The 288358-nt window shown below is 39.7% G+C and overlaps 1 protein-coding gene across 1 annotated transcript; it reads left to right on the top strand.

Annotated features, from left to right (window-relative positions):
- The first annotated feature begins 57904 nt into the window (after positions 1-57904).
- LOC149223786 (uncharacterized) lies at positions 57905-229180 on the top strand. The gene is made up of 3 exons (XM_089385919.1): positions 57905-60521; positions 137292-137382; positions 228608-229180. Exons 1-3 carry the CDS (start codon positions 58074-58076, stop codon positions 228859-228861), a joined length of 2793 nt encoding a protein of 930 aa, XP_089242045.1. The 5' UTR covers positions 57905-58073; the 3' UTR covers positions 228862-229180.
- The last annotated feature ends 59178 nt before the right edge of the window (positions 229181-288358 follow it).

A 288358-nucleotide genomic window follows, 5' to 3' on the forward strand; every position in this document is an offset into this window, starting at 1 on the left:
TGTCAAAAATACAATCGCCAGATCCAAGGAGGTTGAGCAAAGCACTAAAACCGAGAAAAAGGCCCTATCCACTCCAAATTTTGGCCAAAGCCTCTTTGACTGAGCATGGTACTTGATTGGGGACTCCCAGCCCAAATTTCAAGAAATTTGGAGAAAATTTTGTCAATTGTGAATTTTTTGTGCCACACACAGGTTTTTGCTCTGAACGCGTAGCGCGCCGCGCGCTACCCTGAAGATGGGCAAGTCCATTTCTCAAAAACTCAGCATTTTTGGATTTTTCATGACAAATTACACTTTCTCAGCAATGGCTAAGACATTTCATCAGGTTTTGAGCCCTCAGAAGGTCAAAAAAACATGCAAAAAATGACCTTCTGCCACTTTTTGGACACACAGGAAGCAGTCTTGGAATATTGCAATTTTGGAGGGGCAAATGGCCACAAAATTGAAAAATTCCACTTGGGTTGGAAATTATACATCCAGAACTTTCCAACAAGCCCACCTGAGCTCAATTTGGATGCCGGGAAGTGCCCCAAAAGTGGGCTGAAAGGTGCGCTACGCGTTCAGAATTGGGGCGCTACGCATCAGGATATTTTCCAAATTTTTCATCTTCAGCTCAGGAATTCGCCCAGCTTTGAACAGTTTTGACTTGTGATGGGATTTTTCACCCTCTTTGATGTAATTAATGTATTTTCATGTTGACATGACACTTATTTACCTATTCTAGAAGATTCATTCATGAAATAGCAAACATTTAATGAATGAATTGGTTTCCTAGCTTATAGAGGCAAGTTGTTTTGACTGCCTAGATTGTAGTGCTTTGTTTAGAATTGGTTGAAAAAGCTCCTAGGATGATGAGCTCGACCCCTAGAGGCAAGGAAAGGTGTTAGCTTGCCTATATTATGTATTTTCTTAGTCATTTTCATGGTTGGACTCTTGAGGGATAAGCTTCTATTGTATTATACTTTGTATCTCTGCAATTTTGGCAAAGGAAAGACCAGGGTTTTGCAGCACTATTTGGGATTCATGTGGTTATTTGTGTTGATGGTGTGCTTCTCTCATGTACTTGTAAGATTTGTTATGTGTATCAATTTCCTATTTCTCTTTTCTTCACATTAAGTAAATGAAGTGTTAAGGTAGAATTCATAATTTATATGCTCTGCCTTTAAGTTTGCTTAATATCTATGTTTTCCTCTGTCTAAAAAGAACTCTCGATGGTTTCTTGCTCTCTTTAGCTCCTCACCGGTCATTCCTATCCATTCACTTAAATCAAAGGCATCAAGACAATCTCCTACCTTGCCCCAAAAAGACCTCTGCAAAAGTTGTGTCTCGTCCCCGCACCCAAAATTGCTCTTCCCCTGTTTTCCACCAAAACCTTAAAAATTTAAAATCAAACCTTCTCTATCAGTTTACTAGCCTAAAATCAGTGTTCTTTATTGGTCATCTCCGCCCTTTGAAGACCTTTTTCCGAGATAGACCCGGAGAGAGCCCTCTCCTGCCCCGTAGGGCTAGCTACGAGGCTAAGTGGTTTGATGTTGCCTTGGATTTTGTCTTTTTCAGCCTAAAGCCAAATTCAAGTGCTAACAAAATGGCGACCATACTGGGGAGAACAAACTTGTTTGTGGGTTGATGTGTTTGTTTTATAAGCTACAGATGGAGCCTGAAGTTATGCCAGGTAGCCTTCGAAACGCTTTTGCTTTGCATAAGCGGAAGTAGATAAACGTTGCTTCAGTCCATCTCCGTGAGCTTGTGAATACAACACTTCATTTGTATTTTACCCCAGTACATGTATCAAGTTCAGATCTGATTGTTGATAGTGGACAACGATCAGACACTGACAAGGCTGAAATCATTCACCTGGAGACTCTTTTCACTGAAGAATCCAGCCACCTGTGCTTCATGGTGACTTCACTGCAGAGAGATCAGTAGCTTTGAGCATTTCAAGATGGATCGGATTGCAAGAAGATACGCTCCCCTGAGCCGAGATCACATCCCTGGTTTTCCAAATAAAATTCCGAAGGTAGATTGGTCAAGGAATTTGCCTACATTTAATGATGATGGTAAGAAGGATGCTGCTTTACATCTAGTTAGATTTCATATGCATATTCGCAAGTTGAAGGTGGATTTTCCTGAAGATTACTTGATGAAGATATTCCTGGCCACTCTGGAAGGTGCAACTCAATCCTGGTATGAAAATTTGCCGCAGGCCTGTATTTACTGTTTAAAGGATTTTCATGCCTTGTTTATTGAAAGATATCAAGCATCTTATCCATCATTAAATTTAGTTCATGACTGTTGCAAACATGCTTCAACTTTTATTGAAAGCCTCGAGAAATATTATGAAGATGATAATTTTATGGACGTTGAGATTATGGAGGCTCTGTATGAGAATCCATTTCAGCAGCATAAAGAAAACTTAGAGAATTCCCATCAAGATGATCAGGACATTTTGCAGCAGAATCAAGATCAGCAGGTTGAAGATAATATGGCTGAAAATGATGAAAGGGAGAATGTCATTTCAGATCTGCCCACAGAAGACAGCAGCATGCAAGTAAGTCCAGTGTTGATTGTAGATTGTGATAATGTGCAGTCAGCTACTCCAGGTTCTGTTGAAATCATTTGGAATGCAGAAGACACAGTGATTCATACTGTTAGTCCATCATTAGAACACGGCCTTCATGAAGAAGCAATCCAGTCAGTTCATGAACAGCAAGGTGAGATCTTTGTGCAAGTAAGTGATGAATCTCCTTTCAATAACTCAGTAATAAATGATAGTCTGAGTGCCCTGTCATATGGAGATAATTATTGTTTAAGCAGAAGAAAACAAAAGGCATTGTCTCCTTTGTCTGAAGAGGAGATAGATCAGCTCTTGAAAGGTCTTGTTACAGCCCAAGCTATAGCAGATTTGCAATGCACACATAGTCAGGAAAGTGTTGGGAAAACTTCTTCCTCTGTTGAGAAAGATGACTGTCTTGTAGATCAGCAAATAGATAATGTTTTCCTTCACAAAGATGATAATCCGGTTGTCATATCATTTGAAGATGACCTACCATATTGTCAAACTACAGAAGATCAGAGCATACAGGATTACCTTTCATATTCTTCATATGTTTCATGTGCTGAAATGTTTTTCCAAGAAGAGATCTGCTCATCCATTTGTTCGGAGTTTTTTGAAGCTTATGAGCATACTTTTACTGAAGCACATGATGAAGGCGGATCAGAATTTGAAACAAAGGACACCTTGTTCTTTCAGCAGGAGGTGGCAGTGACAAATCTTCATGTTTTTCACGATCCTCTAACAAGTTTGTTGCAGCCAGCAGTGAAAATGTTTATTACAGTGTTTTGTTGCAGCCATGGTCAACTATGTTTTTGGATGCCCAGTGATAGGTTTGTACTGTTGACCAGAAGTTCTGATAGGAAGAATCAGTCAAGAAGCCATCTTCTTGATTGGTTGCATTGGCATTTTGATATAGTTTGATGGTATATTGTCTTGTAAGAAACACAGGTGGTTGTCATCATGATTTCAAATCTTGATGGACTGCTGCCCTTCAATAAGCTTTGTAAGTTCTTGTTTTCGTTAAGTCAATCATGAGTCATTTATGAGTCAGTTTTCAATTATGTTGGTTTCATAATTGTGTCAGCTTGAGTCAGGTTTCAGTCAATAAATGATTCAAAGTCTTGTGTCATTGGCCGAAATAATGGACTCCATAGCCCAATGGACGAAGGCGCTGGTCTGCTCTCCCAAAGATCTGCGGTTCTTGGCACCTCCAAGGAGCTACCATCCCCATTGGAGCCAATGTTAGTGTCAGTCTTTCCAGCCTTCCTCCAGTGATCAAACGTGCTCTTACAAAGTTATTTTGAAGTGTCAAGGTCAAATTTTGTCATTTCAAAGAGTTTTCAAGCAAAATTTGGTCATTAGGCATTAGGTCTAGGGTTTGCTTTCACTCCTTTCAAAATTGCCCAAATTTCAGTCTATTTCACTATTCAGCTGAGTCTATCATCATTCATAGGGTTTTCATCATCATGTCAAGTTCCATTAGGTCATTCTACACCTTGTTCATGCTTCAGTTGCACCTAAGTAAGGTCATTTTCCTCTCCTAGGGTTTTGAAGGCAATTTCTCTTGGACGGTCAAATCATCGGCAAAACTTGTATCCAGATGTTCATACACCTTCCCCTGTCCTTCATGTACCTTATCAAATGCTTCCCATCACTGAGATCCGCCAAAATCCTCATTTTCGCACAAACCCTAGTTTCTAGCTACAATCTGGCAATTTTCTAGGTTGGGCCTGTGTTTTGCCCTTTTGGACCCTTTCCCCTCACTCGATATCCAAGATTCCACTTTCCCCTGCTTCCTAACATCCCTCCCTACTTCCAAAAATTTCCCCAAGAATTTAGAAGCCTCTTATCCCCTTCATTTCGCTTCATTTCGACAAAATTCCTTGTTTCACACATCGGGATAAGTTTCACTCAAAAGATGTTTCAGAGCAATCAAAGATGAATTTTGGAAAATTGAGAGAGGTTTTTGTCCAAAACATGCCAAAGAAGAAAAACCTCCTTCACTTTTTACACAGGTGTCATGGTTTTAGAGAAATGTCAAAAATACAATCGCCAGATCCAAGGAGGTTGAGCAAAGCACTAAAACCGAGAAAAAGGCCCGATCCACTCCAAATTTTGGTCAAAGCCTCTTTGACTAAGCATGGTACTTGATTGGGGACTCCCAGCCCAAATTTCAAGAAATTTGGAGAAAATTTTGCCAATTGTGAATTTTTTGTGCCACACACAGGTTTTTGCTCTGAACGCGTAGGGCGCCGCTCGCTACCCTGAAGATGGGAAAGTCCATTTCTCAAAAACTCAGCATTTTTGGATTTTTCATGAAAAATTACACTTTCTCAGCAATGGCCAAGACATTTCATCAGGTTTTGAGCCCTCAGAAGGTCAAAAAAAACATGCAAAAAATGACCTTTTGCCACTTTTTGGACACATAGGAAGCAGTCTTGGGAGATTGCAATTTTTGAGGGAAAAATGGCCACCAAATTGAAAAATTCCACTTGGGTGGGAAAGTAGACATCCAGACCTTTCCAACAAGCCCACCTGAGCTCAATTTGGATGCCGGGAAGTGCCCCAAAAGTGGGCTAAAAGGCGCGCTACGCATTCAGAATTGGGGCGCTACGCATCAGGATATTTTCCAAATTTTTCATCTTCAGCTCAGGAATTCGCCCAGCTTTGAACAGTTTTGACTTGTGATGGGATTTTTCACCCTCTTTGATGTAATTAATGTATTTTCATGTTGACATGACACTTATTTACCTATTCTAGAAGATTCATTCATGAAATAGCAAACATTTAATGAATGAATTGGTTTCCTAGCTTATAGAGGCAAGTTGTTTTGACTGCCTAGATTGTAGTGCTTTGTTTAGAATTGGTTGAAAAAGCTCCTAGGATGATGAGCTCGACCCCTAGAGGCAAGGAAAGGTGTTAGCTTGCCTATATTATGTATTTTCTTAGTCATTTTCATGGTTGGACTCTTGAGGGATAAGCTTCTATTGTATTATACTTTGTATCTCTGCAATTTTGGCAAAGGAAAGACCAGGGTTTTGCAGCACTATTTGGGATTCCTGTGGTTATTTGTGTTGATGGTGTGCTTCTCTCATGTACTTGTAAGATTTGTTATGTGTATCAATTTCCTATTTCTCTTTTCTGCACATTAAGTAAATGAAGTGTTAAGGTAGAATTCATAATTTATATGCTCTGCCTTTAAGTTTGCTTAATATCTATGTTTTCCTCTGTCTAAAGAGAAATCTCGATGGTTTCTTGCTCTCTTTAGCTCCTCACCGGTCATTCCTATCCATTCACTTAAATCAAAGGCATCAAGACAATCTCCTACCTTGCCCCAAAAAGACCTCTGCAAAAGCTTTGTCTCGTCCCCGCACCCAAAATTGCTCTTCCCCTGTTTTCCACCAAAACCCTAAAAATTTAAAATCAAACCTTCTCTATCAATTTAATAGCCTAAAATCAGTGTTCTTTATTGGTCATCTCCGCCCTTTGAAGACCTTTTGCCGAGATAGACCCGGAGAGAGCCCTCTCCTGCCCTGTAGGGCTAGCTACGAGGCTAAGTGGTTTGATGTTGCCTTGGATTTTGTCTTTTTCAGCCTGAAGCCAAATTCAAGCGCTAACACCTATAACCAACATTTAACCAGAATAAATCCATCAAAAACTAGTCATAAAATCAACACAATAACCCATACAAGTGCTCATTGATCTCAATAATAAATAACACATAATAATATATGCATAAATCCAACCAAGTCAGGGACTTCCACATACCACCCAATGATAGGTTAGGTTGAACCAAATCTCTCTTTCAACCAATCACCCCTATGCCATATTCCAAACATGAATGTAGGATCATTGGGTTAAACCAAAATAAAACCAACCAGGGCTTCTAGATTCCAAACCACCTCAACCCCCAACCATAGTGATTTGACCTAAATCAATGTATAAATCACTAACACCAAACAAACTTGGATGCCTCCGACTTTTTTCACCATACCCAGAGGAATTTTCCTGTCTCCACCCATCCGTCAAGAGTTCCAAGAGAAATCCCATCTCCACCCTCGACCCTTGAGAATTTTCCTGAGACCACCTCACTAGGATCCAAATTCTACTGGCCATCTAAAGCTTAATCACAACAAGGTACCCACTACACCATGGTTATCTAGGAAATGGCAAGGCAAGGTTGAACCCATTGCCAATCTAGGCAAATCCCATGCTAATGACAACAAAGCAACCAAATAACTAAATGCATGTACCATGCACTCAAATCTTTGCAATGAAATCACACATGCAACTTGTTACCTGCAATGTTATCTGGTTGTAACTGCTTTTCCAACCTTCTCTTTCATTTCCCATGAATTCCTTCGCTTTCTTGCTTCTATCCAAGTGCTTTCTCTCTCCAAATCCAAGTGAGAATGCCTCATTGTCTAAGTGAAGGCTAGAATGCTCCAAGAGTGCTCTACGTGTGTAACAGTGTAAGAGTGACTAAGAGTAACCAAGAGAGGCATAGAATGTTCTCTCACTCCTTTTGTTTCCTTTTCCTTTCTTATTCCTTAAATTTCCTTCATTTTCCCGTGCATGCATATTTGTGTCTCGTCATCTCCCTTTTCTCCTATTTTCCTTTATTTATCATATTAAATTTCCATTTATTGCCTTTTTCCCTTGCCAATTTCCATATCCAATAATAAACCACAAGCAATGCCCACTATAATGTTTTCCCCTCCATTCAGCTTGGAATACGTGTCCCATGACATCAGTTTAATTTATTTACATGGAAAATCAACCCGAGTTTGTTACATTCATGAAGGTTTTTAGTTGTTGTGCTTAAGTTTATGAAGTGCGTCAACGCACAAATATCTATGGAGCATCAATGTGTTACATAATTAGGTGCATCAAATATCATTATAAGGGTTATCAACCATCATTTTTTAAGTTCTTTAACTCATTGTTATAGATCTTCATAACTTGATTCTAACACTTCAGATCTCATTGCATATCCTTTCCCTAGTCAAATCATCCAAGGCATCTTGCTCAAAAGTGGATAATCTCTTTCTTGGATTGTTCATTCTTCACTTTAAGTCTAAAATCCTATGTTATTTTATCATTAAAACATATTTGAAAGTTATAAACAATCTTAGAATTTCCCTCGTGCTAGTATATAATTGGTTGGAACTGAAATCACACATTGCACTATTAATTTATGCAATCTAATTTCACTATCCATGCCCTAAAGTAGCTTAAAATGGTTTATGTTCAATTAAGCCTCTCTAAAATTTCATTTATTGAGTGATAATCATTCAGTTTCAAATCTAAAGTTGTTTACATTGTCTATCTTTCACATCAGTTTTGGCACACACATCCACTAGGTCCTAACCCTCTTACTTAAGTGGATAATCATTTGTTTATGCTATTATTGCTAACTTGTTATCTTTGAAGCATTTAATCGCTTATTGGAATCTTTGTGCTTTATAATGTTATATATCTTTTGAAGTAAATCATATGCTTGCATGGTAATAATTCACTGAAGAGCTTTATATTTGATAGGTAGGAATACCCCTTAGCTTCTAGTAGCTTTCCTAAAGTGAAGGGGACATTGTACTAAAGTGGCAGTGGTTTAATTCCCATATCATTGCCCCAAATTAGCACATATGGTTGGAATTTCCACTAGGGTGCTAGTTCAAGTAGTATCAACTTGCACTTGGCTCCACCTATTTTTTAAAGCACAAGCATATCATAGGAGGGAGTTGAACCCTAGTGGGGGGAATAAAAATACCTCGCTTTCATCGACTTGAAAAGCCACCATCAACAACGCTAGGTGTAGCTTTTCTTTGAGAAGTCCAATCTTAAAAGCATTTCCAATCAATTTTCCTTTGTAATCATGAAGGTCCATTGTATTTGGACAAACCATGTTATTAATCCCCCCTACTTAAGCACACATTCTCATAATGAAGCACCACAATACCATCATCCATTTCTAGTTTGAGCTTGCACTCTTCTTGCCTTGGAATAATACATCATTCATGTTTGGATATTTTTTGCTAATGTTAGTTGGTTGGAACCATTCATGTTTTCCATGATTAGTGATCTCCCTGGTCTCCACTTTTTTCCTAAATGTCCTCTATAAAATATCATTAAGCTATTGATAAACCATATTCAATGTTCATCTAATTAGTTTGTGTAGCTCAGATAGGTGTTCTAGTCTCAGGAGGTGTTAACGAGGCTAGGAACACAAGTGGATTAATAATCTCCAAGCCCAATTTATTTTATAAAGGAAAATGTCATAATTAGATTTATTAACTAGTTTTACTTATTGTCTTAAGTCCAACTTAGAGAAATTAGTTAATTAATCAATATTATTTGAGACAAGTCAATTTCTCACTAGTGACTTCTAGAAAAGTGACTTGATGGGGTCAAGATGATCTTAGTCATTGATTATGATTAGATCGTGGCCATTGATTCATTAATGCGAGATTATAAGACAAAATTGATGGGAATCTTAGAGATACACATACAATTTGAGTGAACAAGTGAGGAGCAGTGACAGCGTGGGAGACGCCAACAGCAGGGTTTCAACAAGAGAAATTGAGGAGAGGTTCAATGGAGGATATTATTCATAGTGATTATAGTTTTCTGAGAGAAAAAAGGAGGTTGAATTATTCTGCAAAAGGGAGGTCAAATTTACCAGGGAGAGTTGCCAATTTACGAGTGTGATTTGCGAGTGATTCACTGGAGGTAGTGCGAATAGGCTGAGAGAATTATTGGAGTCAAATAAACTTGTAGGATTGATTTCTTGGAGGCAGAGTGCATTGCCAAAAAAATTAGTGCGCATTGCCAGTGGGTAGTGCGAGTTGCTCAATAGAGGTCGATTTTATTTAGATTTGGTCAACTATAGTGAAGAGGAAAATTGTCGAAGCTTTGTCAGTGAAAGGAAATAAATTTATGTAAATTCTCAATTTGTTGAAGAATTAATAATATAAACTCTCATATGTAGAATTGGCTTTCCCCACATTAGGGTTTTTCCAAGGACAACTTGTCCAAAAATAATGGTGTCCATTTCATGTGTGATGTTTTCTCAGTTGCTATATAGTTTATTATTTGGTGCAATTTTCAGTTGTGTTTTTATTCAGTGTTTGCATTAAATAATTTACGAGGACAAATAATCTAAAAGATAGGTGAATAATTACCAGATTAATTGAAATAGAATTTTCACATGGTATCAGAGCATATCTGAGGGTAGAAGAAGCTTAGCACATGGTATAGGAAGAGAAAACCAAGGGTTTATTAAATCCATATCGATTTCATTAGATTTATTTGGGGTTTGCACATATTATTTTCCGAGAGTTTTAGATATGGCTTCAGCTGGATTGAGATACCAAGATAGATTGGATGGTGCACCTCATGGATCTTTTTCCTAATCTTAGGGAATATTCCTTAAGAAGTTGATTCTCAAAGAGAGGTCATGAAATACCCAGATGAGCAAAGGAAAAGACATTGTTAGCTACCTCACCAGGCTCAAACTTGTCAAGGATGAGTTAGTAGTTTTCAAAGAGAACATAGAAGATCACGAGCTCGTGAAAACTACCTTGAATGGGTTGTCAAATTAGTGTGATGTATTTGTTCAAGTTGCTTAATGGACGAGATACCCTACTGAGCTGGGATCATTTGTGGGGTGATTTCATTTAGGAGGAGCTTAGGCTGAGTCTTTCCAGTGGTAGTAGTAGTAAGACCCAAAATAGTGAGGGATAATAGGAAAACATGGCTCTAGAAAGAAAAGGAAAAGTAAAAAAGGGTTCTAACAAAGGACCTAACCCCAAAGGAGAGACGAAGAAGAAGGACCTTTCAAAGGTTAAGTGCTACGATTGTCACGAGTTTGGCCACTATGTTAGCAATTTCCCCTAGAGGAAGAAAGGTGATGATAAGGCCAAGAAGCAGAAGGTGGATTCAACAAATGCAAATGAGATTTCTAGTCAGATGGAACAAGATTTTACACTCATAGCTTGCTTGACTAGCTCAACCTCACAGGGTGTTTGGTACATAGATAGTGGGGCGTCATTACATATGGCAAGAGTTAGGGAGTACTTCTCTAGTTATAAGGAGGAGGAAATCTATTCAAATGGGGAACAAGTCCAAGTGCATTCTAGTTGGGAGGGGGATTGTTCTATTTCAGAGGGAGCTTAGCAAGCTGATTCCCATCCATGATGTGTTGCATGTGCCAGATATGGAGATGAAAATTATTTCCATTTCTATCCTATAGGATAAGGGGTACAATTTACTCTATAGAGGACAATAGGTTTTGATAAAAAGTAAGGAGTGGAATTTACCCTTATTTATTGGAGTTAGGAGCAACAAACTTTCCAGGTTGTAGATTGATACTCCAAAGGCACTGGTGAGCAACAACAATCCTATTGATCAGGGAGAGTTATGGCATAAGAGGATGGGCCATATTCATCACGAAGCACTTAGATTGCTTCAGAAGATTGTGACAAGTGTTCCAGAAGTGAGCATAGAGCATGATGATGTATGCAAGGGATGTGTACTAGGGAAGTTTCCTAAGGAAAATTTTCCAAGGAGTGAAAACAGATCCGAAGGTGTTCTTGAATTAGTTCATTATGATATATGTGGTACAATGTCTACACGGCCTCTTAGAGGGTATGAGTAATTCATAACCTTTATTCATGATTACTCCAGGAAGACTTGGATATACTTCTTGAAGACCAAGGATGAGGTTTTCAGTTGCTTCCAAGAGTTCAAAGCTCTTGTGAAGAATTCGACAAGTAGGAGGTGAAGTTTCTTCAGTCAGACAATGGAGGCAAGTACATAGGGAAATTTTTCCAAGATTTTTGCACCAGGGAGGGGATAAATATAGAGTTGATGTTTCCTTAAAACCTACAGTATAATGGGGTTGTTGAGAGGACGAATTGTTCAATATCTGATGTGGTGAGGGCCATGTTGTATGACCAAGATATGCCACGACACTTATGGGTATAGGTATGCAGTACTAGAATATATATTCAGAACATGGTCCCACATAAAGCATTGGGAAATATGACACCAAAGGAAGCATTCATTGGGAAGAAGCCAAATTTCAACCACTTTAGGATATTTAGCAGCATATTGTCACATTCTAGGTGAGACATGTTCCATGTTGGATTAGACTACAGAGAAGGGGAAATTTGTTGGGTACAGTGAAAATTCTAAGGCATATCAGATATTCATTCCATTGGTCAGGAGGATTATTGTTAGGAGAGATGTTTGATTGATGGGGGAAAAGGCATATCGTAGGTCTAGAGATTTGTCAGTAGCAGCTGATGAGAGTGAGCAGTCAGGAAAATCTTCAAGGATAGAACAACAGGTTCAGGGATAAGATAGTACGAGTAGGGTTACTAGTATAAGCATAAGCTCAGGTGCAGGTGTTCCTGAGAGTTCACAGAGCATGGAGTAGTAGATGAAACAGATTCGATAAATGCATCAGGATGATGTAGAAGTATAAATTCCACCATCTATAGTTGGCAGGAGGAACTATGAGGTTCAACAGAAACTCATGGATGCTCAGGAGTTTATGGGGACTCCTAAAACAGGCAGGAGAGAGTAGAGATAACTAGACAGGGACACTAGCTACATGGAATTAGTTAGTCAAATCATGGATTTTGAGCCTTCAAGTTATCAAAAGGTTGCACAACAACAAGTGTGGTAGTATGTTATGGTTTATGAGTATAACTCGATCATGTAGAACAATGGGAGGTGGTGCCTAAACTGACGGACAAGGTGGTGGTTGGATCATGTTGGATCTATAAGATCAAACATGGTGCAGATGGTAGCATCAAGAGATGCAAGGCAAGGTTTGTGGCCAAAGGGTTCTCTTAGAAGGAGGGGAAATATTATGAGGATACATTCGCTCCTGTGGCCAAGTATACTTATATTAGGGCCATGATCTCACTAGTAGCACAAATGGGATGGAAAATCCATCAGATGTATGTCAAGACGACATTCCTTAATGACAAGTTGGAAGAGGAGGTATACATTGAACAACCAGAGGGCTTTGTGGCACACAACAGTGAGACCCACGTTTTCATACTAAAGAGTGCTTTATATGAGCTCAAACAAGCTCCCAGGGAATGGTATGAGCGCATTGACAAATACTTGCATGGTATGGGCTTTGTGAATAGTGAGGCAAATATGAACCTCTACTACTTGATGGTTGGGGGTGAAGTACTCATTCTTTTCCTATATGTGGATGAATTGTTCTTGACAGGTTCAATGGGGCTCATAGAGGAGTACAAGAGGGGCTAGCAACATAATTCGAGATGAAAGAATTAGGGCTTATGCACTACTTTCTAGGTATGAGGTGTGGTAGATAGAGGGGGAGATTTTTCTTGGGCAAGGTAAATATTGCATCGAGATTCTGAGGAGGTTTGGGATGGAAGATTGCAGAGCTATGTTTACACGCATGATAACCAATTGGAGGAAGGTAGATACATCTAAGGAGAAGGATGTATACCCCACATTATATAGTTAGTTGATTGGCTCTCTTATGTATTTAGTCAACATCGGTCCAAATATATCCTTTACAGTAAACTCTCTAAGTTAGTTCATGGTTGAATCGAAGAGGGTGCACTAGGTAGCAACAAAGCATGGATGCGTTATTTGCAAAGTACAATTGAGTATGGGATAGGTTATACTCAAGGTGATGGCATCGAGTTGATGGCCTATATTGATGTAAACTGGTTAGGTAATATAATGGATAGGAAAATCACTTCAAGGTGTTGCTTTAGCATGGGATCAAGAGTTGTTTCATGGTACAACAAGAAGCATAAGTCTGTGGCACTGAGCTTTGCAGAAGTAGAATACATAGCAGCTAGCATGGCAACATGCAACACCATTTGGCTTCAGAAGCCATTAATAACATTGTTTGGTCAAAGGATAGAGACAAAAGTGATATAGTATGATAATCATAGTTGCATCAGGTTATTTGAGAATCTATTGCTTCATGATAGGTCTATGTACGTAAACATAAGGTATCATTTCATCAGAGATTGTGTACAATGCAAGACAATTCAACTACAATATATAAGTGTATATCATTAGGTAGTAGACATTTTGACGAAGGCTTTAAGGAAGGCGAGATTCATCTTCTTCATAGACAAGATGGGTATTATGCAAAACACCTTCCTTTCTAGGAGGGAGTGTTAGTTTGTGTAGCTCAAACATGTGTTCTATTCTTAGGAGGTCTCAATGAGGCTAGGAACACAAGTGGATTAATTATCTCCAAGCATAGTTTATTTTATAAAGGGAAATGCCTTTAATTAAATTCATTAACAAGTTTTAATTATTTTCCTAAGTATAACTTAGGGAAATGGGCTAATTAATCTATAGTAACTGTGACAAGTTAATTGGGTTACCCCAAGAATATTTGGGATGGCAAGGAGGAGCACGATGAACCCTAGCTCTGCCGCATCCATGCCCTCGGCCGCCGTCAGGTCTTTGCGTATTCCTGCAGCGGATGGGTTCGAGAGTTTCAGGCGAGGGATAAGGAGCTTTCTCCCCTATGCAGGTTCGCAAAAGGGCCACAACATGAACGTCGGCGCCGCAGAAACGAAGGCGTATGCAGATCTCTTTGCCGCGAAATCTAGGGTAGCAGAGCCTCGACCCCCTGCTTCCACAACGAGCTTCTATGGCCCTCTTCAGAATGACGACGCAGCGGCCAAGGATGACCATGCAGAACCCTTAAGCTATCTGAAACGCAGTCTCGGTTTCAGATCGGAATCAGATCTGCCAGATCTAATAATACAGAAAGCAGAAGATCCCGTGCTGTGGCCAGATCCAGAGCTTCGCAGGGGGTCAAAGCCCTTATCTGAATCCTTTCAGATCCAGATAACGCAGCCTGCAGGCAGGACCATCATGCATTGGGTTCGCCCTTCAAACCTGGTGCAGGACCTCATTCTAAATTTAGAGAGCAAAATAGGGATCCCTTCTAGCCTTCTGCGGCTTATCTTTCAAGGTATACAACTTGAAAACCCTCTACCCCTCTCTGCTTACAGCATATCCAGGAACAGCTCGATGGTGGCTACCCTTCGTTTGAGAGGAGGTGCTGCGGGACAATCTTCTTCCACTAAGCATTTCTCATACAAGGACGCAGTCCACTCTGAGATCCCCAAACCCCCGGAAGCCCTTAAATCTAAGGCCTTCTTGGTTGAAAAAGCTAAAGAAGTTCCCTCTGTTGAACTCATGCATGAAGAGCTGGCTTCCCAGCATCAAGATTTTGCAGAAAGAGCCATCATTTGCAGATTTAATGGTCTGTGGCCTCGATCTCAGGATCTCTATGCATGGATCCATGCAAACTGGACACATCATTGTAAGATCTTTTTTTGCTCGAAGGGTTATTTCATTGTTCTCTTTGATAACATTAAGCACTATGAAAAGGCTTTAGAAGAGGGTCCTTGGTTCATGGGAACTGCAGGGCTTTTTTTGACTCCCTGGTTCCCAGATTTTGATCCAGCCACGGCGGTCATTACCAAGACACCGGTATGGATTCGGCTTCCAAACTTACCTGCTCATCTATGGAATACTCGTGTCTTCAGAGCTATCGGAGACACATTGGGCAGCTTCATCCATGGAGATTTGTGGCGGCAATCCAAAGGTCTCTACTCATTTGCTAGAGTGTGTGTGGAGTTAGACCTTAGCAAAGGTATTCCAGAACAAATCAATCTCAAGATAAATGACTTTGTCTGGACCTAGACGCTGGATTACGAGAACACTGCATTTCGGTGTAGACATTGCCAACAATCTGGGCATTTGCAGAATACTTGTCCATCTCGCCCGGCAAAAAAGAACAAGGCCAACGAATCCAAGCCCAAGTCCAAACGATGGGCTCCATGCTCTCCCCCTCCAGTTGGGGATTCTGCTTCCTCCAGTTCTGAAGATGAAGATAGCGATGAAGAATTGTTTCAGGCCCCTCACTTTGTGGCCCCTTCCACCGATGGCCGGGAACCTTCTCCTGATACAGCTATTGCTTAGAAATGTGTCCATTTGTCCTCTTCCTCGGACTCAGAAAAGGAGAGCCCCCCCGTGGAGGACCCCAATCTGCAAGTTGTAATCGCCCATCCACCCCAAAGTGGCTGGGTTGAAGTTAAAAAAAGGAAAGGGAAAAAGCTTCGTGTTGAAACCCCTACTCTTTTAGGATAGCACTCATTGCTTCTCATGCTTTAGTGTCTAGTTGTAGCTCCCTGCTTGCCTCACTCTTTTCCCGGAACCGAGGTTGATAGTCCTATCATTTCCGGTTGTCGGTTTCCTGCTTCTCTGGAATGTATCCTCTTGTACAATATTTTACTGCTTAATAGAATTAGTCTTAACGAAAAAAAAAAAAAAAAAAAAAAAAAAAAAAAAAAAAAAAAAAAAAAAAAAACTGTGACAAGTCGATTCTCTCTAGTGACTTCTAGAAAAGTGACTTGATGCAGTCATGATGATCTTAGCCATTGATTGTGATTAGATCATGGTCGTTGATTCATTAATGAGAGATTATAAGAGGAAATCAATGGGAATCTTGGAGATACACATACAATTTGAGGGAACAAAGGATCTATAGTGATAGTGTGGGAGACACTAGCAACAAGGTTTTAGTAGGAGAATTTGAGGAGAGATTTTCCAAAGAAAATTCTTAACATCGATTCCAGTTTCCTAAGAGACAGAAGGAGGTTAAATTATTCTACAAAAGGGAGTCTAAATTTATCAGTGCAAGTTTCTAGTTTACTAGTGTGATTTGTCGAAGCATCAATTTGTGTTGCAAGTTGCTAGAATGATTTACTGGAGGCAGTGTGATAACGTTGAGCGAATTGTTGGAGGTAATGTGAAAAGTTTGAGTGAATTGTTGGAGGTAGTGTGAAAAGGTTGAGCGAATTGCTAGAGGTAGATAAACTTGCAGGATTGATTTCTCGGATCTAAAATGAATTGCCTGAATAGCTAGTGTGCATTTCCATTGGGCAGTGCAAGTTCGTAGAGGCAACGCGAGTTGCTCAGTAGAGGCCACATTATTTGCAAAGGCTCGATTTGGTCAAATATAGTGAAGAGGAAAATTTCTAGAGCTTTGCCAGTGAAAGGAAAGCATTTTATGTATCTTCTCAATATGTTGAAGAATTAATAATGTAAACCCTCATCTACAAAATAGGTTTTCCCCACATTAGGTTTTTTTCCAGGGACAAATTGTCCAAAAATATTGGTGTCCATTTCATGTGTGTTATTTTCTCAGTTCTCGTGGTTTTTTATTTTTTGAATTTTGGAATTGTGTTTTTATTCAATATGCAGTAAATAATTTACTGGGAAAAATAATCTAAAGATAGGTATTCTGGCTGCGCGCGGGAGGAGCTAGGGTTCGAGACGGCTCTGGTTCTGCTGCTACGCCTGTGGCAGCTGGGCCTGGCCCAGGTGGGGCTTCCGTCGCCCTTTGCTGGGTGACTCTCCTTTGCTGGGGTTGCTGCGTCGGAGGGAAATCGTTTCCGGCTGCTGGAGGTGCGGACGATTCTCAGCCTTTAACACACAGGCTGCTCTCTACCCACTGCGCGGATTTGTTTTTTATCCGCTGACCCCGGTTTGGTGAGCAGGCCTGCTTTTATTATAAGCAGTGTTCCGGTTACGTGCCTGTTATTTGGGAGGAGGCGGAGTTTTTTTTCTACATTTCTGGGCTTCGGCAGATTTCGGCTCATTCCGGACTCTCGTTTTGAAGGACCTTCCTAGTCAGTGCTGAACCTTGGTGCGGAGGGGGCTTGCTTGGCCTAGGGGGGGCGAGGTGGCTGGCCCAGCCGCCTCTGCCCCCGGAACAGGAACACCTCTGCTCTAGTTGGGCCCTGTTGGACTCCCCTGCTGAGCTGTGGGTTCCTTTTTTGGTTATTTGATGGCCTACTTGGACAGTTATTGGAAGCGTTGAGGGATCTGTGGTGTGGAGTTTGTCTCTGCACCGGTTCGTGCCGTTTCTTCTTGACTGTTTCAGATTGGTTTTTTGCTAATGGCTACTCTAGACATGGGCGGTATCTTCCTCTGGCTTCTACACAGCAGGAGAGTTGAGGGGGTGGGGGGTGTGGCTATCTTGGCTGCCCCTTCCCATTTCGTGCCTCTCCTTTTGCCCTGGCGGTCATCCGAACTTTCTGCACATTCTCCAGATGCCATTGGTTTTTTTTTTTTTTTCTGCTTATTTTCTGTTTATTTCTGCTTGTGATGGGTTGAGGTAACCTCCTGTTGAGGTTTACCATCCATTCACCTTGCTGCCCTGGTTGGGGGTTTTTGAACTTCCGTTTATATACTGTTCTCTTTAGCTTGTTTAGAGTAGGGGTTTACTCCTGTTGGAGTTTACATACTCTGTTTCTGGATGCCCTGTCTGAGGGCTTTATCTGCATACTTCCCCGAAGTATTGGTTATTGTAAGTGGCTTTTTTGCCACATTTCTGCATATGCCTATGGCATCTACAACATGTAATCTCTATTTTACCTTTTAATAGAAATTACGCACTCCATTTTCCTCGGAAAAAAAATCTAAAGATAGGTGAATAATTACCAAATTAACTACAATAGATTTTTCACACATCTTCCATTTATTAATCTAATGGAAGTGAGGTGGATTCTTAATGGAATTTGCATATTTAGTGTAGGAGGACTAGTACGGTGTGTCCATATCACATCCAACAATATAAAACATATCACTATTTTCCCTTACATTAATGACATAATTTCTACATAATTTCATTTCAACACAATAATGTTCAATTGGACCTAAATAATTATCACCATAAAAACACTATGTAAGAACTAGTGAAAGATTTGTATGGCAATATATTGTTGCATATATTCAGGCAACACCATAGACAAGGAATTACGAAAATTTTTGGATCCTTTATATGCCATTTTTTCTATGTCACATTGGAACCTTGCTTTCATTGTAAAGTTTCCTTTGAATAACATTGTGTGGGCATGGTGGTTGATATTCCACCCTCTAAGTTTGTAACCATATCACGTCTAGTTGGATAGTCATGTTCTTATTAGTCTCAATTTTCTCATGTTGAATAAGATGAATGAAGTCATAAAGTAATGATGTTGGCATGAAGTGGATGTCTTAGTGCCATATTTCTTAAAATCTCCCATGAAGATATTTTACCTGACTAGTGAAGGCATTGACAACCACATTCCCTAGTCTTAAAACACAAATGTCACATTCTAGATGAACATATCATCCCTTAATATTCCTCATATCCTTACACTTCATGGATTCCCCTTTGAAAGGATGTCCAAATTTAATTCAATGAAAGGGTGTGCTAAAGGTACCCACACTATGGTTGGTGAGTTATTTTTTAAAGGCATGCCTAGTATTTTAGAAACAATATTGACATTCAACCCTCATAATGATAGCCTTGGCTGATCATCTTGCATGCGTAGTAAATCTTTTAGTTTTCCATATTTTGAAAATAATGGTTTCTTTCCTATTATTGATTATTTTTTCATGTACAAATGTGAGAAGATTCATTATGCCAATGAAGATCCTTTTGAAATGAGAGGACAAATTTCTTTTTGAACATAAATCGATGAGAGCTACGATATCTCATACATATGGAAATATCATCATTGCACCCCCTTAAACCCAATCCCAAATAACATGCATGGATGAATGGTGAATGAAGAGATGGTCAATTTAAATCATAACATGTGGAACATTATGAGGGACCCATGGATCCTCATTTCCAAATGTTGTTAGAGTGAGATGAAGAGATTTTTGGATAGTTGTTGAGGTTCCAAACCTTAAACCAAATTTGGTATGAGGTTACCAAGTTAAGGCTTCTATACTAATTGGGTAGATATTTGAATGATAATGAAATGTCCAATGCATTTTCCCCACATTGAAGCTTGTCATTTTTGAACCTACAAAAAAAAAAGTTGTCTATTATAACACTTACCAAAGTTTCCATCTAATTTCCTTTGGCAACCCAACTAGCTAGGCTTCTAGTTGCTTCCATTTACAAAAATACTATGACCTCATAAAGATGTTGATGATGATTACATTGCTCTTAGAATTGATGTAGCTTAGTCTTTGCTAATCCTTGATCATATTTTGCTCCCTCAAGGATTGATACAACTACCTCAAATTTTAAATATTGGTTATAGATGTGTTTAATTGATCCATATCTAGTTTTCTTGATTTTCTAATAAGTGCATGAAACAAACAAAAATATTGGGTTGAAATTGAGGAACGATAAACATATAATAATAATATGTGTGATAAAAATAATAAATTATGGGACATTATTCATACCAATATTTTTGGGATACATATTTCCATATTTTAGTCATGTACAAAATACATCAAATTTCTAGAATTTTAAATAATACTATTATCCATCATCATAAAACAAATAGCATATAAAATTATTAATGGGAGATAATAATTTGAGGTCCTTGATGTACTTCTTCATGGTCCTTTGATCTATTTTTATACAATCATTATTTACTTTTATCATCCATTATTTTCTTTCTCTAACTAAAAAAGAGTGAAAATATGATGTAGTTTCATCATCTTCATCATCTAAAGATGGGGCTTATATGGTTGCAAACTTTTAGATTTCAAAGAATCACAATTCATATTCATTAAAAAATAATGAAAATTACATTCTTTAGGTGCATACAACACCTTACTTAAATATGCTTGAATTTTTTTATAAATGTCCAACTATATTTAATCATTATATACAATTTAATCGATCATGTGGCAATGACCTCAATTTGTCATTTAAATAATGTATTTCTAAATATTCAAATAAGAACTATTCATTATCGAACTCAAATTTCTTAGTTTCATGTCATCTCTTCATTCCTCCTATTGGAACTTCATTTGCAACTATCTCTTGAGATGAGTGATTCCCCATGTTCATTACTTCTTCATGATCCTCTAATGTCCTTTTTATATTGTTATTATTTAGTTTCATTCCTTCATTATTATCTTTCTCTATCTCAAGAGAGTGGAAATATGATGTACTCCCATCATCTTCATCATTTGAAAGAGGGGGTTCATAAGGTTGCCAACTTTTAGATTTAAAAGAACCACAATTTATATTCATAAAAAGGAATGAAAATCATATTATTTAGGTGCATGCAATGTTAAAGAAAGTGCAACTAGGTTTGATATTCATAAATATAAGTTTGAATTCTGTATTTATTCAAGAAAAGAGAAATTATTTTTTATGATATTTGTCAATGAGTTTCTTGCTCATTGAATTAGGTCAAGCACATGTTTAAGTGCTTCTAGGAAATCACGAGACAATGTATTTATGTAAGACCCTTTGAGGGTATGTTACACTATGTATAAAATAGTATAAATCTCAAAGGAATTCCTCCAAGACAAGTACAAGTCCTCTCCATGCAGCAATGTCCTTTGTAAGAAGCAAAACAAAGAAATAGTCAAGTCAGCCTAAGGACTTCTAGTCGGCATAAAGGGAGGGACAATCCTCTATATATAAAGGTTGTCCACTCCACTATAACGCACTAACTTACCTCTAAAATTAGCGAAGAGATAATCCGAGAAAAAGGAAGGTGAAGGAAGTCTAAAGGGTCTCCAAAAGTGTAGCAAATGAAGGAGGAAACTCAATGAAGGTAGGTGACTGTTTCTAGGGCTAGAAACAGTCACACGTGCGAAGAGAAGGAGGAAAGATTGCAGATATAACAACAGTGACATTTCAGTGCAATATTCGTTGTGTTTGGGCTAGATATTAGGCCTACAAGGTCTCCCAAGACAAGTGAATAAGTCTCTCTCTCTAGCTAAGGTGAAAGGACCCTAATTCAATAAGGGTACCCTCCACACATGGGAAAAATAGGGCAACAGAACAACAATACAGTCATACACCCATATCTCAAGAAGGATCTCTTTTGGTCAAAGAAGAAGTCTACTTGAGAAAAGGATAGAAGAAGGCTCACTAAGGAAGGTCTATCTCTAGACTAGAAACAAAGAGGGAGGACGAAGTGTTGGGGAGAAAAGTGCCAGAAGGAGGAAGTTTATGTGTCAAGGAACCAAGTGCAGAAAAGAGGAAGGACTTGACTTGTGCTTGGAGGACATCCTAGTCAAGGTTGTAGGGTTTGGAATTGATCAATAAAGAATCTTCAATAGGAGAAAACTTACCAAAGGGTTTTCCTCTCAAGAGGAGAGGTTTTGGCCCTGGAAGAAAGCCAACATTTGTTTTCTTGTATTTATGTTTTTGGTAGCATTTTGATGAAACACACACACTAGTAATAAGAAGAATATCAAGCTAAGATAATTATAAAATTTCCTCACAAATTATTATCAAGTCAAGAAGAATCACATTATACCTTATTGCCCTAGATTCTTCAACATGGTATCAGAGGTAAGCTGGCACATCAAGGAAAGGGCGTCTCAAGAACACTCATCAAGGAAGGACATCTACAAGGTTGAATCATCAAGCCTAGAAGTCTCAATCACTTCAAGGACAAGAAGGTCTACAATCCATCATTCATCAAGGAATTATACAAAGAAAGAAGAAGATCCTTACATAAAGGCACCTACAAAGAAGAGCAGATTGAAGCAGGACCTACATCAAGCTACAAGTCATCAAGAAAGTACACTTGGAGAAGACAACTTGAAGAACATCAAGATCCTAGGAAGGAAATCCATCAAGTCTTCAAGGAGGAAACAAATCCATTACATCTCAAAATCTATCAAGTAAGTATATGTCCCCTTCTGAATATAAATCAATGTCTTTTTGCAAGGAAAGAAAAAAATTGATAGGTACCAATAACTTTCTTGCATCGAAGAAGAGGACTTATTTACTTCTCAAGGAGAATGAACTCCTAGAACATGCCAAATGGAATATCACTATCCCTGCTAAGGAATAAACTCAAGCCTTAGCTAAGTACAATAAGGATGAGACAAGAGCTCAAAGGATTCTAATAGAATCAATAAAAGACTCTGTCATTCCTTATGTCTCCAAATTTGGAACATCAAAAGAAATTTATGATAAGCTAGTAGAGCTATTCTCGATATCCACAACCGGAGAAGTAATATCTCTAAGGAGTGAATTGTACAAGATGAAGATAACACAGGAAGGAATAGCTCCCTACTTCATGAAAAATCTCTGAAATGAGAGATCAACTTCAAGAGCTTGGGGAATTCATGTCTGACAGAGAGATGACAACAGTAGTACTCAATGCTCTACCTTAGGATTGGGGCAACTTCACATCAAGAATATATGCCAAGAAGGAAGCAACCACACTCAGTGATTGTGGTATCTATGCAGGACAGAGGGAACCAGAATTAAAGCAAAGATTTGGGATCAAAGGAGCAAGCATTTTCTACCATGGCCAAGAGAAAGGGAAAATTTGAAAAATTTGGTCCACGAAGAACAAACAACAAAGACATGTCCAAAATAAAATGTTTTGGATGCCAAGAATATGGTGTTATGCTCTTAACCTGCAAAATAATACCCAGATACAGAATGTGCGAAGAAGAGATACCCAGAACACAGAATATGCGAAGAAAAGATACCCAGAACACATAATAGCAATGATTTTATTATTCAAAGAGCAATGTTCACATGCCTCTTCGAGGGGGCAACCTCCAATAGAGCAGAGCTCGATTACAAAATAAGACACGATGCTCCTCGCAGGGAGTCTCTATCCTTTATATATGACTCATACATGCAATACCACGGGCCAATACCGTGGGTTTTATTAATACCATCTATCTAATACTACGACCCATTTGCAACTAACTGTGGTCCCGTCATTAATTTCGGGTTAACCACTTACAAATATTAATATGGGCTTTATTGACTCTTGACTATGACGTGATCCCATGACATAAATAAGGGGGTTAGGGTGGGACCCTAACATGCCCTCCCCCTTAAGACTAGCCTTGTCCTCAAGGCTGAAGCTGCGGAAACTGCTGAAGAATAGTGGCTGGTTCCCAAGTTGCATCTTCCGGAGAGGTGTCTTTCCATTTGACGAGGACTTCCTTAATCATGCGGCCGCGCAGGTGCTTGTCTCGTGCGTCTAGAACCTGTTCGGGTTGAAGCCAGATTGACCCTTCTTCGTCCAATTCAAGTAGACTGGTTTGAACTCGGCAATTGTTCCCAATCACTTTCTTGAGGCACGATACATGGAAAACTGGATGGATTTTTTCCGTAGGTGGCAAAGCCAACTTGTAAGCCACTTCTCCAATGTGCTGAAGTACTTGGTATGGTCCGTAGAATTTTGGAGAGAGCTTTTGACAACCCTTGTCTTTGAGTGATGTTTGCTTATATGGTTGCAACCTCAAAAAGACCTGATCCCCTTCTTGAAATTGGCGCTCTGAGCGATGTTGGTCGGCCTGTTGCTTCATGCGGTTCTGAGCTTGATGAAGATTCTCGCGAAGATGGGCAAGCATGGTTGCGCGGTGTTGTAGGAGTTGATCCACTGCTTGTACTTTGGAGCACCCCTTGAGATAAGAAGTAGGGGAAGGCAGAAGTTGACCATAGACTGCTTCATAGGGAGTCATTTTGGTGGTGGCATGATAGTTGGTGTTATACCACCATTCAGCCAGAGGTAACCACTGTGCCCAAAGGTGTTGCTTTTCTGAAGTGAAACACCTAAGGTAAGTTTCTAGACATTTGTTGACGGCTTCGGTTTGACCATCTGTTTGCGGATGATATGAAGTACTGAGTTTGAGTTGAGTGCCTTGTATTCTGAAGAGTTCCTGCCAAAAATTGCTGGTGAAGATCGGGTCGCGGTCGGACACTATAGAAGTGGGCATGCCATGTAATTTGAAGATCTGATCCATGAAGGATTGAGCAACCAAAGTTGGTGTAAATGGGTGGGGTAGGGCACAGAAATGAGCATACTTCGACAGTCGGTCCACAACCACCATGATGACTGACTTGTTCCCTGACTTTGGAAGACCTGTTATGAAATCCATAGAAACCTTCGTCCAAATTGATGCCGGAATGGGCAATGGTTGTAATGTGCCTGGTGTGTTGACAGTTTCCCCTTTGTGGCGTTGACAGACATCACATTCTGCTGCGAAAGTAAGGATGTCCTTTTTCATGCCTGTCCAAAAGAATGATCTTATGGTGCGAGCATACGTCTTCTGAAAGCCCGAATGTCCTGCAATGGGAGATGAGTGCAATTCTGCCAAAATGCGACTTTTGAGGGTGGATGTTGGTGATATTACGACTATGTCCTTGTAGCGAAGAATATCATTCTGCCACGAGTAGCCCTTGCTGGAATTAGGATCTACCTGCAATTGAGAAATGAGTTGGGAGAGCCCTGGGTGTGAAAACCATTCCCTGCGAGCCTCTTCAATCCAGTCTGGAATGGGAAGGGAAATTGCGAGCAAAGTACTTTCCTCCTCAAATTGGCGTGATAATGCATCTGCTACACTGTTGTCTTTCCCTTTCTTGTAAATGATCTCATAATCATATCCCAGCATTTTGGCTAACCATTTATTTTGTTGTGGGGAGGATAGGCGTTGCTCCAAAAAATATTTAAGACAGTGATGATCTGTGCGGATTTGGAAACGTCACCCCAATAAGTAAGGTCGCCAGGTCTCGACTGCATGTAAGATGGCCATCATTTCCTTCTCGTAGGTAGATTGGCCCAGATTCCTCCCACTGAGTTGTTGGCTTGTGAAGGCCAATGGTCGCCCTTCCTGCATTAAGACCACCCCAATACTTGTACCCGAAGCATGACATTCAATGACAAAGGATTTGGTGAAGTCAGGTAGTGCTAAGACTGGAGTGGAACACATGGCATTTTTTAGGGCGGTAAATGCCTGTTGTGCTTCCTCGTTCCAGAAGAAGGAATTTTTCTTTAGGAGTTGAGTGAGGGGCTTCGCTATGCGGCCATAGTTGCGGACAAATTTACGACAATAGCCTGTGAGACCCAAAAATCCTCTCAAGCTCTTCAAGGTCTTAGGTTGAGGCCATTCTTGCATTGCCTGGATCTTTTTGGGGTCCACCTTGACACCTTCACGCCCCACAATGTGGCTCAAATACTCAACTTCTTCCATGCCAAACGAACACTTAGACATCTTGACAAATAATTTATGCTTGCGGAGCAGTTGCAAGAGTAGATCTACATGCTGAAGATGTGCCGCCCAAGTGCCACTATAGATGAGAATGTCATCGAAGAAGACAAGGACAAATTTTCTGAGATATGGTTTGAGGATGTGATTCATAAGACTCTGAAAAGTAGAAGGGGCATTACAGAGACCAAATGGCATGACCAGGAACTCATAATGGCCTTCATGAGTTCTGAAAGCCGTCTTGGGAATGTCGACTTCCTTCATGCGAATTTGGTGGTAGCCGGAGCGAAGATCCAACTTAGTGAAGAATTGAGCCCCATTGAGTTCGTCCAACAAATCGTCAACCACCGGGATGGGAAATTTATCTTTGACTGTCAACTTGTTGAGGGCCCTGAAGTCGGGACACATCTGCCACTCCCCATCTTTCTTGAGGACCATGACCACTGGGGATGAATAAGGACTAATGTTGGGATGAATGACACCTACTTCCAACAATTCCTTGATGATTTTTTCTATTTCATTCTTTTGGGTGAATGCATATCTGTATGGCCGCACATTTGGGGGTTGGGCCCCTGGAACCAAGGTGATGCTATGATCATGTTCCCCTCGCGAGGGTGGAAGCTCATGAGGCTTGTCAAAGACCGTCCGATGGTTATTTAAAATCTGCTGCATCTCAGGATGAATTGGCAGAGACATGGTTTCGACGACCTGGATGGCATTAAATTGAGCTACCACTCCATGATGGCCCTTTTTTAACAATTTTTCCATCCTATGCGAGCTGATGATAGAGGGGGCTCCCGCCTGGAGTCCACGGAGGGTATGTGTGGAGTTGTTCTGCTTAAAACTCATATATAACTCCTGGAAATCCATTGTGATTGGCCCAAGAGTGCGGAGCCATTCAGCGCCTAGGACAATGTCGCAACCCCCATGTGTATGGCAAACATGTGGGTTTTCAACTGATAATCCCCCATTTGAAGTTTGACATTTTCACAGCGGCCTTCACATTTCATTGTGCCCCCATCTGCAATTTGGACTTGGAAGTTAGAAACTGTCCGTACAAAACAATGCGCTGCTTCGGCGATTTTTTGATGGATGAAATTATGGGTACTTCCACTATCAATCAAGACTACTACTGGGCGATGTTTAAGAAAACCCCTGATTTTGAGAGTTTGAGGGGAAGAAATTCCTGCCAACGCATTTAGCGAAATCACTGGTTCGTCAGATACAATCTCCTTTTGGTTGTCTTCTTCGATCGCCTCTGGTTCCTCAAGTGGTGGATCTTCCTCGGTGGAGCTGTAGTCAGTGGCATCTATTTGAAAAACTTGGGCTCCTTGCATTTATGACCCGGGGAATATTTTTCATCACAGTAGTAACATAGTCCTTGCTTCCTTCTTTCGGCCATTTCCGCAGGTGACACCTTGTGGGGAACGACCTTTAGCGGGGAAATTGGGGCGGCTGTATTGGGCTGCTATTGCACGTTCCACCTTACGAGCTACCTGGCAAGCCTCCGTCCACGTGGGAGGGTGGTGGAGTAGAACTTGAGCTTTGATGGCTTCTTTAAGACCGTTGATAAAACATTCTGTGTAGAACTCATCTGTGAGACCCTTAGTGCGGAAGGCTAAGGCTTCAAAAACGGTAATATATTCATCCACTGTACCCGTCTGTCGGAGCTTAGTGAGACGCCCCAAAAAAGAGTCTTCCTGTTCAAAGCGATCTCGAAGAGCTTTGGTAAATTGGGCCCAATTCTGAAAAGGTCCATTGCAACGTTGATGCCATTCCCCCCATTGCCATCGTTCATTGTCCAAATACATGGTTCCCACCATAAGCTTAGTCCCCTCATCTAGGATACGATTCAATTTGAAATACTACTCCATTTGTGCTAGCCATGCGGACGTGTGAGAACCGTCAAATTTATGCATATCCAACTTGGGAGGTCGCTGACTGGGTGGTGGATGGGTGCGCCAGACATGAGGAGAATGGCTAGACTCACCCTCATGGTATTCATGGCCATTAGACTCCTCCACTTGGGTTGGCTCCTTGCCCTTCTCGAGTACTTTCTCTACCTGGATACTTAGTCTGCCAATCAGACGGTTGAGGTTGTGCAGATCTTCTTCAATTTTGTCTAGCCTTTCATTGGCCATCGCTTGAGCTCTAGTTTCTACCATACACCAACTTGATGAACAATTGGGACCGCCAAAAAAAAAAAAATTCTAATAAATTGAATGGTACCACCTTGCTCAGCTCGTCGTCCTGATGCTGATGGGCTAGATCACCAATAAGCGCCTCAGAAGATCTCAGACTTTTTTTTTTTTTTTTTTTGGGGATTTTTTTTTTTTTGGGATTTTTTTTTTTTTTGGGAAAACTCCTAACGGAGTTTTACTCCTTCTTGATTAATACTGCAGTCGCCAAATCCTCAAAATGTCAATGCTGCCAAACGTCCTGCGAAAAGTATACCCCGGTACAGGAACCCTTCACAACAACTCTGATCTGGTGGATCTGAGAGATCTGAATGGTGGAACAACTGCTGCTGCGGATCTGATGTCTGCTGCTGCAGCACGTCTTTGCACACGCGGATCTGATGTGTGATCCCCGATAGAAAAAGGAACTATGGTCTAGAGGAGTGTCAGGTGCTACAGATCGCAATATACATAAGGGTCTGACAGTAGTACTTGGCCCAATGTTTCAGGGCTCTAACTAAGGAGGATCAACCGTACCCTTAGCCTTACAACCCGACTACCCTATCGTACGGGCGAGTAATCTCTCCGAGTGCTGTTCTCGGTGTACTGTAGCCACAAGACGGCTGAAGGTTTATCTATGGCGAGGTTTCAAGGGAGCCTAGGGGGCTTCCTATATACCCAGAGGGTACGTGGAAGACAGTCCTTGCGCGGTTTTGTCTAATGCGCTACTACTCGAAGGGGTACCCACAGGGGTTACAAGGGAGTCCAACAGACGTGACCACCTCTTGTATTTCCTGCGTGCATGCCTCCCCAAATCTGCAGGTTTATGCGCTTAACGACAAATCCCGTGGTTTAAAGACGCCGGAACACGTCTCTAGCCAAAAAAAAAAAATTGCTAAAAATTGGAGATCCCACCGAGCCCTGGAAAGTGCTCTGATACCACTTGTTATGCTCTTAACCTGCAAAATAATACCCAGATACAGAGTATGCGAAGAAGAGATACCCAGAACACAGAATATGCGAAGAAAAGATACCCAGAACACAGAATAGCAATGATTTTATTATTCAAAGAGCAATGTTCACATGCCTCTTCGAGGGGGCAACCTCCAATAGAGCAGAGCTCAATTACAAAATAAGACACGATGCTCCTCGCAGGGAGTCTCTATCCTTTATATATGACTCATACATGCAATACCACGGGCCAATATCGTGGGTTTTATTAATACCATCTATCTAATACTACGGCCCATTTGCAACTAACTGTGGTCCCGTCATTAATTGCGGGTTAACCACTTACAAATATTAATATGGGCTTTATTGACTCTTGACTATGACGTGATCCCATGACATAAATAAGGGGGTTAGGGTGGGACCCTAACATATGGACACTACAAAAGGAATTGCCCTAAGCTTAAGAAGGACAACAACAACAAAATAAAGAAGGAAGAAGCTCACATGACTCAAGAGATGAAAGAAGAAGAAAAGAAGCAAAAGAAGGAAGATCCTCCAGATATCTATTATGACTAGGTCAAACTCTTTACCTCAAGTCTTATTTCAAAGTTTTGAGTAGGATAGGAGCATGTAGGAATAAAATAAAATTGCATGGCTAGAAACATCTTCTAGAATCTAGAAGTAGGAAGTACATAGAGTTCTAGATACTCATGAAGATGTAGAATTTATAATGAGAATAAAAATGCATGGGTATAAATATCTTATAGAATATAGGAGCATGGTAGATATAGCTCAAGATATTCATATAGAAGGAGCATACCTAGTATAGGACCTCATCCACGATGAAAGAAAATTGATCATGATCAAGAATCTTAGAAGACCTCCATCATCAAAAGAAAAGGAACATTTGCAAGGCAAGGGTCTTTAAGATCCTATGATGGAATCTTCAAAAGAAGGTTCATAAACCAAAGCAGATGTCTCATTGGGAATCTCATTCATGGGATTCAAGAAAAGGATGATATGCAGGCAAGCTAAGATGAAGCAAGAAGGGCCACACCAAGAAGCTAAGATGATCAAAGGAGAATCAAGATGAGGTATGTATGCATTAAAGTTTAGTCATGTTATCATTTGTATATTATTGAGTCATGGGAATAGTTATATAACATGATCAAGTATGAAATAATCTCTTTCACTGTGGACATGCTCGAAGGCATGTACTACGATGCAATGAAGGTCAACAAAAGAATATGCTCACATAAGGAGTATGAGGTTGCTGACTAGGAAGCAAGAAGAAATGTTGACTAGTCTAGGAAACAAGCAAGGAAGAAATACTCTCACAATAAGGATAATATGGTTGAGCTATCTATCTAAGAAGAAGAAAATGAAGAAATATATCAAGCATGTGAAGAACACCATGATCACTGAGAATCACTATCTTACAAGATACTTTGAAGATATCTCCCGAAAGAAGGCAGGACAACTCTAACAAAGAAAGTAAGGACCCTTGACACCTATAAAGACCTTGGAGATACGAAATATGTAGATAACTTATTCTACTCTACAAATATGTCGTGATGAAGAAGCCATCCAACAAAAGAATAATCGATGTTGAAGCAATATCAAGATGAATTCATAATGGGCTACTAGGTCGAATCATGTAAAAAAGAAAGTACAACGAAGCATCCATGAGAAAAGTATTTCGAAGCATGGACAAATGACAAAGGAGTAGCTAGATAACAAGAAAACTTGATGTATGGCAAGAAAAACACTTTCCACGAAGGAAGCAAAGACATGACAAACCAGAAAGGAAAGTGATCGATGGATGGTGCCCTACCTAGAAGAAGTTCAAATAAAGACTTCATGACATCAAAGAAAGGAAGGAGATCAAACAACTAAAGGACCCACGAAGAAGAAGTTGTTGATGAATGAAAGAGTCCCTAGTTAAGAGGGAGCTCTGACAGGTCCTTGATCAAGAGGGAGTTTTGGATCACCCCTGATTACAAAGGAGTGACAATTGTGTTTTTCCATCTCATGGGTTATGCACTAGACCAGGACTAACAACCGTAAGTCTAGATGAAGGCCATGAATGGAAATGTAGACACAAGATAGACACAACATTCTTGTCTTCATTTGGGAAGAAAGAATGGGAGTATTGGGTGATCATTTGGCATCCGATACTCTTTGAGGATGTGTAGGGCATCCAAGACAAGAGTTGGCAAGAGGATCAATATTCTTTGAGGGCTAGGAACCCAAGATAAGAATAGTCCTAGAAGGTCATACTCAATGAACACCCGGGTGGGTATGTACCTTAAGATACAATGATGAAGGTGTCTTTAAATCATTGGTCTCACTAGCATTGTAGGTCATGATGTCATGAAGAGATGGAGCTATTAGTCAAGGCCTTGCACTATGACAATGATGATTGATATGATGCTATAACAGATGGATTGAAAATTTGGTTTCTCTTATGTGAATTGTTCAAAGATTGAAACATAGCCAAACACCTTTTAATGTTGTATGAATACCACCCTAGTTAAGAGGGAGTGTTGAAGAAAGTGTAACTAGGTTCAATCTTCATAAATATAAGTTTGAATTTTGTATTTATTCAAGAGAAGAGAAAGTATTTTTATGATATTTGTGAATGAGTTTCATGCTCAATGAATTAGGTCAAGCACATGTTTAAGTGCTTCTAGGAAGTCAAGAGTCAATGTATTTACGTAAGACCCTTTGAGGGCATGTTACATTATGTATAAAATAGTATAAAGGTCAAAGGAATACCTCCATGACAAGTACAAGTCCTCTCCATGCAACAACGTCCTCCTTAAGAAGCAAAACAAAGAAAATAACGAAGAATTAGTCAAGTCAGCCTAAGGACTTCTAGTCGGCCTTCTACTCAGCCTAAAGGGAGGAACATTCCTCTATATATAGAGGTTGTCCACTCCACTACAACACACTAACTTACCTCTGAAATCAACGAAGAGATAAGCTAAGAAAAAGGAAGGTGAAGCAAGTCTAAAGGGTCTCCAAAAGTGCAGCAAAGGAAGGAGGAAACTCAGTGAAGGTAGGTGATTGTTTCTCGGGCTAGATACAGACACACGTGCAAAGAGAAGGAGGATAGATTGTGGATATAACAACAGTAACATTTCAGTGCAAGATTAATTGGAATTTGTGATAGATATTAGGCCTATAAGGCCTCCCAAGACAAGCGAAGAAGTCTCTCTCTCTCTAGCGAAGGTGAAAGCACCCTATTTCACTAAGGGCACCCTCCACACGTGGGAAAACTAGGGCAGTCGAACACCAGTATAGTATGTTAGCACTTGAAATTTCACCTCAGGCTGAGAAAGGTAAACCTCAAGGCAACATCAAACCATTTAGCCTCGTAGCTAGCCCTACGGGGCAGGAGAAGGCTCTCTCCGGTCTATCTCGTAAAATCTTCAATGGATGAGATGACTAATAAGGTAACACTGATATTAGGCTAGTAAACTGATCAAAGAGTTTGATTTGGGGTTTTTTGGGTTTTTGGTGGCAAATTGAGGAGAGGGCAATTTTGGGTGCGGGGATTGGACACAGTTTCTGCAGGGGGTTCCTTGGGGCGAGGTAGGAGACAACGTTGATGCGTTTAACTGAGGTGAATGGTCAGGAATGAAAGATGAAGAGCTAAAGAGAGAAAACAATAACTTTGAATTCCCTTTAGACAGAAGAAAACATTGAAATTAAACAAACTTAAAAGCAGAGCATGGCAAGCATGAATTCTTACTTTAACACTTCATTTGTTTAATGTGCAGAAGTAAAAGAAAGGAAATGAATCACATAAAAAGCTTACAATTACATTGAGAAACACACCATCAACACATGAGTCCACAAGAATCCCAAAGAGGACTGCAAAACCCTGGTCTTCCTTAGCCAAAAATTGCAGAGATACAGTGAATAATACAATGATAGCTTCTCCCTCAAGAGTCCAACCTTCCAACCCCTGAAAATGATTAAGAAAATACATAATATAGGCAAGCCAACCTCTTCCCTTGCCTCTAGGGGTCGAGCTCATCCTTCTAGGAGCTGTTTCAACTAATTCTAAACTGAGCACTAAAATCTAGGCAGTCAAAACAACTTGCCTCTATAAGCTAGGAAACCAATTCATTCATTTAATTTTCACCTATTTCATGAATGAATCTTCTAGAAGAGGTACATAAGAGTAAAAGTGTCATAAAAGTACATTAATTACATCAAACAGCATAATAATCCATCCCAAAAAGTCAAACAGGGTCAAACTGCGTTTTTCTGAGCTGTACAGTGAAATTTGGAAAAGTTTGCCTGACGGGTCGCGCGCCTTTGGGACCACATTTGGGGCACTTCCTGGTGTCCAAATTGAACAAGAGTAGGCTTGTTGGAAATGTCTATGAGTCTACTTTCCAACCCAACTGGAATTTTTGAATTTGGTGGTCATTTTCCCCTCCAAAATTGCAATCTCCCAAGACTGCTTTCTGTAACTCAAAAATGTGGCAGAAAGTCAATTTTTGCTTGTTTTTTGACTTTCTGGAGGCCCAAAACTTCATAAAATCTCAACTCCATTGATGAGCATGTGTAACTTTGCATAAAAAATCTGGAAATGCTGAGTTTTTGCAAAATGAGTTGCCAAAATGAAGGGTCGCGCGGGGGGTGAGACCCGTTAATGGAGAAAACCTGTAAATTGCATAAAAAATTCACAAATGACAAAATTTTCTCCAAATTTCTTGAAATTTGGGCTGGGAGTCCCCAATCAAGTACCATGCTCAGTCAAAGAGGCTTTGGCCAAAATTTGGAGTGGATCGGGCGTTTTCCTTCGTTTTTGTGCTTTGGCCAACTGTCCTTGGAGCACCTTCGTTCTCGCCGGTATTTTTGACATTTCTTTAAAACCATGACACCTGTGCAAAAAGTGAAGGAGTTTTTTCTTCCTTGGCATGTTGTGGACAAAAACCTCTCTCAGTTTTCCAAAATTCATCTTTTATTGCTCTAGAACATCATTTGAGTGCGACTTGTCCCGATGTGTGAAACAAGGAATTTTGTCGAAATGGAGCGAAATGAAGGGAATAGGGGGGTTCTAAATTCTTGGGGAAATTTTTGGAAGTAGGGAGGGATGTTAGGAAGCAGGGGAAAGTGGAATCTCAGAGATTGAGTGAGGGGAAGGGGTCCAAAAGGGAAAAACACAGGCCCAACCTAGAAAATTGTCAGGTTGTAGCTAGAAACTAGGGTTTGTGCAAAAATGAGGAATTTGGCAGATCTAAGGGATGTGAAGTGTTTGATAAGGTACTTTAAGGATAGGCGAAGGTGTATGAAAATCAGGAAACAAGTTTTGCCGGTGATTTGACCATCCAAGAGAAATTGCCTTCAAAACCCTAGGAGAGGGAAATGACCTTGCCTAGGCACAACTGAAGCATGAATAAGGTGTAACATGACCCAATGGAACCTAATATGATGATAGCAACCCTCTGAATGATGATAGGCTCAACTGAATGATGACATGGACTGACATTTGGACAACTTTGAAAAGTGTGAAAGCAAACCCTAGACCTAATGCCTAGTGACCAAATTTTGCTTGAAGACTCACTGAAATGACAAAATTTGACCTTGACACTTCAAAATCACTTTGTAAGAGCATATTTGATCACTGGAGGAAGGCTAGAAAGACTGACACTAACATTGGATCCAATGGGGATGGTAGCTCCTTGGAGGTGCCAAGAACCGCAGACCTCTAGGAGAGCAGACCAATGCTTTCAACCATTGGGCGATGGAGTCATTATTTCGGCAAACGACACAAGACTTTGACTCATTTATTGAATGATAACTTGACTGAAAACTGACTGAAACTTAACTAAAGCTTGACTCAAACCGACTCGATGGCAAACTGAAATAACTTGAAAAACTCACTCAACAGACCAAACACAAATGACTCATGACTGACTTAACTAAAACAAGAACTTACAAAGCTTATTGAAGGGCAGCAGTGCATCAAGATTTGAAATCATGATGACAACCACCTGTGTTTCTTACAAAACAATATACCATCAAACTATTTCAAAATGCCAATGCAACCAATCAAGAAGATGGCTTCTTGACTGATTCTTCCTATCAGAACTTCTGGTCAACAGTACAGACCTATCACTGGGCATCCAAAAACATAGTTGACCATATTCTCCTTCATCACTGAATACTGCAATAATCACCTTCACTATTGACTGCAACAAATTTTCCATTAGATCCTAGAAAACATGAAGACTTGACATTGCCACCTCCTGCTGAAAGAACAAGGTATCCTTTGTTTCAAATTCTCTGCCTTCATCATGTGCTTCAGTAAAAGTATGCTCATGGGCTTCAAAAAACTTCGAACAAATGGATGAGCAGATCTCTTCTTGGAAAAACATTTCAGCACATGAAACATATGAAGAATCTGAAAGGTAATCCTGTATGTTTTGATCTTCTGTGGTGTGAATGTGTTGTAGGTCATTTGTATATGACATGAGGGCCAGGTTATCATGTTCCTTATTACATTCATCAATCATAAGAGAAGAAACTTCATATGGTCCTTGAAGCACAAGATGATCATTTATATCGTCTACCACAAATTCATGCAGAAAAACTTTTTCACTTGCTTGAGCAAAGATCTCACCTTGCTGTTCATGAGATGACTGAATGACCTCCTCATGAAGATCTAGTTCCGGTGAGGTGGGAGCACTTAGATTTGTAACTTCGTTTTCTTCATGCCAGCTGATCTCAATAGTCGAGTTCTTCTTTATAGGATTCAACACAAGGTATTCTTGGTCACCATGATCTGAATTTTGATCTGAAATAGCTGAGTTGACTGCATTACGTTCTAAAATTGAATCTTGGCTACCCTGCACGCTGTCTTCTTCTGTGGGCAGATCTGAAACAAGCTCTTCTCTTTCATCAATTACAGCCATATGACCATCTTCAACCTGTTGATCTTGATTCTGCTGCAAAATATCCTGATCATTTTGATGGGTATCCACTAGGTTCTCATCATGTTGCTGAAATGGATTCTCATACAAAGCCTCCATGATCTCAACATCCATAAAATTATCATCTTCATAATATTTCTCAAGGCTTTCAATAAAACCATAAGCATGCTTGCAACAGTCATGAACTAAATTTAATGATGGATAAGAGTCCTTATATTGTTCAATGGACATAGTATGAAAATCCTTTAAACAGTAAATACAAGCAGGCGGCAAACTTTCATACCATGATTGGGCTTTACCTTCCAGAGTGGCCAGGAATATCTTCATCAAGCAATCTTCAGGAAAATCCACCTTCAACTTGCGAATATGCATATGAAATCTAACTAGATGTAAAGCAGCATCCTTCTTACCATCATCATTAAATATAGGCAAATTCCTTGACCAATCTACCTTCGGAATTTTATTTGGAAAACCGGGGATGTGATCTCGACTCAAGGGAGCATATCTTCTTGCAATCCGATCCATCTTGAAAATCTCAAAGCTACTGATCTCTCTGCGGTGAAGTCACCATGAAGCACTGATCGCTGGATTCTTCAGTGAAAGGAGTCGCCAGTGAATGATTTCAGCCTTGTCAGTGTCTGATCGTTGTTCACCATCAACAATCAGATCTAAACTTTATACATGTACTGGGGTAAAATGCAAATGAAGTGCTGTATTCACAAGCTCACGGAGATTGACTGAAGCAGCGTTTATCTACTTCCGCTTATGCAAAGCAAAAGCGTTTCGAAGGCTACCTGGCATAACTTCAGGCTCCGTCTAAGACTTATGAAACAACACGTCAATGAGCAAACGATTAATTTGTTCCCCCCAGTATGGTCGCCAATATGTTAGCGCTTGAAATTTCACCTCAGGCTGAGAAAGGTAAACCTCAAGGCAACATCAAACCATTTAGCCTCGTAGCTAGCCCTACGGGGCAGGAGAAGGCTCTCTCCGGTCTATCTCGTAAAATCTTCAATGGATGAGATGACCAATAAGGTAACACTGATATTAGGCTAGTAAACTCATCAAAGAGTTTGATTTGGGGTTTTTTGGGTTTTTGGTGGCAAATTGAGGAGAGGGCAATTTTGGGTGCGGGGATTGGACACAGTTTCTGCAGGGGGTTCCTTGGGGCGAGGTAGGAGACAGCGTTGATGCCTTTAACTGAGGTGAATGGTCAGGAATGAAAGATGAAGAGCTAAAGAGAGCAAAAAATAACTTTGAATTCCCTTTAGACAGAAGAAAACATTGAAATTAAACAAACGTAAAAGCAGAGCATGGCAAGCATGAATTCTTACTTTAACACTTCATTTGTTTAATGTGCAGAAGTAAAAGAAAGGAAATGAATCACATAACAAGCTTACAAGTACATTGAGAAACACACCATCAACACATGAGTCCACAAGAATCCCAAAGAGGATTGCAAAACCCTGGTCTTCCTTAGCCAAAAATTGCAGAGATACAGTGAATAATACAATGATAGCTTCTCCCTCAAGAGTCCAACCTTCCAACCCCTGAAAATGATTAAGAAAATACATAATATAGGCAAGCCAACCTCTTCCCTTGCCTCTAGGGGTCGAGCTCATCCTTCTAGGAGCTGTTTCAACTAATTCTAAACTGAGCACTAAAATTTAGGCAGTCAAAACAACTTGCCTCTATAAGCCAGGAAACCAATTCATTCATTTAATTTTCACCTATTTCATGAATGAATCTTCTAGAAGAGGTACATAAGAGTAAAAGTGTCATAAAAGTAAATTAATTACATCAAACAACATAATAATCCATCCCAAAAAGTCAAACAAGGTCAAACTGCGTTTTTCTGAGCTGTACAGTGAAATTTGGAAAAGTTTGCCTGACGGGTCGCGCGCCTCTGCCTGACGGGTCACGCGCCTTTGGGACCACATTTGGGGCACTTACCGGTGTCCAAATTGAGCAAGAGTAGGCTTGTTGGAAAGGTATATGAGTCTACTTTCCAACCCAGCTGGAATTTTTGAATTTGGTGGTCATTTGCCCCTCCAAAATTGAAATCTCCCAAGACTGCTTTCTGCAACTCAAAAATGTGGCAGAAAGTCAATTTTTGCTTGTTTTTTGACTTTCTGGAGGCCCAAAACTTCATAAAATCTCAAGTCCATTGATGAGCATGTGTAACTTTGCATAAAAAATCTGGAAATTCTGAGTTTTTGCAAAATGAGTTGCCAAAATGAAGGGTCGCGCGGGGGGTGAGACCCGTTAATGGAGAAAACCTGTAAATTGCATAAAAAATTCACAAATGACAAAATTTTCTCCAAATTTCTTGAAATTTGGGCTGGGAGTCCCCAATCAAGTACCATGCTCAGTCAAAGAGGCTTTGGCCAAAATTTGGAGTGGATCGGGCGTTTTCCTTCGTTTTTGTGCTTTGGCCAACCGTCCTTGGAGCACCTTCGTTCTCGCCGGTATTTTTGACATTTATTTAAAACCATGACACCTGTGAAAAAAGTGAAGGAGGTTTTTCTTCCTTGGCATGTTTTGGACAAAAACCTCTCTCGTTTTTCCAAAATTCATCTTTTATTGCTCTGGAACATCATTTGAGTGCGACTTGTCCCGATGTGTGAAACAAGGAATTTTGTCGAAATGGAGCGAAATGAAGGGAATAGGGGGCTTCTAAATTCTTGGGGAAATTTTTGGAAGTAGGGAGGGATGTTAGGAAGCAGGGGAAAGTGGAATCTCAGAGATTGAGTGAGGGGAAGGGGTCCAAAAGGGCAAAACACAGGCCCAACCTAGAAAATTGCCAGGTTGTAGCTAGAAACTAGGGTTTGTGCAAAAATGAGGAATTTGGCAGATCTAAGGGATGGGAAGTGTTTGATAAGGCACTTTAAGGATAGGGGAAGGTGTATGAACATCAGGAAACAAGTTTTGCCGGTGATTTGACCATCCAAGAGAAATTGCCTTCAAAACCCTAGGAGAGGGAAATGACCTTGCCTAGGCACAACTGAAGCATGAATAAGGTGTAACATGACCCAATGGAACCTAATATGATGATAGCAACCCTCTGAATGATGATAGGCTCAGCTGAATGATGACATGGACTGACATTTGGACAACTTTGAAAAGTGTGAAATCAAACCCTAGACCTAATGCCTAGTGACCAAATTTTGCTTGAAGACTCACTGAAATGACAAAATTTGACCTTGACACTTCAAAATCACTTTGTAAGAGCATATTTGATCACTGGAGGAAGGCTAGAAAGACTGACACTAACATAGTCATACACCCATATCTCAAGAAAGATCTTGTTTGGTCAAAGAATAAGTCTACATGAGAAAAGGATAGAAGAAGGCTCACTCAAGGAAGGTCTATCTTTAGACTAGAAACAAAGAGGGAGGACAAGGTGCTGGGGAGAAAAGTGTCGGAAAGAGGAAGTCTATGTGTCAGGGAACCAAGTGCAGCAAAGAGGAAGGACTTGACTTGTGCTTGGAGGGCATCCTAGTCAAGGGTCTAGGGTTTGGCATTTATCAAGAAAGAAGCTTCAATAAGAGAAAACTTACCGAAGGGTTTTCCTCTCAAGAGAAGAGAGGTTTTGGCCCTGGCAAAGATCCAACATTTGTGTTCTTGTATTTATGTTTTTGGTAGCAGTTTGATGAAACACACACACACTAATAATAAGAAGAAGATCAAGCTAAGATAATTGTAAAAGTGCCTCACAAATTGTTACCAAGTCAAGAATAATCACACTATACCTTATTGCCCTAGATTCTTCAACATATAACACCTTACATAAATATACTCAAAAATAATTTATAAATATCCAACTAGAATTAATCAATAGAAAAATTTAAGTCATCATGTGGCAATGACTTCAATTTGACCTTTTTTTCCTTTCTTCTTTTTGACCTCTATTCCGTTCATCCATTGGAGATCACATAACAATCACTTAAATGAAAAAACCATGTATTTATAATTTGTCAAACAAGGATTATTCCTCACTAGACTCAATTTTTTTTGGTTCATGTCATCTCTTCATTTCTCCTATTAGAACTTCATTTAAATATCTCTTGATAGGAGCAATTCCCCACCTCCCTTACCTCTTAATGTTCCCCTAATCTCTTTTTTGTGTGGTCATTGTTGACTTGTCTTTTTTGTATCATCATTATTTAATTTTGTTCTTTCATTATTATCTTTCTCTACCTCAAAAGAGTGAAAATATGATGTACTCTTATCTTCTTCATTCAAAAGAGGGAGCTCATATGATTGCCAACTTTAAAATTTGAAATAATGTTTGTTATTCCTCTTTGAATCACTTCTTGGTTGAGGATAGGACTCACATAGATAACCTATTTAATGACAAAATTGACACGTAAATGTTGTATTTCATGTCCAAGTTTTGAATACATTTATATTTTCCATGATTTTACAATATTTTATCTAAAATACCTCTACTAAGATCAATCTCCACGCGTGAAAAGACCTTACCAAGTTTCTTGAGATCATACCTTAAAAAAAATACCCAATGCATTTCTAATATATTAAGAAACCAAACAATGCTAAAAAGGAAAATCCATATTTGGGAGCCATACCCATACTAGCATTTTGGATATCACTATAGTGGAGGGATCAAAGTTCAGAAACCATGGGGTAACAAAGCGCCCCACTCTACCCAAAAAATAAGGTCCCTTCTCAAAAATTTTAAGTAATCATCAGGATGTAAAACTCAACTAAAAAATTGCATTTAGAACATAGAATTGGTCTAGTGGGAATAAATCCACCAAAGCATTTTTTTTTAGTTTTCAAAACAAATTAAGCTAATAGATTACTACATTGGGTTTAAGGGTTGAAAAGAATTCATTTACAATGTATGATTAACATCAAAAGCTATTATATTGTCCAATTTCTTAATAATATATGGACTTAGCATGACATGAGGTTGATCCATTATAGGAGATGCCTTAGATCGAGCTACATCCTTATAAGAAACTAACTTGGATGAAGAAGGAAACCTAGATACCACTACTCCTCCATGGAAATGCAAAGCTAAAATAAGAATGGAATATTTTCATAAATTGTAATCAAATAGTTGAGAAGAATCCTCCAATGAATTACTTGTATAGAATAGGCATTGATTATCCAAGGAACCACACTTTGAAATGTATTTTATGCTTTATCAATGTGATCGAATCAAATATTTTTTTGATGAAGTAATGGTCTTCCCCTCAACAAACCTTACCAAAATTATATAAACCTTCCCATAGTAAGTGCCCAAATCAAAGAATGTGATCTAGTGCTTAGAACTCCTACATCTACTTAAATCTCTCTTGCATTTCCCAACAATTTGATATTTTACCTTGGGTTTATTATGACCCCCCTCAAATCTACCTTAAAATATGATCAAATCTACTCAAATCTACTTCTTTTTTTATATCCCAGAGGAACCCAATAGCCCGCTTGATACATAACTACTAGTAAACCTCTAGGGGTCTACAACTTGTCCTCCTCTTCGTAAACCACATCACAACCAATGGGATTTGAACCTTGGATCTCTCAATTTTCATAGATTTCACATTAGTTCAATCACCAATTGAGTCAACAACCCCCCCCCCTCCCCGAGAATACTCATATATACTTTGAAATGCTTATATCTATTCAAATAGATTTGTATCTACTTAGATCATTTAGATTGTTTAAAGGGAGAGCAAGGAATATATCCTACCAAATTTTAACCTCCATATACTTTGTTTAGTGGCGTCTGATATATTCATATCAGTAATGTGAACCACTATGATGGTGGGGCTATTTCTCATATCAAAAGACACACGATCTAAGATTGTGACATTTAGGATTTGATTACTATCTCATTTCACTTTGGGTTTAGACTCCACTAAACTATAAAATCACTAGGCATTTCTTTCACATGTGTCATAATTATTGGAGAGCTTCATTTTCCTAACACATCCACTAACAAAGGGTCCATTCCAACTAAGGTTATGCACATTTTTTTTTTTTCATTTTGTAAAATGGCTACTCATAATCCACTGAAGTTTAGTTAATAAGCACACATTATTGTTCTAGGAAATCCTATACAAAGGACCTACTCAAAAGTAAAGGTTTGTATCAAATGATAATTGAACTAGATGTTATGTTATAGTTAAATCATAATAATAAAGTAAGAAGCCATCCATGTTGAACCTTGAATATCTGGAATTACATATTTAGTCTCTTAACACACCCTAGGAAGTGCCATTATTGGAGTTTGAACAATTGTTTGGGAAAACAAATTTGATTCATGCTCATTAGTTGAAAAAGCAACTCCTTGCTCTTGATTTGACAAAATTTCCCAAATTTGAAGACCACATATTGATTAAATTTAAGCTTCGAAGGATCTAAATATGGAATCACCAAGCCAAATGATTAGAAAATCATGGCTAATCTTTCTAAGCTCAAAACTCCTTTTGATATTCTTTTCTTTCCATTTTATTCCACTAGAGATGCCTTATTTTGAGCTTTTTTATTAATGGTTAACAGGTGAGCAAGACAAATTCTATTTTTTGACCATTGAGCCCATACCTTCTTTATATTCTCCTCAACACTCTCACATCATCATTCTATAACTTCTCTTGTCCCTAAAGATGGGCAAAGTGTCTGCTTGAAACATCGAATGTTTCAACTTTCTTACACAGTTCAACTCCAGAAGGACATTTGCAATATGAATAGTTGTGAAAATCTACATTCAAAAAGTTCTCCCTTGTTCATATATGGTGGAGGTTTCAAGTGCAAGCAAGCAACCAAAGGTGTTCATAAAGGTTTTTAGTTGTTGTGCTTAAATTGAATGAAGTGCATTAGTGCACTCGTATCTATAGGGCATCAATGTGTTAAATAATTAGGTGAACCAAAGATCATTATAAAGGTTATTCACCATCAATTTTCAAGTTCTTGCTTTATTCATTGTTATAGATCATTAAAACTTGATTCTAACACTTATTGGACTATTATCTCATTGTATATTGTTTCCCTAGTCAAATCGTCTAAGACGTCTTGCTCACAAGTGGATTATCTCTCTATTGGATGGTTCACTCTTCACTTTAAATATGAATTTTTTTGTTATTTTATCACTAAAACATATTTGAAAGTGTTTGACAACCTTAGAATTTCCCTTGTGCTACATATAATTGGTTGGTACTCAAAGCACACATTGCACTATTAACTTATGCAATCTAATTTCAATCTCCATGCCCTAAAGTAGCTTAAAATGGTTTATGTTCAACTAAGCCTCTCTGAAATTTCATTTGTTGAGTGATAATCATTGAATTGCAAATCTAAAGTTGTTTACATTGTCTATTCTTCACATCAAATTTCACACACACATCCACTAGCTCCTAACTCTCGTACTTAAGTGGATAATCGATTGTTATGTGTTAAGATTAGGTATGTTCTATGCTAGAGCAATTTATTTAAATTTTCACAGTTAGCAATCACATCAGCATTACGATAAACTGCAGATAGAACATAAATATAAAACACAGAAGACAAGCCAAGACAAGAGGACACATGATGTGGCGCAAGCCAGGGACAAACCCCACAGTGTGTGGGGAAACCCTTTGATCAAATCTTCTTTTATCTTCAAAGTTCAGCAGAGAAAGAGAGAGAGAGAGAGATAGTACAATTACGACTGAAGTCAACACTTTGACTTGTCTAGATTTAAGCATAGATCATTTCGTATAATGACGAGATCAATTGAAGACATTCTGCTTCAACTGATTCTCAAGGTGACTCCTTCACCTATCATTGTGTTGCATTTGATCCTCTAGCTGCACCATGCTGCACTAATCATCATCATACTGCCCATGATCATGATCTCATGTTGCCCTTTATGTCCATGATCTCATACATCATCAAGTTGCCCATGCTTCATGCATCATGTCGCCCATATATCATGCTGCCCATGATCTACATCATGCTTCATTATGTTACTCATGCTAATGATCTCATCTCTGCTCTGATGAGTGATTACACACCATGATTGTTCCTAGAGGCTGAGATGATCTTTGAACCTTGAGATCATAACTGCATCTTACTGTACTGTAAGATTATGATCCTTGTCTCTTACCTTCTTCAGAGGTGATCACTACAGCATATAGAAACATCATCTAATACTTCAGGTTGCTGTATGTCAATGAGATCTTCTTTATCCAACTAAAATTGAGATCATTGTTCAACGTTTATGGCTGTTGTGATCTTAGCCCATCAAGACTAGATGTGCCCAGATCACATACATCCAACTTTTTTGCTTTCTTCATACTAAGAATATCACCTTCAGATATTATATATGCTGAGACTTATTGTGGTGACATCATACAGGGTTTCATTTGTTGCTTCATGTATCGAGATTGTGACTGCACTTAAAACAACCAGGTGCAGTCAAACCTTATTGCGGCTTGCCCTAACATGGGAAGATCTTTAGAGGTATTGTCCCTTCTTGTTAGCAGATCTTTGCACCCATATTCTCATGAAATTTTAGAGATGAAACCCGAGTTCTGTTCCTCTCTTTGTAGCCCATACATGAGTCCAAAATATGCGAAGTTCTGTGTCTCCTTTTGACAACAAGAACAGGTCTCCTCGTTGTGTTATGAAGTCTGCGTTGTAGGAGTTTCCATTGACCAGCGTATATGTCTCCTTGTTCTGTGTATATGTCTCCTCATGTTGACTGCGTATTGTCTCCTTATGTTGCGTATATGTCTCCTTGTTCTGTGTATATGTCTCCTCATGCTGACTGCGTATTGTCTCCTTATGCTGCGTATATGTCTCCTTGTTCTGTGTATATGTCTCCTCATGTTGACTGCGTATTGTCTCCTTATGCTACGTATATGTCTCCTCATGCTGACAGCGTTGAGACTTCTTTCATTGGTTGCGGTTATGTGACTCCATGATCTGTGTGATAGGTCTTCATGACTGCGTGGATATAGTCACCATCTGCTGTGTGGATAGATGTCCCTTCTTGTTAGCGTATTAGAGTCTCAACAGCTGCATCAAATATGTATATATATCATTTACAGCGTATCTATACTTCTCATATGCGTTGCGGCTTCATGAACTGTGTATACTATAATGTGCGTAGATATCGTTTTCATTACAGCATATGAATAACGTGGAGTTACCATACTATGCGTAGATAGGAACTGCGTGGATGTCTTCAGTGTCTGCGGGATTATGACTACGTCTCCCTCTAGCTACTCTTGAGTGTGTTTAGAACATCTGCATCTAGGGCATCCAACGTATTCTCTTTTGTGTCTTCTCCTTCTCCAAAAACCCAAGACGTGGAGAGGAGGAGTTCACATGGAGAATGTGTTGTACTAATGACTCCAAATCCTCATCTATTTATACCACAATGAGGATGATGAATAGACACGTCGGTTGGGCTTCTAGAGCCTACGTAAGAGCTGGTCGGCTTGATAATAATTACATAAACAAAATAAATTCATATCTCCATAAATACTTATCGGAATCGGATGATCTTTGGATCAATCCTACACCTCTCGATGAGAGGGATCCAATAAAAATATCAACTACCATAAATAAGCCGACCCACATGGAGTTTGGCCCTAGTTTCCAATTTAATATTATGTTTTTATTGCTAACTTGTTATTTTTGAACATTTAATCACTTATTGAAATCTTTATGCTTTATATTGTTATAGATTCTTTAAAGTAAATCATATGTTTGCATGTTGATAATTCACCAAAGAGGTTTATTTTGGTAGATAGGGATACCCCCTGGCTACTAGGAGTTGTCTTAAAGTGAAGGGATATATGTACTAAAGTGACAGTGTCTTGATTCCCATATTGTTGCCCCAAGTTAGCAGCTATCATTAGACTTTCCACTAGGTTGCTAGTTCATGTAGTAACAACTTGCACTTGGCTCCACCTAGTTTTCCAAGCACAAGCATATCATAGGAGAGAGTTGAACCTTGGTGGGGGAAATAGCAATACCTCACTTTCATCGACTTGAAAAGACACCATCAAAAACAATAGGTTTACATAGGTGTAAGTTTTCTTTGAGAAGTCCAATCCTAAGAGCATTTACAAATAATTCACCTTGTAATCATGAAGATCCACTGTATTTGGATAGAGCATGTTATTAATCCTCCCTACTTGTGCATACATTCTCATAATGAAGCACAACAATACCATCATCCATTTCCAGTTTGAGCTTGCTCTCTTCTTTCCTTGGAACAATACAGCACTCATGTTGGGACATTTTTTTCTAATGTTACTTGGTTGGCACAATTAATGTTTTCTATTATTATTGTCTCCCCGACCTCAAGTTTTTCCTAAATTTCCTTTATAGAATATCATTAAGCTACTACTAAATCACGTTCAATGTTCATCTTTTGTATATTAATATGATAGAATTTAGGTGAATTCTTAATGGATATTATTTCACACATTTAGTGTAGAAGGCACAATAAGGTGCTGCTATATCACATCAAATAATATAAAACATCTCACTATCTTCCCTAACATTAATGACATACTTTCTACATAACTTCCTTTCAACATAATAATGTTCAAATGACACTAAATAACTATCACCATAAATACACTAACTAAGAACTGGTCAAAGATTTGTATGACAATATATTGTTACATAGATTGAGGCAACATCGTAGATGAGGAATTTGCCATTTTTTTGGATCCTCTATGTGCAAATCTTCCCATGTCACATTGAAACCTTTCTTTCATTGTAAAATTTCCTTTGAATAATTTTTTGTGGCCATGATGGTTAATATTCCACTCTCTAAGGTTGCAACCATATCACATCTAGTTAGATGGTCATGTTCTCATTAGTCTCAATTTTCTCATGTTGAATAAGATGAACGAGGTCATAAAGTAATGTTGTTGGCCTGGATTGGATATCCTAGTGCAATATTTCTTAAAATCCCCCATGAAGAGATTTTACCTTATTAGTGAGGACATCGACAACCACATTCCCTAGTCTTCATACAGGAATGTCACATTCTAAATGAACATATCATCCCTTAAGATGCCTAGTATCCTTGCACTTCATGGATTCCCCTTTAAAGGGATGTTCAAATTTAGTTCAATGAAAGGGTGTGCTAAAGGTACCCACAATATGGTTGGCGAATTATTTTTTTAAGGCCTACCTAATATTTGAGAAAACGCATTAACATTCACCCCTCATAATGCTAGCCTTGGTTGATCATCTTGAACACCAAATAAATCTTTTTGCTGCCACCTTTTGAAAATATTGGTTTCTTTTATATTATAGGTTATTTTTTCATATACAAATGTGAGCATATTCGTTATGCAAATGAAGATACATTTGAAGTGAGAGGAAAAAATTCCTTTGAACATAGATGGATGAGAGTTAGGATTCCTCATAGAGATGGAAGTATCATTAAAGCACCCCCCCCTAAACCCAATCCCAAATGAGACACATGAATGAATCATGAATGAAGAGATGGTCAATTTGAATCATAAAATGTGGAGCATTATGAGGGACCCATGAATCCTCATTTCCAAATGTTGTTTGAGTGAGATGAAGAGGGTTTTGTATAGTTATTTGGGTTTCAAACCTTATCCCAAATTGTTACGAGGTTCCCAAGTGAAGCTTCTATACTAGTTGGGTAGATGTTTGGATGATAGTGAAATTTCCAATGCGTTTTTCCCTACTGAAGTTTGTCATTGTCAAATCTACAAAAAAAATTATGTTTGTTGCGCCGAGAGCCGCTCTACAACATAGTATGGGGGTAGATTGCAAGCGTAAACATTTAACACAAACATTTAACATGTCATGCTTAACATTTAACATTTTTAATCTAATGTCGACCCTATTTAAAAATCAATCTAATTATTATTACGTATAAACACAATAAAAATTAAAATATAAAGAGGTTTACGAACACTCAAAAAATAGGTACGGTAAATAAATAAAAATATAAATAAACCAAGAGGTATGGTAAATAAATAAAACATCTTTTTATACTTACTCTAGAGGTATTGTAAATCAATAAAAATATAAATAAACTAGAGGTATGGTAAATAAATAGAACTTCTTTTTATATTTACTCCATAAACCTCTTTATATTTACGAATCTAAAAAATGAGGTTTTATTTAGCTGAAGCCTATGGACCAAATACCATGGGACAAATTATTATTAATACCATGAGCCAAATACCATATTTATAAAAGAGGTATTGTAAATAGATAAATATAAAAGAGGTATAAAGAAGTACCAAACACCAAATTTGTGTACAAGACCCCCTTGTTTGTGGGACATGACCCCTCTAGTTTTTGAACTTATGACCCCTTAGGAGGAAACACATGCTCTTAACCATTAGACCCACTCAAGTTTTATGGTAAAAATATAAATAAAACAGAGGTATGGTAAATAAATAAAACCTCTTTTTATATTTACTCCATAAACCTCTTTATACTTACGAACACTCAAAAAATATGTTTTATTTAGGTGAAGCATATGTGCCAAATACCACGGGCCAAATTATTATTAATACCATGCAAAAAAACATTATTAACCCTAATATATTATTATTATTATTAAATTTAATATTTATTTTAATATATTATAATATTAATATTATTAAATTTAATAACTTTGGATTAATACAATATTAAATTTGTTATATTATAATATATATTAATATATCATGATATATATTAACTCTAGATATATATGGGAGGGAAGAACAAAGACATAGAGTGATAGAGGTGGAGAGAGAGGGGGAGTGACAAGGGAGAGATGGTGATAAAGTGAAGGAGAGGGGAGAAGAGGAATGGAGAGAGAGAGAGGGAGAGGAGTGAGAGAGGTAGAGAAGGGTAAGAGAGGGAGAGGAAGACACAAGTATGGAGGGGGGAGAGAGAGAAGGAGAGAGGGAGGGAGATAGTGAGAGGATTGGAGGGAAGAGAGAGAGAGGGGGGGAGGTAGGAGAGAAAGGGAGAGAGAGGACTTGAGAGAGAGGGAGGGATAGAGAGATGATGTTGGAGGGAGGAGAGGGAGGGAAGAAGAAATACATAGAGAGTGAGAAGTGGAGAGAGAGGGAGTGACAAGGGAGAGAAGGAGAGAGAGTGTGTATATTTAGGGGGTGAGATAAAGAGACAAAGAAGGAGAGATGGAGAGAAGGGGTAGAGGAGGAGAGACAAGGAGAGAGGGAGGGATATAGTAACAAAGAGAGAGAGAGAGAGAGAGAGAGAGAGGATTGGAGGGCAAAGAGAGAGAGAGAGAGAGAGAGGATTGGAGGGCAAAGAGAGAGAGAGAGAGAGAGTGAGAGTGATGGGGAAAAGAGAAAGAGAGAGAGAGAGGTTTGGAGAGCAAATTTAAAATTAAAATGATCAGATTAATCTTAGACATATTTAACATATTTAAAATGATTATATTAATATTAGATGTATTTACATATTATTGATAAAATTAATCATATCTTTATTAGATTTTCCTTGGTTGCACACGACAGAAACGAGCCTAGATCCATCTTAACTCCGAACCTATCAAGCGTTGAGAGGGATCAAATCTCTCGAGATGAAAGCATCTTTTTTGAGCGCAAAACTTGAGGAAAAGTTTGCACCTCAAGAGATTTGATCCCTCTCGGTGCTAGATAGATCCGAAGTTAAGATGGATCTAGGCTCGTTGTAGTACTCACCAAAGTTTTGATCTAATTTCCTTTGACAACCCGACTAGCTATGAATCTAATTGCTTCCATTTACAAAAATACTATGACCCCATGAAGACGTTGTTGATGATCACATTCCTCTTAGAATTAATGTAACTTGAGTCTTTGCTAGTCCTTGATTATATTTGGCTCCCTCAAGGGTAGATACAACTACCTCAAATTTTAAATGTTAGTTATAAATATGTATTAATTGATCTATATCTAGTTTACTCAATTTTCTAGTAAGTACACAAAAAAAAACAAAAAAATTGGGTTAAAATTGAGAAAGATGTGCAATTTTTTTTATGAGACATTATTTATACCAATATTTTTGAGATATGTATTTCTACATTTCAACCCTATACAAAATACATAAAATTTCTAGCATGTAAAATAATATTATTATTTATCATCATAAAACATATAGAATCTTAATAATAATAATAGTTTGTTACACCACTAAAATGTAAAAACACAAAAAATATTCAAAAAAAAGTTAGGGTTCATAGCAGCCTCACGCAGCAGCACACAGCTGCTCTCAGTGGCCTCCTGCTGCTAAGGATCGATCAACATGGAATCCTAAGAGGACGAAGAGCCTCCCTCAGATAACCAGCGAGAAAATGAAGGAAAAACAAAAGCTTTCGCTTCTCTCATTTTTGCAATGGGTCCGACAAAGAACCGACCATCAGTCACCAAGTTTGTTAAAAGATTGGAATACATCCTGGAAACATCACTTCCTCCAACTCTTCCTCGTAAAGCAGCACTCTCCTTGGCAGACCGTGGATTAGTTGGGCAGTTTATAGGGTTATGGCCATCGCCCAAAATAGTCCAAATATGGGTAGAAAGGAACTGGTCTGCAACAATAAATGGAAAAATCTCAATTAGGTTATGTGGAAGAGGATACTACACCTTCCACTTTGAAACCAAGGAGGATCGAGATCTAATATTTAGGAATGTCCCGTACTTTACCGATACAAGGGGTTTGTATCTAAACAGATGGACGTCAGATTTCGACCCAGAAATGGATATACCCAATGCCGTCCCCGTTTGGGTCAGATTGCCGCATCTTCCCCTCCACTATTGGGGAGACGATTCAGTTAAAGCCATAGGAAATGCAGTTGGGAAATACATAGACAAGTGTGAGCCAAAGGAAAACATGCACGCATGTGCCAGAATCTGTGTAGAGGTGGATCTAGGAAAAGGGCTTCCAGAAGCCATCAAAATCAAAGTGGATCAGTGGACACATATACAACAACTGGACTATGAACAAATCCCCTTCAAATGCAAGGTATGTCATGAATATGGTCATTTTGCTAATAGATGTACAAAAAAAAAGATAATGAAAATGAAAAGATTGAAGACCCGGAAAACAACTGGGAACAGGTCAAAAGAAAGAAGGCAGTCCATAAACAACCAAATCTTTCTTCTACGCAACCCTCCATATCCTCTGATCTCCATCCTCTATCACCAAAAGCTAACAACAATTCTCTTGCTAGCCTCAACCCTTTTGAGCCATTGGATCCCTCTGTCCCCCCATCCCCCGGACCCAGATCTAGATCTAGATCCAGATCCCCTCACCACACTCCCTCTGCCCCCCCATCCCCTCTGGCCCCAACCACCCAAATCTCACCCCCTCCCTCAGTAGACAGAATCCTAACTAGAAAGCAGTCAAAGGAAGCTCTCCCAAATGTAGAAAAAAAAAGTAGGAAGAAAGACAAACAAAGAGCTGAGGGATGAAGCAGCAGCAAAGGAAATGGCATTAGGAACACAGCAACCTATGGAAACCTTCTTAGGAAGGAACACAGGAAACAACGAAAAAAGCCAGCAAAGAGGGAAAGGAGCCATGCACCACCCAACAAGCAAATAATGATAGTGGTCTCCTGGAATTGCCGAGGATTGGGATCATCCATTAAAGAAAATGCCACAAGAGACATTCTGGCAAAAGAAAACCCAGACATCCTTATGATTCAGGAGACAAAAACAAATAGCCAAGAAACTGAAAATATAAAAAAAAATTAAAAATTATGAAGGTGAAGCAATACAAGCAATAGGAGCATCAGGAGGTATCTACACAATATGGAAGAAAGGAATATGGGAATTAATACACCACAAAAAATATCAGCACTGGATACAAACAGATCTAATGCAAATTAGTACAAAAGAGAAGTATAGTGTCATAAATATATATGCCCCAAACCACTACAAGGAAAAACAGGAATGCTAGGCCACCATAAAAGAAGCACTAAAAGAAACACAAATAGGAAAAATAATTATAGGAGGAGACTTAAATTTGGTAAGAAGTATAGAAGAAAAGTTTGGAGGCATATATCACACAGACCCATCCAGGGATGCACTAGAAGAAATAATGGAACAACACAATCTTTTAGACATCCCCCCAAGCAACGGGAAATACACCTGGAGCAATAAAAAAGTGGGCAAAAGCAACATAAAAGAAAGGTTTGACAGAATCCTGATATAAGAAAACATAGCAACATCGTATAATGCCATTAAAACAAAAATCCTCCACACCACGACATCCGACCATAAATCGGTGGCAATAGTCATGGGCAAAATGGAAAATCAAGGACCGCTCCCATTTAGATACAGCTCAATTTGGGACAGCAATACAGAAATCAATGAATTAATTAAGGAAGCATGGGAACCAAGAGTATCCAGATCACCACAATATATTTAGGAGACAAAATTAAAAAATGCAAGAATCAAGTTAAAGGAATGGGCAAGAGCAAATGAAATTTAGAAAAAAGAAAAGAAAAGAAAAAAAGAATTATAACAGAGAATGGATAGCATGCAAATTGAAAAAGAAGGCAGAGAAGAAGGCAAACAAGATTATCTAAGAGAAAAGGAAATCTTTTGGGAAATATACAAGGAAAATAGTAAAGAAGAAGAAGAGGTTAGACATCCAGAAGCCTGTGGCTCAATGCAGGGGATAAAAATACATATTTTTTCCATAACTCAATGAAGATTAGAAGAACAAGAAATCAAATAGAAAAAATCCAAGTGGAAAATCAAGAGGTAAAAGGTGCGGAGGAATTAAAAAAAGAAGCCCACAAGCACTTTAAAAATTTGTTGTCAGCAAAAGAAGAAATGGCTGAATATGAAGATTTCCTTTAGCACACAGAAAAATAAATAAAAAGAGATCAAAATGCAGAAATGTGTAAAGAAATCACAGAAGAAGAGGTAGTGGCGGCTATATGGAGCCTGCATCTGGATAAAGCCCCAGGGCCCGACGGATTTACAATAGCATTCTTCAGATCTCATTGGTATACAATCAGAAAAGATTTCTTAAGAATGGTGAAGAATGTTTTCAAAAAAAAAAAGGAAGCAACACAAAATCCTCCTACCTCGCTCTAGTCCCAAAGGAGTCAAATCCCTCCACCTTCAACAGGTATCGCCCTATATCTCTATGCAATTCCTCTTATAAGATAATAACAAAAATAATTGCAAACAGAATCAAGGAAGTGCTACCAATAATCATATCTGAAAATCAAGGAGGATTTGTGCCCAACAGGCAAATCATAGATAATGTAATTATTGTACAGGAAGCTGTACACTCTAGTATGCTAAGGCAAGAAAAAGGCATAATAATTAAATTAGATATGGCAAATGCATTTGACAGGGTCAACCATCCATATCTCATGGCTGTTCTTCAGAAACTGGGTTTCTCAAGAGAAATAATAGAAGTCATCCAGGCATGCATCTCCACCCCTTGGATTGGCCCCCTCATAAAGGGAAGGCTAATTGAATTTTTTCAAAGCACAAGAGGACTCAGGCAAGGATGCCCCCTCTCACCCTTCCTATATATTATAATGGCTGAAACTCTAAGCAGAGCTTTAGAAAAACAAAGAAAAGAAAGAAACATTACAGGGCTCAAAATAGCAAAAAGAGTAAAAACAATCAACCACTCACTTTTTGCGGATGACACCCTCCTGCTGGGAGGGGCATCAACAATAATAGTAAGAAGGTTCAAAGAAATTTTAGATGATTTTTTTTACAGGTTTCAAGTGGGCTTCTGAATAACACAAAATGTAGAATATATGGATGGAACACCACCCCAGAATCATGCAAAGGATTTCACAAATATTAGAAATCCCAGTATAGGAAAAATGGACCCATTTCTTTTACTTGGGACTTCCAATCTCAAAAGAGAACATGAAGGCAGAAATATGGACTAAGAATTGAAAAAATGAAAAACAAAATTCAGAGCTGGGGTATGATGTGGTTAAATATGGCAAGAAGGGTTATTTAAATATGGCAAGTGCACACAAACAAATGGAGTTAATCTTAAGAAGCTTTCTATGGCAGGGGGAAACAAGAAAACACAAAATTCAGCCTGGTGAGGTGGGAGCAAGTAGTGCTACCATACGAACAAGGAGGCCTTTCTATTCAGATACCTGGACTCATGAGCGCAACCCTAGGAATGAAGATAGTATGGAGATTGATCACTTGAAAAGAGAGTTGGTGGAAAAAAAATCTCATCTCAAAATACATGGATGGTTTAAGTGAAAGATTGCTCAATGGAAATATCCCAACAAGACAATGTACTCAAGCTTGGAAGCTAGTAAAAAAAACAATTCCTCTAATGAGTAGCTACATCTCTAAAACCGCAGGGAATGGAAAAACAATATCGATATGGGAGGACAGAATCATGGGAAAAGAACCACTGAAGACTCATCCAGAAATAGAAGGCATCCAAGAGTGGATGAAAGGAAAAGTATTAACACTCTATTCTCAATTTCTCTATGGAACCAAAAGGATTGGAAAGATTGGAAACTCTCAACGATACCTGCAAATCTGGAAGGGCAATGGAGCAAAATCAAGCAGCTCCTAAAAGGGGCAACACCAATCAACTATGATGAAGAAGATGGATACCTCTAGGATCCTAGTGGTGGGCGTTACACAGTCAAGACGAGATACAAAATCCTACAAGAACAACCAAACCAACAAGATTGGGACCCTTGGAAAATAGCCTGGAAATCTAAAAGCTTGCCTAAGATCAAGATGTTCATCTGGACTCTTTTAAAAGGAAAGGTATTAACCAGTGAAAACTTAAAAAAAAAGGTTTCCAAGGTCCATCAAGATGTTCATTATGCCAACAGGCTGAAGAAAACATTCAACATTTATTTCAAGAATTCATTTTTGCTAAAGAATGTTGGCAACAACTTATAAGCCCCTTGGAAATAAGAATAAATTTTGGAAAGCCGTTGCCGGATTTTCTACAAACACTAGAGAAGGCCTATCCATATACAACAAAGAAGAAAGTCACAATTCAAAGAATATGGAAATGCATCCCAGTAGTACTATGCTGGCAAATTTGGTTGACAAGAAATAAGTGCATCTTCAAAAACCAAACTCCAAGAATAGGGAAAACTCTATCAAAAATGTGGGGATTAACTTCTGAAATCCTCAACGTTAAAGGAACAGCACCAACAGATCACAACATTCTACAACAAGAAGACGAGATTGGCTCAGCAAAGCCATAATAAATAACAATGGACAAAAAGGACAGAGGAAAGCAAACTCAGGAAATATTTGGAAAATAAGAATGAGTGAAGAGGAACTAGAAATATGGAAAAAAAAATCAGAACAGATACTGCCTCTACTTTGATGGGGCCTCAAAGCATAATCCGGGAAAGGCAGGGGCAGGGGGATTAATCCTTGATCCTAATGGGAGAGAAATTGTCACATATGAATGGGGACTTGGAAAAATCTCAAATAATAAGGCTGAAGCATACAACCTGTTGATGGGATCAAGAATGATAAAAAAAGAGAAATACAAAATCCTATAATAATAGGAGATTCAGCCATAATAATAGAGGCAATGGCACGAAATAAAAGCCCAAGTAATGAGTTCATGAACAAAATTCTCAGAAGAATTAGGGAGAACCTTGAAGACTTTGGCGATGTAATCTTCAGACATGTCTTGAGAACACATAATCAACAGGCAGATTATTTTGCAAATCAAGTAGTGGAAAAAATTGAAGGGAATATTCGTGAAAATCAGGAGGAATATCACAACTCAGTCCCATAATAATCAACAAAAGATCATAAGTATGAGGATCCTAAAAAATAAGGAACAAAGCACAATGATAAAAGAAACAAAAAATAAATCAATAGTAAAAAATCATCAAAGGACACTCCATTGCAGACAAAGGCAGAAAGTCACGAGAATGCAATGGAAACAACTCAGTAGTTCAGAAATTCGCATGAGTATAGGAAGGCAGCAAGATTACAATCTTGGTCACGAGAATCATGTTGCAGACCATCCCATTGGAGGTAGTCACTGGAGTGCTCAAAAATGCTATAAAAGCAGAAGGAAATCGAATATTTCAAGCAAGCATTTCATGCAAATTTGTGCTCACTCAGAGTTTCTTTGCTCCCCAGTTCAGCGATCAGGGCCGTCGCCCTCTCCAAGCCCTTCGTGCAAATCTATTACCTTCCCTGCCTCTCTGCGAATTAATTCGCATGGAGCGGAGTTTGGGAACGAGAGCCGTCCGATCGATAGATCTAATGGTCATCGCAAGGGGAAGGCACACGGAAGATAGCTAGCAAAAAGGTGGTTTTCCTACAGGAAATGGTATTTCGGGCGAGCAAAAAGTAGTAATGTTAATTCGGGTTGGGCACCTGATTCCATTAACTACTCGACACGTAGCAGCGTAGGAGAGAGGAAACAACAACTTTTCAGGTGGGTAATCACCGTGCAAGTGGTCCACCCGAAATCACCGTCAGTTGTTGAATCCAGTGGTGATGATCAACGGTGGAGGGTCGTCGATCATTTTGTTGACCAGGTGAAGTCACTACCGTTGGATCTAAAATCAGATCAACGGCTTGGAGCAAAGTATTCATATCGCATTGGCGGATTGTTAAAGGGGAGCGAGAGTCGTCTAATCGACAGATCTAACAATCATCGCATGGGGAAGGCACACAGAAGATAGCCAATGAAAGGTGGTTTTCATACAGGAAATGGTATTTCAGGTGAGCAAAAAGTAGTAAGTGGTAATTCGGGTTGGGCACCCGATTCCATTAACTGCTCGACACGTAGCAGCGGAGGAGAGAGGAAAAAACAACTTTTCGGGCGGGTAACCACCGTGCAAGTGGTCCACCCGAAATCACTGTCAACCGTTAGATCCAGTGGTGATGATCAATGGTGGAGGAACGCCGAACATTTTGTTGACCGGGTGAAGTCACTACTGTCGGATCTAAAATCAGATCAACGATGGAGAGTTAGATCCGATGGAGTAATGGACGACAGAGATTAGAGCATGTAGGGAAATGCGATGAAGTTTGGACCGTCGGAACGGAGAGCTGGCAGGGAATGGATGTGCCGATTTGCGATGGGCCGATACTCCGATGGCCGATGAAGCGCAGATCGGAGATCGGAGATTACGAAGGAGCAGCGCTCCCACGGAAGGCATTAAGCAGAACTTGACCTCAGTTCTATTATGTCACATTCAAAATAGCACTCAGGAAAGCGCAGAACAAAAGAAGCGTGGACAACAACAGTGAAGGAAGCAGTAGCTCAGGCAAAATAAGACTCAGGAAGCACAACAGAGAAAGGAACAGTAAGCATCACAAGAGGAAGATCAAGAATGATTCATCGACTGCAAGAGTCACTCAAGGATCTCAGAAGAAGCAGTGGCATACTACAAAAATAACACAATGAGCAATGAAGGAGAGAACTCGGTCAATTATGACAAGAAGAACCAACCAACTCAGGAACAATCAATCTACAAGCCATGAAGAAGTTACAGTGAATCTATGATTTGTAAATTTACTTTCCTAGTAGGTCAATTTGTTAGGCAGTATTCAAGAATAGTCATAAAAATACATGAAATTTTGAACTCAAGCATAGGAGAGGGGACTACACTCCCATCTCATTGCTCAGTTTACTATCATGCTATAGTCGATTGTAATAGGAGCTTGCTCCAACAAAGCTTTTGATAATATATCAACTATCCAACCTTGTTAAAAAAAAAATGTAAAAACACAAACATTTTAACTAATTACAATAATTTATATAATTAAAAAATACAACTTTACAATAGAATTTCAAATTTTTGGCTACCTCAAGGGTAGATACAACTACCTCAAATTTTAAATGTTAGCTATAAATATGTATTAATTGATCTATATCTAATTTACTCAATTTTCTATTAAGTACACAAAAAACAAAAAAATTGGGTTAAAATTGAGAAAAATGTCTAATTTTTTTATGAGACATTATTTATACCAGTATATTTGAAATATGTATTTCTACATTTTAACCCCATACAAAATACATAAACTTTCCAGCATCTAAAATAGTATTATTATGTATCATCATTAAACATATAGAATCTTAATAATACAATTTTTTTATATTAACATTAACCCATACCCTGTTCCTTAAATTACATCATGCATTAACAATTACTCCCCTCCCTCTTATATATAATACAAAGAATATATTATTAATTCTGTGCTTCTGTGTACTCATTTGAAACTATAATAGGATAAGGTTGCCTCCCTTCACTATTTTTTCATTCCCTTGCATATTTCATGAATCATCAAAATCATTTCATCAAACATCAAAATTGGAATGCTAACGTCTCACCCCTTCATCATTTCTTGCTTATGTCGTTCATTTAACCAAACATCAACATTGGTGTGCTAACATCTACCTCATCATCCTCGATTGAGCTGAATTTCACAATTCATGGATGGTGCACTTTCCATCAGTGTCCACTATCCTCCTCCTGACTGCAGTCTTGCATTTTTCAGGTCTCCCATCCATAGATGCAATCTGCTCAAGATAAGAAGTCCATGTTATGGTGCTAGAATTTTAAGGCTACATTTGGCCCAGTCTACTCTATGTTCCGCTCGCACCACTGGTCGAATTGTGGTTGAGGCTGAAGCTGGCAACTATGGCGGATGGGATCATTTGGATCCTTCCAATTCTGTGTCGAATTCCACTCCGTGGAATTCATTCTGGGATTTGTTGGAAAGTAGTAAGAGAGGGAAATCTTTACTCGTATTGAGTTTTGGGCTTATTCTAGGCTGGTCATTAGCGAGGGCGAGAACTACATGGTGGCTCTATTTCCCGCTCTGTGGGGTTGTTTATTTCATTATTTTACAGGTGGGTCTTCACGAGGTTATGCAAGAGGCTATTTGTCATCGCAAGGCTAAAATCCAGAGAAGGAATGATAAAATTCCAACAGGCTCGTCTTCCTCCGGTAAAACAATCATATCAGATCAAGTTGCGGTGTTGTCGGGTGAACTTGAAAGGTTAGTTGGAAAATTCTCATCTTTAGACAAAAATATCCAAGCCATTCTTCTGCAGAATGATATCAATTTGGATGAATTGAAACATGGTTTGGATTCTTTAAAGAGATTAGAAGCCACAATCCTAGAACTAGATGAAAATTCCCATTTTGTATCTTCAACTAAAAAGGTAAATTTGGACCAACAAATGCATGCTTCTGTATCCGGAGAAGAGCAATTTTATGGGAAGATTCATTACTTGACCGACGAGTCTCAGCAAAATCATGGTGCCCATTTAGATGGGCAATTCAGAAATATGCGAGGTTATCTAGATTGGAATGGATTTCATATTGTACAATTCTGCAAACGTATGTTTGAAGATAGCTTAGTTCAAGAAGAGGATGAGCCAAAACCATCACAAGTCAAAACAGGGACTCCTTATAGCAAATTGGGAAAGCTACAGAGAGAAATTGATTCACAATCCAAACATGTTGTTCCAAAACCACCAGCTGTTATGAAAAAGCCTGCAGGTATTAATGGCGAGCTTACAAAATCGTTTGAATTAGGGAACAAGAGCTTAATCACCAATGAGGTTGCAGCAACTCCAGAAACAATGGATTCTTCGAGTCAACCTCCCGAAGACGTTAGAGTAGTCAATAATGTTAAGAGGGGGAGTAGCCAAATAAGTACTGAAAGCCCAGATAGAAGTTCTTCAGAGGAGAATCGTACAAGTACGAAAGCTGCTGATGATTATGGTCATGAAAAGCTGCAAGTGCCTAACAAGGATGGATCTATTTCAGAACAGTTTGGAGGAAGTGAACAATTGGGTATTAAAAGCAAAGGAAAGCCTCTTGATAATGGGGAAATGATCAGCAAAAGCTCGGCAGAAAAGCTGGATGAAGGACACACCATGAAATGCTCAGATAAAGTTAAAGGATTTCATATAAATACAAGAAGAAAATCCCAGGGTTTTAGAAACCAAGTTGATATTACAGGGCAGTCTACTATTGAAGACCAGAAGGACAACAAGCCTCTGACATCATTTGTGACAAAAAATGAAGATATGGTGAAAGAACAGGATCTATTGGAAACCGATAAGGCCTGTTTAATTTCCTCAGATCAGTCAAGTGTTCCTGAAAATTCTTTGTATCTGTCCAAATTGAGTGAGCCTGATGATTCGCATCCTAGAACACAAGGTGGTAAGCATGGAAACAGAGGCAATAATAGTGATAGGAATAGAGAACGATATAAAGTTTTAGACAAAGTATGTCCAGGGAACATAACTAGTTCGGACTATGATCGTCAAGCCAGAGTCAATAGGAGAACAGTTGCAACCAGTTCAAGTTATGTGGAAAGTTCGGATATAAGCAATGCCCAAAATTTATCGTCAATCTCAAAAAGCTTAATGGATGAGAAGTTCCAAAGTTATTTGGACAAGGGAGAAGCCCTTTTAAAAGAAGCTCAAAATGGCTTGAAAGGTAAAATCGAAGTGAGTGCTGCAGAATGCTTGCTATATGAGGCTGCAGATTTATTTTCTAAGGCTGCTGCTATTAACCCTTCAAGCTTGGTAGCTGTAGGACAGTGGGGGAATGCTTTGCTTGTTCATGGAGAACTTAAGCTAAAATTGAGTCAACAGTTGAGGAGTTTGCTTATCTCAAGAGATGACTCCTTTATTGACAAGGGACAAAAGTGGCAGTTTGATGAGTTGAAGCTAGCAGTGACAGAAAGAGAGACAATTGCAGAAACGATACAGGAGGTGTGTGAAGAGTGCGACCAACTTCTAGTTGAAGCTGGAAGGAAGTATCGAACTGCATTATTATTGGATAAACACGATGTTAAGTCCTTGTATAACTGGGGACTTGCACTCTGTTTTCGTGCTCGGCTGACTGAAGAGGGGGGAGAGGTAAGAGTTATTGTCACTTCTAAAAAAATTCTCCGATGCAAATTACATCATCTTCACTATAGCTAACATGTTAATGTAATCAGATGATTTTGTATTTCTGTTGGAGTTTTCAGTTTTTGATTTTACTGAAGTTCAAGTTTTGTGCAGTCATATAGCATGACAATAGTTGATAGTGGTAGAGGGAGAAATAACCTGCTTTATAAAAGCTGTTTTTATAATGGTTCTTTTGTGCATGTAATTTTCTAGTAAAGTCTCATTTATTTAGTGGGAAGTTGTGAACCTTAGCAATGCAAATAAGGATATATTTGATTAATTAGAGAAGGTAGAATGTTGAAAACACTTGACCATCCAGTATGATATAAATTCTTATAAGTAGACTGGGGGACAACCAAGAATTATGAGGAATCCAAGATTATGGATGTGCAAAGTATAGTATAAAAAAACCTAGCTTTTAAAGCTGTCGGAAATAATGTTGGGGGGGGGGTGAATTAGTATTAGCAAATCAATATAACTTTTCCATTTCATACTCTGATTTATATACACCACTTTAGTTAAGGGAACCTGCGTGTACATGCAACTGTGTTTAATGCAACTAGCCTATATCCAGTAAACTTATGATTCTGTTAATTCATCATATGTTGATCTTTAATCAGTGCATCAGAACTTAATTAACCATGTAAACAGAAACAGGTGCAGTAAAAAAATAGAACAGATCATCACACATAAAAAACACACATGAACACCATGATATAAGGTGGAATTCCAATGCGGGACAAAAACCACCTGCTGCTGTCTTCTTTTAATATAAGAAAAACATGTTTACAATTTTGTACTGGCGCAGATTCATACCAGTACGCAGGCACCCACCTGCAGAAGGCTACAACCTTCTCTCGTTCTCTAGCTACTACTGGAAGGGAGCTACAACCCCCTGGCTTTTGTACTAGCCGATATATTTACTAGTACATAGGCGCTGACCTACAGAGGGCTACGACCTTCTCTCTACCTCTAGGGACCATGTTTCATAAATTTTCAGACTAGATACTCCTGGATCACAACACCATTATATGAAGGCCACGTTTCATCCAATTTTCATACTGGACCTATCAACAACATTGAAGTTCAAAATCAATCACCACTTGAACATTCAGAATACTGTCATCAAAACACAGTCACTAGAACACAGAGCAAAACCCAAAACTTTGCGACACCCACTAGGACCAACTGCAAATTCAGATATCACATTTCATAATGTATACGCGACTTTGATGAACCAAACCAGCGTGTATACACGCTTTTACCAAAGCCAACCAGCGTGTATACACGCTTTTACCAAAGCCAACCAGCGTACAGATCTGAAAATAATTACTTATACCTTCGCTGCAATTTTCTACTTCAGACATACCCAGATCATCATACATAAAGGATAAAACATACATCAGTTTTCAGATCTGAACTATTCATACCATATAATGATAATGCATTTTAGTCTTCATGATCCCGGTCCATCAACCTTCATTCGCCACATAGGTGAATCCTTAGCAAAGCATCACAAACCCATAACCTGTATGCTGGATCTCACACTTCATCAACTATTCAATACTTGCTCATTTTCCTCACCCTGGCCTAATGATCTTCTCCTCCTTATATAGGTTTAGGCCTCTCCCAATACCATGGTCAAAAATCACGTAGGACCAATACCTTGGACCCAATACCTGGGGTCAATACCTCGGACCAAATACCGTGGACCAATACCATGGACCAAGACCATGGATCAAAATACCATGGACCAAATACCACGAACCAAAACTTAGTTTTCCAACATGTACGTGCCTTTCCTTCTGTGAAAGTGCATGTGTATGTTATACGCTTCTTTTGGTCTGCTAACCCGCGTGTATACACGCTTTTGTCACGGTGAAACTGCGTATACCTCTTTCTAATCATTAATTCTTTGTTATTGACCTGCTGCACTATGATTTGTCATCTGAGTGAGTTGCCATCAAGGACAACACCTGTATCATAATGCCAACAATCTCCCCCTTTAGACTTGATGGCAACAACAACACCAAGTCACTCTCCCCCTTTGACATCAAGGGCAAAGGGCGGACCAAGATATTCTCTCCCTTTTGATATTCATTATGTTGTCCATACACCCCCTGAGTACATGATGAAATCTCTGATTGAGCTCCCCCTTTGTACATGCTAAGATGTACTAAACCATCCTTGCTCCCCCTGAGTACATGCAGAGTCTTTTATAACAATGACCAACAATCTAAACAAGACCATGATAGTCATCAACAACTATCATATACCATATATGATCTGCACCATAAGCATCTGTCACCAACGTTCTTGGCCAACCAAAAATAATTAGCAAGATGTATCATTTAGCCACATAAGCATCAACACCAAAGATTTCTAACCATAATGCCAACAATGCATTATTCGAAGCATATGCTCCCCCTGAACCTGTGCTAACCAACACATACCATGACCGAACCATATCAAACTTCTTTTCTTGAGTTTGTCTTGCTGCTTTTTCTTCAGAGCACCATATACGCGACTGCACAGTCTCTAACTCGCGTATATACGCAACTTCGCTTCATAATAGCTGCGTATGAAAATTGGAATACTGAAGTTTTACACATTCAACTTCCCCTGGGTCTGTCATGTCTGCAAACTGAGCTATGCAACATCTTTCTGACAATAATTTTGTTTTCTTCAATACCTGGGATTCAGATGATGTATGCTTCTTTTGGTTTGGTGTTCGAATTTTTCTCCTGCACTCCTTTACTTTATGTCCAAACTTGTTACACGCATAACATCTTACATGTTTCATATTCCTTTTATTGCAATCAACAGCTTTGTGACCAAACATATTGCAAGCAAAACAATATCCCTTAAAGTACCTGGAAACTGATGATCTTTCTGTGTGACGGCCTTGAACCATTCTACTTCTGCATCTTGCTGCAACATGTCCAAAGTTATGACATACATAACACTCAACATTATTCATCTGAGAACATAACCGACTATCACTTCCATAGTTTGGAGTAAAAGATTTTCTTTGATGGATTTCTTTCCTTGGTTGTTGATGTGGTTGACCTCTTATCTCCTTGTTGAGCATTTTAGGTTTTGCATTAGAGTTCCTTGCCTCACCCTGAGAGCTAGATTCGCCTTCAACAGATTCATGAAAACCAAGACCAGTTTTGATAGCAGGGGATCTTTGACTACTAAGAATATCATCCAAAATCTTAGTACTGTCTTGAAATCGTAACAGTTTATCCTTTTCTTCTAATTTACCTTTTAAGATATTTACCTCAACCTGATGTTGCTCTTCCTTTTCCAGATGTTGTTTCTTCAAGATTTCTGCAGCCTTTCTTCCTTCTTCCACTTGTTGCCTTAATTCGAGAACTTCATGTTCTTGTTCTTCAAGAGCTTCTTCATTCTGCCTTTTTGATTCTTCAAGATCTTCTTTTAGAGAGAGGATCTTAGATTCAAGTCTCTAGATTGTTATACTTTGATTATTTATTTCATTTCTTAATGATATCACTACATCCTGCAGCCGCTCTCTTACTCTGGTTACTCCCTCCAGCTAAATTTTCAATTTGGTAACTTCTTCTTCTTCTACGTCATTATTTTCATATGCCATGAGAAGTTTAATTTCTTGATTATCTTCATCACTATTGGACAAGCCATCACTATCATCATGAGTATAATAACTTCTATTACTTTCTTCAGATATCTTTCCTTTTTTATGAGGGCATCTCGCAGCATAATGACCAACTCTACCACAGGAAAAACATTTGAAAGGTAGCTTACCTTTGAACCTTCCAGAACCTCGTTGAAGCTTCTTGACAAAATTTACCTCATATTCATTTTCTGAAATGTATCCTGATTCATTGAGTTTTTCTTTTCCCTTTGTTGATGCTTTAAATGCGACTTCTCTCATATCTGATGATCCTCCTTTTCTCATCTCAAAAGCAGTTGGGATTCCATGAAGTTGCGTCGTAGTGATATTTTGCAAATCCTGTTTTTCTTCTATGGTAGACACTTTGGGTTCAAATTTAGCAGATAAGGATCTTAAAACTTTTTCAACTAAGGTAACTTCCTTTATCTCTTCACCCAGATTCTTCATATAATTGACACCCTCATCTATACGTAGAAAGTAACTAGCTATGCTTTCATCACTATGCATCTTAAGAGTTTCATATTTAATTCTGAGAGTTTGAAGCTTAGCACGTTTTACCTGAGAGTCTCTTTCGTAGCTCAGAACGATTTTGTCCCATAATTCTTTGGCTGATTTGAGCTACATGACCTTGACAAACTTCCCAATAAAATAGTAACAACTTTGGCATTGGTTTCATATTGCCTTCTACCTGCCGTATCTATAGGAATTGCTAATGGAAATGTATATCCTCCTTCCACGATTTTCCAAACATCCGTTCCAAGCGATTGTAGATAGGTTGTGGTTCTTATCTTCCAGTAAACAAAATTGCTCCCATCGAAGATTGGCGGTCTGATGGCTCCCTCTCTTTCTTGATTACTCATGATGATGGATCTTCCTTCAAGCGATCAAGCTTCTTTTGAAGGACCTGCTCTGATACCAATTGTTGGAAATAATACTGAGAGGGGGGGGGGGTGAATCAGTATTAGCAAATCAATATAACTTTTCCATTTCATACTCTGATTTATATACGCCACTTCAGTTAAGGGAACCCGCGTGTACACACAACAATGTTTAATGCAACTAGCATATATCCAATAAACTTATGATTCAGTTAATTCATCATATGTTGATCTTTAATCAATGCATCAGAACTTCATTAACCATGTAAACAGAAACAGGTGCAGCAAAAAACCAGAACAGATCATCACACATAAAAAACACACATGGACACCATGATATAAGGTGGAAACCCAATGCAGGACAAAATCCACCTACTGCCATCTTCTTTTAATATAAGAAAAACCTGTTTACAATCTTATACTGGTGCAGAGTCATACCAGTACGCAGGCACCCACCTGCAGAAGGCTACAACCTTCTCTCCTTCTCCAGCTACTACTGGAAGGGAGTTACAACCCTCTGGCTCTTGTACTAGCTGATATATTTACTAGTATGTAGGTGCCGACCTATAGAAGGCTACGACCTTCTCTCTACCTCTAGGAACCATGTTTCATAAATTTTCACACTGGATACTCCTGGATCACAACACCATTATATGAAGGCCACGTTTCATCCAATTTTCATATTGGACCCATCAACAATATTGAAGTTCAAAATCAATCACCACTTGAACATTCAGAATACTGTCATCAAAACACAGTCACTAGAACACAGAGCAAAACCCAGAACCCTGCAACACCCACTAGAACCAACTGTAAATTCAGATATCACATTTCATAATGTATACGCGACTCTGATGAACCAAACCTGCGTGTATACGCGCTTTTACCAAAGCCAACCAGCGTACAGATATGAAAATAATTACTTGCATCTTCGGTGCATCCTTAGCAAAGCATCACAAACCCATAACATGCATGCTGGATCTCACACTTCATCAGCTATTCAATACTTGCTCATCTTCCTCACCCTGGCCTAATGATATAGGTTTAGGCCTCTCTCAATACCATGGTCTAAAATCACGTAGGACCAATACCTTGGACCCAATACCTGGGGTCAATACCTTGGACCAAATACCATGGACCAATACCATGGATCAAAATACCATGGACCAAATACCATGGACCAAAACTTAGTTTTCCAACATGTACGTGCCTTTCCTTCTGTGAAAGTGCGTGTGTACATTATATGCTTTTTTTGGTCTACTAACCCGCGTGTATACGCGTTTTTGTCACGGTGAAACTGTGTATACCTCTTTCTGATCATTAATTCTTTGCTATTGACCTACTGCACTATGATCTGTCATCTGAGTGAGTTGCCATCAAGGACAACACCTGTATCATACTTGTATCATAATGCCAACAAAAGCGTGGTGCTAGTTACTATGGGTTATGCAATTTCTTTCATTGAAATATTTAGATTTTATTTTCTTGATTACGAGGTAAAAAAAAATTGGATTGGGAAATTGAGAAATCTCTTGATCAAATTATTTATATTTGCTCATACCAAGTTAAAAAGATATCTGCAGCAAATAACTTAGTATTTATATTATCATGACCGAGATATTAATACTATTTTCAATTGAGAGATAATTTGGACAAAGTCTAGATCGAAAAGCTTTGATATCAACCTTGTTTGCCAAGAAGTAACACAACTTTTCATTTTCACTCATCTGTGTGTGGGGGTGTCTATACCTATATACCATATAGGGTAATAATATATATAAGGGAACCTATTCTAAGGATGTTATTTGTTACCTAGACACATTATGTAGGTACATACTAGAGCATGTATACCTATAAGTAGGGTTAACTTATAGTATCCTATGTAGCTATATACAACCTTAATATAGAATATGCCTTAGGTGCATATATATCCCAGTATTCCCTATAACAGTGCTGCCAATAATGGAGCAAAGCAGGAGTGTTGTCAGTGCACTATTTCTTAGAAAACTGCTGGAGTGTTCTATATATAGTATATATTTTTATATATTATAATGTATATATATTAAAGAAACATGCATAGTGTCAAGTTAGTTGCTTAAAAGATGAAAACATTCATATTTCTGCTACTTGTACGTTATTCTAAAGTTATAAATGTCATTATAGTAGATCAGTCATTGGAGCATCAACCATTTAATACTACACAGATAACATCAACCATCTTGCAGTTAAAAACTCACAAAGGTTTAAACTAGGTCTGGATAATAGGAAGCATGGTAGACTATGAATTTCTCAAATGAAATAGGCCAACATGACTAAAGAGTTATGTTTACAAAATATACCGTGTGCCTAATTTCTGAAATAGATATTTCATATTAGAAAATAGAATTTGAAGTATAAAATTTCAAAGTCTGAAATGACAAGTAAAGAAGTGAAAAAAAAAATTAGTCTAATCTACTATCTACTTTTACTTCCTTTTGGCACTGCCATGACCACTGCGAGCCTCACACAGTTGTGATTGTGGAGGTAACTATGAAGATGAAGTTGGACCTAAAGCTCTTGTTGCTAGAGCCCTAGTTATGATGACCATGGCATTAGATGGGGGTGGCATCTCAACACTGTCATCATCATCAAAAAGGCAGTCTCCAAGTATCTATAGAGTGAATGCTCCATCCTCCAAATTGCCTCCCCACTAGATATTGTCCCAAGTCTTATATGTGTTATCCATCTTTTCCTCCTCACGATAATGATACAACAATCACAAGTTGTAATGCACATAATCCAAACACTCCACCTGATTTCCATTCAACTTGTTTCTCTTGATGATGTGTATGAAACTGTATGTGATCCAACACTTCTCTATGGAAGAATTGTTCACAACATGTGAAAGCACTTGTTTTTCCAAACGCTAGAGTTGTGAGGTAGAACCACCACACATGTTCCAACACTGAAAATAAGTCTTATTCCCCCAATCTCTAGTTGGATGGATAGAACCAAATAATCCATGGGCACTTGCTCCTTTAGCAATTTGTTGCATTATCAATGATTACATGAATTACCTTGGATGAACCAGGGTTGCAGGGGAGTGCCTCTCCCCCCCTTCCTCACGTCCCCGCTCCCAATTTGTGCTCTGGGCGGGAGCGACTTGGGAGTGCGCTTTCGGAATCGCTCCCGGCGAAAAAAAATGCTCCCTGGTTTTTCGGGAGTGTTTAGTCTTTTTTTGAAGTAATATTCCAAATGCAATTTTGTTTCAAAGAAACGTATAAGTTTTGAGTGGGGCAACCTAATGATCAAGCCTATGGCCCTAGTATTGATATGCGATTCATGGTAATGTTAAGAATTTAAGTAAAAGTGACATTCTCCTTAATCTTCATTTTTATCCTTTTACTTAAATTTTTAACATTACCATGAAATGACTCAGGATGTTTGAGAGTTGTTCTGACCTCATTGGATTTCATATGGAGAAAGTAGAATTTTAGATTTCGTTCAAAATCCAGCAGACTTATCAAATTTTCAGGATTTCAGGATTGGGGGGATTGCAATGTTTCTGTTGAATTTTGTCATGTATTAAGGTATTGAACTCATATTTAATCAAGAGCACCAATCCCTCTATGTAACTTGATGTTAGTGACATTGGTTGTTGAACTCCTCTATCATGACCCTCCTAAAATGTTAAAATTGGCAACCAGGGCAAAACTTCATGTGGGTCATCTTATTCATGGCTAATAATATTTTCGTCGAGAGGTGTAGGATTGATATAAAGATCATCCAATTCCGATAAATATTCATGGAGATATGAATTTATTTTGATTATGGAATTATTATCAAGCCGACCTACAACTCATGTAGGCTCAGAAGCCCAACAGCCGCATCTATTCACCCACCAACGTTGTGTATAAATATAAGAGGACTTTTCCTCATTTGGACTCACTCATCTCATCACATCTCTCTCTCTCTCTACTGCGCAGATATGAGTCTCTTCTCTACTGCGCTGAAATGGGTCTCTCTCTCTCACACATGTGAAGCCGGAAGCTGTTGAATTTGAAGCTGCAACTGCAGAAGTAAAGATTGACTTGCGTGGCCTAGAAGATCTCCTCTTTGGAACTGCGCTGTAGGTTCATCTGAACCTCCTTTGAAAGCCGCAACTTTTGGTGGTGGAATGAAGTCAATCCGACGAACGGTTTGCAAGATATCGACTGCCCTAGTTTGAAGCCGGAAACTGCTGAAACTGAAGCTGCAACTGCAGAAGTAAAGATTGACTTGCCTGGCCTAGAAGATCTCCTCATCTGAACTGCGCTGTAGGTTCATCTGAACCTCCTCTGGAAGCCGAAACTTTTGGTGGTGGAATGAAGTCAATCCGACTGTCGGTTTGTGAGATATGGTCTGCCCTAGTTTGATAATGAAGCCGCTAATGCTGATGCTACTGATCTAGGGTTTGCTACTGCTGATATGAATCAGATTTATTGTACTATTTCTCTCTGCTGAATTATTGAAGATAAAAGAAGATTTGATCAAAGGGTTTCCCCACACATTGTGGGGTTTGTCCCTGGCTAGCCGCCACATCTTGTGTCTCTTGTCTTGGCTTGTTTTTTGTCGGTCGTTTAATGTTCTATCTGCACTTTACTTTATGTACATGTGATTGCTAATCGGTGGAATATAATAAGAAAAAGAAGTAAACTGTTATAAGCATAGAACATACCATAACTTAACATGGTATCAGAGCTGAGGTGAAGACAAAGCCCGAGCAAGAGCAAGAGCAATCATTGAAGAGAAGATTGGCAAGGCTATCCTAAAAGAACTATGGGGCCATCAACACTCTTTCCTGCCGAAGACAAGCTCCGTGAGAAAGCTGACTATCACGGATGGAAGATGTCTATCGATCTAACCCTTGAAGATCAAGGAGTGCTGGACCATGTAAGAGGCAATATTGTTGAGCCTTCATCAAATGCATCTGCTGCTACCTGGAACGAATGGAAAAATGGAGAAGTCCAAACAAAGAAGATCATCCGGGACTCTATCGACAAGCGCTTGGTGGCCTACATCTCTGATCTAGACACCTCCAAGGAAATCTACGACAGACTGGTGAGTTTATTTAAAGTTAATGATGCAAATCAAGTTTTGTTTCTTAGAAATAAGTTGAGGGAAATCAAGAAGGGTAAAGATGAAAGTATGCAAGCATACTTCTTAAGAACCACCGAGATCAAGAACGATCTCCTATCTATTGGGGAAACCATTACTGACAGAGAAATGGCACTCACAACTCTCGAAGGATTACCATCTGAATGGTATGTGTTCAGGACTACTCTTCTGAACAATAATGTAATTCCTAGTTTCAAGGAATTAATGGCTAGATGCATTCAAGAACAAACAAGGGTAGAAGAGCAGGAAATGCCCTTGCCTAAAGGTCCTCCTGCTGCTTTTTCTTCTCATGCTAAGAAAATAAATAATTCTGGGTCTAAATCGAAAAGAAAGGCTGGATTTAAGGATGGAAGAAAAGGACGATGTTTCATTTGCAATAAAGCAGGTCACTATGCAAGGGAATGCCCTGATAGAAAGGACTCTCACCGTGACGATGATCAAAATCCCTCTCATGGTAATCGAAGGAATGGAAAATTCAACAACAAAGGAAAAAGGAATGCGGGAAATCAAGGAAGAGGGCAACCATTCAAGAAGGCTAGAAATTCCAGGTATGAATCTAACACTGTTGACGATAAGCAGGTTGAATATTATGTACCAGCTGCTCTATCTACCTCCGCTCCTTCGGACTCAATGGGAATTTGGCTCATTGATAGTGGTGCCTCAAGACACTCCACTGGTTACAAAGAAGTACTCTATAATCTGGTAGAGAAAGAAACTAACCTGGAAATTGTCCTTGGAGACGACATGAAATACCCAGTGAAAGGTGTAGGCAATGTTTCTCTTAAACTGAATCAAGGTAATACGATTCACTTACAAGAAGTATTATATGTACATGATCTCAAAAAGAACCTGGTATCCATCTCGACAATGGAAGACAAAGGCTATAAGGTAACCTTCAGCGATGGTAAGGTACGCATATGGAAAAATAATGTTAAAGATGCTTTCACTCTTGGGTTTCGAGTTGATTCTTTATATCAAGTCGGTGGAAGTCCACTAGGTGTCATGTCTTGTGACACAACGCTTCAGTCCGAACTTTGGCATCGGAGGTTTGCCCACCTTCATTACAAAGCTCTACCCGATGTAAGACAGATGGTAACAGGGATGCCTGAATTCCAAGTAGAGAAAGAAGGTGTATGTCCGGGATGTACCGAAGGAAAGCTCAAAAGGGGACCATTCCCTTCAAGTCAAAGCAAGACCTCCGATATATTACAACTAGTTCACTCAGACATATCAGGTATGATACCTGTGAACTCCTTGGAAGGATACTCATATTATCTCACTTTTACAGATGACCATTCTCGAAAGACCTGGATATACTTCTTGAAAAAGAAGAATGAAGTGTTCCCTTGGTTCCGACACTTCAAAGCCCTAATCGAGAATCAAACCGAAAAGAAGATCAAGATCTTAAGAACTGACAATGGGACTGAATATGAATCTAATGAGTTCCATGATTTTTGTAAAGAGGCTGGCATCAAGAGGGAGACTACTACACCATATACTCCTGAACAAAATGGTGTGGCAGAAAGGAAGAACCGCACAATTATGGAAGTTGTCCGGGCCATGCTACATGATCAAAGTCTTCCTAAGGGCTGAAGCTGCAAACACTGCCGTATATGTACAAAATCGATGCCCTCATCAAGCATTGAGTTCCAAGACTCCTGAAGAAAAATTCACCGGTAAGAAACCTGATGTTTCTCATTTTAAAATTTTTGGAAGCCCTGTATACTTTCATGTGCCGAAAGAGAAAAGAAATAAATTGGGAGCATCTGGAAAGAAGGGAATTTTCGTGGGCTATGGTGAAAATACTAAAGGCTATAGAATCTATGTAGCCGGTCAAAGGGAAGTCATAATTAGTCATGATGTCACCTTTGACGAAGATATGGCTCTCAGCAAGGTGATCAATCTTCCGACTTTGAGGAGCTCTCAAGAAGTCGACACCAGGGAACCGAAAGAAAAGGATGATGAATCAATGCCTGATGTAGAAGAACCCATGGATCCGATTGATCCTCCTCCATATGAGCCTTCCTCTTCTAGGAAGAGGCCTTCATGGCTTAAGGGGTTACTTGATGATGCTGAAGGACATGCTGCACCCCGAGGAACCTTTCGTGAAAGTAAGAAACCTAATAGGTATCAAGGATACCTGACCATCATGAGCACGATCATACAAAATGAGCCTTCGTCATTCTCAGATGCCGTCAAGCATCAAGTATGGAAGGATGCTATGACCGAAGAATATGAGTCTATCATAAAGAATGATGTTTGGGAAGTAGTTCCCAGACCCCAGGACAAGACTGTTGTTACTTCCAAATGGCTTTACAAGATAAAGCATGCAGCAGATGGAAGCATGGAAAAGTATAAGGCTCGTTTTGTTGCTCGAGGTTTCTCCCAAAAGGAAGGTATAGACTATGATGAGATATTTGCACCTGTTGCCAGATATACGACCATCCGCTCGATCATAGCCCTTGCCGCTTCACAAGGATGGAACCTACATCAGATGGATGTCAAGACTGCGTTCTTGCATGGCTCGATCAAAGAAGAGGTCTACGTGGAGCAACCCGAAGGATTTGAGATTTATGATCGAAAATCTCTTGTATGCAGGTTGAAGAAAGCTCTCTATGGGCTGAAGCAAGCACCCCGAGCATGGTATGAGAGGATCGATAGCTACTTGATGAAGCTGGGATTCACTAGGAGTGAAGCCGATCCTAACCTTTACTTTAAGGTTGAAGATGACAAGCCTCTCATACTGGTGTTGTATGTGGATGACCTCTTTCTAACAGGTGCAAACCCTCTCACTCACAAATGTAAGAGGGAGCTGGCTTCTGAATTTGAAATGAAAGACCTAGGACTGATGCACTACTTCCTAGGACTTGAAGTGTGGCAAAAGCTAGGAGAAATTTTCCTATCTCAAGGAAAATATGTGGTGAAGATATTGGAAAGATTCGGAATGGTGGACTGCAAGCCTGTAACTACTCCGATGGAGCTTGACTTCAAGAAGTTAAGCGGTAGTGCTGCTGGACCTGTTTTACGAAATGCTACCGAGTATCGGCAACTCGTCGGAGCATTAATGTTCTTAGTGAACTCCCGTCCAGATATATGCTTTGCAGTCAACACGTTGAGCCAGCATATGGTTGAACCCCACCACATACACTGGATTGGTGCCAAGAATCTGCTGAGATATCTTCGTGGCACTATCACTTATGGGTTAAGATACATTGCCAGAGATGTGAGACTATTTGGATACACAGATGCTGACTGGGCAGGCAATGTGGAGGACCGTAAGAGCACTTCCGGGTGTTGTTTCTCCTTGGGATCTGCTTCGATATCCTGGATGAGCAGGAAACAAAAGTCGGTGGCTTTGAGCACCGCCGAAGCAGAGTATATTGCTGCTAGCATGGCTTCTTGTGAGGCAGTTTGGTTGCGAAAGCTCTTCAGTGAGTTGTTTGGATTCACATTGGATACCACTGTGATCCTTTGTGACAACCAAAGTGGGATTCGTTTGTCAGAGAATCCCGTATTCCATGATCGCTCCAAGCATATTGATATCAGATACCATTATATTCGAGATATGGTGCAACGGGGAGCTATAAGGCTCCATCATATCGGTACAGATGAACAGGTCGCCGACATTCTGACAAAACCCCTTGGGAAAGTAAAATTTCTGACTTTCCGTGAACAACTTGGAGTTGTTCAAAGACCCTCCAATGAGGGTCATGTATGATGCATTGAGCTCTGAGAGCTCCAGGGGGGTGCGGGGTGCTTCTTGGAGCAGCATATGACCACAGGTTTATTCACTATCCCCTGGTGGTATACATGTACACCCCGTGACGACATTGTAGCAGGATTGATGTGTTCTCCTGTGAGGCCTGGATTGATGTGTTCTCCATGGCAGCCTGGATTGATGTGTTCTCCATGGCAATTGTAGCAGGATTGATGTGTTCTCCTGTGAGGCCTGGATTGATGTGTTCTCCATGGCAATTGTAGTAGGATTGATGTGTTCTCCTGTGAGGACAGGATTGATTAGTTCTCCTGTCGAGGCATCCTACCCATGCAGTCTGGGACTCATGGGAAGTACCTCTCATCTGATCAATGAGCAGGGAAATGAAGTTAGGGACCATAGTAGTACCGATGGACGCATCGTTGTAACTACCGTACTCCTTACGCTAGGATGACCTCCATTGATCTGGGATCAATGATACTGGTCTGGGACCAGTGGTAGGAGTTGTACCATACTATGACGCTGACTTCGGGTCGGTTGAGACTGGTCTGGGACCAGTGGTACATACTCTGAGACTGACTTTGAGTCAGTGGAGGATGATATTGGTCTGGGACCATTGGAGTTGTACTCACTATGACGCTGACTTTGGGTTGGTTGAGACTGGTCTGGGACCAGTGGTACATACTCTGAGACTGACTTTGAGTCAGTATGATACATCCTCGATCATTTCTTCTTCTTCATAATTCAGACAAAAGCAGAGTAGAACAGAACAATGCAAGAGCAGAGCAGAACAGAACAAAACAGTGCATATCAGTGCAGGGCAGAACAAGACAAAGCAGAACAGGCAAAATAGAGCAGAGCAGGGCAAGGGTCAGGCTGTACAAGGCAGTGCATTTGATGGATGAATAGTAACGACCGATAGACAGATTGTAGATGAAGTTCTCCATGGTTGAGAGGGAGTGTTAAAATTGGCAACCAGGGCAAAACTTCATGTGGGTCATCTTATTCATGGCTAATAATATTTTTATTAGATTCCTTTCGTCGAGAGGTGTAGGATTGATATAAAGATCATCCAATTCCGATAAGTATTCATGGAGATATGAATTTATTTTGATTATGGAATTATTATCAAGCCGACCTACAACTCATGTAGGCTCAGAAGCCCAACAGTCGCATCTATTCACCCACCAACGTTGTGTATAAATATAAGAGGACTTTTCCTCATTTGGACTCACTCATCTCATCACATCTCTCTCTCTCTACTGCGCAGATATGAGTCTCTTCTCTACTGCGCTGAAATGGGTCTCTCTCTCTCACACATGTGAAGCCGGAAGCTGTTGAATTTGAAGCTGCAACTGCAGAAGTAAAGATTGACTTGCGTGGCCTAGAAGATCTCCTCTTTGGAATTGCGCTGTAGGTTCATCTGAACCTCCTTTGAAAGCCGCAACTTTTGGTGGTGGAATGAAGTCAATCCGACGAACGGTTTGCAATATATCGACTGCCCTAGTTTGAAGCCGGAAACTGCTGAAACTGAAGCTGCAACTGCAGAAGTAAAGATTGACTTGCCTGGCCTAGAAGATCTCCTCATCTGAACTGCGCTGTAGGTTCATCTGAACCTCCTCTGGAAGCCAAAACTTTTGGTGGTGGAATGAAGTCAATCCGACTGTCGGTTTGAGAGATATGGTCTACCCTAGTTTGATAATGAAGCCGCTAATGCTGATGCTACTGATCTAGGGTTTGCTACTGCTGATATGAATCAGATTTATTGTACTATTTCTCTCTGCTGAATTATTGAAGATAAAAGAAGATTTGATCAAAGGGTTTCCCCACACATTGTGGGGCTTGTCCCTGGCTAGCCGCCACATCTTGTGTCTTTTGTCTTGGCTTGTTTTCTGTCGATCGTTTAATGTTCTATCTGCACTTTACTTTATGTACATGTGATTGCTAATTGGTGGAATATAATAAGAAAAAGAAGTAAACTGTTATAAGCATAGAACATACCATAACTTAACATAAAAATGTACACATCACTCAAACAAAATCTTGATTTGACATGCTATGCTTTTTCTATTTTATGTTAATGCTTAAAGGGCGATATTAATGACAAAGATCCCTATATAGACCCAGAGGTAATGACGAAGATACCTCTGGATATTAATGCTTAGAGGGTGATATTAATGACAGAGATCCTGATTTTCCAACAAGACTAAAAAATTAGACATTTCTCGTGGCAGCAAGAGGCCCAAGCATTAGCAATAGATAAATGATTTACTTGTCTTTTCTAGTTTCTAGTGGTTTTTATAACTATTGACTCATTTCATTTCATTTTATAACGTTTCATTTCATGTTAGATATTATTTGTTGTAATGATTACACTTAGCTTACAAGTATAGCATTGGTGATCAATGATGATAAATGTTATATATTGAATTTTGAAAGCTTGAAACTTTAAGATGATGAATCATGAGACTCAATATGTTGGATGTTACTATGTTACTAACTTGTGGATGTGGTTGATGAAGATTATGTTGATTTGGGGTAGCATCGGATGTGCTCTAAGCCTCAAATTTTGCAGGGAAGCTTGGGCATATGCATTCCAAATAACCCAGAAACCGTTTTGGGAAATTCCACCCAGAGACGATTATATTAAAATAATTAATATTTTTAATGGAGTTCCTAAGTCTAAAGTTAGGAAAATTAAAATATTAATGGGTATTAATCTAATTGTGGGTGAATCTTCTAGATAAAGACGAAGATCATGTCAAAATGATCTGAGCTTTTGATTAGGAGTTAATCTAGGTCGTTGGTTGTCGAACATGAAGATATAAGAAGGGGCTTGAGGGTCATTTGGAAAATAGACCGAGAGATCAAATTTCTGAAGTGAGAAGTTCTTAGGAGGAAATTTTGATCGAAGAGATCTTTTGCAGTAGAGGGGCAGGGACAATGATCCGGAGGAAGATTTCTGGATCCGGAGAGGCAATAGCAAGAGGCTGAGTTATTTCCAGTGCAGGAACACGAGTGCAGGAACGTGCAAGTACAGGAACGCGCAAGTGCAGGAATGCGAGTGCAGGCAACACAAGTGCCGAGGTTGCTTAGGGAATATCTCTGCCAAATTTTCTTGCTATTTGGATTGCCAATTGGGCATCCATATATGTACTCAGGTTTCACTGCTGCATAATAATATAAAACCCTCATTGCTGCACTGGTTTTCCCAAGTTGGGTTTTTCCGGGGACATTTGTCCAAAAATAACGGTGTCCTATGTGCTTGTATTTTTTTGCTAAGTTTCTATGTTTCAGAATCATATTTAATTTGCTGTAGGCTACTTCAGTAATTTACTTCAATGTTTCAAAAAGAAATCTGAAATAATTTTGTAATGTAATTTATGATCTAGTTGAAGTAGATTCAGTTGGTTGCATTAGGATTCCTGAGAGTTAGATTTAGGAATTTTCACATGGTATCAGAGCTGTTGATGTGAAACAGGAAGAGCAGATCTAGCACTGAAGCAAGGGCCAATTTGCTGCAACAAGCAACAGTTTGAACCCCTTGAGGGATTGCACAGTTCTATCCAGGAGGGCTATATTTTCATGGGTGTCTCTCTCTGAGTGATCTGGTAGAGAGGTAAGACTGCTAGATCGAGAATTTGCCAAGGCAGAGGGAACCATGCAGAGCATCAACGTAGAGCTAGAGGGATGCAGTTTTCTGCAAGCTGAATGCTGGGTAGAAAAGCCGTAGGAAGAAGGAAGCAGATCGCATAGTGAGGGAATACTTCCTCAATGATTTCTTGTCGAGGAAATCAGTGTTTCTCATTTGCTGAGCAACAGACTTACCAACTCCATCAGGGAGTGCGTAAGCCAGCCTAGAAGTCACGTAGTAAAGAGAAAGAGGGAGTTGTTTGACAATTTTCGGAGGATATGGCAACTAGTGGCTTGAGGGATCAGGACAGGTTGGACGGAGCTTCCAACTACATCATCTGGAAGGCTAGAATGTCCTTCCTTCTAGATGAGCATGCCCTCAAGACGTATGTTGATAGTGTGGTAGCTATCCTTGCGGATGCAGATCCACTGAAGAAGTACAGCGCTGAAATGGCAAAGGCCAAGAGGATGATCCTGGATGGAGTCAAGGATCACATGGTGTGCCATGTTGCTAGCAGAGCAACTGCTAAGGAGATGTGGGATGCTTTGGCCACATTGTATCAGGGATCTTTTGAGCAGCGGAAGATGTACTTGGAACAAAAGTTGAGATCTGCGCAAATGCAGAAGGGAGAACGTGTGGATCCATTCCTCACGAAGCTAAAGGAGACTCGTGATGAGTTATCGGCTATGGGGCATACACCTCAAGATTTGGAGTTAGTAAGATTGGCCCTAAATTTTGTCTCAGATGAGTGGCAAGTCTTTGTCCAGAGTATCTTGGGCAGAGTAGCATAGCCTAATTGGGATGAGATGTGGGCATATCTAAAACAAGAAGAGCTGAGGAGAGACCTGGTCAAGGTCAAACTTGACGGAAGCAATAACAGTAGTGGGTCGAAGCCTAAAGTAGAGGAGGAGGATAACGTAGCCCTTGCATCGAAGGGGCAGTAGAGACAACAAAGACGAAAGAAGGACGTCTCCAAGGTGAAGTGTTTCAGATGTGGCGAGATGGGCCACTATGCATTCCAGTGTTTCTTGAAGAAAAAGGACAAGGATGAGAAGCACGATCCTAAGGTTGCAGCCACAAAGATCGAACAGGAGGAGTTCACCATGACAACCAAGATACCTCTAGGAGGGAGGTGGGCTGATATAGAACTGTAGTTCGATAGAGCTACAGATGGGCAAGATACTTGAGGAGCCCACCTCTTGGATCATCACCTTGCTACGGGAGCCCATGATCAGTAGTAGCGGGATGGAGGAGTTACGCAATGGCTTCAAAACACTGTGTGGGACTAGCAGCAGTTAGGATTTCATCATCAAGGTGTATCCATGGGATACTTATCCAGTTTTGGGTGTTTTCAGTTGCTTCTCTCAACAACTGAGTTGTAGTATAGATGCAATGTTAGCAGTGACAGTGCTAGCAGCATAACATATGCAACATTTGAGAGGAAACTGTAGTACAAAAGTAGCATTAGCAGTGGAAGTGTCAAAGGCAACAATACAGTAGCAACAACATCGCAGTAGTTGGTGGACAACATGTCAGACATCAGTAGCGCAGAGGACGATGCTTCAGAGTCAGAGCAATATATTTCTAGAGTACATTCCTCGCTAAGAGGGAGTGTTGATTTAGGGTAGCATCAGATGTGCTATAAGCCTCAAATTTTGCAGGGAGGCTTGGGCACATGCATTCCAAAGAACCCAGAAACCGTTTTGGGAAATTCCACCTAGAGACGATTATATTAAAATAATTAATATTTTTAATGGAGTTCCTAAGTCTAAACTTAGGAAAATTAAAATATTAATGGGTATTAATCTAATTGTGGGTGAATCTTCTAGATAAAGACGGAGATCAAGTCAAAATGATCTGAGCCTTTGATTAGGAGTTAATCTAGGCTGTTGGTTGTCCAATAGGAAGATATAAGAAGGGGCTTGAGGGTCATTTGGAAAATACACCGAGAGATCAAGAGATCGAATTTCTGAACTCAGAAGTTCTTAGGTGGAAATTATGATCAAAGGCATCTTTTGTAGTAGAGGGGCATGGACAGTGATCCAGAGGAAGATTTCCAGACCCAGAGAGGCAGTAGAAAGAGGCTGAGTTATTCCTAATGCAGGAACTCACAAGTGCAGGAACGTGCGAGTGCAGGAATGTGCGAGTGCAGGAACGTGCAAGTGCAGGAACGCACAAGTGCAGGAATGCGAGCGTAGGCAACACGAGTGCCGGGGTTGCTTAGGGAATATCTCTGCTAGATTTTCTTGCTGTTTGGATTGCCAGTTGGGCATCCACATATGTACTCAGGTTTCACTGCTGCATAATAAAATAAAACCCTCACTGCTGCACCGATTTTCCCAAGTTGGGTTTTTTCGGGGACATTTTTCCAAAAATAACAGTGTCCTATGTGTTTGTATTTCCTTGCTCAGTTTCTATGTTTCAAAATCATATTTAATTTGATGTAGGTTGCTTCAGTAATTTACATCAATGTTTCAAGAAGAAATCTGAAATAAGTTTCTAATGTAATTTACGATCTAGGTGAAGTAGATTCAGTTGGTCGCAGTAGGATTCCTGAGATTGTTAGATCTAGGAATTTTCACAGATTATAACTTCTAGATGATTGTTGTTATATGGTTCAATCTACGTATTTTATGTTTTTTTATATCTAATTCATCATTCTACATGCTTTTGTTGACATATATGCATCACATATATATATATATATATATAATATATATATATATATATATATATATATATATATATATATATATATATATATATATAAAATGCTCTTGGAATCGCTCCCAAACAGGGAGCTTCTGAAAATGTCGCTCCCGCTCCCGCTCCCAAGTAACCTTGGTCCGATGAACTAGCCTCATTAATGGTTCTTAGAAGGAAGTCTACAATGTTTGAGAAGATGCAACATATGATGAGGAGTCATGGGCTATAAGGAAGACTACACCACTAACCAATAGGTTAAGAACATTTATCAAATGTTGGTTTTTAACATTTTTTCATTTGTTAGATATAATGGATACCTGATTATCGGCCCACTCATATGTAAACTGTCATGGATCTCTTTGAACTTTGGAGTCTTGCTTGTTTATAAATGTGGTTCTAGCTTTTCATATCCATTGCTTTTGTATTCTTTAGGGACATTTGGATGGCCTTAACCATAACATGCCAATAGGTGGAGTGAAGGCCAGTGTTATCAGAATTGGATTGGAGCTGGTGGAACCTGTTGGTTTGACTGGTTTTGAGAGAAAACCAATTCTGTTAGTGGTTTTAGAACATTACTGAACCAACCTTTAGGACACCAAATTTACTAGTTCTGTATGATGCTGTGTGATGCAAGTTGCAACTAGGGACCTGTTACCCACCAATATGTGGGGTAACCCTAGAGGAACCCCAAAGAGAGTTCTGGGGTGCAAGAGTGGTCCTTATTTATTAGCATTTTATGATGAAGCTTTCGATATTTGCAAGCTCGTGTTTGGTTTAAGGCTGAATTGAAGGGCTCAGCGTGTGAGCAGATTCAAACTCCTAAAACTGCAAGTTTGTTAGGTTTTGAAGAGGTTTAAAGGATGGCAGTGAAAGGCTTGATCCTTTTGTTGAAGCATTAAAATCATGCCTTGCTAGTGCAGAGGCTGCAAGTAGATCTTGGACTGCATCCTCTCCACTAGGGAATATATTCAAGGGGCCATAATTGTGGGCATAATTAACAACTGACCCAAAGTGATCAACATGATGTAGGTGCTGAGTGTGTTACTAAATGTTAAATGCCACATCAGACGAGGATAAGCCCCGCGATGGATTCTGTTTATGAAGCAATGGATCAGGTCAAAGAGGCAATAAAGTAAACATATGGGGATAAAAGACAGAAGTATCTTCCTCTATGGAGACTCATTGATGAAAGATGGAACAAACTACCCTCTTAAGTTTAAACTTTTACATGCAACTCACTATTACTTAAACCCAAGGTACGTAATTTCAAAGTTTCTAAGTTTTGTTATTCATTACAAAAGCTTAGCTAAATATTCAAATTTAATTGATGAATATTTTTTGTCTTCTGAAATTTGAAGACACCATTATACAAAAGATTTTGAAGCAAATGGGGTAGTAAAAGAGGGATTTTACAAATGCATTTAGCACATGGTCCCTAATCCAAAGTTACCAAATGAGATACATAGCAAACTTTTGCATTTCAGTGAGAGTATTGGTACCTTTGGCATGTTTGTGGTGATATGAAGAAGAACAAAGGATCCATTGGGTAACAGTTTCAAAGTTTTCAAATAATGTTATTCATTGCAAAAGTTGAGTCAAAGTTTCAAAGTCACTTGCTAAATCTTTTTTGCCTTCAATTCTTATTGCATCCTATTTGTGGCAATAGTTTAGTGGCCAGTGCCCTAATTTGCAAAAATTTGCAATTTGGATATTGAGCTAGAGATGTAGTGCTTCTGGGTGTGAACAAAGTTGGAGCCTTTTTGAGCATATACACATCAAGAAGTGGAACCATTTGGAGCAAAAATAGTTGAATGCTATGGTTTATGTTCAATACAAACTTAGGTTGAGGGGCAACCAATTGCTGAACAAGACACCCTTGAATCAAGAAACATAGTCTTGGATGACTTTGTTACCTCATCAAATGGGTTGTGGAGAGTTGGGCATCAACATTTGACAATGAATACCTTTTTCGGATTGGACTAGGACTGATTTCCACAACAAGTGGTATCACTACCTTCAGGGTAATGGGAATCAAGCTGTAATCTTACTATATAGTCTAGTTATTCTAAAGATGAGGAGGATGAGGATATTGATGATTCTACCTAATAGTATTTACTAGTCATTAGTACTATGCTTATTTTTGGACTTGTTACCCACCAAAATGGGATCATGATGTTTGACTAGTCATGATGTTTGACTTGTTGCAGGGATCAAAATGAAGGTTGTTTGATAGCAAGACCTCTTTAGAAAATAGTGTTGATTTCTGTAGCATCCGATGTGCTCTTGCCTCGAGATTTTGCAGAGAGCCTAAGACACATGCATTATCCAATACCCAGAAATCGTTTTGGAAAATTCCACCTAGAGATGGTTTAATTAAAATAATTAACCTTTTTAAATGGTTCCCTAAGTCTAAACTTAGGAAATCTGGTTAATTAAAGGGTATTAATTAAATCTGGTGCGAATCTTCTAGAAGAAGATGAGGATCAACCCCAGTTAATCTTAGCCATTGATTATGTTCTAATCTTGGCCGTTGGTGCTCCAATGAGAGATTATAAGGAGTTCAATGGGCACTTGGAGAACACACTTGTGTAGTTCAATTTTGTTGGGAAGTCGATTTCCTGTGTAGTAGCGATGAGTTGCTGGAAGTGATTCAGTAAAGTCGAAGCAGTGAGAGAGGGGCAGGGATAGTAGACCAGAGGAGAGTTTTTGGAAATTCGCGCAGTGCAAGGTAGAGAAGGCAGAGAGAGGTTTAGAGAGGCAGCGTAGTGCTTTAGAGGGAGTTTGAAATTTTATTGAGGAGCAGTCGAGATCTAGTGCTGGAAGTTGAGGTGTCAGATCGGAGGGCCAGAGGGTCAGGTGACGCAATCCCTAGAGGCTGTGACACAGATCTGTGTAGGCTGACGCAAAGGCCGCGCAGAGGCAGCGTGGGGCTAGCCATCTAAAGCCTGGATCATATTCAGATCGCCAGTGACAATGTGAGATTTTTCTCACTACCTCTTTGTCAGTTTATTCTCTGTATCGGATAACCAGTTTGGGCATCCAATGATTTGTACTTAGATTACTACTGCATAATAATAAAATCCTCAGCTGCTGCACTGGTTTTCCCAAGTTGGGTTTTTCCAGGGACATTGGTCCAAAAACAACGGTGTAATTGTGTGTGTGTGTTTATTTCTCTCCCGTGCTGTATTTTGTTTCTGCAGTATTTATTTTGTGAAGGCTGTAGTATTAGTTTCAATATTTACCGTAGAACATAGTAAATAATTTGTTCAATTTATTTAACAAATAGAAGAAACTTAATCAGTTGTTGTAGTAGGATTCGGGGTCACCGAATTTCCACATGGTACCAGAGCATAGAATGTAAGCTGGAGAGCTCAGAGCAGGAGAAGAGAAGGAGGTTCGAATTTCTGTGTAGGCAACAATTCAAAAACCCAGAGGCAACGTAGTCCTTGGGCCAGGGAGGTCGAGTTTTGAGGAAAAATCGATTTCTCTAAGTGAGTCGATAGAGAAATTCGATTTTCTAGATCAAAGCTTTTCGGAGGTAGAAGGGAGCAATGTATTTTTCTTTGCAGAGCAGATCTTCAACTAGGACGCAGTTATTTTGCAGCAGTAGCTAGCAGAATAGCGTCAGAAGGAGAGAAGAGCACACAATGAGGGAATTCCTTTCTCAGAGGACTTCTAGCCAAGAAGTTCGAATTTTTCCTAGCAGAGTAGCAGTATTTGTGTGTGGGATTTCTCACTCCAAAAGGGAGTTTGAGTAACTGGGTAGCAACTGTGCAAAGGAGGAGAGGAAGCAATTCGACTTTTTCATGAAAAATGGCATTAGATGGGTTGAGAGATCAAGATCGGTTGGACGAAGCCTCCAATTATGTGATTTGGAAGGCTAGGATTTCCTGTCTTCTAGATGAGCATGATCTCAAAACTTATGTCGATAGTGTGGTAGCTGTACCCGCCGATGCAAATCTGCTCAAGAAGTACAAGAAGGAGATGGCGAGAGCTAAGAGGTTTATTCTCGACGGGGTTCGAGATCATGTGGTATCCCATATAGCTGGCAAAGATACTGCCCGACAGATGTGGGAGGCATTAGCTATGTTGTACGAAGGATCTTCTGAGCAGCGGAAGATGTACCTTGAGGAGAAGCTGAGATGCATGAGGATGCAAAAAGGGGAGCGTGTAGACCCCTTCCTTACTAGGCTTAAGGATGTCCGGGATCAGCTGGCTTTAGTAGGATCAACGCCCCAAGCTACAGAGTTTCTACAATTAGCGCTGAATAACCTTTCTGAAGATTGGCAAGTTTTCGTTCAGAGTATCATGGGCAGAGAAAAACTGCAAGATTGGGAATGCGTGTGGGCTGATCTGCAGCGAGAAGAGATGAGGTGTGATCTGGTGAAGGCCACCATTAGTGGCAGGAGCAGGAGCAGGACGAAGCAAGTGAAGGAAGAGGAGGATGTGGCCTTTGCATCAAAGGGGCAGCAAGAGCAACGTAGAAGAAACAAGGACATTACAAAGATCAAGTGCTTTAGGTGTGGTGAGCTAGGTCACTACAACACTTAGTGTCCTCTTAGAAAGAAGGATAAAGAGGAGAAGCAAGATCAACAGGCTGCATCTGCTGAGATCGACAGGCTGTCCTTCAGATTGGAGGAAGAGTTGGCCATGATTGCCGAGATGCCTCTAGGGGTGAGGTGGGGTGATCTGGAGTTGTAGCCCCAGAGAGCTACAAGATGGGAAGGATCCTTGAGGATTCCACCTCTTGGATCAAGGCCTTGCTATGAGAGCCCATAGTCAACAGTAGCAGGATGGACCAGTGACAATTGGTGCAGTTAGGTGCGAAAGTGACAAATGTAGTAGCTAGTAGCAGGTCAGAGACTAAGCAGCGCAAAGCAGAGTTGGCGGCAGTGCAGTTGGCACAGTGCAGAGTCAACAACAACGTAGAGGCTTCAGTGACAATGCAGAGGCTAGTAGTAGTCAGAACTCGGATGACGGATGCATAATACTGACCACAGTTGGTTCAGTGTTTTGGATACGTTTTCGTTGCAGTTGTTGCAGGTACATCAATAGCAGTTGGAGAGGGTTGCAGTGCAGATGCAGTGTTGGTAGCAATTCAGCAGGGCTAGCAGCAACAGGGATGCAACAATAAGAGTTGCGCAGTAGTTGGTGGGCAGTAGAGCCAGACATCAGCAGCGCATCAGGAGATGGTGCAGAGACAGAGTGATGCTTCAATGGGTTGCAGGACTAGAGCACATTCCTCGCTAAGAGGGAATGTTGTTTTTTGTAACATCGAATGTGCTCTTGCCTCGAGATTTTGCAGAGAGGCTAAGACATATGCATTCTCCAATACCCAAAAATAGTTTTGGAAAATTCCACCTAGAGATGGTTTAATTAAAATAATTAACCTTTTTAAATGGTTCCCTAAGTCTAAACTTAGGAAATCTGGTTAATTAAAGAGTATTAATTAAATAAGGTGCGGATCTTCTAGAAGAAGACGAGGATCAACTCCCAGTTAATCTTAGCTGTTTATTATGTTCTAATCTTGGTTGTTGGTGCTCCAACGAGATATTATAAGGAGTTCAATGGGCACTTGGAGAACACATTTGTGTAGTTCAATTTTGTTGGGAAGTCGATTTCCTGTGTAGCAGCCATGAGTTGCCAGAAGTGATTCAGTAAATTCGAAGCAGTGAGAGAGGGGCAGGGATAGTAGACCGGAGGAGAGTTTTTCCAGATCTGGAGAGTGCAAGGTAGAGAAGGCAGAGAGAGGTTCAGAGAGGCAGCGCAGTGCTTTAGAGGGAGTCCGAAATTCTGCTGAGGAGTAATCGAGATCTAGTGCTAGAAGCCGGGGCGTGAGACTGAAGGGCCAGAGGGTCAAGTTTCCATCCAGCAGAAGATCAGAGGAGGAGTTGATGCAGTCCCTATAGGTTGTGACGAAGATCTGCGTAGGCTGACGTAGAGGCAGCGTGGGGCTAGTCATCCAGAGCACAGATCAGATTCAGATCGCCAATGACAGTGTGAGATTTTTCTCACTACCTCTTTGCCAATTTATTCTCTATATCAGATAGCCAGTTTGGGCATCAAATGATTTGTACTCAGATTACTACTGCATAATAATAAAACCCTCAGCTGTTGCACCGATTTTCCCAAGTTGGGTTTTTCTGGGGACATTGGTCCAAAAAAAGGGTGTAATTGTGTGTGTTTATTTCTCTCCTATGCAGTGTTTTGTTTCCGCAGTATTTATTTTGTGAAGACTGTAGTTTATTAGATTTGATATTTACCATAGAACACAGTAAATAATTTGTTTAGTTTATTTAACAAATAGAAGAAGCTTAATCAGTTGCTACAGTAGGATTCGAGGTCACCGAATTTTCACAAATGGGTCCACAAATCAGTATGTTATTTGTCTTTATTTGAGCTAGTATATGACAATATCTGGTAAAAGTTGCAAGGATTTGACAAGATTTGGCTGATTGACTTGACTTAACATAGATGAGCAGTATTGGAATTTTGACTAGATGATTGATAATTCATAGATATGTTTTGGCTTATGGATTGATTGAATTCACAGTGATAACAAGTTAGGGTTTTGATAAGATTTCGCAATGGTGATTTGCCTTGATGTGGCATGACAGTATGGGCATAGTAACTCTCAGTGATTAATATTCGTATTCAGTATTGATCTTGTATTTGGCATCATTAGTATTCACACATTGGTTGAAGTGTAAACAATTATGATTCAATATGCAGTGATCTCACAATGAATGGATGGAACTTATATGACTTATCCTTGGTGTATGCATTTACATCTAGGGACATAAATGATTCATATTATGATCACGAGGATGGCTTGATAAAATTTGGCTTGATATTGCTTGGTAAATGACAATTGTTGACATGACAATAGATAAGGTTGTAACTTGGTATTTTGGTATGAGCTCTACCTGGCACCTGGTTTGAAGAGTTTGACAGTGATATTAGCAGGAACTTTTATGCCTTTGATTTGACATTTAAGGCTTGATAAGTAGACTTGGTTAATTTGATCACACAGTATTGATTTGTTAGAGGCTGAGTATATTCATTTGGTCAGTATTATGTTTGTAGAAAACATTGTATGGTTTGAAGCAAGCTTCCCAAGCCCGGTATGTCCACATTGACAGTTACCTGGAAAAGCTTGGAAGATGTGCCGATCCAAACCTCTACTTCAAAGTGGTCCAAGTTATGCCTTTGATTTTGGTTTTATATGTTGACGATCTATTCTTAGCAGGTAATGAGCCTCTGATGAGGAGTTGGCCTCTGAGATCGAGATGAAGACCTTGGCATGGTGCACTGCTTTCTAGGATTAGAAGTTTGGAAAATGAAAAGATGTTGTGAAGTTATTTGGCATGATGGAATGCAAATCCTTGAAAACCCGATGGAATTGAAATTTCAAGAAGTTATGCATAGATATTGCTGAACTTGACTTGGCAACCGACAGTTGATTGAAGCATTGATGTTCCTTGTGAACACCCATTTAGATATATGTTTTGCAGTGAACAACTTGAGTCAATTGATGATTGAGCCGCTTCATACACATTGTGTTGCCGACAAGCACATTTGCATGAGACTTTCAATCTTGGTATGAGATATACTTCCAGAGATGTATGACTGCATGGATACACTAATGTTGACTGGGCTAGAAAGCATTATTGATAGGAAGAGCACATCTAGGTGTTGTTTTATCTTGGGATCTTCCATGATATTTGGATGAGATAGAACTTTGTAGATTTAAGCACGACCGAGGTTGAGTATATTGTTGTTAGTATGGCTAGTTGTTGGACAGTTTGGTTGAGAAAGCTCTTTGGAGAGTTGTTTGAGGAAATTAGGCACACGACAATGATACATTGTAGAGTGGGATCCGATTGGCAAAAAATCCCATATATTGTTGGGACTATGATATCTTCATGCTTTGAGAATGTACTAAGATATGAGACAAGCTTAGGCTTGTGGCTGCTACCTCTGTGAGAGGGAGAAAGGAAGAATAGGTATCCTTTTATGTCATGTATTTGTTCTAACATAATATTTGATTTGATGTCCTGCATGAACAAGAAAACAAAGGATTGCTGCTCTTGGTAATGCATTAGGCAGTATGCTTGAACTTTTCAGTGAACTATTTAAGCAAGTATCAGATATGAGCACGTTGATATGTTTCTGATCTACAAAGATTATGGCTCATCAAGGACACTAAGCTAGCTCCACCCCCCATTTGAGCTTCCAGGGTGAGGAATTGAGCCGTGCGGCTCTTGGGGTTGAGGGATCTCTGGACAATAAGGTATCGCCCCTATTTGTCACCCATAGGGTGGAAGACGCATGCTCCCCTATCTTGGTCTATGTAGAGTATACCCCAGTTGGCATCTGTCTTTCCCACCCATCTGGCCCATGGGTGCTCGCTGCTTGAGTTAGGCGTGATCCTTACTATTTATGGTAAGTGGCATCCCGCTCAAACTACAGATGCAGGTGTTCTACCACATGAATCTTGAGGGTCATTGTTGGGAAGATCAGTAGGCAATAGGATGGATGAGATATTATATCTCGCCTATTGCTTGACATAGGGTGGAAGGCGTATGCTCCCCTATGAGATGACTTGGGGTGAGAGTGTCCTGTTACCACTCAAACTAGCTGGGGGGCCTAAAAGGGAGTCCTAAAGTGGCAACTACTAGATCAAGGGCGACAATGGAGACTTAGCCCACTGTCACCTCAGCTAAGACTCCCTACTTTTTATGGACTTTCACCGATGGGAGGAGCCCCGGTATGAAAAGGATCACAAAGATGAATAAATCAAAGATAGGATGAAGGGTGATCTTAGAATCGTATTCACAAGAGAGGCTCAAGAATGTGGCTTGCTTGTCTTGGAAGACAAGATGGAAGGCTCTCTAGTAAGGGCTTGGGGAGAATTTCAATGGTTAGGTTTTGAGTATGTGTCTTATAAAGGAGATCTCTAAGCCCTAGAATTCTGGTGGAAACTTTGGTTCTAGGCGATCTTTGAAGAATTAAACTTGATAGTGCATGGTACCAAATGGGACCAAGTGGACCCGAGGTTAGGTCAAAGGGATAGGATTTAGCAACCAATGATAGTTGACCTAATTAGGGAGGGGAAAGGGATCAAGGAATGAATTTTCAATGAAAGGCAATGCAAGGATCATAGTGACGTTTCTAGCCTAAAGGAAACCAAGGGCAAGAATTGGTCTTTGAGCTAGGACTTGCGATATCTTAAGATCCAACTGTCAGAATCTCATGAAATTTGGAGGACTTCTTGAGGACACACTAGCGTATTTGTGGACCAAAATCGAAGTATTTGGATGGCTAGATTGTGATATAATTGATGCCCTAGGTTACCTATGTAGGCTAAGCCTAGAAAAGGAGGGGAAGGTGAAAGAAATAAGCTTTAAAGTGATCACCAGAGGAGGACCAATGCTTTGTCCTTTGGGAGAGATGGAGTCATGAAAGATTTAGAGTTTGGATTGATTTCCACTTGTCAAGGAGACCTAAAAGACAAATTCGTTGGGCATTAGGTCTTAATGGAAGTAGCTTCAAGGTCATTTATACTTCGTTCAACAATATTTGGTGACTTGTCAAGACAAGGATGTCTCTAGGAACATTCATTCATTCAAACATGGCCCAATCATGATCCAACACTATTTAGAGATTTAATTTCCACAATTTCATTCCAAGAAAAGCAACTAATTAACCCTAGAATAGCGAAAATCTCAATATCATGAATGCAACAACATAAAGAATAAAAATAGCATAACATAGTACTTACATGTAAGAAGAATATATCCAATCACCAAGATATGCCAATCATAGAAGCTCCAAGACAAAGAAGCATAACCAAACATCGAAATTCATCCATTCATCCAAAAAGTCTTATCCTCGAAAGATAGTGAAAATCTCACAAGAAGATATGATCCAATCCAAGTGATGATACAAAATGAATTCATGACTCTCCTATTTATACACTCATTAGGAGTTCGAATTACCTAATTTGAGCCCACATTAGCCCATCAACTTAAATAATGTGCAAATAACTGTCTTTTGGTGACAAGCCCACCAAACTTGCTCATAAACAACATAATAAGCCTCCAAAGAGGTCAAATAATAAAAAATGCATGTCGTTGGGCTCTTTAAGAGGCATGATGAAGTCCATAAGTGCCAAAATAATGAATTGGACTTCCCAAAGAATGGACAAGGGCTTGGCCCCTTGTTCTCCACATAATAAACTTGTGGTGCTCCCAATGGCTCTGAGGGCACACAAGTGACCTCATGGGTCTCCAAGTAAGTCTAAGATGCCTGTAGACCATCTCTAAGGGCTCATGTGATGGTGTAAGTGATGCCACATCAACATACAAGTCCTGGGTCATCTGCTAAGTGAATGGTACAACTGTGGGGCTGGCTAAGCAAAGGTGAACCAGGTGCATCTTCCTCGTCCAATAGGTGAATGTCGAGCAATATCTGAACATCTCTGGGATCCATGGAGTGTTGTCTAATGCTATGGAGGCCCATGGCTCTCCACACACATCCTACATGTGCTAATGTAGCCCTTTGGAGAGTTAGGACCCCGTATAGGGAGACCAAACCCAAGATGGAGACCACCTGCAACCCTGCATAAGATCCAATGCGTCCCTAGCCTTCCAATACAAGAAGTCACAAGGAAATTGAGTAAAAGAACTTACAAACCATGGACAACAAGTGGGGACTTCATAATGGCACGCCCTTCCATAATGGGCTTTGGCGTGCGCTAATGTCTCCAAGCTCCAAATGGGGTTAACCAAGTATCCCATTAGGTGGTTTCTGCTTCTAAATGGGATTTTATGTCCAAGGTACATCCTTTAAAAGGTGGTAGCATGTGATAAAAAGATGAATGGAGTAGGGAATGAAAAGGGGCAACCTTGGGCCACATGTTGGGGTACAAGGGTAGCTAGTAAAAGGAAAGCCCACACTTGGGTATATAATGTACAGGAGGGAGAAATCGTGGTACATGAGGTGCCCATACCTTGATTTTTCCACCCTTCTTTATATGGCTTTTGCCTTTTATGATTTTTCTTTAATGAACTGCTCGCAGCTCAAGGGGTAAGAGCATGATGTGTGTGATGTAGTAGTGGATACCCCTTTTAAGGTAGGGCGGTTCATTGCCCACTAGGGGTTGGGACAATCATGGGTTCCTACACGATAAAGGAGGCTCATCTAGGGCCTGTAGGAATCAGGGTGATGGCCATGATGATGGGGTAGAGCTCATGTATTGACTTTTTCCCATAAGCTAAATGTATTTTTCCTGGCCATATTTTGCATTTTGTGGTACATTTTCCTGTTGAATGTGGCCAATTATGCTTTTACTTTTCTTTTTAGCTGCATCAACCTCCAGGGCATCATTCCAGGCTCGACCCAAGGTGTGGGCAAGGGGAAGGGGAAAGCTAACCCTATGTGGACACAAGTGGGAGAAATGATGAATGGGGTTATATTGAGTGGAAGGGGGGTAATATATGTGGATGAGGGAGCTGGACCATGCAACCAAAATCATGGTTTCCCATGAAGTACCATCCTTAAAGCCAAAGGATCAGTAAAAGAGATCCCACGGGACTAGAATCCAAGGTTAACATCCAAAAGGGGTTTAGGGGACGAGCACAAACCTAGCCCATTCTTTCCGCCGAATCCCTCCATTAATCCATGCCCATTAGTGTTCATGATAATCAAACTACAATACTCAATTACCAAATGACAAGGAATACCTTTAGGTTCGGGACGCCCACCTTTGAACATACAATCATGGTAGATGGGTGAGGGACCACATGGCTGGCTTAGGTGGTGGAGAAGTGGCACAACGAGCTAGTTGGTGGCTGCAAGGGGCTGCTGGTTGCCTGTTGAGAACTGTCTTGGAGAAAAAAATTCTCCTAGTGATAATCACCCACAAAATGATGGGTAACATCTGGTTCCAACTGGGACGTAATCTCTCTCGAAGTGGAAGCTATTCGAATGGGAGGTCACGAGAACCCCAACAATCTCTTGGTTACCGTAGACCTGTTACCTGCACATATCAATGATTAACCCCATGGGGCAACATGTTTTTCACGGTGTCTTATGATCACCCATGCTTAGCTTAGGCCATAAATTCAACAAAAAAACAAAACATACAAATTTCAATTTAAATGCAGCTAATCTACCATGAGAAATATCATATGATGTTAGTTCTAATGAGAAAATGAGCATGCAATGCATCCTATCCTAACATGCATATAGTAAGGCTAATACTAAGTGTAATCATAAAGCCAGTGCAACCAACATATCATCACATCAATATACATATGCCTGCCAGTATGATTACTCATGTAGCAACTCCCAAATCGAATGTGGACATAGTCACATGGAGGATGAAGTGGGTGGGAGGCGGGAAAACATGATCTCCACTCGAGGTAAAGGGAAGTCCTAAGAGAAAGAAAATAGGTCAATCTAGAAGTCCCAGGCTTTCCTTCTAAGTACACAATGGTGGAATGAATGATCACTCTCAAGAACTCCTTATCACAATCATTGTTTATAATATTATGCTTTGTAGATGCCACAAGGTTGTGATGAGAGGGGAACGAAGGGTGAGGGAAAGAAGGAGTGCAACAAATAGGTTGCTCAAGGTGATGGTCACATTGGAGAGGGGAGGTCATGGAGTGATCAAAACCTTGAGGGTGTGTCCAAGGAGGTAAAGTATAATCAATGATGGGCTCTTCCTTGACACTATACTCGGAAGGGGGAAAGGGCTCACAGTCACTTGAGATCATATGACAAGGGGTGAGGGAATCACTTGATGAAGACTCAAGATGATGAACAATAGAAAAGGGCAAAGGGGAAAGTGAAGTCTCAAAGGGACCCCTTTCCTGAAAATCTAACTCTTGAGGCTCAAGTGATTTGAATATACTCCTAGAATCATAAGGAAGGTAGGTATGAGCAAGGGCCTTATTAATCCTATCCTTGTTGGTATCAAAGATAGGGTCTTCCTAGAAAGGAGAATCAATCATCTCCAATTGCTCCTTTTCATGCAAGGGAAAGTTATAATCCTCCTTCCCAAGGGTATCGATGGATATGTCCTCATAAATAATGCTCGAAAGAAAGGGAGGACCACTCTCAACCTCATCCTCCTTATCGGTGTCATAAATGGGAGCACTGCCAAATTGAGGGCCAACAAATTCCCATTTCTCTTTTACAATATGGAAATAATCTCCAATGTCATCTTCTAAGGGGCTAATGGGATAACCTTCCTCAAGGTTCTCAAAAGGAGAATCATCGGGAGTACTATCCTTGAGAAAGGTAAGGTTAGTCTCAACTTCACTTTCCATAGGTTTATTCTTCCCAACACACATGTCCTCAAAATCATCCTTTTCATCACGTGGACCCAAGGAGGTCTTGTCTTCTTGCTCATTACTTAGATTCTCAATGTCTTGATGATGCTCGATGAAGGCTTCCTCTTGGATGCTTAATGCAGGGTGTACTTGAAAATGTCTAAGAAAGCCATCAACGAACTCTTCAATAGATGAGATACTCCTAGGTTCATGACCATGCAACCATGAGTTATGACCATCGAGAGATCCCATGAACAATAACATCAGGACATCTTGGTGAACAACCTTCTCTCTTGAAGCATGTGCATTAAATCTTTCTACGTGGTCAATTGCGGAGAGTGGATCACCATCAAACACGGGCACCCTACGTACCATCCTTCCCGTGACATGATTAAGATGCCTAAGGATGCTAGCAATGTCCAAAGTGGGAAATTTATCAAAGAAAGACAACCTATTTGAGGTATATATGAAAAATATGTAGGAGTCGCCAGGGTGAATTTAAAGATGTCTAGAAAAATGGTTGCTTCACCCTACAATCATCGACCTTAAAGTTTGATGAAGAACTAGAGCTTCGTTCTGCCAATGGAGTCGCCAATAATGTTATATCAATATGTCGTATGGGGAACAAAACACACGTTTCGTGTCCCCGGAAATGACCCCAAAATGTTACCACTCGAACTAGCAGGGGGGCCTAAAAGGGACTCCTAAAGGGGCAACTGCTAGATCAAGGGAAACAATGGAGACTTAACCCACTGTCACCTCAGCTAAGACTCCCTACTCTTTACAGACTTTCACCGATGGGAGGAGACCTAGTATGATAAGGATCAAAAAGATGAATAGATCAAAGATAGGATGAAGGGTGATCTTAGAAGCCTAATCACAAGAGAGGCTTAAGATTGTGGCTTGCTCGTCTTGGAAGATAAGATGGAAGGCTCTCTAGGAAGCACTTGGGGAGAATTTCAAGGGTTAGCTTTTGAGGATGTGTCTTATAAAGGAGATCCCTAAGCCCTAGAATTCTTGTGGAAACTTTGGTTCCAAGCGATTTTTGAAGAATTAACCTTGATAGTGCATGGGACCACACGGGAGTAAGTGGACCAGAGGTTACCTCAAGGGGATAGGATTTAGCAACCAATGATATACTTGACCTAATTAGGGAGGGGAAAGGGATCAAGGAATGAATTTTCAATGAAAGGAAATGCAAGGATCCTAGTGAGGTTTCTAGCCTAAGGGAAACCAAGGGCAAGAATTGGTCTTCAAGCTAGGGATTGTGATATCACAAGATCCCACCGTTGGAATCTCATGAAATTTGGAGGGCTTCTTGAGGACACACCCATGCAATTGTGGACCAAAAATTGAAGTATTTTGATGGCTAGATTGTGAGATAATTGATGCCCTAGGTGACCTATGTAGGCTAGGCCTAAAAAAAAGAGGTGAAGGTAAAAGATATAAGCTTTAAAGTGATCACCAGAGGAGGACCAATGCTTTTTCCTTTGGGAGAGATGGAGTCATGGAAGATTTAGAGTTTGGATTGATTTCCACTTGTTAAGGAGGCCTAAAAGACAACTTCATTGGGCATTAGTGCTTAATGGAAGTAGCTTCAAGGTCATTTATACTTTGTTCAACAATATTTGGTGACTTGTCAAGACAAGGATGTCTCTAGAAACATTCATTCATTCAAACATGGCCCAATCATGATCCAACACTATTTAGAGATTTAATTTCCACAATTTCATTCCAAGAAAAGCAACAAATTAACCCTAGAATAGCGAAAATCCCAATATCATGAATGCAACAACATAAAGAATCAAAATAGCATTAACATAGTACTTACATGTAAGAAGAATATATCCAATCACCAAGATATGCCAATCATAGAAGCTCCAAGACAAAGAAGAATAACCAAACATCGAAATTAATCCATTCATCAAAAAAGTATCATCCTCAAAAGATAATGAAGATCTCACAAGACAATATGATCCAATCCAAGTGATGATACAAAATGATTTCACGTCTTTATACACTCATTAGGAGTTCGAATTACCTAATTTGAGCCTACATTAGCCCATCAACTAAAATAATGTGCAAATAACTATCTTTTGGTGACAAGCCCACCAAACTAGCTCATAAATCACATAATAAGCCTCCCAAAAGGTCAAATAGTCAAGAATGCATGTCATTGGGCTCTCTAAGAGGCCTGATGAAGTCCATAAGTGCCAAAATGATGAATTGGACTTCCCAAAGAAATGGACAAGGGGTTGGCCCCTTGTTCTCCACATAATAAACTTGTGGTGCTCCCAATAGCTGTGACGGCGCACAAGTGACCTCATGGGTCTCCAAGTAAGTCGAAGATGCCTGTAGACCATCTGTAAGGGATCAAATGATGGTGTAAGTGATGCCACATTAACATAGTCCTGGGTCATCTGCCAAGTGCATGGTACAACTGTGGGGTTGGTTGGGCAAAGGGGAACCAAGTGCATCTTCCTCATCGAATAGGTGAGTGTTGAGCAATCTCTGAACATCTCCGGGGATCCATGGAGTGTTGTCTAATATTGTGGAGGTCCATGGCTCTCAATAGACACCCTACATGTGCCAATGTAGCCGTCTAGAGGTTCAGGACCCCGTCTAGGGAGACCAAACCCAAGATGGAGACCACCTGGAATCTTGCATAAGATCCAATCCCTAGCCTTCTAGTACAAGAATTCATCAAGGAAATCGAGTAAAAGAACTTACAAACCATGGACAATAGGTGGGACCTTCATAATGGCATGCCCTTCCATAATGGGCTTTGACATGTGCTAATGTCTCCAAGCTCTAAATGAGGTTAACCAAGTATCCCATTAGGTGGTTTCTGCATCTAAAGAGGATAATATGTGCAAGGTACATCCTTTAAAAGGTGGTGGCATGTGATAAAAATATGAATGGAGCAGGGAATGAAAAGGGGCAACCCTGGGCCACATGTTGGCGTACAAGGGTAACTAGTAAAAGGGAAGCCTACACTTGGGTATATAATATATAGGAGGGAGCAATCATGGTACATGTGGTGCTTCGACCTTGATTTTTCCACCCTTCTTTATATGCCTTTTACCTTTCATGATTTTTCTTTAATTAACTGCTCGGGGCTCAAGGGGTAAGAGCATGATGTGTGAGATGTAGCAGTGGATACCCCTTTTAAGGTAGGGTGGTTCATTGTCCACCAAGGTTGGGACATCCTAAATGATAAAGGAGGGTCATCTGGGGTCTGTAGGTGTTGAGAAATCCAAAGTGTGTTAGTTAAACGATTTCTCTTATTATGACATTATATTGTGATGGTTTTCATTATTATTATTAGTTCTTACGAATTACATTTTCTTATCATCAAGACTAATGCCAAGCAACAAATAGAAGACACAAGATGTAGGCACACAGCTAGGGAAAAACCCCACTCTAGGGGAAAACCTGGTCAAAATTCTTCCTTCAGTAGATTCAAAAATGGGACGACCAAAACCCTTACCACTTAGACTCAAGACTACCTCCATCCATCGAGTCAACCTCATCCCTGTGCTTGCACCGACTCCTTATCACTGTGTTTGCACCGAGACTTCATCATTGTGTTGTCATCGAGCACTAAACTTCTTCCTAGCACAAGCACCGAACTTCTTCACTGTGATGGCATTGAACTTCTTTGCTGTGATATCACCGAGTTTCTTTACTATGATATTACCGAACTCCTTCATTGTGATATCACTGAACTACTTCACTGTGATATTACCAAATTTCCTCACTATGATATTACTAAACTTTCTTACTGTGATATCACAGAGTTTCTTCATAGAACTGTGGCTATATTGAAGATGTCTCGAATTTACTCACTGAGATCTGCATTGAGATTATTCCTAAGATATCCGCACTTGTTTCAGAGGTCTCACGAAATTCTTTTTGAAATCAATCTGAGTTCATTGACTGTGTTTATGCGAAGTCCTCATACTTGTATATATAGTTGTTGTTGTTGATTTCTGGTAGCATTGGATGTGCTCTAAGCCTCAAAATTTGCAAGGAGGCTTGGACACATGTATTCCACAATACCTAGAAATAGTTTTGAGAAATTCCACGCGAAGACAGTTTTATTAAAATAACTAATTATTTTTAATGGAGACCCAAGTCTAAACTTAGGAAATTAAAATAATTAAAGGGTATTAATCTAACCGTGGGTGAAACTTCTAGAAGAAGACGATGATCAAGCCAAAATGATCTGAGCCATTGATTAGAATCTAATCTGGGCCGTTGCTTCTCAATAGAAGGATTATAAGAGGAGGCTTGATGGACATTTGGAAAACACATCGAAGAGAGATCAAGAGATCGAATTTCTCAGAGAGGGTAGTGCAGTAGTTGCTAGAGAAAAGATCGAAGTGATTTTTTGCAGTAAGGGGCAGGGATAGTTCCAATTGGAGAGTCTCCTGATCCGAGAATAGATCGTAGAGGAGGCAGAGAGAGATCTAGAAGAGGCAATGCAGAGGCCACATTGGGTAGCGTAAGGCCAAGCACAGGCAACACAGAGCTTCAGAGGGAGTTTGAATTCTAGCCAGGAGAGATGCGTTTCAGTGCAGGAAACTGGGGTGTGAGACCGGAAGGCCTGAAGTTCAAATCTCCAGACAACAGGAGATCTGGGAAGAGGTGACGCAGATCCGAGAGAGGTTGACACAGAACTATGTAGGTTGACGCAGTAGCTACGCAGAGCCAGTGTGGGGCCAGCCATCCAGGCCCTGGATCAGTGTCGGATCACAGTGATTGTGTGAGGTATTTCTCACTAATATTCTGCCAGTCAGATTCTTTGTATTGGATAGCCAGCAAGGCATCCAAGATTGTATTTAGAAAAATACTGCTTAATAATACAAACCCTCAGCTGCTGCATCGGTTTTCCCGCAATGGGTTTCTCCGGGGACATTTGTCCAAAAATTATGGTGTCATGTGTTGTGTATTTCTTTCTTTCTCAGTTCTTGTTTCCACATTTAATTTAATTTGTGAAAGTTGCAGTGTAGTAGTTTCGGTATTTGTTGTAGAATGCAGTAAATAATTTGTTCAATAATTAACAAATAAAAGGAACTTAATCAGTTGTTGCAGTACAAATTTGGGTTTTCCAAATTTTCACATGGTATTAGAGTGCAGGTGAAGCAAGAGAGCAAAGCCGGAAGAGCCCAGTGTTGAAGAGAAGAAGGGAAGTCGAAGTGCTGCGTAAGCAGCAAGTTGAATCCCCAGAGGGATTGCACAGTCCAAGCTGGGAGGGCAAGATTTATGTGGAAAATCTCTTTCTGAGTGAGTCGACAAAGAGGAAAGATTTCCAAATCGAGATTTGTCAGCGGCAGAGAGAGAAACGTAGCAGAAGCTTTAGTGCAGGGCAGTTTCTGGTGAGACGCAGTTTTCTGCAGTAGTTGTTGGGGCAGAAAAGCGTCAGAAGGAAGGAGATACTGTTGAGGGAATTTCTTCCTCAAAGAATTCCTAGCCAGGGAATTCGATTTCTCTATTGTTGAGTAGCAGCAGAGAGGAGCAGATCTACTAACTCCAACAGGGAGTGCGTAGGCTAGCCTAGTGCTGCGCAAAAGAAAGAGGAGGCAGTTCGACAGTTCGTTGGCAGAGATGGCAGCTAATTGGTTGCGAGATCAAGATCGGTTGGAAGGTGCATCCAACTATGTGATCTGGAAGGCAAGGATCTCATGCCTTCTGGATGAGCACGATCTCAAAACCTATATTGACAGTGTGGTAGTTGTACCCGCGGATCCAGATCCGCTCAAGAAGTACAAGGTTGAGATGGAAAAGGCCAAGTGATTGATCCTCGACGAAGTGAGAGATCACGTAGTGTGTCACATTGCCGGCAAGGATACTGCCCGACGATGTGGGAAGCATTGGCCACGCTATACGAAGGATCTTTCGAGCAATGGAAGATGTAGTTGGAGCAGAAGATGAGATCCATGTAGATGCAGAAGGGGGAACGCATTGATTCGTTCCTTACAAAGCTTCAGGAGATCCGAGACTTGTTGGCAGCTGTGGGGTCAACACCTCAGCCTACTGAGATGGTGACGCTGGCCCTAAATTCAGTCTTAGAGGAATGGCAAGTGTTTGTCCAGAGCATCCTGGGCAGAGAGAGATTGCCAGTTTGGGAATGTGGGCCGCTCTTCAGCAGGAAGAGATGAGGAGAGACTTAGTCAAGTGCAAACTTGATAGTAATAGTAACAGCAGTGGGATGAAGCAAAAGGAGGAGGATGAGAATGCAACCCTTACATCTAAGGGGCAGCAGGAGCAACGAAAGAAGAAGAAAGATGTTTCAAAGATCAAGTGCTTCGGATGTAGTGAACTTGGTCACTATGCTACGTAGTGTCCTCTGAAGAAGAAGGACAAAGACGAGAAGCATGATCCGAAGGCTGCATCCGCACAGATCGAGGAGGAGGAGTTTGCCATGATTGCCCAGAGGTGGGGTGATATAGAACTGTAGTTCGAAAGAACTGCAGATGGGCAGGATCCTTGAGGAGTCCACCTCTTGGATCAATACCTTGCTACGGGAGTCCAGATCAGAAGTAGCAGGATGGACCAGTGTCAGTTGGTGTAGAGGAGTGCCAGAGTGACAGTTGCAGTGGCTAGGAGCGCCAGAGACTGAGCAGCGCGGAGGAGAGTTGGCAGTAGTGCAGTTGGCACAGACCAGAGTCAGTGGCAACGCAGAGGCTTCAGAGGTTCAGCGTGGAGACTAGCAGTAGTCAGAACTCCAACAACAGATGCATCATACTGAACACCTATTCAGTAATTTTGGATGCTTTTCCGTTGCTGATGGAGTAGCAGCAGCAGTTGGAGAAGATTGCAGTGCAGATGCAGTGTTGGCAGTGGCAGTGGCAGTGGCAGCAATAACACAAATGCAAAACTTATGAGGGTTGTAGTACAAATGCAGTGTTGGCATTGCCACTGTCAACAACAGTATAGATGCAACATTTGCGCAGTAGTTGATGGGTAGCGATGTCAGACATCAACAACGCAGAGGGAGATGTTACAAAGAAGGGTGATACTTCAGCAGGTTGCATTACTAGAGCACATTCTTCGCTAAGAGGGAGTGTTGATTTTTGGTAGCATCGGATGTGCTCTAAGCCTCAAAATTTGCAAGGAGGCTTGGACACATGTATTCCACAATACCTAGAAATCGTTTTGGGAAATTCCACCCGGAGATAGTTTTATTAAAATAATTAATTATTTTTAATGGAGGCCTAAGTCTAAACTTAGGAAATTAAAATAATTAAAGGGTATTAATCTTACTGTGGGTGAAACTTTTAGAAGAAGACGAGGATCAAGCCAAAATGGTCTAATCCATTGATTAGAATCTAATTTGGGCCGTTGGTTCTGAACAAAAGGATTATAAGAGGAGGCTTGATGGGCATTTGGAGAACACATTGGAGAGAGATCAAGAGATCGAATTTCTCAAAGAGGGTAGCGCAACAGTTGCTAGAGAGAAGATCGAAGTGATTTGTTGTAGTAAGGGGTAGGGATAGTTTCGGTTGGAGAGTTTCCTGATCTGGGAATAGATCGTAGAGGAGGCAGAGACAGATCCATAACATGTAGGGTAGAGGCCACGCTAGGCAGCATAAGGCCAAGCAGAGGTAGCGCAGAGCTTTAGAGGGAGTTCGAATTCTAGCCAGGAGAGACGAGTTTTAGTGCAGGAAGCCGGGGTGTGAGACCGAAAGGCCTGAAGTTCGAATCTCCAAACAGTAGGATATTCGGGAAGAGGTGACGCAAACCCCCAGAGAGGTTGACGCAGAAATGCGCAGGCTCATGCAGTAGCTGCGCAGAGCGAGCATGGGGCCAGCCATCCAGGCCCTAGATCAATGTCGGATCGCCAGTGATAGTGTGAGGTATTTCTCACTAATCTTTTGCCAGTCAAATTCTCTGTATTGGATAGCCAACAAGGCATCCAAAGATTTTATTTAGAAAACTACTACTTAATAATACAAACCCTCAGCTTCTGCACCGGTTTTCCCACATTGGGTTTTTCCAGGGACAATTGTCCAAAAATAATGGTGTCATGTGTTGTGTATTTGTTTCTTGCTCAGTTCTTGTTTCCACATTTAATTTAATTGGTGAAGGCTGTAGTGTATTAGTTTCGGTATTTGCTGTAGAATGCAGTAAATAATTTATTTCCCTGATCTGCTCTTCTTTTATTATCATTCTTCAGCCCTGATGATGGATCCCACTTGGGATTTGAAACGTTGGTGTAAAAATGCTCATACTGTGGATTCTCCGGTCTCTGATTCAAAAGAAGGAACTTGATCAATTGCTGCAGTAGAAATTTGGGTCTTCCAAATTTTCACAGTTTCCATATGAAAATAGGCCGACATGTGATCATGAAGAGATGTGTTTCTATTTAGGCTGTCTTGAGTTCATTTGATGATAATTCCTTTGAGGCTGACTTGAAGACTTTAGTGAAGAGACTGACTTGATGGAGGAGTCTTTAACCAAACAATAATTGATTTTGACAACACCCTAAAGCCTACAATGGAGGCTTGATGTATAACAATTGACCCAAGCATGAAAACCATGCTTTAACAAGTCATTAATAATAAAATTTCTCTTGCTTTATTTTGACAAATATTATATTTAGACTCAAGTACAATTTATGAAGACCAAACCTAGTTACATTCTTCAACACTCCCTCTTAACTAGGGAGGTATTCATATTTACATATAACCATAGAGGTACATGGAAGATCTCAAAACACATCATCTACGAAGAAGTTTAGGCACCTCAATGCCATGGGCTAGATTCCTGACCAGGGAAATCTATCCAAGGTCTCTCAACAATTTAGGCACCGCAATGCCACAGACTAGATTCTTGAGCAGGGCAATCTATTCGAGTGGGACTAAGATGGACTCAAGCTTTCAGCCTCTCTAGGTACCATCAGGCTTACTTGCTAACCATCAACCCAGGGATCTAGGTGTGTATCTGAGGTCAGAGCTCTATGACCAACACCACCCTCCCAACTTCGGGACCTAGACATCAAAACAAAGTGTCGACTAGATGTCCTCCCAGGCAATGTTGCACTCATAAAGCCTCAACACTCCTCGATCCAACAGATCAAGGACAACAAACCTCTCCTGATCAAACTGATCGGTAACCAACATGCTATCAAAACTTCGAGAGATTTACCTGTACAAACATAACCCCAATCATTAGTACACTTTCAAATGTACATAATCGAATACAAACCTTCGGGGTCTTCCAGAATCCAGACAACTAGATGTTTCTTTTCAACTTATAATAGTAGGATTATTAATCGAATCTTTGACAGAAGATTCCTCAATCATACACTTTCCTTTCCTACTTCACATAGAACAACATATTCGGATCCTGCTTTCTTCTTTCAGCAGCACCTCAAAATGCATTCTCCAATTTCTTATAACTATGATATGCCCTCCCTCTTAACCGGGGATATTTCTTCTATCCAGGCTCCCTCTTAACCCAGGAAGATCAATTTCTTCTTATGACATTGGAGAATCTTTCATGGCTTCCATCCTTCTCATCATGCTTATCATATCAATTTCTCTTACGAACATCTTCACCATCTCGAAGATGATGTACCCGCACAACTTAGATAGCAAGTACGTCCAAAACTATAGAAGCATGAAGTTAGCCATATCAAAATCCTATAATAACGGAAGCATTTAGACTTTACAAACATAATCAGCAGGGGGTTATATTTCAACTTCTTGCTCAACTTTACTTAAACTCTAAATCACATCAACAACTCAAAATATTAAACTCATCTAGGGTTTCAATATTCTTTTAATGATATGACAAGTTCATTCGTATAGAAAACCCTAGAAACGATTCAAAAAAGTAATGTGTCTAACAACTATCAGAATTCATATGTTAGACTCCTCACTAGGATTTCATACATATCCCAGATTTCATACATGAGCTTCAACAATCAAACCGATCACAGCTTAATCAACAACATAACTAGCTTCTACTAGGGTTTGATGTACACCCTAGATTTCTCATTTACACAATCTCAACACTCATTATATAGATTCATAGATTCCAAATTGTTACATGTAATAGAGAATTTAACTACTACTAGGGTTCAATTGCAAAACCCTATATTTCCCAAACAATGTTATCATAGAATATCAAACTTTGGCTAAGGCTTGTTTCCAAACCCTAGGACCCATGACCATTAATAATTAGGTCAACACACATATCTAGGAATTCATCATCATGCATAAGCACATCATATGTCAGGCAACATACTTACATTAGACATATACCGACCTAGACCAAGCTGGATTCAACCAGTGGACACATACCTAGGGTTTCATTCCTAGGACCTTACTTTAAATACATAACAAGGGTTTTGCTTATAGACCCAACCAAACCCTAAATATCTAGGGTTTCAATACATAACATAGCAAACCCTTCTTTACCAAAACATCGAAGGTTTAGGATCTTAAACAACATCATTCAACTCTAACAAGTTAGGATTTTCATGATCATACCAAAACACCACACATGACATCATCATCAAAAACTTCAAATAGCATTTCCAATAACCCTAAGCAGGCTAGGGTTTCACACATTAACATTAACATACCCTTATGTTAGGGTTTTCCAGAGAACCTGCCTAGGGTTCTATAAGAACAATCAAGGATGTAAGGAGGGTAGATTTTTCAACTGATGAATCACCCAAAACAAGAATCTTTATGATTCAAGATAGCTAGAAAAAACGATGTTAGTAATGTAACACAAATTTCACAATAAGATGAACATACTTTTAAGCGAATTTTGTAAGGTGTATAGTCTAAGACATACCTGGAGACATTTCTTGACAAACCTTGTAATGATTTCTTGAATTGTTCTTCTTGTATTCAACCATGATCTTTTATACCTGTAATACATACTTTCAAGCAAAACATGTGATACCAAGAACATGATTTCATTTCTCAAGTTAGATCTCTTACGTAATCATGGAGGATGGAATCTTATGATATCAAGTTATTCCTTCTTCCAACATTAGGACTTTTGCTTTACTTGTAAACCTTAGAAGATGGGGATTAAGGTTCTTGTATGTCATCTAGGGATTACATTTTTTTTACCCTAGACTAATTGTAAACTAGGACCATCAAGATTAGATATATTACAAATCTAAAATCGTACCTTGTATTTATGTACCTCTGATTAGATAGCTCATTAGACTTGTTGCAAGTACATCTTCTTAAGTAAGGAATACTTACTTGATTTCCTTAAGCTGGTTCCTTGTTTCGGTCATACTTGATTTCTGTGGCATCCTTACTTAGCTCATAATTCAATTCCGTAGTGACATTTGTGGCATCCTTATCTGTGTCAAACTTTAATCAAAACTTGGCTTCTATAGTGACATAACCCGAATTCTATTATCCTTCTACAGTGGCATCATAACTTGGTTTTAATATACTTCTGCAGTGATTTCTGTAGATGTAATTTAGTCATTCAGTCCTGTGATGACAACATAGATGTGACTTGGTTATGTAGTGACAGCCAAGTATTAGTCTAGGGTTTCGGTTCTGTGGAGGCAGCCGTAAAACGTTTCATCTTTCATTGATTATACTTTACTGAAGCTTCACCGAATCCTGAGGTGTATGCCCTGTAGCAAACAACTCATCCCGGGTTTCCTTAAGCTTCATGAGGAATGGATCCACATGATCTCCCTTCTGCATCTGAGCAGATCTCAGCTTCTGCTCCAAGTACATCTTCTGCTGCTTAGAAGATCCCTGATATAACGTGGCCAAGGCATCCTACATCTCCTTGGCAGTCCCTCTGCTAGCAACGTGACACCACGTGATCCTTGACTCCATCCAAGATCATCCTATTGGCCTTCGCCATCTCAGCTCTGTACTTCTTCAACGGATCAACATCTGCAGGTTCAACCACCACACTGTCGACATATGTCTTGAGGGCATGCTCATCTAGAAGGAATGAGATTCTAGCCTTCCAAATGACATAGTTGGATGCTCCGTCCAACTTGTCCTGATCCCTCAAGCCACTAGTTGCCATATCTGCAAGAAATGTCAAAAATCCCCTCTGCTTCTCATCACTGCTGCTCAGCTAATGAGAAAATGGACTTCGCGGCGGGAAGTCTACTGAGGAAAAGTTCCCTCAAGGTGCTTCTCTTCCTTCTTCTGACGTTTTTCAGCCCAACAATCTACCTGCTGAAAATCTGTGTCCCACCAGCTCTCTCACGCTAAGGCTTCAGCGTTGCTCCCTCTGCCCCAACAAAAATTCGAACTAGAAGTCCTTCTCTCTGTCGACTCACTTGGAGAGAGACTGCCTCGAAAATCTGCCCTCCCGGCTTGGAATTGTGTCAACCCTCTGGGGTTTCGAATTGCTGCCTCGTGCAACTTTTTCAAACTCCCTTCTTCTGCTCAGTGCTGGATTTTCTGGTTCTGCTCTTCTTGCTTCACCTATAGCTTTGATACCATGTGAAATTTCCTCAACATGAACCCCTACTACAACAACTGATGGTATTACTCCTATTTGTTAAATTCCTTTAAACAAATTACTTGTAGTTTCCTACGACAAATATCGTAATACATACACTACAACCTTTACTTAATTAAATTATAAGCGGAAACACGATACTGAGCGAGAAAGAAAATACAACACAATAGACACCATTTTTTTGGACAAATATCCCAGGAAAAGCCCAATACGGGAAAACAGGTGCAACAGCTATGAGGGTTTATTATTATTAAGCAGTAGTTCTGAATACAACTCTAGATGCCTTTCCGACAATCCAGTTACAGAGATAAAGACACTAGCAGAAACTTAGTGAGATTACCTCACTCCACTCGGCAAATCCCACAACGGAACTGATTATCCCCGGCCACACTTGCGTTGCCCCTTCGCGGTAACTGCGTGGGCCTGCGTGGAGCTCTTTGAGGCTCGGCGTCAGCTCTGCGATGGGTCTCCTTGCCTCCTGGAGCTCTGATGTCAAACCTCCCAACTGATTTGGTAGCTCCTCGATAAAATTTCGGGCTTCTGCTGGAAGACAACTCTGCCTCTGCGCTGGCTCTTCTGGCTCTGCGTGGGCCCTCCTGGCCCAACGTCAGTCCTTCCTGGGTCTGCGCTGCCTCCACTAGTGCTTCTCTACCTCTTTGCTAAGTATTCAGGGTTTCGGAGAAGATACTCCAACCCAACTATCGCTGCCCCTCAACTGGAAGAAATCTCCTCAATCGAATTTCCTCTTGAGAACTTCTCACTTCAGAAATTCGATCTCTTGATCTCTCGATGTGTTTTACAAATGACCCTCAAGCCCCTTCTTATATGTTTCTGTTGGACAATCAACAACTTGGATTAACTCCTAATCAAAGGCTCAGATCGTTTTGGCTTGATGTCTGTCTTCTTCTAAAAGTTACACCCATAATTAAATTAATACCCATTAATATTTTTAATTTCCTAAGTTTAGACTTAGGGTCCCATTAAAAAATATTAATTATTTTAATAAAATCGTTTCTTGGTGGAATTTCCCAAAACGCTTTCTGGGTTGTTTGGAATACATGTGCCCAAGCCTCTCTGCAAAATTTGAGGCCTAGAGCACATTCGATGCTACCCCAAATCAACATACTCCACCATGGTATTCCGCCATACCTATGTTGATTTGGGGTAGCATCGGATATGCTCTAGGCCTCAAATTTTGCAGGGAGGCTTGGGCACATGTATTCCAAAGAACCCAGAAAATGTTTTGGGAAATTCCACATAGAAGTGATTTTATTAAAATAATTAATATTTTTAATTGGGTTCCTAAGTCTAAACTTAAAAAAATTAAAATATTAATGGGTATTAATCTAATCAAGGGTGAAACTTCTAGAAAAAGACATGGATCAAGCCAAAACGATCTGAGCCTTTGATTAAGATTTAATCTAGGTCATTGGTTGTCTAACAAGAAGATATAAGAAGGGGCTTGAGGGTCATTTGGAAAACACACAGAGAGATAGAGAAAATCAATTTTATGAAGTGAGAAGTTCTCAAGAGGAAAAATCAATTGAGGAGATCTCTTGCAGTTGATGGGTAGGGATAGAAGCTTCCGGAGAGAGATACTCAGCCGGAGATACATCAGCAGAGAGAGGTAGTGAGTGATCCAAAAGCCTTGACACAAAGGCTGACGCAGGGCTAGAAGGGCCACGCAGAACTAGCACAGAGGGAGAGAGAGGAGTTTGAAATCTGTAGAGGAATTCGATTTTCAGAAGCCGAGAGTCGGGGTTTGAGATCGGGAGGCAGAAATCGAATTTCCTGGGTAGTAGATCGACCAGCCAGAGAAATGACGGAGCATCCAGAGAGATTGACACTTGCAGAGGCAGCTAGAAAAGCCGGGGGCAGTGAGTTTGGGGCTGGATCTACCAGGATTTCTCAGTGATTGTGTGAGGTAAAACTCACAAAGCTTCTACCAGTATTTCTCTCTGTCACTGAATAACCCTATGAGGTATTCAATGATGTATTCAGATTTTGCTACTCCTTAATAATAATAAACCCTCAGAGCTGCTACACCGGTTTTCCCGCATTGGTTTTTTCCGGGGACTTTTGTCCAAAAATAACTATGTCCTATGTGTTTCTATTTTCCTTGCTCAGTTTCTATGTTTCATAATCATATTTAATTGGTGTAGGCTGCTTCAGTAATTTACTTCAATGTTTCATGAAGAAATCTAAAATAAGCTTATAATGTAATTTACAATCTAGGTGAAGTAGATTCAGTTGGTTGCAATAAGAATTCCTGAGATTGTTAGATCTAGGAATTTTCACAACCTACTAGTTTGCAACCTCTTGAAAAGTAAAAGGCTCAAAATCAATGATGTTTTTCATCAATGCCATGTAAGTAGGAAAACTCTTCAGAGACCTGCGCTCCCTAAATGTGCTCCTAGGAGCTCCAACAAACTCTTGTGCATCCCTCAATATCAATGTGAACCATCGAGGTCCCTCGTCATAATTGGAAGGGGTTATTATATCCTCCTCACCTGAAGTTTGTTGTCCTAAATTGGAAATTGTTGGCATCTTTGATGACCTTGGCTCAACCTCTAGAGCTTCTTGCTCCTCATCCTCTGCCACTTGAATGGGCTGATGTGACTTCTTGGATACAAAGTCTTCCTCAAATTTTACATCCCTACTTAGTGTTCTCTTCCTTTGCTCTGGAATATAGACCTTGTAGGCCTTTGCTCTAGAAAATAGACCTTATAGGCCTTGTTGGAGGGCTCCAACTTGGTCCCCTTTTCAATAGGTACATGGATATAAACTTGACAACCAAAGATGCATAAATGACTTACTTTTGGCTTCACACTAGTGAATGCCTCCTTTGGTGTCTTGTCCTCCAAAATCTTGTGAGGACATAAGTTCAGGATGTAAATTGTTGTGTTGCATGCCTCTCCCCAAAGAAACATGGGTAAGTCCTAGTCATGGATCATGGGCTTCGTAGCGCCTATGATGGATCGATTCTTCGCTTTGTAACCCCATTCTGCTATGGGTTGTATGGAATTGTTAGCTCCCTCTTGATTCCTACCTCTTTGCAGAAACCCTTGAACTCCCTAGAGGTATACTTTCCTCCATTGTCTGATCTTAAGACTTTGATCTTCTTCCCTGTTTGGTTTTCAACTAGAGCTTTAAATTCTTGAAACCTACTAAAGACGTCATCCTTGTTGTTTAAGAAGTAGATCCAAGTCTTGCGAGATAAATTAGTAATAAAGGAAACATAATACATGCTTCTTGTTATTGATGCTACTAACATTAGTCCACAAACATTTGAATGTACTAGGTCTAGAATCCCTTTAGAGTCTAGACCTATGCTAGCTGCTTGGGAAGGCAGACTTGGCATGCTTACTAAGCATGTACCCTTTGCATACTCATTGTTGTTCAATGTTGAACCATGGAAGACTTGTGACTGTCTCCCTTGGAATAGGTAATGCTCCATAATGTGTTAGTTTTTGTAGCATCGAATGTATTCTAACCACGAAATTTGCTAGAGAGGCTAGAATACATGAGATCTCCAAAACCCAGAAATCGTTTTTGGAAATTCTGCCTAGAAATGACTTAATTACATTATTAACCAGTTTTTAAATATTTCCTACGTCTAAACTTAGGGAATATGGTTAATTAATCAATATTAATTAATCCAAGGCGAGAATCATCTAGAAACTCACATGGATCGATCCAGAGAAGGTCTTCGCCATCGATTATGTTTTAATCATGGCCGTTGGTGCTCGAACATAGGATTATAAGAGGAGATCGATGTGGTGATGGATAAATCACATGACACTTGAGCAGTTCAATTTTTGGCAGATCGATTTCCTGAGTAGCAGCAGTCAGTTGCCGAAGAGAGCCAGAGATTGAAGCAGTAAGTGAGGGGCAGGGACATGTTAGAAAATTAGAAAGGTAGAAAGATTTTCTTATTCTTGATAATTACTTGTGATGTTCTTGATTTGTTATTATGTTTCTCTATATCTTCTTTCTTTTAGTTCATCAAGTAATTACCAAAGCAATAGCACATAAAACAATGGACCCTAGATGTAGGCTCATAGCCATAGCCAACGCAAAACCCCTCTCTAGGGTAAAACCCACTCAGTAATTCTTCCTTCAATAGTTTTCTAGAGATATTCCAAGACTCTTGACCTTGTCACAAACTTTCCTCCACACCAAGTCAGTCTTCTTCCTTACTTGCAGATGATCCTTCTTGACCTAGCAGTAGTAGTAGCATCGACTACAACACTTTCTTTGACCCAACAACTTCGAGCTTGCCTTAGAGACTTCGATCTTCACTGAAAGACTTTGATCTTTACTTAGAACCTTTGTTCTTGGCCCAATACAACTTCTTGAGGTAACACCATCACACGACAACTTGCTATGGCATCAACACGACAACTGGTTATGGCATCATATGGCAACTGGCTACGACTTCAATAAGAGAACTTTAATCTTCCAAACTAGGGCACGAGAGAGAGAGAGATAGTTGCACCAAAGGTTCGATTTTCCCTTTCTCCTTCTCCTAGACCAAACTCGCACTTCCTTCTCCTCCTCCTTCTATTTCGCACTTCTTCCGGCTTCAAGAGAGATCAAACTTGCTTGTGAGAGTGTGTGCTTCAAATGGCTTCATTTATAGCCCTTAGGTGAGGTTGAATAGCCTCCTTTGAGGCCGACTTGATCATCTTAAGGCCGACTTGGTGTGGAGACAACATAATTCATATTTGACTCAATACTTAACCTTTTTACATGATTCAAAAGCCCAAGAAGGGTCTCTTTAAAAGTACAATGATTCTATTGACTAATAAATCCTAGAAGTCCTCAATGGGGACTTTGACCTAAAACATGGTGACCCAAGCATGAAACCCATGCTTTAATAAGTCACAATAATAATGATAAATTTTCTTTTCTTTATTCTTTTGACAAGTACATTACAAGATGATTCAAATACATTTAATGAAGACCGAACCTAGTTACATTTTCCAACACTCCCTCTTAACTAGGGAGGTATTCATCATATACAAGTAGAAGGAAGATCTCAATTATATGAACCATGAAGAACTTTAGGCATCGCAATGCCATGGACTAGATTCTTGACCAACGCAATCTATCCATTGGTCTCTCGATAATTTAGGCACCGCAATGCCACGGACTAGATTCCTTACCAAGGCAATCTATCCGGGTGGGACTAAGGTGGACTCAAGCTTTCAGCCTCTCTAGATACCATCAAACTTACTTGCTAACCACCAACCCAAAGATTTAGGTGTGTATCAAAAAACAAAGCTCTATAATCAACACCACCTTTCCAACTTCGGGACCTAGACATCAACACAAAGTGCCGGCCAGATGTCCTCCCAAGCAATGCTTCACTCACAAAGCCTCTCCTTGATCCAGTAGATCAAGGACAACAAATCTCTCCCGATCAAACTGATCGGTAACCAACATGCTATCAAAACCTTCGAGAGATTTAAACACAACCCCAATCAATAATATATTTTCACATATTCATAAATAAACACAAACCTTCGGGGTTTTCCTGATGTTGCTTCTCAACACAGTAGGCCTATCAACCGAATTTTTCAACTTCACATACAACAACATATCCTTCAAACTTCATTCTCCAATCAAAACTATGTTATGCCCTCCCTCTCAACCAGGGAGCTTCCTAGGCTCCCTCTTAATTTAGGGGGATCAACTTCTTTACTTTGACATCAGAGAATCTTTTGTGGCTTCCAATCATTTCATCAGAGTTATCATCATCCACATCATGCTTATCATATCAATGAACATCTTCACCATTTTGAAGATTGTGTACCTGCACAACTTAGATAGCAAGTACAACCAAAACTATAGACGCATGAAGTTAGCCATATCAGAATTACGGAAGCATTTCAACATATATTAGATATCCAAACTTAAACAAGAGACACACACTCTTCAACATCTTGCTAGGGACTTTGTCATAAACCCTAGACTACTTCATAACAACTTTCATTATATCTAGGGTTTCAATGTTTCTTCCAAAGGTATGACATACCTTACTACAACACATAGCAAACCCTAGAAACAATTCAAACAAATATAGATCAACAAAGTATCTAACAACTTTCAGTATTCATATGTTAGAATTTCACTAGGGTTTCATACAAATCCTAGATTTCATATAAGAGTATTAATCAATCAAAACCAATCGCAATTTAGTCATTAATATGACTAGATTCTATTAGTGTTAGTTGCAAACCCTAGATTTTCAATCATACATCAATCTCAACTAAAACTCAAATTTCAACAATCTTACACAAATCTCAAATCATCATATTGTCATCATACATTAGAGATTTTTACTTCTACTAAGGTTCAACTCCAAAACCCTAGAATTTCACAAATACTATCATCCTAGAAAGACAAACTTTGACTAGGGCTTAGTTCCAAACCCTAGGATTCATGACCACCGATAAATAGGTTAACTCATACATCTAGGACTTCATCATCATGCATAGGCATTTCATATCATGTGTTAGTCAAACCCAACTTCACAAAGATCAATAAGAGTTAGACAACAGATTAGACTAGGGTTTGATCAGAGAAACACACACATACCAAGGAAATCATTTCTAAGACATTATAAGGGTCTTGCTTACACATTCCACCAAACCCTAATGAGTTAGGGTTTCAATGTAGAAACATAGCAAACCCAACATTACCAATATTTCAAAGGTTCGAGACTTTATCATTCAACCCTAACAAGTTAGGTTTTCCTGATCATACCAAAATCCCAAACATGACATCATCAATAAAACTTCAAATAGCATTTTTCAATATCCCTAAGTAGTTTAGGGTTTCAGACATTCACATTAGCATAACCTTAGGTTAGGGTTTTCCATAGAACATTTCTAGGGTTCTATAAAATCAGTTAAGAATAAGAGTGGGGTAGATTTATCAAGTGATGAATCACCCAAAATAATAATCAATATGATTCACTATAACTAGTCAGAACAATGTTAGTAATTGATTGTCAAACGAATAAACATTTGTTATAAAGAAATCAATGTTTTAAAGCATACCTTTGTTCCTTGACAAACCTTGTCTTGAGAGTTCCTCTTTCATATTCCTTGAGATACCTATAAACTTATAAAACAAAAGAAAAAGTCTTTTCCAAAAATGTTAAAACCTATAAATTCTAAAACTTAAAAAATATAAAATAAGATATCTAGGACTAGAAGTAAAGGACTTAATAGTGTAAGTCCCTTATATCAGATTCTTCAGGTTTGACTTTCTTTGGATCTTCTTCTTCAGCAATGTTAGCACATTCTCTTTCTCTCTTCTTGTTTCTTGGATTTGACCCTTCTTATGAGATTGATAGCATTCTACTTTGGACATGTCTACTTTCTTACTTGGTCCTTTCGATTTCTTTCCTTTGTGTTGAGAAGTGTAGGCATTTGAAACTTCTTCAAGATTGACAACTAGTGAGATCCTTAATTCTTCTTGACTACAAGCAGTCCATAATTCTTCAAAGGTGGGAGCTTCCTTCCAACTTGCCGAATGCACCCCAAGTAGGTGGCAATCCTAATAGAGCGGTGATTACGAGTTCTTTGTCTGGAACATTTTCATCAATGGCCAAAAGATCATCTCTGATTCTTGCTATCTCCACAAAGGAGGCCACTGTATCTTCTTTAGTCATCTTTGTGGTCCTTAGTTCAGTTTTCAAGCTTGCCACTTGACCAATGTTCTTAATAGTGAATAACTTTGATAAGGCTTTATATATTTCCCAACCATGATTGATGTTGGTTATAAATGGGACAAGGTTGTCATTTATTCTAGTTCTCTGAACTTTACTTTGTCAGCATCACTAGAGTCATTTATAGGCTTCTTCAGTTTTCTTTTGACCAAGTCAAGTACTTTGTTCTTTTCAAGGATGAGGTCAATCCTCTTCTTCCAAGATCTATAGTTTGAGGCTCCTTCAAGTTTGTTTTCTCTCTTGATTGTGTTAGACATTTTCCTTGAATATAGTAGACTCCTTCCCTGAGATAATCCTTTTGAATGGTTCCTTGATCAGTGCTTGAGACTACCTTTTTCTTCTTTATTCACCAAAGCTCTGATACCATGTTCTCTGAACTTTACTTTGTCAGCATCACTAGAGTCATCTGTAGGCTTCTTTACTTTTCCTTTGACCAAGTCAAGTACTTTGTTCTTTTCAAGGATGAGGTCAATCCTCTTCTTCCAAGATCTATAATTTGAGGCTCCTTCAAGTTTGTTTTCTCTCTTGATTGTGTTAGACATCTTCCTTGAATATAGTAGACTCCTTCCCTAAGATAATCCTTTTGAATGGTTCCTTGATCAGTGCTTGAGACTGCCTTTTTCTTCTTTATTCACCAAAGCTCTTATACCATGTTAGAAAATCAGAAAGGCAGAAATATTTTCTTATTCTTGATAATTACTCGTGATGTTCTTGATTTGTTATTACGTTTCTTTATATCTTCTTTCTTTTAGTTCATCAAGCAATTACCAAAGCAATAGCACATAAAACAATGGACACCAGATATAGGCTCACAGCTAGGGAAAAACCCCTCTCTAGGGGAAAACCTAGTCAGTAATTCTTCCTTCAATAGTTTTCCAGAGATATTCCAAGACTATTGACCTTGACACAAAATTTCCTCCACACCAAGTCAGCCTTCTTCCTTACTTGCAAATGGTCCTTCTTGACCTAGCAGTAACATCAGCATCGACAACACTTTCTTCGACCCAACAACTTCGACCTTGCCCTAGAGACTTCGATCTTCACTGAAAGACTTCGATCTTTACTTAGAACTTTCAATCTTGGCCCAATATAACTTCTTGAGGTAACAACATCATACTTCAACTGGGTACGGCATCAACACGACAAGTGGTTACGACATCATACAGAAACTGGCTATGACATCAATAAGAGAACTTCGATCTTCCAAACTAGGGCACGACAGAGAGATAGTTGCACCAAAGGTTCGATTTTCCTTTTCTCCTTCTCTTAGACCAAACTCGCACTTCCTTCTCCTCCTTCTATTTCACACTTCTTCAGGCTTGAAGAGAGATCGAACTTGCTTGTGAGAGTGTGTGCTTCAAATGGAATTCGAATGGCTTCATTTATAGCCCTTAGGTGAGGTTGAATAGCCTCCTTTGAGACCGGCTTGATCATCTTAAGGTTGACTTGGTGTGGAGACAACATAATTCATATTTGACTCAATACTTAACCTTTTTACATGATTCAAAAGCCCAAGAAGGGTCTCTTTAAAAGTAAAATGACTCTATTGACTCACAATAAATCCTAGAAGTCCTCAATGGGGACTTTGACTTAAAACATGGTGACCTTATTAGCTCTGCTATGCAGCGCTAACTTTCTAAGGTCAGAAAGAAGCATGGTTCGGTCAGTGGTGTCCAAAGGAGGCTCACATTTGGTCATTTTTCCCTTTCTTCCTTCACTCCGCTCACCTCAAAACCTTTCCCATTCCCTAAATAAACCATAAAACCCTACCCATACGCCCTCACGCGCTCATAAACCCTTCATCGTTTTCCCGTCGTTGATCATTCCCCGATAATCTAACAACCCACACCGTGCCCGATAGAGGTGACCTGCTCGACCATTTTCCACCATCAGATGCATCTCTGCCTGATCCGACGATCTTCGCACTCATCAAGTTGGCAACTTGATCGAACGATAGCGCGCGATGAGAGCGGTTTTTCTCTCTCATTCCCTGCTACGTGTCGATCATTGAATGGAATCGCTCGACCCCAGGCATGTATCGCTTAGCGCTCGAAAGCGGTGCGATGAAAACCTTTACTGCCCGACCAAACTGCCCTCCCCTGTTAAATGCCCGTGCAACTCCGTTGCCCGATGACCGTCTGATCTGTCCGCTGAAAATCTAATGGCCCTAACATACCCCGCTCCCAACTTGGCCGTAGCCTCCGCCGAGCCATCTCCGCCGTCCAATTTCCCGATCCGACGGTCATCCTTCTCTCTCATCCCAATTGTCCGTTCGCCCATGCATCCCACGTCCTTGACCATTCTGTTGCTCGAAGAAGGAGATGACCAGCTTTGCCAGTATCAGTCACAGTCAGACCCCCAACAACCACATTAAACCGAAAGCATGGCCAAAGGGGAAAAGGACGCAGCACGACCCTGTAACTGAATTTACCAGTCATGGAATCCACTGATACGAGCACTCCAAGCGCTTAGAGGACAACACAACACCTGAACAGATCGGATTCATCCACTGAAACAAGCCTTCTCGTCCAGAGACTCCATCAGACGGTTAAATGCAGTTGGTGGTCAATTATGACCCCTCCATACCTAAGCAGCCAAGTGCCATTATAATGTAAACTTATAAATATCCAGAAGCAAGATGTAGTCAAGGTTGGCATCTGATGTAAGGTTCAACTTCTGGAGACTGTAGATATTTTGTCACTTGCAGTGTCTCATCTTCATTTTCAGCAAATACAAGCTTATTTTGCTGTTAACTGCTCACTGTCCATTTTCTTCTGTTCTAAGCTTGTGCCTGATATGCTGTGTTCTTGATCTCTTGATGTTTAGCACTAGATCATTGTCCTCTTATCTCTGTGTTAGAATCTTGAATGCATCACGAAATAGGTTGCTCAAGTTTCTTTCTATCTAATGCAGGAGAGCTGTCAGCCTGTCTTTGCATTAGTAGATTAGATTTGCAAGTCTCTGTACTAGTTGCAGCCAACCATCACATGGTCTTGTGTATCTGCTAGTGTGGTTAGTATTCTCCATATTCACCTAATATCTAAACTGTGAGCATTGGTGGTCTAAAGCCTCATAGTTTGAGAGTGCTCATGCATGTCTGGAGTGAAACAAAGTAGAAGTGGTTATCTGGCTTGAACCAAATCATCATTCCTTCCATTAAACGTGCAACAATAGTTGAATTTATATGTTACTAGGCATCTCCGAGCTACAACCTAGGAGAGTTTTTTGGAATCCTAACATAATTGGCGCCGTTGCCAGGGAGAGGAGATTGAAGCTCAGTTTCCCTGGGAGAACGACACAGATCCAACTTTGATGATAGATACAGTTTGGACACATTTTTGGTTGTAATCATCTATCTGGCGACTCTACTGGAGGCCGAACCTCTTGGGAACTTCACATTACAGTTCTAGCTCAGTTTGTGAGGCATACTCGGAGAAATCCTCAGAAATCACCAGCTGACCCAGTACCTGACCCTGAGAAGATTGTCAAGCAGAGAAAGACATTACAGAAAGGAGCATCAGGACCAGGTAAGCATAAACAATCTTATGTATCTCTGCAAGAAAGGCTTGTCACTGAGCATACACATGTTGAAAACCTAGACCCTAGCACTATCAGTGAAGAAATACTCTCAGAAATTCATAAAGCTCCTTGTTCAATAAGTTCCCCTTTGGATCTCAGTCCAAAGAAAACCTCCCCGATAGTCCATCAGTGTCCTTCAGCCCCGTCATTCATTTCTCAGCTTCCTATCATCCAAACTGCCTGTACCCTTCCATCTACCTCAGTCATGGCAGGTCCACAAGCACCCACGAAGATGGAGAGAATCATAGCTGCTAGGTATGGACCCTTGGTCCTGCCTATTCCTTTGAATGCCATGCCTACAGGAGAATATCAGAAATACATGCCTAAGTTCACTGGTACAGAGGGAGTAACAGCCCAAGAACACCTTGAGTCTTTTTATAGATACGTTGATAACCTAGATATCAGTGAAGATGATGTGTGGATGAGAGTATTTGTCCAAAGCCTTGATGGAGAGGCTAGAAAGTGGTTCAGAGAGCTGACCCCTAGGTCTATAGCAGGCATTGAAGCATTAGATGATGTGCTTTTAAAGCATTGGGGAGATAAGAAAGACCTGCTATACTACCATACTGTGTTTGGCAACCTGAAAATGGAAAATGGGGAGTCATTGTCTGACTTTAATAAAAGATTCAATCGTATGTATAGCAAGATACCAGTCGAAGTGAAGCCCACCCCCACTTCTGCAAAACTCACCTATGCCAATGCCTTTGATTCTGATTTCTGCCTGCTATTAAGAGAGAGAAGATGTGCTTACCTAGCTGAAATGCAAGATGTAGCCTTGGAGGTGGAATCCAATATCATGGTTGCAGAGAAACTCAAAGGGCATGTTGATAGAAGGAGGCAGAGAGGTGAGTCTTCCTCTTCTTCATCTTCAGAACCCAAAATAGATAAAATGACTAAAATGATAGAGTCATTGGCTTGTGAAATATCCAAACTGAAGGTTGAGCAAAGTTCTGGGAAAGCAAGGCTTCCTAATACATTTGCTCCTAGAAATCCAAATCCATTCAGAAGAGCAAATGAACAATTGCAGATCATTCAGAGGGGCAGAGGGGCCAATGAAGAACAAAGGGTTAAGGCTCCTTTCCAGAACGTAGTCATGGAGGAGGAGCAGTGTGATGAAGAGGATGAGATTCACTGCATGGAAGACAAGGGCAGTGCTGCCTTTTTGACATTAGCTGCCTACGAGGAGTCATTACTCAGGAACCAGACCAGTCAAGAGTGGGACAGAGAAGCTGTTCTGCAGACGGAAGACCAGCAGAGATATAACCTGAGGTCAAGAACGAGTAATGTCAAAGAGAATCCTGCTCAAAGAGCTGCAGTTCCTACAGAGCAGTAGATCAGCAAGCAAAAGCGATCAACAGCTGATCCCACCATCCTAAAAGCACCAGCTCAAGAGGTAAGAGGCCCTGATAAGTCTCCTTCTCCTTTCAGCTTTGAATTAGAAGTCCAGAAGTTAAAAATATCTGTGCCTCTGATAGAACTTGTGAAGAGTGAGGTCTTTAAGAAGCCCATCCTTGATGCCCTTGAGCTGAAATCCCTACAAGCATCCAATGACTATGTGAATTTACAAGATGATAAGCTGGTAGTTGTGCTTAGCCCAATGACTGAACCTGCTGATGACAATTCCCCATCATTTTATGTCTCCTTGACCATTCATGACAAAATCCTCCACAATTGTCTGCTAGATACAGGGGCCAGCCAGAATCTGATGCCCAAAGCTATCATGGAAGAGTTAGGCCTTGATATTACCAGACCTTTTCATGACTTGTTCTTCTTTGATTCGAGGAAGGTGAAATGTCTGGGGTTAATCAAAGACTTAGCTATCACCCTAATTCAGCTGCCGATGAAGAGTATGATGATAGATATTGTGGTAGTAGATGTCCCCTCTAAGTTTGGTATGCTACTTTCCAGAGGGTGGATTAAGAGGTTGGGTGGGACATTACAAAATGACTTGTCTTAAGCCACTGTCCTAGTTTTTGGAGGAGAAAGCAGAAGACTATATAGGGAAGCTCAGCTGGCCTATATCATCAGTGATGAGAAGAATCCCACTAATCATCCCATTTACGTTGTGGACACTGATTTTGGAGCATGTATTCTCCAAATTGAAGAATCCCATAGGGCCTCGGTGCAGCTCAAGAAACCAGTATGCCAGACCATGGAAGAAGAAGGGACATAGGCTTGGGATTTGTTCTTTGATGGACCCTGTTCAAAGGAAACTGTAGGAGCAAGAGTGCTGATGGTGTCTCCAAAACGAGAAAGCACACATCTGTCTTTTAAACTAACTTTTCAGGTCACCAACAATATAGCAGAGTATGAGGCTCTAATATTGGGCTTAAACACTGCTAAAGACATGGGAATCAGAGACATAAAGGTGTTTGGAGATGCTGATCTCATCATTCAGCAGGTGAACAAAACGTTCCAAGCAAGACACCCAAGGCTGAAAGCGTACAGAGATGAGGTATGGAGACTCAAAGACTCTTTTGACAGCTTCTGTATCTCATATATTCCTAGAGTTAAAAATCAGCTTGCTGATTCCCTTGCTGTGTCTGCTAGCATGTTCATCCCTCCCATGCCTCCTAGATTGGCTTATGAAGTCCAGATAAAATATAGACCATCCTTGCCTGATAATGTCCAGCATTGGAAAGTTTTTGAGGATGATGATGAAGTAAATAGGTTTCTGCAAGTCATTGATGAATTCTCTGAAATGCAAATTGATCAAGAGAATGAAACCTTGGAGGAACGTCCCCAGCCCCAGCTAAGGAACAAAATTGGCCAAAACAGCATTGTACAGTTGCCTAGCAATCATATACCTAAAGGGCTAGTGCCTCTAGAGAAGCTGTTTGACCATAATGATGTGCCTCATAAGGCTGCCCAAAAAGAAGATCAGTCTGCAGTCCATAGGCATAACATAGGGAGTCCAGATCATCCAAAGTATATAAATCTGTCCACCCATTTGTCTGCTGCCCAAAGTTCTGAGTATTGCACCTTAATGAAGCAATTTGCTGATGTCTTTGCCTGGGAATATAGTGACCTTAAAACATATGACAAAAATATTATCCAGCATAAGATCTCATTGGAGAAAGACACCATTCCTTTCAAGCAGAAGCTGAGACCCATTAATCCTTTGCTCCTCCCCCTGATTGAAAAAGAAATCAAGAATTTGTTGGCTGCTAAAATCATAGTTCCTCTGAGATATTCAAAGTGGGTAGCCAACTTGGTAGTGGTGAGGAAGAAAAGTGGAGAAATCAGGCTGTGTGTCGATTTCAGGAACCTAAACAAATGCTCTAAGAAAGACAACTATCCCCTGCCAAAGATGGAACATTTGCTACAGAAAGTCTCAGGGGCCAAAGTTATGTCTTTCCTGGATGGATTTTCAGGGTATAACCAAGTTGTTGTACATCCAGATGACCAAGAAAACACTGCTTTCACCACTCCTTGGGGCACTTTTATGTACTTTAAGATGCCCTTTGGGCTCATGAATGCTGGGGCTACCTTTTAGAGAGCCATGGATATAGCATTTGTAGGAGAGAAGGATAAGTTTGTCCTTGTCTACCTGGATGATATAACAGTATACTCCAGTAGCCATCAAGATCATTTGCAGCGTTTGAAGAAGGTGTTTCTAAAGTGCGGTTCGGGATATCAGTGAATCCTAAGAAGTCACAATTTGCTTTAGAGGAAGGCAAGCTTCTAGGGCACATTGTTTTTGCTGCGGGTGTCAAGATTGACCCAGAAAGAGTGAAAGCGATACAGACCTTGTCTGTCCCAAGATCAAAGGAGGACATCCAATCCTTTCTAGGCAAAATAAATTTTGTAAGGAGGTTTATTCCTAATGTTGCAGAATTGGTAAAACGCATCACCTCTATGCTGAAAAAGGGATCAGAGCTCAAATGGACTGATGCATCAAGAAGATCTTTTGAAGCCATCAAAAGAGCTATTATGGAAGCCCCCAATTTGATCATCGCAGACTATAACAAGGAGTTCAATATCTTCTCCTTTGCTTCCGGTGACACCCGTGCAGTAGTCTTATTGCAGAAATACGATGGGGATTCAGAGCACCCAGTGGCATTTTTTAGTAAAACCTTAAGGGATGCCGAACTAAGATATGATATTATCAAGAAACATGCATATGCTCTTATCAAATCTTTAAAGGCTTCTAAGTCTACATTTTGCACTCTAAGGTAACTGCATATGTGCCCTCTGCTTCAGTAAAGGATGTCCTAACGCAGCTAGATGTTGATGGAATAAGGGCTAAATGGATTGCAAAGCTTATTGAATTCAACATAGAATTGAAGCCCACCAAGCTTATTAAATGTCAGGGCCTTGCCACGCTGATGGCTAAGGAAAATTGCAAAATTCTTGACATAAACTACATGGGTACTGTTGTCGCGCGGATTGACACGACAACGCTCAGACCGGGGGCTGTCACTCTGATCCCCGATCCCTCCGTTTAAGCCTGTCTCCCGCGGCTAAGGGGGGTAGTCCCTGAGAGATGATGAGACCAACTGTCGACCCGCTGGTCAGGAGACACGAGACACGATATGAAAAGCACTAAAATGATTTAATTAATTGAGCAGACCAGTGCCTTAAGAGATTGTGGTTAAGACGATTACTTGTTAAATGATATAAAAAACATGGACCATGAACAACGATCATCAGCTAAATCACAATGCTCTTAGAATGATGAAAACGATATCCAGCAACTGAAAATTTAAAAAGATGAATGCTTTAAACCACCACGAATCATAAACCATTAACCAGATATCAATTTCGCATCTCGACTTGAAAATTTAGATCTCAGCATGAAAGATATAACATGATAGCTCCCGAAAATGACTGAAATCCGACAAAACAGAATTTTTTTTTTTTATATTTTTCAAGATTTTTAAAAGAGAACGAAATTTTAAAACTAAATCTAAACTAAAACCCTAAATTATTATTATTATTTTTTTTTAGTTTTTAATTTTTTGATTTTTTATAACAAAATTTAAAATTATTTTAAAATCTAAATAAAACAAAAATAAAATCAAAATCTAACTAAAACTAAGCCCAAACAAATCTCTTTATTTTTTATTTTTTATTTTTTATATGATAAAAATCTAAAAAGGAAAAAAATCTAAAAAAAACTAAACTAAAATTAAATAAATCTTTTTTATATTTTTTTATCATAAAAAAACTAAAAAGAAATAAATTAAAGTCTAAATATACAAATTTAAACCTAAAGCTACACTACGCTAACTCTACTTTAAAAAAAAACCTATAATCTAAAACATAAGATATAAAACGAACTAAATACTAAAATCTATTTAAAATTATAAACAAAACTATGCACAAATTTTAAAGTAACCTAAAAATCAAAATAAAATCTAAATGACAAAAAAAATCCACGTTAAACTTAAATCTAAAGACTAAATAGAAATCTAATTTAAATATAAAAACTATACAGATTTTAAACCTAATCGAAACATACCCTATTAACGTGAAATAATAAATAAAAGAAATAAAAATCAAAACGCAGCCATTTAAATCGAAAAATCGAACACAGCCATGTCTGAAACTAAAATGAAATAAAAAATCCTACGGAAACCTAAACGTAACCACGCATTTACCATGAGAAAAAAAAGAAAAACGATTTTACGCTACAGTGAAATGAGAAACGTACCTACGCATATCCCTGGTTCCACGATTTGGCGGCGGTAATGATTCTTTGCAGGTTATTTTGACGGCGTGGAAGCGGTCTTCTGGTCCGGAAACGAAACTGACGGATTGCCCCTGCTGCCGGCGGAAATCATTCAGAGATTTGTTAATGGACGAATTGTACTGTTTGCGAGGTCGACAGAACAGTCCACCGTAACTTCTTTCTGATGCCCACGCTGAAGATTTTCAATAAATATGCAGAAAAAAGCTATACTTGCAGATGGACAGCGTGTTTAGGTCGATCCTTTTGAAGCTGAAATAATGCAATGATAATCCACCGCGTATAATCAAGGACCTGCCAACTGTTATTCCTACGTAAGATGCCCACAACGATAGATTTAATGCTTAAACTCCAGATCCGCAGGTTTTGCAGACGGCTTGATGCCCAGTATTACATCGATCCGACAGCTGATGAACTGAAACCTCAAAAATTCCTCAAATACCAGCACCTGCAGAAAAAGGAAAACCCTAACAAAATCTGTATAAGGCAAAAATTTTGAAACCCTAGGACAGAAAAATTAATGTACAGATTTGGCCCCTTAACAGCCAGATTCGGCAATAAGCACGGAAAATATTTAAAGAACAAAAATTTCAGATTTTCACTGTGAAGAACTTCAGAAAATCTCTCATGTAAACTTAGAAAAATAAACCGAATGATAGACCTAGGATCAAATCCAACTGGGCTCAGCAAAAAATGCTTGCGGGAGTTGGCTGGTTCAACCGAGAACTTCCCCGAATGCCCACAAAATTTCCTTCAATGATGTTTTCTGCACAGCTCAAAACAACTGTCAATAAAGAGGGCAAAAATGCTGCTAGATCTCAGGAAGTAATGGAGATACCTGCCATTACTTCAGAAACCCTAACAGCACCCAAACCCCAGCAAGTGAACAAGATACCTGTGCTCACAATACTCTACAAAAAGCTATTACTAATGGCTGAAAATAACATATGCAGAAAATGAAACAATCTCACAGCATTTTAAGAGAGTAACACCAGCAAGATATGGACCCCAAAGTCTTCCTTTATTAACCAGAAACAGATTTACAAGAGAGCTTCTTCCGTATCAGACTCACAGATCCCATGAATCTGAAATGACCACCTAAGACTCTATATAAAGGAAATGATCCCAACGGCTAGTTCGAATGATCCATGTAGAAATGATCTCGACCGTTGATGAAGATCAAGACATCTCTTGATCTCATCCGTCGATTTATTCAATTAATTTTTTTATTATTATTTTTTAAATTTTTTAAATTTCTTATTATTTATTATTTTATTATTATTTTTAAAATTTTTAAATTTTTTTTTTTTTTTATTATTTTTTTTTTTTTTTTTAAATTTCTTAATTTTTATTTATTTTATTATTTTATTTCATTTTTTAAATGGATCATCGAACTAAGCCTTTGGAAACATCACCTAGGACCTAGGACTTAGGACTCACGAGGGGATTTAAAACATTTTCAACCCTCAAGACACATTTCATGATGACTTTTTACAATTTACATCTCAAGGGGACAAACCCACTTAATACAGACCCTCATAAATCACCCAGTTCTGCGACACAACTGTAATCTAGCAGATTAACACACTAGGATTCTCCTAAAGTTCTAATGACAAAATCCATCCCGGCTTTGGGGTCAGGTTTGAAGGAAAACTCTGCCGATCCATGGATCGGTGAGACGAAAAACCTTCCGGGACATAGATTATCATAGAAAGTTAGGTCCACCTAGGCAATTTTACATACATGACTCTGATCTGCTTAGATTATTTACAATTCAAACATGCAGACTGGGTTTACAATTGAAATGATAAAGTTGCTGATGACTATAGGCTGGCACGGACACGTCGTTCAGGTGCTATCTCTTTCTGCCAAGAAAAGAGGGTGTACTGCATGGGAAGTTGACCAGTAGTGGTCAACAGGTACAAATTCAGAGGATGGACAAACAAAAGAAGCAACAATAGGACAAGGACATGACCGGATGTTGGCTAAGAATCTAGTTTCTTGTGAATGGTATGATAAAATAGCTCATTTTCTGTTGAAACTAGAAGTCCCTCCAGGCCTTAGTTCAAGACAAGCTAGAACTATTAAGCTCAGAGCAGCCAAGTTTTGTATTCATGAAAACTTGCTTTATTGGAGGGATCCATCTGGAATCCTTTTAAGATGTCTGGATAAAGAGCAATTTGTGGAGGTCATGCATCAGTTTCATTCCAACATCTGTGGAGGACATCACTATTGGAAAACCACAGCCCACAAGATCCTCAGAGCTGGGTATTATTGGCCCACTCTGTTTTCTGATGTCTTTTCATTTGTAAGGTTCGAAAGAAAATAGCAGTTGAAGTCCTTGCCCTTGAAACCAATACATGCTAGTGGCCCTTCCCAGCAGTGGGGCTTGGATTTCATAGGGGAAATTAATCCACATTCTAGTGGCCAACACAGATGGATTTTAGTAGCCACTAACTACTTCACTGAGTGAATTGAGGCCATCCCTACTAGGAACGCTGATCACCATGTTTTCATGAAGTTCTTGACAAAAAACATTTTCACCAGGTTTGGCTGTCCACACAAATTAATTACAGACAATGCAGCAGCCTTCAGGGCGAAAGAGTTGGTGGACATGTGTGAATCAATGGGCATTAAGCTAGTACATTCCACCTCATATTATCCTCAAGGTAATAGTCTAGAAGAATCATCCAATAAGAGCTTGTTAAGGATAATCAAAAAGCTGCTGGAAGACAACAAAAGGAACTGGGATTCCAAACTGAAGTTTGCATTGTGGGCTGACAGGGTGACCACCAAGAAATCTACAGGGAATTCTCTGTTCAAGCTGGTCTATGGCACTGAGGTTGTATTCCCAATCCAATTAACACTTCCTGTGGCCAAGTTCTTGCAAGAAGAGCAGAATGAGGAAAATGACATGGCAAAGAGGATTAGTGACTTGGCTAAAGTACATCAAATCAGAGATCAATTGAGTGAAAAGTCTGCAGCACATCAAAAGAGAATCAAGGAAGCCTTTGACAAAAAGGCAAAGATGGACAATTTTCAAATTGGAGACTTGGTTCTTAAATGGGATGTGTTGTCGCACAGATTGACACGACAACGCTCAGACCGGGGGCTGTCACTCTGATCCCCAATCTCTCCGTTTAAGCCTGTTTCCCGCAGCTAAGGGGGGTAGACCCTATGAGGTGATGAAGACCCACTGTCGACCAGTTGGGTTGGGAGACACGAAGAAACAAGCACTAAATTGATTTTGTTAAGTTAATAGACCAGTGCTTTAAGGAGCTGATGATTAAATGATTATTTATTGAATATTGCAGAAATATAAACCATGTAGAACAATCATTTATCATCAAATAACCCAAGCGATGTAAGATTTTCAACAAATACACAACGCCTTAAAGATGATCCAGCAATTAAACTTAAAGAAAAAAAGATCATAAAATTTAAATGCTGGCCGCCACCACTTTCACATAGCCAACTTATAAATAAACATTAAATGCACTTAGCTATAGAAAAATATCACAAAAATGATTTTTCAATTTTTTGTTAAGCTTTTCCAAAATTTTTAATTTTTTTTTTTTATAAAACAAGACTAAAATCCTAAAGTCTAAAAAAAAATAATATATTTTTTTTTTTTAAATAAAACTAAACTGAAATATAAATCTAAATTAAAAAATAACCCAAAACTGCTTTTTTATATTTTTTATGTTTTTATATTTTATGAATTTTATATATATATATTTTTTTTATTTTTTAAAGTAAAAACAAAACAAAGCTAAACTTAAAAGAAAATGAAACTCAAACTTATTCTAAACTAAACTAAACAAAAGAAAATTTTAAAATATTATTTTATTTTATTTTTAAACTATAGAGAAAGTGAAATTAAATTTAAATCTAGAATTAAAATAAAAATTTATTAAATCTAGAACTAGAAAATAATCTAGAATAAAATCTATTTAAAAGAGGATTTTTTAATTTTTTAATTTTTTTTAAATAAATCTAAAACTAAAGTAAGACTAAATTAAAATCTAAACGAAAATAAAACTTAACAAATCCTAAACTAAATGTTAAACTGAAACAAAACTTAAAATTATTAAAATCTATTTTAATTTAAATTAAAATCTAAAACTATAAAATCAAAACCCTACCCTAAAAAAAAATAACAATTAAAACTAAACGCTTGAACTAACATTTAATTTCAAAAAAAATAAAAAATAAAAATTTAAATCTAAATGCCATATAAAAATCCTAAAATCAAAATGGAAATCGATTTTTATTTTTTAAATTTTTTTTCATTTAAGCTAAAACCTAACGCATGAAAAGTAAAGGATGATTTAATTTAAAACATAACGCCATACCTTTTCAGAACTTGGATCAATATTACCGTCTGCTTAGTGAAGGGAATAGGCCTGCGTAAAGAAAATAAAATCGTTCCTCTCGTTGGTAGAAAATCTTCTACAGCGAAAAAAAAAAGATTCGAGAGTTTGCAGGTGGGGCAGGATGTTCGACAGCAGGAGAGATTGACTGCGATCTGGACCGACGGTGAATATGGCGGAATACTCACGATTTCATGGTATTACCTGGCAATCGATGCAGAGAAATGCTTTTCCTGGCATTCACTGCTAAATCCGTAGGCTTGCGGGTTCATAGACCAGACGGCAGGCGATCTGAAACAAAAAGAACGCGTGGGTAGGTCTGAGGTTGCTGACCAAACACGAGTTCATACAAACCGTGACACCTTTTTGATGCTGCACAGGTTGACGGCACCAGGGACTAAGATCATTTGAGAGCGTTGCTGACTCAATACGAGGGCTATCCAGATCGAATTTGCCTGTGTGATGAGAGTCGACTGGCTTGCTTAACAACAGAATTGACGGCGGCAGACAACAAGATGGCGTGATCTCTCACGCAGATGCCATTTATGATTTCATTTCCCAGTGAAACCCCAGGCGTATTCCAAAACTGCGCTGACCCTCAAAAAATTTGGAATCAAAATTCTCATTTGTCGCTGGCACTGAAAAGTCTGATGCGTTTTTGAATGAACAGGTTTCTTGACTGTAGCAGCAACGTGAGTATTCTGTAGGCTCACGGATTGCTCTGGCGGTGGCAGCGTATGGTGTATTGCAACAATTTGAATCAAATCAGATTTCTCCACTTGATGCTCACAGGATAACACAATTTCGAATTTTACTTGATAATGCTCAATGCAGTGAGGATCAAGGACGGCAGGGAGTGAAAATGAACGAAGTATGCACGATTTTGTTAAACCATCACACGCATGGAACACGAATGTATACGTTTTCGTTTCTTTGATCAAAAACTACACCAAAAAATGCTTGCAGCCGTCTCGGTGGCAGAAGGCTGGGCAGCCTTGAACTCCTTCAAAAAAATGCTCTTGATGAAAATCCTGTAGCCTCAAACACAAGAAAACAAAACCCTAATTTTAAATCTGTGTATAGAGCAAAAATTGAAACCCTAAAACAGCTGATTAATTTACAGATTTTGGCCCCTTTTTGACAGCCAGATTTAGCAATAAGAGCAGTAATATTTTCAGAAAATTTATTTTAATGTAAAGCGCTTCAGAAAACCCTGCATGTATTCATAAAAAAAATATTTCGAATGATAAGCCCGGGATCAAGAACTGGCTGGGCTCTTTCAGAAAACACAACCCGGGAGTTGGCTGGTTCAGCCGAGAACTTCCCCTAACGCTCGGTAATTTAAAAAAAAGGATTTCCTGCATAGCTTACAATCGACCATCAATATAGAAGGAGAAAACAATAGTGAAACCCCGATCAAATGGAGATACCTGCCAATATATTTCAGGATCTAAACTATCATTCAAACCTCAAAGATCAGACAAGATACCTGTGCCTAGATCAATCTTCTTTAAGCTATCATTAATGGCTGAAAATAAAATTATGCAGAAAAAATAGAACAATCTTATAGCATTTTCATAAGAGTAACACCAGCAAGATTTTTAACCCCAAAGTCTTCTTTATTGCACAAGAAAAAATGAACTACAAGAGAGCTTCTTCAGCACAAGACTCACAGATCCTATTATCTGAAAATGACCCCTAGCACCCTATTTAAAGGAAAAGATCCCAACGGCTAGTTCGAGTGATCCATGTCGAAATGATCTCGACCGTTGATGAGAATCAAGACATCTCTTAATCTCATCCGTCGATTTGTTAAAAAAATGATATTTTGCATGCATTCACTCAAAATATTATTATTTTATTATTTTAGGGTTTTTGCTTTATTTTATAATTTTTATATTTTATATTTTATTTATTATTTATTATTATTATTTTTTAATTATTTTTTATTTTTTAATTCATTTTAAAATGGATCCTCGAACTTAGCCTTTGGAAAAATCTCCTAGGACCTAGGACTTATGAGGGGATTTAAAACATTTTCCAACCCTCAAGACACTTTACATCATGACTTTTACAATTTACATCTTAAGGGGGAAAACCCCTTTATTATAGACCCTCATAAACCACCCAGTTCTGCGACACAACTATAATCTAGCAGATTAACGCACTAGGATTCTCCTAAAATTCTAATGACAAAATCCATCCCGACTTTGGGGTCAGGCTGAAGGAAAACTCTGCCGATCATGGATCGGTGAGACGAAAAACCTTCCGGGACGTAGATTACCATTAGAAAGTTAGGTCCACCTAGGCAATTTACATACATGACTCGGATCTGCTAAGATTATTTACAATTCATACATGCAGACTGGGTTTACAATTAAAATGATCAAGCTGTTGATGACTGCAGGATGGCACGGACACGTCGATCAGGTGCTACCCCTTTTTGCAAAGAAAATGGGGGTGTACTGCATGGGTAGTTGACCGGTAGTGGTCAACAGGATGCATTGAAGGAAAAGAAAGGCAATCATGGGAAGTTTGACGCTCTGTGGATTCGACCTTTTGTCATTACCTAGGTTCAGGGGAACAACATTTTCATGCTGTAAAGTATGGAAGGAGAAACAGTTTTTGATGGCCCAGTCAATGGGCGGTTTTTGAAAGTTTATGTTAATTAACGCTTTAGGGCCTTAGCATTGTAAATATGTTCTTTTTATAAGTTTTGGTGTAGGCTGAATTAGACTCCATGCCCAATGGAACACTAGGAAATATTGCTGATCTTGTTTTGTAGGAAAGGCAGTGGTCTACGGTTCTTGAAACCTCACAGGGAGGCTTTCATCCCCAAAAGGAGCCAGTGTTAGCTCTGCCATGCAGCGCTGACTTTCTAAGGTCAAAAAGAAGCATGGCTCGGTCAGTTGTGTCCAAAGGAGGCTCACATTTGGTCATTTTTCCCTTTCTTCCTTCACCCTGCTCACCTCAAAACCTTTCCCATTCCCTAAATAAACCATAAAACCCTACCCATACGCCCTCACGCGCTCATAAACCCTTCATCGTTTTCCCGCCGTCGATCATTTCCCGATAACCTAACGACCCACACTGCGCCAGCTAAAGGTGACCCACTCGACCATTTTCCATCGTCAGATGCATCTCCGCCCGATCTGACGGTCTTCGCACTCATCGCGCTGGCAACTTGATCAAACGATAGCTCGCGATGAGAGCGATTTTTCTCTCTCATCCGCTGCTACGTGTCGATCATTGAATGGAATTGCTCGACTCCGGGCATTTACCGCTTAGCGCCTGAAAGCGGTGCGATGAAAACCTTTATCGCCCGACCAAACCGCCCTCGCCTGTTAAACACCCGTGCAACTCCGTCGCCTGATGACCGTCAGATCTGTCCGTTGAAGATTTAACGGCCATAACACACCTCGCTCCCAACTTGGCCATAGCCTCTGCCGAGCCATCTCCGCTGTCCAATTTCCTGATCCGACGGTCATCCTTCTCTCTCATCGCAACTGTCCATTCGCCCATGCATCCCACGTCCTTGACCATTCTGTTGCCCGAAGAAGGAGATGACCAGCTCTGCCAGTATCAGTCACAGTCAGACCCCCAACAACCACATTAAACCGAAAGCATGGCCAAAGGGGAAAAGGATGCAGCACGACCCTGTAACTGAATTTACCAGTCATTGACTCCACTGGTACGAGCACTCCAACCGCCTGGAGGACAGCACAACACCTGAATAGATCGGATTCATCCACTGAAACAAGCCACCTCGTTCAGAGACTCCATCAGACAGTTAAATGCAGTTGGTGGTCAATTATGACCCCTCCATACCTAAGCGGCCAAGTGCCATTGTAATGTAAACTTATAAATATCCAGAAGCAAGATTTAATCAAGGTTGACATCTGATGTAAGGTTCAACTTCTGGAGACTGTAGATATTTTGTCACTTGCAGCGTCTCATCTTCATTTTCAGCAAATACAAGCTTCTTTTGCTGTTAACTGCTCACTGTCCATTTTCTTCTGTTCTAAGCTTGTGCCTGATATGTTGTGTTCTCGATCTCTTGATGTTTAGCACTAGATAACTGTCATCTTATCTCTGTGTTAGAATCTTGAATGCATCACGGAATAGGTTGCTCAGGTTTCTTTCTATCTAATGCAGGAGAGCTGTCATCCTGTCTTTGCATTAGTAGATTATATTTGCAGGTTTCTGTACTAGTTGCAGCCGGCCATCACATGGTCTTTTGTATTTGCCGGTGTGGTTAGTATTCTCCATATTCACCTAATATCTAAACTGTGAGCATTGGTGGTCTAAAGCCTTGTAGTCTGAGGGTGTTCATCCATGTTTGGAGTGAAACAAAGTAGAAGTGGTTATCTGGCTTGAACCAAACCATCATTCCTTCCATTAAACCTGCAACAATAGTTGAATTTATATGTTACCAGGCATCTCCGAGCTACAACCTAGGAGAGTTTCTTGGAATCTTAACAGACCGAAGCATGAAACCCATGTTTTAATAAGTAATAATAATAATAATAATTCTTTTCTTTATTCTTTTGACAAGTACATGACAAGATGACTCAAATACATTTAATGAAGATCGAACCAAGTTACATTTTCCAACAGGACAGTGATCCAGAGGAAGTTTTCCAGATCCAGAGAGGAAGCAACAAGAAGGCCGGGTTATCCCAATGAGGCAATGTAGAGCTCTGTGCAGTAGCTTCAGAGAGGGCAATTCGATTTGTTGGAGAGAAAATTCGTTCTCAGATCCAGAGGCCGGGCAGAGGTTATAGAGGGTCGGAGAGACGAATCTCTCAGCAGGAGAAGGTAAAATGACTTCATCAGATACCTGTCAGAGGCTAGATGTCATAGTGACTGCACAGTCCAATGGAGAGGGTGATGCAGAAGTTTTAGGAGACAAATTTTTCTGAAGGCAAGTTGTGACGGGATTGCTTGTGGAGGAAGGGTAAATTCCCTTTAGTACTTTTTCCCAGATTTTGTTTCTGTGGATTGCCAGTTTCAGGCATCCATATTGTACTTATATTTTCACTGCTGCATAATAATAAAAATCCTCACTGTTGCACTGGTGTTCCCAAGTTGGGTTTTTCCGGGGACATTTGTCCAAAAATAATTCTCATATTTTATTTGTGTGTGCTAACGTTTCTCAGTTTCCAGCGCATTATTTTTCTATAGTATTTTATTTGTGAAGGTTGCGGTGTGTTTATTTTGATATTTGCCATATCAGATAAATTGTTAAATTAATTAACAATTAGGAGAAATAATACCAATTGCTGTAATAGGATTCCATATTGGATTTTTCACGTGGTATCAGAGTGCAGTTGATCAACTAGGACTTCAGAGGCGAAAGAAGGAATTTCTCTGTTCAGTAATTGCAGTAGGCCGAGTTACTTGAGGAAACTCGATTTTGTAGAGCAAAAAAAATTGATTTTCAGATCGAGTAATTCCAGAGGTAGAGGGAGAAACTTAGATTTTTCTTTGGGCAGATCTCTAGTTGGACACAGAGGGTTTTACAGTGATTTGCTAGAGCAGAGCCAACATCGGGTGGAAGAGAGAGAAGCACACAGTTGAGGGAAAATTTTCCTCAGGGAACTTCTAGTCTTAGAAGTTCGATTTTCCTTGTAGATTGGCAATAGTTGTAAGCATATCTTCTCACTCCAGAAGGGAGTGCGAGTAGCAGAGAAACAACGAAGGAGAAGGAAAGAGGGAGTTTTCAACAGTTTGTTGAGATGACCACTACAGGGTTTCGTGATCAAGATAAGTTAGATGGAGCTTCCAACTATGTCATCTGGAAGGCTAGGATGTCCTTCCTTTTAGATGAATATGGCTTGAAGGCCTACATTGATAATGTAGTGGCAATTCCCCAGGATGTAGATCAACAGAAAGAATACAAGAAGGAGATGGCGCAGGCAAAGCGGTTGATCCTAGATGGAGTCAGGGATCATGTTGTCTCACATATAGCTAGCAAAGATGCTGTGAAATAGATGTGGGATGCTCTCTCCACATTATACCAGGGTACTTTCGAGAAGAGGAAGATGTACCTAGAGAAGACGCTGAGACTCATCCGAATGTAGAAAGGGGAAGGCATAGACCCCTTCCTTACTAGGATTTAGGAGGTCCTAGACCAACTGTTAGCCGTTGGGGCAATGCCTCAACCCAAGGAGCTAGTGTGATTGACACTCAACAATGTCTTAGAGGATTGGCAGGTCTTTGTCCAAAGCATATTGGGTAGAGATAGACTACCAGACTGGGGTAGAATGTGGGCCAATTTGTAGCAGGAGGAGTTGAGACGAGCTCTGTTAAAGAGCTCCATCAGTGGCAATAACAGCAGATCAAAGACGGTGAAGGAGGAGGAGAATGTGGCCCTCACATTAAAGGGTCCCAATCAGGGATAGGGGGAGCAGAGAAAAAAGATGGACTTGTCAAAGGTCAAGTACTTCAGGTGTGGTGAGCTCGGTCACTATAGTACCTAGTGTCCTCTCAGGAATAAGGACAAGGAGGAGAATTAGGACCAACAGGCAGCTTCAACAGAGATCGACAGGCTTTCCTCCAGGCTGGAGGAAGACTTTGCTAAGTTTGCCGATATACCTATAGGAGTGAGGTGAGGAGACTTGGTGTTGTAGCCCCAGAGTGTTACAGTTAGGCAGGATCCTTGAGGAGTCGACCTCATGGATCATTACCTGGCTATGGGGGCCCACAATATTCAGTAGCGAGATGGATTAGTGGTAGTTGATGCAGTTAGAGACCGAGTGACTGATGCAGAGACTAGTAGCAGTCAGATGCCGGGGAGCATAGTGTAGAGTTTCCAGCAGTGCAATTGGCACAGTGCAGAGTCAACAACAACGCAGATTCTTTAGTGACAGTGCAAATGCTAGTAGCAGTCAAAGACTCGGGAGACAGATGCATCATACTGATCACAGTTGATTCAGTATTTTGGATGCTTTTCAATTGCAGATGTTCCAGTCGCAAAAACAATATATGAGAGAGAGTTGCAGTGCAGATGCAGTGTTGACAACAGTACGGTAGACTTAGCAACAACACCGATGCAGTGTACATCAGAGTTTCACAGTGGTTGGTGGGCAGTATAGCTAGACATTAGCAATATAACAGGAGATGATGCAGAGACAAGGTGTTGTGGCAAGGAGTGTAGCACTAGAACACATTCCTTGCTAAGAGGGAGTGTTAATTTTGTAGCATCGGATGTGTTATGGCCACGAAATTTGGTGGAGAGGCTAGAATACATGAGATCTCCAAAACCCAGAAATCATTATAGAAATTTCACCTAGAAATGACTTAATTAGATTATTTACTAGATTTAAAATATTTCCTAAGTCTAAACTCTGGGAATATGGTTAATTAATCAGTATTAATTAAGTCAAGGTGAGAATCATCTAGAAACTCACATGGATCGATCCAAAGATGATCCTAGCCATCGATTATGTTTTAATATTGGCCGTTGGTGCTCCAACAGAGGATTATAAGAGGAGATCGATGTGGTGATGGAGAAATCACTTGACACTTGAGCAGTTCGATTTTTTGCAAATCGATTTCCTGAGTAGAAGCAGTCAGTTGTCGGAGAGAGCCAGAGATCGAAATAGCGAGTGAGGGGCAGGGACATTGATCTGAAGGAAGTTTTCTAGATCTGGAGAGGAAGCAGCAAGAGGGTTGAGTTATCCCAATGAGGCACCACAGAGCTCTGCGTAGTAGCTTTAGAGAGGGAAATTTGATTTGTTGGAGAGAAAATCGTTCTTATATCCGGAGGCTGGGAATAGGTTCGAGAGGGCCAGAGAGACTAATTTCTCAGCAGCAGAAGGCATAACGACTTCATCAGAGACTAGTCAGACTTCATAGTGACTGCGCAGTCCAGCGCAGAGGGTGACGTAGTAACTTCAGGAGGCCAAGTTTTCTGTAGGCAAGTTTTGTTGGGATTGCTTATGGAGGAAGGGTAAATTCCCTTCAAAAATTTTGCCTAGATTTTCTTGTTGTTGATTGCTAGTTTCAAGCATCCAGATTATACTTAGATTTTCACTGCTGGATAATAATAAAAACCCTCACTGCTGCACCGGTTTTCCCAAGTTGGGTTTTTCCGGGGACATTTGTCAAAAAATAATTGTCTCATATTTTATGTGTGTGTGTGGTAGCATTTTTCAGTTTCCAGCGCATTATTTTTCCACAATATTTTATTTGTGAAGGTTGCCGTGTGTTTATTTCGATATTTGTCATAGCAAATAAATTGTTAAATTAATTAACAATTAGGAGAAATAATACCAGTGGCTACAATAGGATTCCATATTGGAATTTTCACATAATGCAAGTGCCCCATCCTCTTGTGCCACAACTCACACAAGCTATTAATGTTATGAACTAGTGCTAGAACAGGTTCACCCTGTAACTTGTACAAATTTCCTTTCCTAACTCCTATCACCTGTGCTGCTTCTAGGCTAGATTATTGAATATCTCCCTTGGTTCCTTCAACAATGTTTGTGAGTTCTTTGATCTTCCTTTCTCAAAAAAGATATTTCTTAAGGTAGACTCTTTTGTGATTTCATAGTTTCCCGTTTACGTATTTTTCCACTTACTTTTTTGATAATTTGTAAGCTCATAATGTGTGAAAAATCCCACTAGAAAAATATTCTTCCACTCACTTTTTCAATAATTAGTAATATTGCGGAGTGCGAAAATCCCCCTGGAATATAATAATAGCCTTCCTCAAATTCAATTCGAATTTGACTTCTTAAAAGACACCCTTATTGCACTTCTTTTCAGAATTCGTAACTTTATTTTTCTTGGCATATAATAGTTGACACCTTTATATTTTTGATACTTGTTTACTCTCGTTGTGCTTGAACTCTTCCAAAGTCTCTTTACTTGTTTCATAATTTCTTTAACTTGGAACGAATGATCTTATTTTTAAGATCATTCATATGCCAAGATGTCTTAAATTTCCAAACGATGACTTTTGACTATTTTAAACAGATGCTAAAGAGACTTGGTTAATAAAGCTTTCCATATGGTTACGATGGTTGGATTGTACACTTTTTCCAATGCATCCAATGAAGTCAATGTGAGGAAACCTTTAGATGCGTTGGAATATCGATAACCTTGACAGCCTGTGGATTCTTGTTGGTGGTTTGTTTATATGCACTTGCTGGTGGCTCACAGATTTGAGCTTCACATATTGTCCTGATGGCTCACTTATGGCTAGATGGTGTCTCTTAACACCTGTTCACGTTTTTGTCTTTCGTCCAAGGGCAATACAGAGTAGATTGGTGGCCTGACGTGGAAATGCTCCACGTAAAGCAAGGTTTCAATATTGCCCAATTCTCAAGTAAGTCATATCAGTTATATATATTGCAAAAGTGTGCAGCTTGGTGATTGGCCACAAATATTACTACAGCAGTTTACAAACTATTTTCAACGTGAAAAGAAACACTGTTCCATTGCCCTTTAGTTATTATGGTACTTACTATCAGTGTGATATTACCAGATAATTTAACACTAGAATGACGTGTAGTGAACTCACTAGATCAACTGATTTCATCAACAATGTTATAACTAAACTAAGAAAAAGGTTGCAATCTTTACACAATAAGGCATGTGTAACATGCATGGAATTCTCATTGCATGATGTGGCTGTCAAAGTAATGTGCAACTACTAGGATGTTAGAGAAGGTCTCGTATAATTTTCTTTTTAAAAAAATTTCAAACTCTCAAAGTTTGTCACTTGAACTGTTTCTAGTTTGCTACTGTTGATCTAATGGAAGCTGATGAAATATTAATTTTTACTTTTTCTCAGGAAGCAGTTAAAGATGCAGACAAGATATACTTGGCAGCAATTGACAAATTTGAAGCTATGATGGGGATTAGCCAGGTTTATGCACCACATGGTATGTATCTGCCACAAGGCTAATTTAGTTTTTTTTTTAATTTTTTTTTTTTTTTTTAATTTTTTTTTTTTTTATAATAAAAGTGCATTTTAGATTATTTCAAAAAAATATAACTGTATGTATTTAGCATTTACAAACAAAGGGTGACAACTAACTATGGCCACCACCATGTGTCAAAAGGGGGCGAGATAGCCGCCCTGAAAACCAAAGTGAAGTGAGGTGGAGTATTTGAAATCAAAATCCTAACTAAGATCAGCCATTATCAAAAATAAATGCCTATTGCCTTGAGCCGAGTGTATAATATCCCCAATTTTGTGAGCATGGGAATTTTGCCTAATTTTGGTGATATTAAGTAAAGGGGCAAATATTCTTTTGGAGAAAGGTGGAAAGTATTATTTTATTGGAGATTGACAACAAATTATTATTTTATTAAAATGGAGGCAAAAGTCACTTGGTGGAAAATTGTTAATTTAGGCAACAATGGTATGTTCTATGCGTTAGAGCAATTTTACTTCAATTTCTTTACTAGCCCAGTATCAATATTCAGATTAGTAATCACATCAACATGATAGTAAAATGCAGATAGAACATAAACATAAATAGTAGAAGACAAGCCAAGACAAGAGGACACAAGATGTGGCACCAGCCAGAGACAAACCCCAATGTGGGGAAATCCTTGATCAAATCTTCTTTTAGTCTTCAATAGTTCATCATAGAGAGAGTACAATTTACAAATTTGATAATTTATAACAGCAACAAAAGAGCCCTAACCAGAAAGTCAATGCTGGTCATCAGGGCAGATTTGACCCTCAGCAAATCTGTCAACTTCAGCCTCCAAAAAAAAGATAAAACAGCCCTCAAAACAGTTAAATTCAGCCTCCAAACAACAAGATAAAACAGCCCTCAAAACAGTGAAATTCAACCTAGTCAAAGTCTGGTCAAACAGCCCACATGCGGTTAGCCCTAGCTGCAATCAACGTTGGTCAACACTTGGTCAAATTGTCCAAAAATTTGGTCTCCTGAAATTTTGGCCTCCTGAAATTTCGCTCTCCTAAAATTTCGGACGTGTGGAGAGAGAGAGGCCCAGAAATCCGTACCCAATCAATGAGGAGAGAGAGAGAGAAGATGTGAAGATGAGTGTGTCCAAATGAGGCTAAGTCACCTTTTATTTATATGCAATGTTGAGGATGAATAGACGTGACTGTTGGGCTTCTGAGCCTACATAAGTTTGCTGGCCGACCTTGACAATTTGACTATAATCAAAATAAATTCATAACTCTATTTGTACATATCAGAATCGGATGATCTTTATATCAATCCTACACCTCTCGGAGAGAGGAATCCAAGAAAAATATCAGCTGTCATAAATAAGATGTCCCATGTGGAGTTTGGCCAGTGAACATTTTTTCGGGAGTCTTGGAGTCCAATGCTTAATGAGGGCATTGGTTTTGAACATACACGACGGTATTTGCAGCTTCACCCCATAGAAAGTTCGGAAGGCCTTGATCATGAAGCATGTCACAGAGAACTTCTACAATAGAACGATTCTTCCTTTCAGCCACACCATTCTGCTCGGGAGTATATGGCATTGTAGTCTCCCTCTTAATGCCAGCTTCTCTGCAATAATCTTGGAATTCATTGGATTCTAACTTGGGCATACCTGACACCATCTGTCTTACATCAGGTAGGGCCTTGTAATGAAGATGGGCGAACCTTTGGTGCCATAGTTCAGATTGTAGAGATGTGTCGCAAGACATGGCTCCCAATGGACTTCCTCCAACTTGATACAAACTGTCAACCCTGAACCCAAGAGTAAAAACATCCTTGAAATTTCTTTTCCAAACCGTACCCTTCCATTGATAAAAGCCACCTTGAATCCTTTATCTTCCATTGTTGAAATGGACACCAAGTTCTTCTTGAGATCGGGTACATATAGTACTTCTTGCAAATGAATAGTGTTACCTTGATTTAATTGAACGGTAACATTCCCTACTCCCTTCACAAGATAGGTGGCATCGTCTCCAAGGATGATCTCCAAGTTTATCTCCTTTTCTATCAGATTAGAGAGGGCTTCCTTGTATCCGGTGAAGTGCCTTGAGGCACCACTATCGATTAGCCAATTTCCCAAAGTGTCCAGAGCAGAGGCAATGGAGAGGCCTGATATAAGATAGTACTTTTTTTGCTTATTGTTAAGAACATTGGATTCATCATACCTGGAGTTCCTTGATTTATTGGAGGGTCAACCATTTCCTTGATGTCCCGCATTCCTTTTTCCTTTGCCATTGGACCTGCCACTCCTTGATCGTTGTTGTTGATGTTGCCCCTGGAGTTGTTATGATAGTTATCATCTTGAGGTGTATCCCTTTTATTAGGACACTCCCTTGCATAGTGGCCAAACTTATTGCAAACAAAGCATCTTCCCTCCCTTCCATTTTTATATCTCGGCCTTTCTTGACTTTGCTTCTTTGAACCTGCATTCTTCTTCCTCTTGGCATGAGTGGAGAATGCAGTGGGGTTGCTTCTATTAGAAGGCATTTCTTGCTCCACCATTCTTGTTTCTTCTTGAATGCATGTCGACATCAATTCTTCAAACCTTGGAATTCGATCATTGTTGAGGATGGTGGTTTTAAGTACATACCACTCAAGTGGGAGTCCTCCAAGCGTGGTGAGAGTAAGTTCCCTGTCAGGAATGACTTCTCCAATCGAGAGTAGATCATTCTTGATCTTAGTAATCCTCAAGAAATAGGATTGAATATCCTCATCCTTGCCCTTCTTAATATCCTTCAGCTTATTCTTGAGAAATAGAACTTGATTAGCATTACTAACCTTGAACATGTCGACCAACCTGTCATAGATCTCCTTGGAGGTCTTCAATTCGAAGATGTAGGCCACCAGATGCTTGTCAATGGAATCCCTGATAATCTTCTTTGCTTTGACTTTAGCTCTATTGTACTTGGTCTTCGCAGTAGCCAATGCATTTGAAGGAGGTTCATGGATTTTACCCTGAACATAGTCCATCACTTCTTTTTCTTCCAAGGTCAAATCAAGGGACATCTTCCATCCATGATAGTCAGATTTATCATGGAGCTTGTCTTCAACCGGGAAGTAGGATGAGGAACCCATTGAACCTTTTGTCCTTGTCCAACTGTCTTTGGTGATTTCTCTCACTCTTGCTTAGGCTTTGTCTTCACCTCAGCTCTGATACCATGTTAATTTTAGGCAACAATGGTATGTTCTATACTTTAGAGCAATTTTTCTTCAATTTCTTTACTAGCCTAGTATCAATATTCAGATTAGCAATCACATCAACATGATAGTAAAATGCAGATAGAACATAAACTTTAACAGTAGAAGACAAGCCAAGACAAGAGGACACAAGATGTGGCACCAACCAGGGACAAACCCCAATGTGGGGAAACCCTTGATCAAATCTTCTTTTAGTCTTCAATAGTTCAACAGAGAGAGATAGTACAATTTACAAATCTGATAATTTATAACAGCAGCGAAAGAGCCCTAACCAGAAAAGTCAACTCTAGTCATCAGGGCAGATTTGACCCTCAACAAATCGGTCAACTTCAGCCTCCAAACAGCAAGGTAAAACAACCCTCAAAATAGTCAAATTCAGCGCAGTCAAAGTCTGGTCAAACAACCCACCTGTGGTCAGCCCTAGCTACAGTCAATGTTGGTCAACACTTGGTCAAATTGTCAAGAAATTCGGTCTTCTGAAATTTCGGCCTCCTGAAATTTTGCTCTCCTGAAATTTTGAAAGTGTGGAGAGAGAGGCTTAGAAATCCGTACCCAATCAATGAGTAGAGAGAGAGAGAAGATGTGAATATGAGTGTGTCCAAATGAGGCTAAGTCACCTTCTATTTATATGCAACGTTGAGGATGAATAGATGTGACTGTTGGGCTTTTGAGCCTACATAAGTTTGTTGGCTGACCTTGCCAATTTGACCATAATGAAAATAAATTCATAACTTTATTTGTACATGTCAGAATCGGATGATCTTTAGATCAATCCTACACCTCTCCGAGAGAGGAATCCAAGAAAAATATCAGTTGTCATAAATAAGATGACCCATGTGGAGTTTGGCCCTAGTTTCCAATTTTAACAAAAATGGCCCCTACCATTAAAATAATAATTAAAAAAAGAAGTCTAGAAGCATGGGGAGAAATTATAAAATGAGGATGGACTCATTTGCTAATCATCTTTTGACTATTACACTTCACCTTTCATCTTCTCTTGGAGCTGTTTAGCACAAGGAAAAAAGTGTTGTTTAGCACTAGGAATTCCACCCTCATTTTGGGGAAAGTTGAGTGTCTCCCTAGTGAAGTAATTTGGGATTCCAATTCAGGGTTTTCTTTGAGCTTCATTGCAGGAGTTTCCCAGCTACGCGTATTTCCTAGGCACGGAAGGAGTTCGTGGAACATCATTTGTAGTGGCTGTAGTTGGTTGGAGACTCTAGAATTTTGCTGAGACATTCTTCATAGTTAAGGCCAGAGATTTGGAGCATTTTGCAGGGCAGTGAGTGAGGTCAGAATTTGGGATGAATTTCCCCTCTTTTTGATAGTGTGCAGTGTTGGAAAATGTAACTATGTTCAGTCTTTATTAATGTACTTGAGCCATCATGTAATGTACTTGTCAAAAGAATAAAGAACATAATTTTTATTATTATTATTATGACTTATTAAAGCATGGGTTTCATGCTTGGGCCACCTTGTTTTAGGTCAAAGTCCCCATTGAGGACTTCTAGGATTTATTCTGAGTCAATAGAGTCAATGTACTTTTAAAGAGACCCTTCTTGGGCTTTTGAGTCATGTAAAAAGGTTAAGTATTGAGTCAAATATGATTTATGTATCCTCCACACCATGTCGACCTAGAAGAAGATCAAGTCAGCCTAAGGACCCTATTCGACCTCACATGGAGCCTATAAATAAAAGCTCATCAAATTCATTTGGAGCATCATTCTCTCTCGCAAGTTCGATATCTCTTGTAGTTGGGAGAAGTGCGAAGTTCTCTTATAGCTGGGAAAAAGTGCGAAGTCTGTTGCTGAGAAGCCGAAGTGAATGCAAGTTTGGGGAAGTCTAAGGAGAAAAGACAAATTGAAATTTTGGTGCCTCTCTCTCTCTGTTTCGTGCTTTGGGTTGGGAGATCGAAGTCTTCCAAGTTTGTTTGTTGCCGGAAGCTGCCAGTTGCCTGAAGCTGCTGCCTGGTCGAAGTTGTTGGAAAAGGGTCGAAATTCTGGGACGCTGACTTGGTGTGGAGGAAAGGTCTTGTCTTGGTCTAGGGTTAAGAGTCTCAAAGAATACTATTGAAAGGAAGAATTTCTTGAGTAGGTTTTCCCCTCAAGGAGGGTTTTTCCCTGGCATAGTGCCTAGATCTAGTGTTTGTTGTTTTATGTGCTGCTGCTTTGGTAATTGCTTGATGAACTAAAGGAAAGAAGATATAAAGAATTGTAATAATAAGGAACATCACAAGTAATTATTAAGAATAAGAAAATCTCTCTGCCTTTATGATTTTCTAACATGGTATCAGAGCTTTGGTGAAGAAGGAAGTAAAAGGCAGTCTCAAGCACTTGATCAAGGAACCATTCAAAAGGACTATCCCAGGGAAGGAATCTACTATAATCAAGGAAGATGTCTACACAATCAAGGGAGAGAACAAACTTGAAGGGGCCTCTAACTACAGGTCCTGGAAGAATTGACCTAATCCTTGAGAAGAACAATGTACTAGACTTGGTCAAAGGAAAAGTAAAGAAGACTACAAAAGATTCCAATGATGTTGACAAAGTGAAATACAGGGAATTAGAATTGGTGGCCATGACTCTGATGGTAGAAGGAATAAAGGACAACCTTGTCCCATTCATAGCTAACATCGATCATGCTCAAGAAATGTATGAAGCCTTGTCAAAGTTATTTACTATTAAGAACATTGGTCAAGTAGCAAGTTTGAAGAATGAGCTAAGGACCACAAAGATGACTAAAGAAGACACTGTGGCAACCTTCTTTGTGAAGATAGCTAGAATCAGGGATGATCTCTTGGCCATTGATGAAATTGTTCTAGACAAAGAACTCGTGATCACTACTCTATTAGGATTGCCATCCTCTTGGGGTGCATTTGCTATAGGTCTTAACAGTTGGAAGGAAGCTCCCACTTTTGAAGAACTATGGACTACCTGCAGTCAAGAAGAATTAAGGATCTCATTAGTTGCCAATCCTAAAGGAGTATCAAATGCCTACATTGCTCAACATAAAGGAAAGAAATCGAAATGACCAAGGAAGAAAGTTGACATGTCCAAGATAGAATGCTATTAATGCCATAAGAAGAGTCACTACAAGAGTCACTCTCCCGACAATCCAAAAAATAAGAAGAGAGATAGAGATCATGCTAACTTTGCTGAGGAAGGAGACTCAAAGAAAACCAAGCTCGAAGAATCTGACATTAGGGACTTGCACTACTAAGTCCTTTGCCTATAGCTTTAGATATCTTGTTTTATATGTTTAAGAATTTATAGGCTTTTAATATATTTTAGAAAAGACATTTTTATTGTTTTTATAAGTTTGTAGGTATCCCTCAAGCTTTGGAGGGAGCCTCCAACAACTCTCTAAGATAAGTATCTCATTTCCTTTCAGTTTTTGGTGTCATGTATTCATTTAGTTTTGATTATATTACATACTAATCACCATTCTCCCTCTATTGTCTTGATTTGGAAAAACATCTGCAAGAAGTATGGAGGACCTCTCAAGACAAGGCTTGTCAAGGAACAAAGGCATGATTTAAATCAGTGTTGAAAATATCGGTATCGGCAAAATATCTGTGAGGGTCTTGAAAACATCTTATTGGCAATATCGGCGAAAATATCGACAAAACATTGGAAAATATCAGCAAACATAAAAAATCATTTTTTTTTACTTCAGATTTTCAAACATAGCCGATATTTTATAAATATGGTGATATTTAGTTGATATTTTCAAAACACAAAATATCGCGATACTTAGTCGGTGATATATCATTTTGCCGAAAATATCGCGATATTTTCAAATATCGCTGATATATTGGCGATATTATCAACATTGCTTCAAATACATTGATTTCTTTATATTGAAGGTTCATTTGACAATCTATTACTAACATTGTTATGTCTAGCTATATTGAATCATAATGATTCTTGCTTTGGGTGATTCATCTCTTGATAACTCTACCCACCCCACTCATATTCTTAATTGATTTTGTAGAACCCTAGACAGGTTTTGGAAAACCCTAACCTAAGGGTATGCTAATGTGAATGTCTGAAACCCTAAGCTGCTTAGGGATATTGTGAAATGTTGTTTGAAATTTTTATTGATGATGTCATGTTTGGGATTTTGGCATGATCAGGAAAACCTAACTTGTCAGGGTTGAATGATAAGGTCTAAAATCCTGAACCATTGAAGTTTTGGTAATGTTGGGTTTGCTATGTTTCTACATTGAAATCCTAACTCATTAGGGTTTGGTGGAATGTGTGAGCAAGACCCTTTCAATGTCTTAGAAATGATTTCCTTGGTATGGGTGGGTTTGTCTAATCAAACCCTAGTCTAATCAAGCTTGTATTTGATATTTTAGTGAAGTTGGGTTTGACTAACACATGATATGAAATGTATCTGCATGATGGTAAAATCTAGGCATATATAGATATGTCCTTTTGGTTGAAACCCTAGATTGCTTTAGGTCAGATGTATTAATGTTGTTGGACATATGATATGCTTATGTATGATTATGAATTCCTAGATATGTGTGTTGACCTAGTTATTGATGGTCATAAGTTTTAGGATTTAATGGAAGTCCTTGTCTGAGATTCTAGGATGATGATATTTGGAAATCTAGGGTTTGGAGCTAAATCCTAGTAGTAGTTACATTGTCTAGTATGTGTGATATAACAATCTAAGATCTATTTATTTAATGATTGTTGAGATTGTGAAAATGGAATTCTAGGGTTTTGGAGTTGAACCTTAGTCGAAGTAAAAATCTCTGATGTATGATGACAATATGATAATTTGAGATTTGTGTAAGATTGTTTAAATTTGAGTTTTGGTTGGATTTGATGGTTGATCGGAAATCTAGGGTTTATAACTAACCCTAGTGGAAGCTGGTCATGATAATGACTAAGTTGTGATTGACTTTGATTGATTCTTTTGTATGAAATTTAGGATTTGTATGAAACCCTAGTGAGAAGTCTAACATATGAATTTTGAAAGGTTGTTGGATGCTTTATATTTGTCTGAATTGTTTCTAGGGTTTGCTATATGTTGTAGTAAGGTATGTCATACCTTTGGAAGAAACATTGAAACCTTAGATGGAATGAAAGTTGTTGTGAAGTGGTAGAGGGTGTATGACAAAGTCCCCAACAAGATGGTGAAGAGTATATGTCTCTTGTTTGTAATTAAGTCTGGGTATCTGACATGTATAAAGTTGAAATGCTTCCGTGATTTTGATATGGCTAACTTCATGCTTCTATAGACTTGGTTGTACTTGCTATCTAAGTTGTGCAGGTACACAATCTTCAATATGGTGAAGATGCTCATTGATGTGATAAGCATGATGATGATTATGGAAATTTCTAAGTCTGAAACATTAGAAATCGCTATTGCATTATCTGGTTTACTATCTGCTACTTGTTCATTCCATTAACAAGTTATTTATTAATATAGAGACTGTAATAAACACAAATGCAACCTTCACACGTATATAGATCAACAACTGAAATAACTGAGACAATCACGCAAGGGACACCGTTATTTTTGGACAATCGTCCCCAGAAAAACCCAATGCGGGAAAACCGATGCATCAGATATGAGGGTTTTATTATTATGCAGATTTCTGAATACAACTAGGGTGCCAGAAATGGCTCACCCTTCAGAGTTTTCCTTGGTAGAAGTACCTCTCTTTGGAGACAGATATTACCTCTCTTTGGAGACAGATATTCCGGCTGATTAGCAACTGAATGATTGATCCCACAACAACTTAGACAATTCCTTAGCTGGATAATGAAAGATGCTCCAAGCTTCTCTCTGGAACCGCGTCACACTCAAGGGACTATGTCGCCCTCTATGGCTCTGCGTCTGCCTCTCAGCTCCCAGTCTGCCCCACAAAAATTCCTCAGCGCTGCCTCTTCAGCGCAACGTCATCTCTGCTAGCCTGTGCTGCCTCTGCGTTACCGGTGCTGGCCTCCTCAGCCTCTGCGTCAGTCCTGGCTGCCTCTGCGTGAGCCTTCCAAGGCTCTGCGCTGTCCCTCTGACACTTTCTTTGCCTCTCTGATATGTATTCTCGGCCTTCTGCCGAACTGCCCCTTGCTGCAACAGATCACTAACTCGATTTATCAGCAATCCCTGCCCCATAAAATCGAATTCTTGATCAACTTGGTGTATCTCCAACTGACCCTCACGCCTCCTCTTATACTTTTCCTGTTGACGAATCAACGGTCGAGATTAAGTCTCTAATCAACGGCTAAGATTAGATTTGGCTTGATCCTTGTTATTTAGAACTTTGTCACCCATGTTATATTAATACATATTAATATTTTAATTTTCCTAAGTTTAGACTTAGGGTCTCATTAAAAAATATTAATTATTTTAATATCTCTCCATCCGGGTGGAATTTCCCCAAACAATTTTTGGGTCTTGGAGATCTTATGTGCCTTAGCCTCTCCACCAATTTTCATGGCTAGAGCACATCCGATGCTACCAAAAATCAACACTCCCTCTTAGCGAGGAATGTGCTCTAGTAATGCTTCACCACAAAAACATCACATTAATCCTCCACATCGGTACCTGTGTTGATTCTTGGCCTGCTGCCTCACATCCTCTGCACTGTTGCTTCCTGTATCGCTGCCCATTGCACTGCCACTGCCACTGCCACTGGTACATCTGTACTGCAGCGCCCTCTCAACATGTTGCCCATGCTACCCCTAGCACTGCCACTGCTAACTGCTGCACTGCAACCCAGTTACCGAGAAGTAGGTAACTGAATTCCCCAAATACTAGCATCCCGGTTAGTCTAGAAGCCTCATGATGCTGAAGCTGCCTCTGCTGCTAATCCGTGCTCCCTTTACTGCCACTGTGCTACTGCAATCTCTTCTGTGCATCTCGCACTATTGCAACCTCTACTACGCTGCTACAAAACTTTGCACTCTAGCCCTGCCTTGCTGCTCCACCACACTTTGCTCCACCTGACACCTATCATCATGCTACTGTCGTTAAGGGCTCCCATAGCCAGATGTAATCCAAGAGTTTGGGCACCTCAAGGATCCTTCCCCTAGTATGTAGTCCTCCTGACTACAACTCGATGTCTCCCCACCTCTTCTCTAGAAGCGCATGAGCACTCATAGCACAATCGTCATCAGTCTCGACCTCTTTCTCCGCCTTAGCTGGAGCTTCCTTTGAATCGGAAGCTTCTCCCTTACCTTTCTTCCTGGGACACTAGGATGCATAATGACCCAGCTCCCCACAATTGAAGCCCTTGGAGATATCCTTCTTTTTCCTTTTCCTCTACTGCCCCTCAGATGCCAGAGCTGCATCCTCCTCCTCCTCTTTCTTGACTCAAACTCCCTTACCACTACTCCCCACCTTGGTCATCCTCCTGATCTCTTCCTGTTGAAGAGCTGCCCATATCTCCTGCCAACTAGGAAGAGTAGCCCTGCCCAAAATACTTTGGACAAATGTCTCCCACTCCTCAGAGACTGCATTCAGGGCAGTTCTGACCATAAAGTTTGGATCTGGTGTAGACCCCACAGAAGTAAGCTGGTTGCAAATCTCCTGCAACCTGAGAAGGAATGGATCTATCTGCTCTCCCTTATGCATTTGATATGACCTCAGCTGATTCTCCAATAACATCTTCCGTTGCATGGAAGAGCCCTGGTATAAGTTGGTCAGGGTGTCCTACATCTCCTTTGTTATGTTCTTCTTAGCAATATGTGGTATGACATGATCTTTGACCCTGTCTAGGATCATGCACTTTGCCCTTGCCATTGCATCGTCATACTTCTCATTCTCAGCTTGGTCAACTAGGATAGCCACGATTTTCAAGGCAAAGTCCTTGATGCGATGTTGATCCAGCATTGCCAAGATCCTGGCCTTCCAGATGACAAAGTTGGAAGCCCTGTCCAACTTGTCCTGATCCCTTAGTCCGTTCACTGCCATTTCAGCTCCTCTTTTGGACTCCCTCTGAGTTTCGACTCTCCTACTGGAAATCTCCAGGTCCTGATTTCCCTTTTGGAAATCCTTTGGCCAACTGTCGAACCGCTCCTCTCTAATCCTCCTTGCAACTGCAACTCGAATCTGGATTCCTTGGCTAGAAATCCGTTGAGGTAGTGACTCCCTCTACCTTGGTCCTACCTCCTTAGACACTATTCTGCTTCGATAGAACAACGTCCCACCAGCACCTCAAATCACAATTTGCCCACAGCTCCCCAAGCCCCAAAAACCGAAGAAACTGAGCCTTTTAGGCTCTGCGCAATCTCGGCAAAGGCAAAATCTGCTCCTCCTGGCCACAGTGTAGATCTTTCCTCGCTGAGAAAGATGACCGGGCACTGCATAGATCTGATCTGCCTCTTCTCTGCCTCTGTGCTGACCCTCCTCCTGGCTCAAAATGATGATGCAGGCTCTGTGTCACTTCCTCTCTTGTTGCTTCTGCTTTGGAACAATGCTGTCTCTTGGGACAACCACTTCTATTGCAAATCCTTTAGATTTTTCTTGGTGCCTTCAGTCCTCCTATGATCTGCAATGCTCTGATACCATGTGGAAATTTCTAAGTTTGACACATTAGAAATCCCTACTGCATTATCTGGTTTATTATCTCCTACTTGTTCATTCCATTAACAAGTTATTTATTAATATCAATACCGAAATAAACACAAATGTAGCCTTCACACATATACAGATCAACAACTGAAATAACTGGGACAATCACGCAAGGGACACCGTTATTTTTGGACAATCGTCCCCTGAAAAACCCAATGCGGGAAAACCGGTGCAGCAGATATGAGGGCTTTATTATGCAGATTTCTGAATACAACTAGAGTGCCAGAAATGGCTCACCCTTCAAAGATTTCCTTGGCAGAAGTACCTCTCTTCGGAGACGGATATTCTGGCTGATCAGCAACCGAATGATTGATCCCACCGCAGCTTAGACAATTCCTTAGTTGGATAGCGAAAGCTGCTGCAAGATTCTCTCTGGAACTGCGTCACCCTCTCAGCTCCCAGTCTGCCCCATGAAAATTCCTCAGCGCTGCCTCTTCAGCCCAGCGTCAGCTCTGCTAGCCTTTGCGCAGGCTCTGCTGCCTCTGCGTTAGCCTCTTGGCCCTCTGTGTCACTTGCGCTAGCCTCCTCAGCCTCTGCGTAAGTCCTGGCTGCCTCTGTGTCAGTGTTCCAAGGCTCTGCGCTGTCTCTCCGACACTTTCTCTGCCTCTCTGATATGTATTCTCGGCCTTCTACCGAAGTGCCCCTCACTGCAACAAATCATTAACTCGATTTCTCAGCAAACCTTGCCCCAGAAAATCGAATTCTTGATGAACTTGGTGTATCTCCAACTAACCCTCAAGCCTCCTCTTATACTTTTCCTGTTGACGAATCAACGACTGAGATTAAGTCTCTAATCAACGACTAAGATTAGATTTGGCTTGATCCTCGTTATTTAGAACTTTGTCACCCATATTATATTAATACACATTAATATTTTAATTTTCCTAAGTTTAGACTTAGTGTTTCATTAAAAATATTAATTATTTTAATATCTCTCCATCTGGGTGGAATTTCGCCAAACGATTGCTGTGTCTTGGAGATCTTATGTGCTTTAGCCTCTCCACCAATTTTCATGGCTAGAGCACATTCGATGCTACTAAAAATCAACAACGATAACTTTGATGAAATGGTTGCAAGCCACGAAAGATTCTCCGATGACGAAATGAAGAAGCTGATCTCCTGAAGGAAGCCTGCATAGAAGAGATATCCCTAAGATTAAGAGGGAGTCTGGATGAAGAGATGCATCCTGGTTGAGAGGGAGGGTATAGCTTGGTTTTGATTAAAGAATTTCAGAGGATATGTTGTTGCATGAGAAGTAGGAAGGCATATGATTGAGGAATCTTCTGTCAAAGATTTGGTTGATAGTCCTACTAGGAAAAGTTGAGAAGCAATATCAAGTTTTCTGAAAGACCCTGGAGGTTTGTATTTGATTATGTACATGTGAAAGTATATTATTGATTGGGGTTGTGACTGTACAGGTGAATCTCTCGAAGATGTTGATAGCATGTTGGTTACCAATCAGTTTGATTGGGAGATATTGGTCATCCTTGATATGCTAGATCAAGGGATGTTGAGGCCTTGTGAGTGAAGCATTGCCTAGGAAGACATCTAGCCGACACTTTGTATTGATGTCTAGGTCCCAAAGTTGGAAAGGTGGTGTTGATTATAGAGCTCTGTTTTGGATACACACCTCGATTTTCGGGTTGGTGGTTAGCAAGTAAGCCTAATGGTACCTAGAGGGGCTGAAAGCTTGAGTCCATCTTATTCCCACTTGGATAGATTGCCCTAGTCAGGAATCTAGTCCGTGGCATTGCGGTGCCTAAATTGTTGAAAGGCCACTTGGATAGATAGCCTTGGTTGGGAATCTAGTCCATGGCATTGCAGTGCCTAAAGTTCTTCATGATTCATATAGTTTGAGATCTTCCATTGTATTTGTACATTATGAATACCTCCCCAATTAAGAGGGAGTGTTGGCAAATGTAACTATGTTTGGTCTTCATTAATGTACTTGAGTCATCATGTAATGTACTTGTCAAAAGAATAAAGAAAAGAATTATTATTATTATTATTGTGACTTATTAAAGCATGGGTTTCATGTTTGGGTAACCTTGTTTTAGGTCAAAGTCCCTATTGAGGACTTCTAGGATTTATTTTGAGTCAATAGAGACATTGTACTTTTAAGGAGACCCTTTTTGGACTTTTGAGAGATGTAAAAATGTTAAGTATTGAGTCAAATATGATTTATGTATCCTCCACACCATGTCGGCCTAGAAGAAGATCAAGTCGGCCTAAGGACAGTATTCGACCTCACATGGAGCCTATAAACACAAGCTCATTGAATTCATTTGGAGCATCATTCTCTCCCACAAGTTTGATATCTCTTTTAGCTGGGAAAAAGTGCGAAGTTTGTTGCCAGGAAGCCGAAGTGAATGCGAGTTTGGGGAAGTCTAAGGAGAAAAGAAAAATCGAAATTTCAATGCTTGTCTCTCTCTATTTCATGCTTTGGATTGGGAGATCAAAGTCTTCCAAGTTTGTCTGTTGCGGGAAGCTGCTACTAGTCAAAGTTGCTGGAAAGGGGTCGAAATTTTGGGAGGCTGACTTGGTGTGGAGGAAAGGTCTTGTCTTGGTCTAGGGTGAAGAGTCTCAATGAATACTATTGAAAGGAAGAATTTCTTGACTGGGTTTTCCCCTTGAGGGCGGCTTTACCCTTGCATAATGCCTACATCTGGTGTCTATTGTTTTATGTGTTGCTGCTTTGGCAATTGCTTGATGAACTAATGGAAAGAAGATATAAAGAATTGTAATAATAAGAAACATCAAAAGTAATTATTAAGAATAAGAAAATATTTCTACGTTTATGATTTTCTAACATGTAGAGCTCACTAGCTAAAGTCTGCGCAGGAGCAAGAGGTGGCTTCTTTCTGAGGAAATTTGGGTTGGAAAAATCTGGCATTTTCTGGAGGGGATCTTTGCGGGACTTTGGGAGGCTTTCAGTGTCATATTTTGGGCATCCTACAATAGTTCCATTCCATGGAGCGTTTCCTGGCCAAATTGGGTATTTCACACCTATTTGGGGTCACCAGGGGACAATGCATTCAACCCAAACCCTTTCTGGGTTCTTTTGGGTTTGGTGAGAAGAGGCTAGGATTAAGTTTACAAAATTTTCTGAGCACTTCTAAGGGCAGAATTCCTAGTTGCATTTAACCGTCAGCAACAATAATTGTTGGTGGAGGGCGCAGTTTATCCCGGGTCCATTTCCATCACTTGCATCTTGTTACCCACTATTTTCTGGGTAACATCCCTAGGAGAAAATTTCTCTCCAAGATGGTCTTCAGCTGGCAGCCAACATCCCCTTGTAGCGACCACCTAGCTCGTTGTGCCATTTCTCTGCCACCTGAGCCAACCATGTTGTCCCTCACCCATCTACCATTATCGTATGTCTGAAGGTGGGCCTCCCAAACCTAAAGGCATGCCTTGTCATTTGTTAATTGAGTATTGTAGTTTTCTTATCATGGACACTTTTGGGCATGGATTAATGTGGGGAATCGACAGAACAAATACGCTAGGTCTGTGCTCTTGTCCCCTAGACCCCTTTTTGGATGTTAACCTTGGATCCCAGTCCCGTTGGATCTCTTTTATTGACCCTTTGGCTTTAGGGATGGTACTTCATGGAAAACCTTGATTTTGGTTGCATGGTCCCGCTCCCTCATTCACATATATTGCTCCCTTTCCATTCATTATAACCCCATTCATTATTTCTCCCACTTGAGTCCACATTCCTCCATTAGGTCCACATAGGGTTGGCTTTCCCCTCCACTTGCCCACACCTTGGGCTGGGCCTAGAATAATGCCTCGAAGATTGATGCAGTTGAAAAGAAAAGTAAAAGCATAATTGGCCACATTCAACAGGAAAATGTACCACAAAATGCAAAAGATGGCCAGGACAAACACATTTAGCACGTGGGCAAAAACCAATACATGAGTTCTACCCCATCATCATGGCCATCACCCTGGTTTCTACAGGCTCTATGAGCCTCCTTCATCATATAGGAACCCATGATTGTCCCAACCCTTGGTGAGCAATGAACCGCCCTACCTTAAAAGGGGGTATCCACTGCTATATCTTACACATCATGTTCTTACCCGTTCAGCCTTGAGCAATTAATGAAAGAAAAGTCATAAAAGGCAAAAGGCATATAAAGAAGGGTGGAAAATTCAAGGTCGGGGAACCTCATGTACCACAATTGCTCTCTCCTATACATTATATACCCAAATGTGGGCTTCCCCTTTAATAGCTACCCTTGTACCCCAACATGTGGCCCAGGGATGCCCCTACTCCATCCATCTCTTTATCACATTCCACCACCTTGAAAAGGATGTAACTTAGACATATTATCCCCTTTAGAAGTAGAAACCACCTAATGGGATACTTGGTTAACCCCATTTGGAATTTGGAGACATTAGCACTTGCCAAAGACCATTATGGAAGGACATGCCATTATGAAGTGCTCACTTGTGTTCAATGTGTAAATTTCTAATCCTCAAGGAACCCCTACTGCAGCAAATCTGAATCTACTTCACCTACTTGATTTTAATATACATTATCAAGTTATTCTTCTGAATACTGAAGCAAATTTCTTCTGTAGCCTACACTACTTGAATTTGAATACATGAAACAAGGAAATTGAGCATAGAACAAGATACATAGGAGTCAGGACACACTTATTTTTGGACAAAATAGTCCCCAGAAAAACCCAATGCGGGAAAACCGTTGCAACAACTTTGAGGGTTTTCTATTATTAAGAAGTAATTTTGAATACAATGCTGGATGCCTCTCGACAATCCAGTGACAGAGAAAATACAATGGTAGAAAAATTCAGTGAGTTTTACCTCACTTCACCCGAAAGATTCCGGCTAATCTGGTAATAAGACTGGCTAACCCTGGCTACTTCCGTGCTGGCCCTGCGTAGGCCCTGCGTCAGCCTTTTAGGCTCTACGTCAGCCCTGCGCTGTCACTTCTGCCCACTGCGTTAGCTTTCCCGACTGTTCTGACAGTTCCCTGACAGTTTTCGCTTTCTACGTGGAAGGCAGCTTTCTCCTCTGCGCTAGCCCTTTAGCTATGCGTCAAGACAGCGTGGCCCTAGATTGGCCTAGCCTCAGTCCTCTTGGTTGCTGCGCTGCCTCCACAAGCTTGTCTCTGCTTCTTTGTCAGTATTCCCGAACTATCCCTGCCCCTTTGCTGCAAGATCTCCCCAATCAATTTTCCTCCTGAGAACTTCTCACCTCAAAAATTCGATTTCCTCAATCTCTCTGCGTGTGTTTCTAAATGAACCCCAAGCCTACTTCTTATGATTTTCTCGTTGAGACTTCAACGACCGAGATTAAGTCTCTAATCAACGGCTAAGATTAAAACTTGACTTGATTCACTTTCTAGAACATTCTCACCCATATTTTGATTAATACTCATTAATACTTCAATTTTCTAAGTTTAGACTTAGAAACCCCACTAAAAATATTAATTATTTTAATAAAATACAATCCGGGTGGAATTTCACCAAACACTTTCTGGGTTCTTTAGAATTCATGTGCCTTAGCCTCTCCACCAATTTTCATGGCTAGAGCACATCCGATCCTACCTAAAACTAACACTCCCTCTTAGCGAGAAAAGTGCTCTAGCAACAAAAGTCCAATTGCATGCTGCTTTGCGTTTGAAGCACCTCCTTTTTGCACTGATGTTGCCACCAACACTGTGCTGCTACTGCAACTGTACTGCTACCCCTGACACTGCCATTGCGACTGCTGTATCTGTACTACAACTCCCTCTCAAATGTTGCGTCTGCTATGTTGCTAGGACTGCCATTGCTAACACTGCATTTGTATTGCAACTCAGTTGCTGAGAGAAGCATTCGAAAAACATCCAAAATTAGCTGAACTTAACTATGTTCAGCATAATACCATGAATGTTGGAATCTGACTGCTCTAGTCTCTAACCCTCTGAATCTTCTGCGTTGTTGCTGACTTTTGCACTGTGCCCTCTACACCGTTGCCAACCTTTCTCTGCGCTGATCAATCCCTGGTCTCAGGCTACTGCATTTGTCTCTCCAAACAATCCACTGCATCATCTGACACTAAGTCCATCTCGCTACTGCTGAATCTCAGAATCCCGTAGCAAGGAATTGATCCAAGAGGTGGACTCCTCAAGGATCCTGTCCGCATGTAGTCTTCCCGACTACAGGTCAATATCGCCCCATTTCTCTCCTGGAGATGCGTGGGCACTCATGGCAATCTCATCTTCATCAATCTTTGCTGAAGCAGCCTTAGGATCATGTTTCTCATTCTTATCCTTTTGCTTCAAAGGACATTGGGATGCAAAGTGGCCCATCTCGTCACATCTAAAACATTTGACCTTCGAAATGTCCTTCTTCCACTTTTGCTTATGTTGTCCCTTCAAAGCTAGAGATTCGTTCTCCTCCTCCTCCTTGGTCTTCGTGCCACTTCCACTGCTGCCATTGAGGTTGACCTTTACTAGGTCCCACCTTAATTCTTCCTATTGAAGGGCTGCCCACATCTCCTCCCATGAAGGTAGACTTTCCTTGCCGAATATGCTTTGGATGAAGACTTGCAATTCATCTGAGGCTCCATTTAGGGCTATCCTTACCATCGCAGTAGACTGAGGAGTGGACCCCACTGCAGCAAGCTGGTCTCTGGTGTCCTGAAGACGTTGAAGATAGGAGTTAACTCCTCCCTTTTGCGTCAATGTCCGCTGCAACTTTTGTTCTAGGTACATCTTTCGTTGTTTAGAAGAGCCTTCATACAGTGAAGACAAGGCTTCCCACATCTCTCGGGTTGTATCCTTGCCTTGCAAGTGTGAGACCACATGATCTCGACTCCATCGAGAATGAGCCTCTTCGCCTTCCCCTACTCGGCCTTGTACTTCTTCTTTTGATCATTGTCAATAGGAACAATCACAACACTCTGGATGTAGGCTTCGAGATCGTATTCTTCCAGGATAACTAAGATTCTGGTCTTCCATATGACATACTTGGAAGATCCTTCCAACCTGTCCTGATCTTTGAGCCCATGCAATGCCATCTCACCCAACTGTCGAACTGACTCCTCTAGTCACTACTTAACACTGGTTAGCTGCTCAACAAGTGAGAAATTCGAAATTTTTGGCAAAAAGTTCTCAGAGGAGAAAATTCCCCTTCTATGTGTCTTCGCTCTTTTTCGGCAGATTTCTGCCCTGGCAGAAACTATGCCCTTCAAGCACTGCGATGAGGCTCTGTGTCACTCCCTTTGCCTCTGCAAGCTCACGATTTGCAAATCGTACCCCTCTGTTGACTCTCTCAGAGAGAGATTTCCTTGGAATCTATGCTTCCCAGCAAGGACTGCGCAATCCCTTTAAGGGGATTCGAATTGCTGCCAAATGCAGTTATTGGCCTCTCTACTTAGCGTTGGATCTACTCTTCCTGTTTCAAAATCAATGCTCTGATACCTTGTGAAAATTCCTAATCTTCAAGGAACCCCTACTGCAACAAATCTGAATCTACTTCACCTACTTGATTTTAATATACATTATCAAGTTATTCTTCTGAATACTAAAGCAAATTACTTCTGTAGCCTACACTACTTAAATTTGATTACATGAAACAAGGAAATTGAGCAAAGAACAAGATACATAGGACACACTTATTTTTGGACAAAATAGTCCCCGAAAAAACCCAATACGGGAAAACCGGTGTAGTAGCTTTGAGGGCTTTCTATTATTAAGCAGTAATTCTGAATACAATGCTGGATGCCCTCCCGGCAATCCAGTGATAGAGAAAATACAATGGCGGAAAAACTGAGTGAGTTTTACCTCACTTCACCTGACAGATTCCTGTTGATTCGACAGCGAGACTGGCTAACCCCTGTTACTTTTGTGCTGGCTTTGTGTAGGCCCTGCGTCAGCCTTTGAGGCTCTGCGTCAACCTTGCACTGTCACTTCTGCCCACTGCGTCAGCGTTCCCGACTGTTCCTGCAGGTCCCTGGTAGTTCCGACTTTCTGCATGGAAGGCAACTTTCTCCTCTGTGGTGGCCCTTTTGGCTTTGCGTCAAGAATGCGTGGGCCCAGATTGCCCTAGCGTCAGTCCTCCTGGTTGCTGCGCTGCCTCCACAAGCCTCTCTCCGCCTCTCTGTCAGTATTCCCGAATTATCCCTACTCCTCTGCTGCAAGATCTTCCTAATCGATTTTCCTCTTGAGAACTTCTCACCTCAGAAAATCGATTTCCTCAATCTCTGTGTGTGTGTTTCTAAATGAACCCCAAGCCTCCTTCTTATACTTTTCTCGTTGAGACTTTAACGGTCAAGATTAAGTCTCTAATCAATGGCTAAGATTAAAATTTGACTTGATTCACTTTCTATAACATTCTCACCCATATTTTGATTAATACTCATTAGTACTTTAATTTTCCTAAGTTTAGACTTAGAAACCCCATTAAAAATATTAATTATTTTAATAAAATACAATCCAGGTGGAATTTCATCAAACGATTTATGGGTTCTTTAGAATTCATGTGCCTTAGCCTCTCCACCAATTTTCATGGCTAGAGCACATTCGATGCTACCAAAAACTAATAGTCAATGGTTTGTAAGCTCTTTTACTCGATTTCCTTGATCACTTGTTGTACTGGAAGGCTAGGGGACACATTGGATCTTATCCAGGATTGCAGCTGGTCTCCATCTTGGGTTTGGTCTCCCTATACGGGGTCCTAACCCTCCAGAGGGCTACATTGGCACATGTAGGGTGTGTGTCGAGAGCCACAGTTCTCCACAACAGTAGACAACACTCCATGGATCCCCAGAGATGTTCAGAGATTGCTCGAGATTCACGTATTGGACGAGGACGATGCACTTGGTTCACCTTTGCCCACCCTGCCCCACAGTTGTACCATGCACTTGGAAGATGACCCAGGACTTGTATGTTGATGTGGCATCACTTACACCATCATTTGAGCCCTTACAGATGGTTTACAGGCATCTTCGACTTACTTGGAGACCCATGAGGTCACGTGCCTGCCCTCACAACCATTGGGAGCACCACAGGTTTATTATGTGGAGAACAAGGGGCCAACCCCTTGTCCATTACTTTTGGAAATCTAACTCATCATTTTGGCACTTACAAACTTCATCAGGGCTCTTGGGGAGCCCAATGACATGCATCATTGATCATTCAACCTCTTGGGAGGCTATTATTTATTTATGAGCTAGTTTGGTGGCTTGTCACCAATAGATAGTTATTTGCACATTATTTTAGTTGATGAGCTAATGTAGGCTCAAATTAGGTAATTTGAACTCCTAATGAGTGTATAAATAAGAGAGATATGAACTCATTTGTATCATCACTTTGATTGATCATTAGCTCTTGTGAGAATTTCACATTTTTTGGAGGAGATTTTTTGGATGAATGGATGAATTTAGATGTTTGGTTAAATCCTCTGTCCTAGAGCTTCTCTTGTTGGCAAATTTGATGATTGGATATATTCTTCTTGCATGTAAGTACCTTTTAAATGATATCTTTGTTATGTAATTTTGCTACATCTTGATGCTGGGAATTTCGCTATACTAGGGCTTATTTGCTGCATTTCTTATGCGAAGTTGTGGACATTTTGTTTTTGGATAGTGAATGCTTCATGTATGGGCCATGTATAATGAATGAATGTTCCTAGGGATGTTTCATTACTGAAATTCATCTTGACAAGCCTTTTATCTTGCATAATGAAGTATAAAGTCTTTGAAGTTGCTTTTGTTGTTGCCCTAGTGCCAAGTGAAGTTGTCTTTGAGGCCTCCCTGACCTAGAAAATTCGAAGGTCCATAGTCATAATTCTACCTGACTCCAATCTCCCCAAAGGATTAGGCATTAGTCCACCCAAAGGTGATCGCCTTAATCCTATTTTCCTTCTCCCCTTTCCTCTTCTCTAGGTCTAGTCCTTTAGGTCACCTAGGTCATCAATTATCTCGTGATCTTACCATCCAAATACTTCGATTTTTGGTCCACAACTGCGCTAGTGTGTCCTCAAGAAGCCCTCCAAATTTCATGAGATTTCGACGGTGTGATCTTGAGATATCGCAAGCCCTAGATCAAAGACCAATTCTTGCCCTTGGTTTCCCTTAGACTAGAAACCTCACTTGGGTCCTTGCATTGCCTTTCATTGAAAATTCGTTTCTTGATCCCTTTCCCCTCCCTAATTAGGTCAAGCAAATCATTGGTTGCTAAATCCTATCCCCTTGACCGAACCTCGAGTTCGCTTGGTCCCGTTTACTATCAAGGTTAATTCTTCAAAGTTCACATGGAACCCAAGTTTCCACAACAATTCTAGGACTTAGGGATCTCCTTTATAAGCACATACTCAAAACCTAACCCTAGAAATTTTCCCCAAGCACTTCCTAGAGAGCCTTCCATCTTGTCCTCCAAGACAAGCAAGCTACATATTTGAGCCTCTCTTGTGAATAGGCTTCCAGGATCACCCCTGGCCCTATCATTGGTGCATCCATTTTGTGATCCTTATAATAATGGGTCTCCTCCCATCGGTGAAAATCTGTAAAGAGTAGGGAGCCTTAGCTGAGGTGACAGTGGGCTATCGCTCCATTGTTTCTCTTAGCCTATTAGTAATTCTTCAAGGATACCCTTTTAGGACCCCTGCTAGTTTGAGCGGTAAAATTTTGGCGCCGTTGCCGGGGACATGAGACGTGTGTTTTGTTCCTTGTACGAGATATTGAATTATCATTATTGGTGATTCCATTGGAAGAACGAAGCCCTGGTTCTTCATTGAACTTCAAAGTCAATGCTTGTAGGGTGAAGCAAGCATTTGTTAAGGCAATTTTAGTTCACCCTAGCGACTCCCATGATATCAATATATAAAGATCAATGGCTTCTAAAAACTTTATGAGTGGTTTCCTGCTTTGGATATCACATGGGTTCTAGGATACCCAAATGGCTAGGATTGGAAGTTTCTACAAAATATGCCACAATTCAAGGGTGATCCGTCCACAGCACTGGACCACATAGTAAAACTTATGAAGCATGCTTCCGAAGTTAATTTGGTCCATCTATACAACCTTATGTAGGTATTTATTGCTTCTATTGAATACAAGCACTGAGGTTGGCTCGACTCATGTGAGCCTGAAAGCATTTCATCGTTTATCAAGTTGCTCAACAAATTCATAGAGTATAAGGGACCCAAATTCCAATCTAATGAAGTTGCTTGTGAAAGCCTAGAGGAAGCCCTCCGAAGGGAAGGTCTCATTAGTCAAGATGAAGAAGTTGGAGATAACCTTGAGGATCTTAGTGATGAGCAGGAAGATGAGTCCTCATTAGGTCCACATAATGAACAAGAAAGCACAGGTGCTGGGAAGGATGAGTTTATGGAAAATGAAATTGAGACCAACCTTACCTTTCTCAAGGAAAATGAAATTGAGAACCTTGAGAACGCTGATCCCATTAGCCCCTTGGAAGATGACATTGAAGATTATTTCCGCATTGAAAAGGAGAAATGGGAAGTTGTTGGGCCTCAATTTGATTATGCTCCCATTTATGATACCGACAAAGAAGATGAGGCTGAGATTGGTTTTCCCTTTATCCCGGGCATTACTTGCAATGACATATCCATCGACAGCCTTGGGAAGGAGAATTATTATTTTACCTTGTACGATGAGGGATTGTTGGAAGTAATTGATTCTCCTTTTAATGAAAACCCAACCTTTGATGCTTATAATGAGGAAAGGAATGAGGCTCCTACCTATCCAGCTTATGATTATATATTCAAATCATTTGAGCCTTTAGATTATGATTTTGGGGAAGGAAAACCATTGAATATGAAACTTCACCCTTCCCTTTGCCTTTCCCTCTTGTTCATCATCTTGAGTCTTCCTCAAGTGAGTCCCTCGTCCCTTTTGGTATGACCTCGAGTGACCATGACCCTTTTCCCCCTTCTGAATATGTTGTCAAGGAAGAACCCTTCATTGAATATACTTTATCCCCTTTGACTCATCCTCAAGATTATGATCACTCCGCGACCTCCCCTCCCCAATGTGACCATCACCATGGGCGACCTATTTGTTGCACTCCTCCTGTCCCTCACCCTTCGTCCCCTCTCATCACAACCTTGTGGCATCTACAAAGCATAATATTATAAGCAATGATTGTGATAGGGAGTTCTGGAGAGTGATCTTTCATTCCATCATTGCGTAGTTAGAGAGAAAGCCCTACACTTCTAGATCAACCTATTCTCCTTCTCTTAGGGCTTCCCTTTACATCAAATGGAGATCATGTTTTCCCACCTCCCAACCACTTCACCCTCCATGTGATTGTGTCCACATTCGCTTTGGGTTTTGTTTCATGAGTAATCATACTCGCAGACATATGTATAGTGACATGATGATATGTTGGTTGCACTGGCTTTATGATTACACTTAGTTTTGCGCTTACTATATGCATTTAGAGTAGGATGCATTGCATGCTGTTTTTTGCATTAGACGTAACACCATTTCATATTTCTCATAATAGATTAGCTGCATTTAGATTAAAGCTTGCATATTTTATTTTTCTATTGATTTTATGGCTTGACACTAAGCATGGGTGATCATAAGACACCATAAAAATATGCTGCCCTGTGGGTTTAGTTGTTGATATGTTCAGGTAACAGGTTTGTGGTAACCAAGAGATTGTTGGAGTTCTCGTGACCTCTCGTTCGAGTAGTTTCGTCCACTTCTTCGGGAGATCACGTCCCATTTGGAGCCAAATGTTACCCACCATTTTGTGGGTAACATCCCTAGGAGAAAATTTCTCTCCAAGATGGTCTTCAACCGACAGCCAACAGCCCCTTGCAGCCACCAACTAGCTCGTTGTGCCATTTCTCCAGCCATGTCATCCCTCACCCATCTGCCATGATCATATGTTTGAAGGTGGGGCCTCCCAAACCTAAAGGTATGCCTTGTCATTTGGTAATTGAGTATTGTAGTTTTCTTATCATGGACACTTCTGGGCATGGATTAATGAGGGGAATTGACGAAAAGAATGGGCTAGGTCTGTGCTCTTGTTCCCTAGACCCCTTTTTGGATGTTAACCTTAGATCCTAGTCCCGTGGGATCTCTTTCACTGACCCTTTGGCTTTAGGGATGGTATTTCATGGGAAACCCTGATTTTGGTTGCATGGTTCCGCTCCCTCATTCACATATATTGCTCCCTTTCCACTCATTATAACCCCATTCAGCATTTCTCCTACTTGGGTCCACATTCCTCCGCTGGTCCACATAGGGTTGGCTTTCCCCTCCACTTGCCCACAACTTGGGTTGGGCTTGGAATAATGCCCCAAAGGTTGATGCAATTGAAAAGAAAAGTAAAAGCATAATTGGCCACATTCAATAGGAAAGTTTACCAAAAAATGTAAAAGATGGCCGGGACAAGCACATTTAGCACATGGGCAAAAGCCAATACATGAGCTCTACCCCATCATCATGACCATCACCCTGATTCCTACAGGCTCTGTGAGCCTCCTTCATCATATAGGAAACCATGATTGTCCCAACCCTTGGTGGGCAATGAACCGCCCTACCTTAAAAGGGGGTATCCACTGCTATATCTCACACATCATGCTCTTACCCCTTGAGCCCCGAGCAGTTAATTAAAGAAAAATCATAAAAGGCAAAAGACATATAAAGAAGGCATGGAAAAATCAAGTCCGGGCACCTCATGTAACACAATTGCTCCTTCTTATGCATTATATACACAAGTGTGGGCTTCCCCTTTACTACCTACCCTTGTACCCCAGCATGTGGCCCAGGGCTGCCCCTTTTCATTCCCTACTCCATCCATTTCTTTATCACATGCCACCACCTTGTAAAGGATGTACCTTAGACATATTATCCAGTGTTGTTAAAATCGCGATAAAATCGCGATTTTTCGCGATTTTTTCATCTTGCCGATCAAATCGCGATTTTTATACGAAAAAATCGCCTACTTTTTTTTTGGCCGATTTTTACTGAAAAAATGGCGCTTTTTTCAAAAAATCGCGATTTTTTCGAAAAAAGCGCGATTTTTAACGAAAAAATCGTGGGGGCTCAGAACAACATAGTTTTATAACTTTTTTTGGGTTTTTTCATGCAATGTTTTTTGAAAGAAACAAATAATTTTTGAGTGGGGTAGCTTAATGATCAAGTCTAGGCCTTAGTATGGATATGCTATTCATGGTAATGTTAAATTCTTAAAGTAAAAGTGACATTCTCCTTAATCTTCATTTTCATCCTTTTACTTAAATTTTTAACATTACCATGAAATGACTCAGGATGTTTGAGAGTGGTTCCAGCCTCATTGGATTTCATATGGAGAAAGTAGAATTTTAGATTTCATTTAAAATCCAGCAGACTTATCAATTTTTCAGGATTTCAGGATTGGGAGATTGTAATGTTTCCAGGTGACACCACCTGCCCGGGCTACCCCTGCCACCAGTAGAGGACGTGGTCTACCTCCTATAGCTCCTACTTCTAGTTCTTCAACGTCTAGAGCACTTGAGACTCCACTGCCATTTCCACCTGCACGGGCACCAGCATCTACATCTAGAGGGAAAGGGAAAGCTGTGGCATTTTCTCGCAAGAGGGGCAGAGGAAATCAATAGGATTATACTTTCATTTTATTGTATATGACATTATGACATGATGAGATACATTATCATATTTTTTGTTGATATTTTGAGGCTGAGTTGGGACTCAGGAGTCAGGACTTACTATTCATGACATGATTCAATGTTATGTGTGATTTTAGCGCTAGAAATGATATTAAACATCTTATATGTTAGTTTTTTTATCATATTTATGTGTCAATGTATTTATTTTATGTTGTAGATGGTTTGGATATTAAAAAAATTGAAAAAAAATGAAAAAAAATGAATATTTTTGTGCCAAACGCTTTTTTCCCGCTTTTGCCGATTTTTTCCGCTTTTTTCCCGGCGCCGATTTAATCCCGATCGCACTTTTAACAACATTGATATTATCCCCTTTAGAAGTAGAAACCACCTAATGGGATACTTGGTTAATCCCATTTGGAACTTGGAGACGTTAGCACTTGCCCAAGCCCATTATGGAAGGGTAGGCCATTATGAAGTCCCCACTTGTGGTCCATGGTTTGTAAGCTCTTTTACTCGATTACCTTGATGACTTGTTGTATTGGAAGGCTAGGGGATGCATTGGATCTTATGCAGGATTGTAGGTGGTCTCCATCTTGGGTTCAGTCTCCCTATACGGGGTCCTAACCTTCCAGAGGGTTACATTGGCACATGTAGGGTGTGTGTCGAGAGCCATGGGCCTCCACAACAGTAGACAACACTCCATGGATCCCCAGAGATGTTCAGAGATTGCTCGAGATTCACCAATTGGATGGAGAAGATGCACCTGGTTCACCTTTACCCAGCGTGCTCCACAGTTGTACCATGCACTCGGAAGATGACCCAGGACTTGTATGCTGATGTGGCATCACTTAAACCATCATCTGAGCCCTTATAGATGGTTTACAGGCATCTTCGACTTACTTGGAGATCCACGAGGTCACTTGTCTGCCCTCACAACCATTGGGGGCACCATAGGTTTATTATGTGGAGAACAGGAGGCCAACCCCTTGTCCATTACTTTTGGAAGTCCAAATCAAAATTTTGGCACTTATGGATTTCATCAGGGCTCTTGGAGAGCCTAACGACATGCATCATTGATCATTCAACCTCTTGGGAAGCGTATTATTTTATTTATGAGCTAGTTTGGTGGACTGTCACCAATAGATAGTTATTTGCACATTATTTTAGTTGATGGGCTAATGTAGGCTCAAATTAGGTAATTTGAACTCCTAATGAGTGTATAAATAGGAGAGACATGAATTCATTTGTATCATCACTTGGATTGATCATTAGCTCTTGTGAGAATTTCGCATTCTTTGGAGGAGGAGATTTTTTGGATGAATGGATGAATTTTGATGTTTGGTTAAATTTTCTGTGTTGGAACTTCTCTTGTTTGCAAATTTGATGATTGGATATATTCTTCTTGCATGTAAGTACCTTTTAAATGATATTTTTGTTATGTAATTTTGCTGCATCATGATGCTGTGAATTTCACTATACTAGGGTTTATTTGCTGCATCTCTTATGCGAAGTCGTGGAAATTTTGTTTTTGGATAGTGAGTGCTTCATGTGTGGGTCATGTATAATGAATGAATGTTCCTAGGGATGTTTCATTACTGAAATTCATCTTGACAAGCCATCTACCTTGCAAAACGATATAAAGTCTTTGAAGCTGCTTTTGTCGTTGCCCTAGGGCCAAGCGAAGTTGTCTTTGAGGCCTCCTTGACCTAGAAAATTCGAAGGTCCACAGTCATAATTATACCTGACTCCAATCTCCCCAAAGGATTAGGCAGTGGTCCACTCAAAGGTGATCACCTTAAACCTATTTTCTTTCTCCCCTTTCCTCTTCTCTAGGTCTAGTCCTCTAGGTCACCGAGGGCATTAGTTATCTCGCGATATAGCCATCGAAATACTTCAATTTTTGGTCCACAAATGTGCTGGTGTGTCCTCAAGAAGCCCTCCAAATTTCATGAGATTCCGACAGTGGGATCTTGAGATATCGGAAGCCCTAGTTCGAAGACCAATACTTGCCCTTGGTTTCCCTTAGGCTAGAAACCTCACTGGGATCCTTGCATTTCCTTTCATTGAAAATTCATTCCTTGATCCATTTCCCCTCCCTAATTAGGTCAAACAAATCATTTGTTGCTAAATCCTATCCCCTTGACCGAACCTCGAGTCCACTTGTGTTGGAAAATCAAAGATATTAATTACATTAGGATTTGATTCTCCTTTCTTGATAATTACTTGTGAGTGTGTTGGTTTCTTTTACTTCTTTATTATCTTATTTTTCATCAAGCAATTACTATATTATGTGTATGAAGATCACAAAACAAGAGACACAAGATATAGGAACATGCCAGGGCAAAACCCCCCTCGAGGGGAAAACCCAGTCATGATAATTATTCCTTTCAATAGTATTCTTTAAGACTCTTTACCCTAGACTAAGACTAGACTTTCCCTCCACACCATGTCAGCTTCCCAGATCTTCGTCATCTTCTAGCAACTTCGATTAGGCAGCAGCTTCTGGCAACATGCAGCGTTCGGCAACAGCGAAATATTAGGAGACTTTGATCTCCCAACCTAGGCCACGAAACAAAGAGAGAGGCACCAAAAGTTCGATTTTTGTCTTCTCTAAAGACGTCCCCAAACTCGCACTTCTTTCCACCTCCCGGCAACAGACTTCACACTTCTCCAGCTCTGCTTGAGATATCGAATTTTCTTGAGAATGAATGCTCCAAATGACTTTGAACTACTTGAATATATAGGCTTCTCATGGGTCAAATGAGGGTCCTTAGGTCGACTTGATCTCTCTTAGGCCGACATGATGTGGAGGGTACATAATTCATATTTGACTTGATACAAAACCTTTTCACATGATTCGAAAGCCCAAAAAGGGTCTCTTTGAATGTACAATGACTCTATAAACTCAATATTAATCCTAGGAGCCCACAATGGGGACTTTGACTAATATAATGATGACCCAAGCATGAAAACCATGCTTTAATAATTCATTGTTACAATAATAAAAATTCTTTTCTTTATTCTTTTGACAAGTACATTTCATAATGACTCAAGTACATTATTGAAGACCGAACATAGTTACATTTTCTAACACTCCCTCTTAATTAGGGAGGTATTCATAATGTACATATACAATGGAAGATCTCAAAATATATGAAAACAGGAAGAAATTTTAGTCATCGCAATGCCATGGACTAGATTCCTGACCAGGGCAATCTATCCAACCAGTCTTTCAACAATTTAGGCACCGCAATGCCATGGACTGTATTCTTGACCAGGAAAATCTATCAAAGTGGGACTAAGGTGGACTCAAGCTTTCAGCCCCTCTAGGTACCATGAGGCTTACTTGCTAACCACCAACCCAAACATATAGGTGTGTATCCAAAACAGAGCTCAATAAGCAACACCACCTTTTCAACTTTAGAATCCAGACATCAACACAGAGTGTCGGCCTGATGTCTCCTAGGCAATGCTTCACTCGCAAAGCCTCAACAAATCTCTTCCATTTCCTTATCATCAATACAATCACCAATATCTACCAAACCCAGCCGGTTCCTTAGATATTCAAACTTCGTATTAGTAAGAGCCTTTGTTAGTACATTTGCTACCTGTTCATCTGTTGGGACATACTCTAACTTCACGATCCCATATTGCACCAAGTTCCTATGAGAATTCGGTGACCCGAATCCTACTGCAACAATTGATAATGTTTCTCTTATTTGGTAAATTAATCAACCAAATTATTTGCAGTTTCCTATGACAAATATTGAAACATATACATTGCAGTCTACACCATTTAAATTATAAGCAGAAACAAGAAACCAAACAGGAAAGAGATACAACACATCTACACAGTTATTTTTGGACAAATGTCCCCAGAAAAACCCAATGCGGGAAAATCGGTGCAACAACTGAGGGTTTATTATTAAGCAGTAATAATTTCTGAGTACAATTCGTTGGATGCCCAACTGGCTATTCGATATAGAGAAAAACTGGAAAAAACAAGTTGTGAGATGCTCTCACCCTGTCACTGGAAGAATTTGACCCTGATCTCGTTGGAAAGAGGCAATGCGTCCCTTCTATGTCAACCTCTGCGCAGAACTGTGTTAACCCTCCGCAGTCTCTGCATCACCTCTGCTGGGGACTGCACTGCTCTTCCTTCTGATCCTTTGCTTCCCAGAAACTTTGATTTCCAGCCTCCTGGTCTCACACCCCAGCTCCCGGCTTTTGAAACTCGATTTCCTCAGTAGGAAATTCGATCTCCCTCTAGGCTCTGCGCTGCCACTGCGTGGGACAACGTCAACCTCTCTTTGGACGTTGTTCTATCCTCTTTGCCTTGTACTCTCTGGCCCAGGAAAAGAGTCCTCACCAAATAATATCCTTGCCCCTCTCTGCAATAGATCACTATTGAAAATCTCTCTGGCAGCTGCTCTGCTTCAAAAAATCGAACTTTTGATCTTCTCTCTATGTGTGTTCTCCAAGTGCCCCTCAAGCCTCTTCTTATATCTTTCTGTTGGACAACCAACGACCCAGATTCACTTCTAATCAATGGCTTAGAAAATTTTGGCTTGATCCTTGTCTTCTTCTAGAAGTTACACCCACAGTTTATATTAATACCTATTAATTATTTTAATAAAACTGTCTCTGGGTGGAATTTCCCAAAACGATTTCTAGGTATTGGAGAATGCATGTGTCTAAGCCTCCCCGCAAAATTTGAGACTTAGAGCATATCCGATGCTACCAGAAATCAATAGTTCCTAATAAAGTGGAAGTTATTATTGATATGTTTCGTCCTCGAATGGAACATGTGATCTCCAGACATCTTGATACAACTTTGATTATCACAGTTTTTCACAGTAGGACCCAGAGACTACTCGAACACATATGTCGGAAGCTTCCTTAACCAAACAACCTCTTTTCCTACTTCACATGCAACCACATATTCTGCCTCGGCACTACTCAATACAACGAGATCTTGCTTTCTACTCATCCATGAGATCATAGCAGCTCCTAGACTAAAGCATCCTCCATTAGTGCTCCTTCCATTGGTCTCACTACCACCCCAATTGGAGTCTGTGAAGCCAATTAGCTTGACTTTCTTACTATCATACTTTAGGTAGTGATGTATAGTGCCACAAAGATACCTCAATATGTTTTTTGCTATCCAGTGATCATGACGAGGTTCCAACTAAAATTGACAAAGAATGTTCACTGCAAAACATATATTTGGCCTAGTATTTATCAGATATATCAGGGAACCCACCAACTATCAATATGAAGTAGGATCCACGAGACTAGAGTCAGAGCTCCTCAACTTCTTGAGGTTGGTGATCATAGGAGTAGTCATCGGCTTGGAATCCATCATCCCAAATTTCTGCCATAACTTGATGATGTACTTTCCTCGCCCAAATATATCTCCCCAGGTCTCTGCCATACTTCTAGACCTAGGTAATAGTGCATCAGTCCTAGATCTTTCATTTCAAATTCAGCTGCGGACATCTTCACTGGAAAACATATATCTGGCCTAGTATTTAGCAGATACATTAGGGAACCCACCAATTGTCGATATGAGGTAGGATCCACGAGACTATAGTCGGAGCTCCTCAAATTTTTGAGGTTGGTGATCATAGGAGTAGTCTTCGGCTTGGAATCCATCATCCCTAATTTCTGCAATAACTTTATGATGTACTTTCCTTGCCCAAATATATCTCCCCAGGTCTCTACCATACTTCTAGACCTAGGTAATAGTGCATCGGTCCTAGATCCTTCATTTCAAATTCAACTGCCAACATCTTCATTGCAAAACATATATCTGGTCTAGTATTTACCAGATACATCAGGGAACCCACCAATTGTCGATATGAGGTAGGATCCACGAGACTAGAGTCGGAACTCCTCAACTTTTTGAGGTTGGTGATCATAGGAGTAGTCATCGGCTTGGAATCCATCATCCCAAATTTCTGCAATAACTTGATGATGTACTTTCCTTGCCCCAAATATATCTCCCCAGGTCTCTGCCATACTTCTAGACCTAGGTAATAGTGCATCAGTCCTAGATCCTTCATTTCAAATTCTGCTGCCAACGTCTTCTTGCATTCTTGAATTCTTCGCTCTACACTAGTGATGAATTGATCATCCACATATAGTAGAATAATGACGGGCTCATTATTCACGACCTTGATGTATAGATTCGGATCAACACAACTCTTCAAAAACCCAATTCTAAGTAGATATACATCCATTCTTGCATATCATGCTCTTGGTTGCTTCAAGCCATATAGGGATTTCTTGAGTCTGTAAACATGAGAGTCCCTACCATTTTCTTCAAATCCTTCAGGTTGTTCGATGTACACTTCCTCATCAATGGTCCTGTTGTCGCATAGAATGTCTAGGCACCGCGACAATGGTTCAGGTTGGGGGTTGTCACCCTGATCACCAATCTCTTCGTTTGAGTTGTCTCCCAATAATAGACTAAGGGGGGTAGACCCTATGGAAATGTAGTGAGGGAAAATCAGTTGGGAACCAACCAATAGGGGAGACACAGTTAAGAAACCAATACTTGTTTAGATTGCGCAAGATTTTGAAGGATTCAATTTGATTTAAGGAAAATGATACCAGTGCCTTGTGGAGTCAAGTATCTTGCGAAGGAAATAAAGGCCAAGTCAAGGATGGGAAACTGTTGCTAAATGATTTGACTATCTTATATGCAAATGCAAAACTTAAAACTGTGTGAAATGTGGGGACTTGGTTAATTTTAGTTAAATCGCTATTCTAAGTTTGATCCCTTAATACTTCTATCGACCAAGCTTAAGGAAATAAAGGCCAAGTAAAGGATGGGAAACTGTTGCTAAATGATTTGACTATCTTATATGCAAATGCAAAACTTAAAACTGTGTGAAATGTGGGGACTTGGTTAATTTTAGTTAAATGCCTGTTCTAAGTTTGATCCCCTAATACTTCTATCGACGAACCTTATGCTTGGAAGTAACATTTTAATGTGCAAGTACTAGATTAGTATGCAAATGAAAAGTGAAATGATGTGACGGTGAAAGGAGGGCCTAAAATATGAGTTATTCTGAGATATGTTGTGAGTGTTTTTTAACTTGTGGCTCAGAAAAATGATCTTAATGTGAAAACAAATACTTATACCAGCGATGTAAAATATGAAGTCTGCACAAGTAATTACTGAAAGCACAATAGGAAACAAATGTAAAATGCAAGAAATAAAACACTTTATATTCAAAAATCCATTTGCATGAGGTACTCAATCAGAGATCATTAGGTGCATAAGTAAAACTAAATTAGTCCTACTTGAATGAGCATGTAAAAGCAAATGCACTTCAGAAATTAAATTAAGCGTTTAAACTCAGATCACAACAATTAGGTGCAAAGTCTGAAATATTAGTTCTAGTAATCTATTCTTAAAACAAATGGCAATGCCAACAATTTATCTTAAACCAGTGATCCTATAACCATTCAAGATTCAAATTTTTTCTGTGTAACAACAGAAACTTCACATGACAAACTGATAACTAACAATTCAGAAAATTTATGAGTTTAACTATTTCCAATCTAGTGATGCATTTGATCTTAAAACTTAGAAACAAATTAAGTATTGGGGGTTTTCACAACGCATTATATTAGATATCATCATTTTTTGGGATTCAACTGCGTTAAGTAAGTCATTTATCTATGACCATTTCCATGAGAGGTAGTCGTAACTGACTAATTTCTCATGATTTTTGAATAGTCCACTTAGCACTCATTGCATTGGGTGATGCTCACAGGGGTGAAGAAGTGGGATTGAAACTAGTGAAATAAATCACATAGCGTCAATCATCACTTCCGAGGCTTGCACCCGGTAACTAGGGCTTCCTGGGAGGTCACCCATCCCAGATTGCCTCTGGCTCAAGCACGCTTAACTGTGGAGTTTTTCCCCACAATCAAGCCCACTTAGCTTTCTACCCCATTTTTGAAAATAATTCTATTTTTGAAATGTATTGGAGTAAAAGATGCAAACTAAATTTGTTGTCAAACTTCAATTAACTGAAACTCTATGCTAGTATTAGTCTTTCTCTCAATTGGATCAAACAAATGGGATTAAGGGTTTAGAGGTTGTGCACCAGTCAGCGCTTAGGGGCTTGAAGATAGTTGGAGATAAGTTGCCCAAATCACTGAAGATCTTCAGATCTAAATGGCAACTCAAATTTTTTTTTGAGGATTTTTATTTTATTTTTATTTTTATTTTTTAATTTTTAAGAACTCGTCGTCAAATTTTTTTGGAAAATTTCAGGAAAAATTTGTGAAAGAGGGTGAAGGAAGAGACGTTGCAAGGATGAGGGTCGAGAAGGAAAGGCCTTGAGGCCAAGAGATGGAGATGGCCAATGCAAGGAAGGAGGTCGAGAGGGAGGTAGCTGGAGGCTGAGGGCTTGAGGGTGAGGGCCGAGGAGGTGAGAGAGATGAGGGAGGCCGAGAGGAGGGAGGCTGCGAGGGAAATGAGGGAGGCTGTAATGGAGATAAGGGAGGCCAAGAGGAGGGAGGTCGTAAGGGAGATGAGGGAGTCTGAGAGGGAGAAAGGAGGAGCAAGGGAGCCGAGAGCTAGGCCAAGAGGGCTGAGAGGAAAGAAAGGGGGCTGAGAGCTGGAGATGGCTAGTGCAGGGCCTCTAGGCCCCCACAAAAAAAATTGTCCACGATCTTTCGCAAGATTTGCAGAAATCGGATTGAAATTTTACGAGTTTCCTTTCTAAAATTTTTCTTTGACTTGCAAATAAAATGGAGATCAGACCTTGCCCTCCAGGGCCTAGATCTATCTCTAAAATCCACAAAAATCGTCTGCAATCTTCAGATATGTTCCTGCACAAACAAAAGATAGAAAACCCCAAAACTTGTATATACAAAGATATGAAATACCCAAAACCTCGGTGAATTAAAAAAATTTGAAATTTACAAATCTATAATAATATTTTACAGATCTAGCAGATCTGAGGAGTATGAATCCAACTCCGCTCCCAGATATGCAGATCAAAGCCCTCTATTAGCCAGATCTAAACGATTTTTCACAAATTTATAAATAAACTGGAAATTTTAAAGAGAGACAAGCTCAGAAAACCCCACAAATAAAATATTTTGTAAGATGACTTGAGAAATAAAATAGTAGGCTCTTTAGATTCTTTAATTTGAGAGTCAGTTGGTCCAACTGAGGATTTCCCCAAACGCTCAAATCCTGAATAATAACTTTTGGACACTTAGATCTGATTGTTAGATTAATAAAGATTCAAAATAATCATAAAATCATCAAGAAATAGAGATACCTATTAGTTTTATCAAATCAAAACGATATTTTAAAAATCCAGAAATCTATGCAAGATACCTATGCACAGATCAATCCTCAAAGACTATTATCTAGCAAATACAAATAAAAGTAGCAGAGTATTAAGAGAAATATTACCACATAAATCTGAAGGAGGAACATCACGGTCTGAAACCTCAAAGTCTTTGCATTTTATTACCTAGAAAAAAGTTACAAGAGCTATTCAGAGCAAGTACACGATTCAATGATCAAATCTAAATAATGGAGAGATATCTCTAATTTATAGATAAATTCTCCAACAGCTAGATGGCTTGATCCCCGTCAAAATAATCTCGACCATTGATGAAGATCAAATGTTCTTTTAATCATCACCGTCGAAATTAAGTTACTTTTTGAAGAAAATCGAATTTTAATTTTAATTACTCAAAATTGATTATTTTGAATTAATTCCCTCAAGAAATTGACTTTGACTTAACTATTAAGGCCCAAGGGTCCAAAATATCTTGAAATTTTCATTATTCCCTTGGTTGGGCACCTCCAAAAGTTAATAACTTTAAAATCCACGAATTTTAAATGTTGGATAATTTAATTTTTCCTGGGACCTAAATTATTTAAATTTCTGGCTTTAGCATTTTAATTTATTTTAGCCAAAAAATTTAATTAATTGACTCATGAGGAGATTAATAATTTTTCCAACCCTTTAATACTTTAGCATTGTAGCTAAAATATTATTTACATGAAATATTACATTCCAACCCATGAAGGGGGAACACTCGTTCGTTATAGACTCTCTATAAGTTACCCATTTTTGTGACTCAAAATATGATCTAGTAGACTAAGTGACTTGTAATAAAATAATTTAACTAAATAGCTAGAATTATTCCCAAATCACTTTTATAGAGACTCGATAAATAACACTAGGACTCATCTAAGATCCTTATGACAAAATCCACCCTAGCTTTGAAGTGAGGCTGGAGGGAAAAACTCTATCGATCATCCGTGTTTAGAAACACACATGAATTGGTGAGACAAAAAACCTCCTAGGATAGAAATCATTATTAGAAAAATAAATCTACCTAGGTTGTTACATACATTTGTCTTACTAGGATCATTTAGATTACATAATGCAGAATGGGTTAACAAAACTCCAGTGTACATATGGCTGATATGATGAATCTGTGGATCATTTGAGTGCTCGGACATGATGGAAATCCTTGCGCGAACAAATCTACAACTATGGGGTAGTTGACATGAAGTGGTCAACAGGTCCCATTTAGAAATGCGGTCTTAACATCCATTTGATGGATATTCCAACCCATTGTAGCAACGAATGAAACCAAAGATCTAATGGTAGTGTACCTTGCCATAGGTGTAGAAATTTCTTCATAGTCAATTCCTTCTTTTTGAGAGAAACCCCTTGCAGCAAACCTTGCTTTGTACTTGTCTATACTTCCATCAACAACATGTTTGATCTTATAGATCCACTTCGATGTGACAACCGATTTGTCACTAGGTCTAGGAACAATCTTCCAAACCCCATTCTTCATGATGGATTGATATTCTTCCTGCATAGCTTTCTTCCAAACCTCTTCATGCTCAACTTCTTTGAATGTAGATGGTCCGGCTTCAATTAACTTTGTCATATATGCAGCATAGCCAGAATATCTCTTCGGTTTCTTACTTTCCCTAGAGGACCCTTTCGCAGCGTCATGTCCTTCAACATCTTCTATTGTAGCTTTCAAGCAATTTGGCCTCTTCCTTGTGGTTGGGACAGCCACCGATTGAATAGGCTCACTTGTTCCTTCTTCTTCAACATTTGTAGTAGATTTCTCATGATGAACTTCTTCTTCTTCAAATACGGGGACTTCTTCATCATCAGAATCAATAGGAATGTTCTTTGATTTCTTATAAGTTTGATTTTAATTGAATATGACATCCCCACTTACTTCAACGTGTCTTCCTTCCTTTATGTAAATTCTATATGCTTTTGAGGAAAGACTATAACCAATGAATATTCCCTTGATACTTGTCGAGTCCAACTTCTTTCGCTTGTCTTTTGGAACATGGATATATGCTGGACTTCCAAAGATTCAGAGATGATCCACACTCGGCTTCTTCCCTGTGAATACTTTTTCGGGTGTAGTATTATCAAGACTCTTATGAGGACTTCTATTTTGAATGTACATGGCACTCATCGCTACTTCACCCCATAAGAACTTCGGTAGATCTTGATCAAGGAGCATAATTTGAATGCTTCTTCACTTGACCTATCCTTCCTTTCATCCAATCCATTTTGTTCGGGATAGTAGAGAACAATGAGCTCCCTCTTAATACCTGCATCCTTACAATATGCAATCAATTCTTTAGAAGTGTATTCCCCACCATTGTCAGACCTCAGAGTCTTTATCTTTCTTTTGGTTAGGGTTTCCACTTCAGCCCTGAACTCCTTGAACTTATCAAATACTTCATATTTAGTTTTGAGTAGGTAGAGCCATGTCTTCCTAGAATGGTCATCAATGAATGTTACATAGTAAAGATGACCTCCAAGTGATTTGTCAGACATGGGCCCACACACATCGGAATGGATGAGGTCTAATATTTCTTTAGACCTAGTTTCACTATTATGAAATGGCTTTCTAGTATGCTTCCCCAAAGAGCATCCCTTGCACACACTTTCATGATCTAACTTCATATTAGGAATACCATGAACCAGTTGACTAAGAGTAGGGATGACCTTGTAATGAAGATGACCATACCTCCGATGCCATAGTTCAATGGGACTTATTTCCATATGAACCAAAGCTTGAGGAGATGGTGTGATAACCCGATAAAGGCTTCCTTCACGAACTCCAATAACCCTAGCTTTATCAATGCTAGAGTCTTTTCCCCAAACCAATACTTTTCCATCAACAAAAGCAATCCTTTCCCCTTTATCTTCTAAACAAGAAATAGAAAGTAAATTCTTTTTCAAACCTGGAACATAGAGAATGTTGTTGAGATGCAGCTTTGATCCATTATCTAGGTTCAATGATTGATCCCAGGCCTCTAACAGCATAGCTTTTGTTGTCACCCAATTCCATTGCATGAGAGGATGGCTCCTTTGATAGTGTGTGAAGTTGCTTGCTTTCACCTATCATGTGTCTCGATGCTCCACTATCAATGATCCATGCATTGTCATCAGTAAGAGAACCTATAAGGGCAGCCAAGAATCCTTGACTCTTAACCTTGTTGAACAAGTAGTAGATGACCTTCTTGATCCATCTTCCAGCAGTGTTGTAACCCAATCTTATGTAGTTCACCATAGAGGGAGAATCCATGCCAACAAAGTGATCTTCGACTTCTCTTGACCTTAGCTCTGATACCATGTTGGAAAATCAAAGATATTATATTAGGGTTTGATTCTCCTTTCTTGATAATTACTTGTGAGTGTGTTGGCTTCTTTTACTTCTTTATTATCTTATCTTTCATCAAGAAATTACCATATTATATGTGTATGAAGATCATAAAACAAGAGACACAAGATATAGGCACATGCCAGGGAAAAAACCCCCTCGAGGGGAAAACCCAGTCAGGATAATTCTTCGTTTCAATAGTATTCTTTGAGACTCTTTACCCTAGACCAAGACCAGAGTTTCCCTCCACACCATGTTAGCTTCCTAGATCTTCGACCTCTTCTAGCAACTTTGACTAGGCAACAGATTTTGGCAACATGTAGCTTTTGGCAACAACGAAATCTTAGAAGACTTTGATCTCCCGACCCAGACCATGAAACAAAGAGAGAGAGGCACCAAAAGTTCGATTTTCTTCTTCTCTAAAGACTTCCCCAAACTCACACTTCTTTCCACCTCCCAACAACAGACTTCGCATTTCTCCAACTCTTCTTGAGATATTGAATTTGCCTGAGAATGAATGCTCCAAATGACTTCGACCTACTTGAATATATAGGCTTCTTGTGGGTTGAATGAGGGTCCTTAAGCTAACTTGATCTCTCTTAGGCCGACATGATGTGGAGGGTACATAATTCATATTTGACTTGATACGAAACCTTTTTACATGATTCGAAAGCCCAAGAAGGGTCTCTTCGAATGTACAATGGCTCTTTAAACTCAATATTAATCCTAGGAGTCCACAATGGGGACTTTGACTAATATAATGATGACCCAAGCATGAAACCCATGCTTTAATAAGTCATTGTTACAATAATAAAAATTCTTTTCTTTATTCTTTTGACGAGTACATTTCATAATGACTCAAGTACATTTTTTGAAGACTGAACATAGTTACATTTTCTAACAACTTGGTCTTGTGTGGTCACATGCACTATCAAGGTTAATTCTTCAAAGACCACTTGGAACCCAGGTTTCCACAAGAATTCTAGGACTTAGGGATTTCCTTTTTAAGGCACATACTCAAAACCTAACCCTAGAAATTTTCTCCAAGCCCTTCCTAGAGAGCCTTCCATCTTGTCTTCCAACACAAGAAAGCCACATATTTGAGCGTCTTTTGTGAATAGTCTTCCAGGATGGCCCCTCGCCCTATCATTGGTCCATCCATTTCGTGATCCCTATAATAATGGGTCTCCTCCCATCGGTGAAAATCCTTAAGGAATAGGGATACTTAGCCGAGGTGACAGTGGGCTATCGCTCCATTGTGGCCCTTAGTCTAGTAGTAACCCTTCAAGGATCCCCTTTTAGGACCCCTATTAGCTTGAGCAGTAACAGGTCTGTGAGATATTTCTGGGTTTTGTTGGAGTTGGTGTGGAGAGCCTACATTTAATTTTGCATAATTTTTGGAGTAGATTTGAGGGCCCAAAATCTCAGTTCACCTATAGCAGCAATGGCAGTGATTTACTAGGTCAGCACAAAGGTTTTTGGTGGAGTCATTCCAATACTTGGCATCACAATTCCAACCTGGGTTTCGCCTAGCTTGTTGTAGCAAGCCTAGGTTCCTATTTCCATACTCATTGTACTCCATTCTGCTCAAAATAAATAAAATGGCTCAGAGTTTTGGTGCATTTTCTCTTGTGTTTTGATTTCCAATGTATGTGTTGAATTTCCTAGTTGTTGTTATAGTGCATGTGCAACATAAAACTGTACCATTATGGTGGCACAAGTCTCATAAGAAGTTATTAGAATTGGGAACCAAAAAAGAAAAAGCCAAAATCACGACCTAGACCATAATTGGGGAAAAGATCGAAAAAAGAGTTGGTCATCTAAAAATACATAAAATATTCAAATTTTAATTAAAGGATTATATATTCATGTACATCAATATATTGGAAAGCAACTTCCTTTCTATTTTCTATCAATGGTGGGATGAAAGCCAGGGATGGTGTAGGGTGCAAAAAATACATTAAGCTTCTTCTTTGATGTGGGTGTTTCATGAACCAGAGATTGAGGAATAAATCAAAAGGGATCCCTAATATTAGGGAAATGTGATAGGGTTTGTTGAACTTCAACATTGAAGTTTAAAATTCAACGAATTTCAACAAAAGTCTAAGGTTTGGCTCCAATTTCGCATTGATTTTCCCATTTTTCCCCACACATTTGTTAATTACACCCACATGTCCACTTATGTGTTGTTCGAATTTGGTAGTTATGACTCCATCTCATTGTTAACCCAATGACAACATCCACGTATCCACTTGTTGTTGGAAGGCGGAACTTGGCAGCTAAGACTTCATCTCATTTCTTAACCCAACTAGCCATGGCAGGTGCTAGTTATGCAAATCATTGGTTCTATGACTTGTTCAATGAGTCAATGTTGTGACAGGCCACGATGAATGAATTGGCCATTGGTATAAAGATTTTGTAATTTCAAAATTTATTATAAACTTTATAGCTACTATTGCAATCCTTGAAAATACAATGGGGGCATTCTTAAGATCAAAGGGCATGACATTGTAGGCATATGAACCTTATTCTGTAGCGAAAGTGATATAAAAACCTAATTATATAACTCTCTATCTATAACTTTATATATAATTTAATATATATATATATATAGGAAATATTTAACTAAATGAATCTATTGGCAAACTTAACTTTAGTAGAAGAGAAATTTGAATTTGAGCCGAAATTCAAGCTATTGGACATTGGGTTCAATGCTCCTCGTGTTTTGCAACATGGACTAACTGCCTCTCGTGGATCATAACTTTAGCGATTGTAGCAGAGACTAATGCCCGTGGATTTTGGTCTAACGACAATTGTGATTCAACAAGTGGTATCAGAGCGATAGGTCTAGAGTTCAAAACTCACTTGGCTCGTGCTGGGGGGCAGATTGTTGGACATTGGATTTACTGTGTGTTTCGCGACATGGACTCACTGTGAAAATTTCTAAATAGAAATCCTACTGCAGTGATCAATATTATTTCTTCTACTTATTATCTCATAAATAAGTTATTCACAGTGTTCTTACAACAAATATTGAAATATATTCTACTGCAACCTTCATGATTAAAATATTGTAGAAAGTAAAAGTAAGGAAAAATATTGGCACAAATACAATCACAATAACATCGTTATTTTGGACAATCATCCCTGGGTAAACCAATGTGGGAAAATTGGTGCAACAGATGAGGGCTTCTTTATTATTCTTCAGCAAATTCTCATGTACAAATTACAACTAGCAAAACAGGAGTGAGAAATTTTACAGACGCTTCCTAACAAGTTTCTAATCCAGGTGAAGTACTCCTCCTCCCTGGAATCCTTCTGCGTCCCTTTGCGTCAAACTTCTCTCACTGGCTCAGCGTCTAGCTGCCCATGTAGGCTCTGCGTCAATCTGCCTCTGTGCGACCTCTTTCTGCATCACCTTGTTCCTGCTCTGCGTCTTGCTGCATTGCACTCTCGAAAGGTGGTGATGCCCTCTCTTCCTTTCTCACCTGCAACTCTCCCTCCTTTTCGATTTTCTCTTGTCAAACTTCGACAAGTGAGAAAATCGATCTTACTCGTGTAACTGAGTATCTGCCTTTGGTGTGTTCTCCAAGTGCCCATCAAGCCTCCTCTTATAATCCTCTCGTTGATCAATCAACAACCAGATTATATTCTAATCGATGGCTAGGATCATATTGACTTGATCTCTGCCTTCTTCTAGAAGTTTCACCCACAGGTTAGATTAATACCCATTAATTATTCTAATTTCCTAAGTTTAGACTTAGGGGCCCATTAAAAATAATTAATTATTTTAATAAAACTGTCTCTGGGTGGAATTCCCTAAAATGATTTCCGGGTATTGGAGAATACATGTGTCTAAGTCTCCTTGCAAATTTCGAGACTTAGGGCACATCCGATGCTTCCATAAATCAACACTCCCTCTTAGCGAGGAATGTGCACTAGCAATGCAACCTGTTGAAACATCTCTCTGTTCTGTAACATCTCCCTCTACGTTACTGATGTCTATCATGTTGTCCACCAACCTCTGCGCAAATGTTGCATCTGTATTGTTTTTGACCCTGCCATTGTCAACACTATATCCATACTGCAACTCCTTCTGAATTTCCGCGTCTGTGCTGCTGCTTGTTGATTTATGGTAGCATCAAATGTGCTCTATGTCTCAAAATTTGCAGGGAGACTTAAACACATGCATTCTCCAATACCCATAAATCATTTTGGGAAATTCCACTTGGAGACAGTTTTATTAAAATAATTAATTATTTTTAATGGGACCCTAAGTCTAAACTTAGGAAATTAAAATAATTAATGGGTATTAATCTAAACTGTGGATGTAACTTCTAGAAGAAGGCGAAGATCAAGTCAATATGATCCTAACCATTGATTAGAATTTAATCTGGGCAGTTGATTGATCAACGGGAGGATTATAAGAGAAGGTTTGATGGGCACTTGGAGAACACACTGAGAGATTGAATTTTTGAAGTGAGAAGTTCTCAGGAGGAAATTCTGATCGAGTAGATTTCTTGCAGTTGAGGGGCAGGGATAGTTGGGTTGGAGTATCTTCTCCAAAGCCCAGGATACGCAGCAGAGAGAGGCAGAGAGACACCAGAGGGGTTGATGCTGAGCCAGAAGGGCCCATGCAGAGCTTGACGCTGAGCCAAAAGGGCTCACGCAGAGGCAACTCAGTCACCCACGCAAAAGTTCGAGTTTTGCAGAGGAGCTAACGTTTCTGAGCCAGGCGGGAGGGAAATTGCTCCAGAAGGCAAGATGTTTCCCAATTGAGCTGACACAGAGCCTTAGAGAGCTCCACATAGGCCCATGCAATCACTGCGTAGGGGAAACATAGTTTTAGCTGGGGACAGTTGATTCAACTGATGGAACAACCAGGATTTGCCAGGTAGAGTGAGGTAATCTCACAATTCTTCTCTACCAGTGGTATTTCTCTGTAACTGGATTGTCGGGAGGGCATCCAGAGTTGTATTCAGAAACTACTGCTTAATAATATAAAACCCTCAGAGATGCTGCACCGGTTTTCCCACATTGGGTTTTTCTGGGGACATTTTTCCAAAAATAACGGTGTTATCGTGTTGTATTTTCTTTCTTGCTCAGTCTCTTGTTTCTGCATATAAATTAATTAAGTGAAGGTTGTAGTGTATGTATATCAATATTTGTCTTAGGAAACTGCAAATGACTTGTTCATGTAAATCTAACAAGTAGGAGAAATATCATCAGTTGTTGCAGTAGGGATTCTCGTTTAGGAATTTTCACATGTTATCGAAGCTGCAAGTGGAACTAGAACAACAGTGCCAAAGAACCCAATGTTGAGCAGAAGAGGGAGATCGAAAAGCTGCAGGAGGTAGCAGTTCGAAATCCCAGAGGGTTTGCGCAGTTCCAGTTGGAGGGTTGAAATTTTGAGGTAGTCTCTCTTCGAGTGAGTCAACGGAGGGAAGGGCTTCCAAATCGAGTTTTTGTTGGGGCAGAGGGAGTAGCAGAAGCCTCAGCGTGAGGAGAGTTGGTGGGACGCAGTCTTTTCTGTAGGCCATTTCGCTGGGCAGAAAGACGTCAGAGGAGAAGGAAGGAGCACGGTTGAGGGAATTTCTTCCTCAGTAAGACTTCCCGCCAAGAAGTCCGTTTTCTTATTGGCTGAGCAACAACAATAAGAACCAGAGGAGATTTTCAACATTTTTTTTGGCAGAGATGGCAGCCACATCTCTAGGAGGAAGGTGGGGTGATTTAGAGTTGTAGTTCGAAAGAGCTATAGATGGGCAGGATCCTTGAGGAGCCCACCTCTCGGATCAATTCCTTGATACGGGAGCCCATATCAGAAGTAGCAGGATGGACTAGTTTTGGATGGTGCCGAGGAGTGTCAGAGAGATAGTTGCAGTGGCTAGGAGCACTAGACACTGAGAAGCGCAAAGCAGAGTTGGCAGCAATGCAGATGGCACAGAGCAGAGGTCAGTAGCAACGCAGTAGATTCATAGGGTGAATTCAGAGACTAGCAGCAGTCAGGCTTCAACATTCATGTGGTATCATACTGAACACAGTTAGTTCAGTAATTTGGGATGTTTTTCCATCGCTGATGCAGTAGCAGCAATAGTTTGCAGTGCAGTGGCAGTTGGCAATAGCAGTGTTGTTGATTTGGGGTAGCATCAGATGTGCTCTAGGCCTCAAAGTTTGCAGAGAGGGTTGGGCACATGCATTCCAAAGAACCCAAAAACCATTTTGGGAAATTCCACCCAGAGACGATCTTATTAAAATAATTAATATTTTTAATGAGGTTCCCAAGTCTAAACTTAGGAAAATTAAAATATTAATGGGTATTAATCTAATTGTGGGTGAAATTTCTAGAAAAAGACGAAGATCAAGTCAAAACGATCTGAGCCTTTGATTAGGAGTTAATATAGGCCGTTGGTTGTCGAATAGGAAGATATAAGAAGGGGATTGAGGGTCATTTGGAAAACACACCGAGAGATCAAGATATCGAATTTCTAAAGTGAGAAGTTCTTAGGAGGAAATTCTAATCGAAGAGATCTTTGCACTAGAGGGGCAGGGACAGTGATCCAGAGAAAGATTTCCAGATCTGAAGAGGCAGTAGCAAGAGGCTGAGTTATTCCCAGTGCAGGAACTCCCAAGTACAGGAACGTGTGAGTGCAGGAACGCACGAGTACAGGAACGCGTGAACACAGGAACATGCTAGTGCAGGAACGTGTGAGTGCAAGAACATGCGAGTGAAGGAACTCGCAAGTGCAGGAACGCGTGAGTGTAGGAACGCGCGAGTCCAGGAACGCGAGTGCAGGAACATGCAAGTGCAGGAATGTGAGTGCAAGCACCACGATGCCGGGGTTGCTTAGGGAATATCTCTGGCAGATTTACTTGATGTTTGGATTGCAAGTTGGGCATCCATAGATGTACTCAAATTTCATTGCTGCATAATAAAATAAAACCCTCACTGTTGCACCGATTATCCCACTTTGGGTTTTTCTGGGGAGGATTGTGCAAAAATCACAGTGATTGTGGTTGTATTGATGCCAATGTATTTACTTACATTTGCTTTTTGCAATGTTGTAATTGTGAAGGTTGCAGTAGAATATATTTCGATATTCGCCGTAAGAATACTGTAGATAACTTATTTATGAGGTACTAAGTATAAGAAATAATATTAATCACTGCAGTGGGATTTCTATTTAGAAATTTTCACATGGTCTCAGAGCTACAGGGAAGTAGAAGAGAGAAGTTGGAGGACCCAACGTTGAAAGGAGAAGGGAATTCGAAATTCCTGCAGGGGCAGAAATTTGAATCTCCCAGAGGATTACGCAGTAGAAGATTCAGCAAGGAGGGTTGTCTAAGTTGGGACACAGTTTTTCCTGCAGTAGTTGCTGGGACAGGTTAGCGTCAGAAATTGGCACAATATGGATACTCAAAATGTCTCAGATTTATCTACCAGATTAGATGAAGAATTCACATGCCTAGCAAATTCAGCATTAGCAGATGTTTGGTACATTGATAACGGGGCTTCAGCTCATATGACTGGAGTACAAGAACATTTCTCGAGCTATCAAGAAGAACAAATGGACTTCCAAATAACTATGGGAAACAAAACAAAATGTACTCCAGTAGGGAGAGGCACCATAGCTTTTCAGATGGAAGCAGGAACCAACATCCGAGCCACCAATGTTTTGCATGTGTCAGGATTAGGAATGAACTTAATTTCAGTGTCCCAGTTACAGGACAAGGGATATGATGTATACTTCATAGGAAAGAAGGTATACGTCAAGCATCCAAGCTGGAAGAAGAAAAAGAAAATTGGGGTTCGAAGCAACAAGTTGTATAGGTTGCAGCTCGAATCACCAATGGCACTGATAGGCAACAATTGTAATGGTGAGAAGGAGCGAAATGAATTATGGCATAGGCGAATGGGGCACTTACACCATGGAGCACTGAGGATGCTCAGAGAGACTGTTACAGGGGTATCAGTCCTTAGTAGTGAACATGATGACTTGTGCAGAGGATGTGTGCTAGGAAAGTACGCTAAAGCAACTTTTTCCAGAAGTAAAATAGGGCAGAGTGTGTATTAGGATTAATAAACTCAAATATTTACAGTCCTATGTCCACAAGGGCTCTTAGTGGTGGCGAATACTTCGTCATTTTTATTGATGATTGCTCCAGAAAAACCCAGATCTATTTCTTAAAGACCAAGGATGAGGTCTTTGATTGTTTTCAAGAGTTTAAGGTTTTTGTTGAAAATATGACAGGCAAAAAGATAATGGTATTGTGTTCAGATAATGGTGGAGAATATATAGACAAAAACTTCACAAATTTTTGCGCAAAGAAGGGCATCAAAAGAGAGTGGAAAACTCCATATAATGTGGAGCAGAATGGAGTAGCAGAACGAAAGAATAGAACTATTGTTGGGGCAGCCAAAGCTATGTTGTATGATCAGGATCTACCTAGGTATCTATGGGCAGAAGCTTGCAACAAAACAATATATATCCAGAATAGAACTCCTCATAGAGCTTTAGGGAAGAGAACGCCCGAAGGAGTTTTCACAGGGAAGAAGTCGAAAGTCAGTCATCTCAGGATATTCGGAAGCGTGGCTTATTGTCACATTCCAAACGAGAAGCATAGTAAACTGGATCAAACTGTAGAAAAAGGGTATCTCGTAGGATACAATGAGACCTCAAAGGCATATAGAATCTACATTCCTGGCAACAGGAAGATTGTAGTAAGACGGGATGCAAAGTTCATGGAAGATAAAGCTTTCAGGAAATCTTGTGAGATACCTGCAGAAGATCAGTCAGGAGATGTTTCGTTAGTCGAAGAGTAGCAAGGGCAACAAGAAGGACAGGCAGGAGGACATACACCTGGATCGAGTATAGTGACCAGCACCAGTATCTCCTTAGAAGGAGGAAATGCAGATGATTCTCAACAAACAGAACAACAGGATCAAGAGGAAGAGTTGGTTGAGCCTCCCACCACTAGTGGTAGAACTAGCAGAGAAGTACGTCAGACATTGAGGGACGCAGAGGAGTTTGTTGGAAATCCTAGTGCCGAGAAGGGGTAGCATAGACAACTAGACAGATACCAAGCATTTGTAGCTCAAGTTGAAGAGCTCTCTAGATTTTAGGAAGCTGTTCAACACCAAGTATGGGTGGATGCCATGGTGGAAGAATACAACTCCATCATGACAAATGATGTCTGGGAAGTACTACCTAGACCAGAAGATAGATCAGTTGTAGGATCACGATGGATCTACAAGATCAAGTATGTTGTAGACGACAGCATAGAGAAGTACAAGGCAAAGTTCGTAGCAAAGGGGTATGCTCAGAAAGAAGGAATAGACAATGAAGAGACCTTCGCCCCCATTGCTCGATACACCTATCAGATCTGTTATATTCCTAGCAGCTCAAATGGGATGGGAGATTCACTAGATGGATGTCAAGAAAACATTCTTGAAAGGAGTGATAGAAGAGGAGGTGTATATAGAACAACCTGAAGGCTTCGAAACCCATGAGAAGAAAACTCATGTTTGCAGATTAAAGAAAGCCCTGTACGGGCTCAAGTAGGCACCCAGAGCATGGTATGGTTAGATTGATAGTTACTTGCAGCGGTTGCGATTTTTCAAGAGTGATGTTGATCCCAATGTCTACTATTTGTTGGTAGAGAATGCGCCACTTATTCTGGTGCTATATGTAGATGACCTGTTCCTAACTGGGTCATCCTGGCTCATCCAGGATTGCAAGAAGAATCTTGAAGCTGAATTCGACATGAAGGATTTGGGTTTGATGCATTATTTTTTGGGGTTGGAAGTTTGGTAGAAGAATGGGGAGATCTTCTTTGGACAAGGAAGATACACTACAGAAATTCTGAAGAGATTCAGAATGCAGGATTGTTGACCCATGGCTACTCCCATGATCACCAACTAGAAGAAAATAGATGCATCAAAAGACAAAGAAGTAGATCCCACCTTATACAAGCAACTCATTGGGTTGCTTATGTATCTGGTCAACACTAGGCTACACATTTGTTTGGTTGTCTACACTCTTAATTCATGGTGGAACCAAAAAGGGTACATTGGGCAGCAACAAGACACATTCTTAGGTATGTACATCGAACAATCAGATATAGGTTGAAGTACTCCAGAGGGGAGGACGTCAGTTTGAATGGGTTCATTGATGCAGATTGGGCAGGTAATACCGTAATTCAGGAGACCAAGAAAGTACCTCAGAGTACTGCTTCAGTGTTGGATTAGGAATGATATCTTGGTGCAACAAGAAGCAGAAATCGGTAGCATTGAGTTCAGCAGAAGTTGAATATATGGCAGCCAGCACAGCTACGTGCGAAGCCATATGGCTCAGAAAAGTGCTTGTGAGCTTATTCAAAAAAAGGATGGAAGCGACTAAGGTTTACTAAGATAATTAGAGTTGAATCAAACTCTCTGAGAATCCAGTATTTCATGATCGGTCGAAACATATAGATATCCATTGTCACTTTATGAGAGACGGTGTTTAGCGTGGGGAAGTACAGCTACAGTATGTCCCCACAAGAGAGTAGGTAGTTGATATACTCACAAAGGCTCTCGGAAGAGCTAAGTTCACTAAGCTCAGAGAGCAGATGGGTATGGTTAAAAATTCATTTTAGTAGCAGCAACAGTTTGCAGTGCAAGGACAGTTGGCAGTGGCAGTGCCAGCAACAGCATAGAGGCAGACATCCAGAGGGAGTTGTAGTACAACTATAGCATTGGTAGTGGCAGTGTTAAAGGCAACAATACAGTTGCAGCAGCAACGCAATAGTTGGTGGACAGCATGTCAGACATCAGCAATGCAAAGGACGATGCTTCAGAGTCAAAGAAGTATGTAGCAGCAGTATATTGCTAGAGCACATTCCTCGCTAAGAGGGAGTGTTGATTTGGGGTAGCATCAGATGTGCTCTAGGCCTCAAATTTTGCAGGGAGGCTTGGGCACATGCATTCCAAAGAATCTAGAAACCGGTTTTCGAAATTCCACCCAGAGACTATCTTATTAAAATAATTAATATTTTTAATGACGTTCCCTAGTTTAAACTTAGGAAAGTTAAAATATTAATGGGTATTAATCTAATTGTGGGTGAAACTTCTAGAAAAAGACGAAGATCAAGTCAAAACAATTTGAGCCTTTGATTAGGAGTTAATCTAGGCCGTTGGTTGTCCAATAGGATAGTATAAGAAGGGGCTTGAGGTTCATTTGGAAAACACACTGAGAGATCAAGAGATTGAATTTATGAAGTGAGAACTTCTCAGGAGGAAATTCTGATCGAAGAGATCCTTTGCAGTAGAGGGGCAGGGATAGTGACCCGAAGGAAGATTTCTAGATCCGGAGAGGCAATAGCAAGAGGTTGAGTTATTCCCAGTGCAGGAACTGGCGAGTGCAAGAACGGGCGAGTACAGGAACGTGCGAGTGCAGGAACGCGATTGCAGGAATGTGCTAGTGCAGGAACGCGAGTGCAGAAACGTGCAAGTGCAGGAACACGAGTGCAGGCAACACGATTGCGAGGTTGCTTAGGGAATATCTTTCCCAGATTTTCTTGCTATTTGGATTGCCAGTTGGGCATCCATAGATGTACTCAGATTTCACCGCTGCATAATAAAATAAAACCCTCATTGCTACACCGGTTTTCCCAAGTTGGGTTTTTCTGAGGATGATTGTCCAAAAATAACCGTCATTGTGGTTGTATTTGTGCCAATGTATTTCCTTACATTTACTTTCTGCAATGTTTTAAGTGTGAAGGCTATAGTAGAAAATATTTTGATATTTGCTGTAAGAATACCGTAGATAACTTATTTCTAAGGTAATAAGTAGAAGAAATAATATTAATCACTGTAGTAGGATTTCTATTTAGAAGTTTTCACAAGTGCTAGCAACAACATAGATGCAATACTTGAGAGGGAGTTGTAGTACGGATGTAGTGTTGACAGTGGCAGTGTCAGCGTCAGTGCAGTTGCAGCAACAACGCAGTGGTTGGTGGACAACATGTCAGACATCAGCAGCGTAGAGGACGATGTTATGAAGTCAGTGTGATGCTTCAAATTGAAGGTATTGCTAGAGCACATTCCTCGCTAAGAGGGAGTGTTGATTTCTGGTAGCATCGAATGTGCTCTAAGTCTCAAAATTTGCGGGAGGCTTAGACACATGCATTCTCTAATACCCAGAAATCGTTTTGGGAAATTCCACTCGTAGACAATTTTATTAAAATAATTAATTATTTTTAATGGGACCCTAAGTCTAAACTTAGGAAATTAAAATAATTAATGGGTATTAATCAAAATTGTGGGTGTAACTTCTAGAAGAAGGCGGAGATTAAGTCAATATGATCATAGCCATTGATTAGAATCTAATCTGGGCTGTTGATTGATCAACGGGAGGATCATAAGAGAAGGCTTGATGGGCACTTGGAGAACACACCAAGAGATCAAATTTTTGAAGTGAGAAGATCTCAGGAGGAAATTCTGATCGAGTAGATTTCTTACAGTTGAGGGGCAAGGATAGTTGGGTTGGAGTATCTTCACCAAAGCTAGGATACGAAGCAGAGAGAGGCAGAGAGACACTGAGGGGTTGACGCTGAGCCAGAAGGGCTCACGCAGAGGCAACGCAATCAACCACGCAAAAGTCTGAATTTTGCAGAGGAGCTAACATTTCTGAGCTAGTAGGGCGGGAAACTGCTCTAGAAGGCAAGACGTTTACCAGTTGAGTTGACCCAGAGCCTTAGAGAGCTCCACGTAGGCCCACACAATCACTGCGCAAGGGCAGCGTAGTTGTAGCTAGGGACAGTTGATTTGGCTGCCGAAACAACCGAGATTTGCCGGGTAGAGTGAGGTAATCTCACAATTATTCTCTGCCAATTATATTTCTCTGTAACTAGATTGTCAGGAGGGAATCCAGACTTGTATTCAGAAACTATTGCTTAATAATATAATACCCCCGGAGCTGCTGCACCGGTTTTCCCGCATTGGGTTTTTTCGAGGACATTTTTCCAAAAATAACGGTGTTATTGTGTTGTATTTTCTTGCTTTCTAAGTGTCTTGTTTCCGCATATAAATTAATTAAGTGAATGTTGCAGTGTATGTATTTCAATATTTGTTGTAGGAAACTGCAAATAACTTGTTCATGTAAATCTAACAAGTCAGAGAAATATCATCAGTTGCTGTAGTAGGGATTTTGGTTTAGGAATTTTCACATTGCTAGCATTGCCACTGCCAACTGTCCCTGCACTGCAAACTACTGCTGCTACTGAAACGGATTTTCTACATACCCATCTGCTCTCTGAACTGAGTGAACTTGGCTCTTCCGAGAGTCTTTGTGAGTATATCGATTACCTCCTCTCCTATGGGGACATATTGTAGTTGTATTGCCCCACGTTGAACATAGTCTCTGTTAAAGTGACATTGAATATCTATGTGTTTCGACCAATCATGAAACATTGGATTGTTAGAGTTTGATACAACTTTGATTATCACAGTAAACCCTGGTTGCCTCCATCCTTTTGCTAAAAAAGGTCACAAGCAATTTTTTGAGCCATATAGCTTCGCACGCAGTTGTTTTGGCTGCCATATATTTTGCTTCTGCTGAGCTTAGAGCTACCGATTCTTGCTTCCTGCTGCACCAAGATATCATCCTTGATCCAACACTGAAGTAGTACCCCAAGGTACTTTTTCGGTCTGCTAAACTACCTGCCTGATCTGCATCTGTGAACCCATTCAATCTGACGTCCTCCCCTCGGGAGTATTTTAGCCCATATTCGACTGTTTCGCGCACATACCTAAGAATGTGCCTAGTTGCTGCCCAATGCACCCTTTTTGGTTCTACCATGAACTGACTAAGAGTGTTGACAGCAAAGCAAATTTCTGGCCTAGTGTTGACCAGATACATGAGCGACCCAATGAGCTGCTTGTACAAGGGGGGGTCTACTTCCTTGTCTCTTGATGCATCTATTTTCTTACAGTTGGTGATCATGGGAGTAGTCATGGGTCGACAATCTTGCATTCTGAATCTATTCAGAATTTTGGTAGCATATCTACCTTGTCCAAGGAAGATCTCCCCATTCTCTAGCCAAACTTCCAACCCTAGAAAATAATGCATCAACCCCATGTCCTTCATGTCGAATTCAGCTTCAAGATTCTTTGTGCAATCCTAGATGACCCAGTTAGGAATAGGTCATCTACATATAATACTAGAATAAGTGGCTCATTCTCTACCATCAAATAGTAGAGATTGGGATCAACATCACCCTTGACAAATCCCAACTACTGCAAGTTACTATCAATTCGACCATACCACGCTCTAGGTGTTTGCTTGAGCCCATACAGGACTTTCTTTAATCTGTAAACATGAGTTTTCTTCTCATGAGTTTCGAAGCCTTCGAGCTGTTCTTTAGACACCTCCTCTTCTATCACCCCATTCAAGAATGTTGTCTTGACATCCATCTGGTGAATCTCCCATCCCATTTGAGCTGCTAGGGATATAATGGATCTGATAGAGGTGTATCGAGCAATTCAGGTGAAGGTCTCTTCATAGTCTATTCCTTCTTTCTGAGCATATCCCTTTGCCATGAACCTTTCCTTGTACTTCTCTATACTGCCATTTGCAAGATACTTGATCTTGTAGATCCATCATGATCCTACAACTAATCTATCTTCTAGTCTAGGTACTACTTCATAGACATTAGTCGTTATGATAGAGTTGTATTCTTCTACCATGCCATCCACCCATACTTGTTATTGAACAACTTCCTGAAAGCTAGAGGGTTCTTCAACCTGAGCTACCAATGATTGGTATTTGTCAGGTTGTCTACGCTGCCTTTTCTCGGTTCTAGGAGCTCCAAAAACTCGTCTGCGTCTCTCAGTGTCTGTCGTAATTCTCTGATGGTTCTACCATTGGTAAGGGGAGGCTCAAGCAACTCCTCCTAATCCTGTCATTCCATCTGCTAAGAACTATCTACATTTCCTCCTTCTGAGAAGATACTAGTACTGTTCATTGTACTCGATCCAGGTGTCTATCCTCCTGCCTACCCTCCTTGCTGCCCCTGCTGCTCTTGGACTAATGGAACATCTCCTGACTGATCTTCTGCAGGCATCTCACGAGTTTTCCTGAAAGCTCTGTCCTCCATGAACTTTGCATCTCATCTAACTACAATCTTCCTGCTGCTAGGAATGTAGATATTTTATGCCTTTGAGGTCTCGCTGTATCCTACAAGATACCCCTTTTCTGCAGTTTGATCCAGTTTGTTGTGCTTCTCGTTTGGAATGTGACAATAAGCCATGCTTTCGAATATCCTGAGATGACTTGCTTCCGAATATCCTGAGATGACTAACTTTTGGATTCTTCCCTGTGAAGACCCCTTCGAGAGTTTTCTTCCCCAATGCTCTATGGGGAGTTCTATTCTAGATATAAACTGTTGTGTTGCAAGTTTCTGCCCATAGATACCTAGGTAGATCCTGATCATACAACATAGCTTTGGCTGCCCCAACAATAGTTCTATTTTTCCATTCTGCTACTCCATTTTGCTTCGGATTATATGGAGCTGTCCACTCTCTTTTGATGCCCTCCTTCGCGCAGAAATCTGTGAAATCTTTGACCGGATATTCTCCACCATTATCTGAACGCAATACCTTTATCTTTTTTCCTATCATATTTCCAACAAGAGCTTTAAACTCTTGGAAACGATCAAAGGCCTCATCCTTGGTCTTTAAGAAATAGATCCAGGTTTTTTGGAGTGATCATCGATAAAGGTGATGAAGTATTCACCACCACTAAGAGCTCTCTTGGACATAGGGCCACAGATATCTAAGTGTATCAATCCTAATACACATTCTGCTCTATTGTTACTTCTGGAAAAGGGTGCTTTAATGTACTTCCCTAGTACACATCCTCTGCATAAGTCATCATGTTCACTACTTAGGACTGGTACTCCTGTAACAATCTCTCTGAGAATCCTTAGTGCTCCATTGTGTAAATGCCCCATTCGCCTGTGCCATAATTCATTTCGCTCCTTCTCACCATTATAGTTGCTGCCTATCAGTGCCATTGGTGACTCAAGTTGCAATCTATACAACTTGTTGCTTCGAATCCCAATTTGCCTTTTCTTCTTCCAGCTTGGATGCTTGACATATACTTTCTTTCCAATGAAGTATACATCGTATCCCTTGTCTAGTAACTGGGACACTGAAATCAAGTTCATTTCTAATCTTGGCACATGCAGAACATTGGTGGCTCGGATGATGGTCCCTGCTTCCGTCTGAAATGCTATGGTGCCTCTCCCTATTGGAGTACATTTCGTTTTGTTTCACATAGTAATTTGGAAGTCCATTTCTTCTTCTTGATAGCTCGAGAAATGTTCTCGTACTCTAGTCATATGAGCTAAAGCCCCGCTGTCAATGTACCAAACATATGTTGACATTGAATTTGCTAGGCATGTGAATTCTTCATCTAATTTGGTAGATAACTCTGAGACACTTTGAGTATCCATATTGTGCCAATTTCCGACGTTAACCTGTCCCAACAATTGTTGCAGGAAAAACTGTGTGCCACCTAAGACAACCCCTCTCGTTGAATCTTCTGCTTCGTTGTTCCTTCTACCACTGACCAATTTTGATCAGAATGACTTACCTCTCTGTCGACTCACTCAAAGAGAGTTTTCCCACAAAATCTAATCCTCTTGGCTTTGAATTGTGCAAGCCCCTTGGAGATTCGAATTACTGCCCTGACAGGAATTTCGAATTCTTTTCTTCTTTCAACGCTGGGTCTTCCGACTTATTCTTTCCCTTAGCTTCGATACCATGTGAAAATTTCTAAATAGAAATCCTACTGCAGTGATTAATATTATTTCTTCTAATTATTATCTCAGAAATAAGTTTTTCACATTGTTCTTACAACAAATATCGAAATATATTCTACTGTAGTCTTCATAATTAAAATATTGCAGAAAGTGAAAAGAAAAATACTAGCACAAATACAATCACAATGACACGTTATTTTGGACAATCGTCCTCAGAAAAACCCAATGTGGGAAAATCGATGTAATAGATGAGGGTTTCTTTATTCTTCTTCAACAAATTCCAATGTACAAATTACAAACAACAAAACAGGAGTGAGAAATTTTACAGATGCTTCCTCACAAGTTTTTGATCCAGATGAAGTACTCCTCTTCCCCATAATCCTTCTGCGTTCCTCTGCGTCAAACTTCTCTCACTGGCCCAACGTCTAGCTGCCCACGCAGGCTCTGTGTCAATTTGCCTCTGCGCTGCCTCTTTCTGCGTCACCCTGTTCCTGCTCTGCATCTTGCTGCCTTGCACTCTTGAAAGATGATAATGCCCTCTCTTCTTTTCTCACCTGCAACTCTCCCTTTGATTCGATTTTCTCTTGCCGAACTTTGACAAGTGAGAAAATTGATCTTACTCAGGTAACTGAGTATGTGCCTCTGGTGTGTTCTCCAAGTGCCCATCAAGCGTCCTCTTATAATCCTCTCGTTGATCAATCAACGGCCTAGATTAGATTCTAATCAATGGCTAGGATCATATTGACTTGATCTCCACCTTCTTCTAGAAGTTTCACCCACAGTTTAGATTAATACCTATTAATTATTTTAATTTCTTAAGTTTAGACTTAGGGGCCCATTAAAAATAATTAATTATTTTAATAAAACTGTCTATGGGTGGAATTTCCCAAAACGATTTTTGGGTATTGGAGAATGCATGTATCTAAGACTCCCTGCAAATTTTGAGACTTAGAGCACATTCGATGCTACCATAAATCAACACTAACTTCCTCTCATGGATCCTAACTTTGGCGATTGTAGTAGAGACTAATGCTTGCAGGGTTTGGTCTAATGACAATCGTGATTCCAACACAAACCATGTGACTTTGCTTTTATGCTATATATATGGATGAACCTCATTTTAATCTCATCTAAAAATTCAAATTTGAAACAAATCTATCATTTCCAAACTAAAACTCAAACACAAACCGTGTGACTTAGGGTCAAACCAGGCCTTCATGTCCTCAATTTTGGGCCAAGTGCACCTACATTGCTTTTATTGTTTGACCAGATTACTATGTTGCTAAATATATATAGGTAGTCAACTACCTTTTTTCTACTTGATCCATTTTAGCAACAAGAATCTTGGTTTTTAAGATTCCCTTTTTGGCTAGGCAGACTTACAATGTTGGCCATTCAAAATGTCCGAGTGAACTCAACTTTGGGATTGTTACCCACCAAAAGTGGATGACCCCATAGGAGAAAATTTTCTCCTATCATCTCGTCCAGCTGACAACCAACAACCCTTGACAGCCACTAGTACCTTATGACGATGTGCCATCCATATCTCCGCCACCTGCATCAGTGGTATGTTTCCTCGACCATTTGGAAAGAGCACACATTGGAAGGCGGGCTTCCGATCAAAAGTTACTATATTCATTTTGCAATCTGGTACTTATGCTTACTTGTATTTTGGGCATTTGACATGGATTATGGGGTAACTTGGAAGGAAGAGGGTCTTGACTGTGATCTTGTTCCCTCACGTTAAATGGGGGGTTAATCTTTCACCCTAGTCCAATGGGACCTCCCCTAATGGTCCAATGGGTATAGGAGGGGTACTACATGGGAAACCTTGATTGAGATAGCCTAGTCCCATCTCTCCTTATTGTTAATTTGACAACTTAGTGACAAATTCCAACCATGGGACTAGATTCCTCTTTTCAAGAGGATGGATATTGACTATTGAAGCACTCAATTTGGACAAGGGAAAGTGTATTTTTGAATTAAAATCCTACATGTGCATTTTTTATCAAGTCAGCGCTAAAGAAAATTGGACACCCTTGGAAGGCTATAAATACCAATGTGGAAAAAGTCGAAGTCGGGATTAAATTGGCAAAGGTCCAAAAGTTGAAAAAGTCGTTAAAGTCGGGAGTTTTTTGAAAAAGTCGGCAAAATTAAAAGAATACAAAAATATTCATTTTTTAACAAATCTGGACTTTTTTAATAAAATCCAGACTTTTTCAATAAAATCCCGATTTTTTCAAACAAAAAAAAAATCGTTGAAGAAACTACCTCATTCACAAATTTTTGGAAAAAGTCCCGATTTAATCCCGACTTTTTCGATTTAATACCAACTTTTTCAACTGGGAAAAAATGGCAAAAGATCGGTCGATTTAATCGGCCAGCGAAAAAATCGCGTTTTGGGGATTTAATCCCGATTTTTTCTCGTCTTTTTCCACATTGATAAATACAAGTGACCTCAACCTCATTTGGACATCATCATGAGACATTCTTCTATTCTCTTCCTTGGTTTGGCTCACATAGGTCTGAGGCAAGTTTGTGGAAATTGGTTGGCATAGGTCTAAGATTACAAGGTCTGAAGCTTGCGCGTGTTTCTAGGGTTTTGGGTCACAATCACAGGCTTGTCAAAGGCAATTTTCCACTGTAGTCGCAGGCTTGCAAGCTCAAGGTAGCGATTGGAAGCCCTTAGTCGCACACATGTCTCTTCCTCCATGTGACTGGAATCTAAAGTTTGATTTTTCAATTGACTAGAGTTTTTGGCAATTGACCGCAGAGTTCGACAGTTGACCGTAGTTAGTGACAGTTGATTACAGGGTCCTGAATCAGGGTTTTGATTATTGGCATGGTTGGGTTCATCTCATGGATATTGTTTAGTTGATTTTTGCTAGATAGGTTATGGTTGAAGACTCTCTCTTTGCTAAATCATTCAACGACAATCTAATAAGAAGAAGAATTTGAAAGGGTTTTCCCCATAGTGGGTTTTTCCCTGGTCTCCGATCAATCTTGGTGTCTCTATGTGTGAATGCTTTACTTCTATTGTTCTTTTATGTTCCACTACATTGATGATGATATTGCTGTTTGAACATAGTTGCATATGTTGATGAATAATGATATCATGCTATGGGGTGAATTTAAATATGGAAATAATGAAATGCGATTATTAAAGCAAGGAACAATATAGCCCTAAGAAAAATTAACATGGTATCATAGTTGGGCTGAAGAAAAGTCATTGAAGATCACCCCTATGGAGACACCTTTGATGGAAGCAAAAGAAGATGGAGACCTAAAAGAATGCTAGGGTTTGAAGGAAACCCTAGGAAATTTGTTTGATAGATGTTATGAGGTTAGGGTTGTTGGAATTTCTAAGTCTAACTTGTTAGAAACCCTTCATGTACTAGCTGATTTACTCCTACCTACTTGTTCTGTTAATTAACAAGTTATTTACCATGTAAATACTAGAAATAAATACAAGTACATGCTCAACACCTTACAGATCATTCACTGAATGAAACAAAACAAGCAAACAAGTGACACCGTTGTTTTTGGACCAATGTCCCCAAAAAAACCCAATGCTGGAAAAACGGTGCAGCTATCTGAGGGTTTTATTATTAGGCAGTTTTTTAATACAATTTGGGTGCCAAAATTGGCTCACCTGACAGAGAATAATCTCGACAGTAGTACCTCTCCTTCGGAGACAGATGCTCCGGCGGAAACCCCGGATAAACACTCCGGAAGCTCCTCAGCTCCAATCTGCCCCAAAAAAAACCCCAACGTCAGCCTCTAGGGACTGTGTCAGCCTCTTCTGCCTTCTGCGTCAGCTTTCCCGGCAGTTCCAGTAGTTCCCGGCAGTTTCGGCTGTTCTTGGCAGTTCCGGCTGTTCCCGGCAGTTCCGACTGTTCCCAACAGTTCCGACTTCTGCCCTCTGCGTCATCTTTCTCGGCTGTTCCGGCAGTTCTCGATAGTTTCGATTGTTCCCAATAGTTTCAGCTTTTGCCCTCTGCGTTAGCTTTCCCAACTGTTCCTGCAGTTTCGGCTTCTGCCCTCTGCGTCAGCTTTCCCAGCAGTTCCGGCAGTTCCCGACAGTTTCGGCTTCTGCCCTCTGCGTCAGCTTTTCTGACTACTGCGCTGATCCTCCCAGCACTATCTCTGCCTTTCTGCTTCTGTATTCACTGCCCCTTAGCTACAACTTTGATCACTCTCTTGACTTCCTTAGCATACCCTGACCCGGAATGTCGAAATCTTGATCAACTCGGTGTGTTCTCCAAGTGACCCTCAAGCCTCCTCTTATACTTTTCCCGTTGACAAATCAACGGCCGAGATTAAGTCCCTAATCAACGACTAAGATTAGATCTGGCTTGATCCAAGACTTTTGGACCATTCTAACACAATTTTATATTAATTCACATTAATATTTTATTTTCCCTAAGTTTAGATTTAGGGACTCCATTAAAAATAATAGTTATTTTAATATCTCCCAAACTGTTTAGAATTTGCTCAAACCTTTTCTAGGTATTGGAGATCTCATGTGCTTTAGCCTATTCACCAAATTTCGTGGCTAGAGCACATTTGATGCTACCCCAAATCAACACTCCCTCTTAGCGAGGACTGTGCTCTAGCAATACTCCTCACTGAGTATTACTCTGATCATCCGACATTGGTCCTTGATGCTAGGACTACTACCCATCATTTGCACTGTTGTATCTCGTACTGCCACCCATGGCTCTACCACTTCCACTATTGCATCTGTACGACAACTCCCTTTGCATTCGTGCTACTGCCCATGGCCCTGTCACTGCCACTGCTGCATCTGCATTGCATCCCCTGTCATCATGCTGCCCATAGCACCGCCACTGCTAACTGCTACACTGCAACTCAGTTACAGAGAAGTAAGTAACTGATCTCCCAACTCGGACATCTTTGTCAAGCTAGAGACACTCCCGATGCTAAAGCTCCCTCTGTCATTGACAAGTGCTCCCTCTCTGACTTCTGCGCTACTGCAACAACTCCTTGCATCTCACACCGTTGCACACCTCTCTATGCCATCCTGCACTAGTGCAACACTCCCGTGCCTCTTGCACTGTTGCAGCCTGCTAGCCTCACGCTGTCTTGGGAATCCTGCACTGTCGCTCCCTCTGCTGCTCCATCCTCATTCGTCTCTATCGACATCTGCCAGTACCGCTACTCCTCATCGGGGCTCCTGTAGCAAGGTATAATCCAAGAGGTTGGGTACCTCGAGAATCCTGCCCCTCATCGCCTGTAGTCTGCCTGACTACAGCTCGCTGTCTCCCCACTTCTTCTCAAGTAGCACATGTGTACTCATGGCATAATTGTCATCCCTCAAGGCGAAGGCCTTGATACGATGTTTATGTAGAATGGATAGGATACTGGTCTTCTAGACCACAAAGTTGGACGCTCTGTCCAACCTTTCCTGATCCCTCATCCCATTCATGGCCATCTCTCTACTCTTCTCTGTCGACTCCTCCGAGTCTCTCTACTTCCCGCCTGGAAGTTTTTGGTTCGACTCCTGCTGAGTCTCTCTACTTCCCATCTGGAAGTTCTCTGTTCGACTGCTTCGAGTCTCTCTACTTCCCGTTTGGAAGTTCTCTTTTGGACTCTCTCTGAGTCCCGATTTTCCTGGAAATCCTTCTGCCAATCGTCAAGTTGCCCCTCTCCGATCGTCTGTGCAACTGTACCACTGATATGGGTTCCTTGGCTAGAAATCCGCCTCGGCAGCAACTCCCTCCCCTTGGTCTTGCCTTGTTAGGTACTGTTCTGACTACAATACCCCACCAGCTTCACTCTACAACTTACCCACAACCTCCTATACCCTAGCAACTGAAGGATTGAGCCACTTGGCTCTGCGCAATCCCGACACCGGCAAATCAACTCCCCCAGCCAACTGCGTCAGCCCTCCTGGGCTCTGCGTGAGCCTGATTCTGCCTCCCTTAGCCTCTGCATTGTCTTTCTTTGGCCCAGAATGATGACGCAGTCCCTCTGCGTCACTCCTTCCTTTGTCACCTTCTGCAAGGATCAACTCTATCACTTGGGACAACTGATTTCTGTTGCTGCTGCTCTGCTCGGCTGATGTCCTCAGTTCTCTTGTGATCTGCAACCACGCTCTGATACCATGTTGGAATTTCTAAGTCTAACCCATTAGAAACCCTTCATGTACTTTCTAATTTATTCCAAAACTGGCTCACCCAATAGAGAATAATCTTGGCAGTAGTACCTCTCCCTCGGAGACAGATGCTCTAGCTGAAACCCTAGATAAACACTCCGGCAACTCCTTAGCTCCAATTTGCCCCACGAAAAACCCCAACATCAGCCTCTAGGGGCTGCGTCAGCCTCTTCTGCCCTCTGCGTCAGCTTTCCAGGCAATTCCGACTGTTCCTGGCAGTTCCAGCTTCTGCCCTCTGCGTCAGCTTTCCTGGCTGTTCCGGCAGTTCCCGGTAGTTTTGGCTATTCCTGGCAATTCCAACTTCTACCCTTTGTGTCAGCTTTCCCGGTTGTTCAGGCAGTTCCCGACAGTTCTGGTTGTTCCGGCTTCTGGCCTCTGCGTCAGCTTTCCCAGCTGTTCTGGCAATTCCGGTTGTTCCCGGCAGTTTCGACTTCTACCCTCTGTGTTAGCTTTCCAAGCTGCTACACTGATCCTCCCAACACTATCTCTGTCTCTCTTCTTTTGTATTCATTGCCCCTCAGTTGCAACTCTGATCACTCTCTCGACTTCCTTAGCGAACCCTGCCCCAGAAAGTCGAAATCTTGATCAACTCGGTGTGTTCTCCAAGTGACCCTCAAATCCTCTTATACTTTTCTCGTTGACAAATCAACGACCGAGATTAAGTCCCTAATCAATGGCTAAGATTAGATCTGGCTTGATCCAAGACTTTTGGACCATTCTAACACAGTTTTATATTAATTCACATTAATATTTTATTTTCCCTAAGTTTAGACTTAGGGACTCCATTAAAAATAGTAATTAGTTTAATATCTCCCAAACTGTTTAGAATTTGCCCAAACCCTTTTTGGGTATTGGAGATCTCATGTGCCTTAGCCTCTCCACCAAATTTCATGGCTAGAGCACATCCGATGCTACCCCAAATCAACAAGGGTTTGAGAGAAACCCTAGTTTATGGCAATGACTTGAGATATGCAATTTAGAAATCCTAGCATGATTAGTGTGAATATGTTCTAGCACTTATGACAAATTTGATGTAGCCCGTAGATGGGATAGTCTCAATTCGACCTTGGTTATTGATGAATTTGATGAATATATATTGAAGGCATCAAGTGTTATATGGACAATCAATAGTCATGACTCTTGAAGGTTGATTCAAGATGGCGTTGATCTCCTCTCATTTAAAGTTAAGTTCTTTTCGATTTATGTTACTTCTTTATATCTTTACTTTTGTTTACATTTATTGATTTGATCATTGATTATGCTTCCTGCATGTATATTTGAGTATTTGATACTTCTAACCTCCTGATGAGATGTGATAAGTGGATCCTTCTTGAGGATCATCTGAGATGCAGGAAAATATGGCTAGTGCAAGAAGAGAAGAGACACAATTACCCATGACAAAGGAGTTTACAAAGTGCTCCCGCTACCAATGTCAAATAAGAAGGTGCACAAGTATCTGAATACTACAAGGTATGTATGGTGTATTGTTCAAATGCAATATTGGATGGCAAGGTAAGCCCTAAGGTATGGTGAGGATATCACTTCACAAATGGCTCATGCATGCATATGAAAGTAAGTTTGATTCACGGTACTTATGATGAGATGGTGCACTTGGTATTGGACAAGTATCTTACATTCTAGTCATGGTAAAGCTACATTGATTTTTGATATATTGGTATACTTGATATTTGGCATGCATCTTTCATTATAGACATGATGGATTTCATATAGAAGGTTAGCTCATTGATTCTTATATATGGTAGCTTGATACTATTGATAATGCTTGTGATAAGCATGACAACCTTGATGATAGAAGTGTAACAATAAGATTGATATTTAGGATCTTCTTGTTGACCTTGGTTAGCTTGGTAATTATGACATGTGGTAAAATTGGATGCCCTGACTTGATGGTTAATGATAAAGAAGTGATGAAGTGATCATAATCCTTGAAGTATGATAATACACTTGTCAACTACCCTAATCATATGACTAACCCTCAATGAAAGTTTATGTGATGATGATGTCGCTGATGCTCACATGCTATGACCATGATGGATATATGTTTTAGAATCTGATATATCTTGATTTTATGATCTAACAGTTTTGATACATGACAATATTATAGACATGTTGATGACTTGAATAATAATGGCTAAAGGGGTTGCTCATTCAGAGGGAGAATCTCTCCATAAGATCCCTACACCTATTATCATTTGCATTATATGTATAGAAGATTCTTTATTGTTGAAGTAAGATTTTTGACATGAATAGACTAAATATCTAATGTTGATAGTCTACAACAAGTTCTAGTATGAGAAGAGAGGGTTTCCCTTAGTTTAAACCCCAACCGCATGGAAGCAATCTTATTAGTGCGACTATAAGCCTCACAACTACACGGAAGAAAGGCTATGGGTGCGGTTATGCCTATAGGTCACAAAATCTGAAGTTGTATGCATAAAATCAAGAATGCATCAGGAGTATGACAATCCTACATATATGGAGTAGACAACAAAAAGACCTATGAGAAGGGAAGTTTGAATGTTTGACTTACTATAATGTGAATATATTTACTAAACTTGTGTTTGCAGGTGACTGGAATATGCATATCAATATTTCATTATGATTTAACCATTGAGGTTAGTGTATGACAATATTTGATAATAGTTGCAAGGGTTTGACTAGATTTGGTTGATTGATACAGGTAAGCAATGTTTGGAGTTTGGCATGATGTTTGATATATCATAGAGATGCTTTAGAACTTTGACTTGGGTTATGTACTGATTGAACTCACTATGATAACAAATTAGGATTTTGATTTGATAACTGATGGTTTGCCTTGATGACAGTGCTATGTGGGCATAGTGACTTTCAAAGACTAATATTGGTATTCAATAATGATTTTTTATTGGCTTTGGCTCATTGGTTGAAGTATATACAATTGTGATTCAGTATGATAAATGGATGAAACTTATATGACTTGTCCTTGACTTATGCATTCATATTTAGTGACAAATGATTCATGCTATGATCATAAGGATGGCTTGATAAAGGTTGATTAGATAGTACTTGGTAAATAAAAGGTTGTCGTAACTTGGTATTTGGATGTAAGCTCCCCTGACATTTGGTCCAAAGAGTTTTGTCACAGTGATACTCGCACAAACTTTTATGACTTTAATTAATTTTGATTTGGCATCTAAGTCTTGATAAGCTGACTTAGTTGAATTGATTGCACAATATTGATTTGTGTAAGGCTTGTTACCACTCAAACTAGCAGGGGACCTAAGGGGAATCCCTAAAGGGCAAATGCTAGGCCAAGGGCAACAAATGGAGTCTTAGCCCATTGTCATCTCAGCTAGGGTTCCCTTCTATTTACGGACTTTCATCGATGGCAAGAGACTCGATATGTATGGAGTCACTAATGAATGATAAGTCAATGGATATGACTGACCCAGACCCTTTCCCAGAAGGTTTTGAAGGATGGAACTTGCTTGCTTTGTAAGTAACGTACTATGTGCTTCTAGGGAAGGAAAGAAGATTTTGGGGGTTAGGTGTATGAGAATAGGCTTTGAAAGGAGTTCCACACCCTAAATCCTTGTTAAGGTTGGTATCCTAGATGGTTCTTGAAGAATGGTGCTTTGAAGGAGCAGGACCACACGGGGTCAAGTGGACTCGGTCTAGGGTATGAGGAAGGTATGAAATGATCAATCATTTTCTTACCTTAGACAAGGTGGGAAGGATCAAAGAAAGTATTTCACTCAATGATGTTGCTTTGACCTTGGGAAGTACTAGCCTTGGGGTTGGCAGGGCAAGTTTTGGTCCCGGAGCTAGAGCTTGGCTTTTCTCCCAACTCCACCATCAGAATGTCTTCAAATTTGGAGGGCTACAGGAAAGATCTGCGCAGGGACTCTAGGAGATAGAATTTTTTCAGTGGCTAACTTGCCGGTAAATTGATACCCTAGGCACCCCACTGTGGCTAGACTTGGGAGAAGGTGAAAGAATAAGTGTTTTGGTGACCACCCTTGGTAGATCAGTGCCTTAATCCTTGGGAGAATGGAGTCTGTTGATTATATGTAAGATTTCTTGGTTCCCAGTCAAGGAGACCTCAAAATTACTTCACAAACCCCTCTAGGTCAAAGTGACAACAATCTTGCAGCTTTTATACTTCAAATGTACAAGATGAATAGCTTATCAAGGTCAGATTTACCCCTAGGAGATTTCGCTCATACTACATGGGCTAATACATGGAGAGAACGTTATAATAAAGACAATCCCACAATATTAAGCAACAATATGCATGCAACAATTAGCCTTAAAACAATGAAAATCCCATCTAGCATATGTGACAAAAGTAACAAGAATAACATCAAAATTTTGTACTTACATGCAGTAGAGTATATCCAATCATTCACAAATGAAAATAGAGAAGCTCCAAGAGAAGATAGACCAATAACCATACATTAAAATTCATCCATAAATGCTCCAATTCATCCTCTAAGAAAAGGTGTGAAATTCTCTAAAGAAGAGAGAGATCCAATCCAAAGTGATGATGAGAAATGATCTCACCTCACTTGTATATATACACATCTTAAGAGTTCAAATTAGCCTCCTTGGCCTACATAAGCCCCAAAAATAAAATAATGTGCTAATAATACAACTTTTGGTGACAAGACCACCAAACTAGCTCATAAATGAAAAAGGTAAGCCTCTCAAGAAGTCAAATAATAATCTATGCATGTCGTAGGGTCCTCTAAGAGGCCTAATGAGGTCCATGGGTGTCAAAATGAAGAATAGGACCCTCGAAAGCAGTGGACAAGGGGTTGGCCCCTTGTAATAACCTGTGGTGCTCCAAATGACATGTAGGGGCACACAAGTCTCCTCATGCGTCTCCAAACAAATCGAAGATGCCTGTAGATTTCTCTCAAAGGCTAGGATGATAATGTAGGTGATGCCACATCATCATACAAGTCCTATATCATCTGCCAAGTGTATGATGTAGATCTGGGGCTAGCTGGGCTTGATGGATCAGGTGCATCCTCCTCGTCCAATAAGTGAATCACGAGCAATCTATGAATGGCTATGGGAATCCATGTCATGCAATCTACTGCTATGGAGGCCCATGGCTCTCAACACTCACCCTATATGTGCCAATGTAGCCCTCTGGAGGATTAAGACCCCGTATAGGGAGACCAAATCCAAATGGAAACCATCTGCAATCCTGCATAAGATCCAATGCGTCCCCTAGCCTTCCAGTACTACAAGTCATTAGAGAAATCAAGTAAATGAGCTTACCTAATCATGGACCATAGGTGGGGACTCCATAATGGCCTGCCCTTCCATGATGGGCTTTGGGATGTGCCAATGTCTCCTAAAATCCTAATGGGTTAACCAAGTATCCTATTAGGTGGTTTCTACCTCTAAAGTGGATAATATAGTCAAAGTACATCCGTCAAAAGGTGGTGGCACGTGACAGATAGGTGGATGAAGTAGGGGATGAGAAGGGGCAACCCTGAGTCGCATGTTGGGGCACAAGGGTAACTAATAAGAGGGAAGCCCACACTTGGGTTTATAATGTGTAGGAGGGAGCAATTGTGGTACATGAGGTGCCCCGTCTACCCTTCTTTATATGCCTTTTGCCTTTTTATGATTTTCTTTGATTAACTTCTCGGGGCTCAAGGGGTTAGAGCATCATGTGTAAGATATAGCTATGGAATCCCCTTTTTAAGATGGGGCGGTTCATCGCCCACCAGGGGTTGGGACAATCATGGATTCCTATATGATGAAGAAGGCTCATAGAACTTGTAGGAACCAGGGTGATGGCCATGATGTTGGGGTAGAGCATATGTATTGGCTTTTGCCCACGTGCTAAATGTTTTTTTCCAGGGCATCTATTGCATTTTGTGGCACTTTTCCTGTTGACCATATATGCTTTAAACTTTCTTTTTAGCTGCATCAACCTTCGGGCTTCATTCCAGGCCATGACCCAAGGTGTGGGCAAGGGGAAAGGGTGGACCTGATGGAGGGATGTGGACCCAGGTGGGAAATATGATGAATGGGGCAATAATGGATTGAAAGAGCATAATATAAGCGGATAAGGGAGCGTGACTACGCAACCAAAATAGAGGTTTCCTGTGAAATACCATCCCTGGAACCAAATGGTCAATAAAAGAGATTCCACGAGACTAGAGTTCAAGGTTAATTCCTAAAAGGGGTCTAGGAGGCAAAAGCACAAGCCTAGCCCATTCTTTCCGCCAAACCCCCCCATTAATCCATGCCCATAAGTGTCCATGATAAGCAAACTACAATACTCAATTTTGAAATGACAAGGCATACCTTTAGATTTCAGGAGGCCCACCTTCAAACATATGATCATGGCAGTGTTGATTTGTGTAGCTTGGGAGGTACTCCAAGCCCTAGGGTTCAGGGTTTGGAGGGCAAAGCACCACAAGGGTCACTTGTGGGCTTGGAACCCAAGGTAGGGGTTTTGCACCCATCAGGATTTGGGTCAAAACCATGATGAATTTGAGCATGAGAAAATTTGAGGTGATAGAGCTTGGCGTGTCGATTCCAACACTCCAAAGATCACTCAAATCAGAGCTCTAGAAACGAAGTTATGAATTTTTGAAGTTGACAATTAATTATGGACAGTCAAGTCATGTAGGCTTGGTCCAAGAGACATGTCTCTTCAAATGAATTTGTGGAGCCCTCTTTATGTGTATATATAGAGGTGAAGTGGAGGACTTATTCCTCATCCATTTGTGCATCACAAGGCAACGTACAAGGGAAAGACACTTTTGTTCTAGGTCGCAACAAGAGAGGCTAACCAACGTGGGAGAGAGGATTGTTTTGGGTCTCTTTTGGTGACCAGAATTGCAGGGAAGGAGGGCCAAGGTACAAAAGTGAAGTCTAGAATGTTTAAGGGTTTGCTGTGGGTAGTTTCTCCTTGAAATGGTATGCCGTAGGCCTTGCTGTAGCAGTCCGTGGCAAATAAAGGGAGGGTAGACCCTTGGAGAGGCAGTCGAAGCTGCTGTGGGTAGGCTGCAGGCGCTACCACATTTTTTGAGGGCAGCGTAGGGTGGATTGAGCGTTGTTCATGCCTAGAACAACAATAGAAGAAGAGGAGACCTCTCCAAGAGAAGGCCGCAACGAATAAAGGGAGCCACTGGTGATTCAAGGGACTATATGTAGGGCTATTGCAGTATGCTAGGTGCAGTGAATGACAGTGGTAGTTAATAGACTTAGAGAGTAGAATTTGTCTTGTGTTGGGTCAAGGATATTGACCAAATTTGGATCAGAGTCCTGCAGCCTGTGGAAGCCGTGTATTGGAGTTGACTTGGGTGTCGGGAAGACTTTAATTAGGAGCAGATTCCGCAGTGAAGGATTTGGTGCCATTGATCTGGTGGAGGGCAGTGTGTTGGCTACCCAAAGTAGCCCTAGACAAACTATCTTGAAGTGATGAAGAGGAGCTGAAGGTTGCGTGAAGATTGGTGCCAAAGTGAAGCACCTTGATGGACAAAAGTGATTGCTAACCTGGCAGTTTGGAGCTTGGGAATTGGTCAGCCCAGAGAGAAGATTGGATTAGCCCGTGTACATGCTACAAAAGTGACTTGTAGCAATGTTAGGTGGCAACCCTCCTAGAGTCTCAATCTGTTGTCCTTTAAAGGACTAAGGGGTAGCTAGTGAGCAGTACAGGAGTGAAGGACCGATAGGGACAAGATACAACATAGATGCTACAACAAAGTTTGTCATTGTATCTTGTATACCATAGATTGTTGTATTATTTAGATTTGGTTTAATATAACAAAGATTGGGTTGTACATTATTTTACAATATTTGTTAAAAAATGTGTATACCTGTGTACATGTGATTCACTGCTTTATATTTTCTGCTATGCAAAGTAGTTCTTGTTGAGATTCTTGGTTTGGTAGCCTCAGGGATTTTAAGATTCTAACCTAGATCTAAGATTGTGAAAATTCAACATGGTATCGGAACATGTCTAAGCTACTTTGGAAGTCAGTGAATCAAAGTTGTGCACAATGAAGTACAACTTAAGAGGGAGTTGGTCACATTGTAAGTGAAGGGCTCACTACAATCGTGGAAATTTCACATTGGTCAAGACAGACTGCGACAACTTACAACATTTCTTGGAACAAAAAGACCTAAACAAAAGACAACAAAAGTGGGTGAGTAAGGTCCAATCTTATGATATTCGCATTAACTACGTAAAGGGTAAAAATAATGTTGTGGCTGATGCACTTTCCAGAAAACCAACAACATGTTCCCTCATGGAGCTCACAAAAAATTGGAAGGCTCACCTCTTGGTGGAGTATTCCAAAAACAAGTTTGCCTGTGCACTGATGGACAAACTCTTTCAATATGACAGGTAAAAGATAATCAATGACATTATTCTCTATAAAGATAAGATATATTTGGTCCTTGAATCCACACTCAATTGAAGGCTACACATGACATACCATTAGCTGGACACCAAGGGTTCTTCAAAACTTATTGTCAGATCAGGGAACGGTTTTCATGGAAAGGTCTCAAAGATGACATATTAAAATACGTCAAGGAATGCGTAACATGTCAACAAAATAAGGTCGAGCACACACATCCCACAAGTTTACTCCAACCCTTACCAATTTCAGAGCAAAAATGGGAGAGCATCTCAATGGACTTCATTATAGGGCTACCCAAAGCACAAGGCAAGGATTGCATCTACACAATGGTTGACAGGTTGACAAAATTTGCACATTTCTTTGCAATTCCAACTGATTATACAGCCAAATAGGTAGTAGAATTATTCTTCAAAGAAGTTTTCAGACTCCATGACTACCTAAAATATAGTTAGTGATTGGGGTAGTAGATTTATGGGTGCGTTTTGGAAGGAACTTTTCAGGATATTAGGGACAAAATTAACCCTGAGCACTAGCTACTATCCACAAACAGATGGCCAGATAGAGATCGTGAATAAATAGATTGAGGGATACTTACATAACTATGTGACTAGTCAACAAAAAACATGGATCAAATGGCTATGCCTCGATTAGCATTGTTTCAACACCACTTATCATTTGTCTATTAGGATGACACATTTTAGAGCACTATATAGCTATGATGCCTCGTCTTTTATCGACATCGCCTTTGGAAATAGCAGGGCCCATTAGCTAAAGACTGGATACAGGAAAGTTAGGACATTCTCAGGATACTCGAAGAAAACATGCAGGCTGCCCGAAATTGACAAAAGATGTATGCAAACCAACACCGAAAAAAATGCAGCTTTGAGGTAGGAGACCTTGTTTTCTTGAGATTGTAGCCAATTAGACTATCTACACTTAAGAAAAACGGTGGAGAAAATTTGAAGTCGAGATTTTATGGACCTTACAATGTTTTCCGAAGATTTGGTGAAATGGCGTATGAGTTAGTATTGCCAAGAGAAAGAAGAATCCATAACATCTTCCATGTATCATGTCTCAAGAAGGTTGTAGGGCATCCAGTCACTACTTCCATCGAACTGCCCCCTTTGGATGAAGAAGGACAACTGGAGCTAGTCCTAGAAGCAATCATGGTAGTACGAGAAAAGAAACTGAGGGGTAGAGTAATTTCAAAATATCTTATTAGATAAAAAAATCTACTAGAAGAAGATGCCACATGGGAAAGAGAGTGAGTTTTATAACATCTAAATTTGCAATTGCTTGGGGGCAAGCAATTTCGCTAAGGGGGCACTATAATGTCATCTCCTAATTGATTGGCTAAAGAAGGGTGAAATAGTCTATCTAAGCCTGCAGGTTATAGTCTTGAAAAAGTGGTAAAACCCAATTTTTTCCAATGTTGGGGCAACATTGTGTAAATGTTGGGTCTGTTGGGGCAAAAAAACCCAAAATTGGGGGTTGCATCCGCAACCCCTCACATTTGGAAGACCATGAAGAAATCTATAAATAGAGGAGAATTGCAATCAAATGATCATCATTGAAATGGATCAAATACATCTGTTTTCTTGAGCTATGGCTATGAGGATTTTAAGTAGTGTTGTAGGAACAACCCCCCCCCAGTTCAGGAGGCAGATTCACATACCGGATGGATCTATAGGCGATCCGTAGTTCCGCCCCTTTTTTGTGGTTCTTGGACTTTTGGAACCATGGCGATTCTGAACCACAATTCAGTGGGTCTGAATTGTGGTTCCACCACGCTTCTAGAAACAACTTGCACGGTTCCACGTGTTGAATTTTGTAGCTATGGTCGGCCTTCATAATGTTCTTTGGTACTTGTAAAAGATGAAATGAATTATATTTGTTAACGAAAATTATATGAAGCATGTTCTTCATGCTTGCAAGAAAAAGGATTATTTTGTATTCAAAAGAAAAATATTATAAGGCTCTTCAAAGAGCGGGAAAATGAAATATTTTGAATTTGAATTTTACCTCCACAAAGACCACGTCGGCCCTCCTAATGTCAAGTCAGTCTGCCATAAGACTCACCCATTTGCTTGAGAGGAAGGCTATAAAAAGGCATGTTTGCTCACCTCCAAGGACACACTTTGATCATGAATATATGTCTCTATTTTGGATGAGGAAGATAAGAAGATAGAGGACATAGATCAAAGGAAAAAGGTCTCTCTCTCTCTCTTTGGCTCTCATAGAGGCCAAATCTTGTGTGAAGCTTTTGAAGTCCAGTGCGTAGATCTGAGGCATAGATGTCTGAGGAAAAGGGCCGAGACCTTGAGGTAAATGTATGAGGTAAAGGGCTGAGACCCAAAGGCAGAGATCTGAGATAAAGGGTCGAGACCTTGAGGCATTTATCTAAGGTAAAGTGCCGAGACCCTAAGATATATGTCAGAGGAAAAATGGTTGTGACCCTGAGATATATGTCAGGGGAAAGGGGTCGAGAATCTTGTGGTTGTTCTTTTGTGGAAAGAGGTTGATCTCTGTGCCATAGTGTGAAGTTCTGAACCAAACTTAAAGGACGTGTTGTTGACCTTATTGCAGAGCTTCTTTAGACAGATTTGTAGAAGGCTAACTGAGTCTTTGGTGGTTGACCATCTTGTTGGTCAGTTGTCTTTGATGTATCTCTTGTTGTATTGATTCTCTAAGGAAGAGGTTGGTTGGGTTTTTCCCCACTATGGGTTTTCCCAGGGTAATATCGTGTGTTCTTTATGTGGCTGTCTCTTTATGATCTTATTATTTTATTTGGTATGTAGTTGACGTGTTATGTGTAATTAATCAATGATGGAATTAATGATTTAGAGTGTGAAAAGAATCATAATCATCAAAGATAATTATCAATATGGAAGACGCTTATAAAAATCAACACAATAGGCCTTTTTTTTTTAGAGTTTTCGAACCTCTATGTGAGGAACCATGCTTCCTAGACATTCCCAAGGTGCTCCCTTGATGCTCCCTAGATGTTTGTAGATGCTCCGCAATGGTAATGTTAAATTATTAAAGTAAAATTCCTTTTACTTGAATTTTTCACATTACCAAGAAATGGCTTAGGATGTTTGAGAGTGGTTCCAACCTTATCGAACTACATATGGAGAAAATAGAATTTCATATCCCATTCAAAATTCAACAGACTTTAATAGTTTTCAGGATCAATGGGATCGTGGTATTTCATTAGATTATATCATGTATGAGGTTATGTGTTTGGCATTTAATCAAGAGCACCAAGCCCTATATGTACTATTGACCACTACGTGTCAAAGACCCATAGCAGTACACCCCTTTCTTTCTTTTTTCGCAAAAGGGATAGTGCTTGATCAATGTATTCGTGCCGTCCAGCTATCATTATCAACTTGATCATCATCTTATAATGTAAACCCATTCTGCATGTGTATAAAGTAAATAATCTTAGCAGATCCGTGTCGTGTATGTAATTACCTAGGTAAACCTACTTTTCTGGTGACGATTTACATTCTTGGAGGTTTTTTGTTTCACCGATCCATTCTCGGATGGTCGGCAGAGTTTTCCTTCAACCTTACCCCAAAGCCGGAATGGATTTTGTCACTGGGATCTTAGGGGAGTCCTAATGTTGTAGATCGAGTCTATGTAAAAGTGATTTGGAATAATCCTAACTATTTAGTTAGGTTATTATATTACAAATTACTTGGTTTGCTAGATTCTATTTGTATCGCAGAATTGGGTAGTCTGTGAGGGTCTTTTTGCAAATGGGTTCTCCTCCTTGAGATGTAAAAGATGTACAAATCATGATGTAAAGTGTCTTGAGGGTTGGAAAAATAATTTATCCTCTCGTAGGTTAATTAATTAAATTTTCTGGTCAAAATTAATTAAAATCCTAAGCCAAAAATTTAATTAATTCTAGGTCCTAGGAAAATTTAAATTCTCCGAAGGCAAAATTTGTCGGTCCTTAAAAATTAAATTTTAAGAGGTCTAGGGACTAAGGTAAATTAATTATTTTGCTAAATTTTAAGTCTTTGGTCCCTGGGGTTAAGTCAAAGTCAAAGTCAAAAGTTTGAGGAAATTAATTCAAAAATTTAATTTTTGAATTAATTAAAATGCATTTAATTGAAAAATTCGAATTTCCTCAAGAATTTAAAATTTCAACGGATGAGATTAAAATGAATTTTGATCCTCATCAACGATCGAGATTGCTTTGACAAGGATCACTTGAACTAACTGTTGGAGGATTTATCTTTAAATAGGAGGTCATTTGTCAGTGAATCTATCCGATCTTTTGATCGTGTGCTAAGCGAAAAGCTCTCTTGTAATCTTTTTATGAGCAATAAAGAAAGACTTTGGGGTTAATTTCTACTAGCGTTACTCTTCGTGGAAATACTGTAAGATGTGCCATTTTCAGGCATAGATTTCTTTTTAGCCATTGATGATAGTTTTTTGAAGAGTGATTTGAGTACAGGTATCTTGATTAGTCACTGGGGTTTGAATGATAATTTAAGTTTTGAATATAATAGCAAGTATCTCTATTTATCTAAATTTTATTATCGTTTTCTCGCTTTATGTTGATGGTTGAATTGAGTTTTGCAGGAAATTCTTGATTATTAGATCATCGGGCGTTCGAGGAAGTTTTTAGTTGGATTAGCCAACTCTTGATCCGTGTTTTCTGAAGAGCCCATCTTAATTTGATCCCGAGCTTATCATAAGATATTTTTTATGGGTGATGCATGAAGGGTTTTGCGCTCAACACCACCTTTAAACTTAAAAAAAAAAAAAAAAAATTTCTGTGCTAAATCGATAGATCTGGCTGTTGAGAGCCTAAGATTATCAAATCTGGGAGTGGAGTTGGACTCACACTTCTTAGATTTGATAGATCTATCATTCATGTGCATAGATCTGTAATTATTTTTGGTTTTCTAACTTGGTTTTTTCTGGGTTTTTGTATATATCATTTGGGTGTTTTATTGTTGTCTTGCAACTACAGATCTGAAGGAGAAATCTTTATAGAGTCCAGATTTAGGTCCTGGAGGGTAAGATCTGGATCTCTGGGTTCATTAAAATCGTTTTCTAGGGATATTATTCAGACATTTTACAGTCCAAGGGTTTAAATTTAAATTCAAATCTGGAAATTTCGTGAGGGTTTAAGGGTTAAATCTGAAGCAAGTTGATTCAAAATTTTAAATTAAGATTTCTGGAAAATTCTTAAAGAAGTTCTGGTGGATTTAAAGAGTTTATGGGCCACCATTTCTGCTGATTAGTTCTCTGCCTAGGTTTTTGGGTTCATTGTGCCATTTCAAAAAAAATTTAAGCCTTTGCTGCCATATATCAGATCTGCATTATTCCTTGCTCGCTGCCTCAGCGCCTGTATGCTATTCTCAACCTGCAAAAGAAAACGCAACCCTCAGCCCTCATACCTGGCTGCACCCTCTTACAACTTGCGTGCTGTTATCCAATGATTTCAAACACAGTCATTTCTGCTGTGTTATTCCCAAGCTCCTCATCGCTCCTCCGTTCTGCTCACACCCGCATCCCTTTCTAGCTCCCTCAACTTGCAAAGCGCTGGCCTAAATCCTCACTCCCTGCGGCTATCTCTTCCCTTCACTTGTCGTCGAACCGCCACGTCCAAACCCTCTCCACGCAACTTCATTTCCCGTGGCTCCCTCCTGCGTCTTCTACTCTTTCCGTCGTCCATCCCTCTCTGTCTGCCCTCGATACCTGCTATTTCCGCTGTCCATCCCTCTCTGTCTGCCCTCGATATCTCTCCATATGTTGCCCTGCCTTACGCTCTTCGACTGGCCACCTCCGTTTGCCATCCTCTCGCCCATCCCTGCAGCCTTCTCCCTCTGCTCCTGTCAAACTCCTCATCGCTTCAAAAAACCTGCAGCTGCGAAACTTCGACTTTTTCATTTGGGTTTGTATGCATCTGATTTGGTTTAAATATAGTTGTTTTATTTTTTTCTTCATTCAATTTCTTTTAGGGTTAGAGTTAGTTTAGATTTTAATCCATTTGATTTTCCATTTTTTTATTTTCATTTTTTTCTAGTTTTGATTTCAGGTTTCCTTTTTTTATTTATGATTTTGATTAAAAAATATGAAGTTTCAAAAATCTAAAAAATTAAAAAACTTTTAAAGAATTATTTTTTTGATATTTTATTTTTTCCTTTCTTTTATTTTTTGATTTAAAAAATCCATTAAAAATTATAAAAAATTTAAAATTTTCTAAAATTTTGAAAAATCTAAAAGATTTGAAAAACATTTAAAAATCCTAAAAAATTTAAAATTCTCAAAATTAAAAAAATCATTAAAAATTCTAAAAATCTAAAAAAATTCTTAGGAATTGAATTAAAAGAAATAAATTAAAGGGATTTGCTTTCACATTAATTTAATTTTTTTTTTCTTCTTAGGAATTGAATTAAAAGAAATAAATTAAAGGGATTTGCTTTCACATTAATTCAATTTAATTTTTTTATTTTTTATTTTTATTTTTATTTTTTATTTATTTATTTATTTTTTTGTGGCCTATGGCCCATTAAAATTTTAATTGGTTTAATGCTTTGATTCACTTCAATTTATTTATTTATCATATTGAAGTTATTACCTAAGGGATAATTTAAATTTAAATTTGAAGTTCCTTAGTATTATTTGGTGATTGAATGCATTTTGATATTTCTCTATTGTCAAATACGATAAGTGTTTTAAATCATATTGACTGTTGGAGAAAGTTAATTGAATCTAGATTTGGGCAGTTAATGAAAATCATTTTAAAACTGAAATCTCTTGCATGTTAAAGTTTTGGGCATTTACATTCATTGTTCATGATCGTCGCTTTGCCACATCTATAAGTTTTCTCTGGATGACTTGTTATTACTTAGTCTATGGTTAATTCAATATAAAAGGCACTGATCTGTAGTCATTTATATTTTGTAATTGTGTCTTGTCTTAATTCATCTATCGTAATTGACCGAGACTTGCTTTAAATTCATCAAGTTGTTAATCATTAAAATCTCCTAGAGCCCGTGTTCCACAGGCTTTCTCATCTATTTACCTTAGGGACTACCCCCCTTGACTTGCCTAGGAGAGAGTTTAAATGGAGTGAGTAAAGATCAAGAGTGACAACCCTTACTTTGAGCGTTGTCGCGCTACCTAGACACTTTGTGCGATAACATTTTTTGGCACCGTTGTGGGGGACCGATTTATTGGGCCTTAGCTTTACGACATTCATCTTTCATCTTTCTCATCTTTCATTCGAGCCGAAAAAGTCAACACTCCTTGGCATTGCCACCGGGGACAAAGTTTTTTATGTCCTTGGTTTCTTTGACATCGTTTTAATCATCTCATCTTTTTCGCCATTCATTAACCTGTCAAGTGGCACAACATTTACTAGCGTCATTTGATCTTTTCATCACCCTACCTTTCGTCATCTCATTAATCATTTCATCTGCACTTTTAGCACCTAAACATTTTGGTTCGTTTCTTGTTTGGGTGGTGACTCCACTTCTTTCATTTATTATTTCTCAAACAAGAAATCCTCCTTTATATCCAGTTGTTTGCCTTTTGGATCTTAGAGCTAGATTCATGTTCAAGTGGCGACTCCACTTCTTTCATTTCTTACAAGAATTTCTACTAGAAGCTCGCTTCTTGTGGATCTCTTGATTTTCTTGGGCAGGGGTCTCTCTCTAGCATGTATTTGGTCCCTCCTTATCCCTTCAAGCAAGTCATCATGGATGATTCGTTTACCCCATGTCATTTCACTGATTTTCTCCATGATATATTGGAAGTGGCCATTCATAAATTGCCTTTGTTCTCAAGTGGTGATTGAGTCATTGTTAGAAAGCATCTATGCAGGTTTACTCATACAATAATCAAATATTGTAGTTCTCTCTAATATAAACATGAAGATGTCAAAATGCATCTATTTGCTTTTTATGTAGAGGGTGATGCTTTGAATTGGTTTAATAATTGTCCTGAAGATTCTTTCGCTTCTTTACAAAACTTTGTCAATGCTTTTACAGATAGATATGGTAATCAAGGTAGCTCGCCTTGTGCCCCTAAAATTATGCAACAGAATGAAAGTGATCTTGTAAAGGATCCAACTGTCAATGAAATATTTCAAGACAATTCTCCATATCAGAATGTGCCATCCACTTGTACTGTTGCAAGACAAATCCATGATAGTGGAAAAGTAGGAATAAGTTATCAAATCAGTGTCGACAATGAAAGGGAAAATGATAAGCAAATTATAGAAGAACTAAAGTAGTTGATTAAAGACATGCAATTCAGTGAAACGCAGCTGTTAAAAAATATGGAGCTTAATCAAGAAAAATTTGTAACTGATTACGTCAAGGATATGAGAACTTTGTACACCCACCTGGAAAAACGTAATAGGGAGATGGAAATCATGAAAATTAAACACTCTGATCACGTAACCGACATGTAGAGTCAGCATGCTAAGGAAATGGAGACCATGAAAGCTAATCATGACAGGGAAATTAATTCTATGGAAAGCAAGTTATTAGCCCAAGAGGAAAATATGACGATCATGGAATTTAATCATTCAAATCATATGACTGCCATGGAAACAAGTTATTAAGAAGAAATAAGTTCGATTCATAACAAATTGTCAACTATGGATGAAGAAATGACCATCATGAGATTTGAGTATAATAATCAGTTAGCTACCATACAAGCAAATCATAAGAAAGAAATAAATAATATGCAAAACTGTTTCATGGGCATGAAAGCAAAGAATGATAAAATTATAGAGGACATGGAAGTTGGTCAAATATCTCTTTAGAATAGATTATTGGCCATAGAAGAAAAGCAGGTACCATGTGTCATAAATACAGATGGAATACATATCATCGAAAACAGATTAAAAATAATGGAAGTTAATCATTCTAATCAGATGTCCATTATTCATAATCAAATAAAGGCTATGCAAGCTAATCATGTCACTCTGCAAGAAAGATTCGTGAAAACTGAACTCAATCAAGAGAAGTTAATAGTAAGACATGTTAGAGAAATGGGTTCATTACATAAGACGCTGGAAGAGAGGAAATTACAGGTCCTGTCTTGTTGTGAATATCCCAAGAAAGAGGCTAACTCCATTAACAAAGATTTAACTAAGAATGACATGATCAAAGAAGAAATTTAAAAAGGTCAAGTTATTACTCATGACACCTGTGTGACTGATCCATCATTCTTGACAGAGCAGATGCAAAATGAAGAAAGACATGTCATACATATCTTACATACTTCATCTGAGAATTTTGAAACAGAACGTTCCACGTCATCAGTGATACAGCCTGCCACAAAGAAAAGACGCAAGAGAAAGAGAATGAGAAAGCGATTTGATTCATCAGATAGTCGCGAGTAGCTTGATTTTCGGATAGGAAAAAATCCTACCATATGCAGGATTGGACATGGCACATTCGAGAAACAACCGACAAATTTGCCTGAAAGCATGTAAATGCTCAGTATGCACTATATTGAACACATCTGATGCCATGGGGCATCTTTGTATTGTATTTCTAACCTGATGCCCTATTATTTCAGTATGTCATTTTGTAGTTAGATTTGTGTTTTTAATGTTGTTAGACTAGTTAATGAATGAAGATCTTATATCTTTCCTATGCTTAACATTATATGATGATTTTTTGGATGGACGCTACTTATGTTGTGTGCTGCATGAATGCAGATTCAGGATTCTCACATTCCTCCAGTGCAACGTGTCCCCAAGTAGAGCCAGATGTTGACCACTATGCGTCAATGACCCATAGCAGTACACCCCTTTTTTTCGCAAAAGGGATAGTGCCTGATCGATGTATTTGTGTCGTCCAGCTATCATCATCATCTTATAATGTAAACCCATTCTGCATATGTATAATGTAAATAATCTCAACAGATCCGTGTCGTGTATGTAATTACCTAGGTAAACCTACTTTTCTGTACATTCCGGGATTTTGTCTCACTGATCCATTTTTGGATGGGCGGCAAAGTTTTCCTTCAGCCTTACCCCAAAGCTGAAATGGATTTTGTCACTGGGATCTTAGGGGAGTCCTAGTGTTCTAGATCGAGTCTATGTAAAAGTGATTTGGGAATAATCCTAACTATTTGGTTTGGTTATTTTATTACAAATTTCTTGGTATGCTAGATTATATTTGTGCCGCAAAATTGGGTAATATGTGAGGGTCTTTTGCAAATGGGTTTTCCTCATTGAGATGTAAAAAATGTACAAATCATGGTGTAAAGTGTCTTGAGGGTTGGAAAAATAATTTATCCCCTCATAGGTTAATTAATCAAATTTTCTGGCTAAAATTAATTAAAATCTTAAGCCAGAAATTTAATTAATTCTAGGTCCTAGGTAAATTTAAATTCTTCGAAGGCAAAATTCGTCGATCCTTAAATATTAAATTTTAAGAGGTCTAGGGACTAAGGTAAATTAATTATTTTGCTAAATTTTAAGCCTTGGTCCCTGGGGTTAAGTAAAAATCAAAGTCAAAATTTTGAGGAAATTAATTCAAAATTTTAATTTTTGAATTAATTAAAATGCATTTAATTGAAAAATTTGAATTTCCTCAAGAATTTAAAATTTCGACGGATGAGATTAAAAGGAATTTTGATCCTCATCAATGGTCGAGATTGCTTTGACGAAGATCACTCAAATTAGCCGTAGGAGGATTTATCTTTAAATAGGAGGTTATTTGTCAGTTAGTCTATCTGATCTTTTGATCGTGTGCTAAGCGAAAAGCTCTCTTGTAATATTTTTTATGAGCAATAAAGAAAGACTTTGGGGTTAATTTCTGTTGGTGTTACTCTTCGTGGAAACACTGTAAGATGTGTCATTTTTATGCATAGATTTCTTTTTAGCCATTGATGATAGCTTTCTGAAGAGTGATTTGAGTATAGGTATCTTGCTCAGTCGCTGGGGTTTGAATGATAATTTCAGTTTTGAATATAATAGTAAGTATCTCTATTTATCTGAATTTTATTATCGTTTTCTCGCTCTATGTTGATGGTTGAGTTGGGTTTTGTAGGAAATTCTTGATTATTAGATCATCGGGCGTTCGGGGAAGTTTTCAATTAGACCAGCGAACTCCCGATCTGTGTTTTCTGAAGAGCCCAAATTAATTTGATCCTAGGCTTATTATAAGATATTTTTTATGGGTGATGCATGAAGGGTTTTGAGCTCAGCACCTCCTTTAAACTTTAAAAAAATTAATTTTTTATTTTTTATTTATTTATTTATTTATTTTTTTGTTCTGTTCTGTTCTAAATCGATAGATCTGGTTGTTGAGAGCCTTAGATTATCAGATTTGGGAGCGGATTTGAACTCATACTCCCTAGATCTGATAGATCTGCCATTCATGTACATAGATCTGTAATTATTTTTGGTTTTTTGACTTGGTTTTTTTTGGGTTTTTGTATATATCGTTTGGGTGTTTAATTGTTGTCTTGCAGCTACAGATCTGAAGGAGAAATCTGTATAGAGTCTAGATTTAGGCCCTGGAGGGTAAGATCTGGATCTCTGGGGTTCATTAAAATCGTTTTCCAGGGATATTATTCAGACATTTTGCAGTCCAGGGGTTTAAATTTAAATTCAGATCTGGAAATTTTGTGAGGGTTTCAGGGTTAAATCTGAAGCAAGTTGATTCAAAATTTTAAATTAAGATTTCTGGAAAATTCTTAAAGAAGTTCTGGTGGATTTAAAGAGTTTTTGGGCCACCATTTCTGCTGATTGGTTCACTGCCTGGGTTTTTGGGTTCATTGTGCCATTTTGAATTTTTTTTAAGCCTTTGTTGCCATATATCAGATCTGTGTTATTCCTTGCTCGCTGCGTCAGCGCCTGTACGCTATTCTTAACCTGCAAAAGAAAACGAAACCTTCGGCCCTCATTTTTGGTTGCACCCTCTTACAACCCGCACGCTGTCATCTAGCGCTTTCAAACACAGTATTTTCTGCTGTGTTATTCCCAAAATCCTCATCGCTCCTCTGTTTTGCTCACACCTGCATCCCTTTCCAACTCCCTCAACCTGCAAAGCGCTAGCCTAAATCCTCACTCCCTGCGGCTATCTCTTCCCTTCTCCTGCCGTCAAACCACCACGTCCAAACCCTTTCCACGCAGCTTCATTTCCCGTGGCTCCCTCCTACGTCTTTTGCTCTTTCTGTCGTCCATCCCTATCCGTCTGCCCTCAATACCTCTCCATACACTACCTTGCCTTCCGCTCTTCAATCGGCCACCTCCGTCTGCTATCCTCTTGCCCATTGCTGCAGCCTTCTCCCTTTGTCGCTGTCAAACTCCTCATCGCTTCAAAAACCTGCAGTTGTGAAACTTCGACTTTTTCATTTGGATTTGTATGTGCCTGATTTGGTTTAAGTTTAGTTCTTTTATTTTTTTTATTCATTCGATTTCTTTTATTTGGTTTTGTATTTTCTTTTAGGGTTAGAGTTAGTTTAGATTTTAATCCATTCGATTTTCCATTTTTTTTATTTTCATTTTTGTCTAGTTCCGATTTCAGGTTTCCTTTTTTTAATTTATGATTTTGATTTTGATTAAAAAATATAAAGTTTCAAAAATCTAAAAAATTTAAAAACTTTTAAAGAATTAATTTTTTGATATTTTATTTTTTCCTTCCTTTTATTTTCTGATTTAAAAAAATTCATTAAAAATCTTAAAAAATTTAAAAATTTCTAAAAATTTAAAAAATCCAAAAGATTTGAAAAACATTTAAAAATCCTAAAAAATTTAAAATTCTCAAAATTAAAAAAATCATTAAAAATTCTAAAAATCTAAAAAAAATCTTAGGAATTGAATTAAAAGAAATAAATTAAAGGGATTTACTTTCACATTAATTCTTTTTTTGGTGGCCTATGGCCCATTAAAATTTTAATTTGTTTAATCTTTTGATTCACATTGATTTATTTATTTATCACATTGAAGTTATTGCCTAAGGGATAAATAAAATTAAAATTTGAAGTTCCTTAGTATTATTTGGTGATTGAATGCATTTTGATATTTCTCTATTGTCAAATGCGATAAACGTTTTAAATCATATTGACTGTTGGAGAATGTTAATTGAATTTAGATTTGGGCAGTTAATGAAAATCATTTTAAATCTGGAATCTCTTGCATGTTAAAGTTTTGGGCATTTACATTAATTGTTCATGATCGTCGCTTTGCCACATCTATAAGTTTTCTCTGGATGACTTGTTATTACTTAGTCTATGGTTAATTCGATATAAAAGGCACTGGTCTGTAGTCATTTATATCTTGTAATTGTGTATTGTCTTAATTCATCTATTGTAATTGACCGAGACTTGCTTTAAATTCATGAAGTTGTTAATCATTAAAATCTCCTAGAGCCCGTGTTCCGTAGGCTTTTTCATCCATTTACCTTAGGGACTACCCCCCTTGACTTGCCTAGGAGAGAGTCTAAATGGAGTAAGGATCAAGAGTGACAACTCTTACTCTGAGCGTTGTTGCGCTGCCTAGACACTTTGTGCGACAACATGTACCACAGTGTTGGTGGTGTTGATTGTTGAATGTCATGTCCGTTCCTAAATTATTTTGGAGCAGTATTAATTTCTACATTTTGGGGCCAATTTTGGAGGTGATGGGGGCCCATTTGATTTTATTAAGAGGCAAGACTTGGTAGAAGTTAATTCAATGTGGTTAAGTATACGTGGGGGCCACCCATATTTGGGGAATACGCATTCCCTAGTTCAATTTGCATGGATGGGAAATCGATGGTTAGGTGAGGGACCCACGATGGAGGGAAAAGTGCTCCACGAAATCTATATAAAGAATGCAGCTCTCCTCATTTGGATATCTTATCTTTTGACATATTGAACTCAATTTTAGTTTCTCTAGCTGCTTAGCCTGGTTACTGTGTTATTTAGCACACGAGTGTCTCCAAGCAGAGATCTCAACTCTTGTTTCGATGGACTTCGACACGAGTGTCTCCGAGCGAAGATCTCAACGCTTGCTTTGATGGACTTCGACATGAGGGTCTCTGAGCGGAGATCTCAACCCTTGCTTCGGTTGACTTCGAGTGCCAACCTTAGAAGGGAGTTCATCTTCATATTAGTTCGTAGCAGCCACATGGAGATGAGTTACAGTAGTTGTAACTCGAGTACCAACAGCAGGGGGGTAACAATAGCGTAGGGATTGCGCTGTCACAACGTGAGGCACTCCGGGAAGTTGGGGAGACAGGAGCATCCTTTCATCATTTTCAGGAGTATAGAGGGCAGCTACAGACAAGAGGGCCATCCTACATGCAGCTCTCATTTCATCACATGCAGGACTGCATCATCTCCTCCATGATTATGCAGTGATTGGAGTGAGACTCTTTGGGGCAGCACCATCCGGGGGAGTTTGGAGTTGGGATGCAGGGAGATCATTTGGAGGCCCATTTGAGGAGGATTGCCGGATTTGGGAGATAAGAGATTGATAGGATCAGTCGCAGTAACAAAATTTGAAATTGGAGGAGGGCCAAGCTGTGAAAGGTCAATTTTTGAAGGTTGGAACCAAGGGAAACCCTTTCTGGGTTTTGGGCAAGGATCACACTTCTAATTTTATAGAATTTTCTGGGCAGATCTAAGGAGTCAAACAGGGGTCCCAACTCAATTAGCAGCTAGAGGAGCTAAGGGGAATTTGGGCCAAAATTCCGAGGTCAACATTTGGCCAATTCCTTCGTGGGTTATCCTAGGTTTCCTGCGTAGAGGTTGGGATTAATTTGCCAGAATTTCCTAAGTAACAAGGAAGGCTCTAGCAACAGATCATTTCAGGCAACAACACCTTTTTGGGTAGTAATAGTGCAGCTCTTGGGCCGGATTACCAATAGATTTTAGGAGGGCATTCCATTGTTCATTTTGGGCTTTTGTTAGCTTGCCTATAGCAAACCCAGGTGCACACATTCCATCACCTTGTTGTACACCTCTTCCCATTTAATACAATGAGTAGACAATGCAGTTTGGTTGCCAATTTTGTGGTCTGATGGTCTGATTTAATTTTATGGTGTTGTTTTTATTGTTCGCTTCGCATAGCACTATTATTTCCTAGTTTGGAACATTACATTGAACTCATTTGTCGTGGCCTTAGTAGTTTGATCGAAAGTGGCAATGTTGACTAGTATCCCTAGAGAATCGAAGTAGAGGCAAATGCTAGACAAGAGGAGAGGAATCTAGATTCTAGATTGTTGATGCTCGAATAATTAATCATTAATGTACTATGGATGCTATTTTTATCGTGAATTGTGTACAATATGCATGCTTTGATATATTCTGTAATTAATTTGGAACTTTGCATTTTTTTTAAATATAAATGCAATGATATATATATATATATATATAAATAATAGACGCTTCTCTTCCAAGGAGTTTTGGAAAATGAAGCTTCTGACGCTTCAATTCCAAAAAACGTCCTTGCTTCGTGTAAACTTGGTTTTAAGACCCCTTTTTCTCTATTAATTTCAGTGGCGAAAGATTCCACCCTAGTTACTAAAATTCTCGTTACCTTTCTATTATGGTCTGGAAATCGTGGGACTCACCAATCTGAGAAAACAACGGGACTAGTGCCTTTCTGGGACAGGAATTCGTGGCATCTATGGGGAAAATTCATGGTTTTTCTGAGGTGGAACTAGTAACTTTTCTGAGGCATAGGTCCGAAGTTGCAAGTCCAAACTGTTGTGGGACCAAACTGTGGCACCTCAGGAAGGCAACTAAACTTGCTGTGATTAGATTCTCAGACCAATGAGCTTAAGGAGTAGTCCAGGTTCTATTTAGATAAATAGAGTAAATTAATTGCTACAGGACTTAGCTCAATTTTATTTTATAGTTGGATATGGTTTGTTTGGGCAACAGTATCATTGGTCTGTGGATAATTTGGTTATTGGACAATCAGTCCAACTATTGTGGATTTGAGGAAGCTCCTACTGTTGATTGTTATATTAATGGTACATCTACTGTGGTTGATTTATATGAAGAAATATCTGCTAATATATAAAGGAATAACTTCTGTTGTACTTCTATTCCAAGACTCTAGTCTAAATAAGAAGCCCTGGGACAAAAAAATTACCCTAGGACACTACATCAGTCTAACCAACCTAACCTATCTGCTAATGGTTCATGGTAAACTCCAATTAAAGGCCCCAATATTTGGCAAGAAGCGAATATGTAGTCCTATCGTGTCCTCCCAATAATGTAATGTACTCATGATATTTTCAATATAAAATTTGTGGTCAACTGACCATTCCGTACCGTATTCGAATTCATGTATTAGTAAGCTAGCCGAACCAAATCGTTGAATTTTTGAATTCTTTGGGCTAGTTTGGCCAAATTTGGTAACTATGCTTTGTTGACAGTCCCTCCTCTTGCACACTTGGTTCCTAGATTGATGACGGGGTTTGTGCTATCCCGTTGATTGCTTGGACAACTAAGAAGGCATTGGTGGACGAGATATGGGTTGTCTGGTGGAAATTGGCTCATAGTGCACTAAGGCCTATCCTAGTGCTCAAGAAACTATTGAAGGTGCTCAAAATCTAATGAGGATTTCTTCACTTGCCCTTGGATCTATAATAATGGATTAAACAATTATAGAAATTTTAGCATTGCAAGTAAAGGAGATATACATGCATCACACTCAAAAACAACTCAATTTTTGGTGTTTTAGAGTTGGAATTAAATTTCGATTCTCAACATATGCCAAGGCTTATCAAATTCCGATATCCAAGATTCTTGTCCCCTAACAGAGCTTCCTTCCATGATAATGGGTAGATCTAGAAGTGCTTACACAAATTCATGACCCAATTCTAATTCTATTCAATCTTTTGGTAGAACTAAAATAAGTTCTTGAGAGACTCTGTTTAGCCACAAGAGGCACAAATCCCTTGAGCAAGGACAAAGTGTTGAAACTCGAAACATTTTTCCAGCCACAAGCACTCAGGTGAACAAAGCCAATAAAGCCATGTGTTAACTTGGGAATGATTCCTCCAAATATTATTTCACTTGAATTCAATCAGTGTGGTTGAGCTAAACCATTTATAACCATCGAAGGACTTATACTTGAGAATGGGCTTTCTATAGCCCCAAGCCTAGTCTTTCCACTAGTTCCTTGGGGGCTTTGATACCAAATTTTGAAAATAGACAATCAGGAGCCAAAGTCAGAACTTTGTCTATTATAATTTTTTATTAGTTTTTTAGCTGAAAGGCGTGCTTAAGTTGAACTCGTGAGAGCCAGTGTCTAGCTTCAAAAGAAAATGTCTTGAATGGACTTACCGCTTTTACAAAAAGTTTAAAAATAGAGAACCAAGGATTTTTGGATAGGGGCTTGGAGAGGATAATAGGTTACCACGATAGGGAGTGGTCACTGACCGAGATTCCAAATCTGAAATTCTCCCCCTTCCAATGAGGAAAATGTTTGACAACCTCCCAAGCCTTCCAAATACTTTTGACAATGAAGGAGCCCTCAATTTTGACCAAGAAAAGAATGAAGAAAATGGTTTAGAGACTCAATCCTCTCCACTCTCTTTTACCATTAGATGAGCTAGAGAAAATGCAATTGTGTATTAGTTTCCATGCTTCATTCCCCTCCAGGGAATAGATAATCCATTTGGTACACAAGGCCAGGTTTTGTCTGTACTCATTGATGACACCCACGCTCCTCTGATTCTTTGGGTCATTGCGGACTTTCCACTCAACCTTGTGGAAACCTCGGTTTACCTTCCCAGTTAGCCTGAGATATGCCTGGAGGAGTTTTTCTATCCTGTGTTAAGTTATGGTATGTTCTATGCTTATAAAAGTTTACTTCTTTTTCTTATTATATTCCACAGATTAGCAATCACATGTACATAAAGTAAAGTGCAGATAGAACATTAAACGATCGATAGAAAACAAGCCAAGACAAGAGACACAAGATGTGGCGGCTAGCCAGGGACAAACCCCATAATGTGTGGGGAAATCCTTTGATCAAATCTTCTTTTATCTTCAATAATTCAGCAGAGAGAAATAGTGCAATAAATCTGATTCATATCAGTAGTAGCAAACCCTAGATCAACAACATCAGCATTAGCGGCTTCATTATCAAACTAGGGCAGACGATATCTCACAAACCAACCGTCGGATTGACTTCATTCCACCACCAAAAGTTGCGGCTTCCAGAGGAGGTTCAAATGAACCTACAATGCAGTTCAGATGAGGAGATCTTCTAGGCCACGCAAGTCAATTTTTACTTTTGCAGTTGCAGCTTTAGTTTCAACAGTTTCCGGCTTCAAACTAGGGTAGTCGATATCTTGCAAACCGTTCGTCGGATTGACTTAATTCCACCACCAAAATTTGCGGCTTTCAGAGGAGATCCAGATGGACCTACAGCGCAGTTCCAAAGAGGAGATCTTCTAGGCCACACAGGTCAATCTTTACTTCTACAGTTGCAGCAGTTTCCAGCTTCAAACTAGGGTAGTCGATATCTTGCAAACCGTTCGTCGGATTGACTTCATTCCACCACCAAAAGTTGCGGCTTTCAGAGGAGATCCAAATGGACCTATAGCACAGTTCCAAAGAGGAGATCTTCTAGGCCACGCAGGTCAATCTTTGGATCTGCAGTTGTAGCTTCAGGTTCAACAGCTTCCGGCTTCACATGTGTGAGAGAGAGACCCATTTCTGTGCAGTAGAGAAGAGACTCATTTATGCGTAGTAGAGAGAGAGAGATGTTATGAGAAGAGTGAGTGCAAATGAGGAAAAGTCCTCTTATATTTATACACAACGTTGGTGTTTGAATAGATGTGACTGTTGGGCTTCTGAGCCTACATGAGTTGTAGGTCGGCTTGATAATAATTCCATAATCAAAATAAATTCATATCTCCATGAATACTTATCGGAATCGGATGATCTTTATATCAATCCTACACCTCTCGACAAGAGGAATTTAATAAAAATATTATCAGCCATGAATAAGATGACCCACATGAAGTTTTGCCCTGGTTGCCAATTTTAACATCCTGGCTTACATCACTCTTTCAATATCCTCTGCCTATATTCTTCTCCTCATTACAGCCTTGCACTTTTTAGGTCTCCCATCCATATAGGTAGTTTGCTGAAAATAAGAACTGCTATGCTTGAATGCTAAATCTGAATACAATATGGGGATAAATCTCATGATCAATGCCTTGGTTCAATGGAGAGGAAGATCGGGTAAAGAGGAAGTGCAACCCTCTTTTTCAGGCTGAAGTGACAGGATGCTGAGTTATGTTTCATGCTGAAAAATAAATATATCATTTTTGTGGACTTCCTCCTGAGCTTGGAAAGATTTATATATCCTACAAATTTACAAGTGAATATGAGGACAAGAGAATTTGAGGAAGTCAAACTAAAAATAAATTCTTAAGCATACTTGGTCCATAAAATGAAGAATCACAACAGTTAGGGTTGAGGCCTGATGATGAGCAACACTTGTTCGCTAGAAACGTTGACTCAAATAGTAAGTTGTGATGGATCTGGAAGAATCAATTCAAGGCTATATATAAAACTCCCAAAAATATATCAACTGATACATTATCAATGCACAATGCTATTCTTAACTCTCAACAAAGAAAAATGTGTCAAATACAACTTAAATACAGACACTGTCAAACTGCTTAGCTTCTGAACAACCACATTGGCCAACATTTGTTGGCTGCTTGTAATTTTATCTTCATCACAACATATGTGATAAATTCTTTTTGGGACTGATATTGGCTTGCTTATTCATCAAATGCTGTGTTGCTGATGCAATTGCTATTAAATATATTGATATCTTATCTCCCATGCAACCAGTGGGACAATGCAATTGTGCAACTGAGCCAAGTTTGTTATGAGCATATTTGTATTGCAGTCTCTTACTTCTGTTTACTGGATAAATGGAATCCCAAGTTCCATATAATAAACTCTTGCAGGCTGTATTTGGTTGGTGCCACTATGTAAGAGCTCAAGTATGCATTTTGATAATGTCATTGCATTTTCTTTAGTTTTGACTATCCTCAAACTTTATTTTGCCAATGAAGCTTTGATGAGAAGAAATGGTAGCCTTGGTCTGCAAAATCTACTTTGATAGTGATTTTTAATTTTCAGTTAGTAGTAACTTATATTCTTCAAATTCAGCATCTTTTTTGGCATATTACTTTTGATGCATTGGAACACCTTAATAAACATCTTCTTTGTTTCAGTATTTGTTACAACAGGCTTTGCTTGTAAGTTGTATGTTAATCGAGCAGGTCTTCTGTATCACCTAACTAAATTTATCAACATTGCTGCTATTTGTTAGCTAATATTTGTGGGATAGATATGTCATAGCCATTCATGATATTGAGTGGATTTGTGCATTGACTTCACAATGCATCTTAGAAAAAGAAAAAGTAGAAAGATACATGAATTATTATGTGGTCAGCTTTTGGCAATATGGTGCAGCCATTTTATCATTTAGGTAACACAGATATAGGATATTGTAGGAGCTTTCCATGATTTTCAACTATGCTAGCTAATATAACAAGCTAATTTCTATTTAAATTTTAAACTTTGTCAGATGCCAGTAAATCAGGATTTGTATATGTTTAGATTTGCATATGTAATGTGGGAGAATGCATGTTGATGCATGAAGAGGGAGAAAGAGTGAGAGCAAGAGATTGTCTACGATGCTTATCTTTCTGTTGTTCTATGTATGCTTGGAATATCAGCACTGTTGAATTGGGGCTTGGCTTTGCGTAATCGATCTCGTATGCGTCCAATGCGAAGTAAGGAAAGAACCAAACTTTTACAGCAGGCTAGACAACTTTTCCAGGATGCACTTAATTTCAACCCAGACCATGCTCAGGTAAAAACGGCTATTCTTTCATGTGTAGCTGAATTGAAGGAACTGGAAGAGTACAGAATATCTTCCTCATGGAAACAAGGGCAGAAAAGGTCTAAAATTTCATGGAATATGGAATGATGTATTCCTGCCAAGATACTTCACATTTTCAAGGTATACAGTATTCTCATATCTATTGGGGAAATTGGATCACCCTATAAATCAGAATAGATTAACTTTCATTTTATATGATATAGTGTATTGAGAAAGCAATCAGATATGACCCTCATCTAGTGTATCGTAGTAGTGTACTATATGAAGTTTTTTTCCTTGGAAGGTAATACAAAAACTTTCTTATTAGAGAAGATGGATATTAAATTGAAACAATCTTAAGTACCTAAGAATTACCAAGGATTTTGAAAGCCTTTACATTATAAAGTTTGAACATAAGGGTAGCTTAACGAACTCCACTTTGTATGCAATGCATGGATCTGTTTCGCAAAGATCCTAAACAATTAAGACAATCACTTACACAAAGGCAATCCCACTGGACAAGAAACAGCTTAGGGAACTCTTCAAGCCTGCCTTATGTTGGAAAATGTAACTAGTTTCGGTCTTCATAATTGTCATTGTACTCATGTCATTATGTATATCCTATGTAACAAACAAAAGAAGAAACAAAAATTATTATTTTCAAGCATGGGTTTCATGCTTCCTTTGATTGGTCTTCTAGGTTAAGCATGTTTTTCAAGCTTCTAAGGTTTGTCATGTCATAAAATTTATTGTCATGCGTCAAGAGAGTCAATGTCATGTATATAAGACCCATCTGGGAAAGATGTATCATGTAGAAGGATTTATTTTGAGTCTAGAAAGTCAAAATAAGCCTCTTGGCACAAGTCAAACCTGCTAGTCAAAGTCGGCCTAGAAAGGGCTACTTCGACCACTGTAAAAGGGGATATGTAGGAGATAACTTCGATTTCATTTGTACCATTCACCGAGTAATTTTGATATGTTGATTTCTGATAGCATTGGATGTGCTATAAGCCTCAAATTTTGCAGGGAGGCTTGGGACATGTATTCCAAAGAACCTAGAAAGCGTTTTGGGAAATTCCACCCGAAGACAGTTTTATTAAAATAATTAATTATTTTTAATGGAACCTTAATTCTAAACTTAGGAAATTAAAATAATTAATGGGTGTTAATCTAATTGTGGGTGTAACTTCTAAAAGAAGATGAGAATCAAGCAGAAATGATTTTAGCAATTGATTAGCTTCTAATGTGGGTTGTTGAATGTCAACGAGAAGATTATTTTAGGAGGCTTGAGGGTCATTTGGAAAACACATAGAGAGTTCAGAAGATCGAATTTTTGAAGCAAAGCAGCTGCTAGAAGAGAAATTCGAAGTGAGCTTTTGCAAAAAGGGGCAGAGGGAGGTTTGGCTGGAGGATCTTCTTTGGAGCCAAGAGTACTTAGCAATGAGGCAGAGAGATACACAGAGGAGGCAATGCAGAGGACAAAGAGGGTGACGTAGAGCTAGGAAGGGCTCATGCAGGCCCCACGCAGAGCAAGGTAGAAGTCCGAGTTTGCTGAAAACGCTGACATTTCTGAGCCAGGAGGGCTAGAAAAGGCTTCTGAAGGCAAATCGATTCTCAGTTGAGCTGGCGCAAGGCCTTAGAGGTTGACGTAGGCCCACGCAGGGGCAACGCAAAAGTAGCCTGGGAACTCGTGGTTCAACTGTCGGATTAGCAGCGACTTACAGTGTAGAGTGAGGTAATCTCAACAGTTTCTTCTGCTAAGTGATTTCCTCTGTAACTGGATTGTTGGGAAGGCATCTAGTAGTTATTCAGAAATACTTTAGCTTAATAATAAAAACCCTCAGATTTTCCCGCATTGGGTTTTTCCGGGGACGTTTGTCCCAAAACAACTGTAATTTGTGTGTATCTTTCTCTATTGTTCAGTTTCTTGTTTCAGCATATTATTTAAATGGTGTACGTTGCACTATATGTATTTTGATATTTGCCATAGGAAACTGCAAATAACTTGTTTATGTAAATCTAACAAGTAGAAGAAATATCATTGGTGCTACAGCAAGAATTCCCTGGTTTAAGGAATTTTCACGTGGTATCAGAGCAGTGCAGGTGAAGCAAGAAGAACAGTGCGAGAAAACCCAGTGACTAAGCAGAAAAGGAGGTTGAAAAAGCTGCTGAAGGCAGCAGTTTGAATCCCCAGAGGGGTTTGCGCAGTCCTAGCTGGAGGGCTAAATTTCGAGGCAGTCTGTCTCTGAGTGAGTCAACAGAGAGAAGGGCTTCTAGATCAAAATCTTGTCGTGGCAGAGGGAGCATCGTTGAAGCCTCAACGTAAGGAAGAGCTTGTGGGACACAGTTTTTCTGCAAGCTGTTTTGTTGGGCAGAAAGATGTCAGAAGAGAAGAGAAGCACAGTGAGGGAACTTTTCCTCAGTAGGCTTCCCGCAAAGAAGTTCATTCTCTTATTGGTTGAGCAGCAACAATAAGATCAAAGAGGAGCAATTCGACAGTTTTTCGTGGCAGAGATGGCAACCAGTGGTTTGAGGGATCAGGACAGATTGGATGGAGCATCCAACTATGTTATCTGGAAGGCAAGAATGCCATTCCTTCTAGATGAGCATTCCCTCAAGACATGTCGACAGTGTGGTGGCTGAGCCTGCATATCCAAATCCGTTGAAGAAATACAAGGAAGAAATGGCGAAGGCAAAGAGAATGATCCTCAATGGGGTGAAGGATCATGTAGTCTGTCACATCTCTAGCAGAGGGACTGCTAAGAAGATGTGGGATGCGTTGTCTACGCTATATCAAGGATCTTTCGAGCAGTGGAAGATGTATTTAGAGCAGAAACTGAGATCTGCACGGATGCAGAAGGGGGAGCGCATCAATCCATTCCTCACAAATCTTCAGGAGACCCGAGACGAGTTAGCAGTTGTGGGGTCTACACCTCAAGGTTCCAAGATGGTGAGATTAGCCCTAAACTCATTCTAAGAAGAATGTCAAGTCTTTGTCTAGAGCATTCTGGGCAGGGCAGCTTTGCCAGACTGGGATAGTATGTGGGCAACTCTCAAGCAAGAAGAGTTGAGAGATCTACTCAAGTGTAAGCTTGACGAAAGCAACAGCGGTGGGTCGAAGCCCAAGGAGGAGGAAGAGAATGCAACCCTTGCATCTAAGGGGCAGTAGAGGCAGAAGAAGAACATCTCAAAGAGCAAATGCTTAAGGTGTGGTGAAATGGGTCACTACGCAACATAGTGTCCTTTCAGGAAGGTGTTAAAATTGGCAACTAGGGCCAAACTCCATGTGGGTCTACATATTCATGATAGCTGATATTTTTCTTGTATTCCTTTCGTCAAGAGGTGTAGGATTGATCTAAAGATCATCCGATTCTGACATGTATTCATGGAGATATGAATTTATTTATGTTATGGGACAATTCGTCAAGGTCAACCAGCAACCAAATTGCCCTCACTTATCCTCCACGTTTTAGTATAAATAGAAGAGGACTCTATGTCATTTGACACACACTCACTCTTGTGATCTCTCTTCATTCTGTTTTGGGTTTGATGAAGATGAGATCTAGAGGGAGTGCCCTAGGATATACGCTGCCCTAAGAAAACATGCCCTAGATCCAGATGCAGTCATGGGAAGGCTCTACGCTACCCTAATGTGGTAGAAGCCTCATGTTGTCATGGAGGACAACCCTTATGGTGGAGTCTAAGAAAGGTTCTACGTTGTCCCAAAGGAGACCTTCCTTCACAACAAGAAGAGGCTTAATTATGCCCTAACGATGCCCTAGATTAGTCTAGAAGAAGTCCTAAATATGGACCTTAACATAGTTATAAAGGAGGTTGTCATAGCACAATCCATGTGCCCTAAACGTAGACTCTAAGACATTGCCATTATATGTTCTAAATGTAGTCATCTAGACGCAGAGGAAGGAAGGTATTGTTATGCCCTAGCCGTAGAAAATAGGAGGATTGTTGCAGCCCTAAACACAGTTAAGGGAGGAACATCTGGACGCTGTTAAGGGAGATATGCCATGCCCTAATCTGCTATTCTAAAAGAGTCAAGGACGCAGTCAAAGGTGGTCTTATGTGTTGTTTGTAAAAGCCTTTCACGTTGTCATAAGAGATGACCCTAACACTATCATGGAGGTAGTCAAGGAGATGACCTTAACGTTGTATATGAAAAGGCTTAATGCAGTCCATGGAGAGGCCTTGATGCAGGCAAGAAGACACCCTAATCTCAGCCATAAAGGAGAAGCCTTATCACATGTATGGAGATGCACTAGAAACAGATCGATGACTAGGAGCAGTCATAAAAGAAAGCTTAGCAGCAGTAGTAAAAATTGTTGTTCTGAGGCATGATTTAGGCATGTTTGGGAACAACTGTCTCTATATTAGAAGACTGAGGGCAAAGTTTTTTGCATGGACCTGTTGAAGGAGTCTGCAACTATAGCCTAGCTGCTCTGCTAGGCTGTAAGCCATAGCAAGCAGCTAAGGCTAGTATGCATTGAGTATAAATAGTTGCAACATATTAGATGCAGTGACAGCGGTACAACACACTGATGTGATAGGTGACAACATGATGGGGGCAGCATGGTGGAGTATGGTGCAACACAATGGATGCAACATGATGCAACACAGTAATGATGGCACAACATGGTGCAACTCAGTGATGTGAGTAGTATAGCAACATGAATGTATTGCAGCAACATGATGATGATGTATTGCAGTATGCATAGTGCAATGAAGGGTACAACAGTGCAGCATCAAGGATGCAACGTAGTGATTGGGTGCAACACAGTGTCGGGTGCAGCATGATGATGAGGTGCAGCGCAGTGATAGGTGCATCATGGTGATGAAATCACTTTGAAGGACCAATTGAAGCAGTTTGCCTTCACCTGAGTTTAGATCAGCTACTTCATGTGCTATCTTCATAGAGAAGATATATGCTCTTATAAAATGTTGACTTCTAATGTATATGTAGTACCTCTCTCTCTCTCTCTGTTGAACTATTGAAGAATCTATAAGAAGAATTGATAAAGGGTTTCCCCACATTGGGGTTTGTCCCTAGCTGGCGCCACATCTTGTGTCCTCTTGTCTGCAATTACTATCATGCTGATGTGATTGCTAATTTGGAATTGATATTGAGCTAAATGGAAAAATTGAAATAACTTGCTCTAAGCATAGAACATACCAAAAATTAACATGGTATCAGAGCTGAGGTGAAGACAAAGCCCAAGTAAGAGTGAAAGAGCAATCATCGAAGACAATTAGAAAGGACTAAAAGGCTCAATGGGTTCCTCATCCCTCTTCAAATTCACCAAGGGTGAAGTTGAAGCAAAGAAGATTATCAAAGTGGCGCAGCGGAAGCATCTGGTGGCCTTCCTAAAGGTCACTTCAATAGGAAGTCCGGATCAAAGAGTGGAAGGAAAGGCAGATGCCTTGCTTGCAATAAGTTTTTCCATTATGTGAAGGAGTGTCCAAATAGAAGGGATACATCACTTGATGATGATAACAATCATTCCAGGGGCATCTTCAATGATTGAAGGAATAACATGTACAATGGCAAAGGAAAAAGGAATACATGTCATCAAGGAAATAGCCGACTCTTCAAAGAAAGCAAGGAACTCCAGGTATGAAGAATCAAATGTTGTTTCTGATAAGCTAAAGAAGTATTATCTTATATTGGCCCTCTCCACTACTTCTCCTCCAGACTCTTTGGGAATCTGGCTTATTGATTGTAGTGCTTCAAGGCACTTCATCGGATAGAAGGAAGCTCCCTCTAATTTGATAGAGAATGAGACAATCGCAGAGATTATACTTGGAGTCAATACCACCTATCCTGAAAAGAGTGTAGGGAATGTTACCTCTCAATTAAATGAGGGTAACACGATTCATTTACAAGAAGTTCTTTATGTACCCGATCCCAAGAAAAACCTAGTGTCGATTTTGACAATGGAAGTCAAAGGTTTCAAGGTGGCATTCATCAATGGAAAGGTATGTGTTTAAAAAGGAATTTTCTAGATGCTTTTACTCTTGGGTTCAAGGTTGGCAATTTGTATCAAGTTGTAGGACGTCCATTGGGGACCATGTCGTGTGACTCATCTCTTCTATGGCATCAGAGGTCTGCCCATCTTCATTATGGGGCCCTACCCTATGTGAGACAGATGGTGAGAAGGATGCCTGAATTCAAAGAATAGCATGAAGGTACATGTCCGAGATGTACAAAAGGAAAATTTACAAGGGGACCATTCTCATGTAATAGCAAGACCACAGACGTGGAACAACCCGAGGGGTTTGAGATTCATGATCGGGAATCTCATGTATGCACGTGGAAGAAAGTTCTCTATGATTTAAAGCAAGCACCCTGGGCTTGGTATGAGAGGATTAACAGGCTATCTAATGAAGCTGAGATTCACTAGGAGTGAAGCCGATCCAAACCATTGCCTTAAGGTTGTGGATGATAGACCTCTCATTTTGGTACCTTATGAGGATGACCTCTTTCTGACAAGTGCATACCCTCTCATTTGAAAAAGTAAGAGGGAGTTGGATTCCGGATTTGGAATGGTGAAATGCAAGCCTGTGACTACCTTGATGAATCCTAACTTTAAGAAGTTATGCAGTAGTGATGTCGAACTTGATTTGGGAAATGCCTCTTAGTTCCATAAACTCATACGAGTATTGATGTTCTTGGTGAACTCTCATCCGGATATATGTTTTGCAGTTAGCATGTTGAGCTCATAAATGGATGAGCCTCACAGAATTGGTGCCAAGAATCTTTTGAGATATCTTCGGGGCACAATCTCTCATGGATTGAGATACACTGTCGGAAATGTGAAGCTGCATGATTATTCGAATGTTGACTAGGTAGGCAGTGTGGAGGATTACAAGAGCACTTCTAGGTGCTGTTCTCTTTGGGTTCTGCTTTGGTATCTTGGATGAGCAGGAAGCAGAAGACGATTGTTTTAAGCACCATTGAAGCCGAATGCATAGCTGCAAGTATGGCCTCATGTGAAGCTGTCTGGTTGTGGAAGCTCTTCAGTGAGCTGTTTGGACACTTGCTAGATACCATTGTGATCTTCTGTGACAAGCAGAGGGGGATTCGATTGTTGAGGAATATTGTGTTCTATGACCACCCCAAGCATATAGACATCAGGTACCACTTTATCTGGGATATGGTACATCCAGGAGCAAGAAGGCTCCATCGCATTGGGACTGATGTGCAGGTCGCTGATATTCTGTCGAAGCCCTTAGGAAAGGTCAAATTCTTGACTTTCCGAGAATGACTAGGAGTAGTGGAGAGACTCTCTCCTAAGGATCCTATATGATATGAACATTGAGCTCTGGGAGCTCTGGGGGGCTTGGGGGTAAATCTTGGAGCGATGAGCAACCATAGGGTGAGTGGCTCAACCTTCCCCTAGTGGTCTGCTATGTAGGTAGGATGAGTGGTTCATCCTTCTCCTGCTGAGACACAGTCATAGGGTGAGTGGTTTAGCCTTCTCCTAGTGATTTGTTGTGTACAGGGTGAGTGGTTCAGCCTTCCCTTGGGATACCCCTGGCGACATGTAGGCAGGATGACTGGTTCATCCTTCTCCTGCTAAAACATCCTACCCATGCAGTCTGGGACTCATGGGAAGTACCTCTCGTCTGGCCAATGAGTAGGGAAATGAGGATAGGCACCATCGTAGTACTGATGAACGCATCGTGTTACTACCGTACTCCCTATGCTAGGATGATATTAATCTGAGATCAATTGGAACTGATTCCGGGTCAGTAAGAGTGGTATGATACTCTATTTTGGAACTGATTTTGTATCAGTAGGAGTGGTATGATACACTCTCTTTGTTTGGAACTGATTTCGGATTAGTAAGAGTGGTATGACACACTCTCTTTATTGGAACTGACTTTAGGTCAGTAAGAGTGGTATGAGACACTCTTTTATATGGGACTGACTTTGAGTCAGTAGAGGATGGTATGATACATTCTTAATCACTTCTTCTTCTTCATAGTTCAGCAGAGCAAAGTAGTGCAGGGCACTGATGGCAAATTGGATTCTCAAAGAGTTTGATACAACTCTAATTGTCACAGTAAATCACTGTGGGATCCATCTGCTGACCAAATAACCCAATAAGGATTTTCCTCATCCAGATAACCTCACAAGGTGCTTGACTAACATCCATGTACTTTGCTTCTGTTGAATTGATTGCAATTGATCTCTGCTTCTTGTTGTATAAAGAAATTGTTGTTGGCCCAATACTGAAGATTCCCTTGATGTGCTCTTCTTGTTTGATAGAATCGCTGCTCAATCTGCATCTGCGAAGCCTTGAAGCTTCACTCCCTCTATCAATTTGTACCAAAGACCAAACTGAGTGGTTCCTTTGAGGTATCTCAACACATGTTTAGCTGCCTTCCAATACAGTTTGGTTGGTTTAACCATTGCTTGACTAATCTTGTTAACTTGAAAACATACATTTGTTCGTGTGTTCATCAAGTACATAAGTGAACCCACAAGCTACTTATAAATGGTAGCCTCTACCACTTCACTTGAAGTAGCATCTTCCTTCCTCCAATTCCCTACTAGAGGAGTCTCCATGGGTTTGTTGCTCTCCATGTGGAACTTCTTGTTGAGAAATCTAGGGCATGAATAGCTAAAATATTTCTCTACTTGATAATTTCTTGTCATATAATTTTACTTCTTTGCTTATAGTCTTTTCTTCATTATGTTATTATTGTGTTCTTTTCATCAAGACAATTACCAATATGCACAATGAAAGACAAGTGACACAGTATGTCGGCTTGTCAACCAGGCCCAAAACCTCTCACCTCTTGAGAGGAAAACCCAATCAGAATTCTTCTTTTAGATCTTCAATTGACGAGTACCAAGACCATGACACAGACCCTTGACTCTAGTATCCTCCCAAGAACCTTGTCACTAACCTTGATGTTTTGCTTCTTCCGTGTCTTGACTTTCTTCTTTATCTTGAACTGCTCTCCTTGGCTCCTTCTAGAGAAACTCGGTCTCTATCCTTCACACTGCTTCCTCTTACTAGCTTCCTCTAGAGAATCTTGGTCTCTCTATCTCTATCTCGGTTACCCAAAAGAATCCTCCTTGGTTTCCCCGAAAGAAACCTTCTTCGTTGCCCAGAAGAATCCTCATTCGCTGCCCCAGAAAAACCTTCTTCGTTGCCCAAAAGAATCCTCCTTCGCTATGCCCAAACGAATCCTTTCCTTATCACTTCTTCGCACTTCTTCTTGACCTCTTCTTCGCACTTTTGTTTCACCTCTTCTTTGCACTTACACTTGATCTAATGCAAGTCGAGTTACTTGCCTCTAAGTGAGGCCAAGTGTGGCTTTATATACACCTCCACACGTCCTTTAGGTCAACATGATCCCTAGAGGTTAGGCCAACTTCTTCCAGAATGTTCTTTCATCGTTGTAGGCTGACTTGAAGATGATACATGACAAGGTCTTGGAGGATACTTTACACAGACAATATTGACCTTTTACAAAGTGTAACATGACTTCATTACATGACAATGACTATCATTTTATGATTAGATGACAAATAATTCCTAAAGACTCTCAATGGGAGTCGTGACTCAAAAACAAAATCTCTTGCTCATGAAACCCATGATGCAAACATTACAATATTTTATTTTTCTTGTTTAAATATTATTACATAAAATCATAATTACATGTCATTACGAAGACCAAACCTAGTTACACTTTTCAACAGTGCTTCAGTATCTTGTTGGCATGCTTTCCTTGAGAGACAAACAGTTCCTTATCTCTTTGCCATACTTCCACACCAAGGAAATAATGCATGAGCCCCATGTCTTTCATCTGGAATTCTCTTGCAAGATCCTCTTTGTCATATTTGACTAGCTTCTCATCACTTGTTAGAATTAAATCATGAATATATAATACTATAATCAATAATTTACCTTCAACCACAATATGGTAAAGGTTTGCATTTGCTTCACTTTTGGTGAAGCCCAACTTGGTTAAATAGTTGTTGATCTTGGTGTACCAAGCATGGGGCGCTTGTTTCAATCCATATAGCACTCGCTTGAGTCTGCACACATGTGACTCTCTTTCGAAGGTCTCAAATCCTTCTGCTCAATGTACACCTCTTCCTCAATCACTCCTTTGAGGAAGGATGTATTCACATCCATATGTTGTATCTTCCATCCCATCTGCATTGAAAGTGCTAGAATATATCTGATTGAAGAGTACCTTGCTAGTGGAGCAAAGGTCTCTTTGTAATCAATTCCCTCCCCTAGGAGAACCCCTTGGCCACAAATTTTTCCTTGTGTTTCTCGACACTGCTATCTGCTGCTTGCTTCACCTTGTAGATCCACCTCTAACCTACCATTGACTTGTCCTCTGGCCTTGGGACAACTTCCCAAGCATTGTTCCTGATAATGGAATCATATTCCTCTACCATGGCATCAAACAATACTAGTTGTTTCACTACTTCCTCAAATGAGGATGGCTCAATCTCTACACTCTCGCTCATCAGAGCCATGTAGCTAGTGTACCGATCTAGTGACCTCCTCTACCTATGCTGTGATGTGAGTGCTCCCACATTTTCTCTAGCATTATGCATCAATATGTCAGCTTCCCTGGTGTGCTTCCTTCCATCTCTAAATGTCTCTGGATGAGTAGGTGCTTAGGTGCTTCCACTCTTTGCTCCTCTGCTTGTGGCTGCTCCAAAACATCTTGAGGTTCGTCCTTTGGAGCTAAAATCTCCTCAACTGCATGCAACTGAAGCTCTCTCTCAAGGGAACATCTCATGGCGTTCTCTTCATCAAACTTCACATCTCTACGAACAACTATCATCATGTGAGATGGCAGGTACACCTAATAGTTGTGAGGTGTATCAATGTACCCCACAAATATGCCCAACTTTGTTGTCAGTGCTATATTTTTCCTTGCACCATTGGAAACATGACAATAAACTAATGAATCAAAGATCTTGAAATGTGCCACATCTAGTTTCTTACCTAAAAAGGAATCTTCTAGTGTACTCATCCCGAGAATCCGATTAGGACTCTTGTTTTGCACATATACCGTTGTGTTGCATGCTTCAACCCACAAGTGCAATGGTAGGCCCTGATAATGCAACATCGCTCGTGCATCTCCCACAATACTTATGTTCTTCCTTTCATAAACCCCATTATGTTGTGGGTTATGGGGTGATATTAAATGTCGTCAAATGCCTTCTAATGCACAAAATTTCTTGAACCCATTCGACACATATTCTCAACCATTATCGCACCTGAGAGCCTTCACTTTCATGCATGTGTCTTTCTCAACAAGTACTTTGAATTCACAAAGTTTTGAGAATGTCTTGTATTTCTTCTACATGAAGAATATCTAGCACTTGCATGAGAAATCATCTACAAATATCACATAATATATTTGCTTGGCTGTGGAGGCCATCGAGAATGGTCCACACACATCTGAGTGAAATCATTCAAGGATCGCTTGTGCTTGACTGTCCTTATCATGAAAGTTGGAATTGGTGCACTTCCCTAATGTACACCCTTTTCATGTATCTCGCTACTCTATTGCACCCTTGGGAGGTGTTGTAGAAATATGTTGCATGATCTTCAAAGCCCCATGGTGCAAGTGGCCAAGTCTTCTATGCCATAATTCATCGATGTCTCGGCTCTAAACTTTCTTTGCTTTCGTGCTCAAATAAGCACAGTCTTCTACATCCAATTTATAAAGTTCCTTCACTTGAACTCCTATCCGCTTCACTTGTCCAGTGGCTTTGTGACGAAGGAAATCCTTTCCTTTGCTAAATATCACATCGTAGCCATGGTCTTCCAACATAGCAACTGAAACTAAATTCCTCTTCAAACCCGGAACATACATGACATTTTTTAATGTGAGATGAGAACCAGACTCTCTTTGAAAATTAACGGCACCAATATTGGTTTCGCTATACCTTCTATCATATCCCATCTTGATGTGCACCTGGAGGTCCTTCTCCTCCATGTCACTGAAAAATTCTTTGTTTCCCGTCATATGGAATGAGGCTCCACTATCCAGATATCACACACTAGCCATCACTGATGTCACTATGCATGCAATGAGGGTGAAATCCAACTCAAATTGTAAAGCTAGAGCTTCACCTGCCGCTTCTCCTGAGGGCTTATTGTCAGGCTTCTTGTGTGGACAGTTCGTGGCATAGTTTCCCAGGTCATGTTAGTGAAAACATATAATCTTCGACAAGTGTTCTTCTTGCCTTCCTCACCAAAATCTCCTTTGGATTGGAATTTCTTTCCTTTCCCTTTCTTTTCCTTTACAACCAAGGCACAGTTCTCCTCGTCATCATCCTTGGATGAGGTTCCATCTCTATGTTTTGCCTTATCTCTTATTGCACCAAGTCGTACCACAAATGATCCCACTCTGGTATCTTCTCCCTCCCATTTAACGAATCCTGGTAGTTGTGTCAGCTCTTCGGAAGGCCTAGAAGTGTTAGTCTAACCAGATCATCTTTAGCAATTGTAACACCAATACTTCCAAGTTCATCCTGACATTGGGTGAACTAACTCAAGTACTGTGGTACTGTGTCGCCCTTTTCCATATTGATTTTTTGAAGCTTTTCCATGAATTCCAACTTCCTGTGGTTACTACTCTTCTGAGACAAATCTGTCAAGGCCTTCCACATTGCATATGGAGTCTCTTTCCCGTGGATATTCGAGACAATATGATCTCGAACTCCTTCCAGTAAAGTCCTTCTTGCCTTGGCTACATTCTTCTTCCACTCTGCCAGATTCTGTGCATCTATAGTTGTTGGTTTCGGAACATTGCTATCAATGTATTCCTTTAATCCATCATCTTCCATGACTAATTACATATGGTCATTCCAAGTAATGTAATTCAAGCTACCCTCAAGGGCATACTCGAGTCTCAGACCATAGAATGCCATTTTGATCCTGCTGCTAGCTCTGGAGAATAGATCTGCAAAACTTGTTCCTCTTAAAAAGACAAACTCGTATTCTTCTCTTCTTTTGTGATTTTAGCTCTGATACCATGTAGAAATTCCTTGTAGATTCAAACTGCTAATTGTAATTTACTCAAAAATAGACTTGAATCTATTCTACCAACTGCGGAAACAATTAATGATCACGAAGCATACAAGAGAAAGAATTCAATCAACACATTACACAACAATTTCTTGGGGAAATCCATTGCTAAAAACCTTGCTATCTGTATATTGCATTAGTCAAAAAAGTATGAAAATATTACAATACTTTGTTCAAGCCCGAGCAACCTCTGCACTATCTATATTTGTCTCACTGCTTCCTAGACAAGCCTTGGCCAATACTTAACCAATTTTTTGCTTGCCCAAGTCCCTATTTCCTTGCGTCATTTCCTTAGGAATTAAACCCTATTAATTAGGGAAATTCCTCCTCCATAACTACGTAATCCATCATAGGCTCTCCTCTAATCGCGTGCACCACCTGTACAATTTGGACGACTATACAACTGATTGTACTCTACCCTCGAACTCGAATCTCAATTGGGTAACTTGTAGATCACGCATGCATGAGTTATTTATGGTTGAATTATTAGTTAACTGGTTGAACACTAAAGTTGCACCCCATTTCTAGACTACCTACTAGTTCCTCCAATAGTTGGAACTAGTTTAACTGATTTTAACTTGGTTAAACTAAATTAATTAATTATAACTCAAAATAAACTCAACCAGGGATCCTATAAAGTAGGAGACACTCTACATGACTCAAGTTAGACCCTCAACTCGAATTAACTGAGTCAACTAAGTGAAATTAACTTAGTTATCTCTTACAGGTTGTCTTGTGATGTGGAATTACAATTTTTCTTTTAATTTAATTCAAGGAAAAATTAAATCGGGATTTTCTTGTTGCATTTTCAACACTCCCTCTCAACAAGAAAGATATTATCAACTACCCCAATCATGCCTCTATGAAACTCGAATTTTCCTCTTGACAGTGCCTTAGTCAAGATATATGCATCTTATTCCTCTGTAGGAATTTACTTTGGCAACATGATCTGCCTCTGCACACAATCTCTGAGATGGTGATAATGGATGTCGATATGCTTGGATCAATCATGAAAAACTTGATTCTCAGAGAGTTTGATACAAATCTTATTGTCATAGTAAATCATTGTAGAATTCATCTGCTAACCAAATAACCCGACAATGATCTTTCTCATCTAGATAGCCTCACAAGCTACTTGACTAGCATCCATGTACTATGTTTTTGTTGAACTCACTGCAACTAATCTCTACTTCTTGTTGCACCAAGAAACTAGTGTTGACCCAATACTGAAGATTTCCCCTGATGTTCTCTTTCTATCTAATGGACTCCCTTCCCAATCTCCATCTTTGAATCCTTAGATGAATCCTTGAAGCTTCACTCCCTCTATCTTTCTATACCAAAGACCAAACAAAGTGGTGCCTCTGAGATATCTCAACAAATGTTTAGCTTCCTTCCAATACAATTTGGTTGGTTTAACCATAATTTGACTAAGTTGGTTAACTAAAAAACACACATCCCTTCATGTGTCCACCGAGTACATACGTGAACGCATAAGTTGCCTGTAAATGGTAACCTCTACCACTTCGCCTGAAGTAGCATCTTCCTTCCTCCAATTCCCTGCTAGAGGAGTCTCCATGGGTTTGTTGCTCTCCATGTGGAACTTATTCAATATCTCATTGGCATACTTGCCTTGAGAGACAAACAGTTCTTCATCTCCTTGCCATACTTCCATACAAAGAAAATAATGCATGAGCCTCAAGTCTTTCATCTCGAATTCCCTTACAAGATCCTCTATGCAAGATTTGACTAGCTTCTCATCACCTGTTAGAATTAAATCATCGAAATATAATACTATAATCAATAATCTACCTTCAACCACAATATGGTAAAGGTTTGCATCTGCTTCATTTTTTGTGAAGCCCAACATGGTGAAATAATTGTCAATTCTAGTGTACCAAGCATGGGGTGCTTGTTTCAATCCATATAGCGCTTGCTTAAGTATGAACACATGCGACTCTCTGTTGAAGGTCTCAAATCCTTCCAGCTTCTCAATGTACACATCTTCCTCAATCACACCATTGAGGAATATTGTCTTCACATCCATCTAATGTATCTTCCATCCCATCTGCACTGAAAGTGCTAGAATAGATCTGGTTGAAGAGTACCTTAGTACTGGAGCAAAGGTCTCCTCACAATTAATTCCCTCCACTTGAGAGAACCCCTTGGCCACAAATATGGCCTTGTATTTCTCGACACTCCCATCTGCTACTTGCTTCACCTTATATATCCACCTAGAACTTACCAGTGACTTGTCCTCTAGCCTTGGGACAATTTCCCAAGCATTGTTCTTGATAATGGAATCATATTCCTCTACCATGGAATCAACCCATATTGGTTGTTGCACTACTCCCTCGAATGAGGATGGCTTAGTCTCTACACTCTCGCTCTTCAAAGTCGTATAGCTATTGTACCAGTCTGGTAAACTCCTCTTCCTGCCCTATGATGTGGGTGCTCCCACATTCTCTCTAGCATCATGCATCAATCTGTCATCTTCTCTGGTATGCTTCCTTCCATCTATGGATGTCTCTGCATGAGTGGGTGCTTCCACTCTCTGCTCCTCTACTTGTGGTTTCTCCACGACATCCTAAGGTTCTTCCGTTGGAGCTAAAATCTCTTCAACTGCATGAAACTAAAGCTCCCTATCAAGGAAACATATCATGGTCTTATCTTCATCGAACTTCACATCTCTATGAAAAATTGTCATCCTATGAGATGGCAGGTACACCCGATAGTTCTGAGGTGTATCAGTGTACCCCACAAATATGCCCAACTCTGATGTTTGTTCTAGCTTTTTCCTTACATCCTTGGAAACATGACAGTAAACTAATGAACCAAAGATCTTGAAGTGTGCCACATCTGGTTTCTTACTTGAAAAAGCTTCTTCTGGTGTACTCATCCCAAGAATCCGATGAGGACTCCTATTATGCACATATACCATTGTGTTTCATGTTTCAGCCCACAAGTGCAATTGTAGGCCCTGATCATGCAACATTGCTCGTACAACTCCCACAATACTTTTGTTCTTCCTTTTAACAACCCCATTCTGCTGTGGGTTGTCGGGTGCTATTAACTCTCGTCGAATTCCTTCTGATGCACAAAAGTTCTTGAACTCATTCGACACATATTCTCCACCATTATTGCTCTTGAGAGCCTTCACTTTCCTGCCTGTGTCTTTCTCAACAAGTGCTTTAAATTCACAAAATTTTTAAAATGTCTAGTTTTTCTTCTACATGAAGAATATCCAACACTTACGTGAAAAATCATCTATAAATATCACATAATACTTGTGCTTGGCCATGGGGGCTGTTGAGAATGGTCCACATACATCTGAATGAACTCTTTCAAGGATCACTTATGCTCAATTGTTCTTATCATGAAAGGTAGTTTTGGTGTACTTCCCCAATGTACACCCTTTGCATGTATCTCGCTCCTCTAGTGCACCCTTGGGAAGTCCTGTAGAAATCTGTTGTGATCTTCAAAGCTCCATGGTGCAAGTGGCCAAGTATTCTATGTCGTAATTCACCAATGTCTTGAATCTACTCCTCCTCTACTTTCATGCACAAAGAAGCATGGTCTTCTACATATAATTTGTAGAGGTTCTTCACCCGAACCCCGATCCGCTTCACTTGCCCCGTGGCTATGTGATGAAGGAAATCCTTTCCTTTGCTAAATATCACATCGTAGCCACGGTCTTCCAACATAGCCACTAAAACTAAATTCTTCTTCAGACCCAAAATATACATGAAATCTTTTAATGTGAGAGGAGAACCAAAATCTCTCTTAACATTAACTGTACCGATACTCGTTGCGCTATACCTTCCATCATCTCCCATCTCGATGTGCATCTAGAGGTCCTTCTCCTCCAAGCCACTGAAAATTTCTTTGTTTCTTGTCATATGGAATGAGGCTCCACTATCAAGATACCACACACTACCCATCAATGATGTCACCATGCATGCAATGAAGGTTAAATCCAACTCGAATTGTGAAGCTAGAGCTTCACCTGTCGCTCCTCTCGAGGGATTCTTGTCGTCCTTCTTGTGCGGACACTTCGTGGCATAGTGACCTGACTCATGACAATGAAAAAATTTAATATTCAACAAGTCTTTCTTCTTGCTTTCCTAACCAGAATATCCTTTGGATTGGAATTTATTTCCTTTCCCTTTCTTTTCCTTTCCATCCAAGGCACAGTTCTCCTCATCATCATGCTTGGATGAGATTCCATTTCTGGTGTTCCACCTTATCTCTTCTTGCACCAGGTCAGACCACAAATGCTCCCACTCTAGTAGCTTCTCCCTCCCATTTACTGAATCCTGGTAGTTGTGACAACCCTTGGGAAGGCCTAGAAGTGCTAGGCTAACCAAATCATCCTCAGTAACTATAACACCAACCCTCCCAATCTCATCTCGACATTGGTTGAACTTTCTTAAGTACTAAGGTATTGTGTTTTCCTTCTCCATTTTGATTTTACGAAGCTTGTCCTTCAGTGCCAGCTTCCTATGGTCACTATTATTTTGAAACAAGTCTGTCAAGTCCTTCCACATTGCATATGGAGTCTGCGTCCCTTGGAGATTTGAGACAATATGATCTCGAACTCCTTCCAGTAAGATCCTTGTTGCCTTGCCTACATTCTTCTTCCACTTTACCAGATTTTGTGCATCTGCAGCTACTGGTTTGGAACATTGTTATCAATGTATTCCTTTAATCCATTATCTTCCATGATTGCTTCCATGTGGTCCTTCCAAGCAATGTAATTTGAGCTACCCTCAAGGGAATACTCGAGCCTTAGACCATAGAATGACATTTTGATCCTGGTGATAGCTCTAGAGAATAAATTTGCAAAACTCGTTCCTCCATAAAAGAAAAACTCGTATTCTTCTCTTCTATTGTGATTTCAACTCTGATACCATGTAGAAATTCCTTGTAGATTCAAACTGCTAATTGCAATTTACTAAAACAATAGACTTGATTCTACTCTACAACTGTAGAAACAATTAATCATCGCAAAATCACAAAGCATACAAGAGAAAGAATTCAATCAACACATTACACAATGATTTTCTAGGGAAAACCACAGATAAAAACCCTTGCTATATGTATATTGTATTAATCCAAAAAATATGATAAGATTACAATGCTTTGCTCAAGATTAAGCAACCTTTGCACTATTTCTATCTGTCTCATTGCTTCCTAGACAAGCCTTGGCCAATACTTAAGTAATTTTTTGCTTGCCCCAGTCGCTATTTCCTTGTGTTTTTTCCTTTGGAATTAGCCCCCATTAATTAGGGAATTTCCCCATCCATAACTGCGCAATCCATCATAGGTCTCCCTCAGACTGCATGCAACACCTATATAATTTAGATGATTATACAATTGATAGTACACTAACCTTGAACTCCAATCTCAACTGGGTAACTCATATATCACACATGCATGAGTTATTTATGGTTGAATTATCAGTTAATTGGTTGAACATTGAAGTTGCAGCCCACTACTAGACCTCCTACTAGTTCCTCCAACATTTGGAATTAGTTTAACTTACTTTAACTCAGTTAAACTGAATTAATTAATTACAACTCAAAATAAACTCAACTAGGGCTCCTATAAGGTAGGAGCCACTTTACATGACTCAAGTTTGACCTTCAAATCAAATTAAATGAGTCAACTAAGTTAAAATAACTTAGTTAACTCTTACAAGTTGTCTTATGATGTGCAATCACAATTTTTCTCCTAATTTAATTCAAGGGAAAATTAAATTAGGATTTTCTTGTTGCATTTTCAACATATTCAGTTTTGTGTCGACGTTTAACGGGGGAGGAAGCCAAAAAATATTTGATTGAATTTGATCATGTGGTGGACATATATCAGGGCATGCCACTGCCTAGAAAATATTTTGTGCTGATATTTTTGGCCTTCTATGTTTAAAGATTGTATTCTTACGGACCATAAATGTCATGCGTGTCAAATATAAAAACGAAAAATACATGCCCCTCCTGCTCCTATTCATCCAGTAGTTTTCAGCAGTCCCTTTTCCAAATGGGACATCGATTTCATTACATGTAACCCTCACTTAGCCAAGGGGCATGGGTATATTATCCTTATGATGGATTATTTTTCAAAATGGGTCGAAGCGATGCCTACATATAAAGACGATGATGAAATTGTTTTCGTATTCATATTCAATAATGTATTGCTAGGTTTGGTGCCCCACAAGCCATTGTCGCTAACCATGGCACACATTTTTGAAATTTTATGATATTTGAGTTTACTGTCAAGTTGGGTAGACATCACCATAGCTCAACTCCCTATTATCCGCAGTCCAATGGGCAATTAGAAGCCGTGAACAAAGTCTTAACTGTTATTCTTCAGTGGATGATAGGAATTCACAAAAGGAATTGGCATCTTGTGTTCTTCTTGGCATTATGGGCAGACCATACCTAAGCAAAAATTGCAACTAGTTTTACACCTTTTTAGCTTGTTTATGGCTTGGAAGCGGCGTTACCTATTGAATGCGAGATCTCGTCACTTAATCTAGCTATCAAATTTATCCCTGCCACTTCAGCAGAGGAAGGCATGTCTCGATGAGACTCGTTGTGATGCCATTTTGGCTAGTTAGGCTCATAAGAAATGTATTAAAGCACAATTTGACAAAAGTGTTAATCCTTGTGTGCTTTAAGAAGGTGAATTGATCTTACTTTATGGTCAAGATCATGAAAACCTAGGAACCAGAAAATTCAAGCCCATGTGGCATGGTCATTATATTGTAAAGTTTTCACTTGGAAAGGGTGCCTATGAACTGGTTGACTATGACGAGATTCCTTTATCCAAGCCTAGAAACGGGATTTACTTAAAAAAGTACTATGCTTAGATTCCTACATGGGTACTTTGTACATATGGTATTTTAGTTTTTGGTGTGTTGTGTGTTCTTCTGCAATGATTTTTTATCTTTGTTGCTTATCTAGTGTTGCACTTAGTTTGCAGATGTTATTAGATTCTTCACCTTATATCGACTTTGCTGATGGTGTTAGCCATAGTACTCAGAGTCTCTCATTTATTGCTTGGGAAATTTTCATGTCTAATGATGAATTACCGAGTTTACGTGGGATATGTTTGGGGCGTACAACTAACAACATCGTAGAATATAGCACGGTAATTGAGTTATTTTTTGATACCATTGTTTTTGGTATTCGTAGGTTGGTTGTTAGACTTGATTCTCAACTCATAGTTCTAAAACTAAATAGGGTTTATTTTGTCAGAAGTCCATCAATGTTAAGGATGTTTTTAAGAGTTTGTCTCTTGGAAAGAAATTATGATTATAATGAATATCAACACATTCCAAGACATTTAAATACACTAACAAATACATTAGCAAATCATGTTTTAGGTAGACATTTGCACCATTTATAAAAACCATAGAAAACATACACTATAAATAGTTCAAATAAAGATTGATAAGTTTGCAAAAGAGTTTATACATCAAAATTGTGTTCAAAACACGAGGCTCTCAAGCCTTTATTATGTTGATGACAACAAAACATAAAAAAATAGCCTAAATTACTTGAACCCAAGGCACAGTGGTGTTCATGATAACAGACTACGACTCTGACAACACGTCCAAATAATCGACGTAACCGTGCAGGAACTCCTATAGTGTGCCTTTGGTAACGAAGTGAAATATCATCAATCCCAAAGTTTGGAACACCCTGGGTAAGTCCCTCCAAGTTCCGCTCTAGCTCTGCTAGTGTCTCAGTAACCTCCAAGTTTTGTTCTCCAACTTCTACCTCTTGCTAGACCCGCCTCAGGGTGGGGGGAATCCCAGCTAGTATTACTACTCCCATGTCTACATGATAGTCTAATGTTAGTCTTGTTACACTTAGAAAAAAATAAAAAATATTCAAAACACAAAATAAATGTTTCTACTTGACTCGTCCCACTGCATGCCTAGTGGGAGGATGAGATCTAGATCTCCTTTAAAGTCGGTTCCTACATAGGGATAGTCGTCGATCATAATAATATGTCGACGAATCCACCCGAAGAAAGGAGTGAATGACATTAGTGTCCCACCACTACGGCGAGCCATTACGTTAACCCACCTCCTTATGTGTGGATCTCTAGGCTGAGGAGGATCTACATCTACCGTCTGTGATTGGAATAGTGGTACATGTTCTAAAGAGAAACATACCAAGATAGAGCCATACCCAAATTGCTTCAACATACCTATATTTCACTTTGTTAGCTACTCTTTCATATTCTTCAACAAAGACTTGCACCAGTTAAATACTTTTGGCTCCGTACACTCAACAGCATATTGCATCTGAGATTTCAAAGCTACATGAGGAGTTGCACTCCTAGCCACTTGAGACATAGTAAACAAGATGGATTTCAAAGCAAGGTTTGTTACATCTTTGATCTCAATCTTGCCACTATTTGCTTTACGATATCCTCATATGCAATGTTCAAAAGTATAATAGTCGGTGGTTTCACCACCACCATGATGGTCGGTTAACTGAATCTAATCCCCTCTCTTAGACAATCCAGTTAAAAATTACATGTCTTCTAATTCAATTGCAAGGGAATTGGAACCGATGTGAAAGCATTATTCATTGGCATCCCATGCCCTTACCAAGGACTATAAGAGCTCTCATTGAGCTCTCATGCTAGGGGTTAAGAAACATTTGTCCAAACCACATGATCGTAGGGCCAACATTGTATTTGGATTGTTTTTTGCTATGAGATCATTGGATTCATGTTCTCTTTCTCTCCATTCAATGGCCATGGTGAATGTAAACCATGTTAAAAGTCCAAAAGGAAAACATTATATCACAAAGAAATCAAATTTTAAAGTTTATTCCATGAGAAATTTTAAATTTTTGATGCGTTTTCTGTTCATCACACCTCTTAGCCCGCGTTCATCGCATGTCTAAAGAGGAAACCCGTCATGATTCCTCAATGCAACCTAGGTTGTTTATTATAAGCTGAAAACTGAGATTTTCATGATTAAAATTAAAAATTGAATCGTAAAAGTGAAAAGAAAGGAGAGAGTTATTACCTGGAAGAAACGACACCAAAAATCGTTGACAGGATTGATCACAATCTGGTTTGAAGTTTGAAAGTAAAAAAGAGTTTTTAGCTCTGGAATTGGTAAAAATGAAATGTTTAAAATAAAATGACTTTTTGGGTTTTTATAGAAAATCAAATTATTTTTAATTACTATTTTTACCTAAAATAGTCAATATTAAACCCTTTTATCTCTTTTTTTCGAGCAAATTTCATGATTTTTTAGTTTCAATGTGTAGTAAACAGGTCAAAATATTAAAATATAACATAATGGCGTGAATTTACTTTTATCACTTTTTCCCACTCCTTCAAACTGAACAAAAAAGTTACCCCCTAGAGTCTTTTTAAAGCTCTTTTTAGACTCTCTAAATGTAAAAATATTGTCAAGTATACTTGTTTCTTTCATGCTCATAAAAGTATATGAAGAAACATCTACCTAGTATAAGTTTACCCCTTTTATGGACTACATAAACTATTTACGAAAAAGGTATACTTTGACCAACCATGGTCAAAAGAGTTCTCCCTTGTATTATTTTACACTTTTTCGGGCTCAGGGGACTAAATTTATGAAAAATAACCTTATGGAGTTTCCTTTTTGTGTCTTTTCAAACTCTCTAAATATGAAAATGACATTGAGTTACCCCTGTATTGGACTCGTAAAAACATAAACAATATAAGACTCGTCAATCATGATGAGACTGAACCACTCCTTCCTAGGGTTCATTAAAAATACTCTAAAGGACTTATCCGAAGGATAAGCTTACACTACAATCATATGTTATCTTCCTCAATCTTGCGTAAAAATAAAGAGATACGTGTTAGTAATGGTGGGGAGAAATGGGAAAGGAACATTTATCTTTTGTATTCTGTAAAGGAAGCATGTCGCTCTTGAACATGACACACCATCACTTTTCATGTCAGGGTTGGGAAATCCATTTGCCTCTCAGTTGATCATACCTCATTGAAAGTCTTCTTATTAGTCTCTTGTCTTATTTTGAGTCAAATGCTTCCTGTTCAAAATGTTGTGTTGCGAGTTTGTTCAAGATAATTCCAACCACAATCAAAATTACTTTGCAATCTTTGTTTTCAATTGCGTCAGTTATCCCTGAGTCAATCCTGAATTACTCCAAACTTGTTCTTCAAAACTTGACATGTGTTTCATGTCATAGGCCCTCCTACAATAGGTAGCTTCCTAACAAATTCAGCTCATTATCTAGGAAGTTGATCTAAAAACCTCCCTTGGTACCTTGGAGCTTGCATGCCTCAATGGAAGGTTTCTCACTTCCAATGACAGGTTCTCATCATTGGTATTCGATTGGATCATTTTGTCATTGTTTGACCTCAAAACTTTTATTCACACCTTGTAGATTGTACTTGATTACCTTTAGAACCATTGTCATTATTGGTGGTTTCTTTTGCATTTGTTAATGGCCTTCATCATCGATCAGTAATCAGATGGTCTCTACCATGTTCTAATTCAAGACATTTATTCACATGGATAGATTCGTACTTAAAATGGATTATGAGAAGACAACGACCCTAGATCTTGTCTGCATATCCAAGTTGCATGGAGTTTTAAATATTTATGATTTAAAAATGGATCCATATTTGATGGTTGCATCCATACTGAACATGTTTTTGACATGGATATTTGTACATTTATGTATACTTCTACCCTGAGTATAGGAATTCCTACCTCAGTAATGATAATGATATTGTATTGTAATCCCTTTGATTGTTGATTTGCAGGGCTCTGAACAGTGATTCCTTGATCCTTGCCTTTGTATGTTAAAGCACTTCAACCATCATACCAGTTATGACTTTGAACTTTAGGGGGGAAATTGTTACACATCAATTTGTCACTCTTATGCAAATGATACCAACTTTGGGTCTTACATGATCCGATGAAATATGATCATAAGTCCCATTGAAAGTTGGAAGAAATACCTTTCAATGGCGTATAAGAATCCAAGATTAAATATCTAAAAAACCCTAATTTTGGAGGACATCGCAGGCACTTAGTTTACAAGTCGCGATAATGCATGATTTCAAAGTATATACAAAGTGACGTGATCACACTTTTTCCTATGTTAAAGTTGTGATGATCTTCTTATTGAGGTAAAAAATCAAAAGAAAGTGAAGCTTCCTTTTTTAGAAGCCTCGTGATTTGTATCTAATCCAAATTGGTTGAGATTGAGCTCGAGCTCCCCATATCCTGGGCCTCCTTCCTCCTATAGTGGATCCATCCCACTCATTGTGGATCTCTCTCCTCCCTTCATGGATCTCTCAACTTCCACTCCTTCTTATAAGTACAATGCTTGCAAAGAGAGTTGGGTTTCCATTTCAAACCTTTGAAATTACCTAAATGTTGCTCAAATTTCCATTGGAGTTATTTTCATTTCAAATGCTTGGGTTGAGGATTGTTGCCAGGAGACTCCAACATTAAGGCACTTGGTTGTAAATCTCCTACTCTTTATCATTAATACAAATATTTGTTTCTTTCTCATATGCATGTGTTATAATGTTTATTGTAATGCTCCTTGATCTCTTACATTGTTTATGTTTGAATGTGTGATATATGTTATGCTTTGACCTCTTGTTTGGCTTTGTCTTTGCAGGTCTCTTCTTGGAGCCTCAAGGGAGAAAGGTTGGAAGCTACTAAAGACAACAAGAAGGGTCATCAACGAGCATTTCATGAAATAATATGTGTCTTTGTATCTTCTTATTTGTGATTCAGTCATAAATTAGGGAATCTTTTCACTTATTTGTCTATTTGTTTCTAGGTTTGGTTTCCAACTCTAAGGAGATGTTATTATGTCCACAGAACGAGATTTGTCTGCCTAACATTATATCTAGGATATGGTGCAAAGAGGGAGAAATGAAGCTCCAACACAGAGGGAGCAATGAGGCTCCAACACAGATGGATCAATAAGGCTCCAACACAGAGGGAGCAATGAGGCTCTGACAGTGATTTATTGTGGAATTGAAGAAGTGAGGCTTCAACAAATGAGCAGATTGTTGACATTCTCTCCAAGCCATTCATATTCTGCAGAGAGAAACTTGTACTGGTGGATGTGACCCTTCTGGGAAGTGGTCATGGTTGATCGAGAACATTGAGTTATGTTCTTCCCCCCCTTTTGAGCTCATGGGAGGGGAATGGAACCATAGAGCACTTGGGGTTGAGGGAACTATGGAAAATAGGTGTGTGTGTGTGATCCTTACCACTTGTGATAAGTTTTTATCTCTCGTATTGTCACTATAGGGTGTGTGTGTGATCCTTTTCATTCATGGAAAGTTCGGTATCTCCCCCTACTATAAAGTCTAGGACTTGATAGAGTATACCCTAATATGCATCCTACCCACAAGATGGGCTTGTTAGGATTTCCACCCATCTGGCCAATGGGTGACGAGACTTGGGTGTGTGTGTGATAATTATAGTTTATGATAAATGGCATCTCCCCTAAGTGATGGGATTTAGGTGTTCTACCACTTGATTTAGGTGGGAAGATTAGCGGACAATAGTTGTGTGTGATCCTTACCCCTTGTGGTAAGTTGTATCTCTCCTATTGTCACTGTAGAGTGTGTGTGTGATCCTTATCACTTATGAAAAGTGTATCTCACCCCACTATAGGGAATATGTGATCCTTGTCACTTGTGTCAAGTGGTGTCTCCCCCTACTGTCTAGTCTAGGGCTTGACCGAGTGGATAATTCTTCTTCTTTAGATGGAGACATCATTATTTAGCTGATGATCAGAGGATACAAGTTGAGAAGAGATGTTATGATATGGATGTCTTGTTGATGCAGCTGAGGTGAAGGACATGGAGTTTGACCTGGAGACCAGTAGGGTTTGGAGGATCTTTACCCTTGTGGTAAATCAATCTCCCCTGCCTTTGGTTGTAGATTATTGTTCTTCTTTGAGACGAGGTGAGATTAGATGAGACATCGCAAACATATAAATCTGAGATGAGACTTATGTTGAAGATGGAAATTCCTCCCTAACTGAGAGGGAGTGTTGAAAATTAGGGGCGGTTATGGGACAAATTTCCCCATAGAAACCCATCTTTCCCCAAAAGGAAAATTAAAATTGGATAAATAAATATTATTATTAATGTGGCAAAATTTGGGCAAGAAATCATTAAGGGAAAATATATTTAAATATTATGGTGAGCAAATTTGAATTCAAGTTTTCCTTCCACTTACAAGTCGACCTCAAATTTTACAAGTAGGTCTACCCTAAGGGATGTGCCCCTTTTCTCAAAGGATAAATAAAAAAACCTGTTAATGTTCCTCCATTTGATTCATTCAATTTGTGTGTATATTTGATGTTTTAATATTAATAAAAGAATCTTACACTTATCTCTGAGGCTCATTATCATATCTCTCTGGCTCGCTACCACTGAGACAAACATTACATTGATTTGCATTGTTTCTATGGTTTGCATGCTCTGAGGCTCAATATATATTACAATGGCATTACATTACTGTGGCTTGCTCATATAAATTTGAGGCTCAATATATATTACAGTGGTTTTATGACATCACATTACAATGATTCTATCACATCGCATTACAAGGCTATCTTTGAATGATTTGATTTGTTATTCTCTATGGCATTGCATTACTGTGATTTGACTTATATTCATTGTGGTCCGCATTATGTCATATTATAATGGTTTGATTGCTAGTTTTAGTGGCCCAAATTATGTCGTATTACAGTGGTTCGATGGCTAGTTACAGTGGCTCACATTGTATGGTATTACAATGGTTTGATGGCTCATAACAATAGCTCGCATTTTTTCTACTTGGTTCACACTCTTTGTGGCATTCATTACATTTATTATGGCTCGGTGACATATCTTGGTGGCTTACATTCTATATGGCTCGTTGACATTATCTTTGTAGCTCACATTGCGTATGTAGCTTGCAATTGCGGCATGCATCTATCTCGGTTTTGTTTATGGAAGTAACCTTGATATAACAATTACCTAATGATAAATGTGACAGTGATATTGACTTTGAAACATTGACATTGATTTATATGACTGTGACTTGGAAGCATGACAATGATCTTTGATATGCCAATGACATGTGATATATCTATGATAATATATGGCATAGTGACTTTTGCTATGTCATGGTTATGACCTTGATATGGCAATCATCTAGATGTTTCATAGTGATCTTATAACATTGATGTTGATGCATGGTTTCTAGTCTCTATATGACAGTGATATATGACAATGATATAATCTTGATGTATGGCTTGTATCTATGATAGTGGCTTGACAACAGAATATTCTACTTGGAAATCTATCATAGAGGGTTGGTTAATACCTCCCTATACTTTTTTGTTGTCAGGCTTGGCTTAGGAAACCTAATGTATTGGATTTTGAAATATGTGTCTCATACTTATTGTACCTTGTATCTTAGTTGAACATTTGATGAATATCTAAGAAGAATAATTTGGTTTGGTTTTCCCCCTTGTGGGGTTTTTCCCTAGTCTCTAACCTAAATCCAGGGATATCTATTGTGTATGTTTTTCTTCTATTGTTCCTTACTGTTCCATTGCATTAGTGATGTTGTTGTTATATCTACATAATTGTTAATGATGATATGATGTTTTGGAGTGAATATAATATGAAAATGTTGAGTTTTTAAAAAAATGCAATTATTTACAACAAAGAATATAATATGAAAATGTTGATTTTTTTAAAAAATGCAATTATTTACAACAAAGAACAACCTAGCCCTAAAAATTAATAGATCATTCAACATCTATAGGATGACCTTGATGCAATAGAAAAAAATATTTATAAAAATGATTTGTTATGGTATCAAGATCACTTATACTTATGTAAGAATCTTCAACTCAAACATAAGGTCCTTTTGGGATTACACACTTCTCCTTTAGGAGAACATTCAGGGTTCTTGAAGACATATCATGGAATCAAGAAAGATTTTTTTTAGAAAGGTCTTAAAGTAGATGTGCAAAAGTTTGTTGAAGAATGTGTGGTGTGCCAACAAAATAAAAGAGATATTGTCAAAAACCCAGGGCTCCTTCAGCCATTAGCCATACAAAGCTAGTGTTAGGAAGAAATTTCAATGGATTATATTACAGGTTTACCCAATTATGAAGGAAAGAGTGTCATTATACAAGGTAGATCAAATGAAAATGCATGCCCACTTTTTCTATCTTTCTCATCATTTTAAAGCAAGCATTGTGGTAGAATAATTCATGGAAAAGTCCAAAAGCTACATGGAATACAAAATATTATTATAAGTGACAGAGATCCAATTTTCAATGGAAATTATTTTCTTGTTTTGGTACTCAATTCGCTCACAGCTCATCTTACCATCTTCAATCTAATGGGAAAAATGATATTGTGAATGAATTTTTAGAAGGATATCTACATTGTTTTGGATCTGATAAACAAACACAATGGGTCAAACGGTTGCCCTTGAAAGAATGGTGGAACAACACATCCTTCCATACTTCATCAAAATGTCAACATTTATGGTACTTTATGGATATCATCCTCCATCCATAACATCAATATTAAAAGAGAATATAAAGGCCAAAATAGTAGAGGACCACATACAACACCAACAAGAGGTTCTCAAACTATTGAAGGACAACTTGGTTATGGCACAAAATAGGATAAAACAATCATATCAATATTGCAATGAAAGGGAATTTGAAGTGGGGATTGGATATCTGTGAGACTATAACCATATAAACATATGTCCCTTAAGCAACAAAAAGACAATAAATTAGCTTTGAGGAATTATGGTCCCTATAAGGTGTAGCTGAGGATTGGAAATATGGCTTACAAATTGGAGCTACCTCCATATTCACGTGTACATCCAGTCTTCTATGTTTCTTGCTTAAAGAATGTAATCGATGATAAGATCTCAATCCAAACTATTATACCATAGTTTAATGAAGATAAAATAATACTAGAACCAGAAACAATTTTGGAAACAAAGACTAAGAAGTTGAGAAATCGAACAATTATTGAGCACCTCATCAAGTGGAAGAACCTACCATTGGAAGAATGGGAAAATGATTCATTTATGTAGAAACACCCACAAATAGTAAAGCGTTGAGGAAAACACTTCTTTGAGGGAGAGGAGCATGGTAAACCCCATTTAACCCCAAAACCCCTTATTAAGCCATGTATATTAAGTGATTACATTTATATTGTCATATTGTTATGTAGGCTAGAACCCCTCATGGTATTATTTTATTATAATTGTACCCTTTGTCTCCACTACACACACACACACACATTAATATGAGACCTAGTCTTAAGTTCATCAAATATTGTCTTGTACATTGTATTCATTGTAAAAGGAGGTTCCCCCTTGAAGAGGACTATAATTATTGATTTTTTATCATTTTTAAAGTGCAAGGATCATAACATCGATTTCTTGTATCTCTTATCATGCTCAACAAAGCCTTGACAATACATCCCTCCATAACCATTAGACCTTACATCACCCTTAAGCCATTTTTGGTTAAAGATATTATTAGGTGATTTATCTAGGGAAGCATCCTTGTGGGGATTCTTACCTCAAATTCTAGCAGACCTTGGGAGAGGCCTCACAAGGAAATGGCTAAACCTTGTTCCAACAATGAGGTGGATTTACATTGTCACCTCAGTGATCCTCTTCTTACACTTTAGTGGAATTACACCACATAGGATGCTTCTTGTTTTCACCTAAAGGATATATTAAGTTAGATGGATCAACGTGATTGTTAGTTTTTGCAGCATTGGATGTGTTCTAGCCATGAAATTTTGTGGAGAGGATAGAATACATGAGATCTCCAAAACCCAGAAATCTTTTATGGAAATTCCACCTAAAGATGACTTAATTAGATTATTAACAATTTTTTAATGTTTCCTAAGCCTAAACTTAGGAAAATTGGTTAATTAATCATAATTAATTAAGTCAATGTGAGAATAGTCTAGAAACTCAGACGAATCGATCCAAAAATGATGTGAGCCATTGATTAAGATTTAATCTTGGTTGTTGGAGTCTCAATAGGAAGGTATAAGAAGGGATCGATGTGGTGATGGAGAACACACAAGAATCACTTGGAGAATTCGAATTTCCAGATTAGCAGTAGTCAGTTGCCAGAGATTTCGAGCTTCAGTTAGGAAGCAGAGACAATGAGGCGGAGACAGTGAAGCTAGAGGAAGATTTCGATATCCAATGATTGCATTTAAAGAGAGGCAGAAGAGCCACAATGAGGCTGACACAGGGACTATGCAATATCCTCTAAAGGCAGTTTGATTTGCAGATTCAAGAATTCGTTTTAGTGTTCCAGTGGCAGAAGAATTTTAAAGAGGACGGGAGAAGTGTTTCTAGAGTTAGTGGTAAACAAAAGAAGCAACTCATATATCCAAGTCATATGGATTAGATTCTGCACAGAGCCCGCACAGAGGGTGACACAAGACAATTCATAGGGGGTTTCATAGGTCTATCTTTATAGCTGGATTTGCCTGTCAGGTGAGGAGAATTCCTCACTAGGTTTTTTCCAGTGTTTTTCTCTCTAGGATTGTGTTGATTGGAAAAAATGTCCTCCGTCAACATTAGGGGAGACCACCCCATCGGGAACTTAAAGCATCTCCTTTTCATTGAAGATGGTGGTTCCGACTGGTTTTGGGTCCAGTTACCCTTAAACTTAAATCTAATCTAATCTAAAACTAATATAACATAAACTAATCATTAATCTATTTACACTTGCATTACATCATGTTACATTTCTTTTGCCGATCTTTAAAGATGTAAATTAAATAAGTAAATCAACGCAAAGGTTTCATCGATTTAAAAAGGTTGATCAAACCGCAATTGAATGATTTATTTTCCCCTTTAAGAGAGGACTTAAAGAAAAACTAAGATGCAAATGTAAAACTAATTTAAAACATGAAAAACCTATCTCGAACTAGAATGGGGTAGCTAATCCAGGTGGATATTAGTGGCCACCCACCTATCCCACCTAGACATCCAGTCAGTTTCATTTGTTTCCTTGTTTATTTCAGCGTTTACTATTTTTAGCAGTTTTTCGGGTCCTGAACTTCCGGAGCAGTTTTGAACCCTTAAATGGTTTTTTTAGGTCCGATACAGGCCCATAACCAAGGCCAAGGGTGTGCAGAAAATCTTGTAGTACTCGGAGAGACCTTTCCAACAAAGTATTAGATGTTCCAAACGAAGATAATATGACCAAGTTATGACCTCGGGAAGTTGGTTTCCCAACTAACCCCAACGGGACCCACAAACTCTTGGCGTTACATCTCTTCGGGTTAGAGTTTTGGTTGTTTAGGGATTTCTCATGTTTTTCAATAAGAAATAGGCCCTTGAGCCTCATTATAACACAGTTTAGACGCATGTAGCCGCCAGATCTCTTCTCAGAGATAGTTAGTCCTATTTCCATTATGTTTGTAAGCATATTTCAGTATTTGATATTAATGAAATGAAGTGTTATTTATGTTGATTCTTTGTATTTATGGTTATATTTGTAATTTGTTGTGTTCCTGTTTAAATTTGGATCAATGGTATCAGGGCGGTCTGCTCTTTCTTTGTTTTTCTTTGCATGTCCCCAATGAGGTCAGGATATAAGGAATTAGGGCTTGAACTGGCTGAACCTTTGCAAGGCTAGCCTCGCTAATCCCGGTGGCCTCCCATGTCAAAAGAAAAGAAAGACGAGGGGGCAGGATATTCTTTCAAAATATTGTTCCAAGAATCCCTTGAGCAACAAAGGAACATGATGATGGACAACTTTTCCCAGATCCTTCAGCGGCTACCCAAAGATGACGCATCTACTCCTAGCATCTACTTTGGAAGTGCCACACCCTTTAAGGTACAAGTTAACTTTGACATTCCCATATTTGAGGGTCAAATAGATGCGAACATCGTAGATAAGTGGTTAAATCTACTATAAGGATATTTTTCTGTTCACGATTTTTCCAGCTGGGAAAATATTACTCTCTCTTCTCAAAGTCACCCCCACATCAAGGACTGGTGGGAAACCTACTGTGAGCAGAAGGATGAAAGTACGCCCTCACTATTTTCGGTGAAACCCACTTGGGATTTGTTCCGGGACGCCATCAAGGAGCAATACTACCCTGTCTGAAGCTATGAGGATAAATACATAAAGTGGACCACACTATGACAGGGAAGGGACCAAGACGTTTCAGAATTTACCAATTTTTTTCATACCCTTCACACGAAGTTGGATATCAAGAATTCTGAGAAACATTTGGTACTCAAGTATCATGGTTGCCTACACAGGTACATCCAGGATGAGATGGAGTTCTTGGACATCTCCTCACTTAGCACAACGTACCGATACACAGTCAAGATTGAGCAGAAGCTTAAATAGAAAAAGCGAGACTTTGGATATGAAAATCTGAAGCAAGGGAAAGGCGCCCCCAAACCGTAGAGCTAAGAGCAAAGCCAAGGCGGGGCAACCCAGGATAACCCGCCGAAGCCGCAAGAAAAGAACAACACCACAGACACAAAGAAGGGCACAGGAAAGTGGTGTGAGTTCCACAAGAGCTCCACTCACAACACAAGTGAGTGTCGGACCAAGCAGTCACTGGTGGCTGAGCTAAAGGCTTCTAATTCTGACGCAGGTTCTAACTCTGAGTCAGAACCCGACAAGGGGAATGACAAAGGGAAGTAGCTCATTAACATGGAGCCTAGTGTCACTATGGCCACCACCAAGATCCAGAAGATTGAGCCTGAAGATGCAGAAGAGGGGGAGCGTCTATTCCACTCACAGATGTGGGTGAAGGGTTCTCTGCTGCAGTTCATTGTCAAAAACGGGAGCCAAAATAACCTCATTTCAGCAGAGGTCATGAAGCGACTGGGCTTATCGACTACAACACATCCACAAACATACACCATCAGATGGCTTCACCAAGGACGAGATCTTCGCGTCTGCTAATAGTGTCGCCTCCCCTACAACATCAAGGCCTTCACAATGAGGTATTGTTTGATGTTGCTCCTCTTGATGTTTGTGATGTATTATTAGGACAACCACACTTATGGAAGCGACATGTTGTATATGAGTCTAGACCTCGCTTTGTTATTATTTCTTTGGGTACTAAGTTATACATGATACCGGAGGTAGCCCCACATACCGCCATCTCTTTGATCTCTACTAAGCAATGTATTGAAGTCATCTCCAAGACTGGGAAATTTGTTTTCTTTCTGATTCACTCTCAAAGTAAGGGGAAGTTCATAGCCACATCCATGGCCCCAAGGAAGGGTTCCTCCAAGCAGTAGAAGCAGGTGGATACGGTCGTGGAAGAATACAAGGACATCTTCTCCTCACTCACAGAGGTACCCTTGCATTGTTAGGTCAAGAATTCAATCCTTTTAACTCCGGGAGCACCTCTACCCAATGGGCCAATATATCGTCGCTCCATTCTAGAAAATGAAGAGATTAAGCAGCAAATCCAGGAGTTACTACAAAAAGGACACATCCGACCAAGTTCCTCGCCTTGTGGGAGCTTGATTGTACTTGTACAAAAGAAGGATGGGACTTGGAGGCTCTACATTGATTATTGGGCACTAAACAAAATCAATCAGGAATAGGTATCCAATCCCTCGAATTGATGACCAGCTGGACCAACTCAAGGGGGCCAAGTATTTCAGCAAGATCAATATGAAGTCTGGTTACCACCAGGTTCTAATAGAGCCCACATATGTATGGAAGACCACCTTTAAATCCAAGGCCTTTCTGAATGGTTGGTTATGCCCTTTGGGTTGATAAATGCCGTTGCTACTTTTATGAGGCTAATGGATGACATCTTGCGGCCCTTCACCAACTCGTTCGTGGTGGTTTATCTAGACAACATCCTCATCTTCAGCAAGAGTTGGGAATAGCACTTGCAACACATTTGACAGGTCCTTCAAACCCTTCGGCAACACAAACTGTGTGCCAACTTGGAGAAATGCACCTTTGGTATGAACCAGGTCCAATACTTGGGTTAAATCATAGATGAGAGTGGCGTGCATGTGGACCCGACGAATATCCAAGTCATTTGGGATTAGCGAGCCCCAATCACTCTAACAGAGCTTTGCAACTTTTTGGCCTTACAAATTTCTATTGGAGGTTTGTGTTGGGATTCTAACATATCACTTGGCCTTTGAGTCAATTACTAAGGGTGGGGCGAAAGCAAAGTTTTCCTAGTCTGATTCCTAACAGATGGCTTTCGTTGAGTTGAAGCACTGCCTCTGCTCAGCACCGCCACTCACACTGCAAGACCTGCAAGAGCCATTTGAAATCGAAGCAGACACCTCAGACTATGCTATTGGTGCAATCCTCACCCAGCGTGGGCATCCAGTGGGCTATCATAGTGAGACACTTTCTGATACAATTCGTAAGTACCCCACCTATGATAAAGAGATGAATTCCATCATGCAAACTTTCCGACGATGGAAGCACTACATTTTGGGGAAGAAGAAGGTCATCCACACCAATCACCAACCTCTTTAGTTTATATAGACTCAAAGGAAGTTGCAGAACGATCGCCATCAGAAGTGGTCTACATATCTGCAACAATTCCACTTGAACAATAAATACAAAAAGGGCAGCACCAATCATGTTGCAGACTGCCTCAGTTGGCCCCTAGTTGCATCACTGACTACTATTTTCAACTCTTGTGATCACGAGACCTCTAGATGGCCACAACTATACAAAATTGATCCAGAGTTCACCTCGACATGCCAGATGCTAGTAGTTGGCAAGCAAGTTCCTAATTTCCACCTCCATGATGCATTATTATGCTACCTGGGCCACATTTGTGTTCCTTCAATCAAGCGTGCCAAAATGATTTGGGAGGCACACTACAGTCAAGTCACAGGACACTTTGATGTGGAGAACATTGTGGTTGTACTACAAAAGTATTTTTATTGGCCCAAACTATGACTGGATGCTAGGAAATATATCATATCCTGCACTGTCTGTGTCATCATCAAGCCAATCATCAAGAAGGCCTGTACACTCCTTTGTCTACTCCTAGTCAACCGTGGGAATCCATATCCATGGACCACATGTTTGGCCTCCCTTCTACCAAGCATGGTAATGACTGTGTATTTGTAGTCGTGGACAGATTTTCTAAGATGGCTATATTGGCGGTCTGCAAGAAGAGTATCACATTAGAGGACATTGCCAAACTCTTCTTTGAACGACTATGGCTACATTTTGGGATCCCACACACCATTATATTAGATTGGGATAGCAGGTTCCTGAGCACATTCTGGTCAAGCCTCTAGACACTATTGGACACCAAGCTCACCAAATCAACTGTCTTCCATCTCGAGACTTATGGCTAGATGAAGGTCGTCAATAGGATGATAGTGCACATACTCTGCATGTATAGCTCCAAGCATCCTCGAATGTGGGTTGAGAGTCTTCCATATGTGCAACACAATTATAATAGAGCTCTCTGTTGATTTTTGGTAGCATCGGATGTGCTCTATCCATGAAAATTGGTGGAGAGGCTAAAGCACATGAGATCTCCAAGACCTAGAAATCGTATGGGGAAATTCCACCAGGATGGAGAGATATTAAAATAATTAATATTTTTAATGAGGCCCTAAGTCTAAACTTAGGAAAATTAAAATATTAATGTGTATTAATATAATATGGGTCAGAAATTTCTAAATAACGAGGATCAAGCCAGATCTAATCTTAGTTGTTGATTAGGGACTTAATCTTGGTCGTTGAATCGTCAACAGGAAAAGTATAAGAGGAGGCTTGAGGGTCAGTTGGAGACACACCAAGACACCAAGAGAGATCAATCAGTTCGATTTTCTGGGGCGAGGTTTTCTGAGCTAATCGAACTAGTGATCAATTGCAATGAGGGGAAGTTCGGCAGAAGGCCGAGAATACATAGCAGAGAGGCAGAAAGAGTGCTGGAGAGACAACATAGAGGCTAGGAAGGCTGACGCAGAGACTGAGGAGGCCTGCGCAGAGGACACAGAGGGCCAAGAGGCTAACACAGGCAGCTTAGAGGGCTGCAGAGCTGACGTTGGGCTGAAGAGGTTGCGCTGAGGAATTTTCGTGGGGTAGACTGAGAGTTGGTTAGTTGACGCATAATCGTAGGGAGGGTGACATAGTCCCTGGAGGGTGACGCAGTTCTTGAGGATAGCTTGGAGCAGCTTTCGCTGCCTAGCTAAGGGAGCAATCGAAGTCGTTGTGGGGCTATTCATCCGGTTGTTGTTTAGCCGGAATATCTGTCTCTGAAAATAGGTACTACTGCTGATGGAATTCTCTGTTGGCTGAGCCATTTTTGGCACCCTAGTTGTATTCAGAAAACTGCATAATAATAAAACTCTCATATCTGTTGCACTAGTTTTCCCGCATTGGGTTTTTCCAGGGACGATTGTCTAAAAATAACGGTGTCCCTTGTGTTGTCTCGGTTTATTTCAGTTGTTGATTTGTATATTTGTGAAGGTTGTTATTGTGTTTATTTCGATGTTTGTATGATTAAATAACTTGTTATTGTAAAGAACAAGGAGGATATAATAAACCAAAAATAGTAGTAAGAGTTTTCTGATGTGTTAGATTCATAAATTTTCACATGTTATCAGAGCAATTACAGATAACAGGAGGACTGAAGGCACCAGTAGAAGAAATCTGAAAAATTTGCAAACGCAGTTATCTTGAGAGACAACATTGTTCCACAGCTGAAGCATCAAGAGAAGAGGTGACGCAGAGGCTCACGCAGAGCCTGCATCAGCATTTCGAACCAAGGGAAGGGCCAACGCAGAGGCAGAAGAGGCTCACGCAGAGCCACGCCATCCTTCTCAGCTAGGTAGGATTGACGTAGTTGGCCAGAGGAGTAGATTCAGCCTTCATCGTGATTGCGCAGAACCTTAGTGGCTCAGATTCTTCAGTTGTTGGGGCTAAGGGAGTTGTGCAAATTGTGATTTGAGGAGCTGGTGGGACGTTGTTTCTGTCAGTACAGAACAGTTTCTAAGGAGACGGAACCAAGGTAGAGGGAATCACTACCTCGACAGATTTCTAGCCAAGGAATCCAGATCCGACATTAGGGGAATTTTGAGGTCTAAAATGGGCCTCCTTAGAAAAATGTACAACTAAAATAAAATTTTTAAGAACCAATAGGATTCAAGATGATGATGTCAACCATGGGAGATGATTCACTATTTTTGGAGTAAAAAGTAAAAATATTAAAAAATAATAAAATAATAAAACTACTTTTTTAACTCGTATTTTCAACTTATCTCTTGAAGGTTTTACTCAAATTTTAATCGGGAGTACTCAATGGATGCAAAATTTAATTCCTCATCGAAGGAGTATTCATGTTGCATACTTTTGATGGACCCTTGTTAAAATTGGCAACTAGGGCCAAACTCCATGTGGGTCATCTTATTTATCACTACTGATATTTTTCTTGGATCCCTCTCATCAAGAAGTGTAGGATTGATCTAAAGATCATCCGATTCCGATAAGTATTCATGGAGTTATGAATTTATTTGTGTTATAAGACAATTCGTCAAGGTCGGCCAACAACCAAATAAACCCCCCATATGCTCAATGTTTTATTATAAAAGGTGATGACTTGAGAGTCATTTCTCACACACGACTCTATCTTGATTTCTCTCCACTTGCCTTGGGTTTTAGTGGAAGAGAAATCTAGGAGTGGAAGCCCTAGACGTTGGAGGAAAAGAGGTTGCCCTAGACGTAGATAGAAGGCAGCCCTAGATGCAGATGAAAGGCAGCCCTAACCTACGCTATCTCAAGGGTAACCTAGCTGTAGTCAAGAAAAGGATATACGCTACCCTTATAGGTCCTAGCCGCAATAAAGTCATGGGTTTTTTGGAGGACTGAGCTACTGTTAGGAGGGCCTAGGTGTTGGGCTAGAAGGCAGCAATACAAGGCCTACTTCAGCCAAAGAGAAGGGACGTTAAGGTCACCCTTGTGACCACTTGAAGAGGTAACAAGGTCCATGTGAAAGTTGCAAGCCTGTAAGTATTGTTTTGATGGTCAAAACAACCCTCTACATGGAGCTGTAGGTGTCTCCTCAACCAGCGAGGTCACCTACCTTGTAAAGAAAGGGAGGTCCCATAATTCAAGGTGAGTTATGGGTTGATCGTTGGACTGTTGTAGGTTACAGGAGGGTGCCCTAACCATTTACCGAATTTTGTCCATGAACAATAGTACAAAGGTGTTGGATATTGCCACATAGGAGCTGCAATGTCACTAACAAATAGGACAATGGCATAGCAGCATGTTGGGACGACAACTTTGATGGGACAACCCAATGACATAGGACAGCTATGACAATTGTGCAGCAGTGGCACAAGTGGGACAATAGCTATGACAAGGCAGCAAAGTGGGACAGCATCTATACATGACAACAGAAAGCATGGACAACAGAAAACATGGATAGCATGGCAAGCAAGGACAACGTGGCAAGCATGATCAGCATGACAAGCATGGTAAGCATGGAAGGCGTGGACAGCATGGATAACAGTGGCAAGCATGGTGCTGCAAGAACATGATACATGATGTATGATAACATGGTTCAACAATGGCACATGGGACAACGATGCAGCATAAGGTGTAGCAGTTATGAGGTCTAGCATTGTAATGATGGGTGCAACGTGGTGCAACACGGTGAGGTGCAACATGATGACGAGATGTAGCACAATGATAGGTGAAGGAGTCACCTTGGAGAATCAGTTGAAGCAGCATGTCTTCCACTGATCTTATGTATCATCTTTTTAGAGATGATCTATGCTCTTATCCATATAAGTCAAAGTGTTGACTTCTGTTGTAAATGTACTATCTCTCTCTCTTTGCTGAACTATTGAAGAACATAAAAGAATAATTGATCAAGGGTTTCCCCAGATTGGGGTTTGTCCCTCGCTAGCACCACATCTTGTGTCCTCTTGTCTTGGCTTGTCTTCTGCGATTTATGTTTATGTTCTATCTGTAGTTTACTTTAATGTTGATGTGGTTGCTAATCTGGAAAATATGTTGATCTAATTGTGAAAATTGAAATAAATTTCTCTAAGTATAGGATATACCAAAACTTAACATTGTATTAGAAGGAGGTGAAGATAAAGCCCAAGCAAGAGTGAAAGAGAAATCACTAAAGACAGTTAGGAAAGGACAAAAGGATCAATGGATTCCTCATCCCTCTTCAAACTCACCAAGGGTGAAGTCGAAGCAGAGAATATTATCAGAATGGTGTAGCGGAAGCTTCTGATGGCCTACCTAAAGATCACTTCAATGGGAAGTCTGGATCTAAGGGTGGAAGGTGTTAGTGTCGGTCTTGAAAGCCCTCCATCAGCGATCAAAGCTCTTTGCATTTGCATTCGTAGGTGTCTCATCAGTGTCAAATTTTGCATCCTGTTAGGCATGCCATAACCCTGATGGAGGAGCTGGTCTATTTATACCCCTCTTGGCTTTGCTGGATCAGGTCATATCAGTCATTAAGTTCTTCAAGCTTGTCTTGATTTGTCTTGAGTTCAAAGTCCTAGGTCTAGGGTTTTGGTCATTTATCTCTGCAAGGTCATGTCTTTGAAAATCCATGAGTACTCAGCAAGCCAGAGGGAGGTTTGCAAACGTGTTTCTTCGATATTTTTATCTTGTACAGTGAATTTTCACCTTGGATTTAAAAACTTTGTTTTTAAAGCCAAGGTCATTTTCCGAGTTTTTGTAAATAAGTGATGAAATTTCAAAAGTCTTCAGCGGACAAAGTGCAACCCTGGTCCCCTTGCCAAGGTCCCTCAGATGATCTACCTGCAAAAAGAATCAAGTCAAAGCACTCAATGAGTCAAATTCAGGATAAAGGAAACCAAAAGTCAGTGTTATAAAAGTGTCAAAGATAAACTTTAGAAAGTGGGTTTATGAATGAATTTTTTTTTTAAATGAAACTTATAAAATCCCAAATTCCCTCCTTTCACTCTCATTGTGTATCCTAACGCTTGCAAGAGAGGTTTGAGAGAGTGATTGAGAGAAGGGAGCAAAGACATAGCGATTTCGGGCAGCAGAGAGGGGCGCGACCCGTCGAGCCAGGTGCGCGACCTGTTGGGTGCGCGCGACCCGTCAGAGGGTCTCCCACAGTTCAGAAAAACAACGGGTGCGACCCGTCAGAGGGGCGCGACCCGTTGGGCGTGGTGCGCGACCCGTTGGACTGTTTTGCTGCAAACTCCAAACAAATTCCCTCAAACACCCTCCAAGCTATCAAATTGTTCGAGCATAGAGTTCAACACTTTTTGCAGGCAGAGACAGCAGTTCAGTTTGTCCACTTTGCTCCTAAACCATGTCAGAAACCGAAACTTATGAGCAAAGTGATGACCATTCATCATCCACAGAGGTTGAGGTACAGAGGAGGCCTCGCAGGGGTGGTAAGGGTGGACATCATAAGCGAGAGGAGCCCACCTCTTTGGCAGAATTACAGGCTTGTCCTATGGCAGTCACTTGTTTTCAGTACATGTCTTGTTATCAGTTTTGTGAGAGGATCTCCCGGATTCAACATCACAGAGAGTTGGCTCGCCTCTTTGTTTTACATTTGCATGATGGACATGTCAATCTAGCAGGGGTAGATTTTACATTGACACCCGAGGTGATCTCACATGCTACAGGGATACCGAATGTTGGTGAGGTGTGGCCTAAACGCAAGTTGCTAGATACTGTTCACTTTGAGCCTTATGTCTGGCCACCATTCTTGAGACATTTAGCGGGTGTTTTTCCATTCAGATTTCTCCGGAGCGAGTATGCTCCCATCATGAGGCTTATTATGCACTATTTTACCTGTGAGGGCAGATTTTCACAGGTGTACTCATATCACATTCGCCTCTTGATGCACTTCACCCGAGTGAGGATGATGAACATCCCGGTTTTCTTCTTTCAGAACATTCAGAAGATGGTGCCCATGTTGCAGAGGAAGACCCCGGCCCAGCAGTACAGGAGCTTATGTCATTATGGTTTGATTCAACTCATAGTCTTGCATCAGTTGACACAGCAGGGTATCTCAGGGAGGAGTTTATCTCTCATGAGTTTTTCACAGTGCCACCCCAGCCACATCATGAGGTCATTCATGAGGAGGGAGGACCATCTCAGCAGCCTGATATTCCGGTCACCCGACATGTCAGCTCCACACCTCTGGTCACCTATCAGAAAGGCCCAAGGGCCTTATTTGCAGCAGCCAGGCGAGTACTATCTCCACAGCAGGTGGAAGGGGTCTCGCCTTCATCATCATCTCAACGAGTGTTATCTCCACATCAGTTGGAAGGGGCCTCGCTCTCTTCATTAGCACAGGTAGCACAGAGGGGCAAACAGCCTATGATTCATGAGGGTCCATCAGGAGTCCCAGACACCGAGGTCATTGATCTTGAGGCCAGTTCTCCTAGCCGAGAGGCAAAGGAGATCATTCAGCATCTGAGAGCTGAAAATGATGCTTTGCAGAGGAGACTTGAGGGTGCCCAATGGACTATCACTTACCTGGAGCAGCGGAACAAACAGCTGGAGGAGGAGAAAGCACTTGATGAGCTATGGAGGATTCGTAGTGACCGAGTCTTGAACCGAAGAAGACCCGGTGATCCATTGCCTGCAGACCGAGAGTCAATGCTCATCCAAGTGAATGCATACTTAGAGAGGCTGTTGGCTAAGGCCAACCAAGAGAAAAAGCTGCTGAGGAATATGAAAAATCATTATTGGGCAAGGATGCATGTATGCAAAGCCAAAATGAAAGTTTTTCAAAGGAGGTTGACCGAGGCCCAAAAACAGAGAAAGAAGCCAAATCCCCTCCGTATCTTGGTTGAGGCTTCACTCAAGGATCATGGCACTCATTAGCCTAGCCACAGCTCAAATCCCAAAAAAATTCTGAAAGTTTTGGGTAATTTTGGCAATTTTTGGAAATTTACAGGTTTTGGCTCCTCAACGGGTCTCACCCCCGGTGAGACCCTTTGTCATGGCAACTCCTTTTTGCAAAAACTCAACATTTCTAGATTTGTCATGCAAAGTTACATATGCCTATGGATGGACTTGAGTTTTTATGGAGTTTTGGGCCTCCAAAAGGTCAAAATACATGCAAAATTTGACTTTCTGCCCCTTTTTTGAGTTGCAGAAACCAGTCTTGGGAGAATTAATTTTTGACAGGGCAAATGACCTCCAAATCCAAAAATTCCAGTTGGGTTGGAAAGTAGACTCACAGACCTTTCCAACGAGCTATCCTGCACCCAATTCTGACACCTGCAAGTGCCTCAAACAGAGCTCCAAAGGTGCGCGACCCGTCAGGCAAACTTTGCCAGATTTCACTGTAACAGCTCGGAAAAGCACAGTTTGACTTGGTTTGACTTTTTGAGGTTAATGATGGTCCTCTTTGATGTAATTGTGACACTTTTTAGACACTTTTACCCTTTTGTAACTCTTCTAGAAGATTTATTCATGTAAAGGGTAAAAATTGAATGTATGAACTGGTTTCCAAGTTTATAGAGGCAAGTTGTTTTGACTGCCTATTTTGTAGTGCTTAGTTTAGAGGTGGTTGAAACAGCTCCTAGGATAGTGAGCTCGACCCATGGAGGCAGGGAAAGAGGTTAGATCATCTATATTATGTACTTTCTTGCTCATTTTCATGGTTGGACTCTTGAGGGAGAAGCTATCATTGTATTATTTCACTGTATCTCTGCAATTTTTGGCTAAGGAAAACCAGGGTTTTGCAGTCATCTTTGGGATTCTTGTGGACTCATGTGTTGATGGTGTGTTTCTAAATGTTCTTGTAAGTGTGTTTATGTGATCATCTCCTTTCTTTCCTTCTGCATATTAAACAAATGAAGTGTTAAAGTAAGAATTCATGCTTGCCATGCTCTGCTTTTAAATTTGTTTAATTTCTATGTTTTCTACTATTTAAGGAGAATTCAAAGTATTATTTGCTCTCCTTAGCTCCTCACCGGTCTTTTCCATCCACTCACCTCAATCAAAGGCATCAATACGGTCTCCTACCTCGCCCCAAAGAACCCCCTGCAGAAACTGTGTCAAATCCCTGCACCCAAAATTGCGATTCCTCAATTTGCCACCAAAAACCCAAAAAACCCCAAATCAACCTTTTTAATCAGTTTACTAGCCTAATATCAGTGTTACCTTGTTGGTCATCTCATCCCATTGAAGATCTGCCGAGATTGACCGGAGAGAGCCTTCTCCTGCCCCGTAGGGCTAGCTACGAGGCTAAATGGTTTGATGTAGCCTTGAGGTTTACCTTTCTCAGCCTGAGGTGAAATTTCAAGCCCTAACAGAAGGAAAGGCAGATGCCTTGCTTGCAATAAGTTCGACCATTATGCGAAGGAGTGTCCGAATGGTAGGGACACATCACTTGATGATGATAACAATCATTACAAGGACATCGATCAAAGGAATGACAGGTAATGCAGGTCATCAAGGAAACTGCCCTCTTCAAGAAAGCATGGAACCCCAGGTATGAAGAATCAAATGTTGTTTCTGATAAGATAAAGAAGCGTTATCTTGTACTGGCCCTCTCCTTCAGACTTTTTGGGAATCTGGCTTATTGATTGTAGTTCTTCAAGGCACTTCATCGGATAGAAGGGTGCTCTCTCTAATTTGGTAGAGATGGAAACAATCGTGGGATTATACTTGGAGTTGATGCCACCTATCCCAGAAAGGGTGTAGGGAATGTTACCCCTCAATTGAATGAGGGTAACTCGATTCATTTACAGAATCTCTTTTATGTACCTGATAACAAGAAGAACCTGGTGTCTATTTCGGCATTGGAATTCAAAGGTTTTAGGGTGGCGTTCATCGATGGAAAGGTACGTGTTTGAAAATAGAATTTTCAAAGATGCTTTTTCTCATGGGTTCAGGGTTGGCAATGTGTATCAAGTTGCAGGATGGTCCATTGGGGATCATGTCAATTGACATATCTCATCTATAACATCGGAGGTCTACTTATGGGGCCCTACTCGATGTGAGTCAAATGGTGACAGGGATGCTTGAATTCAAAAGGAGCATGAAGGTACATGTATGAGATGTACCAAAGGAAAAGCTTACAAGGGGACCATTCCCCTCATGTAGCAGGTCCACATGTTTGGAACAACTCGAGGGGTTTGAGATTCATGATCAAGAATCCCATGTATACAAGTGGAAGAAATCCCTCTATGGCTTGAAGAAAAACACCCCGGGCGTAGTATGAGAGGATTGATAGTTGTCTGATGAAACTGAGATTCACTGGGAGTGAAGACGATCCAAACCATTGCTTGAAGGTTGTGGATGATAGACATCTCATACCGGCACCTTCTAAGGACGACCTATTTCCGATAGGTGCAGACCCTCTCATTTTCAGAAGTAAGAGGGAGTTGGATTATGGATGTGGAATGGTAAACTGCAAGCCCGTGACTACCTCGAGGATCTTAACTTTAAGAAGTTATATGGTAGTGATGCGAGACCAAATTTGGGAAATGCCTCTGAATTTCGTAAATTCATTCGTGTTGATGTTCTTGGTGAACTTCTGTCCGGACATATGATTTGCAGTTAGTATGATGAGCTCCTATATGGTTGAGCCACACTGGATTGATGCCAAGAATCTGCTGACATATCTTCGAGGCACAATCTCTCATGGATTGAGATACATTGTTGGAAATATGAAGCTACATGATTATTCGAATGTTGAATGAGAAGGCAATGTGGAGGATCGCATGAGCACTTATGAATGATGGTTCTCTTTAGATTCTGCTTCGATATCTTAGATGAGCAGGAAGCAGATGTCGGTTGCTATAAACACCGTTGAGACCAAATACATGGCTACGATTATGATCTCATGTGAAGCTTCTTGGTTGTGGAAGCTCTTCAGCGAGTTGTTTGTACACATGATGGATACCACCGTAATCCTCTGTGTCAACCAGGGGGGGATTCGATTGTTGAGGAATCTCGTATTCTATAATTGATTCAACATATAGACATCAAATACTACCTTATCTGTGATATGGTACGTCGATGAGCGAGGAGGCTCCATTGCATTGAGACTGATGTACAGGTCGCAGACATTCTATCTAAGCCCCGAGGAAAGGTCAAATTTATGACTTTCCAAACGACTTGGAGTCATTGAGAGACCTTCTTATGAGAGCATTGCATGATGCATGCATTGAGCTCTGGGAGCTCTGGGGGGCTTGGGGTACTGCTTGGAGCAACAAGTGACCATAGGGCGACTCACCCTCCCCTAATGGTGCATTGTGTACAGGGTGAATGGCTCAGCCTTCCCCTGTGATACCCTGTCGCGACTTAGGGACAGGATGAGTGGTTCTCCTGTCGAGGCATCCTACACATACAGCCTGGGACTCATGGGAAGTACCTCTCATTTGGTCAATGAGTAGGGAAATGGGGTTAGGGACCATAGTATTACTATTAATGGACACATTATTTTATCTACCGTACTCCCTATGCTAGGATGACCTCCATTGATTTGGGATCAGTATGAGTGTTTTGAGACACTCTAGTGATATTGATCTAGGATCAATAAAACTGACTTCGGGTCAGTAGAGAATGGTATAAGACATTCTCGATCAATTCTTCTTCTTCATGGTTCAATAGAGCAAAGTAGAGTAGAGCAGAGCAGAGCAGTGCAGGGCACTAGTGACAGAGATAGTACAGTCAGATAGATGGATCAGTGGATGGAGTTCTCCCTAGTTGAGAGGGAGTGTTAAAATTGGCAACTAGGGCAAAACTCCATGTGGGTCATGTTATTTATGACAGCTAATATTTTTCTTAGATCCCTCTCATCGAGAGGTGTAGGATTGATCTAAAGATCATCCAATTCTGATAAGTATTCATGGAGATATGAATTTATTTGTGTTATAAGACAATTTGTCAAGGTCGGCCAACAACCAAATAAACCCACTTGTGCTCAACGTTTTCGTATAAAAGGAGATGACTTAAGAGTCATTTCTCACACACACTTCTATCTTGATTTCTCTCCACTTGACTTGGGTTTTAGTGGAAGAGAAATCTAGGAGTGGATGTCCTAGACGTTGGAGGAAAAGAGGCTGCCCTAGACGCGGATAGAAAGTAGCCCTAGACACAGATAGAAGGCATCCGTAGACACAAATTGAAGGCAGCCCTAGATGTAGATGGAAGGCAGCCCTAGACGCAGATGAAAGGCAGCCCTAACCTACGCTATCTCAAGGGTAACCTAGCCGCAGTCAAGAAAAGGATATATGTTGCCCTAATAGGTCCTAGCCACAACAAAGTCATGGGTCTTTTGGAGGACTGAGTTGTTGTTAGGAGGGCCTAGGAGTTGGGCTAGAGGCAGCAATACAAGGCCTAATTTAGCGAACGAGAAGGGACGTTAATGTCACCCTTGTGACCACTTGAAGATGCAGCAAGGTTCGTATGCAAGCCGTAGGCCTGTAAGTATTGTTTTGATGGTCAAAACAACCCTCTACATGGAGCTGTTGGTGTCTCCTCAACCAGCGAGGTCACCTACCTTGTAAATAAAGGGAGGCCACATAATTCAAGGTGAGTTATGGGCTGATTGTTGGACTGTTGTAGGTTACAGGATGTTGCCCTAACCAGTGACCGAATTTTGTCCATGAACAACAGTATAAAGGTGTTGGATACTGCCACATAGGAATTGCAATGTCACTAACAAATAGGACAATGGGAGAACAACATGTTGGGACGACAACTTTGATGGGACAGCCCAATGACATAGGACAGTTATGACAATTGTGCAGCAGTGGCACAAGTGGGACAACAACTATGACAAGGCAGCAAAGTGGGACAACAACGATTACATGACAGCAGCAAGCATGGATAGCATGGCAAGCAAGGACAACATGGTAAGCATGACCAGCATGACAAGCATGGTAAGTGTGGACATCATGGATAATAGTGGCAAGCATGGTGCTGCAAGCACATGAGACATGCTATATGATAACATGGTTCAACAATGGCACATGGGACCGCAGTGCAACATAAGGTGCAGCAATCATGAGTTCCAGCATTGTAATGATGGGTGCAACATGATGAGGTGCAGCAAGATGACGAGATGTAGCACAATGATAGGTGGAGTTACCTTGGAGAATCAGTTGAAACAACATGTCTTCAACTGATCTCATGTATCATCTTCTTAGAGATGATCTATGCTCTTATCTAGATAAGTCAAAATGTTGACTTCTGTTATAAATGTACTATCTCTGTCTCTCTCTGTTGAACTGTTGAAGAACATAAAAGAAGAATTGATCAAAGGTTTCCCCGCATTGGGGTTTGTCCCTGGCTAGCGCCACATCTTGTGTCCTCTTGTTTTGGCTTATCATCTGTGATTTATGTTTATGTTCTATCTGCAGTTTACTTTAATGCTGATGTGATTGCTAATCTAGAAAAGATATTGAGCTAATTGTGAAAATTGAAATAAATTGCTCTAAGCATAGAACATACCAAAACTTAACAACCCCACTACACGAAAAATGAGAAATACATGAAAAAACGTGATTGCAATCACGTTTTTCATGTATTTCTCATTTTTCGTGTAGCAGGTTCCATCAAAAGTACATGGGTACTCCTTGGATGAGAAATAAAATTCTTCATCCAACGAGTGTTTCATTTCTTCCCTCTAAAATTTGATGATGTAAGCTAATTTTATTTTATTATTTCCATTATTATTTTATAATTTCCTTAAGAGGCCCATTTTAGACCTCAAAACTCCCCTAATGGTTTCAGTTTCAAAGGAGGATTGGAGAGGAGTGGTTCGACAGTTGGCTAAAGGATTTCCAGGAGGGAAATCGGGACTCAGAGGGAGTCCTGAAGAGGAGCAGAGATGACAGTAAATGGATTGAGGGATCAAGACAAATTGGAGAGGGCTTCCAATTTTGTCATCTAGAAGGCCAAGATCTTGGCAATCCTCGATAAACATCGCATCAAGGACTATGCCTTGAAAATTGTAGTTGTCCCAGTTGACCCGAATGCTAATGAGAAGTATGAGGAGGCCAAGGCGAAGGCAAAATGCATGATCCTAGATGAAGTGAATGATCATGTCATACCACATGTTGCTGAGAAGAACACATCAAAGGAGATGTGGGAGGCCCTAGCCACCTTATACCAAGGCTCTTCCATGCAACGAAAGATGCTATTGGAGAATCAGCTGAGGTCATATCAGATGTAGAAAGGATAAGAGATAAATCACTTCCTCCTCTGGTTGCAAGGAATTCACAACCAACTCACTTCGTAGGGTCTACACCGGATCCAGAGTTTATGGTCAAGACTGCTCTAAATGCAGTCTCCGAGGACTGGGAGACATTTGTCAAAAGAATCTTGGGCAGAGTGACTCTCCCCAGTTGGGAAGAGATGTGGGAAACTCTACAACTGGAGGAGATCAGGAGGTTGACCAAAGCGGGGAGTAGTGGTAAGGGAATTCGAGTCAAGAAAGAGGGGAGAGAGGATGTGGCTCTATCATCTGTGGGACAGTAAGGGAAGAGGAAGAAGAAGGACATCTTCAAGGTCAAGTGCTTCAACTGTGGGGCGCTGGGACATTATGCATCTCAGTGCCCCAAGAAGAAAGACAAGGGAGAAGTTTTTGATTTGAAGGTAGCTCCAACAAAGGTGGAGAAGGATGTTGAGACTGATGACAATTTTTCCATGAGTGCTCATGCACCTCTAGAGAAGAGGTGGGGAGACATCGAGTTGTAGTCAAGAAGACTACATGCTAGGGGCAGGAACCTTGAGGTGCCCAAACTCTTGGATCACATCCGGCTACGGGAGCCCTTAACGATGGTAGCATGATGACAGGTGTCGGGTGGAGCAAAGTGTGGTGGAGCAGCAAGGTAGGGCTAGAGTGCATAGTTTTGTGGCACTGCAGTAGAAGTTGCAGCAGTGCGAGAGGCACAGAAGAGGTTGCAGCAGCACAGTGGCAGCAGAGGGAGCACAGGTTAGCAGCAAAGGCAGCTTCAGCATCACGAGGCTTCCAAAATGATTGAGATGTCAGTGGTTGGGAGAATTTAGTTACTTACTTCTTGATAGCTGAGTTACAGTGCAACAGTTAGCAGTGGCAGTGCTATGGGCAGCATGATGTAGCATGTTGAGAGGGAGTTGCAGTACAGATGTAGTAGTGGCAGTGGCAGTGTCATGGGCAGCAGGACAGGAAGTAGCAGTGCAGAGGATGTGAGGCAGTTGGCCAAGAATCAACACATGTACCGATATGGAGAATCAGGGTGATGTTTCTATGGTGAAGCATTACTAGAACACATTCCTCGCTAAGAGGGAGTGTTTATTTTTGGTAGCATCAAATGTGCTCTAGCCATGAAAATTGGTGGAGAGGCCAAGGCACATGAGATCTCCAAGACATAGAAATAGTTTGAGGAAATTCCACCTGGATGGAGAGATATTAAAATAATTAATATTTTTAATGAGACCCTAAGTCTAAACTTAGGAAAATTAAAATATTAATGTCTATTAATATAATATCGGTGAGAAAGTTCTAAATAACGAGGATCAAGCCAAATCTAATCTTAGTTGTTGATTAGGGAATTAATCTCGGTCGTTGAATCGTCAACAGGAAAAGTATAAGAGGAGGCTCGAGGGTCAGTTGGAGACACACAAAGCCACCAAGAGAGATCAGTCTGTTCGATTTTCTGGGGCGAGGTTTGCTAAGGAAATCGAACCAGTGATCAGTTGCAGCGAGGGGAAATTCGGCAGAAGGTCGAGAATACATAACAGAGACGCAGAGAGAGTGTTAGAGAGACAGTGCAAAGGCTACGAAGGCTGGTGTAGAGGATGCAGAGGGCCAAGAGGCTGACGCAGAATTCGTAGAGGCTGGCGCAGGCAGCGTAGAGGGTTGCAGAGCTGACGCTAGGCTGAAGAGGCTGCTCTGAGGAATTTTCATGGGGCAGACTAAGAGTTGGTTAGCTTCCACAGTGTCGTAGAGAGAGTGACGTTGTCCCTAGAGGGTGACAGAGTTCCTAAGGATAGCTTGGAGCAGCTTTCGTTGTCTAGCTAAGGGAGCAGTCGAAGTCACTATGGGGTTATTCATTCGGTTGTTGATTAGTTGGAATATCTGTCTCGAAGAGAGGTACTACTACTCAGGGCATTCTCTGTTGGGCGAGCCATTTATAACACCCTAGTTATATTTAGAAAACTGCATAATAATAAAACCCTCATATATGTTGCACTAGCTTTCCTGCATTGGGTTTTTCCGGGGACGATTGTCCAAAAATAACGGTGTCCCTTGTGTTGTCTCTGTTTATTTCAGTTGTTGATCTTTATATTTGTGAAGGCTTCTATTGTGTTTATTTTGATATTTATATGATTAAATAACTTGTTAATGTAAAGAATGAGTAGGAGATAATAAACCAGAAACAACAGTAAGATATTTCTGATGTGTTAGATTAAGAAATGTCACTCTTCATAGCTCGACTGGTTGTAGTCTCTTTCAAGTGGATCTAGGATTTCAACCATTGTGTCTGATTGACGTTGCCATGCCTCATGCGACAACGCAGACATAATCCACACATGTATTGTCTGAGGCTAATAAAGTGACTAGATTTATTGAACACATCCAACACATCCGCTAGCAAGTTCACAACATCTTAGAGAAGTCAAATGCCAAGTACAAGAAGCAACATGATCAACATCGGGTGCCACACAAGTTTCAGGTGGGGGACAAAGTCTGGTTGAATTTGCAGAAAGAAAGCCTTACCGGAGTCCATTGGAAGCTCAAACCACTCTGATATGGTCCTTACACCATTACCAAGGTTGTGGGAGACAATGCTTTTGAGTTGAGCATTCCCCCATTCGTTGGACTACACCAATAGAGTTAAACCCAGACTACATGGAACAACCCACAACTAATCAGATTATGGACACACAGGTCAAGAACACTCGTCGGCAAAAGATCCAACTATATCAGGTTGTCAAAGTCGGCCAACTGTTGTACCAAAACCCACAACTGATTGAATTATGGACACACAGGTCAAGAACACTCGTCGGCAAAAGATCCAACTATATCAGGTTGTCAAAGTCAGCCAACTGTTGTACCAAGGCAAGTGGCTCACCAGGGACCAGGTTCAACAGAAATTTCCTCACCTCATGGAGGCTCTGCACATAATGGGGACCATTACTTCCTAATGGGAGAGGAATGATCCAGGTGGATATTAGTGGCCACCCACCTATCCCACCTAGACCTCTAGTCAATTTCATTTGTTTCCTTTTTTATTTAAGCATTTATTATTTTTCATGGTTTTTCGGGTCTTGAACTTCCTGAGTAGTTGTGACCCCCTAAACGATGTTTTTTTGAGGTCCACTCCAGGACCATAGCCAAAGGCAAGGGCCTGTAGTAAATATTGTAGTACTTAGAGAGGATTTTCTAACAAAGTATCAGACATGCCAAATGGAGATAATATGACCAAGTTATGACCACGGGAAGTTAGTTTCCCAACTAACCCCAACGGAGCCCACAAACTCTTAGTGTTACATCTCTTGGGGTTAAGGTTTTGGTTGTTTAGGGTTTTCTCATGTTTTCCAATAATAAATAGGCCCTTGAGCCTCATTGTAACACATTTCAGAGACATGTAGCTGCCACATCTATTCTTACAAATAAACCACCAACATCCGAGCTAGTCTTATTTCCATTCTGTTTGTAAGCATATTTCAGTGTTTGATATTAATGAAATGAAGTGTTATTTTTGTTGCATCTTTGTATTTATGGTTATATCTATAATTTGTTGTGTTCCTGTTTAATTTCATATCAATATCCCTCTCTTAATCCGAGAGCAAGTTAACCAAAACAGAGGGAAATACTGATATAATTCATCATATGATTTTGTACTAATTAAAGGAAGTAGTTCACATTAACTAATACAAGTGAAATAAAAATAATTTGCAAATGAATAATAAATATTTATCAGTCACCACAGGAATAATTCAATGAATTAATATTGATTTCGATCTCATTTTACCCTGTGAAAATAACTTTCACAAAGTTTCAATAGCAAAATGTCAATGACATAACAATAGTTCATAATATCAAAGAAACATAATATTGTTTAGAATAAAGATCAGAACCAAAAATGAAACTTTAGCAATGAAACAATAATCCTGCATTCCGGTAATAGTACACAAGAATAAAAATTAATTAAAACCATGTCAAATTTTACATTACAAATGCGCATTCCTAGAGTATCTCAAACCCATAATCACATTGCCTGCAATAGTGCTAAGCAATGAGAATAGAGCCATAAACCCCTTGTTTTCTCTATAATCGGCCTTTCTGTACAAAACAGTGGTATTATTGCACAAATCGAACAACTACAGAGAATCCCCCTGTGGTGGATCACGACCTCCCATATCTTATTGAAGAGACAGGGATTTATACAAAGTTTCAAAGTTAACAGATCCCTTCGATTTCTCAACAAACTAGAAAAAAAAAAAAAATTAAATGAATTTGGAGGTTTTGTATTTTGTTGAATCACAAGTTGAACTAATAATATCTTGGAAGATTCATTTGGATCGGATTCGAATAGTCTTCGAATGAGCAGAAGGGTATTTTCCAACAAATTCTTTGAATAACCTTTTTCAATGGCCTCTGTCTTTCTTTAGTGCTATAGTGGTTCAACTGTTCAATTAAAATCGGAAGAGAAATTTTTCCCAGAATCAGCCCTGCAATCCAAATACAACAAAGAAATCAATATTTTACAAATAATTTTAATCTAAACTAATCCCAATGAAAAACCAATGGTAAATAGCCTGAGACTATTAATAGTGACTTATTCAAAACTAAATAGTAATGACCAAACCAAAGTGTGACAAGCAGTGAACGTGGATGGATATCGGAGTTTCAACATAACACATTCTGCAAAACTTGCAACATATGGAAAGTTTCGATGAGGATTGGATGTGATATTATATTAAATCGTTGTGATAAATCCCATCAAATTTGCAATCATATTGGCAATTTTAGATATGTGTCATTTCAAAAGTTCTGATATGAGAGCGGATGCGATTTTATAATTAATCCAAAACTTAAATCCAACCAAATCCGACAGGTCGGAGGTTATATCGCATATCGGAGATCGTAAGTTATATGATATCAAAACTTTTAAGAGGTGACACATAACAAAAAAATTGATATGGGACTCTCTGATATAAGGGAGCAGAGGAGGGTTACATGGTATGTGGGTCCTCCATAATACTTCAGCCACATACCTAATTATAATATGCTTAATCTATGAAACTTGGTCTCAAGGGCTATGTTTTATTTATTAATCTAAGGGAAGATGAAATCAGCGTTAATGGAAAATATGACTAGGCTAAGCTAAAGCAATAAACACTCAAAGCCTAAATGGATGCAAAGGAGTCCCCATGTCTATTATGATAGAATAAAATGGGGGTCTTGTGTTTTCACTACAATAATGGTGACACACTGGGGAGAAGCAGTTATCTCTGTTGTAAATATACAAAACCTAATTTAAAAATGAAGGAATTATAATTAGACAATTTGAAATGCTCAAATTCAAATATCCTAACCATTTTGTCTCTATTATATGTTGTCAAATAAATAGATATACAATTATCGTTCATGAACTTGTAAAATTTTACCCCATGAATTCAAAGTTTCAGTAAATTTACATGTACATCAGTTAGCTTAGTTGGGCATCAATTTTCAAGTAAACAAGATAATCAATAAAACATAGTATTAATTTAAATTCCATACCACAGACATGGCCATTGCCTATAGCCTTGACAGGGATGTCTTTTAACCCTTTTAGGTGTTATTATCTCATCTATTAGGAATAAATGCATAGTTGCAAAAGAGCATCCTAAACTTATTTGAATGTCAACTGAAGATCATTGTCCTAGCTTGGTAACCGGGTAACGACAATTCCATTCATGATATCTAAAATGGTGAACAATTCGCCTCGTGATGAGAGCTTTTGTCCTTCAATCTTACAGTCGAAATCCATTACCTTGGCTTGGTGACCAATAATGATAATGTCACAATGTTAGAACTTATGATCATGGTAGGTCAGCTCGTGATGAGACCTCTTATCCTTCAATTGACCATTTTTGTTTTTATGTTTAACTATGGTTACTATTAATCTTATAGATATTACTTAATAAATGGGGTGGCATATTTCTCCTTAAGAGCAAGGGATAGTGTAAAAAGCTTGAAGTTGACTACTACCCACTTGACTAAACTTGTTCGCCCAAAGAACTCATTACCTTAAGTAAATGTTGTTAAATATGTTTTACTTTCTTTAAAGATAGGGGTGAAAGATAGTTCATTAACAAATAACGGAAAGATTTAAACTCAAAGAACAAAAAACCAGGGACTCTACTGGTTGGGAAAGTTCAAAATGAATATAAACGAAATCATCTTCATTGAAGTGATCCTCAGATATTAGGTTTCGTTAATAAATTAGAACATAAAAATGACTCTCCCAATGATTATGCCAAGATGAAAGAGAAAACATTAATCCATTTTATTGTGAAATGAAATGAAAAGACAATCCAGTTAAAACTAAAATGTTTATCAAATTAAAAAGAACGCAATCAAGGGAACGAACCTTGAGATACATCTTACAAGATAAATAAAGTATTAACATTAAAATGAGATTATGTTGATTTTATCTTGTATGATGATTTGTTAATCAAGCTCTTTTGTTTCAAAATATAATTATTGATTTAGAGTTATTGTTGTATGCTTTAATAGGGGTTTTCTTACTTTTGCAAATTGAGTCTTTATAGATTCAATTTTAAGAATAACACTGACAATCGATTTCAAAATGTATGCAAAATTAGAAAAGAGAAAACTCCCTAATGTCATATGATGATTGTTTTTCTGAAATGTTAGTTGTCAGCAAAGTTGAATCTACAAATCAAATCCATGGGAACTTGTAAGAAGAACAACAAAATATAATAAAATAATAATGATGAAAAAAACTGAAATAAAGCTTAAACCAGATGAAGATGAACATATAAATGTGTACCTAGAAGAATTTGATCATAATTTCACTTGATGAATCTTCATTTTCTCCAATGTATTAATCAAAGTTCAAAACCATTTTCTTATTCAATTTAAACTAATTTCTAAACTAGTCTTAATCCTAATCTAAAAGTAGATTAAGTGAAATCGTGTTTCCAATTAAGCCATTCAAGCATCTTATTTTCTGCGTGAATGTACACATCAAACATCAGTAATAAAAGCATAAATATAATTAACCCAAATAAATAAAACTGAAAACATTATGTACATCTATTGTTAATGTATGTACAAGAAGTAACTTATTTACATTCACCCTCTCTTGGAGATTTTCTTCCAACTAGATCTCGATGGGATCATAAAAATATGGATGGATATTAGTTAGAGATTGGAAGTGATCTGAAGAAGAGGATAATAGGTCAGATTGTGAAAATATTCTTTTAAATGCAATGACCTGCATCAAATTGTCAATTTTATGTACATATGATGGAAGGTCATCAATTGTGTTAGATGGTTGGTCATGTTGTAAAGGTACACACTCGAGTACAATTTTTTGTTGGCAATGCCTTTGAGAAGGAGAAGAAAATTGATATGAGTTGAACATCAGACAAAATTGGAAGAGTAATGGCTCTTGATGTTCAGAAATAAAGCTCTGAATTTCAACTTTATCCTTTTCTGTTAATGTATCTCGTATGTGTGCAATATCGAGTAGTTTAACATACCAACATAGAATATCAAAGAGTTGAAAAATAAAGGAAGAAGAAAAATCTAACCAATCAATACTTATATTATAATTATTGTTACACCACAATTGGGACAGGTTTGAAAAGATTTCTTTCTTACAAAAATTAGCCAAAATGCAATTGGAATGGTTATCGACATCATCTTCTACATGACATAATGGATCACAAATAGAAAAGGTAATGTGATCATTATTAGAATCATAGATTGGGATGGGTTCTCAATTAGTGAAATCATTATAATGATTAAAGTTTGAAAATGAGAAATGATTGGAACAATTTTTAAATTAAAGATTTTTTCGTTTTCAAATATATTACTTGGATCATGAGGATTTAATGAAGAATAAGATGAATCAGGATCCTCATTGTCAGTGTATTCATTGTAAATGACTTCACAACTTTCCTTAAAAAAATTAGCATTCCCATGAGACACATCAAAACAAGAAGAACTAGACAGATTTTTTCTGAGATTAAAAGAATGATCATTAAGTATTTCATTATCCTGACAATAATCAACTAGAAATTCATGTGTAACAAGTTCTTTGATTTCTGAGATATCATTAATCTGAATAGGAACTGAGTTTCTAAAACTATCAAGGTAAAGATGAAAATGAGAGTTTGAGATAATGAACCTAAAAATCTCTCTATGGGAAGATTCCTCTGTGTATTCTCCGTTGTTGATTTCAGATTCTTTTCTGATCATACTTTCCTGTTGTCATTAATTTTGCAGGTGATCATTATGACAAAATTCAGAATTTTCAGATTCAATGATTGGTATTTGAGCTCTCTGCTGATTTTCTAATTTCAAGATCATTGATTCTTGAAATATGTTGATGTGATCTCCTTGCAAACAATTATCAATTTGTTCCAAGTTAGTTGGTTTCAATTCATTAACATGTGAAAGTGACTCTGAATTATCATTAACATTGTAAGAAGTATGAATTAAATGGATAAATATATTATATATAGTTGCAGTGGTTTCATCGTAATGAACATGTTTCTCCATGCCATATTTTTCATTCATGTTAATGGATGGCGAAGAAGACTCATTTAAACTTAAATTTGTTTCATATGGATTAGGAATGGAAGGAAAAGAAATTAATTTATCAAACCATCCTATTAATTGAAATTCTAGAGGTAAATTATCATGTTGAAATTGAGATTAAATTAATTTGAATCTAATACAACAGTTATCTAATGATTCACCTCCAAAACGACAAAGATTCTCCAATTGATCACACACCGTTTCAAAGTCATAATCCTGAAAAGTGTGTAAGAAAAGAATTACAAAAGCATCCCAAGTGCATATGGAAGCAAATGGTAGGGCTTTGCACCAGTCTTTCGCTATTCCTGCCAAAGGAAGGGTAAACAACCTACACATGGCACCTTCATCAAGATCATAATGATTACAATTTAAAATAAATTGATAAACATGTTCATAAGAACGAACATTATTCTCAGTGTTAAACTTCTTCTTTGACAAGAGTTTGGCTACCTGAATTGGAGTCGAAGTCAGTGGAAGTCCAATAAAGAAACTCCAAAGTGGTCTCTTAAGAGGAACCATTGAAATCAAATAAAACTTTAAAAACAAGATCTCTAAAGAAACCAATCATAGGTTGGCCCTCTTTCTAGTGCCAAAAATGTTGATTGGCAAAAATGTTCTTTGTCAACATTAAGGGAGACCACCTAGTCGAGAACTTAAAGCATATTTTTTTTCACTGAAGATAGTGGTTCCGACTGGTTATGGGTCCAGTTACCCTTAAACTTAAATCTAATCTAATCTAAAACAAATATAACATAAACTAATAATTAATATATTTACATCGATATTACATCATCTTACATTTCTTTTGCATTGATCTTTAAAGATGTAAATTAAAGAAGTAAATCGACACAAAGGTTTGATCAATTTAAAAAATTTGATCAAACCGCAATTAAATGATTTATTTGCCCCGATAGGACTTAAAGAAAAACTAAGATGCATATGTAAAACTAATTTAAAACATGAAAAACCTATCTCAAACTAGAATGGGATAGCCCACTCCTAATCCAAGAGAAAGTTAACTAAAACTGGGGGAAACACTGATATAATTCATCATATGAATTTGTATTGATTAAAGGAAGTAGTTCACATTAACTAATACAAGTGAAAACAAAATAACCCTGCAAATGAATAATAAATAGTTATCAGTTACCACAAGAATACTTCAATGAATTAAGATTGATTTCGATCTCATTCCACCCTACAAAGATCTTTAACAAAGTTTCAACAGCAAAATGTCAGTGACACAGCAATAGTGCATAATATCAAAGAGACATAATATTGTTTAGAACAAATATCAAAACCAAAAACGAAACTTTAACAGTGGGACAATAATCCTTCATTCTGGTAATAGTACACAAGATTAAGAATTAATTAAAACCATGTCAAAATTTACATTACAAATGTGCAGTCCTGGAGTAGCTCATACCCATAATCACATTGCCTACAATAGCGCTAAGCAATGAAAACAAATCCAGAAGCTCTATGTTTTCTCTATAATCGACCTTTTTGTACATAACAGTAGTGTTATTGCACAAATCGAACAACTACATAGAATCCCCCTGTGGTGGATTGCGACCTCCCATATCTTATTGAAGATACAAGTATTTATACAGAGTGATCCCTTCGGTCTCTCAACAAATGAGAAATAAAAAGTAAATGAATCTGGAGGTTTTGTATTTTGTTGAATCACAATTTGAACTTAGAATATCTCAGAACCTTCATTTGGATCGGATTCGAACAGTCTTTGAATGATCGGAAGGGTAGTTTCCAATAAATTCTCTAAATAGCCTTTTTCAGCAACCTCTATCTTTCTTTAGCGCTACAGTGGTTCAACTGTTCAATTAAAATCAGAAGAGAAATTTCTTCCAGAATTGGCCCTGCAATCCAAATACAACAAAGGAATCAACATTTTACAAATAATTTTAATCTAAACTAATCCCAATGAAAACCCAATGATAAATACCCTGAGACCACTAACAGTTACTTATTCAAAACTTAATAATAACAACCAAACCATGTGTAACAAGCGATGAACGCGGATGGATATCGGAGGTTGGAATATTGGGGTTTCAACATAATACACTCTGCAAAACTTGAGGTATATGGAAAGTTCTGATGAGGAGCGGATGTGATATTATATTAAATTGTTGTGATAAAGCCCATCGAATCCACAACCATATCGGCAATCATAAAATTAAGTCATAACGGCGATTTTAGATATGTGCCATTTCAAAAGTTCTAATATGAAAGCAGATGAAATTATATAATTAACCCAAAACTTAAATCAAATCGGGTCCAACATATCAGAGATTACATATCAGAGGTCGGAGGTTATATCGCATATTGAATATCGGAGGTTATATGATATTGGAACTTTTAAGAGGTGACACAACAAAAACTCTGATATGGAATTCTCCAATATAAGGGAGCGAAGGAGGGTTACGTGGTATGTGGGTCCTCCATAATACTTCAACCACTTACCTCATTATAATATGGTTAACGTATGAATCTTGGTCTCGAGGGATATGGTTTATTAATTAATCTAATTAAAATAAAAGAATAATTACAAATTTATTAACTTTAGAAAAATGAATATTTTAATTAACTTAAAAGTATAAATAGTAAAACTAAGGCTAAGTTTACAAACCATAAGGGAAGATGAAACAAGTGTTAATGAAAAAGATGACTAAGCTAAACTGAAG

Source organism: Pinus tabuliformis, chromosome Q, assembly GCF_031772625.1.
Source record: "Pinus tabuliformis cultivar Carrire ecotype Pingquan chromosome Q, CPIR1, whole genome shotgun sequence".
NCBI lineage: Eukaryota > Viridiplantae > Streptophyta > Pinopsida > Pinales > Pinaceae > Pinus > Pinus tabuliformis.

Excerpts from the sequence above, each read along its gene's own strand:
- LOC149223786 (XM_089385919.1), top strand. The coding sequence starts at position 58,074 with ATGGATGGTGCACTTTCCATCAGTGTCCACTATCCTCCTCCTGACTGC. Across the intron at positions 60,522-137,291 it reads TGACTGAAGAGGGGGGAGAG|GAAGCAGTTAAAGATGCAGA; the intron begins GTAAGAGTTATT and ends ACTTTTTCTCAG. Across the intron at positions 137,383-228,607 it reads CCAGGTTTATGCACCACATG|CACTGTTGAATTGGGGCTTG; the intron begins GTATGTATCTGC and ends TTGGAATATCAG.